At 46.6% G+C, this 286,196-nt stretch overlaps 5 protein-coding genes, 2 long non-coding RNA genes, 2 other non-coding genes and 2 pseudogenes across 14 annotated transcripts; 4 read left to right on the forward strand and 7 right to left on the reverse strand.

The window, feature by feature from the left end:
• The first annotated feature begins 19,195 nt into the window (after positions 1–19,195).
• On the forward strand, positions 19,196–43,397 carry COPG1 (COPI coat complex subunit gamma 1). The gene is made up of 24 exons (XM_007092908.3): positions 19,196–19,345; positions 20,262–20,314; positions 20,758–20,838; positions 21,100–21,171; positions 21,280–21,359; positions 22,819–22,894; positions 23,169–23,261; positions 23,668–23,754; positions 25,042–25,199; positions 25,291–25,424; positions 26,526–26,593; positions 26,834–27,022; positions 27,955–28,050; positions 29,161–29,404; positions 30,222–30,297; positions 32,669–32,772; positions 33,241–33,366; positions 33,661–33,729; positions 36,931–37,073; positions 37,383–37,554; positions 38,575–38,672; positions 39,651–39,789; positions 40,361–40,459; positions 42,898–43,397. Exons 1-24 carry the CDS (start codon positions 19,309–19,311, stop codon positions 43,026–43,028), a joined length of 2,625 nt encoding a protein of 874 aa, XP_007092970.1. The 5' UTR covers positions 19,196–19,308; the 3' UTR covers positions 43,029–43,397.
• On the forward strand, positions 22,111–22,214 carry LOC122236757. The gene has a single exon (XR_006215009.1). It is a non-coding gene; the product is annotated as a U6 spliceosomal RNA (small nuclear RNA).
• Positions 43,398–44,442: 1,045 nt separating the features above from the next.
• Positions 44,443–63,361, forward strand: HMCES (5-hydroxymethylcytosine binding, ES cell specific). 3 transcript variants are annotated; one of them, XM_042962006.1, is made up of 7 exons: positions 44,443–44,527; positions 45,001–45,206; positions 51,879–52,022; positions 52,520–52,645; positions 59,206–59,387; positions 60,670–60,862; positions 62,746–63,361. In XM_042962006.1, the coding sequence occupies exons 2-7, from the start codon at positions 45,024–45,026 to the stop codon at positions 62,971–62,973; spliced, it is 1,056 nt and encodes a 351-aa protein (XP_042817940.1). In that variant the 5' UTR covers positions 44,443–44,527; positions 45,001–45,023; the 3' UTR covers positions 62,974–63,361. The 3 variants fall into 3 exon arrangements, with proteins under 3 accessions (XP_042817940.1, XP_042817931.1, NP_001277551.1); XM_042961997.1 differs by having other exon boundaries at positions 44,476–44,573; NM_001290622.1 differs by lacking the exon at positions 44,443–44,527 and having other exon boundaries at positions 45,015–45,206; positions 62,746–63,183.
• A 9,892-nt stretch (positions 63,362–73,253) lies between these two features.
• Positions 73,254–74,491, reverse strand: LOC122236408 (histone H1.10). Its single transcript, XM_042977364.1, has one exon. It carries the CDS (start codon positions 74,384–74,386, stop codon positions 73,745–73,747), a length of 642 nt encoding a protein of 213 aa, XP_042833298.1. The 5' UTR covers positions 74,387–74,491; the 3' UTR covers positions 73,254–73,744.
• A 1,101-nt stretch (positions 74,492–75,592) lies between these two features.
• LOC107180609 lies at positions 75,593–77,217 on the forward strand. Its single transcript, XR_001511368.2, has 2 exons — positions 75,593–75,829; positions 76,448–77,217. It is a non-coding gene; the product is annotated as an uncharacterized LOC107180609 (long non-coding RNA).
• Positions 77,218–99,910: 22,693 nt separating this feature from the next.
• On the reverse strand, positions 99,911–171,165 carry RAB7A (RAB7A, member RAS oncogene family). The gene is made up of 6 exons (XM_042962160.1): positions 170,936–171,165; positions 120,180–120,240; positions 118,513–118,639; positions 108,071–108,289; positions 106,354–106,482; positions 99,911–101,413 (listed from the first exon to the last, which is right to left on the reverse strand). Exons 2-6 carry the CDS (start codon positions 120,230–120,232, stop codon positions 101,318–101,320), a joined length of 624 nt encoding a protein of 207 aa, XP_042818094.1. The 5' UTR covers positions 120,233–120,240; positions 170,936–171,165; the 3' UTR covers positions 99,911–101,317.
• On the reverse strand, positions 113,197–114,093 carry LOC122232548 (annotated as a pseudogene).
• Positions 114,109–114,215, reverse strand: LOC122236870. Its single transcript, XR_006215098.1, has one exon. It is a non-coding gene; the product is annotated as a U6 spliceosomal RNA (small nuclear RNA).
• Positions 171,166–171,988: 823 nt separating the features above from the next.
• Positions 171,989–230,504, reverse strand: LOC122232562. 4 transcript variants are annotated; one of them, XR_006209921.1, is made up of 4 exons: positions 230,343–230,504; positions 228,500–228,681; positions 180,444–180,576; positions 171,989–172,775 (listed from the first exon to the last, which is right to left on the reverse strand). It is a non-coding gene; the product is annotated as an uncharacterized LOC122232562 (long non-coding RNA). The 4 variants fall into 4 exon arrangements; XR_006209922.1 differs by lacking the exon at positions 171,989–172,775 and adding an exon at positions 172,878–172,987; XR_006209923.1 differs by lacking the exon at positions 171,989–172,775 and adding an exon at positions 180,030–180,118.
• A 28,625-nt stretch (positions 230,505–259,129) lies between these two features.
• LOC122232543 (serine/threonine-protein kinase SIK2-like) lies at positions 259,130–260,405 on the reverse strand. The gene is made up of 2 exons (XM_042962174.1): positions 259,792–260,405; positions 259,130–259,633 (listed from the first exon to the last, which is right to left on the reverse strand). The coding sequence occupies exons 1-2, from the start codon at positions 260,162–260,164 to the stop codon at positions 259,551–259,553; spliced, it is 456 nt and encodes a 151-aa protein (XP_042818108.1). The 5' UTR covers positions 260,165–260,405; the 3' UTR covers positions 259,130–259,550.
• Positions 260,406–270,951: 10,546 nt separating this feature from the next.
• Positions 270,952–272,162, reverse strand: LOC102972825 (annotated as a pseudogene).
• Between the last annotated feature and the right edge of the window lie 14,034 nt (positions 272,163–286,196).

Raw genomic sequence — 286,196 nt, forward strand, 5'->3', positions numbered from 1 at the left:
TGGGGCGGGTCTACCTAACCCTGAAGCCATTCATGTCTTTAAAACCCAAACCAAAGCAAGACAAGACAAGCCAAGCCAAGCCAAACCAGGGGGCACCTGGGTGGCTCAGTCAGTTAAGCATCCGACTTTAGCTCAGGTTGTGATCTCATAGTTTGTGAGTTCAAGCCCTGCATCAGGTTCTCTGTTGTCAGCACAGAGCCCACTTCGGATCCTCTGTTCCCCTCTCTCTTTGCCCTTCCCCTGGTCATTCTCTCTCTTTCTCTCTGTCTCAAAATAAATAAATAAACTTAAGAAAAAAGTTTAAAAAACAAAACAAAAACCACCAAACCAAATCCTACTCTATACTGCCTCCAAACCTAAGTTTAAATATTTCTTTTTCCTCTTTTTTTGCCCTCTTGGATGCAATTAAATAAATTCAAAGTGGTGACACAATTCAACTCAAGGAGATTAGAAATGATTGGTTGGGGCACCTGGGTGGCTCAGTCGGTTAAGAAATGATGATTGGTTATCTGAGAGTAAAAAAATAATTAACTTTACAGTTACAAATAAATATGTAAAAAAAATTTTGAAGGAGAGGAAGTAGGGATTATTTTGCTGCTAAAATTTGTATTACAAAAAGGTCAAATATACAGAAGAGTTAAAAGATCCAACAATTAATATGTTGCCATATTCAGGGGCGCCTGGGTGGCTCAGTCTTTCGAGCATCTGACTTCAGCTCAGGTTGTGATCTCACGGTTTGTGAGTTCGAGCCCCACGTGGGGGCTCTGTGCTGACAGCTTGGAGCCGGGAGCCTGCTCCAGATTCTGTCTCCCTCTCTCTCTGCCCCTGCCCCCCGCTCATATTCTGTCTCTCTCAAAAATAAAACAAACATTAAAAAAAATAAGTTTCCATATTCACTGTGTGTGTGCACACGTGTACATGTGTTTTCCTCAAAGATTTGGTGGTAAGTCCGATTCTTCTACATAAGCACCAAACCATTGTCGCACCTGAGAAAATTAACTATAATTAGCCAGAATCTTCGAACAAAGGGCTTGGAGGAAGGAGATAAGGTTTTTATCTCCAAGTCTTATCCAGGAACACAGGAAAGTCGGCCAGCGTGCTGAGCCAAATGTGGGGGATGTGCACGAGAGGGCTTTCTGATCTTGAGACCCGGACAAACGTGTGAAGTTAGCATCATTCAAGGGTTTGTTTCAAACTGCTTGTGGGAGCTCCTTGGCCTCTGGATTCTGAGCCTGTGTAATCAGCTGCCTGTGTACTAGCAAGCCCCAGGCTGAGCTCACCTATCAGCAGCGTGAGAGTGACAGGAACCAACAGAAGCGAGTAAGTCTTTGAGGAGAAACAAAACCTGTAGCCACGAGTCATCTTTGCAGCCGTGAGAGAGAACAAGAGAGACTGAAGAGATTCAGTGCAAACGATTTCTGCTGTGCATGAACCCAGGTCTTCACTGGGGAGACCCGGGTCAGGCAATTTGACTGAGGAAGGAAATTCCTTACTGGGTTAAATTAATAAAGAAGGTGCTGGGGCGCCTGGGTGGCTCAGTCGTTTGAGCGTCTGACTTCGGCTCAGGTCACGATCTCGTGGTCTGTGAGTTCCAGCCCGGCGTCGGGCTCTGTGCTGACAGCTCAGAGCCTGGAGCCTGTTTCAGATTCTGTGTCTCCCTCTCTCTCTGACCCTTCCCTATTCATGCTCTGTCTCTCTCTGTCTCAAAAATAAATAAACGTTAAGAAAAAAAATTAAAAAGAACGTGTTGAACTAATACCTCACTCTTCCCACCTCTGTCAGCTCTGGCTACAGCGGATACTTCCTGACTTGGAAGGTTTTTGGAAAAACTTTGTGTGCATTGATGATGGGATAAAGCCTGCAGTCCTGCCTCCTTTCTCCCACTCCAATTGCTCCCTCTCTACCCCCCCACAGACTATTTTTCTTCATCTGAGTCCCTAAATGTCCTCATCCGTATAATGGAGCAGTGATATCTCCTTGCAGGGCAGTTCTCAGGCAGGCTACGTAGGTGGTGTGGGCGAACATGTCTGGCGGTGTCATAATACAACAGGCCCTAAGTAAGCGGTGTCTGAGTCATCTCCTGGAAAGCCCCCACCCTTGTGAAAACTACATTTCCCAAGCTCCCTTATCAGTAAGCTCATGGCTGGGTTCAGCCAATAGGAGATGCAAGTGGGAGATTAACAGATGGGAGGAAGGGAGAAGCCAGGGTATATCTCCCTATCTCCCACTGCTTGGGGGTGGGATAGGAGCTGATTCTTCCTCTATAGTTCTGGCTCCCTACAGGATAGCCCCTCCCTCTGTGGTCCCAGCGTCCCCCAGATGTCCCCACCCATCTGTTCCCACAGATGACCCCAGCCTTTGGGCTCTGGTATCACCTCTAGTCCTAGGGGCAGGAGAGGCTTCCTGTTGTTGCTGCCGATTTCCGGGTTCCCTCATTGTCTCCTGCCTAGCTTCTCACCTCCTCCATCACCTATGTAACCAACACTTTTTACTAAATTCTGTTTTATTTATTTTTTTATTTTTTTAATGTTTATTTTTGAGAGAGAGAGAGAGACAGAGACAGAGAGAGACAGAGCACGAGCAGGAGAGGGGCAGAGAGAGAGGGACACACAGAATCTACAGCAGGCTCCGGCTCTGAGCTGTCAGCACAGAGCCCGACATGGGGCTTGAACTAATGAACTGCGAGATCGTGACCTGAGCCAAAGCCGGACGCTTAACTGTGCCATCCAGGCATTTCGATTCTGTTTTAAATAACTACAGTGGTTTCGATTTTCCTGCCTGGAGTCTGGCTGATACACACAATATTTTTTATTATTATTTTTTTTAATGTTTGTTTATTTTTGAGCAAGAAAGAGAGACAGAGCACGAGCAGGAGAGGGGCAGAAAGAGTGGAAGACACAGAATCCGAAGCAGGCTCCAGGCTCTCAGCTGTCAGCACAGAGCCTGAGGCAGGGCTCAAACCCACAAACTGCGAGATCATGACCTGAGCCAAAATTGGATGCTCAACCGACTGAGCTACCCAGGTGCCCCTTACACGGTAATTTTTTAAACTAACTATGCAGTAAAGGATTAAATCAGCAGGAATGGAGTCCTCAAACTCTGCACAGTCCAAAGAAAGGACTGGCCTTTGGTTGGCTCTGGGAGATAACCTATAAACCCTTGGAATATCCTGCCTGATAAGACCGTCTTTCTATACTCAGGGCCTTGGGTCACACCAGATAGCTTATGCTAACAATGTGACTTGGGATGAATGCCTGTTTTCATTTGGCTGGGGCCTTGGCCACGCTATTTTAGTCTGACTGATTGGGGTGGGGGAGTGGTAGTGAAGACTACATACCTGTGGCCAGTCATGCGGGTGCTCCACGCCTATACAACTGACCCTCAATAAAAACCCTGGACACCAAGGCTCAGATGGTTAGCAACATTTGTGTGCACTGTCATACATCATCCCTGGGAGAGTCAAGCTCTGTCTGTAGGACTCCCCTGGGTGAGGACAACTAGAACCACACATCTGGTCTCTGCTGGACTCTGCCTGATGCACTTTTTTCCTTTGCTGATTTTAAGCATTATTCTTTTGCTGTAATAAACTGTAACCACAAGTGTAACAGCTTTTCTGAGGTGCCTAAGTCTTTCTAGCAAATCATGAACCTGAGGGCGGTCCTGGGGGCCTAACATACCAATTACAAAGGAGATTCTTTTTTTCACAAAGAAAATGTCTAGAGTCCCCAGAATTTAAGTAACTTACCTGAACTGAATGCAGGTTCTACTTGATTCCAAAGGCCTACCTCTGTCACGATGCCACACTGCCCCTCATAAGGACAGAGCAGTGGAGGAGAAATCTGGAAGCAGAAAGACTACTTGACTGAATATTTGAAGTAGATGGTGTTAAGGCCCCTTTTGGCTCCAATAGCTTATAAACCTATAAGTTAACAGACACCTATTGAACTCTTACATGAAGCAATTATTTGCTTGCCAGGGAGTGACTAGAGAAAGTTTGTGTGGACGAGGCCTCCTGAGCTGCACAGTGAAGGAGGGCTGGACACCAGTGAAACAGGATGGAAGCTACTGCAGAAGTCAGGGAGACAGGCAGGCGGCCAGGACTACGGGGTGATAGGGGAGAGGGAGGGACAGGGTGGATTCAAGTGACCATGCAGGAAACAGTCTATTGGAGCTCTCCGCTGGGAGCCTTGTTTTCCACCCCTCCCCTACACTGGTGGTGTGCTAGACAATCCCCTTTCCAAAAATGATATTGGAAAATGAAAGCCAGACATGGACATCCTGATTGCTCCCTTTCCCTTGCCTCACCCACCCACAGCAGACCATGTCGATTCTGCTTCTGAAACATTCCTGTGTAGGTCCCATTCTCTCTCTCCACCTCTTCTACCTCAGCCCAGCCCAGAACTTTCTCTAACAACAAGCAGTTGTTGAGCATACTTATTATGTGCCAGTTAAGTCCTATTTTACATTAATTTTCAAGCTGAAGAAATAAGTTTTAAACTATTGTCTCAGCTAGAGTGTGGGCTTTGAGAGAGCAGAGATCTTTCCTGTCCTGTTTGTTGCTGATCCCCAAAGCCAAGCGCACAGCCTGGTCCATAAGAAGGAACTTTGCATGTATTTGCCGAAGAGACAGGGAAGAATGTAGATAGATTGGATGTGACAAATGAGGGGAAAGAAGACGTCAGGATGGTTCCAGGTTTCTGGGTTAGGCAACTGGGGTGGTGTCATTGACCAGGTGAGGAGCCAAGAAGGGGCAGCCAATGGGTTAGGCTGGAGACAGGGGGATGGACTGGATTAGGGAATGTGGCACTGAGAAGACACTTATTATGTTGCCCTGGTTCTGGAGCTGTTTTAGGTGGAAGATGTGGATTTAGGAGTGGTCGCCACATAAGTAGTAAATGGAGTCTGGGGGTAACTGAGATAACCCACGGAAGTATGTTGAGTTCTCGCTTGAGAAGACATAGGGCAGAGCCTTAAGCAACGTCAATGTCTGATGTTGTGAGAAGAAAGCATCTAGCAAAACAGCAGCTGAAAAATTAAGTGGGAAACCAGGGCAGTGTGACCCCTCCCCCACAGAAGCCAAGGAAAAAGAGAAGGGGGTGCAATGTGGTATCTACAGGCATCATTGGGCTGGAGCATATATGTTTTTTTTGGTCTGTCTTCTTGGCCTGCACAATATTTTAAAACATTTTGAATTAGTTGCTAAAATTTCAACTATGTATTTCTTTTTTTTTTTCAATGCTTTTAAAAAAAGGTTTATTTTTATTTATTTTTAGAGACAGAGAGAGAGTGTGAGCAGGGGAGGGGCACAGAGAGAGGGAGAGAAGGAGAATCCCACGCAGGCTCCACGCTGTCTGCATAGAGCCACATGCGGGACTGGAACTAACAAAACAGGAGATCATGACCTGAGCTGAAATGAAGAGTTGGATGCTTAACCAACTGAACCACCCAGGTGCCCCTTAAACTTTTTTTTAAGTTTACTTATTTACTTTTGAGGGGTGGGAGGGGCGGAGAGAGGGGGAGAGAGAGAGAGAGAGAGAGAGAGAGAGAGAGAGAGAGAGAGAGAGAGAATCCCAAGCAGGCTCCACTGTCAGCCCAGAGCTGGGCTCAATCTCACATGAGATCATGACCTGAGCTAAAATCAAGAGTCAGACACCTAACCCGACTGAGCCACCCAGATGGCCCCAAAATAAGAGTATTTCTTTTGAAATCTCTATTCTAGTTTCCCTGGAAAAAAAATGGAATGTGGGCCATTCTGGGCCTGAATTCCTGTATGCCAAGAGCCAGGTGCCATAAGTCATAAATGGCTGTCCCTATTAGCTGAGGTGTGAGGCCTGGCAGGTGTCATTCAACCTCTGTCCTAGTCAGCCTGAGCTGCTATAACAAAATATCATAGACTGGGTGGCTTACACTGTAGACATTTATTTCTCACAGTTCTGGAGGCTGTGAACTAGTTCCTAGTGGAAGCCTGCTTCCTGGCCTGCAAATAGCCACACCTTCTTGCTGGGTGCTCACGTGGCGTTTCCTTGGTTCTTATCCTCTTCCTTTCTTCCTTTCTTCCTTTCTTCCTCTTCCTATAGGGCACTAATCCCATCATGAGGCTCCCAGCCTCATGACCTGATCTAAACCTCTTAATACCATCACATTTGGGATTAAGGTTCCCATATATGAATTTGGGGGAGACACAAACATTCAGCCTATGACACCATCTCAATTGCATTACTGCTTTTCTTCTAGTAGGGTTAAAAGAAAGGAGAGGTTTTCTTTTTTATTTTAAGATTTTATTTTTAAGTAATCTCTACACCCAACGTTGGGTTCAAACCTACAACTGCAAGATCGAGAGCTCATGCCCTACTGACTGAGCCAGCCAGGCATCCTGAAAGGAGAGGATACCTTAAATGTATGTTTCTACTGAAAGTAGGAAAACAAAATATAGACTAAGACAGTCAAGCATTTCTTGAAAAATGGGAGGGAACATACTTCTAATTGGACATGCCTTCTCTGCCTATGAGATTTATTTTTTTGTTTTTAATTCTTAAAAAAAATTTTTAATGTTTGTTTTTGAGAGAGAGAGAGAGACAGAGTGTGAGCAGAGGAGGTGCACAGAGAGAGGGAGACACAGAATCTGAAGCAGGCTCCAGGCTCTAAGCTGTCAGCACAGGGCCCTACGCGGGGCTCAAACTCACAAACTGTGAGATCATGACCTGAGCCGAAGTTGGATGCTTAACCGACTGAGCCACCCAGGCGCCCCAAGATTTCTAAGATAGTCCCCAGGGATCCTTGCCTGCTGGCGCTCATGCCCTTGTCTAATCTCCTCCCTATGAATGTGTGTGTGTGTGTATATATATATGTATATATATATGATATATATCTTTATATATATCTATTATACATACACCTTTATTAAGGTGTAAAGGTATATGTATAGTATATGTATATATTATACATATTTAAAGTGTGAGATAATATATATAAAATATACATACATATATACATATGTATATATATATAAAGTATGAGATAATAAAGATATATATGTATAATTGTGATAAAAGCACATTACATAGACTTTATCATCTTAACCATTTTTATTTTTATTTTTATTTTTTATTTTTTTCATCTTAACCATTTTTAAGCGTACAGTTCAGTAGCATTGGCTATATTCACATTGTTGTATGACAGATCTCTAGAACTTCTTCGTTTTGTAAACTGAAGCTCTATATCCACGGAACAACGTCATTTCTCCTTCATCTCAGACCCTGGTAACCACCATTCTACCTTCTGTCCTTACGATAATTTTGACTACTTTAGATGACTTATGGAAGAGGAATCATACAGCATTTGTCTTTTTGTGACTGGCTTACTTCACTTAGCATAATGTCCTCAAGGTTCATCCCTGCTGCAGCATGTGTCAGCATTTCCTTCCTCTTTTAGGCTTAATCATATTCCATTGTACGTACAGACCACGTTTTGTCTACCCATTCATCCATCAATGGATACTTGGATTGCTTCCACCTTTTGGCTGTTATGACTAGTGCTGCGATAAACATTGTGTACAAATATCTCTTTTAGATCCTATATTCTGTTCTTTCGAATATATCCCCAGAAGTAGAATTACTGGATCATATGGTAATTCTGTTTAATTTTTTTGAGGAATCACCATACCGTTTTCTACAGCAATGGCACCATTTTATATTCCAGCTAGCAGTACCTAAGCGTTTCAATTCCTCCACATCTGTGCCAACACTGATTTTTCTGGGGGATTGTTTGTTTTGGGTTTTTTGTTTGTTTGTTTTTTCTATAGTGGCCACCCCAAAGCACATGAGGTAGTATCTTACTAAACGTGTGTTGTTTTCGGCAGCTGAGTTTTGGGGTGATTTTTACGTAGCAAGAAATAAGTAATATACCATTTCATTCTGTGAGTTCCAAGAAGGGAGTTTGGTTTCCAAAGCAGCTGAAAGGTTGAGCAAGAGAACTGAAACAAAAGCTCCCGCAGTCATCACATAACAAAGGTGGGGACCTTGGGCAGAGCAGACTCTACTCACTCCAAGGGTGGGGGTGGGGTGGGCAGGGCTGGGCAGCAGCAAGCCTGAAGGCAAAGAAGAATAAGGACAACTTTTTAAGTCATGGTCTGTAAAATTTTTATGGCTTGTCTATGTTCTTTCCAGACAGGGTGAGATAAAGGGAAGATGGTAGTAGTAAGGAGGGTTTTATCCTTTTTTCCTTTTTAAAATAGGAAAGAATTGATCATGTTTAAATGCCTATGGCACTTCTGGTGGGACTAGAACTGGAACCCAGCCTGAGTGGCTCTCGAGCTTGCACATTTACCAAAAGGTTTTGCTTGCTTGCCTAATTCTGAAGCAAAATAAAAAACAAGACAATGTAAACCAGTAATGTTCTAATTTTATTTCCCTTGACTGGCTATTTTGAGTGTTTTTTGGGTGGTAAATATTAAAGATTTAATTATTTCAAGGATTCTCCCTCTCTCTTTCCTCTTGGTGCCCCTGTTTGGCTGGGTTGCAAATACATGTTCAATCTGTCTCTTGGGCAATCCAGCTCCCTACCCTTCCTTCCCCAATGCACCAAGTCTTGGTCAAGTCTCTTCCAAGCAAAGCACAATGCATATGCATAGTAGGTCCCCGATGACATTTTTTGCAAGAGACAACAAAATCACCCCTATGGCTGAACTTCCTGGGGGTTCCTGAGTCAAAGGTCCTTCACAAACTGTACCATAAACATCCTCCAGGGGGGTGCCGGAGCCAAGTCCTTGCACATGAAGTGTGTTCCTGCTTTATTCACACAAGTGTAATTTGTGTGCACTCCACCACATCATGCATGTGTATTTTGGCTGTTTAAGTAAAGACAGACTTGTTCTGGGGACCTTCTGACTACAGAATCCCCAGACCCAGGCACAATCCAATGTTTACTGGGCCCAGGTGTTATGGTTGACATAAAGCAGTCACAGGGGGTGGGGGGGTGGGGAAGGCCGGGCCTCAGAGCTTATCACAGATACTCCCTTTGGATATACTGGAAGGTCATTATTCTTCCGTCTGATGGGTGAAGATGTTCTAACCCTTTCTATGCACTGTCACCAGCTGCTGATGAATCACTAATAAGTATTCAGCTACTTCACCCCTCCTGTGGATGCTTCTCCTCCTACCTCGCAGTGACAGGAAATCATCTCTCAGTAACCTTGAAGCTCTGCTACAGGTCTACTGGGCTTGCAGTTGGCTCAGGGTCCCACACTCAGAGAAGAGCAGTATGGGTGTTAATTTGTTGCTTGGGAACCAAGGGTCCCCAAGAAGCTGAGTAGTGCCCTCAGACTCCCAATCCGGGGCTCTGTCATCACACACACACACACAGACACACACACACACACACACACACACACACACACACACACATCACGTGTTTGCACACAGACATTGATTTGACTTGAGATGTTACATCATGATTTTCTTTTCAGGAAACCATCAGTGATCAACGTGAAGTAATTTACTACAGAAAAAGAATAAATGTGGAATTGCTCAGATCAGGGCTGGAGTCTAGGCTCTGCCATTTATTCATTTGACTGCTGTTGCCGAGTTCCTACTATGGGCCGGATGCCAGGGACAGGGCAGTCAAGGAGCTGCCTTAGCAGCTAAAGGTGGAGAGATGACAATAAACAAGTGTGATGGTTAATTCTGTGTCAACTTGACTGGGTTATGGAGTGCCCAGATATCTAGTCAAATATTTTTCTGGGTATTTCTGTGAGGGTGTTCTGGAATGAGATTAATATTTAAATCAGTAGACCGAGGTGTGCCTGGGTGGCTCAGTCGGTTAGGTGTCCAATTTCAGCTCAGGTCATGATCTTGCAGTCAGTGAGTTCGAGCCCAAGAGTCGGGCTCTGTGCTGATAGCTCAGAGCCTGGAGCCTGCTTCAGATTCTGTGTCTCCTTCGCTCTGTGCCCCTCCCCCTCTCACACTCTGTCTCTGTCTCAAAATTAAATAAACATTAAAAAAAATTTTTTTAAATAAATCAGTAGACCGAGTAAAGCAGATTGTCCTCCTCAATGTGGGTGGGCCTCATCCAATCAGTTGAAGACCTGAATAAAACAAAAATGCTGAATAAGAGGGAACTACACTTGCCTGATTGCCTTCAAACTGAGGGATCAGCTTCTCTTCTGCCTTTGTATTCGAATCGAGGCATCAGCACTTGCTGAGTCTTGAGCCTACCAGTCTTTGGTTGGGAACAATGCAATCAGCTCTCCTGGTTCTCAGACCTCTGGACCCGAACTGAAACTAAATCATCGGCTCTCTTGAGTCTTCAGATTGTCAGCTCACCCTGCAGATTGTCAGACCTTCCCACTTCCATAACTGCATGAGAAAATTCCTTACAGTAAATCAATTTCTCTTTCTCCACATGCACACACCCTGTTGTTTCTGTTTCTCTGGAAAATCCTGACAAATACAGCAAGCAAATCAATGATCGATCTGACAATGACAAACTGCTGTGAGGAAAATAAAACAAGATCGAGAAAAAGAGGAGGGTGGTACTTTAGTTATGGAGGTCAGGGCCACCTCTCTGAGGAGGTGGCCTTTCAGCTAAACCAGACTGAAAGAGCAACAGCCATGTAAAAGGTGTGAGGAGATGGTTGGGCAAAGGCCCTGGGGTGGGCAGGATCCTGGAGAGCTGGAGGGACAGAAAGAATACCAGTATGGTTGGAAGGGAGCGTGGTGGGAGAGGGAGGAAGTATGCAAGGCATTAGGGATTCACAGGCTGTAGGGGGGAGTTTGGATTTTGTTCCTAGTACAAGGGTAATGTTTTGGAAGATTCTAAGAAGTGTAACACTCTGGCTGCTTGCATGTCTAGCTTGCTATATGATCCTGGGCAAATGAATGTTCCTCTCTGAGCTGTAGTTTCCTGACATCATTGTGAGGATCAAATGAGATAACATAAGAGAGTGAGTTAGTACTCTGTCCCACCCAAAGAAGTGGCAGTAGAGATGTCAGTTTCTTTTCCTGGTTGTTCACTAGGGGCAGTGACTGGTAAATGTTGACACTAAAACAAGCCGGGAAAGTAGAACTGACGTGAACTTTCTGGAAGGCAGTATCGCCATATCCTTTAACAAGGGACTACCTCCCATGTGACCCAGGAAAACAATGAGAAACAGAGACAAAATGAATACCAAAGATGTTCATTACAATGTCACTTACATAGAGGAAAACCGGAAACAAGTAAATGTCTGAGCTAAGGGGCGGTTTAAAGACACTTTGGTACATTAAAGCTAGAGTTTTGAAGTCGCAGAGACATGGCTCTTCAAGGGCCTCCCTGGATGACTTCTGGCAAGTCATCAAATCCTGTAAACCTCAGTTAACTTGGGAAACGGAGACAACAATAGCACCCCTGCCACCTAGGGTTGTGATACGATTACATGGAAGTGCACATGTGACCCACCACTCAGCACCTGGCACCCATCAGGCTCCAGTAGGATGTGGGATCCCTTGGGGAAAATGCAAGGACCCCAGGTCAACTTTTAAAAAGCCAAAAGCTACATACATGTATAAAATCGATAGCTGTGCCTCAGATTACTTAAGTTGACCTACAGATTAATGCAATTTTAATTAAAACCCCACAGGTTTGTTTGGTTTGTTTATGGCATAAGCTTTATTTGGAGAATTTCTATGGAGGAGGAGAGGCCAAGAAGAGGCAAGGCATTCTCCAAAAAGGATAATAGGGAAAGCCTTGCTCTACCAGATATTGATATCAAGACTTATTCTAAGACTATGATAACTAAGACATTGTGGAATTGACACAGGGATAGACGGATTGACAGGGATAGAGAACAGGGAGCCTAGAAACACACCCATAGAAATGGGGCTTTGATATATGACCGTATAAATAGAATATAAGTGAAAGACTGATACAGGACAAAAGTGGCAGTCCAGATCAGTGTGGAAAGAAAGGATTATTCAATCAATTGTGCTGGGGCAGCTGATTATCCATACTGGAAAAAAATGAAATTGGCTTTTTGTCTCACACCATACCCAAATTTTTCAGATGAAGTCAGAAATTAAATGTGAAAAGCAAAATTTCTTCTAAAGAAGAAAACATAAAACTATACTGTTTAATACATCAGGCACTAACCACACGTGGCTATTTTAAATTATTTTTATTTTGGAGGGCACCTGGGTGGCTCAGTCATTTAAGTGTTGGACTCTTGATTTCGGCTCAGGTCATTATCTCACAGTTCGTGAGTTCAAGCCCTGCATCTGGCTTTGTGTTGACAGCGTGGAGCCTGCTTGGGATTTCTCTTTCTGTCTCTCTGCTCCTCCCTGCTCGCATTCTCTCTCTCTCTCTCAAAAATAATAAAATAAAATAAAGAACACCTTTAAAAACATTAAATTATTTTTTTTTGTTCATTTATTTATTTTGAGAGCCAGATGCTTAACTGACTAAGCCACCCAGGCATCCCTCAAATTATTTTTAAATTAACATTAAGTAAAATGTAAAATTTAGTCTCTGGGTCACATTGGCCACATTTCAAGTGTTCAGTAGCCACATGTGGTTAGTGGCTACTGTCCTGGATATCACAGATAAAGGACATATCCATCACTGGAGAAAGTCCTATGGAACAATATTTGATACAGAAGAATATCTTTCCATCCTTGGGAAAGGGAAATATTTCTCTAAAAAGACAAAAAATGCTATCCACAAAGGGAAATATTGATAATTCAATTCATTAAATATTCACACTTCTATTTATCAAAACATACCATAAAGCAAATGAAAAGATAAGTCATGGGGCACCTGGGTGGCTCAGTCGGTTAAGCATCTGACTCTTGGTTTTGGCTCAGGTCATGATCTCACAGTTCGTGAGATTGAGCCCTGTGATGGTTCTACATTGAGAGCACAGAACCTTTTTGGAATTCTCTCTCTCCCATTCTGTCTCCACCCCCCTAACTCCACTGCGCACATTCTCCCTCTCTCAAAAAATAAAGAAACTTAAAAAAAAAGAAAAGACATGTCAAGAACCGAGAGAAGATTATCTGTAATAAATGTAATTGACAAAGATTAGCGCTCACAAGATAAAAAGAACTCCTACATATTGGCGACCAAAAAACAACAACAAAAGACATGAATGGGTATTTCAGAGACGTTTCATAATTGTCCAATAAACAGATAAAAGGGAAAAGTAAATTAGACTTCAGTCATATTCCATTTATAGCCACTAGATAGGCAAAAACTAATTTTAACAATACTGACTTGGAGAGGATGTGGATTCATGGTGTGACTATAAATTGGTACAACAACTTTGGGAAACAATTGGAAATTATCTTGCAAGGTTTAATATCCTAGGCAATTCCTCTCCTTACATATATGCAAGAGGCATTCCTACATATATGCATAGAAAACAGGCACAAGAATGTTCATAGCAGCAATTTTGGGTAATAAAAAAAACCCGGAGGGGTGCCTGGGTGGCTCAGTCAGTTAAGCATCTGGTCTGACCCTTGATTTTGGCTCAGGTCATGATCTCAGGTGTTGTGGGATCAAGCCCCACATCAGGCTCTGCACTGACATCTGCTTGGGATTCTCTCTCTCTCTCTCTCTCTCTCTCTCTGGCCCTCCCCTGCTCCTGCTTACTCACTCTCACTCTCTTTCTCTCTCTCTCAAAATAAATAAATAAACACTTAAAAAAAAAAACCTGGAGGGGCGCCTGGGTGGCTCAGTCGGTTAAGCATCTGACTTCAGCTCAGGTCATGATCTTGCAGTTCCTGAGTTCGAGCCCTTCATTGTGCTGACAGCTCAGAGCCTGGAGCCTGCTTCAGATTGTGTGTCTCCTTCTCTCTCTGCCCCTCCCCTGCTCGCACTTTGTCTCTCTCTCTCAAACATAAATAAACATTAAATTTTTTTTAAATTAAAAAAAAAACACCTGGAAACAAATTAAATGCCCAGCATTGGGAAAACAGATAAGTATGTTGTGGTATATTCACAATGGAATATTATACAGCCATGAAAAGGATAAACTACAGTTACATGACTTTAAGATAAATCTTCGATAATGCTGAGTACATTAAGTCCTGGAATACTACTTATGGTGTGATACTATTTTTATAAAGCTCAAAAATAAACAAAACTTACAAAGTTCATTCTTTAAGCATGCATACATAGATGATTTTTTTTTTTTCAAAAGGCAGGGAAACAATACACTAAAAATTCAGGGTGTTAGTGACTTCTGGGGGGTGGGTATGGCATGATAATGTAGAGGGATTCTGGTTATTGGTGATGTTCTAGATCTGCATTTGGGAGGTGAGTTCAGGAGGGTCATTGCATTATCATGCCCCCAAACTTACACATGCATTACATAAACTCCTTTGTATGCACCAAATGTAAATAAAGATGTAATAAAAAGGGAATAGTTTTCTCCTTTTCATTTTACTTTTCTGTATTATGATTTCTTCCCCCCAAATATATATGCTTTTTTTTCCTAATCAGAAAAAAAAGAAATATATTACATTATCTGGGAAATGTCTCTTGCTAAATTCAGGAATCATTTATAAATAGAACTGTGTTAGGATACTTGGAAGAAATGGTGTAAGAAAAGCATATCTAAGAGGCTGACCAATTTCCCTGGTCATTTAATAACTATGTGTGGAGCACAAACCTTCCTGATGGTGGCTTCACCCTGAGATTTCCTTTCAGTTGATGGCTGGGAGTTCAGGAGAAGAAGCATCAGTCTTTGGCAACCTGAGAACCTAGCTGTGAATGCCAGCTCTGTCATTCAGTAGCTGTGTGTCCTTTGGCAATGTACATAACTTCTCTGAGATTTGGATTCTTTGTGACTGTAAGAGCACAGTGATGTTTACTTTGAGCTTTGCTTGGGTGGGTTAAGGATAAAATATATGAAGTGTCTGTCTTCTGGTCTGCCCGCACTTATATTGTGATCCTCCTGCCCCAATAATGATCGCACCTTATTATAGTGTAGCCCTTTACAGGTTGCAAAAGTGTGTGGGGAATTATAGTCATTATCTGATCCTGAAAAAAGGCCTAACTTTATTAAAATAATACTTTACATGTATAGAATACTTGCTATGTTTATAAGAGTAATATAATAGTGGGTGCTCAGTAGGTGCTGATGGAATAAATGAATGAATGCTTTCAAAGGTGGGTGTAACAAGAGAAAAAATAGTGGACTGCTTCTTTTGGGAATTCATTTTACAAACTTTTTTTAAAGTTTTATTTATTTATATTGCGAGAGAGAGAAAGCATGCATGAGTGGGGAAGGGGCAGAGAGAGAGAGAGGAAGAGAAAGAATCACAAGCAGGCTCTGAGCTGTCAGCACAGAGCCCAACACAGGGCTCCATCTCATGGACTCAAGTCATGAGTTGAGATCAAGAGTCAGAGGCTTAGCTGACTGAGCCACCCAGGCACCCCAGAATTAATTTTATGAGGCTAGAAGCTGCCTCTAAGGCAAAGGTAGGCAGCAGGTATGAATCTCCCTGTTAAATTGAGGGGAACTTCAGGGCAGGCCAGAGCCCTGAAACAGCCCCTGAGTCATTCTGGTGAACAGACAGAATCTGGCAAGGGGCCTTGCACTTGTCAAAAGACACTGGCAGGGCCTTTTCCGGCTCTTGCTTGTGGAAAAACTAGAAGTAAAAAGAGAGAGTTGGTGCCACCTGGAGGGTGAGAGTAGGCAACTCAGACAAAGGCTAGAAAAATTCTTAGAATAAGACAGGTCTTTTAGTTCAGGGGTACAGGTGGGGTGGTGGTGGTAAGAATGTACCTTAAAAATAACCTGTGCTTTTTAAAAATTAAATTGTTATTGAGATAACTGTAGATTCATGAGCAGTTGTAAGAAATAATATAGAGAAATGACAGGTGTCCTTTACCCAGTTTCCCCCAATAATAACATTTTGTGAAACCATAGCGTATAGATAAATGGAACAGAATTTAGAGTCCAGAAATAAAGCCGTACATTATTGTCAATTGATTTTTTTAAATTTTTTAAATGTTTATTTATTTATTTTGAGAGAGAGAAAGAGAGATAGAGAGTGAGCAGGAGAGGGGCAGAGAGAGAGAGGGGGACAGAATCCCAAACAGGATCCACACTGTCAACACAGAGCCCGATGCAGGGCTCAAACCCACAAACTGTGAGATCATGACCTGAATTGAAATCAAGAGTCAGGAACTTAACTGACTGAGCCACCCAGGCACCCTAAGTGTCAACTGATTTTTGACAAAGGTCAAAACCACAATTGTCAAAGGTCAAATTGACCAAACACAATTCAATGGGTGAAAGAACAGTCTTTTTTGACAAATGGTGCTGGAACAACTGGATATCCAAAAAACAAAACAAAACAAAAAACCAAAAATGAAGTTGGACCCCTACCTCACACCATATACAAAAACTAAAATGAGCCAAAGATCTAAAATTTAAGAGGTAAAACTATAAAATTCTTAGGTAAAAAAACATAAGGATATATCTTCATGACCTTGGCTTAAGCAATGATTTCTTATATATGACACCAAAAGAACAAGCAACAAAAGAAAAAATAAACTGGACCTCATTAAAAAAAAAAAAAAAAAACTTTTCATCTTCAAATGACATTGTAAAACAAGTAACAAAAAGACAAGTCGCAGAATGTAAGAAAATATTTGCAAATCATATACATGATAAGGATCTAGTATCCAGAATATATAAAAATATCTTACAACTCTAGAATTTAAAAAAAAAACAATTTTAAAATGAGCAAAGCATTAAAATAGACAATTCTTCAAAGTGGAATGCATACAAATGGCATGTAAGAACCCAAAATATCATGAACCATTGAGGAAATACACATCAAAACCACAATGAGATACCATTTCACACCCACTAGGATGGCTATAATCAAAAGACAATCAAAAGATCAAAAAGACAATAAGTGTTGGTGAGGATGTGGAGAAGCTGAAATTGATATTGAAATTGCTGGTGGGACTATAAAGTGGTGCTGATGCTTTGGAAAATTAACTGTTTATAACATTAAACTGTTATCATATAACCTAGCATTTCTACTCCTAGGTATACACCCAAGAAAAATGAGAATACATGTCAGATAAAAACTGGTATACAAACGTTCATAGCAGCATCATTCATGAAAGCCAAAAAGTAGAAACAACCCAAATGCCTATCAACCAATAATGCATGATAAATGAAATGTGGCATATCCATAAAATGGAATATTATTCAGCAATAAAAAAGAATGAAGTACTCACTCATGCTATGACATGGCTGAACTTCGAAAACATTATGCTAAGTGAAAAAAGCCAGATACACAAAAGGCCACATATTATATGATTCCATTTATATGAAATATCCAGAGGAGGAAAAGCCACTGAGACAGAAAGTAGATTAATGGTTGGGGAAGGAAGGGGAGTGAGGAATGCAGATTGACTTCTAATAGATACCAGGTTCTTTTAGGAGTGAGGTCTGCAATCAGCAGCGGTGGGTACACAATTCCAAAGACAATGAGAACCATGAGTTGTATATTTAAAAAGGTGAATTTTAGGTAGTGTTACAGCTCAATTTTTTAAACTAGTAAAATTAATAAAACATAATATCACAACCAGTGTATTGAATATTGGTACAATCTACCAATGTTATTCATTGTTTCTCTTGTACTTTCAGTATTCTGTGTTTTTATAAAGGACTTAGCAATTATCAAGAAGAATGTATATTAATATTTAAAAACAATAAAAACCGTACAATTATGTATATAAGCGCTTCCTTAGAGCCCATACAATTATCTATATAAGCCCACCACCTACAATTCTCATTCTCAGAAAGGTATTTGTAAAAATTGTACATTTTGGCCTCGGTATAGTTTTATAGAATATTAAAACATAAAATTATATTTTAGCATATTGCCTCCCAAGTCATCAGAAATATCCCTTTAGAGAGGGTGTGGAATATTTCACCTGATAGATACACCATAATTCCCTCAACCATCTCATTTTTGCTGGTCATTTAGGATGTTTCCAGGTACTTTGCTGCACACTGCCGCAGTGAGCAACTTTATTTTCTTGAGGATGATTTCCACCAGATAAGGGGTGGGTTACTGGTTAAGGATTTTGAACATCTTTCTGGCTCTTAACAATTTCATCTTGGCTCAAGATCCCCCTCCCCTGCTTCCTCCAAGTCCCCAGCCTCCGTCTCTGCAAAGCCAGACCCTAGAGGCTGGCCCCTCCCCCTTAGTCTCCTCCTCTCGCTAAGCTGTTACCTCCTCTTTCACTTGTGGGCCTCAGCCCCAGACCCCTGCCGCTCGTGTCCTCTCCTGGCTCACCAGGTCTCCTTCTCCCCCGCCTGGTTTCGGGCAGCCCCCTCCTCAGGCAAGCCGATTGCCTGCCATGCGTCAGCTCTCGGCCACCCTGACTCGGGTTTGCCGTAGCCAAATGCAGTTTGGCACGCTGGCACGCACCATCCTTACCTTAGCTTCAGGGTGTCCCGCGCAGATGCCCAGGAAGACCTAAACTGTGGGTGACGTTTCGTTTTCCCCTTTCAGCCCATTCCAGCCTTCTGCGCTAGGGCGGCGCATCTAGTAGGCGCTCGATAGGTATCCAAAGTATTTTAAAAGCACATTGAAGTTCCTATGCTGGCTTTTTACTTTCGATTCCTGTAAGTTAATAAAGTACAAAACAATTTGCACCAGGATTAGATGTGATGGGGGATGGGGGTGGGCAGATAGGAATTATAAGAGAAAGTTCATGCATTCATTCAGTTAACAGGAATTGACTTGAGCACCTACTGTATGCCAACACTAACCACGACAGTGAATAAAAGACAATAAAATCGATAGTGTAAAAATACAGTGTGTTATATGGTGGTTCGAGCCAGGGAGAAAAAAAATCAGGCGAGGTAAGGAAACAAAGTGAAGCCACCCAGAAAAGGTGAAAATAGTAACAGGTAACAATTGGGTGTCTACTGAGGGCCTCACCTTCGAAAGCCCCTTTAAAATAACGCCACAACGCAGTGAGGCAGGAACGACCGCTCCCATCGCACAGATAAGGAGGACGTAAGGTGCAGAGTTGGGGTGGTCAGCCCCGAGTCTAAGGCCTCCGCCCTTTCCCCCCGAGCCCCCAGCCCTTGGCCCGCCCCTCCCCGGCAGGGAAAAGGTTAACGCAGGGCGCAGCGACGGAGAGTGTGCGCATGCGCAGAGCGCGGATTGCGCTTGCGCGGAGATCCGGGCGACGTGGCCGGCCGGAAGTGGTCTGTGCGGAACCGCCGCCGGACAACCCCTGCTCGCTGAACCCGGCTAGCGCAGGGCTGCTGCTTTGGGCCCCGCCGGCACCACCATGCTGAAGAAATTTGATAAGAAAGACGAGGAATCGGGTGAGAGGGCGTAGGCTTGGGGGAGGCTGGACCCTCTTACAAGCTCTCTGCACCCTCCTTGGGTGCCTCCTTCGGGGCCTCTGCGTAGACCTGAAGCCGAGACCTAGTGAGGGGCAGGGGCTTATGCCAAGGTCCGCAACTGGTTAGCGGCGGGCCTCGGAGAGCCCGAGCATGCTCCGCTGCCCCCACTCGTAAGCTCGGACCACGATTCGCTCGGTGACCTTGGGAGGGTCACTCTCCTGTGGGCCTCGGTTTCCCCAGTTGTCAGGGGAAGGGGCAGGGCCTGGTGAACCACTGTGACTTTTCACCGGGTGACCTCTTGGGATTCGCCGGGCTGCGTTGCTACTGGCCAAATGGGGCGTAATCTGTGGAGCCAATGTTCTGCGCTGAGAACCCTCTTTAATGTAACTACTCAGCAAATATGTATTGATCGCTTACAGTATTCCAGGCACTGTACTGTGTCCTGATACTGCAGTGGAACAAATGAGACACTCAGTGCCTGAGCTGGGAATATTAAAATGGTCACAGGCGAAGTAGAGAAGATAGACATCAACCAGATAATGACACATATAATTAATTACAAATGTGACATTTGCTGTGAAGAAATCCCAGTCACCAGATGATGGTTCCCGCATATTGTAGGGATTCAGTTAAGTACAAGTTGCATACATGAATGCAAGACACGATGCTATGAGAGGCACAGAAGGACTATGTCAGGGTTGCTAGGTGACTTAAGGAAGTGGTTTGAGGTAGAGTGGTAGGACCTATATGCAGGTTGTAGAGCTTTGATTGCCATTCTGGAGTAGTTTGAACTTGACTAAGCAGATGGTAATGACATCTTTCCCTTCTCTATGTCTCTGTATATGCAATTCAGGCTTACAACCTGTACTCACTCTTCTCCGTTCTCTGACTTTAGGTGGAGGCTCCAACCCATTCCAGCATCTTGAGAAGAGTGCAGTACTCCAGGAGGCAAGTGTCATTTGTCATCTGCCATCCCAAGTGTTCACAGTCAACGTGCTCAAAATACTAACACATTCAAAGGGGTGGTTTAAAGAACAGTAGGGGAGAAAACCTGTTCCTGGAAAGACAGGAACGCTTTGCTCCTGGAGAGAGTTCAATACGCTTGCAGTTGTTGTCGTTCTGTGTTTCTCTTTCAAGGTAACACGTGTTTACTGAGTATCTGTCAGTAAGTCAGCATGTCCCTAACTGATATTTAGGGCAGATTTCAGGAGTTCTTAATAGATGGATTAGGGAGAAAGCAAAACAAAACTTTCCTTATGAAAATAAGCTTATCCAGGCAAATGTATGTATTTACCCTGTGACTTCTCAGAGCTTGAATGTACCTGAGAGGCAGTCAATGGAAGGGAAATAAACTAAGTCAGAAGGTAATGTTCTTGGTTGCTTCTTTTTAGGCCCGTGTATTTAACGAGACACCCATCAACCCTCGAAAATGTGCCCACATCCTCACCAAGATCCTTTACCTCATAAACCAGGTAAGACAGTGAAGTTTGGGGGCAGGGATCATGGTGCTGGGAGTTGTTGGGGGCGTTAGCATAAGTCACATAGCCCTTAGGGTATTTGATAGCTCCTGTGTGGATATAGCCCAGCTCTGGGTTCCCTCAGGGTCTAACTCTGATGTGTTTGCCCTTGATGGAGCCTCTGTAGGGTCTGTGGATGTGACCTGGGCTGATCTGGCAGGAAGAGCCTTCTGGCCTCTCTGTCCCAAGCTGAGACTTCGTTTTTGATTAAAACAGGGGGAGCACCTAGGGACCACCGAAGCAACCGAGGCCTTCTTTGCCATGACCAAGCTCTTTCAGTCCAACGATGTAAGTGCCCACAGTCACTATGGTCTACCTTTGTGTGGATTGGAGTTTTCCTAACTTTGGCTTTCGTGTTGAGTCAGTGGTCATAGGCTTTTCCTCTCTCTTTCCCAGCCCACACTCCGTCGGATGTGCTATTTGACCATCAAGGAGATGTCTTGCATTGCCGAGGATGTCATTATTGTTACCAGCAGGTGAGTCTTCGGGTCTGTGTATGGCTCCTTTGACGGGTGCCATTGACACAGAAGCCATTTTTACTCATGTGTATCAGGTGATGAGACTTTTGTTTGACATAATGTCAGGTGCCCCTTCCTCTTCTGTCTCCCTCACCTTTCAGTTACTGCTGCCCCTCCATGGCACTCTAGAGTGTGCAGTTTCCCTAGCCTTACCTGAGGCACAAACCCTTCCTTGCCTTGATTCCTCTCAGTCAGCTGAGCCAGGCTGGAGCTACGAAAGACTTTAGTGAGTGCCAAGAGAGAACACAAGAAAAATAGACATAGAGAATGCAGGGGGTATACAAACAGGTTCACTTCCCAAGTACTGGTTTCTGTGTTAGACTCAGTTATTCAGGGGAAAGGTGTGACTAAAATATAATCCCTGTCCTTAAGAACTGGAGCTCAGTTCTCTTCTTGCCACAGTTTATGGGGGGCGGGGAGATGCTATACATTCCATTGTAGGGTGGTTTAGAAAGCATTTTTTGAACATCTACCAGTCCCTGTGCATAACTTTGGGAAGCTAGCAGCAAGTAAGGTAGACATGGCCTCTGCAGTCCCAGAGAAACAACCGAGGAGACAGGCATTAGAATATATAACAGAGTTTATCCGGGGAAGTATGATAGGCTGTGAGAACAGACCAGAAGGATATACAACTTGAATTTGGATCAGGAAAGGCCCCCTAGACCTGTCTGAGCAAAGTGCTGAAGGATGAGCAAGAAATAGCAGGACAGTGCTCACTTCAGCACATACACTAAAATTGGAACAACTCAGGGAAGATTAGCATGGCCCTTGCACAAGGATGACAGGCAAATTCGGGAAATGTTCCATATCCCCCACCCCCCAAAAGAAAAGAATGAAAGAAGCCACTGAAAATTAATCTCTTCCAAAAATGCTTATTAATAGCAGGACAGAGATGGAGAGGGCCAGGAGTACTCTAGGCTGAGGGAATAGCAGATGTCAAGGCCCAGAGAGGAGAGTCTCTGTTAAGGAGTTTATGCTTGATGGTAATGGGCAGTAGGAAGCCTTGGGAATGTTTTAATCCAAGCAGGGGAGTGACCTTGATTTTTGAGGAGGGCGGGGTGCAAGTGAGCGAGGGACTCACCCAAAGTGGGGGTCGAGCTCACCGGATGCGTGGCTCAAGCTCACCCGATGTGGGACTCGAACTCATGCACCGTGAGATCATGACCTGAGCCGAAGTCAGATGCTTACTGACTAAACCACCCAGGCGCCCCAGAGTCTGGAGTTTTGTAAAAAATCTCTCTTGTTGCTGCTTGGAGTTTGACCGGGAAAGAGTAAGAATACAGCAAGAACGCTAGTTAGACTTATGTAGTAGTCCAGACAAGGGGGTGTGACTAGAGCTAGGGAGGAGCGGGTGCAGACAAGGGCTTGGGGAGGACAGGCCATGCTCCTGCGCGGACAATGCCTTCCCCTCCCACAGCCTGACAAAGGACATGACTGGGAAAGAAGACAACTACCGTGGCCCGGCTGTGCGTGCCCTCTGCCAGATCACTGATGTGAGTCTGCTGCCCCTGCTGAGCTGTTCCTCTTTTTCCCTGCTTCTTGGGCAAGGCTCAGTCATGATCCTCTGTGCATGCATTAGGTTGTCCCACGTCTCTTGAGCAAAGCACTGAGCCAGGTGGTGTGGGGATGAGGGTAGGGTGCAGTAACACAAGAAACAGGTTTGCTTCCTTCCTTCTTGTCCCCACTCTTCCCCACCCATCACATGCACTCCTGACGGTTGCCAAGGATTGATTGGGTCCCCTTCTGCCCCACCCAATGTCCCCACAGAGCACCATGCTTCAGGCTATTGAGCGCTACATGAAACAGGCCATCGTGGACAAGGTGCCCAGTGTCTCCAGCTCTGCCCTGGTGTCTTCCCTGGTATGTAGCTGGGGACCCTGTGGCGGGGGCCTGGGCAGCAGATTGGGAAACTGAAGAAAATATCAGAGTTGCTTTTCAGTAGGAAAAGGAAAGTTTCTATATCCCTTCCCAGATCTGAGAGTCCCACCTACCTTCTCAGTGAAGAGTGCCTGGGGAACTCTTGACCCATCCCTTGGGGTGACAGATTGTGGGGAGTTTGGGCCTCGTGGGAGATCTACCACCAGGGCAGAGAGTGAGGGTGGGAGCCATCCTTGTGTGCTGTGTCAAGAGAACCAGGACAACGGAGAGGCTCTGGGCCGTGTGTGAGGGAAGACCCAGAGCTGGACTGAACTGTGAGCCAGGGCCAGGAGGCATGATGGCAGGGCACCCTGTCTGCCCGCCTCTTAATGTACTCTGTTGCCCTTAGCACCTACTGAAGTGCAGCTTTGACGTGGTCAAGCGCTGGGTGAATGAGGCCCAGGAGGCGGCGTCCAGTGATAACATCATGGTCCAGGTGAGGTGTGAGCAAAGCAATGATATTGACGATTCTTAGGCAAATGACCTGGGACTGGTGATTCAGAAATGGACGCTCACCCCGGAGATCCTGGTGTCCCCTAGCAGGAGCAGGCTTTCATCTTTTGTCACTGGATTGTGGGGAGACTTGGGGGTTTGGGGAAACGATCCAGGGTACCACTTGGGATGGTTTAAGTTAGGAGCTCCTTACCAGCTGGAACTAAAATGTTCAAGTGTCTGATAACCAGCTGAGTCATGTTTTGGGATATGGGATATAGCAAACTTGGCCCAGGCAGCCAGAGAGCCTTTGCCGAGCTGGCTTTTTTAGTGATGCATGTAAATGTCTTGGTGGGGCTTTCAGCTACTTAACACTTTTTCAGTGACCTAGTCCAGAAATTCCTTTTATCTCTGTAAGACAAGTTGCCTTGTCTATAAAATGGGAATGAAAGTTTCTGCCTCACAAAGCTGTGAGGATAATATGAAAGAGCATCTAGAACATCTGACTTGTCGGGTACATACCTGTAGGCACCCCCTGTGTGTTTTTCTCTTCTCTTTCTCCTCACCCCTTATGCCGATTCTCCTCTCCAGGGCCAGCCATGGCCCCTCAAGATCTTTCCCAGTGTCAGAGAAGGCTCTCCCATACAAGGCACCCACAGTCGCATGACTTAGCCCTTGAATGCCACCCTGGTAAAGAAACAAAAAAGAGCAGAGGGAACAGGAAATAACTCTGTGTACCTTATATCTCCAGAAGGGTAATCCCTTGACTTTGAGCCCTCCAGACCTAGCTTTGCCAGTACCAGCCATGTGTCCTTGGGCAACTCACTGAGACTAAGAGTATCTACCTTCAGGGGTGGCGTAAGGTTTAATTCTACAAGGTCTTGTATGAGGTGTGCTGCATGGCACCTTATAACACCTGTCCATGCTCAGGGCCTGGCACCCACTTTCTCTTGTTGAAGGACACCTGGTCTTCCATTCTTTCATCACTGTGGTCTCTGTTGTCCCCTCCACATCTGTACTCATGATGCCTGTTGGGGCCCTTGCTGAACTTGAGGGCGGGAGCTAGACTACACACAACACTCACGTGGTGTGGTGAGCATCGTCCCGGGGCCATCCGTACAGAGCATCTGGGGAAATTGTCACAGCCACTCTGCGAGGTAGCTACTGTGATGCCCATCTTAGACACGAGAAGGCTGAAGCCCAGAGAGATGCGGAGGCCTCTCTCGGGCCACACAGCTGGTAGACCTGGGCTTCACGCACCTGTACTCTGCCACGACCTCCCGCTCTCTAGTACCATGCTCTGGGGCTCCTGTACCATGTGCGGAAGAACGACCGCCTGGCTGTCAATAAGATGATCAGCAAGTTCACCCGGCATGGCCTCAAGTCTCCCTTTGCCTACTGCATGATGATCCGGGTGGCCAGCAAACAGCTGGAGGAAGAGGATGGCAGGTAACGAATGGCTCTTGTCCCCCTTGGCCAGATGGCACCCTATTCCGTGCTGGGCCATCCCCAACTTCTTGCCGCCCGTGTCCTTTTGTAGCCGTGACAGCCCTCTGTTCGACTTTATTGAGAGCTGCTTGCGCAACAAGCACGAGATGGTGGTGTACGAAGCCGCCTCGGCCATCGTCAACCTGCCAGGCTGCAGCGCCAAAGAGCTGGCCCCCGCTGTGTCAGGTTACACACCTCCTTTTGCCCCGGCCCCACACATCTGTGCCTGCTGGGAACTGGGCCCTGGGCTGGGGGGTTGGAGGAAACAAAGAAAGAAAGAAAGAAAGAAAATGCCCTCAGATAGGCCACGGCGGGGTGTTAAGAAGAGGAATTGGGACCTAGTAAGTACCCATTTGGTGCCAGGCACGCTGTGCCAGGGTCTCACACTCATCATGTTTGGGTACTTTGAGTTCCATCTTACCATTAAAGAGGCTGGGGCGCCGCTAAGAGGCAGAGATGGGGTTCAGATCCATGCTGCAGCCTGTTGGGCTGGCTAGTGATGGCAAGAGGCCCTGGTGGAAGAACCCAAAATTTATAAAACCAGGTTTTATAATTGCTTGCTAGGGGCCAGGCTATCTCAGGCAAAGGAGAAAGCAATTCAGAGGGGTCATTCAAAGCCTGCATACTGGAGCCCAATAGCCTGGGTTGGAGTCCTCGCTTTCCTAGAGCCAAAGCACACGGAGGGCTTTGCTGCCTGACATGCAACCATGTACAATAGGAACCAGGGCAGTTGTTTAAGGCAGGACTGAGGTAATTCTGCTGGTCTGCATACATGCTCCAGGAGAGAGGAGTGGAGTTTTACTTTGGATAAAAGACTCAGGCATCAGGTGTGGGTAGTCCTGGATCTCAATCCTTGTTCTGCCATTTACTGGTAGCTAACCTAGAGTTACGTGAGTTTTACCCGTGTGCCTCAGTCTCTGTATCTGTTAAATGGGGATAATAATAATAGCTGCTTTGTGGGGTTGTGAGAAACCAATCAGACAAGGCACAGCAGCTCCTTAGCACAACATCTGGCACATAGCAGGTGCTCAGTAAGTAGCGGCCGTCATTCACGAGACCCACTGGGCTCTCATAAACGTATTAAAGCCTCTGTGGTCGTGAGCTCTTTTCCTTGGTTGGGGTGAGGGTGCCAGCAGGGATATGAGCTGAGCAGAGGGTTTGAGTCAGAACAGCTTCAGAGCCCTCATGTATCCCCCATGCCCTGCCTGACCATTCCCCGGAGGCCTGAGCTTTTCTAGCTGCCGAGCGGCGAGGGAGGCCTGACATGTGGCATGTATCTCTCCACAGTGCTCCAGCTTTTCTGTAGCTCGCCCAAGGCCGCTCTCCGCTATGCTGCTGTCCGTACCCTCAATAAGGTGAGAGTTTAGGGGTGGGCAGAATGAGCACTTTGCCTTTTGAGAGGGTCGGGAGGTGCTTGATCCAGCTGGAGGCGTGTCATGGCCCCTGACCGGAGCTGCAGAAGGTGTAACACTGATCACAGTTGCTTCCTACAAGATGGCGAGATGAGCCCATCCACAGGACCTCTGACCAGGCCAGAGTCATCCAGTGGAATGACGGAAGTCCCTTTGTATGTCTGTTCTGTCCTCCCAAAACAGGTGGCCATGAAGCATCCGTCAGCAGTGACAGCCTGCAATCTGGACCTAGAGAACCTGGTTACAGATTCAAATCGCAGCATCGCCACGTTGGCCATCACCACACTCCTCAAGACGGGCAGCGAGAGCAGCATCGATCGCCTCATGAAGCAGATCTCGTCCTTCATGTCAGAGATCTCAGATGAGTTCAAGGTGCCCAGGCATGCCTGCAACACCCACCGTTCCCGGAATGAGGAAGATGCTCTGTGCCTGCTCCCTTACATTCCCCAGCCCCCAGGCCAGGATTGACCTGGGCCTGGTAGGGCTTGAGGACTCAGTGGAAGAGGTGGCACATCGCTCTTCATGGGGCTCGGCCTTGGGAGACGCGCACATCCAGCCTTGGGGTCTTTGTCCGTACGGTTCCTTCGTAAGGCCAGTGGCAGGGCATGGAGTGAGGGCTGAGAGCAAATGTTGTCAGAGATTTCTAGTTTTCTGGTATGGGCTGATGGTGGTGCTGTTGGTCAATTTGGGGAAGGAGGGAGAGTCAGGTCCTAGGTGAGGGAGGTAGGAAGGTAATGATGGTGATCGCAGACGTGTTGAGTTTGAGGTGCCGTGGGTACCAGGTGGAGTTGTCTGGTAGACATTCGCTAACATTGGGCTTGAGCTCGGACACAGACAAAGGTTTGGGAGTGAGTGGCATGGAAGAGGTGGGTTAAAACCACGGGAGGAGGTAGGACTGCCAAAGACACCGTGTGCAAAGGGGAGAGGGCCCAGGCCAAAGTACCCAGGGAGGAGCCTGAACAGCCTATAGGTGGGATCGTGGGGGTGGAGGTAGGAAGAGAAGCAGAACAGGCAGGCTGGAGAGGGACCAGTGGACCTACCCTGAGGTCTGAGTAGAAAATCAGAGTTTGGGGGACCCAGAGGGTGGACCTGGGGCTGTTGGAACTGATGTGCCTGCTACCCTACTTGGATGGGCTCAGGGATCGCGTGCTCCCTGAGGGTAGAGATGGAGTTCCTCTCAGCTCCTTGCCCTCTGGGTCCAGGGCCTGGCTGGGCCTAAGGAAGGACTTGGTTGGCACTTAGTGAACTAAGTAACTCAAGCCTGGAGGCAGGGGCCGCTGCTCATACACGTCTGTTTGACTCAGGTGGTGGTGGTCCAGGCCATCAGTGCCCTATGTCAGAAGTATCCTCGCAAACATGCCGTGCTCATGAATTTCCTGTTCACCATGCTGCGGGAAGAGGTAAGAGCAGGCATTTGGGGCATGCCAGGTCTCCTGGTGCAGGGAGTGACCTGGCTGTAAGCTCCATTCTCAGTTTGGAGCCAAGAGTCTCTTCTTGGAAGGTATGCATATCAACCCTTTGGCCAAGTGAATTTCTTGGTGCCTACAGACCTGACAATATAAACATGCACCAATTCCTAGTAATTACAGTAATAAGTAATGACTCACCACCCTGGCTTTAAAGTCACAGCAGATGCCCTGAGGCGATGCTTTGTGCTGGAGTCAGGAAAACCTGTGTTCTCTACTGGTGCCTAGTGTAGAAATTTTCTGGGCCATTCTGGGACCTCCAGCATGGTTTCTTCTGCAATTGATGCTAATAATTTGACATTGGGTTCTATTTTTGTTTCTCACGTGTCTTAGTGATTCACTTACACTACCTTCCTTGAATGTCTCAACGAAACCAGGTAATTCAGAGGAGCAGAAGCAAAGGGTTTTTGGAGTAGGTTTGGTCCCTACATATCTGGTTGCCCCTTCGCCCCAGCACAGAGTGGCCCTTGGACCAAGAAGCCCTTGCCTTGGGTGTCATTGGGTCTCCTGAGATTGGAGGAGGGCACTAATACTTAAGAAGCCTTCAGCTAATAGGTCCAGTACTTTGGAGACACTACACAGCATACACAGTCTTACCCTCATAACAGGTCTTGTCAACAGACATCAATTTCTCCCTGTAAAAATCAGGGATCTGAGGGGCATCTGGGTGGCTCAGTTAAGCATCCAACTATTGATTTCGGCCCTGGTCATGATCCCAAGGTCTTGGGATCAAGCCCCGTGTCTGGCTTTCTCCCTGGCTCGCACTCTTTTCTCTCTCTAAAATAAAATAAAATAAAATTCTTAACGAGACACAAAATGTTTCTATTTAACAGTTGACTGTTAGATCTGGAAGGGCCCCAGCGAACATTCAGTCCAGGCCTTTTATTTTACACAGAAAATAAGGTAGAGCCCAGATAGCCAGGTCCCTTACCTCCATGTTCTGTTTGGACTGCTGTCCTCCCTGGTCCTGGTTAGGTGTTGGGCCTCCCAGCTCATTTCTGGAGAGAGCAGCCTCCTCGCTCAGCTTGACCCCTCCCACTGCAGGGCGGCTTTGAGTACAAGCGGGCCATCGTGGACTGCATCATTAGCATCATTGAGGAAAACACAGAGAGCAAGGAGACCGGGCTGTCACACCTGTGCGAGTTCATCGAGGACTGCGAGTTCACCGTCCTGGCCACCCGCATCCTGCATCTCCTGGGCCAGGAGGGACCCAAGACCAACAACCCCTCCAAGTATATCCGCTTCATCTATAACCGCGTGGTCTTGGAGCATGAGGAGGTCCGGGCAGGTGGGTCTGAGCCAGGGCTGAACTGGGGCTCTTTGCTGCTTCTTGAGCAGATGACCTGTCAGAGGGACCTGAGCCTCAGTCCCCAGGCACTCTGTGTTCTAGCCTCACCAGCTCCGTGGTTTATAACATTGTGGGCAGGATCTTGGATGCTTGCGTGTCACCCAGTTCAGTGGTTCCTTAGCTCTGACTTGTATTGTTGGTTTTTGATTTTTGGTTTTTAACTTTCACTATATGTTGGTGTTTAACTTTTTCTCTCTTGCTTGCTTTTTTTTTTTTTTAAGTGTTTAGGTATTTTTTCAATGGTTAGCTTTATTGAGGTGTAATTCACATACTGTAAAATTTACTCTTTTGCGTGAGTATGCAATTCAGTGTGCATCCATCATATTCTTAACTTTAAATTTACTGTTCTTCTCATGCCCCCACTGGACAGATTTTTCCTCTTTCAGCAATTAATATTCATTAAGTAATGGGTCGTTTTCTCATTTATATAATACAAAGGCTAACTGAATTGAACCCATTTGGATACAGAAGGTGAGAAGCCTGTGTGTGGCTAGCTTCTGTGGCCACGTCGTAGTCAGTGCTGAAATGGCTCCTGGAACCCAGGAATGGGACTGTCTTCTCCTTGAAACAGCTGAGGGAGTTGAGGCCCAAAGGAGGTCCACCCAGGGCCACTCATTGCACTGCAGGCAGTTGTGGGCCTCCAGGCTGAGAACTGCTTCACTCAGGACCTCTTCTGCCCAAAGATTCGTTACAAGTACTGGAACTGTCGTGAGCTGTCAGGTGGGTTAAGTAAATTATATTTGCTTCATAAACACAGGCGCTGTGAGTGCTCTGGCCAAGTTTGGAGCCCAGAATGAAGAGATGTTACCCAGTATCTTGGTGTTGCTGAAGAGGTGAGTATAGGCCAGAGGTCCCTGATGGGTGACGGTGTTCCCCGGGGGAGAGGTTATACAACAATGGATTGTAGGGGGAAAAAAATAGAAAGCATTGTAAAGCATGGAAAAATATCATGCAAAAATCCCTCCACCTAGGTGTGACTATTGTTGAGTTTTTTCTTCCTTTTTTTTTTTAATGCCTTTCTTTTTTAAAAAATGGCTTTATTGATACACAGTTTGCGAGCCATACAGTTTACCCATTTGAAACGTATAAAGGGAACCTGGGTAGCTCAATCAGTTGAACATCCGACTCTTAATTTTGGCTCAGGTCATGATCATGGGACTGAGCTCCATGTCAGGCTGCGTGCTGAGCATGGAGCCTGCTTAAAATTCTGCCTCTCCTTCTGCTCCTCTTCCCCACTCACACTCTCTCACTCTCTAAAATAAAAAAATAAAATTCTGGGGCAGTAGGTGGCTCTGTGGGTTAAGTGTCTGACTCTTGACTTTGGCTCAGATCATGATTTCACAGATCATGAGATTAATTAAGCCTGCGTCAGGCTCTGCACTAACCTTGCTTGGGATTCGATTCTCTCTTTCCGGCTCTCTCTGTCCCTCCCCCTACTTGTACTCTCTCTCTCAAAATAAATCAGTAAACATCAAAAAATAAATAAAACGTATAACAAGATGTTTCCTTTTTTTTTTTTTTTAACGTTTATTTATTATTGAGAGACAGACACAGAGTGTGAGCAGGGGAGGGGCAGAGAGATGGGGAGACATAGAATCTGAAGCAGGCTCCAGGCTCTGAGCCGTCAGCACAGAGCCCGACGCGGGGCTCGAACTCACAAATCGCGAGATCACGTCCTGAGTCCAAGTTGGTCGCCCAACCGAGCTACCCAGGCGCCCCTAACATGATGTTTCTTAATATATTCACAGAGTTGTGACCATCACCATAATCTAAGTTTAAAACATTTCTATCATTGCCAATAGAAACCTGATATCCATGGTGTTTACCGGGCAGAGTAAATGTCTATTAGGCTAGGACAGTATTTTCAGTGTGGGTGTTAGTTTCCAGCATTAAGAATCCTTGGTCCCTGTGGTTTTTTGCAGTGTATGGAGTTTGGTGAGGCTGTTTTCAGCTGTGCCTGCTTGCCTGTTTTGCTGGTTAGCGGGGGGTTTAAAAAAAAAAAAAAAAAAAGAAAGGGGCGCCTGGGTGGCTCAGTCGGTTAAGTGTCCGACTTCCTCTCGGGTCATGATCTCGCAGCTGGTGAGTTCAAGCCCCACATCGGGCTCTGTGCTGACAGCTTGGAGCCTGGAGCCTGCTTCGGATTCTGTGTCCTCTCTCTCTGCCCCTTCCCCTGTTCGTGCTCTGTCTTTGTCTCTAGCTCTGTCTTAAAAATAACGTTAAAAACTTTTTTAAGTACTAAAGAAAAACCCTATATTGATTAGTAGTCACTGCCCTCTCCCCAACACCTACTCCCCCCCAGCCCTAGACAACCACTAATCTACTTTATGTCCCTATGCATTTGCCCATTATGGTCGTTTCTTAGAAATGCTGTCGTACAATCTGCGACCTTTCCTATGTTTGGCTTCTCTGTGATGTTTTTTTCAAGATTCATCAATGCTGCAACATATATCAGTACTTCATTCCTTCTTATGGCCAAATAATTCATTGCACGAGCACACCACATTTTATCTATTCACCAATTGACAGACTTGGTTTGGTTTCCACTTTTCGGCTCTCATGAATAATGCTGTTATGAACATTCACGTACAAGTTTTTGTGTGATGTATGTTGTCAGTTCTCAAGAGGAGATGCCTGGGAGTTGAATTATTGGGTCATATTAAATTCTTCTTTGACATATGCTGCTGGATGTAGGAGATTGCCTCCTTCACTGGGTGGGCTTTAGGGAGTGGGCCCGGGGAATATGAATGTGGCCACCTCTTAGGTAATGAGCTAGAATTTTATAGGCCCCTCCGTGTGTTTGATGCCTGGATCCCACAGGCATGTTCATCTGGGGACTGAGCTTTAAGAGACTTGCTTCCCCTTACTGCCGTCTGATGAAACCCTGCAGTGTTCCCCTGCCACCCCTGTGGGGCCGCAGTCAAGATTACCATGGGTTCCCAGGGCGCCTGGGTGGCTCAGCCAGTTAAGCATCCGGATTTGGCTCAGGTCATGATCTTGCAGTTTGTGGGTTCAAGCCCCACATCAGGCTCTGTGTCAGGCTCTGTGATGAAAGCACAGAGCCTGCTTGGAATCCTCTGTCCCCTGTCTCTCTCTGCTCCTCCCCCATTTGTGGGCGCTCGCTCTCTCCCTCTCTCTCTCTTTCTCCCAAAAATGAACGAACATTAAAAAAAACAAAAAACAGATTACTATGTTTTCTGGCTGCAGGTGCGTGATGGACGATGACAATGAAGTAAGGGACCGAGCCACTTTCTATCTCAATGTCCTGGAGCAGAAGCAGAAGGCCCTCAATGCAGGCTATATCCTAAATGGTGAGTTTCCCTGGCTGTCTTCGACTAGGCCCCCTCCCAGAGCTGTGGCCCTCCTCCCCACTCCAGAGCAGGCACACCCTCTCTGGGTAGGGAAGTCTGAGGCAAGACGCTTTGGGCTGGACTTTCATGGCAACTTCATGGCATCACTGTGACCTCAGGAGACCGCGAATCTTGCAGTTCACACCAGTGTGGGTGGCAGCAGCTCAGTGAACTGAAACACTAGTCATTGATAAAAACCTCTCTTCCCATAGTCCTTTATATAAGTCACTCTTGTATACATTTATCACCATACCAGCCCTGTGAAGGAGGATCCAGATGAGAAAGTGGAAGCCCAGAGAGTGTTAAGTGGTTTTCTCAGTGGTCTAGAGTCATACAACTTAGACCCCAGGGCCACAGGCTTCCGTAGGGGATTCCGGCTGCTCATTCTGTCATGCCTTCAGGCAGTGCCTCGCTCCCACTGGCTTCTAGGTCTGACTGTTTCCATCCCTGGTCTGGAGAGAGCTCTGCAGCAGTACACTCTAGAACCATCGGAAAAACCTTTTGACCTCAAGTCTGTGCCCCTGGCCACCACGCCCATGGCAGAGCAGAGAACAGGTAAGTAATGTCTGTGCTCCTTGTAGAGGCTTTCAGGTCCAGGCCTCTGTTGGAGGGTCTGCATGGGCCGTGAAGCCACTAAACCTAGCCAGGATGGGGGGGATTGTACCAAGAGGATGGAACAGTCCTTTCTAATCCTTTCTACGGCTGACTCCAGGATTGGAGACACATGCACACAAACACTCGCTCTCTCGCGTGCTCACACTCTCTCAGGGGGTTGGACCAGCTCTGTGGTCAGCCCCACACTGCCCCATTACTGGAGTTGTTGGTTACCATGTGTGTTTGCTCCTGCAGAAAGCACCCCCATCACAGCCGCCAAGCAGGCGGAGAAAGTGGCAGCCACTCGAGAAGACATCTTCCAGGGTGAGTAGCGGTGCTTGGTGGGGCGCTCAGGACTGGGCTTGGTCTCCTCAGCTTTGGGGGTGGGGGGTGTCGTTGCTTTCCTCAGGGGAATTAGGAGAGACCTAATCAACGACAGTTCTTACCCTTGAGTTCTGGGTCCTGAGAGTACTTTAGTCAACACATTTGACCCTCAGGTGGCAGTTATCGGGTCCATTTGGTATTGGAGGAATTGGAAGTTCAGAGAGAGAAAGTGATATGCCTAAGGCTGCACCGCAAGAAACTGCAGGGGCTGGAATTAAGATCCACATCAAACTGGCTGGCTCACAGCTGCCCCTCGGCCTTGGTTCTGAGGGCTCAGGTCCCTGGAGCCCAGGCCGGTACCTGATGTCAGATTCAGCACAGTTGGGGTCCAAAGACGCTAATACTTTTTCTTGGGTTCCAGAGGGCCTCAGTCCACATTGTTTGGTAAGGTTTTGTTTGGGTGGTTATCTATCCCTCTGGTCTAGCATCTTTTTTTGTGTTTCTTTTTTTTTTTTTAATTTTTTTTTAATGTTTATTTTTGAGACAGAGAGAGATAGAACATGAACGGGGGAGGGGCAGAGAGAGAGGGAGACACAGAATCGGAAGCAGGCTCCAGGCTCTGAGCCATCAGCCCAGAGCCCGATGCGGGGCTCGAACTCACAGACTGCGAGATCGTGACCTGAGCTGAAGTCAGACGCTTAACCGACTGAGCCACCCAGGCGCCCCTGGTCTAGCATCTTTTTAAGGGTAGAGGCTGTGTATCTAAGCGACAGACCATATTATCTACTGAATCCCACCATGAAGGACTGACATGTGTCCCTCTTCCTTCATGAAGAATCTCCTGTGCTCATCACTTCTACTCCCAGTCTTCCGCCTTCCCTCAAGTAGTTCTGTGTGGTTCTTTGTAGGTTCTGTCCTTTATATTCTCTATCATAGTACTTAGCACAGTGCCTTCCTTCCTCACAGTGAGCTCCCAATGATTGTTGAATTAAATTACATCCTCCACCACCACCCCCGCTGGGGCACCTGGATGACTCAGTTGGTTAAGCATCAGATTCTTGATTTCGGCTCAGGTCATGATCTCACGGTTCATGAGAATAAACTATAAAAATTAATTAGTTAATTAATCAAATCCTCCCCCGCCCCCATTCCATTTGAGAATCCTGTCTTCTGTCAACACATCTTTCAGATTGAGCAAAATCTGAATCCTGAGGTAACTGGGATCACTCTCACCCAAAACTTTCCCTTCTGTATTACTTCCCCTTTGCTGTTCTCGCAAATCACCACAAAGTCATTGCCTTAACGCAGCACAGTTATCTTACAATTCTGAGGGCAGAAGTCCAAAATGGGTTTCATTGTATTGGCAGTGCTGAGCTTCCTCTGGAGGCTCCAGGGGAGAATTAGGTCTCTGCTTTTTCAAGTTTCTGGAGGACTCCATTCCTCTCCTGGTGACCCCTTCCTCTGCCTTCACAGCTAGCAGCATGGCCTCTTCAAATCTGACTCTGAGCCTTCTGCCTCCTTCTTATAAGGACACTGGGCCCATCCAGATAATCCAGGATAATCTCCCAGTCTCAAGATCCAATTTAATCATATCTGCGAACTCCCTTTTACCATGTGGGTAAAAGTTCTGGGAATTAGCTTGTGCGTATCTTGAGGCTACCATTCTGCCCCAGCTTCAAAGGAAGACTCTTTTTAAGCCTCTTTGAGGGTATCAATTTCATCTTTAAGCACTCTTCTGAAACCTAACGTTTATTGATCACCTGTTCGGTTCTAGAAGGTTTGCTAGATCCTGACATTAATTGCCTCATTTATCTTCACAACAATCCTGTGAGCAAGATTATTGTATCGATTTTATCGGTGAAGAGTTGGAAACTCAGAGGCATTAACTGATAGCTTCTAGCAGAATCCCCCAGGGTAGTTAAGTGTCAGGTCTAGAAACTTGATATCCCAGTGAAATCAATTCTCACAGAAAAGCACTCTGGTGGCTGATGATCACAATGGCCCAAAAGTGCCTCCTCATTTCTAAGCTGGCTCTTTCTGGGCTTTTCACTGCCTGCACATTCATCAAATATAATCCTTCAGGCCGCAGAGGGCTGAAGCAGTCACAAAGCCTGACTCTGTGGGGGGAGAAAGCCAAATAATAATAATAATAATGCCTACTTTCTGTCTCTATCCATGAAACATGAATGAAGTACGTTCTAAGTTCAGGGCAAAATACCAGATCCCTGGCCTCAGGGCACATTTTCTGTCCTTATAGAGTTCAATTGATTTGGGAAGACAAGTTAAAAATGTTAGAGCAGTGGTCTTCAGATATCAGCTTACATCAGAATCAGCTGGCAAAATTTCTTAAGAATGTAGATTCCTAAAAAAAAAAAAGAAATGCAGATTCCTGAGTCCCAAACCCAAAGATTCTGATAGACTGTATTTAGGATGGGCCCAGAATCTCAGTTTTTAATAAGCCCCGACCCCCAGGTAATTCTGACACTAGTGATCCATTGAGGAACACTGCCCCTGCCATAGAATAGGAAAGAGAGCAGTAGCCGCAGGCCATCATAGGTGGACATTGTGTGCAGGCGGCTATCAGATGTCTCCTTCACCTGGACGGGCCACGTTGGCGGCCTGTGGGCTACTGGACCCAGCCCACTGCTGGAACCTGGCTTTGAGGTGTACAGATGGGCCTTCCCAGGTACTCACATACCACCTGAAGTGGGGTTTTCGGCAAGTCTGAATCTGAAACATCTCCTAGTACTGGCCTTTTCTCTTAACTGACAAATGTGTAGGATCAGTTTGTTCTTTTGCCTGATTCTGGGGCGATAACAGCATTCATCTCATCCTTAGAGTCTTCCTAATCTCTACCTTCTAAGAATCCTTGCCGAGCTTCTAAAGTTGTGGGAGTCTCCAGATGGATTAGGCCTAGGCCATTGGGGATCTCCCAGTCAGTGTTCTGTGGCTGAGGTCTTTTGTGAGACAGAGGGGAAGAGAGTATTCATGGGACGTGGTACAGCTTGAGGAAAGTTAGCGAGAGGAGAAAATGATCAGTATATTTGGGATATAGCGAGTAACCTGTCATTGTATATACATATCTATCCATCTCAGTAGGGTAAAAGCCCTGGAGAATTGGCCATGAGCATTTATTAGAAACCATCACAGGTTGGTCTGAGAATTGAAAGGCTGAGTAAACGTGTGGCCTGTGGCTTTCAGAACAGTTGGCGGCAGTGCCAGAGTTCCATGGGCTGGGGCTCCTCTTCAAGTCCTCGCCTGAGCCTGTGGCCCTCACTGAGTCAGAGACAGAGTATGTCATCCGCTGTACCAAACACACCTTCACTGACCACATGGTGTTCCAGGTGAGTGGGGAGGGCTGAGGCCCTGCTGAGGCTTGGGCCCAGGGAGTGGTCCCGAGTGTAACGGGTCTTATAGGTCAGGAGCCCAACTTGATGCTGGGTTTTGTCACCGGCCGGTATGCGTCTTGCAGCCTTGACCCAGGACCTCTCTGGCTCCTGTGTGTCAACGTGGGGTCAGGGATCCTGTGCGGGGGCACCTGGGATAGGAGTCAGTTTGGCCCATGGGGTGAGTTAGGACCTCCGGGCTCTTCCTTTGCAGCAGGGCTTTGACCTAGAGCAGTGTCTAAGCAATCCCTCTCCTCCCTGGTCCAGTTTGACTGCACAAACACACTCAATGACCAGACTCTGGAGAATGTCACAGTCCAGATGGAGCCCACTGAAGCTTATGAAGTGCTCTGTTATGTGCCTGCCCGAAGCCTACCCTACAACCAGCCTGGGACCTGCTACACGCTGGTGGCACTGCCCAAGGAAGACCCCACAGCTGGTGAGCCCTTCTCCTGACCCCACCCTGGTCTTCTGGGAGGCCTTGGGATCCAGATGGGGTGGGCCAGTTGTGCACCAACCATTTGTCTCCTATGAGAGCCTCAACTCCTTGATTTTAACCTTGAGAAAATCAAGGTTAAATTCTTACCTTGGCTTTCTGTGACCAGGATCAACATATGGGGGATGGGGCTGAGGGGCAGGGGGTTGCTAGGTGGTAGGTCTTTCCCCTTTTGGGAGTTGGTGGGGGATGAAAGTAGCAAGCCCTCCATGCCCATGAAACAAGTACTGACACAGCTAGGGAACAGGGGAAGAGGTGGGGGGCTCTCAGGAAAGAGGAGGTGTTCACTTTCTTGCCAGGGACTTGGTTTTTAACTTTGCTTTTTGTAGGATTCTGAAAGAAAACCAATAAAATGCATCTAAGCCATTAAAAAAAATTGAGAAAGGTTAAAGAAGAAAGGCTGAGTCCTGGGAACTTGTCCTATGTTATCCCATTTCACCTTCATAGAAGACCTATGGGGATGAGTACTGCTCTTACTCCTAGGACTAGGAAATTCTAAGGAAACTGAGACTCAAGTTAAATGACTCCCCTAAGTTCACGGGGCTGGTAAGAGGCAGAACCTGGGTCTATCTGGTCCTCAACCTGTACTCTTTCATTTTACCATGAACAAGCACGGAAACATCCCAGCTCCACCCCTTCCAAGGAACCCACCAGCTTCTTTTTCCAGGCCGTGCACAATGGACACGTGACTGTGGCATGGGCTTAGCCATCCTGCAGCACCCCTGCTTTCCTCTTTCTTCCTTTCCTGTGAGGGGACTCCCAGACCCATGACTTGACTCTTTTGCCCTTTCCCAAGGTATCTTCTGTCCAGATTTGTGGAGTCAGATGGCTATTTGTGGGGTTGCCGCTACTGATAATGTAATAGAGGCCTGGGGAGCAGGGTGAGGCCACCTGCCCTATGGAGGAACTCCTCCCCCGCTGTGGTTGGGGTCATCCTGACCATCCAGCCTTTCTTCCTTGCAGTGGCCTGCACATTCAGCTGCATGATGAAGTTCACTGTCAAGGATTGTGACCCCACCACTGGGGAGACCGACGATGAAGGCTATGAAGATGAATATGTGGTAAGAAGCTAATGTCGGGAGGCTCAATTTTGTGCCTGAGGCTACAGAGCAACCCTGTCCAGGAGCTAACAGCCAGACTTAACGTTTTTCTTGCTGTTTTGGCTCTTTGAAAGAAACCGTTTTTAAACTCAAAAGAATTCATGCTTTAAGAAAAGAAAACTTGGGAAGTGTAAAAACCAAGCATGAACAAACAGGAAAACATTACTCATGGTCCTTGGGAGTTATTTGGAGGAGTAGGCAGGAGTTACGTAATAAAGGTCATTGATTGTGTACATCACACACCTTCCAGTTTCCACTTAAAACCATAGTGTAGGGGCACCTGGCTGGCTCAGTCTGAGGAGCATGTGACTCTTGATCGTGGTGTCATGAGTTCATTGGTTGAACTCAATTGGTTGAGCGTCCGCCTTCAGCTCGGGTCATGATCTTGCAGTTAATGGGTTCGAGCCCTGTTGGCACAGAACCCACTTCAGATCCTCTCTCTCTCTAACCCTCTCCTGCTTCCCTGCTTACGTTCTCTCTCTCTCTCTCTCTCAAAAATAAACAAACATTTATTATTTATTTTATTTTTTAAAGCTGTTGTATTTTTTCACGTACTATATTTTAGAGCTCTTTCTGAATTAGTACATAGCTTTCCCCTACCACCCTTATTTAAAATTTTTTTTAATGTTTATTTATTTTTGAGAGACAGAGCACGAGTTGGGGAGAAGCAGAGAGAGGGAGAGACACAGAATCCAAAGCAGGCTCCAGGCTCTGAGCGGTTAGCACAGAGCCCGACGCGGGGCTCAAACTCATGAACCGTGAGATCATGACCTGAGCCGAAGTCAGATGCTTCACCAATTGAGCCACCCAGGCACCCCAAAAATAAACAAACATTAAAAACTGGGGGGGGAATGAGTTCAGAGCAGGGGCCCAGAGTATACAGAGCAGGAACTCACTCCCCTGGAGGTATGTGCCTAACTTCCACCTCCATCTCCCCAGCTGGAAGATCTGGAAGTCACTGTCGCTGATCACATCCAAAAGGTCATGATGCTGAACTTTGAAGCAGCCTGGGATCAGTTAGGGGATGAGTTTGAGAAGGAGGAGACATTCACCTTGTCTACCATCAAGACACTTGAAGGTAAAATCCTTGGCTACTGTTGAAATGTGTCCTCCCCTTTCACTCCTCCCAACTTTTGTTCCCCAGGGATCCAAGGCCATGTCTAGAGCATATACTTCAGATGCCACTTCATTAAAAGCCCCTTAGAGGGGCACCTGGCTGGCTCAGTCAGAAGAGTATGCATCTCTTAATCCTGGGGTTGTGAGTTTGAGCCCCATGTTGGGTGTAGAGATTACTAACTAAACAAACTAACTCAAAAAAGACGGTGGGGGTTGGGGGGGTGGGGGGAGCGGGGAGGAGCACCCGTGGGTGGTTCAGTTGGTTAAGCATCTGACTTCGGCTCAAGTCATAATCTCATGGTTCGTGAATTCAAGTCCCACATCAGGGTCTCTGCTGTCAGCTCAGAGCCTGCTTCAGATCCTCTGTCCCCCTCTCTCTCTGCCCCTCCGCATTCTCTCTCTCTTTCAAAATAAAAAAATAAACTTAAAAAAAAAAAAAAGCCCTTAAGAGCAGACTTTGGGGATGGGGTAGTAGTGGTGACACAAAAGGGAAATGAGGTGTGGCTTAATGATGCTGCGATTTCTCCCTACAGAGGCTGTGGGCAATATTGTGAAATTCCTGGGAATGCACCCTTGTGAGAGGTCAGACAAAGTGCCAGATAACAAGAATACCCACACATTGCTCCTGGCTGGTAAGCAACATTTCTAGATGGGAAGTGCCTGGGTAGCTCACAGCCTGGATGCCACTGCATCCTGGGCTGAGGGCTCCCACTGGGAACATGAGGATTCAAATTCGTAGCATTGAAAATTTACAGAGTTAAAAAGACCAGCAGTGGGGCGCCTGGGTAGGTTCAAGTCGGTTGAGCGTGTGACTTCAGCTCAGGTCACAATCTCAGACTTTGTGGGTTCAAGCCCTGTGTTGGGCTCTGTGCTGACAGCTCAGAGCCTGAAGCCTGCTTCAGATTCTGTCTCCCTGTCTCTCTGCCCCTCCCCTGCTCGTGCTGTCTCTCCCTCTCCCTCTCAAAAATAAACATAAAAAAATTAAAAGATATTTAAAAAAAATTTTTTTAAATAATAAAAAAAGACCAGTAGTGAAATGCCCTCTGACCCTCTCATCTGCCTCTCATCCAGTTCCTTGCAACAGGCACCGAAGCACTGTTATTACAAACAATGCTACTATATCCTTCCAGTCATTTTATGGATATGAAAGCTAGGATGTATACATTTCCCTATTTTAACTCAGATATTTATGTGTAAATGGTATATACATTGTTCGGCACTTTGCTTTTCACTTGACAGATCTATCTTGTCAATACATAGAGTTTTCTTGGGTGCCTAGCTGGCTCGGTTGGTAGAGCATGCGACTCTTTATCTCAGGGTCATGAGTTGGAGCCCCACATTGGGGGTGGAGATTAGATTAAAAATAGAGTTTCCTCTTTTTCTTTTTTTAATTGTGGTAAAATCTACATAAAGTAAAATTTACCATTTTAACCTTAGGTGTGCAGTTCAGTGGCATTAAGTATATCCATATTATTGTGTGGTTATCAACACCATCTGTCTCCAGGACTTTTTTATCATCCCAAAGTGAATACTCACACTTTTTTGTAGCTTCCTCATATTCCATTTTATGGTTGTGCCATATTTTATAGAATTAGTCTGTATTGATGAACATTTAGAGTGTTCCAGGCTTTTGCTATTATAAACAATGCTGTAGTGAATAACCACATACATACATACATTCACACATACTTTATTTTGTATGTGTGCCCTAAGGATGTCTATAGGAAAAATTTCCCAAGGCATTATCAGGTTAAAGTGCATTTCTCATTTTGGTAAAAATTTCTAGTTGCCTTCCATAGGAACTGTTTGCCTTTCCTCCCACACTGTGGACAACACAGTATGTATTATCAGTAATATACACAGCATATTATCAAATCATTAGCAAATGATTTTTCACAGTCTGGGTGAAAAATGGTATCTTAGTGTCGTTTTTATTTCACATTTCTTACATATTGGATGAAGTTAAGCATCTGAAACGTGTGTGCCATTTGTATTTCTTTTTCTGTGAATTATTTCCATATCCTTTCTCTACTTTTCTACTGGGTTGGTTGGTCTTCTCTAATAGGAATGGAATTTTAAGTCAACATGGAAATTTTCAGATACACACAAAAACTGAATGGTATAATGAACCCTCATGTGCTCATCTTCCAGCTTCAACAACTAACAGCATCTATACCGCCACTCATTCTACTCCCCGCCCTGGGTTATTTTAAAGAAAATTCCAGATACAGCATTTTGTATGTAAATATCTCTAGATCTGGATGTCTCTAAAGTCTTTGTTTAAAGGGGTGGGGAAGGGAGTGCCTGCTTGACTTAGTTAAACATCCGACTTCAGGTCATGATCTCAAGGTTTGTGAACTTGAGCCCCCACATGGGGCTCCCCTGCTGTCAGTGCGGAGCCACTTTGGATCCTCTGTCTCCCTCTCTCTTTCTGCCCCTCCTCTGCCCTAGAGGGTGCGTGTATATGCACTCTCTTGCTTGCTCACTCTCGAAAATGATAAACATTTTAATTAATTAATTAATTAATTAATTAAAGGAGTGGGGGCAATACAGTCGTCACACCGAGAACTGTGAACAAAAGGAAGTCAGAGATTTTTTTGTTTTCTTTCTGAGTATTTATAATCAGGGTTGGGAGGCAGCTCCGCTTCAGTGCCCTGCTCACAGCTGATGGACCCCAAGCAAATCATTTCTGGCCACACTGAAGCAACTCAGTCCCCTGGGTCTGGCAGACACCTGCTGTGCGGTTTTGTCATAGAGGGGCTGTCCCTCCGTCAGTGCTCTTAGATTTAGCCAACATGCATTAGAGCCTCTCCCGTGCCAGGTAGAAGCCTTGTATGTCCGTTAATTCATTTGTACCTGGCAGAAGCTTAAACAATGGTTAGTATCTCCTCTACTTTGTAATTGGCAATACTGTGGCTCAGAGGGATTTCAGCCCAGCTCCCCAGTTCCCAGACCCCTTCCATTTCACTGTACCACAGCTGCCTTGATCAGTTGCTGCAGCTGCCACCCTCAGCCTAGCCTCTGCAGCTCACTTCTGCCTTACACACTTGTACTCCTCTCTTCCCTCTAGGTGTGTTCCGGGGAAATCATGACATCCTGGTGCGCTCCCGACTTCTGCTTTTGGACACAGTAACAATGCAGGTGACAGCCAGAAGTTCGGAGGAGCTGCCAGTAGACATGATCTTGGCGTCTGTGGGCTAAGAGGCCAGCCTGCATGGGCCCTACTCCTACCCTCTTCTGCCCACCCCCCACCCCCCGCCAACACTACGCAGAAGTCACACCTTCATCGTGAACGCAGTGGAAACTCCATCCTAAGTCTCTGTATTCAAAAACAATTAGGAATCACTGAAAAAAAAAATTTTTTTTTTAATTTAACCCCTGCCCCAGGACGACTAGGGGGTAACTTTTTTTTCTTTTTTAAAATAGGGGATGATTTTAGCTTGTCCTAGAACCTGCTGCCCTGTCACGGTAGGGACATGCCAGATGAATAAAACACACCTCCTCCTGAAATTATCCCCAAGGAAACCATCTTATCCCTATAAATAAATCCGCATGTATTTATTGAATGACTACTACTTCTGTAGACTCATGCTTAAGCGTTCCCCTTTCCCCCTTCTGAGCCTCCCCACTGAGAACACCTCTATCCCCTTCACTTCCACAGCCTTTTGGCTGCTGCACTTACCTTGAGGCCAGATTGCTCTCACTCATCCCCATCCAAGCCCCAGGAACAAGAGCTGAGGGTATGACAGCAGGCACTGAGGTCATGAACCTGCCCTTGGCATCCTCACCACCACCCTCCTGCTCTAGGTGGTGAATGGAGGCTGCAGAGGGTTTGGGTGGATCACTTGGGTATTACCTAGCATGAGGTTTGAGGTGGAGTGTGCACTGGGGTTTGCCTGCTCCCAGTTCAGTGAATGCACAGAGGAGAACAGACAGGCCTTAGCAGTCTATTGGCTGAAGATGCAGAAATCCTTGGTTCACGACCCAAGGCAGCAGGCTCAGAGGCCTGCCCTTTTAAACTCAAGCCAGGCGGCTTTGCTAATTTCATGGCTGAAACAGGCCTGCAAAGCCTGTTTTCTAAAATCCAGGCCTGACTCTTAGGAATTCAGATTTGGGTTGGGGAGGTAGCCAAAGGCCTGGAAAGTCACATTTTGGTGCCCACTGAAGTTTAAGAGTGACTTGCATGATTCACGTAAGTTTTCCTGATGGTTTCTCAACGTTTGTCCCAAACTCTGAGGCAGTCAGCCTCACTGTGAAGTAAATCAAATGTTCCGTTATCATCCCTACAACGACCCAGTGCTCTAATTCCGGCTCCCACTATACAGACCAGGACACCTCACGCTCCCTGGGCTCCACCCCATTCCTACGGCAGGGAGTGGGCCTTCACGGAGGAGAGCTGAGCTTCAAGAAGCGGGGAGTCCCCAAAGGCAGGGAGGCAGTGGGCCTTTACGGAGGAGAGCTGAGCTTCGAGAACCGGGGAGTCCCCAAAGCCAGTCGTAGTCTTCCCCCGCCCCGGCTACTTTCAGATAGCTGGACGCCACGGGAACCTCCAGGCGCGCGGGGGCGGGGCTAGGCGCCGTCGCTGGGGGCGGGGCTGACCTGGCTGGGGGTGGGGCCTGGCGCCGTGAGCGCTGGCCCGCCGAGCCGGAGCTCCCGCGGGGGAAGAGCGTCGCCGGCGGCCTAGAGGAGGTGAACGTGAGGTGAGGCTAGGCGGGCGGAGGTGGACGTGAGGCGAAGTGAGACGAGGTGAGGCGAGGCGGGACTGCGGGGCCGGATGGAGGAGAGGCGGGGCGGCCGGCCGAGGCGGCCCGCGGCCCGGGCGCGGAGCCGCGAGGTGGGGCGGGCTGGGACGCGGGGGCCCCCGACCTCTCCTCCGGGAGGGCCCGCCCCCTGGCGGCGCCGGCTGCGGTCCTGGAGCTTTAGCGGGCGGGAGGCCCCAGTCGGTGCCCTGAGGGGAGAAGAGCGGGGCCGGAGAGGGTCACGCAGAGGAAGTGGCTCCAGCTGTGACCGTACCCGTCCCTCCCCGCCTCGTGTGTTTCTTGGCCGCACCGCTGAGCTGCAAGAATAGCACCTCGGAGCTGGCCGCCTCCCCGCGCACGGGTGCCCGCGCGGCGTGGAGAGAGGGCCGTGAATACGCGAGTGCGACCCGCCCCCGGTGTGCTCTCGTCTTCAGGGTGTGCGGGGCCCCGCCGGAGGATGTGCGGCCGAACCTCCTGTCACCTGCCCAGAGATGTGCTCGCGAGAGCGTGTGCCTATCGGGACCGGCAGGGCCGGGAGCGGCTCCCCGAGTGGAAGGACCCCGACAAGTACTGCCCCTCTTACAACACGAGCCCTCAGTCGAACAGCCCCGTGCTCTTGTCACGTCTGCACTTTGAGAAGGTAACCGCGGGTCTCTGCGCCACACCAGCTTCCGGCCCATCCGCTTCAGTAGGGTTTGGCGTCTGCTCAGCCCCTGACATTGAACTTGAAAACCAGCCGTTGCTCATATAGTCTGATCCCCAGTTGAGAACCACTCTGGACCTCACTGCAAGAAGTTTTATCGCTTTCTTCTTACCTTAGAAGAGGATGCCGTATTTATTCTTCAGGCTCACTTGAAGGCTAGTCATAATACATGCCAAATTTATTTGAACACGCCCCCCCCATTTGAGTACTTTTTTTTTAACGTTTTTATTTATTTTGAGAGAGAGACAGACAGACAGAATCCCAAGCAGGCTCCGAACGTCAGCGCAGAGCGCAATATGGGGCTGGAACTCACTAACCTTGAGATCGTGACCTGAGCCAGAGCCCCGCGCTTAATGACTGAGCCACCCAGGCGCCCCTCGAAGGTTTTTTAAGATCACATCTTTCAAACCTCACTGATCATCAAGGTCATTTGAGTACCTTTGGGAAAAAAAAAAAGATTTCCATGCCCCTTACCAGCCCAGTTGAACCAGAATCTCTAGGCCTAGGGCAGGATTAAGGCTAGCTAATGTGAAACACTTGTGGTGCTTCTTGAATGTTGAAGTTTCTATTTTTTTTCTGCTTGTGTTTTCAGTCGGTTTATGTTTTGTCTTTTATTGAAACTAGGAACAAATGCATTTGGTTTGGTTATCTGAAGTTTAATTCCACCTCATTGTTTCTACAGTATTTACCCATGTAGTGTTGGAGTGACCAATAATGCATAATCATGTTTTGGTTCTTTGGTTTAACTCCTGAATGTGTGTGTTCACATGTGTGCGTGCAACTGTGTGCCAGTGCTAGCATGTAGTAAATAAAATGCTTAATTCTAGAAATGAATGGTTGGTCTCTCCATGTCTTAAGCATTTTAAATGCCCTTGAGAGGTTATGAAAAATTATGATTGTTTTCCATCATGGGTATTTATTCTATTGGATCCATAATGCTTAAATCAATTTATAAAGTCAATTATACCCTTGCTACTTACTCTTCAGAACTCTTGTGATGGTATTGTAGTCAAGATTCGTTTCTATATTACTTGAAATAAATGGGCACCCGGGTGGCTCAGTCGGTTAAGGCATCCGACTTTGGCTCAGGTCATGATCTCGCGGTTCTTGAGTTCGAGCCCTGCATCGGGCTCTGTGCTGACAGCTTAGAGCCTGGAATCTGCTTCAGATTCTGTGTCTCCTTCTCTTTCTGCTCCACCCCTGCTCGCACTCTGTTGCACTCTTTCTCTCTCTCTCAAAAATAAAATATTTAGAAGAAATAAGCATACTAAATAACATTGATCTTTTTTGTTGAATGAAATAGTAAATGGCTTATTCTTGAGCCATTTTTACTGGGTGCATACCTCCCTGTTGAAACTAAAAAAAAATTTTTTTTTTTATGAGAGGGAAATCAAAATAAATATCATGGGGGATCTTAACTTGGAAAGGAAAGAATTAAACATGTCTCAGAGGAAGACCAAATTGGAAGTGAAAAGAGAGACGGATTAAATGTGTGGTCCTTATTCTTTTTTAGCCTTGGTTCTCTTTATATCACCTCTTTAAAATTATAGAATGAATGTCAGCTGGAAGAAAATATTTGTTTTAGCAGATGTAAAGAAGTGTAGACATATTGTGACTTGTCCTAGGTTACCCAGCAAATGAGGGACAGAGCTGGGACTGAGGTCCAGACCACTTTCCCCACTCCAGTCGATGCTTCCCGGAACTAGGAATGGGGAAGGTGGAGCCTCTAGCAAAAGTAGCCCTCTCTTTCCGTCAGTGGTATGAATTTGCTGATGTAGTGTTTTGATTCCACATCTCTAATAAATTTTGTTAAGATTGCTGGGGTTTCCTAATTTTGATAAAATTTGAGGTTCCATTTGTCTCAAACCTGTAAATTGTAAGACAAAATTAGAATCATTTCAGCTGTTCATTAAACCTTATCATCAACGGCCAACACGTGTACAGATTGCAATATTTGCATTTGAAACCACTGATTTGCAGATTACTTCCTCTTTCATTTATCTACCCCAGCTCTACCAGCTGTTCTGGTCACAAGTCCAAAAGGGTAGAGGAAAAAGATGACTAATATTGAGCAATATTTTCAGTATTTTGGCTTCTCAGCCACCTTTTATTTCTTGTTCCCAGTAGGGGGCAGCCTCATGTTTAGGTTCAGTTTTCTTTTTTTTTTTTTTTTTTTTTTTTTTTAACGTTTATTTATTTTTGAGACAGAGAGAGACAGAGCATGAATGGGGGAGGGTCAGAGAGAGGGAGACACAGAATTTGAAACAGGCTCCGGGCTCTGAGCTGTCAGCACAGGGGCCCGATGCGGGGCTCGAACCCACGGACCGCGAGATCGTGACCTGAGCCGAAGTCGGCGCTCAACCGACTGAGCCACCCAGGCGCCCCTAGGTTCAGTTTTCAATCGTCCAGTGAACACACTAGCATTAAAGGTGATCGGTGGGATTTGTAGAAGTAGGATTTCTCAACCTAAGCAGTATCAACATTTTGGGTGGGAAAAGTCTTTGCTGTGAAAAGCTGTCCTGTGCATTGCAGCATGTTTATCAGCATTGCTGGCTTCTACCTACCAGATGCGGGTAGCATTACTGGCCTCTAACCACCAGATTCTTTGTGGTGGGAAGCTGTTCTGTGCACTGCAGAATGTTTAGCAGCCTTGCTGGCCTCTACCCGCCAGATTTCTACCCCCTAGATCTTGGTGGTGGGGAAGGATTGTCACACTTGCCACATGTTGCGAATCTCAAATTTAGAGTATTGTTGTCTTGCAGATTCCTGATGAGAATCCATTTAGTTGACCATTGTATAATGTTCTCTCATTTATGCTTTGGGTAAGGGGCTTGGAAGGCACGTTTGATTCTGGAAAAGAGGACTTACAAAAGCTCTGTTTTCATACTTTCTTTCTCTTCCTATCTCAGATGAGATGAACACTTGGATTTTCATTGTCTACCCTACTGTAAACAGAAGGAATGAGGGGCCCCCAGAAAAAGAAAGATGAGACATAGCTTTGGTGACACAAGAGAAGTCATTTTAGGCCCCTACCTATTTTCTGTGATCTACGCCCTACTGGCTCCACTTGCCTAAGCACACTTCTTGCAGAATTTCAAAAGGAGGTGTCAGAATTACAAAGAAATACAAAAACCTCCTGTAGTTAAGGATTTTAAGGGAAAAAAGGGAATGCAAAAACTAACACTCTCTACCAGTCCAGGAAGTAGCCTAACCATACCAGTGGTAAAACTCCCAGTGCTGTTTCAAAAGTAAACAAGGTCCAGCATTCCTTACCTGAAATAATGAGCCCAAGCCCCATGCAGTTCACACACTGCTGTCCCTGAGCCTGCCCTTAACCCCTTTCCCCTTGTCCTACAGTTACCTCTGCTTCCTAATAAGGAGCACAGGCTTCATTAATGTAATATAGGTTGCATGTATAGTCATGTTCTCTAAGTACACCTGTGCAGCCTTATGTCCACTTTCACATGCAGTGACAAAGCTCCCCTTGCTGAATGTTCATCCTAACCCTAAAATAAACCCAGTCACCACCACCCCCATCTCCACTTCCCCCATCTTACTCCCTCCTCCCGTCTTATTAGCTGCAAATAGTTTCCTTTGTGTGACTCCACCTGGTATAGTCTATATGTGGAACTCACCAAGGAGCGAAGTCAACTGTTAGTTCAGTTATACTACCATTTCTTGTAGGGTAGTCTTTTCCTTAGTTACGTTGCACGCTCATCAGTTGCTTTTGTTTTTCCTGCCTCTTGGCATACAAGATACCCAGACTGCCTCTGTCTTTAAGTAGGAAAATATACACACGTGTGCATATGTATACACACATGCACAGTTGAAACTCATTATTTGTAGATTTCATGTTTGCAAATGTGTCTGCTTGCTAAAATTGTGTATATTCCCCAAAATAATACTCATGTCGCTTTTGAAGTCTTTCACAGACATATAGACAGGAAGAAATTTTGAATTACCCAAAGTACACATTCCCAGCTGAGGTTGAGTAAGGCAAAACTTTACCTTCTTGTTTCAGCTCTTACATTGTAAACAAGTACTCTTCTTGGAGTTGATTTAGTGCTATTTCTTGCATTTCTCTGCATTTTGTTGGTGATTTCACTGTTTGAAATTGCCCCCAAGCTGGGCACCTGGGTGGCTCAGATGTTTAAGTGTCTGACTTTGGCTCAGGTTATGATCTCATGATCTCATGGTTTCTGAGTTTGAGTCCCCCATGGGGCTCTGAGCTGACAGTGCAGAGCCTGCTTGGGATTCTCTCTTTCTCTCCCTCTCTCTCCACCCACTTGGACTTTTTCTCTCTCTCTCAAAATAAATAAATTAAAAAAAAATTGCTCCCAAGCATAGTGCTAGAGTGCTGGCTAGTATTTTATTTACTTACTTATTTAAATGTTTATTTATTTTTGAGAGAGAGAGAGAGCATGAGCAGGAGGAGCAGAGAGAGAGGGAGACACAAGATCTGAAGCAGGCTCCAGACTCTGAGTTGTCAGAGATATCTGGCTTATTTTACTCAGTGTAATGTTTTCAAGGTTGATCCATTTGATAGAATGTGTCACTACTTCATTGCTTGTTTATGGCTGAGTGATAGAATTCACTCTCTGCTCATGGTCTCTTCCAACCTGTATTGTACCACACCACATAGAATAGTGTGTGTGTGTGTGCGCGCGCGCGTGCATTTTAATCTGTAGATTTCATCAAAGTCTCAAGGGGCCAATTACCCCAATAAAGTGTAACGACTATGTGTCAGAGGCCCCTAAGAGTACCCCCACATTTGGAGATTCGGTTAGAAGGACTTAGCGTATAAGGCTCAGGTTTATTACAGTGAAAAGATATGCAATAGCATTAGCAAGGGAAAGAGACATAAGTAGGAGTCTGGAAAAAAATCCATGCATAGGCTTCCTTAGGTTCTCTCCTTCCTGTGAGGAGATATGGCAGGAAATATCCTTCTTCAGCAATGAAAAATACAGTAATGTGTGGTGTTTCTGCCTGGGGCAATCCATTAGAAACTAAAAGCCCAGGGTTTTTATTAGGTACTCTGCCTAGCAAGTACCTAAATTCCAGAGTCTCAAAAGGAAAGCAGATGTTCAGCATAAACCTCATTTTTGTACAGACTAGGTACAGTGAACCATCCTGTATCTGTTAGGAAAAGGGGAACACTCAAAATCCAAGGTCCCAGATGCTAAGGGCCAACCTTGTAAGCAGGCCTTCCTGAAAATAGCATCCTTGGACTTGCTATAACTTTTCTGCACAAAACCACTTCCTACACATTCTTGACATTGCCTCTTTGTTCATTTAATTTTTTTTAAGTTTAGTTACTTTTTTTAGTAATCTCTACAACCAGTGTAGGGCTGGAATTCATGACCCCAAGATCAAGAGTTGCGCACTCCTCCAACTGAGCCAGCCAGGCACCCATGTTCGTTTGATTTCATATCTGGTCTTCCCTCCCATTCTCTTCTTTGTCTGCATTTTGTACCTCTTGTGGGATCCAGTTTAAGAACTACCTCACCCCTGTCCTTTCTGCCTCTTCTAAGGAGCTGATACTTTTCCATTCCATCTCTCACGGATCACTCTCTGCTGAACTCCTTTTTGACTCCTTGTATGTACCACTTCTTTTTTAATTTTTAAAAAATGTTTATTTATTTTTGAGAGACACAGAGACAGAATGAGAGTGGGTTAGGGGCAGAGAGAGAGGGAGACAGAATCGGAAGCAGGCTCCAGGCTCTGAGGTGTCAGCACAGAGCCTGACACAGGGCTCGAACCCACGAGCTGTGAGATCATGACCTGAGCCGAAGTCGGACGCTCAACCGACTGAGCCACCCAGGCGCCCCTTGTATGTACCACTTCTATGGCCCTTAGCCTATTGTATCTTATATTATTAATGTTTTGTTGTATATTATATTATTAATGTTTTTATGTCTTTGTGGCCTCATATGTCATCGTGCAAGTCCTTTGAAGTTAAGCACTCTTCTATGTGCCCCCACAGCACCCTGAGCATCCCTCATCCTAGCATGTCCCTCATTGTATTATCGTTGTCTGTAACATGTGCTGACTTATTTATTTTTATTTTAGAGAGAGAGTGTAAGTGGTGTAGAGAAGGAGAGAGAGAGAGAGAGAGGGGGGCTTTAAGTGGCTCATGCTCAGTGCCAAACCCAACGTGGGGCTCGATCCCACAATCCTGGGATCATGATCTGAGCCAAAATCAAGAGTTGGACACTCAACCAACCAAGCCACCCCAGCTCCTCTGTAGTATGTGCTTTTTAAGAGCTGGAACCACATAAACTGCTAGGCCTAGCACTCTCTCTCTCTCATAGCAGGCACTAATTCAAAGTCTACAGGGACTAAACTTCTTTGTATCCCCCACCCTACCCAAGCAGTATGTCTTACATTCTAATAAATGCTAAAGAACGTGAATTGCTGAAGAGTTCAAGTTACTCACATCATGATAGATAAATCATTAAAATTGTTTTTCAAATAGATCTTTCCCTTTTAGTGTTCTTCTCTGTACTTTTTGTATTTTGATATTAATAGTAACATAATGCATGTGCCAAATTTGGTTTTGTAAATTTCATTATGCTCTACTCACTGGATCTTAACCTTTTCCCATGGCAGGGTGCAGACCCATCTGAGCGTATCATTGCTCCCATGCGATGGGGCTTGGTCCCATCTTGGTTCAAAGAGGATGATCCTTCCAAACTTCAGTTCAACACTACCAACTGTCGTAGTGATACCATAATGGAGAAACGGTCCTTCAAGGTAGGTAGCTGGTCTAGAGAAAAGGCACATATTCTGTTCTGTTTTCCGACAGAGTTGTTAGTATCTTATACACCTGAGAAATAAAATAAGGATCTCCTGGAAAGTGTGTTCCCAGTCGCGAATAATGTTGAGGGTGGTTATGCATATTACTGCATGATAAATAATGCCAACACATAGTGGTTTAAAACAAAACTATTACTTCTCATATTTTGTAGGTTGACTAGGTTGAGAGAGAGAGAGAGAGAGAGAGAGAGAGAGAATGACAACTAGACAGTTTTCACTTGGAGGTTTTCATGCACTTATAATCAAATGACAGCTGGGGCTGGAGTACATTATTTAATCTTTTCAACATCTGCATAAGGAAGTTATGCATAAGGAAAGTGAGGCACACAGACATTAAATAATTAAGGTCACACATTGGTGGATGTGAGATTTTTCGCTCAAGTACATGAAACATTCTGTCACCAAGACTGTATCTTGCTCACGTTTTTCCTCAGGTCCCTCTTGGAAAGGGAAGACGCTGTGTCGTCTTAGCTGATGGATTCTACGAGTGGCAGAGACGTCAGGGAACAAGCCAAAAGCAGCCGTACTTCATCTATTTTCCCCAAGCCAAAACAGAAGAGGTATTGTCAACAGCATTCACAGTTTGGAAAGGGACAGAGAAACCGATGCAAAAAAGGACATTTTGTATCTTTCCTCATAGAGTTGTGGGTTATTTTTTTTGACATAACTGCTTTATTGAGCTATAATTCACCATAAAATTCACCTTTTTAAAGGATGCAAGTCAGCGGTTTTTGTAGTATAGTCAAAGTTGTGCAACCATCACTGCTGTCTAATATTACATTTTCATTGCCCCCAAAAGAAATCCCATATCTGTTACCTGTCACTGTCCATTCCCTATTCTTCCCAGTCCTGGCAACCACGAATCTTTCAGTCACTATAGATTTGCCTAATTGGACATTTAATATATTTGGAGTCGTATAATATGTGGTCTTTTGTATCTGGCTTGTTTTACTCAGTATAAGGTTTTCAAGGTTGATCCATGTGATAGAATGTGTCACTATTTAATTGCTTGTTTATGGCTGAGTAATAGTCCATTGTATGGAAAGGCCACATTTTGTTTATTCATTCACCAGTTGATGGACACTTGGGTTGTTTCTACTTTTGATGGTTATGAATAAGGCTGCTATGGACATTCGTGTACAAGTTGTTACATGGGTATGTTTTAATTTCTCAAGTTTATACCTAGGGGTGAATTGGCCAGGTCACATGGTAACTCTATACTTCACATTTTCCTCGTAGAACTTTCATTTTTTTTTTTTTTAATTTTTTTTTAATGTTTATTCATTTTTTGAGAGGCAGAGAGAGACGGAGCATGAGCAGGGGAAGGGTGGAGAGAGAAGGAGACACAGAATCCGAAGCAGGCTCCAGGCTCCGAACCAACGGCACAGAGCCCAATGTGGGACTCGAACTCACAAACTGTGAGATCATGACCTGACCGAAGTCGGACGTTTAACCAACTGAGCCACCCAGGCGCCCCTAGAACTTTCATTTTTTTTTTTTAATTTTTTTTTTTTTAATGTTTATTTATTTTTGAGACAGAGAGAGACAGAGCATGAGCAGGGGAGGAGCAGAGAGAAAGGGAGACACAGAATCTGAAACAGGCTCCAGGCTCTGAGCCGTCAGCACAGAACCTGACGCGGGGCTCAAACTCACGAACTGTGAGATCATGACCTGAGCCGAAGTCGGACGCCCAACTGACTGAGCCACCCAGGCGCCCCTAGAACTTTCATTTTAAGACAAATGGTAAATTTAGCCTGTTCACATAACATTATGAGGAGATTGAAAACAAATCAGATGTGCCAACATCATGTTCTCATTTTAATCAGATTTACTGCTCTAATACTGCTAAAGCCTTTGCGTTCTCACTGCAGTTTGCTTTGTTAAAATTGCAAATTATGGGGGGCGCCTGGCTGGCTCAGTCAGTGGAGCACGTGACTCAATCTCAGGGTTGCGAGTTCAAGCCCCACATTGGGTATAGAGATTCCTTAAAAATAAAACCTTTAAAAATAAATAAATTAATTAATTAATTAAATTGAATTACTAGTAAGTCAGAATTCTGGGGCTCTCTAGAGGAATCCACTCCAAAAGATTCCTAGTGCTTAGCTTTTCCATCTTTAGGAATTTCCTATCTTAAAATTGCAATTTCCTCGGACACTTTTCTTGAGAGACTACGAGGCATTTGTGTGGATTAGGATGGGACTTCCTTCAGTCCTATACAGTTTTTCTTACCTATAAAAATGTATCTGTTCACTGGACTTTCATTAACCACATACGATTGTATATGGTCCTGCTACTAGTCTCCTGGAAGTTCAGTGAGACAGGATTTCTGCCCTCGATACTCGATTACCAAGACACACACAAGTCAACAGTTAAAGGTCAGGGGTGAATGCTCACTGAAGGCATGCTTGTGAGTTATGGCAGCACAGAAGACAGCACGTAACTGAGCCTGGGGCATCTCAGAAGGCTTCCCAGAGGAGGGAACTTTGTAACGTTTAGAAGATTTGCCCTTGATGTAATTAGCAATCTGGTGGGGTTAAAAATTCAGCATTCTGCTAGTTTGCTAGTTGTTTTCATTAGCTCATTTTTCCTTTTCTCATGTTTTTCCCGGCTGCTTTTGGATTCAGTAATTTTTATGATTCCATTTCGTCTCCACTGTTGGCTGCTTACTTTTACTTCTTTTAAAAATGTTAAGTCGGTTAGGTATCCGACTTCGGCTCAGGTCGTGATCTCACAGTTTGTGGGTTTGAGCCCTGAAGCCCGCTTTGGATTCTGTCTCCCTCTCTCTCTGCCCTTCCCCTGCTTGTGCACACGCTCGCTCTCTCTCTCAAATTTAAATAAACATTTAAAAAAATTTTAAAAAATTGTTTTTTGAGGGCATCCGGGTGGCTCAGTTGGTCAAGCATACAACTCTTAAAATTCAGCTCAGGTCATGATCCCAGGGTCGTGGAATCAAGCCCTGTGACAAGCTCTGTGCTAACAATGCAGACCCTACTTGATACTCTCTCTTTCTCCCTCTACCCCGTCCCCTACTCTCTCTCAAAAAAATTTTAAATAAATAAGTAAAGTTTTTGTGGGTCACCTGGGTGGGTGTCCAGTCGGTTAAACATCCAACTTCAGCTCAGGTCGTGACCTCATGGTTCATGGGTTCGAGCCCCACATTGGGTTCCTCACTGACAATGCAGAGTCTGCCTGGGATTCTCTCTCTCTCCCCCTCCCTCTGCTCCTCCCCCACTTGAGCTCTCTCTCACTCTCAAAATAAATAAACATTAAAAAAAAGATTCTTTCTTCCCCTCTCTCCCTGCCCCTCCCCTGCTTGCTTACACACATGTGCTCTCAAAAATAAAATAATAAAATTTAAAAATAAATAAATAAGATAAAATATAAAAAGAAGCTTCGTTTAGTTAAAAACAAAAATAGAATAAAAATGCTTTTGGTAGCTATTCTGTAATACACATTTTTTTTACATTTTTTTTGAGAGAAAGAGAGAGAGACAGAGCACAAGTGGGGGATGCGCAGAGAGAGAGAGACACACACACAGAATCTGAAGCAGGCTCCAGGCTCTAAGCTATGAGCACAGAGCCCGACCCGGAACTTGAACCCACCAACCGTAAGATCATGACCTGAGCCAAAATCAAGAGTCAAATGCTTAACCGACTGAGCTACCCAGGTACCCCCACTATTTCCATTTTTGAATGGTGTTTTCACTGTGTATAGAATTCTGGGTTGGCAGTCTTTTGGTTTTTTTTCCAGCACTTAAAAAAAGTACTCCATAGGCTCTGGCTCTTCTAGGGTTTTTTTGAGAAGTCTACTCTAATTTTTGTCTTTTTTCTTCCATTTGTAATGTGTTTCTATCACCCCTCTTTCCCTAATGCCTTCAACATTTCCCATTGGTTTTTAGCAGTTTTAATATGATGTGTGTAGTTTTGTGCGTTTGTATGTTTGGCATGTTCACTGAGCTTCCTCCTATCTGTGGTTTGATGTCTCTCATAATTTTTGGTAAATTTTCAGCCATTGTATATTCAGATATTTCTTCTTACTCATTTCTCTTCACATTCTGTGATTCTAATTGCACGTTAGACCATTTGATATTGTCCCATAGTTCTTCAGTGTTCTGTGTATTTTATTTTATCTCTGTTTTAGTTTGGGTAGTTTTTACTGTCAAGTTTTTAAGTTCACTGATATTTTCTTATTTTGCCAACATTTCTTAACTGTTGAATGTATGCTGTTCACCTTTTCTACAAGAGCCTTTAACATTTTTTTTAAGTAGACTTCACACCCAACACGGAATGTGAACTCATGATGCCAAGATCATGACCTGAGCTGAGATTAAGAGTCAGATGCCTAAGCCACCCAGGTGCCCCAAGAACCTTTAACATATTAACTAAACATGTTTTAATGTTTATTTTTGAGAGAGAGACACAGACAGACAGACAGACAAAGCGTGAACGGGGAAGAGGCAGATGAGGGAGACACAAAATCTGAAGCAAGCAGGCTCCAGGCTCTGAGCGGTCAGTACAGAGCCTGACACAGGGCTCAAACTCAAAAACCATGAAATCATGACCTGAGCTGAAGTCAGATGCCTACTGTCTGGGCCCACCCAGGGGCCTCTAATTAAACTTATTTTAAATTCCCTCTGATAGTTGAGCATTTGGGGAAAGTGGTGTCTTGAGTCTGGTTCTGTTGATTTCTATATCCCTTGACAGTTCATTTTGTTTTCTGGCTTTTTTTTTTTTTTTTTTAATTTGAGAGAGAATTCAAGCAGGGGAGAGGGGCAGAGGGAGAGAGAGAAAATCTTAAGCAGGTTCTACACTTAGCATGGACCCCAGTGTAGGGCTCGATCTCACAACCCCAGGGATCGTGATCTGATTCCAAATCAAGAGTTGGATACTCAACTGACTGAGCCACCCAGGCACCCCATCTTGTAATTAAAAAAAAAATTTTTTTTTTTTTTAATTTAAAAAAAAAATTTTTTTTTTTCAACGTTTATTTATTTTTGGGACAGAGAGAGACAGAGCATGAACGGGGGAGGGCCAGAGAGAGAGGGAGACACAGAATCGGAAACAGGCTCCAGGCTCTGAGCCATCAGCCCAGAGCCTGACGCGGGGCTCGAACTCACGGACCGCGAGATCGTGACCTGAGCCGAAGTCGGATGCTTAACCGACTGCGCCACCCAGGTGCCCCTAAAAAAAATTTTTTTTAATGTTTATTTATTTTTGAGAGGCAGAGAGACAGAGTGTGAGCAGGGGAAGGGCAGAGAGAGAGGGAGACAGATTCTGAAGCAGGCTCCAGGCTGTGCACTATCAGCACAGAGCCTGACGTGGGGCTCGAACTCACAAAGGTGAGATCATGACCTGAGCCGAAGTCAGATGCTCAACTGACTGAGCCACCCAGGCACCCCCGATCTTGTAATTTTTGATTGATTGCCAGACATACAGGCTGAGATAAATTTTTGCCTGGAAATGGATACACTTATCCTTCTAATAGGGTAATGTGTGAGGTTGAGTTGATCTTATCAGGAGCTGAACTGGTTTTGTTGATACGATTACCTTTGTTCATTACAGGTTTTAAATTTCTCTGTGCTGTTTTGTGTTCATGGTAAGGGTGATTTTCCAGAGAGTTTTTCTCAGTAGCCCTGCTTCCTTCCACTGTAGTACTTCCCTTTGAGCCTGTGCTGTGGATAGGCTCTGTCTGTGCTCTTGCTGCTTCCCCAGAATTAGGCTGCTGTTGCTGTCCATGTGGTGCTTGCTGATCTAAAGGGTGGGAGAGCATTCTTTATTGTCTTCATACAGCCTCAAATCTGAGAACTGTCAGGCTCAGGCTTTCTCAGGGATCCTGCTCTTTCCCCAGGAGAGTAGAGGGATTTTTCTTTCACCCTTCCCCAGACTCAGTGGGTCTTTACCTGTATCTTATGGTCAATAGGGTTTATAACCCATACTCTGGCCCCTTAAGGCTTTTGCTCCTTAGAGGAGAAATGATTGGGTGAGACTTCACGCCTTTCCTGATGCAGGAGAGCTCCCCTCCTCTAGGCGCATACCAGCAAGGAAGGCTTTCTCTAGTCTCCTGCTCTGCCTCCATCTTTCTTGTGAGCAGCTAGGAAGGTTCATGGAGAAGAGTCTGCAAGCTGATGCAAAGTCCCCTGATGTCTGCAGCTCCCACGGGTTCTAGACTCACAGACTAGCCCACACAGTGCTTTTAAACAATTTGGTAATAATTTTGTCTGAATGAAGGCCTTGTCTTCCTCCTATTGCCATCAGTAAGCCAGTACTTATGTCTTGTCTTCCCTTGGAGGCCCCTGTCTTTCCGTAAAGTTCAGGCCAGTTTGTTGCCCAGTGACCTCAGTTTTCTGATGAATTTTTTTGAAGTTATGATTTTTGTAGATTATCTAGCTTTTTTCTTTTTTTATATATATTTTTTTCTTCTAATGTTAATTTTTGAGAGAGAGAGAGAAAGCAAGTGCACAAACGGGAGGGGCAGAGAGAGAGGGAGACACAGAATCCGAAGCAGGCTCCAGGCTCTGAGCTGTCAGCATAGGGCCTGATGTGGGGCTCGAACTCACAAGCCCTGAGATCAGGATCTCAGCCAAAGTTGGATGCTTAACTGACTGAGCCACCCAGGTACTCCTAGCTTTTTTTTTTTTTTTCTCATGTTTATTTATTTTTGAAAGAAAGAGAGACAGAGTGTGAGTGGGGGAGGGGCAGAGAGAGAGGAAAACACAGAATCCAAAGCAGGCTCCAGGCTCTGATCTGTCAGCACAGAGCCCAAACATGAGGCTCAAACTCACAAAACCATGAGATCACTGACTGAGCCACCCAAGTGCCTCTCCTAGCTTTTTTTCTTATTGTTGGGGAGGAGGGGAATGACAGGCTAGATCCTGGAAAACCTGAATGCCTACTGATGGTGTTGGTTTGTATTCTGAAAGCATTAAGGAGCCATAAATCCATAGCTTCAGTGGGTACTTACCACCAAACCTCTTTCTTTTGGCAACAGTGGATCAAGAACAGTTAATAACACATGGGCTGAAGTACCTCTAAACATTGTCATGTTAAGTCTATAGTAGTACCCAACTGTGTGTAGGAGGGGGCTGCTGAATATCTAATCTGTCCACATATTTTGCTTCCAGTCAGGTAGCACTGATGTTGCAGAGAGTTCTGAGCACTGGAGGAAAGTCTGGGACAACTGGAGGCTGCTGACAATGGCGGGGATCTTTGACTGCTGGGAGCCCCCAGAAGGAGGAGACCTCCTGTATTCCTACACCATCATCACAGTAGATTCCTGCAAAAGCTTGAATGACATTCACCCTAGGCAAGTCACAGATCTTATCCCTGGGTCCAAAAGAATTCAGAGGAAGATTTGTTTCCTGCTTTTAGATAGGTAGCTTTTGGATTCAGTGTTTCTGTATGCACAAATTTTTTTTTTTTTAACATTTATTTATTTTTGAGACAGAGACAGAGCATGAACAGGGGAGGGTCAGAGAGAGAGGGAGACACAGAATCTGAAGCAGGCTCCAGGCTCTGAGCAGTCAGCACAGAGCCCGACACGGGGCTCGAACCCACAGACAGTGAGATCGTGACCTGAGCCAAAGTTGGACGCCCAACTGACGGAGCCACCCAGGCGCCCCTGTATGCACAAATTTAGAGAGTAGCAGTTGTTTTGCAAAATACAGTTACAGTCAGTTTCGCTATAATATGACATGTGTTCCTAAAAGTCACACTATGCAAAACTGTACAGTGTATACCCAAGAACTTATGAGAAAAGTGGGGTTTTAAGGGACAACACCTAAAAATTGGTCAGGAACACATGAAGAAATAATAGGGATCTGTATATTAAAAACAGTACTATTGTTGTCTATGTAGATATTACATTAAATATGGTACTTTACCTTAGAAAAATTTGCTTCTGGAAATGAGTGTTGGAAAAGTTGTAGCTTATGAGCTATTATGAAATGAAAGGAAGATTATTTAAAATTTATGATCTTTTGCGGTCTTAAATCCTGGGGCATGTCTTTCTGCCTTTGAAGTGTTGTTCCTTCAAGACATGCATTTATAATAGGTATGTATTTAATCAGAATTGAACAATTTGATCCAACGTATAGCCTCCTCCTGCAATTAACTTCTGTATCACTGCTGAGAAAATTATTCCTAACATCTGGGTCCCAGGAGGCATCTTAAGGCAGCCATTTTGCCTTCTGAGGCATAGGCATAGTTCACAATTATGGGAATAACTCTTTCTTACTGTAAATTTAGAGATTAATATTGTAAGTTTTCCCTTTAATTTCCCTTTAATTCTTGGCTGAGGCATCGTGGGAAGTTTACCAGTTGGTTAGCATGTACACTGGAGTGCTCTGGATCCAATCATAGCACCATTCACTGTCTTTGCCATAAAACTGTGTAAGCTCGTTCTCCTCGTGGTGAATTTCGTGCCCTGTCAAGTTGTGGTCAAGGAGCACATGGCAACAATCAGCACGTGAGGTGCAGAGGAAGGACGAGCTTCTCCTTAGGATGATTTGCACTGACTCGAGTCTCCCTTCTGTCCCTACCCTCACTCTACTCTACCTGCTAACTAATGTCTCTACCTCACTGGCTAGGATGCCTGCCATATTAGATGGAGAGGAGGAAGTCTCTAAATGGCTTGACTTTGGTGAGGTCTCAACTCAGGAAGCTCTGAAGTTAATCCACCCCACAGAGAATATCACCTTCCATGCAGTCTCTTCCGTGGTGAACGACTCCGGAAACAACACTCCTGAATGTGTGACTCCTATCAGCCTACTGGTCAAAAAGGTAGGGGCCTGTGATTCTGACAGTCCTTTCTGAGCTTTCTGTCTTCTGTCAAGATATCTTTTTCTTTTAGGATACGGCCTTTCCCAATTAGCTTTATGTTTTTTTAACTTATTTATTTATTTTTATTTATTTATTGTTTTGAGAGAGAGAGAGAGAGAGAGAAAAGTGGGGCTCACCCGAAGCAGGGCTCGAACTCACAAACCTAAGCCGAAGTCAGATGCTTAACCGACTGTGCCACCCAGGCACACAACAATTAGCTCTAATTTAAACCACCCAATGCTCACATTTCCTTGGGTATGGCAAGGTTGAACAGAGCAGTGATTCTCCAAGCTGGCTGTGACTCAGACTCCTCAGGAGAGCTCTTTCAAAATGTAAATGCTGGATCCTATCTAGACCTAGTGAGTCAGTATTCAGGGCTGGGCTTGGGCTTCTGTGTCTTTAAGAAGCTTCTTAAGTAAGTCTGATAAGCCAAGTTTGAAGATTGCTAATCTAGAGGGTGATTATAAGAAAGACAAAGGAATCCTTGTCCATAATTGTATCTTTGCCTCCCAGCTGTGTAGTTTTTTTTTCTCTTTTCTGTATCTGCTTTCCCAACTACAAGTTGGAGGAGTTCCAATCCTTGTACTCCTTTAGGAGGATTTGAGAACATTCCTGCCCTGAACTTTAACTTTTTAGAATTGGCAAGGATCCAGTTGTATTTTCAAGGGAAGGTGAGCAGACCAAAGGCCTCCAGTGGGAACAGAAGTTCCAGAGCAAAAAACTGGCTTTTGCCAATATTTGGGGATGAAGATTTAGGAGTAGCAACTGTTTCCAGGTGGCACAGAGGGACTTAAGTAGGACATGGCTGGGCGCCTGGGTGGCTTAGTCGGTTGGGCGTCCGACTTCGGCTCAGGTCATGATCTCGCAGTCCGTGAGTTCGAGCCCCGCATCGGGCTCTGTGCTGACAGCTCAGAGCCTGGAGCCCATTTCAGATTCTGTGTCTCCCTCTCTCTCTGACCCTCCCCCGTTCATGCTCTGTCTCTCTCTGTCTCAAAAATAAATTTAAAAAAAAAAACGTAAAAAAAAAAAAAATAGGACATGGCTGAGTGTTCCAAGAATAGACATTTTAGAATGCCTGAGAAGTGTTAAGGACAATGATTACAAAACAGCTCCCCCCACCCCCCATTTTTATTCAGGTTTCTACGTTTTCCATACTCTGTGTCATCTTTTTCTTTTGTCGCAGTTCTTTGCAAACTCCTGCAACCCTGATCTTTTATTTCTTAGATGTCTCTAAAAATGTAATGATACGCATTCATTTTGTACTAGACTCTGCCCCATTTCTGTCATGGTCTTTACTCCTGAAGAACTCCCATTCTGGAGAGGTGGCATTATGCAAATTCAGAACCTTCAGTTCAGCGTTGGGGTGCAGGTGTGAGAGAGCAGGAGGGAGCAGGCTGGTCAAGAAGAGGCTGCCCAGTGGGGAAACAAGTCAGCCTGTTCAGCCTTAGCTGAATCCTTAATCATGGTGACTCTTCAAAGTCATACCTCCCCAGTGTCATTTCCCCACGCTCAGCCTGCTCTCACTGAACTACATCCTCTTCCCTAAGAAAGCTTCTTTCTCTGCACCTGTTTGAAATGCTCATCAACTCTCTTTTTCTGACCAGTCCCACGCACCTTATATGTGAAGCTTGCTCTGAGAGCTGGTCCCTGCCTGTTTGTACCCCTTGGAGCATACTCCGTTGCTCCTTCCTTCCCCTCACTCCTGACCAGTCATCCCCATCTGGCTCTTAATAACATTTTCTAAGCCTGGGTCAGTACCTAATGCCTCTACCCCTGTTTCTTCCCTTGGAGTTGGTGTTTTCCTAAAAGCTAGAGCTGGGTGGTTTGAGCGTTCTTTGTCCTAGGAGCCCAAGGCAAGTCGTAGTAGCCAGAAGATGATGCAATGGCTGGCCACAAAGTCACCCAAAAAGGAAGACCCCAAAACACCCCAAAAGACAGAGTCAGATGTGCCCCAGTGGTCCAACCAGTTCCTGCAGAAGAGCCCACTCCCCACCAAGAGAGGTGCCACAGGACTCTTGGAGCGATGGCTGAAGCAGGAGGAGCCCATGGCCAAGCGGCCGCACAACGAGTAACGACTTTCAGAGACTACTGCCACGATTTGCTGCATTAAATATTGTTGCTGGTGACAGGTGCTTGCGTTGTATGTTTGTGGATTTGCTTTGGGATGCGGTAGCACAGTAGTAGTTGACAGTTGTGGGTTTATGAATGAGTAGCTATCCTGCCTGCATCATGAACCCACAGGGGGGCAAATGGGCAGCCTAGAAAGAGGAGGGGCCACCACCATCAGTGCATAAGGGGCTTTATGGCTGTGGCCCTCTGCTGGTTTGACTGGTGGACCCTGCTGGCAATTCTCAGCCCTGACCTGGTACTGCTTACAAAAGGCTGTTTTCTGCCAGCTTTTGGAATTAAGTTCTCAAGACGTTGTCTTTTTTTCTGAATAAATTATATTTGATAAACTGTCTACATTCCAGAAAATGCTGCTGTTAGGGGAAGTTCTGGATCTTACTGTTTTCTCCTAGGATCAGTCCTAGGGAATGGACTTTGTCACAAATACGGAGCACTGGGGCTTTCTGTGGATAAAACTGCTTTCTTGGAAATAGTAAGAAGGTTCAGTGGGGGTTAGGGAATGTTCTTTATTGAGTCTCTTTATTCTTAATACTTGTAAGTTTTGTGAGTCCTTTAGCTTAAAATTTTTTAATGGTTTTTTATTTATTTTTGAGACCGAGCATGAGCAGGGGAGGGGCAGAGAGAGAGGGAGATACAGAATCCTTAGCAGGCTCCAGGCTCTGAGCTGTCAGCAGAGCCTGATGCGGGGCTCAAACCCACCAGTTCTGAGATCATGACCTAGGCCAGAGTTGGGACGCTTAAACCAACTGAGCCACCCAGGCACCCCTGTGAATCCTTTAGCTTAAAACCAACCTGGGTGCTTGCCGAACACAGGGGACTAGGGGGAGAATGCTGTAGAGGCCAAAACTCTGTCCTGACCACAGGGAGCATAGGATCTGGTTGAGGAGAAGCCCCCCGTCACAGCCCACCAAGCCCTATCCACATTCCCAGCCTCAGAGCAGAGCAGGGTACGAGGGTGACATGGACTTGGGGACCGGAGCAGGGCTGACCATCCGCCCCAGCCTGGTCAGAGCCCCTGTGATTTACTCTGCAGACTCCTCCTTGGCACTGAACCTTCTTTATAATTATTTAGAATGGTTACCTATTAACCTCTCCCCACCCAGATCATTAGTTCTCTGAAAGCAGGGGCCGCTTTTTCACCGTTATTTTCTCCCAGTGCTAATGGTCGGTGTTTAAGTACTTGTTAGGTGAATGTGAGCACTTACTACATGCCCCACCCTGGGCAAGAAACGGCAGGCATTAGACAGATAACCACACCTGGCAATTGTGGGTGTGGGTGTGCGCCTAGCGCCTATATCCAAGGGACTGGAAAAGTATCCAGAGGGCCACTGTCAGTGGGGTCTCCAGCAAACCTCCGGGGAAGAAGAGGGTGCACGGACCATGGAGAACAAGCGCGGGGCGCTGGTGAGACAGGAAAGGCCCTCCCACAGGATGGGGCACAGAAGAATCTCCAGGAGCGCCAGGGCCGCTCCGCTACTTCCTCTATAGGGCATCAGGGAGACCAGGAGCACAAAACGCTGCGCTGGGCTTTGCACGGAAGTGGGCCGACGAGAGGAGGAGGAAGGGCGGGGCGGACCCATCGCGCTCCGCGGGTGGCAGGCCGCCCAGTGCGATTGGACCACCGCGCAGACGCAGCCCGCGATAGGCGGGGGCGCTGGCTCCAAGCCCTATGCAAATCAAGGATCGCAATTCTCACCAATCAGAGGGGAGCTCCGGCGCTGTTCCTGCTAATGAGAGCGCGCGGCACGCCTTCGAGTTGGGAGGGGGGGCGGGGAGCTGCGCGGGGGCGGGGCACGGGCTAGTCGGTCGACTCGGAACCCAGACCACAGCGGAGGCCTGCCTTCCCCCGCTCTCCAAATTCCTCTTTGGAGCGGCCTCCCTTCCGGCTGAGGGGGCGGAGTTGGCCCTGGGTGGTTAGCGCTCCGGCTTCCTGCACCCTGCAGGCGGGGGCGTTTTCACTGTGACCTCGTTTTGTTGGGGCTGATTTGCGTGGGCTTTTGGTTGTTAGTATTACCAAGAAATTTAAAAATACATGTAACTAACCAGAGATTGACTGTTACGACTATTTTGTCATATTTGCTTCAAATTTAATAAGCAACAAAAATGAAATTCCCTTTGTTTTTTATTACCATCTCCACTATTTGTCAGTGTTGGAAATCACTGTGGTGGGGACTTTTCTTTTTTTCTTTTTTCTTTTTTAATTTTTAGTTTTGAGAGAGAGAGAAGGAGCGGGGTAGGGCGAGAGAGAGAGACATGGAATCACAGAATCCAAAGCAGGCTCCAGGTTCTAAGCTGTCAGCACAGAGCCCAATGCAGGGTTTGAACCCACCAGAGATCATGACCAGAGCTGAAGTCAGATGACAGAATGTCCTCAGGGGCATGTATCCTTTTCACTCAGGTTTATTTGCAAATAAATGTGATGTTAAAAGCACATTCATGTACCTGAGAACATATTTTGTGATTTTCAGGTTTATAAAAATGGTTATCTTCTTGGGCATTTCATTCTGCAAATTTTTTTTTTCTTGGCTGGGTCAACAGCCTTCATAGGTATTGCCAAATTGCTCTCCACAGATTTTCACTTATTTCAGGGACATATGAATCCCACCTTTTGCCAATACTTACCTTGCTTACTTAGAGCAGTGGAACACCTCTTCTTGTCCTTTGCTTTTAAAGAATAAATCTGAGAGACAAAGAGGGCAGCCTTCACCTGCCAGTTGATGTGGCCAAGTCAGGCCAGGGCCCCAGCTGTTTCCTGGGGCAGGTGGGACAGCCCTAAAATCTGTCTGGCCCTTGGCTGGGCCCCCCAGATGGCAGCTCCCCTTACCTCTGCTTTACCTGTGCAGTGACCGGGCCTGGGTCCGGGCCTTAGGGGATTCTTCCCTCCTCTTGTAGCCTTAGAAGAGGCAGAGGGTCCCTAGTACTCCAGGTCCTAATAGACAGGTATCTGCCCCATCTGCAATCCATCTAGATCCATCTCCTAGTACAAAGCCTGTGTTCCTAAAGCCCAACGTGCTTCATGTAGAGGTAGAACAGACTGGGGCAAGGGAAGGGCTTGGTCAAGAACACATAGCTAGGCATAGGTTAAGTTGAGGACATATCCAAGGGGCTCCTGACCTGGGAGAGGTGTTCAAACTTAGAGAGTCTGGACAAGCTCCTGTTTGCTGCTGCAAACACCCGGAGGATGGATTGGTGGTGGGAACCAGAGATAGTAATGGGTGGCCTCAGACTCCTAGATCCTCACTCGGCCTGTATACCCTCCCTCCCCCTTCGCAGCCAGAGTGAGAAGCAAGTGGTGGGAAGGGTGGGAGGTCATTCCTTGGGGAAAGGAACTTTGCCTTAGGCTGTATAGGGGGGTCCCCAGTGAAAAATTGACAAAGTCCAGGGGCATCTGTGTAGCTTAGTTAAGTGTCTGAATCTTGGTCTCAGCTCAGGTCATGGTCTCATGGTTTTGTGGGTTCAAGCCCCACATTGGGCACTGTGCTGACGGCATGGAGCCTGCCTGGGATTCTTTCTCCTCTCTCTCTGGCCCTCCCCCACTTGTGTGCGCGCGCTCGCGCTCTCTCTCTAGCTCTCTCTCTCTCTCAATATAAGTAAACATGAAAAAAAAATGTTTAAAAAAAATTGACAGTGGCGCCGGGTGGCTCTGTCGGTTGAGCGTCCGACTTCGGCTCAGGTCATGATCTTGCAGTTTGTGAGTTCAAGCCCCGCGTCAGGCTCTGTGCTGACAGCTCGGAGCCTGGAGCCTGCTTCAGATTCTGTGTCTCCATCCCTCTGCCCCTTCCCCACTCACGCTCTGTCTCTCTGTCTCTTGAAAATAAATAAACATTAAAAAATGTTTTTAAAAAATTGACAAAGTCCTTTGGCTCCTCAGAGACTTCATTTGCCCATCTGTGAATCAGGAGAGTGGGTACTCACAGTTGAACTCCTAGGAGCCCAGAGCAACAGATGCTGGTTGTTGGGAGACCAGAACCTACCCCTGGGCTGGAGCCCCTCATGTAGAGAAAGATGAGGATCTCCCTTTGCATCCAGGACTCCAGGGAGGAGAGGCATGCTGCAGACTTCCCAGGCAACACCTGGTGGGCTGCAGAAGCTAGAGGAAGGACTATTTGGAGGAGCTTGGGGCATCGGTGAAAGGGGTTGGATGATTAAGCTGAACAACACGAAAAGTTTTCAAGGGCGGTCAGGCTGGGGCAGGGCCCCAAAGCCACACTCCTGGCCCTTAATGGAGGCAGCCAAAAGACAGGCGCTGGGAGAGGTAAGAGGAGGTGGGGAAGAAAAAGGGCCTCTGGGAGCATGTGTCTGCACGGTGCATTGCACGAGGCTCCGGAATCCTAATGCCAATCCTGTATGGACAGGGCGTAACCCCTGGTGCAGACTTGCGGTGGGGGCAGGCCGGGTCTCTGGCTTTCACCACTTTATAGCTTCCTTTGGCTTAGTTTCCATCAGGGCACCACCATTCATTACTTCTTGTCTTGTGAAGCAGCCAGAAGGGGCTCTCACAGAAGATCAAGTTGGGTGATCTCAAAAGGTGGGGAATCGTGGGCCCCCTGAGCTCACACGTGATTTTGTTTGGCCCATCTCGCATCTATTTGTTCTCAATTGTGGTAACATACACGTAACATAAAATTTGCCATCTTAACCATTTCGGTAGCACTACATGTATTCACGTTGTTGCGCAACCGATCTCCGCAACGTTTGCATCTTGCAAAACTAAACTTTTGTGACCAGTAAACAACTCCCTTTTCTGTCCACCGTCCGGTCCCTGGCAACCACCACTCAATTTCCTGTCTCTGTGGTTTTGGCCATATTTCATGTAAGTGGACTCATACAGAACTTATCTTTCTTGTTGACTGGGTTACTATATTTCGCATAATGTCCTCAAGCTTCATCCACGTCGTAGCCTGTGTCAGAATCTCCTCCCTCGCGAAGGTGGGATAACACTCCGTTGGATGGATACGCCACATTCTACTTATCCATTCGCCAGGCGGTGGGCGCTTGTGTGAATTCTGCCTCTTGGCTGTGGTGGACAAAATGCTGTGAACGTGGCTGTACACATCTCTTTGAGCTGATACTTTCAATTCTTTCAGGCCTATACCCAGAAGTAAAATTGCTGGATGATATGACGATGGGACATGTAATTTTTTTGAGGGACCCCATACTGTTGTCCTCAGCAGCTACACCCATCTCACAATCCCACTGACCGTGTCCAAGGGCTCCAATTTCTGCACATTCTCGCCCACGCTTTTTTTTTTTTTTTTTTTAAGTAGTCGTCTTGATGGTTGGGCGTTTGGAGTATTTCTTTTGGTTAAACCCACATTTCACAAGCGGGAGGTTTCACACCCAAAAAGTGCATAGTTTCTACATAAAAAATTCTCAGCAGGTGCTTCTGATGACTTAGCCCCATGTGGGACCATTGGCAGGTTGAGGCACCCTCCCAAGCCCCCTGGATGGCCCAAGCTGCATCTTCAGACACATTGTCAGGAGGTGCTTCTAATACGGTCTGAGAAAATGGGAAGCAGTCAGCAGAACTGGTCGTCACTGCCTGTCTTCAGGTGGGGTCTGTGTCTTCCACTTGGCCAGACCGCCCTGCCTGGCCTGGTGCCCATGCACATCTGTGTTAGAGACCCCTGGTCTCGTCCCTCCTCATCCGCCTTCCATGCATGCCCAGTTTGTAATGGGGAACTGGATTGGCTTTGTATTGTGTCCAACTGGGCTAGGCCGAACTACATTTCCCACAATTCCCTTCTCTGTGTGTTTCCTGTAGGGTGGGCCGCAAGGTGGATTCTGGCCAGATTTGGAAGGAAGCCATCGTTGTGGTTGCCGATCTGCTGATTTACCTCCTTGGTGTGAGGCAGCACCAATGACGACTTTCCCTGGATTCTCCTTTGGTCTTGCTGACTCAGGGGTGTGCATGGTTAACTCTGACAAAGCGTCTTAGCTTCCACAGGGTACCGTCATCGCCAAGGTCAGAGGCACCGGGAACCAACACAAGTTGGTCTGTCCTGGCGTTCCAGCTTGTGCGGATTCAGCCTGCTCGTGAGCTTCCCCTCCTGCCTGGGCACCTCCGGCTCCAGCCTCTGTCACGGTGATCCAGCCTCCTGGAAACTGTTTCATCGGCCCCGCAAGTGTGCAAGCCAGTTCCCTGTAACCGATCTGGTGTATGGGTGTGTCAGTGCCACTAGCCCTCCGGTTCTGCTTCCCCACCGAACTCTGACTGAGCGGGGACCCTGAAGCCCTGCTGACTCCTGCCTCATGCCTGTCAGTGTACCTGCTGCTTTCACCGTTCCCCAGACTCAGAAGCTTTTGTCACACTGGGAGCCTGTGTCATTGCTGCTCCCGCCTGGACTGTCGATCCCCCATTGTTGCCGGTTTGTGTGTCCTGTGCATCCTCCTCAAGAACAGGAAGCAGATCCCTGCCTCCTCAGCCAGTGTGTGCTCAATGAGTGACCATGGACTAGGCCATACGAAAGACCCCAGGGCCTCTTTGTTGCCTCAGGACTAATGGAGCTGCTAGTACAACTAATGGGCCCTCTGGCTGTATCACCCAAAGTCTGATGCCTGGGACAGAGGGATAGCAGCACCCCCCACCCCATCCCCGACCTTGTGCTGAGTGCTCAAGCCCCTCACCCCCATCAGGTTCTGTGCTCAGTACTAAGCCTTGCCCTGGCAGAGGGACAGATTCAGCTAGGTTGTTCAGTCAGTGGAGACCCCATCCTGTGGTCACTAAGGCCTGCACTGCCTGCAAAGGGGCCTTTCCAGTGTCTTCAAGGCTGTCCTGGGCCCAGGGAGAAGTTGCATCTAGGGACCCAGAAGGCAGACCTGAGTACCACCCCCTCCGCCTGAGGATATCAAAGGGAGGCAGGTCCCAGCCCCATGAGAGGAAGAAGGCAGGGAAATCCTGGAGACCCCGGCCATAGGCAGTGTGTTTGGACCCCCTGGTTAACAGATAGGTGAGTAAAAGAAATCTTTCTTGGTTCCATTTAGACACGAGGAAACTGAGGAATGGAGAGAACAGTCTTGCCCAGAACAAAAGACATGGTGGACAAGATCCAGAAAGCTGGCCTCAGCCTCCAGGGACCTGGTCCCACCCAACCCCCATCCCTATCAAAGGGTGCAGAGAGGAGACCAGGCTGGGGCCATTGCTAAGCCCGTATTTTGCAGATAAGCAAATACACCTGGTCCCTTGCTTCCTCACTGCACCAGGGTCACTTGCCCCAGGAAGCTCTCCTCCAGAGCCTCCCAGTGTCATGAGCCTCCAAGGTTCACCTGGAATTGGGAGTCTTTGAAGTGAGGTCTAAAAGACACAGTAGGTAAATGCTGGGTCCCGGGCTCCTCAGTCCCATGCAGGAGCTGAGTGTGGTGTCAGGGCAGGAAATACAGCCTTCCCAGTCTCAGCTCCAAACCCACACGACGAGCTTTTAAACACTCCCCTCGCTGGGGCTGTCACAGGGCTGAGAGGAGACCTGTGCAGCTTGCCTTAGTGCTGGCCACATACAGAGTGTTCACATGGGGCTGCTTACGGCCATCCATTCTTCAACTTGGGGTGCAGGTCAGAGATGTGGGCCCCACCCCAAGGTGCAGCTCAGCTTGAAGGGGCTGAGTGAGCACCCCGAGAAGAGAGGAGGGGGAGGGCCTGTGGGTAGACGGTGGGACACTGGGAAAGTCCTTTCAGAAGAACAATTTAAAGGGATGACAAGGTGTCCAGGATGTGAGCATGGGAGGGTAAAGTGGGTCAAAGGAGTGAGAGACCAGATTGCAAGTGACAAAAAAAACAATTCAAATGCGCTTACGTAGAAAGCAATGTATCAGTTCACGTGGCAGTCAGATCTAACTAGCTTCAGGCATGGCTGGATCCAGAGGCTCCGTTAATGTCCTCAGATTATCTATCTCCATCTTGTGGTTCCAACTTTCTCAGTTGGGGTTCCTTTGTCACATGGGCTCTCCCTCCCTGTATACTGACAAAAATGGCTACTGGTAACTCTGGCCTCCTGTCCCTACCTGGGGGAGGGAGCACCTCTTTTTCAGTAGCTCCGGGAAGAGTGCCAGGATTGACACTCATTCAACTCACTGCCTTCAAGAACCTATTTCTGACCCATTGGCTGTGGCAAAGTGAACAATGGAATGCTCTTCATTGGCCAGGTCCTCAGCCACATGACCCTCATGGAGAAATCCAGAGCCATGTGGCCTGAAAGTAGGGGGGTTTGGGTCACCAGAAAAATATTACAATGTCCTTTAATAGAGTGGGAGGCCTGCCCCGTGGAGGGCTGGTCCATGGGCTATAAGGCAGGCCTTAGGATGGAGAGGACAGCCAGGGGCCCAAGTGTTCATGGAATGGAGACAGGAGACAGGACAGAGGTGGGGCAGCAGCATCAAAGCAGGAGGCCACTGGGGGAGCCAGATGGTATGAACAAGAGGGTGGGTTTGGGTGGGAAACACGGAAAGGAGGGGTCGAATAAAATGGACCTGAAGGGCATTTTGGGGCCCTGGAGCTCCCGTGATGTCTGCAAAGGATAGACGGTTGGGGGTGGGGGTGGGGCTTTGGTTAGGAAGGACTCAGAAGGGATGGAGCTCAGTGTGAATTGTTGCATGGGAAGGTACAGTGTCCCCCTGCCCGTGGCCCCTGTAGCAGCCCTTCTGAACCGTCTCAGAACCTGTTACCTGGGAGCTGATCGAAAAGCTAAGTCCCAGGCCCCTGGCCTCAGACTGATACTTGGACAACTGGGGTGAGGCCAGGTGGGATCTGGGCTTGGGTTTCTGGTTTAGGGAATGGGTGTGGAATCAGAGATCACATTCAGCTGGTCAGGAGAACCATCCCCCCCCCACACCCCACCCCCACCCCCCCCCAGAATCCTGGGTAGGCCGGGGCCTGTCCTGGCCTCTAGCTGCTGGCAGCCTCTCAGGTGGCCCTGCAGGCAGTATGGGACAGGAGCTGGGCTGGCTCAATGATCCTGTAGCAAGGCACTGGCCGTGCCACCCCCCAGTCAAAGATGCAAAATGGATGAAGCCATTACTGAAAGGCAAGTGGCCAGGGCATGGGCTGGCAGGGTGAGTGAATGGTCAGCCCTGGCCCACCATACCCACAGTCTCCAACCCAGGCCTCCTTCCTGCCTCCTGGACACCCCCAGTTCCCCAGAATCAGAACAGTCACAGCCAGGCTAGTAGGTGGAGGGGCACCTTGTCCTCAAACCTTCTGCCTAGAGAGCAATGATGTGCCAAGGGACGTGTCTGGGACTTGTCCCTGAGGCAGGAGGCAGCAGGGAGGAGCCCCCACTGACTTTAAGACACTGAAAGAGCAAGTGGAGTGGCCACTCGCCCTGTGTGGAAGGATCTGCAGGGTGACAGATGGCTGAAGTGTTTGCTCTGTGACCCCCACTCTGTGTGCAGGGGGAGGGTAGTGGCTGCCAGGCCCTGCTCTGGGATATCAGCAGGCCAGGGGCGCTTCTCCAGTGATGCTCCCTCCCCTCTCCTAGTCTCTAACACTAACACAGAGATCATCTCCATCTTTCACCTACCCCCAGCCCAGGCTTACCCAGTTTGGTACATGTACACACGCAGTTCTAGAACATTCCCTAGCTTCCAGAGCCCTCCTTTTGCAGGGTTGTCCTCATAGGAACATCTGTCAAAGGCTCAAACGGCCTTAAGTACAACTATTCCATATGCTGGACACCAGAGTGTCCCAGGGCTCAGGTTCACACTTTCCAACTTGTCCAGGAATCCTCCGGGGTCCCGCGTGTGCACTCCAGATGAACAAACAAGCTGAGGATCCGTGCCTTGCTCAGGCCACACCTCGGGTTGTGCTCAGTGTGCCAGAGCCCGAGGCCTCCACATTTCCAATATCCCTCTCACATCAACACAAAGTCTCAGTGAATTCGGAATAACTAACCTCTGCCAAGGCTCAGCCTGGAGGGACCTCGTACGTGCTGAGGGGCACTGACCAGTAAGCCCAAAAAGCCATGGCTGTCCCCTCCCCCTCTCCCCACCCCCTGTCGGGGACCGGAGCAGCCTATCTCCAGCATGTTTCCACCTCGGCACACTAGAGATCGGTCCCTTGAGGCTCCTTCCATCAGCCAGGCGCCCCCTCCCCGCAGTTTCCACCCCTCACGGGGAACTCCAGGCCTACCTAGCTAACATCCGGGGTACCCAAGACCCTTGGGACCCACCATCCAACCCAAGCTGCTCGCCGACCGCACCCATCCCTACTCCACTCGGAAGAAAACGAGAGCGGTTCAAAGGTTTAAACAATTTATTGTGCCCCAAAAAGGCCAACGGGAGGAAAGGAAGGCCGCGCGGCCCCGCGCCCCGAGCGATTGTTTGTCGCGCACCCAAAGGCGGAGGGTGGGGAGTGGGGAAGGGCGGCGCGGCGGCGGCGTCTCAGCGCACCAGGGCCCGGCCAACCCGCGGCCCCCGCCCTGGCAGGCAGGCGCGGCCTCGGCCATTGGCGCCTAGGGGCCGGTTACCATGGAGACAGCCGTTGCCAAGGGCGAGAGCCAATAGGGGCGTCGCCTGGCCGTTTCAAAAATCTAAAGCAAAAACAACAACAAAAAACCGCTACGGCGGCGGGGGAGGGGGGGCAGGAAAGGGGATGGAGGGAGCCCCGGGCCCTCCGTGCGGCTCAGAGCAGGGGCGGCGGTGGCCTGGCCGGGCAACCGTACAAAAACCTACATACACTTGGGGTAGAAAAACCGAACACCGGAAAGACCCGGCAGGCCGGCGAGCTCACTTGCGGCCCTTGGGCACCTTGGGGACGCTGGGCTTGGCCGCCTTCTTCACCTTCTTGCCCCCGGCAGCCGCCGCCTTCTTAGCCTTGCTGCCTTTGTCCTTCTTGGAGGCGGCGCCCTTCTTGTGCGAGCGCTTCTCGGGCTTCTGGCCCTTGGCCGGCTTCTTGTCCGCGCGCCGGGGGCCAGCCGCGCCCGGGGCCGCCTTCTTGGCCTTGTGCGCGGCGGGCGCCGGGGCGGTGGCGGCCGCTGTGGCTCCGCGCCGCTCGCCGCCGCCCTCCAGCTTCTTGCGGTTGAGCTTGAAGGAGCCGTTGGCGCCGGTGCCCTTCACCTGCAGGAGCGTGTCGTTCTGCACCAGCGCCTTGATGGAGTACTTGAGGTAGGTGCGCCCGTTCTGCTGGTCGAACCACGCCACCTTCTTGGCCTCCGTGTAGATCTTGGCCAGCGACGAGCCGTTGCGCTCGCCCAGCCTGCGGATGGTCTCCACCACCAGCTGGCTGTACTTGCCCGGCTGGTTCTTCTTCTTGTTGTTCTTCTTCTTCTTGGACGGGGACAGCGCTGCCGAGCCGCCAGCCTTGGCCGCCTTCTTGGCCGCCCCCTCGGCGGTCGTCAGCGGCAGGGCCTCCTCGAGCTCCACAGACATGGTGGCGAGCGGGTTGGTGGCGGGCGGGGCGCGGAAGCCCGGGGGCCGCGCCGGGAAGAGGAAGGCGAGAGGCCGAGGGGGCGCCGGGGGACTGGGGGCGCGCGGCGGCTCCAGGCGGGAGCGGCCGCGGCCGGGCCTGGGGCCGGGCGGCAGGGCTGGGGTGGGGGCCGGGCCGGCCGGATCGGGGGTCCTGGGCCGGGGCCGGGGCCGGAGCCGGAGCGGAGGGGCCGGGGCGGAGGGCGCCGGAGCCGGGACCCTGCAGGAGCGAGGAAATCGGCCGAGGGAAGCGCCGCTGCTGCCGCTACCACCGTTGCCGCCGGAGCTCGCTGGGCGTGCGCGCTGCGCTCTGGTGAGGAGGGCGCTCCGCTCCGCCTTTATAGCTCCGTGGCGGACCACGTTGAGAACAACAACAGCCTGGTCTGGAGCCAGCGCCAACTTGTGCTTCTTGGAGCCCCTTCCTCGGCCTCTGGCTTCCCGGGCAGCGCCTCCCGGGCGCCACCGAACCCACCGCCGAGCGCCCCGGGCAGGGCCCGAGCCTGCGGCGCAGCGGAGAAGCGGCCTGCGCCCGGGAAGGGCTCGACAAAGGGGAACGGAGGGGTGCACCCTAGGCTGCGGGAGCGCGAGTGGAGGGGGCACCCGGTTTGGAGACGAATAGCTCGGGCCCCGGGGGAGGCCGCGCGGCGCGGAGCTTTGCGGCCGGCAGCCAAGAGTGCGCCGCGGCCACCTAAGCCCCGAGCGCGTCCAGGGGGCCCCAGGCCTGCCCGCAGGACAAGCTTTAATTTGTCCGAACTAACACAGGGCACGCCCTCACGTGGTCGGCTGGGGCAATGTGAAGTGTGCTAGGACATCTTCGAGGGGGGTCTCCACCCGAGTCCGAGGGGATGGCGGCTGGAGGCGCCCTCCAGCTGTGCGCCCGGGGTCTTGTTAGGCCTAAGGGGCCCGGGCACCGCCCGAGAGGACGTGGGGGACGACCGCAAGTGTCTCTCTGAGGACATTTCTTAGCCCCCCACCCCCACTGGCGCTGATGCTCTAAGTGCCCCATTTTGTGGTGCGCGAGTAGCCGCCACGGTCCCCCCCCCCCCAAAGCCAAATGTCGGCTCCACGGTGGAGCAGGTTGAGCGAAATGTCGGGGTGCGACCCCCGAAGGAGTTCTCGGACAGGATGGGGGAGGGGAGTTGTTCCGGCCACACCCCTCCCATTCTCGTCGGGAGAGTGCGATTGAGAGCGGGTCCTGGAGACCGCTCGCCCGGCTCCTTTCTCCTGGTACCAGGCGAAGTCCTCCGCAGAGGATCGTGCAAGTCTGGCGGCCCTGAGCTGGGCGGGGTCCAGTGTCGCGGGTGCGGAGGAGGCGCCGGACGGTCTTTCTTGAAGCCAAAGAAGCCTCTGCTTGGGGAAGCTGAGACCATGGGGAGACACCCAGAGAGGAGAGCTGATCCCTTTGGGGTAAGTGATTTTAGGCCTGAGCATGGAGGGGTGGGTGGGACGGGACGTAGACAATTGGGGTTTCAGGGTGGAGAGAGCTGGAGGCCTTCAAGTCCGGAAAAGCAGAGTGGGGGTGTTCTGGGCCTTCTACCCCAAGAGTCCCCTCTTGTCGGCGCGCACCCCCAAGCACAGACCCCATTTGCCCTCTGACAAGCTAGTGAATAAGGTCCAGGAGAGGAAGAAATTGAAGCTAGGAAAAGGTGAGACGGGGAGTGGTTTTGAGGGGGGCGGGGGGGTGTCAGTCGCTGGGAGCCAGGAAGGGCTTCACTCCCAGGGCGGTGAGTACGGCCCATAGGGGAGGGGAGATAATCACAGGTCCCGGCAAAGAAGGCCAAGCCCCTCTTCCAGGAATGAGACCCCCCTGAGTGGACTGTCTGTCAAGGGCCAGGAAAACCTTGGGGCCTGAGACCTCAGCCAAAGTGAGAAAAGACCGCCAGGAATTTCCTGACTGAGAGGGGTTTCTGAAAGTGCCACAGAGCTGAGCCCTGGGGGCGGCCCTGGGGAGCAGAAAGGTCTTGCTGGGGTGGTCTTGCAAAGGTCTTGCAGAAACTGCACGTGACTTGAGCACAAAAACCACAGGTTCCGGAAATGCAAAGTGTGTGCAGGCTGGGCTGCTTGGAGGATGCAGTGCAGTGACCGAGAAGCAGGAAGACGGAGCTGCTGCAGCCCCCTGAGGAGTGTCTGTCTGTCCAGGAACAGGAGCCATCCAAGAATGAGCAGAGGGCACGCCGGGGGAGGTGGGCATGGCGGCCCTACCCGGTGGCCCAGGGTACATGATGGGGCAGGAACAGGGACACCGGAAAGAGAGCCGGCCCAAGGAAATCAGGTGGAGGGGGGTAGCCAGGTGCCTGGCCTAGAGAGGCTAGAGCTTGGGGCTCTAAAGGTCAGAGCAAGAGCAGAGGGTGATGCCCCTGGGGAAACCCCGGCATGGGCCGCAGGGACATCCTCAGACTGAAATTTGCCCAGCCATTCCGGGAGAGAAGGTCGCTGGAAATGTGAATCTGGAGCAGGCTGGGTCAGGGGTGTCTTCCCTGGGGTCATCGCGCAGGGAAAAGGAGGACGTGGAAATGGTAGAAAAGGGAGGGGTGCTCCACTGGAGACAGAGGAAGAACGGTCAGAGAGGGAGGAGGAAACCAGGCGTGGCAGGTGTCACGGAAGCTAAGGAAGAGAGAGTTTCAAGAAACAAGGGCTGGTCGGTCACCGTGCAGCCCCTTCAGAAAGTGGATCAGTCTATCAGAATGGACCGGCGAGCTTCCGGCCCTCGAGACCCCCTGGCTGGAATCTGCCTGGTTTGCCTCGTGGGTTTTAAAACACCAGGATTAAAAAAATCAGGTGATTTCGGGTAAAAATGTGTCCAGACTTCAGCTTTCCCTTCAAAAAATCTGAGGACTCACCCTGGGTGGGGGCAGAAAGAACAGGGCCTGAGTTAACAGTTTTTCTGCTAGATGGGCTAGACCCCCAACACCTGGTCAGTTTAGGGAGTGTGGCCAGTGTGGGGCAGAGGGAAGGTTCTCCAGCCCTGGGGGAGGCCTGGCCAGGGTTGGAGGGGAGAAGGAACCAGCGGAGGGAGTGAATACGTACAGGCAGGGCAGTGTGGCCCAGGCGGTGGGGAGGGTGCAGAAGACGCAGCTCAGAGTCCACACCGGCCCTAGTGGGCTCCTTGGCCTGCTGGTGGAGCAGGTGCTTGTGGGGGGGAGGGGAGCGCTGCCTGTGGACCTGTAGACCAGGGCTCTGGGAGACTAATAATTCTAGGGCTTTGGGAACTGCCAGAGACGCAAGTGGTTTCATCCCACTGGCCTCGTTGTACAGATGAGGAAACTGAGGCCTGGGGCTACCTGGATGTCCAGTTAGCCAGGATTCTAGACCTGGGGTGCTGCCAGCCTTCAGGGATGCTTCTCAAACCCCATACCTCCCAAACAGCTCCCCACCCCCATCACCCCTCTATGGAAACGTAGGTGGGGAAGGCCTCAAGCAAACCAATGAAACATGACAAAATTTGGAAAAAGAAACATATGGAAGTGGCCAGGGCCTCTCTCTCTCTCTCTCTCTCTCTCTCTCTCCCCCTAGTTGAGCTCATCCAATCCTGGAGCTCCAAACACCATCCATACCCTGCTGACCCCCGTTTCTATCAGCCCTCATTTCTGTCTCTCTCCTGACCAAAGGACTCTGGCATCCAGCCGCCTGTCGTGGCCTCCACTGGGATGTCCAGACACATCTCATCTGCGTCCTGGCTAAAACAGAACTCGGTTTTTTTCTCTTGCAAACCTGCTCCTCTCCCCAAGGTTCCCAGGCAGTCCTAGCCCCAAAGCATAGACTCGCCCTGTTTTTTTTTTTCCCTCTACCCTCTCATTCACCCCATAGTTTCCTGTCACAGCTACCCCCAAACAGGTTCCTCCCGAAGCCCACCCCCACACTCTCCACAGTCCTCTCCATTCAGCAGCAGGCAGAGCAGCTGATGTGAAGTCTGATCCCCTGCTTCCCACCTCTGTTGAGAAGGCCTCCAGTGGCTTTTCATCAGACTTAAGAGGAGTCTGCACTCAGCCACACTGGCCTTTTTTTTTTTTTTTTTAATGTTTATTTTTTTGAGAGAGACAGTGTGAGCCAGGGAGGGGCAGAGAGAGAGGGAGGGAGACACAGAATCTGAAGCAGGCTCCAGTCTCTGAGCTGTCAGCACAAAGCCTGATGCGGGGCTCGAACTCACAAACTGGGAGATCATGACCTGAGCTGAAGTCGGATGCTTAACCCACTGAGCCACCCAGGCGCCCCTACGCTGGCCTTTGTGTTCCTCACACAGACCCAGGGGACTCCCACCTCAGGGCCTTTGCACTTGCTGTGCCGCTGACTGCCTTTATTTCGATTGCAATCCATGAATACCTACCTCTTCAGGGCAGCCTCCACGCCAGCCTGGCTGAAGTACCTGTATCACATCATCCTCTGATCATGTGCTTACCATCATCATCTGACCCTATTCTGTCTATTTGCTTGTGTAAAACTGTAAGAACAGAGTGGGGCCTGCCTTGCTCCCTGCCAGATCCCAGCCCTGGCCACACCCTGCCTGCTGGGTACCCCTGTTCATTGCTGTCTGTACTGCAGCAACAGGGAGATGGACCCGGAGCCATGAGCTCCTGGTTTGACCTCAACCCTGGCCACTCCCCCAGACCTCTTGTGCCACCCACCGCCCCCCACCCCCCACTGCTCTGCCTCGGTTCCCCAGTTTGTGAAAAAGGGATGTGTGCAGTTTGAACGACCCTCCTCCAGCTTTGGCAGTCTGAGTCTGGACAGCCAAACCGAGATGTCCTCAAGAGAAGGGAGGACTGGGAAGAACACAGCCTGCCTGGAGGATGGGACATAAAACAGAGATCTTGGTGTCAGCAGAGGAGTCTGCTGGGCCTGATGGCAAGTCTGGGTCTAGGATGCAAAACCCCGGGCTCTGGGCAGGTTCCCTCCTGTGCTTCTGTCAGCCTCAGTGTCATCTGTAAAAGGGGTACACACACTAGAGCTCGAATGGAGGCACCTTCCCCTGGGAGGGTTTCAGAAGACCTGCGTGGGAGTCACCAGCCTCAGGGATGGGGTTCAGAGACCCTGCCCCCTGAGGGTCCTTCACCCGGAAAGGCCTCATTGGCTTGAGCCGGCTGCAGAGAGTTGAAGGCCAAAGAATCGGTCTCCCCAAAAGGGGTTTTAAACTGAGAGGTTGGCTCCAGCCTAGGCCTGGGCTGGGAGGGAGGGTGGCTGGGCCCAGTTTGGGATTTTAAATGTAAATAGAGAGGCATTAAGTACTTTTCAGCATTTAAGTGGAGACAAAGGGAAATTCACCAGGCGAGATGGTGGGGAAGGTTGCCTTTAAGATGCAAATGTATATTGTGAAACCCTGAATGGGGACGTTGTTCGGGGCCCTGGCCCCTAGCCCCTTGTGGCCGGGCAGTGGGCTCCGAGGGGTCCGTGGGTCAGACGAACCCGGGCAGAGTGGCCAGAGATCAAAGGAGGGGCCAAGTCGCTGCTGAGGCTGAAAGGGTGCGAAACGTGGGGACCGAGAGAGCTTGGAGTTCCCGGAGGCCCCGCTTGCAGGGAGCCTGCTGGCCCCCCCAGGCCCGAGCGGGGCGTAAAGGAAGAGCCGGGTGGAATGGGATAGGCCAGGGGGCAGGCTCTGAAGTGCAGGTGGCCCATGCTTAGGGCACCGGCAAAGCATGAGCCCCGCGAAGGGTTCTAATACAGTACGCATTGTTTTAAGAATGGAGGTAAGTAGTTCTCGTGGAAGAAACCAGACCTTCGTGGAACTTCACACAGCTTCGTGCCGTTTTCATTCGGAATGGCATTAAGGGATAAGGGATGGCAGGACCGCGTGCACACGTCTGCATTTGGCCTTTAGGGGAGCCTTCACCCCAGGCACCTGCGGACCATGGGCATCGAGTAAGAATCCCCAACCACTAGAGATAAGGCCGTGAGGGTGAAAGAATTGAGGATGATGGGAGATTTGAACCTGTCTCCAGGAGCCAGCCGCCCCCCTCCGTCCGTCCTCCAAAAGTCGGAAGGCTGCGGGACCCAGCAGCGGGCACAGGAGGAAAGGGGGGTGGGGGCCCAGCCTGCCCCGGCGCTGCCAGCAATCTCGCTGCCCTTCCCCAGGCCGCCTTGCCCCTCCCCCCAGTTCTTTAAAAGCTCGTTAGTTTTTTCTCAATAAAGTTGTTCGTGGTATAAAACCCAACGGTGTAGAAGGAAGGATGCGGAGGGAAAACCAAGTCCCCGCCCCTCGCCCCCACCGCCTGGCCTCGGCCCCGCAGGCGCCCGCGGCTGAATGGGGGCCCTCGTGTCACCGCTCCCTGTCGCACACGCAGTTGTGCTTCCCGCTCTGTTGAACAGGACGTTTCCACTGACACATCCAGGTGTAACTTGGCCTTCAGAACAGGGCCTGGGTGTTTTCCACCAGCCCTGTGGGTGGATGTGCGGCGCAAGCCGGGACTAGCCTTCCTTGCTATCCTGGAAAGATCTAGAGGATTCGTCCTGTAAATGGGGTTCCTCTGTCCAAGAGATTTGCTAACTCTTGGTGACCTGAGACCAGGTTGCCCTCAAGAGCATGTTCCCCCCCCCCCCCACCACCATTTCCTACTGCTGTGCTGTGCTGTGTCCCCACCTGGGGCCTTTTTCCACGCATGAGTGCCACCCCACAGGGAGAGCGCTGGGCCCTCAGGATTCGTTTTTCTTCCTTTTCAGGTTTTGTAACCCCCAGCTGGTGTGCACGTGCCCTCCCTTGGGCTCCCACCTCAGGTGCTGCCATCACTCCTCAGGGCCTCTGTCCCCCCACCCCGCCACCCCCACTGCCCTCTCTTCTGGGCTGTGGCGGAGACTGGCTGTGGTCTGCCTCCTGCCTGCTTTTCTAAGTTCATATCCCATTCTTCATTCCTGTTAGTGGCCTCAGCCGTCCTCCTGGCTGCTCTGGGCTCACCCTACACTTGACTGCACCTCCCCCTGCCCCCAAGCAGCATCCCCAGCCCCGGGGATCCTGAGGCTTGGAACTGGGGTCTCTGTCCAGCCCTCCCGCCCATGTGTGCGTCACAGGGCCTGCATGTGGGCCGCTCAGAGAGCCTGGACCAGGGGTGAGGATTTGAAGGAGGGAGTGAGCAGTGGAAACTAGAAAATGGCTTCTCCAGGCTCCGCCCTTGAGTAACTGTCCCCTCCCAGGCTCACCCTTGGGTGGGGACCAAGGAGAGCAGCTGAGAGGAGCTGGGTGGTTAACGTTAGGGAGGAAAGGCCCCGTGAGGAGAGGGTAGCTCCCAGCCCAAAGCCTTCTGGGGATTCCCTGTCCTTGGGGGGCAGGGGTCTTCTGGGTACATTCCCGGTCCCCCCCCCCCCCCCGCTTCTTCCCCCCACCCAAGGGTCAGTTTACAGGCTCCGAGAGGGAGCTCTGGCCTGGCTCGGGCTCTGGGACCTGCGGCCTCGCCTCTGCCCCTGCAGGGCTTGGTTTCCTTAGAGGGGAGTGTGGAGTTGGGGGGGAGGGAGCTGGGGGGGACATCTCTTCCCCAGAACTTTGGTTTGAGGCCCAAGGAGCTAGGACAGGATCGAGAAACCATTCTGGAGAGGGATCCAGAAGACGAGGACAAAAGCCGACAGGCAGAAACCACCTGCCCGTGTCTCCTTGGGCCACCAGCCCCAGTGGCCTGCTTTGGCCACCCCTACGGCGCAATCCCTGTTGGCTGAGGTGCAGGCAAGGGAATCTTGGCTTTATCTCCCTTTGTCACAACCAACCTCAGTTAGTGGACACTTTCTTCCTGGGGAAGAACTGAAAGCCCTAAACAGGTGCGGGGGTGGCGGGGAGAGCAGCCTGCAGCCCCATGCTCAGCAGCTGGGAGCCTGGGCACCACGCTTTCCCGGAATATCGTTTCCAGGGGGTGGTGGGTGCATGTCCCTCCACTGTCCAGATGAGGAAACTGAGGCTTCAGAAAGGTTGGGCAATGCCCCAATGACATCCGGCCAGAAAAAGATGGCAAGGCATTTGCTGTTTACCCCATTGCAAGTAGCCCCCGCTCCCCTACCCCCAGACACTTGATGTACTTTGTTTTATAGCACTTATCACTTTCTGAGATTATCCTGTCTCCTGCCTGTTCCCACTAGAGCAGGAGCCCTGTCTAACTCACTGCTGCATAGGGCCTGGCACATAGTAGGCCCTCAGTAAATATTTGTTGAATGAATGAGATGGGATTCAAACCGGGTCTGGCTTCCTGTCCCAGCACTGACCTTACATGGGTCACAACTCGAAGTATCTGTGCACTGAGCCCACTGGGCTGCCTGGCAGAGCAGGCAGGGACCCCACAGAATTGTGACACCTTTGAAGACCCTAGTGGAAAGCCTACTGCGACCTTTGCAAGGCACAGAATTTTATTTCATCGTTGCTTGTCCCATTTGGGGACCTTGAACTTTTCTACTAGTCAAGTATGTGTTAACTGCCCCTTTCTTCCCGTGATGAGGCACAGCCTCACACCAGACTGCTCCCTAATTGCCATTATCTGAGGGGGGCCTGAAGGGTGGGGACATTACGGCTGCACCGGGTAGCTGGCAGCAAAGGCGTCCCGCTTGGATGGCCACCATACATACACCTGGCCCTGCCATGGTCCCCCTCCTCGGCCAAATTCAATCCAGTTCTTCCTCTACTTACGAGGCAGCCAGAGGAGCTTTTAAAAGGCAAACCAGAGCTTGTGACTGTCCTGCTGGGACCCTCCAGCGCCCCACCCCCCACCCCGACTCCGCCAGGCCCCGCTGACCTCTTCGACTTTATCCGCCGCCGCTCCCTCCCTCCCTGCGGGCTCCTTCTCCTGGCGGGCACAACCCTGCAGACATGCCGGCTGTGGCGCCAGGCATCCTGCTAGCCTGCCCCCTCCCCACCCCCTCCCGCCGCCCCCATCCACACTGGCTCCCTCCATCCTGTCATCCTGATTCCTTTTCTCTTAAGGTTTCTCCAGCTGTGTGAGCTTTTATTTACTTGCTTCCTATCTGTCCGCCTGCCTCCAAGACCTTGGCTGTCTTGTGTAGCATCGAATGATGAGAATCTAGAAACGAATCTAACTCTTGGCCCTAAGTCAGGTTCAGAAATATATTTAAAGATGGGGGAAAAAATACCCAACCAAACCAACGTGTAGTCTGGAGCCTGACATCAGTAGCTCTCAAAAAATATGCTCCCTTCCTTTTCTCCCCCCCTCCTCAGGTAATCTTTCTTGAAAGAGGTGGGCTTTGAATAATGCTTTTGAGACCATCAAGGGATTGAATGGGAGGATTCTTAGCCCACATCTTGTCCCATCTGCCCTGTCCCCCCCCCCCCAGCCCCATTTTACATGACGAAGCTGAGGTCCAGAGAAGAGGCAGGACTCACTTGGGGCATGCGGATTCTACTCCAAGTCTAATTACCAGCCCAGTGCCCTTGCCCCATCTGTCCAGTGTGGCTGGGTGTGGGGAGGGGAGAGCAGGGCCACAGGATGAGGGCGGGCATCAGGCTGTGAGCCACCCTTGTCTGGGTGTGAAAGACAACCATAAAGGCTGTTCATCTGGGCCCCAGGCCCCAGAACCATGCCTCACTGGAAACAGCTGAAGGGGGTGTTTGACCTCGAGAAGAATACCAAGAGGGACTGAGCTCTCTCTGACGCTAAACTGTATTCTGGACCTGCCTGCCTTGCACCCCCTGCCCCAAGACATTGAGAAAGCCTCAAAGTGGGTCTCCCTGTTGCCAGATCTTCACAGAGGCCAAGTTTTCCCCAAAGCCCCTGTGGGATCTTGCCCACCCCTGCCGAAACACGTGGACAGCTTCCCATCACACTCGGAGTAAAATCCAAACGTCTCCCCACAGCCTGGAAGGCCAGATGTGGTCCTGTCCCCTGCTGGTCTCCTGTTTTTACCCTGGCTCCCCTTCATTGCTGGCTTTTCTGTCCATGCCTTGGACATCCAAGCCGCAGGCCACCGCAGTGCCTTTGTGCTGTTTCCAGTCTTCAATTTGAAGACTTTCACGGCAATTGCCCCTTTTTGTGACAAGTTAATGTCACCTTCTCCGGGAAACCCTCCTTAAACACCCCATCTGAAGTAGGGTTACCCACGCCCCCCCTTCCTCCACACTTTCCCATGTTTTTCGTCATAGCACGTCTCACTATTGGGGAGTTTGTGTGTTTCTAATCCTCATTTCTCTGCCCCACCCTAAAGTCAGCTTATCTGTCTTGTGTATCATGGAATCCTCTGTACGTGGCACACAATAGATGCTCAATAAATATTTGTTTGAATAAATGAAGGGGAAAAAAAAGGGCCCCTCCGGGGTACAGAGATTTGGCCTGGTCTTTTCTGTCCCAAGTATTACACCAGGTGTCTGGAGATCCTGGGGGGGGCGGGGGGGGGTGAAGGCCAAGACAGCATCTTTCCCGGAGCCCCCCATCTCAGGTCAGGATTGCCACGAGGTGGCCGTTCACCCCAGCCGGAGGCAGAACGGGCCCACCTGGGGCAACTTTGTGTCCAGGGAACGGGAGGGTTTCAACGCCAGGGTTGAAAACGAACCGGGAGGATGTGGCGTAGTTCGGGTAAGCGACGGCCGAGGTCAGGGTCAACGGGGAGACCTTTGGGGGACATAAGATAAAGGGTTCCGGCGACACACCGGCAAGGTGTTGGTGCTGGCCCCCGAGCGGACGTGCCCTTCTCTACTCTAGGGGGTTTAGCAGTGGTGGGTGCCTAGCTATTGCCTCAGTCGGTGCCTCTCCAGAGCGGGGGTGCAATAGTGCCCCCTCCGCCCCTCCGTTTCACGGGGGCCCGAGCACTCGGGTAGGGGGGGGCGCGGCCCTCGACGGCCTTTGCCGAAGAGGCGGCGCGGGACCCTGCGCTTCTGTCTCGCCGCCGCCTGCAGGCGCCCTTCCCTCCCTCGCCCCACCCGCCCCACCGCCCCCAGAGGTCCGAGCCGCCGGGCCAGGCCCGTCCCCGGAGCGGGAGCGGGCGGGAATGGCAGCGGCGAGACGGCCCCGGCCCACTGGGTTCGGCTCAGCCGTTAGGCGTTGGGCGCGCGCCCCGCCCCCGACGTCCCAGCCGTCGCGGGCCAGCCCCGCCCCTCGTCTCCACGGAGACCCGCACGCTGCACCGCGCCCGCCTCTCAAAGGCCGTCCTGCGGCGGCGCGTGCCTGCCCTGCGCGCCTTCTCTGGACACCGCGAGCCTTGTCTCCCAGACGCTTATTGACATGCAGACTCCCAGACTCCTTCCCTGAAGAGTCAGTCAATAGGTTCAGGGAGGGGCGTGGGAATCTCCTTTAGCAAGGCGATTCTTATGATGGATCATGATGATCGGCAGGCTTGGGAAGGGAATTGACCCCAAAGCCTAGAGAGTTTAGACCCTTGGGTATATGGACCCTTGGGTATATGCTAGAATACAATGACTCCCAGCTCCTTTCCTAGTTTTGTATGGGGCCTTGAGCCAAAAGCTTCTGCTGACTTATCACCCCCCAGAAGTGTGGTTCTCAATCCTGGCTACACACTCAAATCACCTGGTAAGCTTTAAAAAATACAGTGCTTTCTTTCATACCAATTGAATTGAAAGCACTGATGGTAGGGCCCCGACATGAGGATATATTTTATTTTGAAAATGTTTGTTTACTTATTTTGAGAGAGACAGAGAGAGAGAGAGGGAGAGAGAAAGCTCACGGAGTAGGGAAGGGGCAGAGAGGGAGAGAGAACTGTGAGATCATCACCTGAGCTGGTATCAAGTCAGATGCTTAGGGGCACCCGGGAGGCTCAGTCGGTTGGCATCCAACTTCAGCTCAGGCAGTGATCTTGCGGTTCGTGAGTTCGAGCCCTGCACTGGGTTCTGTGCTGACAGCTCAGAGCCTGAAGCCTGCTTCAGATTCTGTTTCCATCTCTCTCTGCTCCTCCCCAGCTCACGCTCTCTCAAAAATAAACATTAAAAAGAAAAAAAAATGAGATGCTTAAACACCTGAGCCACCCAGGCGCCCCATGAAATATCTTAAAGTTCTAGCCCTCCACACAAGTGTAGGGGGGAGAATGACCGCCTTGGGCATCACCAATGGGGAGAATGACCGTCTTGGGACATGTGAAATACTGCCTTGGCAGCTCAAACTCTGTGGCCCAGCCTGAGGAGATGAGCTCCAGGGGCTCCTAATGGTGAAAGGGACAAACTTCTGGGCACCCCAGTTTCTGGAATGGCAGCACTCCCAACAGTAGAGAGCAATCTGAAGCTGGGATAACAGGGAAATCTGGGGGGGCGGCGGACACCACACTTCCCCCGGACCATTTCACTGGTCAGGGAGAGCAGGGGGAAGGGTGCCCCAAAGGCATTCTCTTTTCACTCCTGCTTATACCCCCTTCCACCAGCAAAGGTGGCAGGTGGTCCACAGGCTCTCAAAGCATTATGGCCAAAGAAATCATCCCTCCTTAACTCCTCCCCAACACTGCATGGAGCTCACACTCTATCTATACAAGGGAGCTGGGGTTTCTGTGAGGCTAAGCCCTATTTTCAGGGTCATAGACTTTAGGTACTAATTGCCTTGGACTTTTTTACATCAATAGTTTCCTTTTAAAAATAAAATGTACATAACATAAAATTGATCATTTTAACCTTTTTTAGCATAGAGTTCAGTGGCATTGAGTGTATTCACAATGTTGTGCAACCATAGTTAGTATTTCCAACAGCCCAAATAGAAAGTGTATCAACCGAATATTAACTCTCCCTTGCCCCGCCCCCACTTCTATCCTACATTCAGGGTCTTGGATTTTTCGTATTCTAGGCACTTCATCTAAGTGGAATCATACATTACTTAACCTTCTATGTCAGACTTATTTTACTTTGCATAGCACCTTCAAGGTGCATCCATGTGATAGCATGACTCAGAATTTATGGCTGAATAGTATTCCGTGTGTGTGTGAACATATACTGCATTTTGTTTACCTATTGATCTGCTGATGGGCACTTGGGTTGTTACCACCCTTTGGCTATTTTTTTTTTTTTAATGTTTATTTATGTTTGAGAGACAGAGAGAGACAGAGTGGGTGCGGGGCAGAGAGACACATAATCTGAAGCGGGCTCCAGGCTCCGAGCTGTCAGCACAGAGCCCGATGCGGGGCTCGAACTCACATACTGTGAGATCATGACCTGAGTGAAGTTGGACGCTTAACCAACTGAGCCACCCAGGCGCCCCAAACCCTTTGGCTATTGTGAATAATGCTTCTGTGAACACAATGTCGGAGTATCTCTCTGAGTCCCAGCTTTCATTATTTGGGGTCTGTACCTAGGAGTGGTATTGCTGGGTCATATGGTAACTCCACATTTAACTTTTTGAGGAATGACTAAACTATTTCCCACAGCGGCTGCACCATTTTACATTCCCTTTAGCAATGTACAAGGGCCCCAATGTCTGCACATTATTCTCAACACTTGTTTTCCACTTTGTATAATAGCCACACTAATGAATGTGAAGTGGTTTGGATTTGCATTCCCAAGTGACTAATGACACTGAGCATCTTTTTCTTGTGCTTATTGGCCATCTGTATATCTTCTTGGGAAAAATGTCTTTTCAAGTCCTTTGATTTTTTTGTTACTGAGTTGTAGGAGTTCTTTATATACTCTTAAACTAAAAAAAATTTTTAATGTTTATTTTAGAGAGAGAGAGAGAGAGAGGCAGTGAGAGCAGGGAAGGGCAGAAAGGAAGACACAGAATCAAGTGCAGACTCCAGGCTCTGAGCTGACAACACAGAGCCCATGAGGGGTTCGAACTGTGAGATCATGATCTTATCTGAAGTTGGTTCCTTAACCAACCGAGCCACCCAGGCGCCTACAGTAGTTTTGCATTCAGTTTTGAATCAGGAAGTTAAGCGTGAGAATTTCAACTTTGTTCTTTTTCAAGATTGTTTTAATTTTCAAGGTCCCATGATTTTCCATATGAATTTAAGGACAGGTTTTTCTATTGCTGCAAAAACTTCATGAGACTTTGATAAAGATTGCATTAAATTTGTATAATCTTGGGTAGTACTGTTGCCTTAATATCCAGGGGTGCCTGGATCTCGTGGTTAGTGGGTTCAAGCCCCGTATCGGGCTCTGTGCTGACAGCTCAGAGCCTGGAGCCTGCTTCGGATTCTGCGTCTCCCCTCTCTCTGTCCCTTCCCCGCTCACACTCTCTCTCTCTCAAAAATAAAATAAAAAGAAAAGAAAAATAAAGCTTATGAAAGAAATTGAGGACGACACCAAGAAATGGAAAAATATTCCATGCTCATGGGTTAGAAGAACGAATATCGTTAAATGTAGATACTACCCAAAGCAATCTACGTATTCAGTGCAAATTCCTATCAAAATAATACCAGCATTCTTCACAGAGCTAAAACAAACAATCCTAAAATTTGTATGGAACCAGGCAAGACCCCAAATAGCCAAAGCAACCCTGAAAAAGAAGATCAAAGCTGGAGGCATCACAATCCTGGAATTCAGGCTGTATTACAAAGCTGTAATTATCAAGACAGTATGGGACTGGCACAAGAACAGACACTCAGACCAATGGAACAGAATAGAGAACCCAGAAATGGACCCACAAGTGTATGGCCACCTAATCTTTGACAAAGCAGGAAAGACTATCCAATGGAATCAAGACAGTCTCTTCAGCAAGTGGTGCTGGGAAAACTGGACAGCGACATGCAGAAAAATGAACCTGAACCACTTTCTTACACCACACACAAAAATAAACTCAAAATGGATGAAAGACCTAAACGTAAGACAGGAAGCCATCAGAATCCTCGAGAAGAAAGCAGGCAAAAATCTCTTTGACCTCAGCTGCAGCAACTTCTTACTCAACACATCTCTGGAGGAAAGGGAAACAAAAGCAAAAGTGAAGTATTGGGACCTCATCAAGATAAAAAGCTTCTGCACAGCGAAGGAAACAATCAGCAAAACTAAAAGGCAACCAACGGAATGCAAGAAGATATTTTCAAACAACACATCAGATAAAGGGTTAGTATCCAAAATCTGAAAGAACTTATCAAACTCAACACCCAAAAAACAATCCAGTGAAGAAATAGGCAAAAGACAGGAATAGACACTTCTCCAAAGAAGACATCCAGATGGCCAACCGAAACATGATAAAATGCTCAACGTCACTCATCATCAGGGGAATACAAATCAAAACCACAATGAGAGAACAACACCTCATACCTGTCAGAATGGCTAACATTAACAACTCAGGCAACAACAGATGTTGGCGAGGATGTGGAGAGGATCCCTTCTGCACTGCTGGTGGGAATGCAAACTGGTGCAGCCACTCTGGAAAACAGTATGGAGGTTTCTGAAAAAACTAAAAATAGAACTACTCTACAACCCAGCAATGGCACTACTAGGTATTTATCCAAGGGATAGAGGTGTGCTGTTTCGAAGGGGCACGTGCACCCTAATGTTTATAGCAGCTCTATCAACAATAGCCAAAGTATGGAAAGAGCCCAAATGTCCATCGATGGATGAATGGATGAAGAAGATGTGGTATATATATACAATGGAGTATTACTCGGCAATCAAAAGAATGAAATCTTGCTATTTGCAACTATGTGGATGGAACTGGAGGATAATAATATCCTAAATGAAATTAGAGAAAGACAAATATCCTATGATTTCACTCATATGTGGAAGATACAAAACATTTGAACATAAGGGAAAGGAAGCAAAAGTAATATAAAAACAAGGAGGGGGACAAAACATGACTCTTAAATATAGAGAACAAACTGAGGGTTACTGGAGGGGTTATGGGTGGGGGGATGGGCTTAAATGGGTAAGGGGCATTAAGGAGGACACTTGTTGGGATGAGCACTGGGTGTTATACATAGGGGATGAATCACTGGAATCTACTCCCCAAACCATTATTGCTCTATATGCTAACTTGGATGTAAATTAAAAAATAAAAATTTTAAAAAGTGATATTTTATAACTTAAAAATATTCTTTCTGGTACTGTTGTAAATGAAATTATTTTATTTTTCTTAATGTTTATTTTTGACAGAGAGCGAGACAGAGCATGAGTGGGGGAGGGGCAGAGAGAGGGGACACAGAATCCAAGGCAGGCTCCAGGCTCTGAGCTGTCAGCACAGAGCCTGAAGTGGGGCTTGAACTCGTGGACAGAGAGATCATGACCTGAGCTGAAGTCAGATGCTCAACTGACAGAGCCACCCAGGGGCCCCAGTGAAATTATTTTCTTAATTTACTTTGAATTGTTTTCAGTGTATAGAAATGCAACTGATTTTCGTGTATTGATTTTGCATTTTGCAGTGTTACTTAGTTTATTACCTCTAATGTTGTGTATATGTGTGTATGTGTATCCTTTAGGGTTTTCTATGTATATGACTGTGTCACCTGTGAACAGGGATATTTTATTTCTTCCTTTCCAATTAGGAAGTCTTTTCTTTTTCTTGCCTAATTGTTCTGCATAGAATTTCCAGCACTATGTTGAATAGAAAGTGGGCATCTTTGTCTTGTTCCTGATTTTAGGTAAATGGCTTTTGCCATAGTATGGCCTTTGTTACGTCAAAAAAACTTCCTTCTATTGTTTTCAGCGTTTTAATAATGGAAAGATGTTGAATTTTTTCGAGATACAACATGGTATCAATTTTAGGCGTACAACGTAATGGTTTGATTATTTGTGTATATGGCAAAATGATCACAGCAAATGTAGTTAACATCCATCAACACAATTACAATTTTTTTTTCTTCTGATGAAAACTTTTAAGAGTTAGTCTCTTAGCAACTTTCAGACACGGAACACAGTATTAATTCTAGTCACCATACTGTACATTAACTACATCATGGGCTTCTGTACTTTGTAACGGAGGTATGTACTTCTGACCACTTTCACTGATTTCAGCCACCTCCCACTCCCTGCCTCTGGCAACCACCACTCTGCTTTCTGTAGGAGTTTGGTTTTTTGCTTTTTTAGATTCCACATGTGAGATCATAGGGTACTCCATCTTTCTCAGACTTACTTCACTCAGCATGATACCTTCGAGGTCTATCCATGTTGTTACAAATGGCAAAATTTCCCTTTTTGTGGCTCTGAATATACACACACACACACACACACACACACACACACACACACACACACATATCCTTATCCATTCACTGATTGATGGACGCTTCTGTGGCTTCCATGTCTTGGCTACTATAAATAATGCTGCAGTGAGCACTGGGTGCAGGTATCTTTCGAGCTAGTATTTTCATTTCCTTTGGATTTAGTTTTTTGAGGAACCCCCATACTGTTTTCCAGAGCGGCTGCACCAGTTTGCATTCCTACCAGCAACGCACAAGGGTTCCTTTTCCTCCACATGCTCGCCACACTTGTTTTTCATTTTAGCCATTGTCACAGGTGGGATCTCATTGCGGTTTTGACTTACATTTCCCTGATGATAAGTGATGTCGAGCACCCTTTCATATACCTGTTAGCTATCTATCTTTGGGAAAATGTCTATTCAGCTCCTCTGCCCATTTTTTAATTGGATTTTTTTTTCTTTTTTTTTTTTGCTATTGAGTTATAACCCTTTCTGTATCTTGGATATATATCCAAGGGGGTTAATACCCCTTATCAGAATATGATGTGTAACTATTTTCCCCATATTCAATTCTTGTTGAATACTTTTCAGCGTTTCTTCTGCATCAATTGAGGATCATGTTGGATTTTTTCCTTCCTTCTATAAATGTGGATTATATTGATAGATCTTCATGCTGAATCACCCTTGCATTCTAAGAATAAGTACCACTTGGCCCTGGTGTATACTCCTTTTAATTTGGTGCTCTTCAGGATAACCTGAAGTGATGTCAGAGTTGGAGGATCCGATCCCATGGCAAGGAATGAAAAGACAGCAAGTTTCCCTGTCCTTCCACAACTCCTGAACAACCCCCAAACAGTGCTTGCTAGGGGTGGAAAAATGACTAGAGCCAGAGCCAGAGTATTTTTCTGAACTGACAGCCAGGCAAGTTTCTCAAAGCAGAAGCAACATACACAGATGCAAATCCTACTACCGAATCCACCACTTTAGTTCAGTAGGCCCCCCAAGGTGGCTTTTTCCTCCCCTCAGGCTAGAAATTTATCACAGCCTTTACCCTTTCTCCTCCCTGGTCTAGACTAGGCAGTAATAATCCACCCGTGAACCAGACTAAGGCCGAAGTGGCTGACAAAGTTCCAGCACTGGCTCCCTTCCTGTAATTCCAGGAAAATTACATGCGCCCCAGCAGAAGGGGGCATCTTCAGCCTTGCAGTGCGGAGGTGGGATTTCTGCCAGAGGAAGGGGGGCCAGGAAAGGTACTGTGAAGGCACAGGGCTCCTCTCCTGGAAGGAGAGAGGAACAGGGTGCACCATGCTGGTGCTCAGGTTATCTTCCAGACGGCCAGGATTTTCTGGCTGGTTCAGGAAACGAAGGCCATGGAAAGCCGGTAGAGCGGGACGGGCTAAGCCCACTTGGCAAAGAAGTCCCGCCAGCGCCTCACACCCATAACCAGGTCTCCTGAAGCACGTGTATTCCACTCAGACTTCTCAGCCGGCACTTGCAAAAGGCATTTTTTTACAACATATGAGCAGTGCATGCAAGTTTTAACTGAGGTGGGTCCTCAATTAATGATCATTCTGAGGTATTCAGGAATGAGATCACAGTATTCCATTTTCTGCCCATTAAAAAAAATGTTTATACATTTTGAGAGAGAATGCAAGCAGGGGAAGGAGGGAGGGTGAGAAAGAGACAGAATGAATCTCAAGCAGGCCTCACACTGTCAGTGCAGAGCCCAACTCGACGCCTGATCTCAAGAATTGAGGCTTGATAGGGGCGCCTGGGTGGCACAGTCGGTTAAGCGTCCGACTTCAGCCAGGTCACGATCTCACGGTCCGTGAGTTCGAGCCCCGCGTCGGGCTCTGGGCTGATGGCTCGGAGCCTGGAGCCTGTTTCCGATTCTGTGTCTCCCTCTCTCTCTGCCCCTCCCCCGTTCATGCTCTGTCTCTCTCTGTCCCAAAAATAAATAAAAAACATTGAAAAAAAAAATTAAAAAAAAAAAAAAAAAAAAAAAAAAGAATTGAGGCTTGATCTCATGAATCAAGACCTGAGCCGAAATCAGGAGTCAGGCGCTTAACCAACTGCACCAGCCAGGTGCCCCTCTTCCAATTAAAAACAACACCCAGTGCTCATCCCAACAAGTGTCCTCCTTAATTCCCATCACCCACTTTCCCTGCCCCAAATTCTTTTAAAGTAATTTCTACAATTCAACATGGGGCTTTTATTCACACCCCCAAAGTCAAGGTTGGATGCTCTATCAACTGAGCCAGGCAGGCACCCCTTTCCTCTACTTCAAGAGCAGCTAGAAAACTGGATATTGTGTGCTATCTTCCAGTTTAAAAATATTGGTTGGATGGGGAACCCGGGTGGCTCAGTCAGTTTAGCGTCCAACTTCAGCTCAGGTCATGATCTCACAGTTCGTGGGTTCGAGCCCCACATCGGCCTCTGTGCTGACAGCTCAGAGCCTGGAGCCTGCCTTGGATTCTGTGTCTCCTTCTCTGCCCCTCCCCTGCTCATGCTCGGTCTCTCTCTCTCTCTCTGTCAAAAATAAATAAACATTAAAAAAAATATATATATATTGGTTGGATGCATGTAGGGAAAGTAGAATCAAAAGTTAACAGGCAGGGGGCACCTGAGTGGCTCACTTGGTTAAAGCGTCCAACTTTTAATCTTGGCTCAGGTCGTGATCTCATGGCTGGTGAGACTGACCTCCCTGTGGGAGGCAATCAATGGGCAAGACTGCAAGCTTAGTGGTGGGGAGAGGGGCTGGCTAGAGCACGCATTTGATATCTTTAAATTTTTTTTTTTTTTAAGGCTAAATCCTCTTCTCTCTGTGGGCCTTACACATTAGTTGTAGCTCAAAATACTTTAGGGTATTATTTTTATACCACTTCAACTCTGGCTGCACGTTAGAATCACCTGAGGAGGTATTTTGTTTTCCATTGTCTTTTTTTTTTTTTTTTTTTAATTTACTGGAGAGAGAGTAAGCGAGCAAGTGAGCGAGCAGGCACAAGTGGGGGAGAGGAGCATATATATATATATGTACATATATATACATACATATACACACACACACACACACATATACATATATATACACACACACACAGAGGGGGAGGGGGAGGGGGAGGGGGAGGGAGAATCTTATGCAGGCTCTACGTTCAACGTTCAACGAGGAGCCCAACAAATGGCTTGATCCCACAACCCTGGGATCATGACCTGAGCCATGAGTCAGAAGTTCAACTAATGGAACCAGACTGGTTTCCCCTCCTGGAAAAGTTTTAAAAGGGACGCCTGGCTGGCTCAGTTAGTAGAGCACACAACTCTTGATACTGGGGTTTTGGTTCAGGCCCCATGATCGGTGTAGAGATTAAAAATAAAATCTTAAAGAACTCACAAACAGCAAGTTCATGCCCTGAACCAAAGTTGGACATTCAGCCGACTGAGCCACCCGTGAGCCCCTCACTTTTCAAGGTTTTAAAGAAAGGGAAAAATTTTAAGTCAGGAAAGAGGAAACCTGGCATGAAGCCAGTTTTAAGCAATGAAAGGTGACTTCAGCTCAGGTCATGATCTCATGGTTTGAGCTTGAGCCCCGAACTGGGCTTTCTGCTGTCAGTACAGAGCCCTCTTTGGATCCTCTGTCCTCCCCACCACCTCCCCGTCTCTCTCCAGCTCCCGCACTCTCGTTCTTGCCCTCAAAAATAAACATAAAAAAAAAAATAAAAGTTGGGGCACCTGGGTGACTCAATCAGTTAAGCATGTGTCTCTTAATTTCAGCTCAGGTGTCATGATCTCATTGTTTGTGGGATTGAGACCCACGTCAGGCTGGTGCTGACAGCACAGAGCCTGCTTGGGATTCTCTCTTTCTTTCTCTCTCTCTCTCTCTCTCTCTTTCTCAAAATAAGCTTAAAAAAATGAAAGTTAAATGTTAAAAGGTAACGAGAGACGAGGGAGCTAACACATGTAGATAGCATGTTAAGGGCTGAATTGTGTCCCCTCCCAAATTCACATGTTGCAATGGTACCTCCAGTACCTCAGAATGTGAGGACACATTCTTTCAAGAGGTAATTAAGTTGAAATGAGGTCGTATGCATGGGCCCTAACCCAGTATCAGTATGACTGGTGTCCTTGTAAGGAGACATTAGGACATAGACGCACACAGAGGGAAGACGATGTGAAGAAACAGGGAGAAGACACCCACCTACAGGCCAGGCCAAGGAGAGGGCCCCCAGAAAGAACCAATTCTGCTGACACTTCAATCTCAAACTTCTATCCTCCAAACTTGCAAGAAAATAAAATTCTTTTGTTTAAGTCACCCAGACTCTGCATATTTGTAACAGTAGTCCTAGCAAACTAATACAGGACATATCCAAGAGAAGAGCCAAAGAACACAATGGGATCTGTGAGGTGAAAATAGTTTGGGAAATGGGAAAAGGACTCTAGGAGGGCACATCATAGTCAGGTTCAGAGTTGGCTTCAGGATAAAGTTCATGGTGTGGCAGGTCAGATCGTGATTTGTCATGATGAAGGTAAGAGGACAAAGATCAGGGTCAGTGTTAAGGAGAATTATCAATTATTTCAAGACAGGGTATGGATCATGGCCTGTGTCCAAAGGATGGTTACGATGTAAGGTTCAAGGTTACAAGGGTCAGTTAATACAGTGGCAGGATCAGTATGAAGGTAATGTTATTTCAAGGTCAAGTTGAGAAAGGTTAGAAGAGAATCTAGAGCAGGGTCAAGGTCAGGTTCAAAATGAAAGTAAGATATAATCATGATGATCAGGGTCAGAACCAGAGTCAGATTCAAGGAAAAATTCAAACTCACATTCACCTCAAGGCCAGGGTGTCTCACAATACAGAACGTTTTGGTGTCAGGACAAGAGTCTCAAATGGGCACCTGACTTGCTCAGTCAGAAAAGTGTCCAGACTCTTGATCTTGGACTAATGAGCTTGAACCCCATGATGGGTGTAGAGATTACCAAAAACAAACAAACAAACAAACAAACAAACTTAAAAAAAAAAAAGAATACTAAGAATTAGGGTCATTTCAAGATCAAGTACAAATTTGGGGTAAGATATGGTCAGGGTGGTGGTCTGCATCAGAGTTAAGAGTCTGCTGAAAGGTCTGAATAAAGTGAAGGATAAGGGCCAGGGTCAAAGACATTTCAAGTTCGTGGCAGCTCAAAATCAGGGATATCATCAGTGACAGAATCAAGGTCAAATATAAACTTAGGACATGAGATGGCCAGGACAATAATCAGGATGTTTCAGATTTAGGTTGAAGGCATCAGTGTCAGCATTTGGTTCTGTGTCATAAGTTAGGTCAGTTTCAAGGACAAGTTAAAACTGAGAGCAAAATATGGTAAGGATGATGGTTAGGATGAAAACAAGGGTTAGAATTAGGGCCTGGTTCAGGACCACTTTCAAATTCAAGGTCAAATTCGTAGTAATTCCAATTTCAGGGAGAGTTAAAGTCAGGATGATTATCAGTGTACAGGTTGAAGATCAAGGTCAAGTTCAAAGAGTGAGCTATAGTCAGAACATTAGTGGATCAGGGTGAGATTCCAGGTTAATTTTAAAGTTAACCCAAGGTCATGTCAAGGGGATCATAGTCAGGATCATTAGTGTAAGAAGGACAAGGTCCAGATCAAGTGGTTCTTGGTTAAAACCAGGGGCTCTGTGAGATGGAGGATGATCAGGGCTGGGACAAGGGTTAACTTCATGGTCATTTCATGATTAAATTCAAGGGTAAGTTCAGCATTGATCTTGGTTAATTAGCATGGCAGCATCAGGCTGAAGGTCAATTTTGAAGTTTAAGTTCATCCCAAAGTTGTAATGAATATTAAATGTGATGTTTAGGGTCAAGCTCAAAATGAAGGTAATTCAAGAGAAACATGATATCCAAAGGGTGAGAGACTGGATCAGGGTTAGGATCGAGGGAAGGTTCTAGCATAAAACCAAGTCCAAGATCACTTTATAGCCAGGGCGGGTCAAGGTTGGGTTCACAGAAAAGGTCCAGTTTGAGGTAAAGAACGGAGTCAACTTATAATCAGGATGAGACATGGTCAGAATCAGGGCAGTATCAGGTCAGGTTCAAAGGGTGAAACATGGTCAGAATGAGTTTCAAGGTCATTTCAAAGCCAGGAAGATCATCAAGGTCATAGTGAAGGTTAAGAGGTTCAGCATCAAGTTCATGTTCAAGATCAGACTGGGGGCAAAATCATGGGTCTTTATTTTTTATTTTTTTACATTTTATTTATTTTTGATAGAGACTGAATACAGTGGGGGAGGGGCAGAGAGAGACAGAGAGACAGAGACACAGAATCCAAAGTAGGCTCCAGGCTCTGAGCTGCCAACACAGAGCCCGACATGGGGCTCAAACTCACAAACCATGAGATCATGACCTGAGCCAAAGTTGGATGCTAAACTGACTGAGCCACCCAGGTGCCCCTGTTTATTTTTTTTGAGTTTATTTTTAAGAGAGAGAGAGCGAGAGAGAGCGCGCGTGTGTGTACAAGCAAGGGAGAGGCGGGGGGGGGGGGGGCAGGGAGAGGAGAGACACAGAATCCGAAGCAAGCTTGAGTCTCTGAGCTGTCAGCACAGAGCCCGACGTGGGGCTCAAACCCATGAACCTTGAGATCATGACCTGAAGTCGTACACTTAACCAACTGAGCCACCCAGGCGCCCCCAAATCATGGGTCTTTAGAGTATGTCTGGCTGAGCATCAGGGTCTGGGTCAGGATTAGTGAAACAAATGAAGGAAAACTCAGCAATATAAATTCACGTCAAGAGCCAGGTCTGAGTCTGAGCCAATTAAGAGGAGTCTAATTAGTGTAAGCACACTCAGTCTGATTCATTTGATTTATGTTACTCCTAACTGCAAGTTAGTCTAAACCAAGATGGACACAAGAAGTGCGCTCCATGCGTTCATCTCTTTGGCACATTCTTACTGGGAGGTAGAGTGAATTAGCACGAATCTAATTAGTGCTATTGAGAAGCATCATTATTAGTTCAAATGAGCTCGGTCTCAGGCATTCTTCCTAAAGGCAAAACCTCATTACCTAGTTAGTATCAACTAACACGAACATAAGCAATGCAACACACATTCATCTCAAAGGCATATTTTTAATGAGAAGTGGGAGGAATTAGGTTCAATCTGAAGAGGAGTTGGGATAAGAATTCCTGTCAATGTAACAAAATCGGCCTGGGACTCCTTATAGGTTGTTGGAGCAAACCACCAGTAAACCCAGCAATCCACACTCACACTGTGACACACAGTGACTTTGGGTCCAACTAAAGCATACTACTTAAACAAATCTGTGTTAGCGCAACAAACGCATTCCCATTCTTCTCAAAAGTAACATCTCCCTATCAGAGCAAACGGAGATGAGCGTGAGCACAGCAACAGCATCCGTCTCCATTCACGTTCTTACCGGGAGGCAGAGCACATTCAAATGAACCCGAGGAGTGTTACTGAAGAGAATCCTAAGTATCAATGAAAACAAACTCCATCCCACACATCCTCCTCAAAAATAAATCCTTACCGCTTGTTGAAGCAAATCGACTTGTTTGGCTCAAAAGCACATGCTAATGGTGAATCTAAGTGGGAATACGAAAAAAGATACTGTACTAGTGCAGGGTTCAGTGTCAGCCATTCCTTCTTTCTGTAAACGGCCAGGATGGTTATCCGTCTTAGAATAATGGTTGCGATGAGAGGTCAAGGTGAATCTCCATGTCACATTTAAGGTTAGGACCAGAGAACAAGATCGCTGAACAGGAGCCTGGTCTGTAGAGGAGCGCATCACCCAGGGTCCATAACCAGAGAAGATCTAGGCCACGCGGCACCAGCCAAGGTGGAGTTGTAGCTGTGCGCTTCTGAGAATGCTATCTGTAACACACAAATGGAGCCAACAGCAGGCGCGAGGGAAGGAACCAGATGAGGAGCCTGAGACGTGGGAATGTAGAAACGTGTAGCAAAGGAGAATCCAAGAGCTTAGTCAACGGGGGCACTTCTAGAAGCAAAACCTACGCCAACCCTCTGACGTGGCATCTATTCAGTTCCAGCTGGTGACCTAGAATGTTGAACACGGGGCCCCTGCTGCCACATCTTCCTCTCCTGCGAAAGATCAGAAATCCAGAACTATGTGGTATCTAAGTATCAGCAACTATGCCAACCACAACACAGAACAAAAAGAACACAAAGGCTAAGTTATAGTCATACCCACAGGCTGTGCATGGTCCACAGGCAACCAACACTCGGTAGCTGCTCCTCTAAAGGGACAACGTCTTCTCCATTCAGAGTCCCCAGGCCCCATCACTGTGATTTAAAAAAAAACAAACCCCAAAACTAGGGGTAGGTACTGCACAGCTGGATGTGACAAGGCCTTTCTGCCTCAGAGAACCACATGAGCCCAGTTATGGAGGGCTCTTTAGCTTGATAAAGCACTGGCTATGATTAGCTAACATGGTCTCTACCGAGCCAAGGGTCTAGAAGAAGGAAAAAAGACAGGGCAAAGGCAGATGATCTTTGTTCTTGTTACATTTTATTGGCATCACGTTCATCTCTTTACAGAAGAACTTGGCCCACACCCTAGAATGTAGACCTTTGGAAAAGGGGGAAGTGCTCCGTTAAGCAAGCTACAATGCAGGGGCAGATCCTAGGGAGGGGGCAGAACTGCCAGGGTTCCATACCAAAGAAACAGGTTAATTAATAATGGGCAAGACTGGGAGTCGGTGGGGAAAAGGAGAAAAAGGTTTGCTAGCCTAAGGATACCACAACCCTGAAAGGAGCGCCTTCTAGAACAAAGGTAAAATCACTAGGACAGATCTGTTAGGATTTTCCTTTCCCTCTTATCAGTAGGATGCTGATCTATAGGGGATCGAAGTGTGGAAGTGGGGAGGGGAGGAAAAATGAGAATTTTAATTTCTGAAACAACCATTTATCCATTGCACGCACCACTGTATTATGCAAATCAACCTTTTGGAAAATTTAGACACAGAAGGGAACTAGACAGTTTTCCCCCTGGAGAGATGAAAAGCTTTTTGGCTCTTAAGTCTTTGATAAAAGGCGTACATAATTCTTGTGTCTACTGTACAGAATACTGCCTCTAGCTGGATTTCTGAATTCTGAGTTGCTAACACTCTGCAATCCAGACAGGGTTCAACCCTCCATCTTACACGCCTGCATTACAGGACTTAAACACATAATCCAAGAATTTCTTACACTAATTTATACATTTTTAATTGGTTGCATATATTAACATGTACTATAAGATTCTTTTCTAAGAAGCATTACATAATAAATGGATACTGTAAAAAGATCTGATTAGTTAAAAGTAACAAGCATTAACAGATACATACAAAACTCAGCCTTATCAGACTGGGTGTGAGCCTGTAATGAAGCATGGGGCACCAGCCTTCCCAAGTGGTAGCCTTCACAGGAGGGAGGGGTGGGGTGGGGGGGTAAAAAGACCACAAGACCGTTAAAAAAATCAGATAACTAATTAGACACAGATTAACTGTAAACAGTTCTCTCTCCCCAGTGGACAAAAAGAATAAGCTTCCGATGCCGACTCCACACCAGAACGATTTCTACAGCTTGCCTGTCCTGGCTGCCATACGAGGGCTGATGCGGTGGGTGGGCAGACCCCGATGGGAGTCATCACAGGCCTGGGCTGGAGTCTGTCTGCTTGTGTCAGGTGTAGGTATAGGGGTGGGTGGGTGTGTGTGTGTGTGTGTGTGTGTGTGTGTGTGTGTGTGTGTGTGTGTGTGTGTAAGGGTGAGTATGTTTGTTGGGGTTTCTTTTGGCAGCTGGATTTGAGAGATGACTTTATGTTTTGTTTGGAAGAGGAGAGGGGGCTTGTGTTGGAAGGCCTAAGTGTGTTCTTTGTTTGTGAAGGACTCTGTGCTCTGCTCTCACTGCCCCTTCAGCAACTGCAGCTTTCCGCCGAGGCCTTGGCCCGGTCGTTCTTGTCCAGTTTGATGGGTTCGGGGAATTCGTTGTACAGCTCCACCTCTGTTTCCTGGGCAGGGAGAGAGAGAAAGGCCTGTTACTCAGGGTATGGGGAGTTTCTGAGCTCAGCTCTGGCCCTCTTCCACTGGGCACAGTGGGCAGGGGCCAGGGGCCAGACCTGGCAGTGAACGGAGGGCTCTGGTGGAAGGCATTCAACCCTCTAGGCCCAAACGGGGGGAAGACAGGTTTTGCAATAACTCTGGGACAAGGTGAAGAGAGAAATTCAGCAGGAAGGGCAGCAATCGACACTGAGCACTCAGGACAGAGCTGACTCATGCTCTCCATCATAATCGAAATCTGGTGGCTTGGGGACCACAGCCAGCTCACAGATGCTTTGAGTGGTCCGTATCATATCATTGCCAACACTTCAGAAGTCAGACTTCAGCATGGGCTGGATCCTGGCAGCTCTTAGCCCTTCCACAAGGCAGGAAGGGGCTGGGGCTGGAGTGCTGGCTGCCCTCTCAGTCCCAAAACATTCCCCTAGGCCCCTATTTGACATTCATTTTTCTGGACTTACGGTCTATTTTCTTTTTCTTCCAAAGTTAAGAGGGTTTTTGTCTCTAAGTGCTGCGTGCTCAGAAACCAGCTATGGATGAATTTTATCACCAACTGTGGTTGCGAGGTCACAGCAGATGGGACTGTGGTCAGTTTAGTGTGACTTTCTGCTGAATTAACAAGTATCCAGTGAGGAGCAGTTTTCTACTTCCTGGTGTAGGAAAATAATCTGTCACTTAAACACTGAGCACCTATGTGCCAGCAACTGTTCTAGGATATGGAGATGAAGCAAGCAATGTTTCTAGTCGCTAAAAGTTGTCTAGGGAATGAGGGCCTGGGTGGCTCAGTCAGTCGAGCGTCTGACTTCTGCTCAGGTCATGATCTCACAGTTCGTGGTTTTGAGCCCCCTGTCGGGCTCTGAGCTGATAGTGTGGTGCTGACTTTGGATTCTGTCTTCCTCTCTCTCTGTCCCTCCCCCACTCACGCTCTCTCTCAAAAATCAACACGGAAAAAAATTTAAAACAAAGTTTTCTAGGGAAAATTATACTATTCACAATAGCTATAAAAGTAAAAACCCCCAAGAATTCACATTAAAAAAAGTAAAAGGTCTACCGAGGGATACAGAGTGTACAATTCAGTGGTTTTTTAGTGTATTCACAAAGTTGGGCAACCATCACCACTAATTCCAGAACATTTTCTTCACCCCATAAGGAAACCCTGCACTCATTAGCAGTCATTCCCTATCCCCATCAGACACCCCTAAGCCTTGGCAACCACTCATCTGCATTTTTTTTATTTTTATTTTTTAATGTTTTATTTATTTTTGAGAGAGAGAGAGAGAGAGAGAGACAGACAGAGTATGAGCTGGGCAGGGGCAGAGAGAGAGGAGACAGAATCCGACGCGGGGCTTGAACTCGTGAACCACGAGATCATGACCTGAGCCGAAGTCGGATGCCCAACTGACTGAGCCACCAAGTTGCCCCTACATTTTTTTTTTTTTTAAATATATTTATTTTTGAGAGAAAGCATGAGCGGGAGAGGGGCAGAGATGCGGGGATAGAGGATCTGAAGCAGGATCTGCGCTGATAGCAGTGACCCCGATGTGGGGCTCAAACCCACAAACCGTGAGATCATGACCTGAGCTGAAGTCGGATGCTAAACTGACTAAGCCACCCATGTGCCCCCATCTACTTTGTCTTAATAGATCCGCCTATTTTGGACACTTCACTTGATGGACATTTGTTTGTTTCTGCTTTTTGGCTACTATGGCTATTTTGGATGGACATGTTTTCACTCTTCCTGAGTATATACGTAGGAGTGGAGTCAAATGGTAACTCTTGGGGTGCCTGGGTGGCTCAGTCGGTTAAGTGTCTGACTCTTGATTTCGGCTCAGGTCATGATCTCATGGTTCGTTGAGTTTGAGCCCCGTACTGGGCTCCATGCTGACAGTGCAGAGCCTACCTGGGATTCTTTCTTTGCCCCTCCCCTGCTTGCCCACTCTCTCTTAAAAATAGACAGACTTAAAAAAAAAAAAAAGATAACTCTTTATGTGTAACTTTTTTGAAGAACTGCCAGACTGTTTTCCATACTGGCTGCACTATTTTACATTCCCACCAGGAGTGTATTTAATATGAAAGACAAAGGATGTGAAAAATGATATGGTTTTATTGAAGGATATCACACAAGACCTAAAATAATAGCTGTTATGGACTGCATCTTTGTGTCTCCCCCAAATTCCTACATTGAAATCCTAATCCCCAGTGTGCTAGTATTAGGAATAAGAAATGAAGGTTAAATGAGGCCATAAGGCTGGGGCCCTGATCGGACAGGATTAGTGTGTCCTTGAAGGAAGGGACACCAGAGAGAGGGGGCTCTTGCTTGCTCTAGGTCTTGCTGTCTGTGATCACGTAGGAAAAGCCATGCACCCGAGAACACAGCAGTCAGCAAGTGGGGGAGAGAGTCCTTAGCAGAAAGTGAATTTGCTGGCACGGTGATTACAAACCTCTGGCTTCCAGAACCAAGAGAAGATAAAAGCCTGCTGTTTTGCCACCTGGTCTATAGTATTTTGTTATGGCATCCAGAGCATACTAATAAGACAGCTGTAATGCGCAATCCCAGTCAGAATCTCAATAAAGTTTTCTACTTGGGTGCCGGGAGCGGGGGGGGAGAAAAAAAAGTGGAACTATAATAAAATTCTCAGCCTAAATGGAAAATGCACCAACATGGCCAAGGGAAAAATACAAACAAGACTGGGGGGGGTGGGGGAGTGGGGGGAGACTTGCCTTATCAGAGGTCAGATACACTATAAAGGCAGTCAAATCAAGACGGTCCAATGCACAATTGCCAAATGGACTGGAGAGACCCGAAATAGATCCCAGTATACATGAACATTCACCTACATAAAGGTAATGCTTCAATCCACTGGGGAAAGTGGTTTTTTAACAATTTGCAACTAATGTTGGAAATAATTGGCTATCCCTCTTAAAGAGAAAGGTGAGACTCTATTTCCGCCTATAAGCCTAGATGAATTCCAGCTGAATCAGACAACACATAAGCTAGATATAGAAAACCTAGAAATTTAAAATGACATACCTGTCTTAAAAAATTACTCTTTTCCTATGGCCCAGGGATAAAGCATAATTGGAAAAGTCACATGCGATGCAGGTAAAGTTAATTCCTGTTCACAGAGTGCTCACAATCAGCGACAGGTGCCCAGGCCCCAGTGCCGCACAGCGGTGGCCTACAGGACAGGGAACCCCGAGACCGGCGGCACAGCAGCAGACCTACAGATGGTGCCGACTGCTCGCTGGTCAGCAGGTAAGAGAAAGGGCTGAAGCACTGCTGCCTTTGAGGAAAACGTTCTGGCAGCATCTTTTACTATTAATTATTTTTTAGAGTTTGAGAGAGAGCGAGAGAGCACGCACGTGCAAGCAGGGAAGGGGCAGAGAGAATCCCAAGCAGGCCTCCTGCTATCAGCTTAGAGCCCGATGCGGGGCTCGAACTCACAAACCGTGAGATCATGACCTGACCCGAAACCAGGAATCAGACGCTTAACCGACTGAGCCACCCAGGTGTCCCTGGCACCATCTTTTAAAAGCACACATACCTTTCAATCTAACAATCTTACTCCTGAGAGGCTAGCATGTAGGAACAAAAAAGCATTATAATAAGGCTACAGAGACAGCAATATTCAGAGAGAAAAACTGACAGTGATGCCAGTCAACAGGGAACTGGTTGAAGGCAACTCCCCATACCTGTTTAGATTCGCATGCAAGTATCAGGAACATTAGGGAAAACATAGCAGGCTATTATTGATCTAGGTGCGAAGGTGGGTTAGAGGAAGCGGAAGAGAGGGAGGCCTAGGCCTCAGGCCTGCACCCTGTTATCCACGTTTCTCAACAGGGGCTATCCTGGCATTCTGGGTCAATCAATTCTTCGTCAGGCAAGACCGTCCCCTTTCATCACGGAACCCTCAGTGCAGCCTCCAGTTGTTCCAGAATGGGAACAACCCATTCCAGTTACCTCCCTGCCCACAGGTCCAGATGCCCCATCCTGCTGAGAACTGCTGCATTCTAGAAACCTGGTTTCCAGGAGCTGGCAGAACCTGCCTTGCCCCTCACAGCCACCACGTGCTTCCTCAAATGTTCTCTGCACCCTCTGGCAGGCGCCTCACCTCTGACACTCACTCCCCCCCTAAGTCTGACTATTACAGATGACGGACGATGCCTCATGATGTCCCTTAACTCACTGGCCCTAACGGAGCCACTCAATCAAAAGAGTCTTCAACTCCCACATGCCAACAACAAGAAGTAACTGTTTGTTTTCTGGAAACAGCTGAGTAAACAACATTAAGAAAGAAATTCTCATTCAAGGAATACATTTCCTCGAGTTTCTGGGTAAGCTTTCCTTCTGGTGATCAAATATAACCATTTATGAGGATGACAGGAATGACCCCATCTCATTCAATCTTAACCATCCTGCAAGCAAGTATTCTTTTTTTGTGAGGGGATGGAAGTTCAGAGATGAAACACACACACACACACACATCACCATCACCACCACCACCACCACCACCACCACCACCACCACCACCACCACTAAATTTAATGATGCGTAGCAAACCTGGGATTTGAATTCCAATTGATGCTCTCCTCCAATGGAAGGAGCAATGTGGCCAGGGGCCTCCTAGCGGTCTGATCTCCTAACAGCATGCGGGAGAATAAGCACATACCCGTAAGGGTGGCCCTCAGCCTGTCTTCACTGCCCCTGTCCTATAGAGGTGGAATTTCTGGGAGATTTAGCAAAATGCCTCATTACCTTCCCAGATAAACACATGGGGTTTTCTGGCTACACGGACAAAAGAGCTAGGAAAGAAGATTACGGACAAGGAAGCCAGGCAGGGGCTGGGTTGATGGTCAGTCAGCAGAGGGAGCCAGATAGCTGCTGGAGACCCACCTGTTTAAGTGCATTCCGTGCAATCGTCTGGAACGCCTGCTCCACGTTGATGGCCTCCTTGGCACTGGTCTCGAAGTAGGGAATGTTGTTTTTGCTGTAGCACCAGGCCTGTGCCCGCTTTGTGGCCACCTGGAAGAGGAAGCAGGGTGTATGTGTGCTCCTAATCTAGCACGGCCTCAACCTTCTCTAGAAGGATCATGGTCCCTAGTCTATAGATAGCACAGGTGAGGGAGCAGACCTGGGGGGTGAGGGTGTGCAGGGACACAGCTGCAGACCTGTCCAAGGTCACCCTGCTGGCTCTGCATAACACAGCTAGACCTCAAACCCAAAGCCCATTCTATAATCCATAGTTTCTGACCCTTAGCTACACTTAAAAGGAGTAAGCAGCCAGCCCAAGAAGTATTGAATCATTTCTCCTAGGACCTCAGAGGTCCCAGCCCAGGAAATGCCTGGCAGCTTGGTCTCCAAGGTTCACTGTCCCTTACCCATTACTGCTCATATTAAACCACTTGTGTCACAACCTTGTGTCACAGAATCCTGCTGCTCTCACCAGCACCCCTACCCTCTCCTACCCCAATTCCTTCCCTGAGCCTTAGCCTATTTTCAGGCATGAGGGGACTGTCACTTAGAAAAGGGAGAAAATGAGATCAATGGCCAGAAATAAACCTAGTTATAATTAAGAGTCTATGTTCCCAAGAGAAATGCTATTTGAAAGTGAACCAGAGCAATTTTACTCAAAGCCCAAAGCGCAATCTTTTGCACACATGGAGATCCAGGCAGGCCTCCGAGGTGCAGGAGAGCAGAATTACAAAATCTAATCCCTTCCTTTCAAGTGCAGAAGAAGAACTGAGGCTCAGAAGGCAAAGGCAATGGTCCAAAGTCACAGCCGGTCAGGGGCAGCGTGGGGATTTAAACCAGGTCTCCTGAGCCCTGGTCCTCAAAGGCAGCTGGCCAAAAGGTAGTTCACATTCCCACATATACCTTTCTAGAGCCATTCTGAGCGTAGCAAAGAACCCTCCAAACCACAAGGCACCGTGGAAGCCAGTGCCTCTCACAGGAGGGGAAAATAACAACGGGCCCATAGAAAGCCACCATTTTCCAAGCTCTTCCTGGGTGCCAGGCTTTCAGGTGCAGAGTCACCTGATCCCAGAGTATTCTTGTTATAGGAGTCAACGTTCAGACTCCAAGAAGTATTTCCAAATTAAAAGTGCATGAGCCAGGCTTTAAATGCAAGTCTGCTTTTAAATCCAAAAGACCAAAATGCAGACTGCAACCCAGCCTCAAGTCCAATTATTTCATGGGGACCAAAAGTGATGGACTTGCTACTTTGCTGGCATAATCTCAAAGGGAAAACCACTGCAGACTTTCACTGTCCCTGTGCTGCCACAGAGAAAGCAAAACTGGTATGCCATTACTCGGTTAGGAAGCAAGGCTTTATTCCAAGGGCTGGATGGGTAACTAGTGATCTCTCCCCTCTCCCCCAGTATGGGACTGGGACACACACACACACACACACACACACACACACACACACACACACACAGAGATACTGGGTATTGGTCCTTAAGGCACGTGGCTTTTTACTAATCAAAACTAAAAACAGTAGCCATCTGAAACTTAGCTGCTACTTTTAAAAGAAGGCCCAGCAGCCACGACCTAAATGAGGGTAGATTCGTAAGCCTCCACATTTTCGACTGTCACTACCTTTGGCACTTACTTGTCTGTTTTCGAGGTCAATCTTGTTTCCCAACACCACGAAGGGGAAGTTTTCAGGATCCCGGGGACTGGCCTGGATGAGAAACTCATCTCTCCAGCTATCAAGGGTTTTGAATGTGTTGGGGGCAGTGACGTCAAATACCAGAACGCAGCAGTCTGCGCCTCTGTAGAAGGCCACACCAAGGGACTGGAACCGTTCCTGTCCTGCTGTGTCCCAGATCTGCGAGAGAGAAAACATTATTCCTTGGGGAACACGGCTGTAGGAGTGGGGGACACCAGAGGAAACGAGCTGGATCATGGAGACACTCAGAGACAAGTGACTTCAGAACCAGAGTATCCAGAAGAGCCCTGACAGACAGCATGTGTGAGTGCATGTGTCTGTGAGGGGTGACACTGAGTCCGAACTCTGTTAGAAAATGTCTTTACCTTGATCCAGGTGGTAGTCACACGAACAGATATTTATGTGAAATTCATGATGTAACCTTAAGGTTTATGTACTCTGGGGACTTTTTGGGGGTGACAGAATTACAGGGAGGTGATTACTCACTGAATTGTATATTTAAATTTACACATTTTACTGTCTATCAAGCTTACCTTAAAAAAATCAGCATGTTTTATTTATACTATAACTCACTTAAAAACAAAAAAAGCAAACAAAAACCCCTGACAGAGAGAGATGAAGGGAAAGACAGACAACAAGAACATACTCTAGAATATAGGTGAAAGCCGGCTTTCAGTCTGAACACCATGTACTACTGACCAGCTCAAAGAACTTCACGCCGTTCATTGCCTTGCTAGGTTTGAGAGCGAAGATGGATTCCCTCACTGCCCTAGATTCCTAACAAGGCCACCCTGATCAGCCTGGAGAGATGACAGGTGTTATGAGAAATGGTCCCACATCCCCCAGCCAGTCACCAGGTTTAAGAAAGTGGCTGGGTCAGAAGCAGCATACTATTACCTCCAGCTGACACGGGTCTCCCTCCCACTACTGGATTCACTGTCGGCAGGGAACCCGCTCAGCTTCAGAACACAAGAACTTGGACCATCCTTACAACCCAGATACATACCAACTTTACGTCCACATCACCGGCCAACCACCCCAAAGGCCCAGGGTTTGAACCCAAATGGGGTGTGGATTGGACTACTATGGTTTTATCTCCAGAACCAGATTCTGCAGAAAGATGGTTGAGCTCCTCTGTGAAGCCCTTCTCAGGCAGCCAGTCCTGCCTCACTCCAGGTGATCTGGAACACCTGGGCAACACGTCAAGTGTCCCTAGGCCATACAAAGATTGAGCTCCCAGTTCAGGTAAGAAGAGCACCATACAAGACGAGGGTAGGATGCCTGGTTAGGATGACTTAGGTGCGAGGCCGAAGGGCAGCAGAAACAAACCTAAAGCCTATTAGTCTAACTGCCTCTCATCAGAGTTGGAGGACTAAATGCTGCCCCACCCCCAAGACAACAAGCTAAGTACACACATGTAGACATGATGTGATCTCTAGCGTCACTGGATCCCCAGCAGAGGGGCTGTTGGTGAGGTCTGATTTTGTGCTTTTCGGGTTTCCCGACATCCTACACTGAATGTGCGTCTCTGAGTGAAAAAATGAACCCTTTCTCGTAAGAGAGAGACTGGGACGAAGGGGGACTCGAGAGCTTGGTCACACAATAAGGAAAGTAGAAACAGACAACTATTCCTATAAAGAGAAAATAAGAAAACAAGATTTAAAACCAGAATTTAAATCTAGGCTTGTACCAAAAAAAAAAAAAAATTCCGTTAGAGAAGTAAGTAACATTGTTCTTATGTAAACATCTGGGTAAGTAAAGCCAAAAGAGCCCTCCAAACACTTGGCACACACCGCCCCACGAGACCATTACTCTAGGTGTCCGTGCTGTGGGGTTTTATGTAGCTGAAATCCTCCCCCACACGTCACTCCTCTCTGCCCTGTGAAACACTGCAGCACTTTCTCTGACAGCGACTCACACCTTTATGGATGCCCAACAAACTCAGCAAACAACTTCATTCTTGTTAAAAAAAGCAAAACAAAAAAAAACACCCTGGCTGCCAATTTTCTGTACTTGTAACTCAGTAATGAATGCTAACATACAGAGCCTCTTCTGTATTTCAGGTGCTTGTTTAGGACAGAATCCCAACAGGAGAATTACATAAGAACTCTACCACTTTTGGGTGGAACCAAATGGGTATTTGGAACTCAAATACACAGAGAAGGCAAAGTAAGGGGTTGTTAAAGAGAAAAGCTGAAAAGCTGGGCAGTTATTCTTAGCAACTTTCAAAAATTAATTTATCTTCAAACCTAGAAAAATATAGTCCTATAACTGTGGTCTTTAAAACTTTTTAGTATTTTAACTGAAATATTTTGTTTTCTACATTCAAAACACACCCATATAACTACCTGCTACTCGAATGTGACAAATATTAACACTGACACCTTCATGTCAGTTTTTTTACTATTTTTTTATTGTCTAGTTTTATTTAAATTTTAGTCATTTAAAAAATTATTTATTTTTTCAAAGTTTATTTATTGATTTTGAGGGGGGGGAGAGAGAGAGAGAGAGAGAGAGAGAGAAAGAGAGAGAGAGAGAGAGCAGAGGAGGGGGGGGAGAGAGGGAGGGAGGGAGAGAGAGAGGGGGGGGGAGAGGGGGAGAGAGAGAGAGAGAGAGAGAGAGAGAGAGAGAGAGAGAGAGAGAGAGAATCCAAAGCAGGCTTTGCACCACCATCAGTGCAGAGCCCAACATGGGGCTCAAACTCATGAACCTCGAAATCATGACCTGAGCTGAAATCAAGAGTCAGATGTTTAAACTGAGCCACCCAGCCCCCTACCCCATCCCCCTTTTTAAAAGGAAACAGAGTTAACCCTTCCTCACAGCATTCCCTTTCCTCCCTCCCCAGAAGTAAATGGTTCCTGAAGAACTTTTTAGACAAATGGTATTATCCTATACATCTTTTTTTGCAATTTGCTTTTTTCCCCCCATTTCCAAAAGTTAATGGTTATACAGCATTCCACTTTCTTAATATACATCCTTTATTCCCTGGTCATCTGAGCTGTTTGCAGTTTTTCAAAAAAGCTGCAATGAGCATTTTTCCTAGGCTTCTCTTCTTGTGCCCAGAGGTAAATTTCTCTAGGCTACCTGCCTAGACAGAGAATTGTGCATGTTCAACAATGGAAAGCAAAATGGTAGTCTCTATTAAGAAGAGCTAATATCCCACCAACAGCTTGAGAATATTCTGCTTCCCTATATTCCTGCCCAAACTTGATTTTGTCAGCCTTTTTTTCCATGTCTGCACATTCAAAAAAAAATTTATTTGGAGAGAAAGCCACATGTACATGCATGCAAGCAGGGAAGAACAGAGAGGGAGAGTGACAGAATCTCAAGCAGGCTCTGCAAACCCACAAACTGAGAGATCATGACCTGAGCTGAAACCAAGGGTCGGACGCTTAACTGAACGAGCCACCCAGGTGTCCCTTCACGTGTACATATTTATAGTAACACACTTTATTAACTTAAAAATTTTAAAAATGTTTATTTTTGAGAGACAGACAGACAGACACACAATGTGGGCAAGGGACAGAGGAAAACAGAGGATCTGAAGTAGGCTCTATACTGACACCAGCGAGCCTGATGCAGGGCTCAAACTCACCAACTGTGAGATTATGACCTGAGCTGAAGTCAGACACTCAACTGACTCGAGTCTGGGTCACCCCATGCTTTAACTTTAAATTACAATGTAACAAATTACTGTTAAAATACAATAAAGAGTATCTGGGTAGTACATCTGAATCACTTTAAAGAACTCTATCTACATCAAGAGAGATCTGTATAAAATGAGGAATATATTAGAATTAAAAGGCTATCTAGTTTGCATTTTTCTTAAAATGTATATAAACTCTCACTTGCAACTCAGTGACTTTAATAATAAGTCATGTCTGAATATTTATTTTCTACATGATGGACTCCTTGTTTAAAATGTTATGGTAAAGGGGCTCCTGGGTGGCTCTGTCGGTTAAACATCCAACTCTTGGTTTCAGCCCAGGTCATGATCTCACAGTTTGCGAGCAAGTCCCAAAGCACTGTGTAGGACTCTGAGCTGACAGCATGGAGCCTGCTGAGGATTCTCTCTCCCTGTCCCCCTCTCGTGTTCTCTCTCACTCAAAAATGAATAAGTTAAAAAAAAAAAGTTACAGTATGACATTCTTTTAGTCCTATGGACGGTAAAAAGAATATCTGTTACTGTTTACCATTAACAATTTCAATTATTATTATTTTTTAATGTTTTTATTTATTTTTGAGACAAAGAGAGACCAAGCATGAACAGGGGAGGGGAAGAGAGAGAGGGAGACACAGAATCCGAAGCAGGCTCCAGGCTCCGAGCTGTCAGCACAGAGCCCGACGCGGGGCTCGAACTCACAGACCACGAGATCATGACCTGAGCTGAAGTCAGACGCTTAACCAACTGAGCCACCCAGGCGCCCCATTTTTTTTAAATTATTTTTTTAATGTTTTAATTTATACCATTAACAATTTCAGATAATATTTTATATTGAAATAAGACACTTTTCTTCCCATCTCCATGATTTACTTATTTTATAACCAGAAGTTTGTTCCTTCACCTTGACCTGTTTCTCCCATTTCCCACCCTCCCTCCCCTCTGGTGGCCACCGGTTCATTCTGTGTATTTATGAGTCTGTTTTTGTTTATTCATTTGTTTTTTTCAGATTCCACAGACAAGTGAAATATGGTATTTGTCTTTGATTTATTTCACTTAGCATAGGCCCATCCATGGTGTTGCAAATGGCAAGATCTCATTCTTTTTTTTTTTTTTTTTTTGCGTTTATTTATTTTTGAGACAGAGAGAGGCAGAGCATGAACGGGGGAGGGGCTGAGAGAGAGGGAGACACAGAATCGGAAGCAGGTTCCAGGCTCTGAGCCGTCAGCCCAGAGCCCGACGCGGGGCTCGAACTCACGGACCGCGAGATCGTGACCTGAGTTGAAGTCGGACGCTTAACCAACTGAGCCACCCAGGCGCCCCAAGATCTCATTCCTTTTTTATTGCGAGTAACATTCCATTGTATGTATACGCGTCTTGTCTATTCATTCATCTGTGGATGGACACTTGGGCTGCTTCCATATGAAATAAAACACTCACTGAATATTATAATTTTACTTCAAATCTAATTTTAGTTCCAGAGAAGGCAGTACTATCTTAAAGGCTTGGACAAGGTTTTCTTTTTCTCTTACTCCAGGAAGATCACTTAACAGCAAACACTTGAGGGTTTTACTTAAGTGATGCAGAGAAATGATGCCTTTGTGATAGCCCCACACAGAATTGTTTCCATTTCCAACACACTTTGTTGTAAATTTTTAAGTTTACAAAGTCTCAACAGTGATCCTCAATATCATGACACGTGCATGACCTTATCTTTCTAGCATGCTGTTAGTGCTCTGTGGGACCAAACCCGATGCTCAGGATTTAAGAGCCGGTGCATCAACTGCCTGAATCCTGTCTGTCTAGGGAGCCTGCTGAGAGGTCGTTACAGTCCTTCTGTCAACTCTCCTGGCCACGGCAGCGCACCACGGCCCCACCGCACAGTAGCCACATGGATGCTGTCCCTTCAGGGTTGACATCCACTTTATTCAACCAGGCCCAGAAGTATCTGGAGTCACAGGACCACGGGAGTTTCTTTAAGCCACACAACTGCTGGAAAGTTTTTCCCGAAGGCATCATTTGATAGCGTCGGAGAAGCGGAGGGTGTAAGGAAGAGGAGGTGTTCCCTGCACCTACAGTGGTCCAGCCTGCCCTGTCACCTTTTTAAATTTGCAGTTCCCTGCAGTTAAGCCATTGGAATTAAAGGCTTCTTCTCATAAGCCTGCTGATGTCTTTTGTCCAGTTATCCAGTGGGTTGTCTGTTGACTGGATACTATGATGCATTATTAACATCTTCTTCTGGTCTGTGGTTTGTTTTTGTCATTAGGGAGTCTTATTATTCAAATGTTTACTTTTTTTTTTTCCTTTCTTTCTTTTTAAAAATATGGAACGCTTCACGAATTTGCGTGTCATCCTTGCGCAAGGGCCATGCTAATCTTCTCTGTATCGTTCCAATTTTAGTATATGTGCTGCCGAAGCGAGCACTCAAACGTTTACTTTAATGTAGTTTACTGTCAATCCTTTAGGATTTTCTCTTTCTCTATTTTAAACACCAAAGGTTAAAAATTTTTTTTTTTTACTTTTAAAGTTTTCATTTTGTATTTTTTTCATTCAGGTCTTGAACCCTCCCTCTTGGTTACTCCTCCTCATTTAAAGGGAAAACCACTGGCCCGTCCCATTTACTGTGTAACTCCACTTTGCTAGTCTTCTGGAAGCCACCTCTCTACTCAGTGTCCAGCTGGGGGTGGCTTGTTTGTGTGCTCTCTGTTCCCTTGATCTGTCTCTGACAATATCACAGTTTAAATTGCTATGGATTCAGAGTAAGTTACCTTTAAATTTTTCATGCATACTTGATTCCATCTAATGTTTACTACTGACTGATTTCTAGCTTCTTCCTGAACCATGTAAGGAATTTAAAAAACCCACAGCAGTCACTAATCTTCCTCCACACATTAAATTACAGAGGTCCAATCCTGGTTTTCTATGATAGTTTAGAAGTTACATACTCTTACTATTATGGTCATAATTCTAACAATAAATACATGTATACAATTAAAGTTGACCTCAATTTATCTTCCTAACCTTTCCAAATGAAATCACTTTCCTTCTGTCTGAAGTACATCTTTTAGAATTTTCACCGTGCAACTCAAGGATATATGCTTTCATTCTTAGTATTTTTAGTAGAGACAGAATACTGTGGTCAAGGTTTCTTTCAGAATATATTCCACTGCCTGGTGATCTCCACAGTTACTGTTTGGAGTCAACAGCCTCATTTCTGCTCCTTTTCAAGATCATCTTTTTTCTCTGGATGCTTTCAAGTTTGTCTTTTTTTTTTTTGGAGAGAGAGAACGACCAAGTGCACGCAGGGGAGGGGGGCAGGAGAGGGAGGGAGAGAATCCTAGCAGGCTCCATGCTCAGCATGAAGCCCAACGTGGGGCTCGATTTCACAACGGTGAGATCATGATCTGAGCCAAAATCTAGAGCCACCCAGGTGCCCCTGTCTTTTTTTTTTTTTTTTTTTTTTTTGTAATTTCATTATGATTCATCGAGATTTCTTTTTTATTTATCCATCTTGGGAGTTTGAGCTTCCTCAATCTGTGGATTGGTGCCACATCAGTTCTAGCAAATTCGCAGCAAATATTATCTTTGATCTTTGTTTTGAGATTGATTAAAAGGAAGTCTGACCTATCTATTGAATCCTGTTTGTACCTCTCCTACCATTCTTCATTTCAGCTCTCTTCTAGCATACTGATCTGTTGCTAAAAACATTCTCGGATTTCCACCTTTTGGTTATTGTATTTTCTTTTTATAAATTCTATTAACTTACACACTTGTTTAGTTTCTTCTCTCCAGATATCTAAGATTGTCTTATTTCTCTGAAATATAAAAACCACTCTGAAAGATCAGGGAACTTTCCATTGGTTCTTGTCTTGTTTTCTTATTCGGATCATCTTATTGCATGTTGCTAAAAGCCCGTGAAAAATATGTGAGGATTCTTCAAGATCCACCTTGATGATGCCTTTGTCCAGAGATGATGACTCTCATTTACTTCTAGTCTTTCAAGCTGCCTGCAACAGCATGAGGGCCAGCTGTGCCTTTCAACCTTTCAGGAACACGTTCTCTGGGGCACCTCGGTGGCTCAGTCGATTAAGTGTCTGACTTCAGCTGAAGTCATGATCTCATCGTTCATGAGTTTGAGCCCCGCACTGGGCTCTGTGCTGACAGCTCAGAGCCTGGAACCTGCTTCGGATTCTGGGTCTCCCTCTCTCTGCCCACCCCCCACCCCACCCCTGCTTGCACTCTCTCAAAAATATTTAAAAAAAAAAGGAACACGTTCTCTTTCCCACTGTTTCCAGACTCCAGTGACCAGTGGTTCTTCAGATGGTGTTCACTCCAGTAGTGCAGCAGTATAGGGTGCAAGCTTAGTAGGGTATGTGGGCTCTATTATAATGGCCCCAAACCCAGGAGGACCTGGGGTCTGACTTCTGAATCAGCCCACATCGCCGTCAAAACCACAGCTTGGTCCTATAGCTCTGTTTCTCCTAGGTACAGGATGCAGCTTTTAGTCTGACTGGTACACATGTGGAATCCTCAGGTGCTACTTTACTCTAGTACCCTGAAGCTATTCTGTTCCTTTCTGCCTTCTATGGTTTCTGAGAACTCCTCTAACTGTTGTTAAGTAATCAGTCTCTTCTCTTCAGAGACAGATTTTGCTTGTTGGTGTTCTGCAGTTTTGAGTTTCCCAGGTAATTTGCTCACTTCTTACAGCTTACTGTTTTCTTCAGGTGTCTTTAACCTGCAGTTTAACTGTTCGTTTGTCTTATTTCAATGACCATCTTTTCACTTCTTGAAGTTCTACGTTTTCCATATCCTCATTTTTTATAGTGTCCTTTTTCTCTATGGTTTCTATTCCCTTTCTAAACATCTCTAGTCGTTGGGAACATCTTTTGTGGTACGTTATTTCCTCATGTGGCTATGAGCTCACCTTCCGTTCTGAGGTTGCAAGTCTTCCTATAAAATGGTCTCGACTCTGCTTGTGTCAAGAGTGGCAGGGGTTTATAGGTTTATGTCAAATTCTTTAACATTTCTGTACCATGTAGAGTATAAGCTCAGAACCCACACATGAGCATAGTGGGACTGAGCGTCTCCAACAAGAAGGCAAAGAGGCAAAAGCCCCAAGCTTTTACTTCATGCAGAGCTCTGCCACTTCACTGGATTAAGGCATTTGTTCCTGTTTTCACATCTTTCCAAGGTCCCATGTGAGTGGGAGTCTCTCTCCCTCCCTCTCTCTCTCCAAGGGGATTCCTAGTTCCAGCTCTTCCACCTTTTGTAGTCACTTCTCTTGCCCATGGTGAGTGATAAAACTCTAGTCCTGATTATAAAGTTGCTTTTAAAGCATCATGACAGAAGTCCCTGGGCTTATCACTAGTTCTCAGTTCCATCTTCTTTCCTGTAATCTGGAAATTTCCTTTTCTCTCAAGCTTGGCCTTTAAAACTTTAGTCTGAGCCTGGGTGGCTCAGTTGGTTAAATATCCGACTTTTGATTTTAGCTCAGACCATGATCTCATGGTTCTTGAGTTTGAGCCCCACACTGGGCTTCGGACTGTCAGCTTGGGAATCTGCTTGGGATTCTCTCCCTCACCCTCTCTGCCCCTCCCCTGCTCACATGCACATGTGAGCGCATGCGCTCTGTCAAATAAAACTTAGAACTTAAAAAAAACTTTAGTTGTATTTTAAACATCTCTATGTGTATGTGTGAGGGAGGTGGGGAGGGGAAATCCATATTAACTGCATCCTGGAGGTGTAAGTCAAGGAAGTGTCAAGAGTCTTTATCCTCTGGGAGCACGTCACAGCTTGAGGTCAATGTACATAAAAACCATCTGTAACGCCTGGATCATTCAAACATTTCAGCAAACTTGGCGTTTGCTAGGACTACAGTGGGATAAGAACTATATTTGTCTCAAGAGGCCTGAGTCTGCCAAGGGCATCATTTAATATAGGAAGAAATAACTGCTGTGGAGGTAGGAATTTGAAAAGACAACACCTGGGCTAAAGGTTGGAGACCTGGGGATGGGCAGAGATGGGACAAAGGGGCTGGGCTGGAAGCAGACATGTGCAAGGACAGGGTTGTAAGAGCAGCACATGGTTTGGAAGAGCTGGCAAAAGACAAAAAAGCGAAGAACAGTTTGTAGCCAGAACGCAAAGGCTTTCCAAAGGCCATATGAAAGAACCCGTATTTTATCCTAACTGTTGCAAGAGAAGCCCTTGAAAGATTAAGGTGATACATGCAAAAGCCAGGCTGGCTTAAAAGAAACTCAACTTTGGCGGCTACAGGCAGGACAGATGAAAAGAAGCCAGAAAAACAGGGAACTACATTAATAGCTACTGTAAGAACCTAGGAGAGACCCAAAGATGTTCTGGCCTAAAAAACTATGCAAGGATATTAAAAAAGGCAGGAGTTAGACATTTTGGAGACACAATAAGACAGAGGTCTGTGTGTTTTCAAATTCAGCAAAAACAAAAACAAAACCCCAAAACAGGAAGTCCAATGAAATTTGAACTTTTCTGGAAAGACAATGAAAAATTTCTAGTATGTCTCATGCAATATATGGTCATACTTGATGTCCTGTATTTTCTCGGCAATATCACCTGTGGAAAATTATCCATGAATATAGTAGTAGGAACTGAAGAACAGAGAGGGGAAATGCCTAGGCATGAAAAAAAGGGTTCAGAATGAATGAACTAACAAGATTTGATTGGCAAAGTTGTGACATGTGCTTACCTGCATTGTAACTAGTCTGTCATCCACCATCACCTCCTTTGTCAGAAAGTCTGCTCCTATTGTAGCTTTGTACTGATTACTGAATTTCTTGTTCACATACTGGTTCATGAGTGATGTCTTACCAACTCTGAAATTGGAGAAAAACCACAAGTATAGGTCAACTAGGAAGGAACTGAAAACTGATTCTGGTATTTGCAGCTCTGAAGAGACTTGCCTATCTTGAAAGAAAACAAAGAACTGTAATCACAACAGAGGGCAGTGCCAGCAAACTGCCCAGCATTATTCATTTGAGGTTGTATTTTCTCCTGGGATAAAAATAGAGGGTACAAATGTAGTCCAGATGTTGAAAAGCTGCTTGTAAGTTTTGGTACAAGCACCTCAGATGGTAGAGCCTAATATTATTTTTTCCTTCCAGAAAGATGTCAGCAAATACTCTCCTTCTAAAAGAAGCTACAGTAATAAGATCGTCCCAATATTCCAAAAATATCCCTTATGTCTTCGGTGTCTCTCCATTTAGAGGCTGCTATTCAGTCCAAGAAAGTAATGGCAGGAGGAAGTCACTGGCTGAGAGCAGACATATACACCAGTCAGCCACCTGCTGCTTCAAAGTCTAAAATCTGAAGGAGAAAGCACCAGTATTCCACCAAATCAGAATCTACCTCAAAGTAAGCTCTTCCAGAGATGTCCCCCCCCCCCCCCCCCCCCCCCCCGCCCCAGTATGAGAACTCAGCAAAGAGACAATGGATTTCTTGGTGATGAGATTAGTTAGGGCAGGCTGAAGATGATGCAAAAGCCTTCTTCAAAGCCAACTAGATCACCTTCCTTTCTCACTAAGGAACATTCTTATCTGTATATGCAGAGCACCTGGAAGTACAGTTACAGCTTAAGGAAGTGAGTGTTCTCCAATCCAGGCCACCTGCATCTGAATTTTCAGGGGAGAGGACAGGAGATCCAGAATCGAGTAAAGGCCTGGTGATTCTTTCTGGGCAAGTTTGGGCCTAAAACCGTATCTCTCAATCCTGACAGCACACTAGAGTCACTAAGAGTATGGGAGGGAGACAGACAAACAGACAGATGTGTGTATTTAAGGTACTGCCAACTCGGCCCTACCCACTGGTCTGGAAAAACACCAACTTTTAAAAGGCTCCTCAGGCAATTGAAAAAGCCAGCCAGAGTAGAAAAATCACTGCCTTTTTAAAGGGCAGGGGACTTTGGGATATGGAGGCACACCTGTGTTTATTATTATTATTATTTTTAAAAAGACCCAGCTTTCAGTTGGTCTAAGGTTTCACAGATCACCTCAGAAAAGTCTCCTTTTCTGAGCTACTGCTAGGCCCCACAGCTGCTAGGCATGGCATCAGTGGCAACAAATCTACTTAAACAGCACTCCTCGGTCTAACCAGCTTGGAAAAAAGGGACTCCATGAAACTGCTCTTGAGTTTAAATAGCACCCCCTCCCCCCAAATCATGCCTGAGATCATGGAATGAAGGGTTATATAACAAGAGATCGTTCACATTTCTGCTGTGCCCAAAACAGCTGGAGACCTGGGGCCCTCATGCCACCACTACCAGAGAAGGAAGTGGCAGGTGTCAGCGTGGAGGGCACGGGCTTCAAAGGAGGCTTCATCCAAACCAATGTGTCAGTTCAAATGGTGAGAGCCACTTACCCAGAATCTCCCAGGATGATAACCTTCAGCAACACTTTCTTCCTAGAGGTCATCCTTCAAACTAAAAGGAGAAAGGAAAACACACTGTGAGTGTGACAGAATTACCAAGGCAAACCACCTCCCCTGGCACAAACCTCTCAAGAGACGCAGGAGAACTGTGTCCCGAGCCTTCCTGTTGGCCATCTTGCCCCTTGAAATGGCCTAAAAGAATGGATTCTCCCTCCTGGATCAGTCTGGATCAATGCTCCCAACTTACTCAACAGCTCGGTCCTGTTTCATTCAAGTCACTGTTCAAACAGCACCTCATCAGAGAGGTGATCACTTTATCGAAAGTAGCACCCCCTCTCCCTATCTGCTCTCTATCCCTTTACATGGCCTTAGTTTTCTTCAGAGAACCTACCATTACTTCACATTCGCATCTATTACATCTGTCTGTCTTCTCCCTTTTCCAATAATCTCTGCCAAGACAGATGTATTCCCTGCTGCATCTCCAGTGCCAAGTAGAGAATTATTATCAAATATTGGGTTAGCGTGAGAATAATACCTGACCTGTAGCTCCTGGGATCACTGTTTTCTAGAACATCTTTTAGGCAGCCTTCCCTACCACTGACCATATGTCAGACGCCTAATCTGTGTTCATCTCTATTCCAGAACTTGCCCCTGTTTACTTATCAAGACAGAGTTCCTGTCTTAATTATCCCTCGGTGTCCCAAACCTGACTCAGTGACTTCCAGGAGAGTAGGAGTCCTAAATTCTGGACCCCAATGGCAGCGACTAATCTAAGACTGCTGGAGGAACACTCCTCAGGCGCGGATGGAATCCCCAGCAGGAGGCCTGTGTTCTCCTCCAGAATCAGGAATTCAAGACTGAATGTGAGTGCCTCAAGATTGACATCTACATCTTCGGAGAACCACTACCAAGCTCTGGCCCATTATCCTCACCAGACAGTGAAACAGCTAGGGCAGCAGACTACAAGTAACAAGGCCAGGGTCAACTCTACCTCCTGCCTCCAGTGGAACTGGGGGAAATAAGTGTTTACATGTAAAAAAGTAAATAAGTGTGTTCAATAAAGCCTGTTATTCTTCTACAGTTTGGGAGAACAGGCAGTCAGGACTGGGTCCTAGAAAAGCTACTTTTTAGTTTCATTTTTAACCACCTAGCTTCTAGAAGGCTGAAGCAGATAGTACTGGCTACAGTGTGACTTAAGCATGCAAAAACTGTTCCCAGACTACTTAGATTTTTACTCTGGCTTTGCTACTTATTAGCTATGTGACCTCAGGCAAATTATCGAACCATTCTGTTGGAATGGGGATACAGGGATCAGAGCCATCATGTCCTAAGGATACTATGAGGCCTGAGTGACTAAAATGCTCAGGACGGTCACTAGAATATAGTAAGTAGTTAACAAATGTTGGCTGCTACCGTTTCAATGAGTGTCAAATACAGAGATGTGTAACAGAAGACTCCAGAAGGCACTGAGAGAACCAGGAAATCACAGAGCCTAGACAAGGTAATGAAGCCACACTCCCCCATTTCCAAGTGCTTGGCTGTCAACTGCTCTTTCAACAGGTGGCACTGCAACAAAGACCACAAACTAAAAGGAAATTTTACAACTGACTACTGCCCCATAGGGCAGGGTTAGATAATGAATCCTATGCCCCTGAGGGTGGCGTTTTCCATGGCTTCTCAAAGAGTGCAGCAGTGGGAGCGAGACCAGAAGACAGTTTTACCAGGCATGTAAACCAGGCCCCATGACACACCCAAGGGTCATGCTGTCTCTCACTGCCCAAAGCCTCACTCCCCTGGCAGGTTTACTTAAGACACCATCTCTGCCCACCAGTATCTGTCTATAAAACTCCCATTAGTGCCAATTAGGGGGCAGTACAAGACGAGCTGAGTTTGTGCAAAACCTGTTTCCTTTAGTCTTCCATCATACCTAGTTTCCCGTGCCCCCCCCACACTGTGAGAGGTATACCCCCAAATCACCTGTTACCTGTGGAGCCCCATCACCCCCTCCTTCCTCCCCAGAGACTGCCTTGACCAAGGTTTAAGAATATCAACCCGGGGGACAAAGCAGAAGAGACTCATAAATATGGAGAACAAACTGAGGGCTATGGGAGGGGTTATGGGGGGGGGGGATGGGCTAAATGGGTAAGGGGCACTAAGGAATCTACTCCTGAAATCACTGTTGCACTATATGCTAACTAATTTGGATGTAAATTTAAAACCATAAAAAATAAAACAAGTTAAAAAAAAAATCAACCCAGGTCTGGTCTACATTTTGGGGTAGAGATCAGATTATGACAGTTGGACAAGTTTCAAATTTGAAGGGCAAATTAAGGAAAGGGATAAAAAAAGAGGAGAAACTTTACAAAGAAAGCCTTGAAGAATATTTAGGAAGGATTATGAGAATGTGAAAAGGGATTTCCATAACTTGGTTTAGTGAATTTCACTGATGTACCAAGAATTACTCAATGGCTTTTAAATATTATAAACAAAGGGCAACTGGGTGGCTTAGTCGGTTAAATGTCCGACTTTAGGCTTGGGTCATGGTCTCACGGTTTGTGAGTTCGAGCCCTGCATTGGATCCTCAGTACCCTTCTCTATCTGCCTACCTCCCCACCCCGGCTCAAGCTCTCTGGCACTCTTGCACTCTCTCCAAAATGAATAAACATTAAAAAAATAATAAAGAGGGCTTAAAAGTAAATATTATAAATACTAATTTAACAAATGATGATTTTAAATTTATTTAAAAAAACACCAAGAAATGCGCTTCACCTTGCTGTTCCCACATGACAGATTTCATGTTTGTTTCCTTTGTGTTTCTGCTCACACAGGCTGCAGGCAAGCCGACCTGTGTAGCTACCTTGTTAGGCTGACTCTCTTGAGCAGCAGAGCCCTGAGGGTTTTCTTCAGTCACGGTGATCCCAGAAGACACCTGAACACACAGTACTAAAGTCTCCTAAGTGCCCACTAGAGCAGGTGCACATCCCCAGCACACAATCTGTATTTTGTTTCTCCTATATTATTCTTTATCCTTGTTGCTAGTACTTGCTTCTGTTATAGTCTTCACATCTAATATTCCTTTGAGTGAATTAAGTGTTTAAACAGCCATTCCTGCCTTTTACATATTATACCAAAAATCTGGGGATAGTAATGCTATAAAAAACATCTTTGAACTTCAGTTTGTGGGATCATTTCTTTGGGACACAGCAATCTTCTTAGACTCACAAGACTATCACAGGCCATACTTGGCACTTGTCTACTGAGGACTGGGACAGGAACACAGCTTGCTAGCTGTTCGTGCAACAATCCACATAGCAGCTCTCAGGTACAGGGAGACAGCGTGGGTTCAACCTGACTTAAAACCTTCACTGCTGAGGGGAGCCAATCATCTCTTTGAATAGCTTCTTTAGCTCCATGTGAGGGACACATCCAGCACAAGAGCCACTGTGCTCTGTGAAGCCCAAGCATGGGGGCCCATCAGTATGACGCACAGCCTCTCCCTGTCCGGATGCAATTACCAACCAGGAGACATTTAACCATAAGCCACAGTGCCCAGCAACAGAAGCAACAATCTGCCTTTATCAGGTTCCCAGGAAACAAAATTAACCAAAGGTCAAATTCTCACACAGGAAAAAAAGGTTTTCCTAAATTTAATTTATAGATAATGTTTAGGAATGGGGTTACTGAGTCAAAAGTATAAACATCTTCATGACTTTCACTAACTCACTTTCCTGAAGGATTTTCCACATTTATACACTGCAACTGTTGCAATGGTTAACAGCAGTAGGACTTAATATTTTTTTTTATTACTTTTTAATTAAATTTTTAAAGTTTACTTACTTTGAGAGAGAGAGCAAACAGGGTAGGGTCAGAGAGAGAAGGAGGAGAGAGAGAATCCCAAGCAGGCTCTGTACTGTCAGCACAGAGCCCGATGCAGGGCTCAAACTCATGAACTGTGAGATCATGACCTGAACTGAAATAAAAAGCTGGACACTTAACTGACTGAGCCACCGAGGTGCCCCAACAGCAGCACAGGACTTAAATAAGAAAATGACAATCTCGGGGCACCTGGGTGGCTCAGTCAGTTAAGTGTCTGACTCTCAGTTTTGGCTCAGGTCAGGATCTCAGGGTTTGAGGGTTCAAGCCCTGCATCCAGCTCTGCACTGACAGTACAGAGCTTGCTTGGGATTCTCTCTCTCTTGCTCTCTCAAAATTAAAAAAAAAAACTTAAAATGACAATCTTATTGAAACAAAGGGAATCTGAATAAATGAAGAGATATTCCCAACAGAAATCCTTAATACAGAGACAAAAATTCTCCCCTGCTTAAACAATACTAAGGGTTGTTTTGGAACTTGATAACCTAACTTTATTCATAAAAATAAGTGCACAGGAATCCCTCCCATTCCTCTCCCCAAAAGAATATTGATAGAGGACTTGTGTTGACAGTCTTGGAAAGTATGTTATACAGTATTAAAAATATGGGTCTGGAATAGGACTAAACAGAAAAAGAGCCCAGAAATGAACAACTCAGACAAATATAGCATTATAAAATTCAGTAGCAAAACGATGAAAAAAATTCACTAAGTGAAGGCAGCCAGAAAAATTCTGATGAGAATTAAGATCCTTATACTTCATGTTCCAAAACAGATTCCCAAAGGAGTAAAAATTTAAATGTAAAAATGAAGTTGAAAGGAATACACACAATATTAGCAGGTTTTTCCTGGGTGACAGAATTACAAATAGCTTTGTTTTCTTTATGCTATATTATTGTGACCTGTGGAGGGGGGAAAAATTTAAAAAAAGATTTTAAATTTATTTTAATGTTTATTATTTTTGAGAGGGAAAGAGACAGAGTGCAAGTGGGGGAGGTTCAGAGAAACAGAGGGAGACGTAGAAACTGAAGCAGGCTCCAGGCTCTGAGCTGTCAGCACAGAGCCCCACGCAGGGCTTGAACCCATGAGCTGTGAGATCATGATGTGAGCCAAAGTCAGACTCTTAACTGGCTGAACCACCCAGGCACCCCTAAACATTTATTTATTTATTTATTTATTTATTTATTTATTTATTTATCTATCTATCTATCTATCTATCTATTTATTTAGAGAATGCACACATGCAAGTGGAGGACGGGGCAGAGAGAGAGGGAGAGAGGGAGAGAGGGAGAGGGGAAGAGGGGGAGAGAGAGGGGGAGAGAGGGGGAGAGAGGGGGAGAGAGGGGGAGAGAGAGAGAGAGAGAGAGAGAGAGAGAGAGAGAGAGAGAGAATGAATTCCAAGCAGCTCTGTGCTGACGTGGGGCTCATACTCACAGACTGTGAGATCATGACCTGAGCCAGGATCAAGAGTCGATGCTCAACTGACTGAGCCACCCAGGCACCCCAACAGGCACTTTTTTTTCTGAGCAAACACTAACAGTATTCCATATGCTGAATCAATTCTTTCCCTCAAGGATAATTTTTCTTGTATAATAAATCAATAGCTAGAATTTTCCTCTATTAGCCTGAAGTTATCACTTTCTTCATCTCTGAAGTGGAGAAGCCAACTGCCCAACAACAAAGAAAGCCCAAGTAAGTAGAAAAGGTCAGGAAAATACTGTTCAAGGGGCTGGGTTGGGCGCCTGGGTGGCTCTGGCATCAAGCATCTGACTTCGGCTCAGGCTACGATCTCACAGTTCGTGGGTTCAAGTCCCATACAGAGTGACCTTGTGCCCTGCTTTGGGTGAGCTCAAGCCCCACTTCAGGTGGGCCCCACTTCTCTCTCTGCGCCCCTCCTGGGATTCTCTCTCTCTCTGCCCCTTGCTCACTTGCTCCCTTTCGCTTTCTCAAAAAAAAAAAAAAAAAAAAAAAAAAAAAAAAAGCCAGTGGGGGGGTGGGGGTGTCTGGGCTGGGCAGGGTCAGCGAGGGCCTGTCAGGGTCAGTCAGAAAAGGCCTGACCAAGAATGGTCAGGTGGAGGGCAGAGAAAACAAAGAACTGATATGAAAAAAACTGGACCAAAAGGAAAGGGGCAGAAGTTGGGGGTCAGCAGGCCACTGCAAAGTCTGGCCAGTGCAATTTTGCGTGGTGATCACAAACTCACAATGACTGCAGTCAAGTGGAGGTGAGGCTCTAAGGAAGTACAGTATTAAGAAGTTGAAAGCAGGGCACTTGGGTGGCTCAGTCGATTAAGCCTCCAACTTCGGGTCAGGTCATGATCTCACTGTCCTGTCCATGAGTTCGAGCCCCACGTCGGGTTCTGTGCTGTCAGCTCAGAGCCTGGAGCCTGCTTCGGATTCTCTTCTCCCTCTCTCTCTGCCCCTCCCCTCCTCAATCTCTCTTCTCTCTCTCTCAAAAATATCGAAAGATTAAAAAAAAAAAGTTGAAAGCAAAGCATCTGCAAAGCCATTAAGACAACAGTGTAAAATGCAGGGAATGAAAGTGAACGAGGTGTTGTATCATGTCCAAGGACACACAGCAATTGAGTGACAGAGCTAGAATTATCAGGCATGTCAGTGCAGGCCCCAACAATCAACCATCATGCCACTCTGTGATACCAGCTCTCACAGCAAAGAGGATCTGTTTCACCAGGGTGGGGAATCAGTCCTCAGTTAGGCATTGTGAAAAGTTCCCTCTAGCAACTGAGGCACACACACAGGGTTTGGAAACCACTGACTTGAGGTCATAACTGCCGTTGTGATTTGCATGTGTGTCTGATGCAATGACAGCACTAAATATGTGAACAAATGCTAAAGGTGCAACAAGGATGGGACAGAGAAATCAGCTGATAGTTTTATTTGCTTGGTGCTGCCAAGTTGCCTACCTGTAACACGTAGGTCCGAATCATACAGTTGACTTTTCTGCTACCCTGTCTCTCCCCGTCCCCCAAATAAAGTACTGAATTGCAGAAAATTCAGAAAGGTACACAAAAGAATGAAGCAAAGACAAAAAGGCACCCACAATTTCATCTAGAAACAATCACTATTAGCATCAGAGTATAGGTCTTTCTAGTGTTCCTTCAGATGGTTGAGATTATGCTGTATGTAACTTTGCATCCTGGTTTTTTTGTATATTAAATATCCCCCCATGTTATTAACATTAAGGTTGCATGATTTATTTCAGCATACAGATAATCCCGCTCATTCCCTTGTTATTAAGCATGCAGTTATTTTTAATTATGAGATGAATCTATGTGTATGATCTGTCAGCATAACCTGAGCAGACACACAAATGTGTTATCACTAAGCAAAATAGTATGAAAAATTTCAAGGCCCTTGAAACATACTGACGAATTATTTTCCAGAACAGCTTTATTAACACCCACACCAGCAGTGAACTAGTATTTCCATTTCACCATACCCCAGCTATCATTAGCACGAATCATTGTTAATCATATACCTAGAAAAGAGGGTCAACTGGTTCCACCTGCATTTCTTTAGATTAGCAGAGGTCAAACATTTCAACCAGGTATCTCTCAGCTGTCTTTGACGGTCTCTGCCTGTTTTACCTACCATAATGTGATTTATTGCATACATGGTTTAAATATAGTACTGAAAGGGAAGCATCATGGGGACGCAGATTCCAGAAGTTGTAGGCTTCTGAGCGGATTCAAAAGTACCATTCTAAACTTTAACCAGCATGGAACAGCTCCATCCCATTTTCTTCCAAGACTCCGTGCTCTGTACCTGACCATTAAAGACCCAGCAGCATACCCTGTCCTCAAAACCAACAAATAGAAGGGTCAGAATGAAATAAGCAAGCAACATGTGCTGGTAAAATTTTGGAGAAGGTTACAGGGGAGACACCAGGAAGGCATTTGCAGTCATATACTATTATTGTGCTGGTTATCAACCTGAACAGTAATGTCTACTGTAGGTATGCTCTTTTTAACTTTCCAAAGTCAAGAATCAGATTAGGACCTAAACAGTTGAAGAGCACAGAATAAAAGACCCCTTCCTGAATGCACTCTGTAACCAGGCACGACATTATAGACTTCACTAAGGTCATGCAGTTAATACAGCAAGCCTATAAGGTCTTATTCTCATTTAACACATGAGGAAACAGAAGCTCATAGGTGTTCACTGGATTTGTAAAAATATTCAGATGTGAGACTGGAGCCCACGACCAATTACAAAGACCTTGTTCATCTCAGCCATTACACTGGGTTGCCCACCAAGATCAAAAAGGCATTTCATGCTTCCAAATAACCCAGAGGGTGAGATGGAGTGTATAGCCAAAACAAGACCAGCACGAGCTAGTAACATGTTGAGAAATTGGGCGCATAGTACTGCTCATGCTATTTTTGTACATATTTGAGATTTTCCATAAAAAATTGTAAATACAATTCATACTTTTAACAAATTAGGAATGTCTGGAGGAAAAAATCAAGAATGTGTAAATTTATTTTCATTAATAAAAATACTGTGGCAAGTTTTTATGGCAAATGTGTCCCAGATTCAGGCTTGATAAATCATCATCTGTGATGATCAGCTTTTGGTCTGAGGGCAAGCCGACTGTTAGTTTTGTCACCATAGAAATCTTAGGTTGGAAACACGGCACATACCTTCTAAAAAGGAAGCCTATATCGTTCAGAGCCTGGAGCCTGCTTGGGATTCCGTGTCTCCCTCTCTCTCTGCCCCTCCCCCACTCACACGCTGTCTCTCTCTCTCTCTCTCTCTCTCTCACTCACTCAAAAAAAGGAAGACTATATAAAAAAATTGTTATGACTTTGATAAGAAGTAACTTAAAAAAATTTGTTTTAATGTTTATTTTTGAAAGACAGAGCATGAGTGGGGGAGGGGCAGAGAGAGGAAGACACAGAATCCAAAGCAGGCTCTGGGCTCTGAGCTGTCAGCACAGAGCCAGATGTTGGGCCGGAACCCACCAAGCACGGGATCATGACCTGAGCTGAAGTCAGAAGCTCAACTGACTGAGCCACCCAGGCGCCCAGTAACTTTTTTTTTTGAGGAGGCTCCACACCCAACATGACCCTGAGATCAAGCGTCACATGTTCTACCAACCAAGCCAGCCAGGTGCCCCCAAAGTAACTTGTTTTAAGATCAGTTTGAGAAAGAAAGGGAGAGGGATAATAGGAGTTTGGATTCCTACAACAGAGCAGCTTAAGAGCGAAAGTGAACGGGTGCCTGGGTGGCTCAGTCAGTTGAGTTAAGAGTTTGACTCCAGTGCAGGTCATAATCTCACAGTTTGTGGGTTTGAGCTCCGCATTGGGCTCTGCCCTAACTGTGCAGAGCCTGTCTGGGATTCTCTCTCTCTGCCCCTACCCCTCTTGTGTGCTCTCTCTCAAAAATACATAAATAAGCTTTAAAAAAAAAAAAAAGTGAAAAGTTGGAAAAAGAGCAGATTTTTAAAAAATAATCTCTATCCCCAACATGGGGCTCAAACTATGATCCCGAGATCAAGAGCTGCAAGCTCTACCGACTGAGGCAGCCAGGCCCCCAAAGAATAGAATTTTTCAACAGATAATATCACCTAGCCAATTCCAATTGCTGAAAGACACTGCATAAGGGTTCTACAGTAGCGGGAGACAGCCATGCAATGTCATAAAGGTAAATAAAAACAATTCTCACCAGCACTCCAAGCCAGAAGGTGGAAGAAAGGAAGTTATGCTGGTTTGCAGAAGGTAGGTTTGTTAGATGGGCATAGGAAATACAGTGAAGGAAGTGAAGGAAGACTAGCTACACAGAGGCCTAAGAATCAAACATTACCAAGTGCTTCTCCTGAAAACTCACTGTGTGCTGGTCTCTAGACTAAGCATCTTATCTGGGTAAACATGAAGAGTAAGATAACTGAGTGTTCCTTACAGGACAGTTTAAGGGTGTTCAGTGTCCTTTGGGGAGGAGAGTTGAAGTGTGGCTACTCTAACAATCCAAGGGTTAGCAAATCAGAGAAATCCTCTACTAAAAGAAAGAGGAAAAAGGAGAGGGACATAACAGATTGCCTGAGTTAAACATAAAAATGGTTTCAAAATTCTAGGCCCAGAGGAAAGGCAAGAGAAATAACATCACCAAATGAGGTTGTGAGAGCTACTGAATTAAAATTGAAGCCACAATTTCAAACAGTAGCAAAAATGTCCCTCCAATAAGCAAACAAGAAAGATGGAAACTGGAGTTGTTTGGAAACCCCACGATCAGATGGTACAAGAACCGGGTGCAGGTACAGGAAAGCGAAGGAGAGAAAAAAGTAGGTCACAGTCATACACTTCCAGGAGGGGATGTAAGGCATGAGACAGGAAAAGGCCCATTCTGGGCAAGGGGTAGGACTGGCAGGGTGCCAGTCTGTCAAGGAGGAGGGAAGGGGATGAGTGGAGGGCTTTGACAAAAGCCCTTTCTGTGGAATCATGAAGTCACTTTGGGGGAGCTCAGGATAGTGCTGGTGTTCCAGAAACTGAGACAACAGGATTAGGCTGGAAAGCAGAATTTAGCAACCAGGTCAGAAGAATCACTATCTCTGGATGCACAACAGGCATTTAGGCAAGCAAGCCACTCTTAGGTTTAACTAACCTTTGTCTTGTTTTTATTGAATAAAGTCACTTGCCTGGCCTAGAGCACCTTCCCTGCCATTCAACTGGCCAATCTCTTAATGCCCTTCTTTCAACACAACTGTATTTCACAATAACTGTAAAACCTTAAATCTAGGTTCTCTGTGCCCAGGGCACCAGAGTTTGTAGGTAGTTTTTCCCTTTTGGGTCAAATGCTGCCTTCATCAAGAAGCCTCCTTTAGCCTTCCCAAGGCCCAAGACAGACTCAAGTCTTCCTTCTGCCAGTTTCCATTATATCCACCCAATAAACGAAGAGATATTATGGGTAGGACTAAGCGATGACCAACCTAGAGTGGAATCTGCCCCAAGAGGGAGCCTACGCCTGGGACATAAATGTCTGGGCAGTGGGCAGAGGCTGTGGAATTTCTTGCCCTGCTGAAGTAGTTTGTACCCTGGAAAGTTCAAGAGCCACTGCTTTAACAAAGTCAAGGATCTGATGAGGAACGTGTATTTTGAAATTCATATTTCAACTACTTTCATGTTACAGCTTACAGGGATTTCCAAGTCTAGGAAAAATATGAGCTCAGTTGAGTTTTATCATGTTCCCCTTTCCTCCTATGAGAGGGCCTGGAGTAACCCTGCAGTCAAATCTTTTTTTTTTTTTTTTTTAAGTAAACTCTACCCCCAACGTGGGGCTCGCATTCACCACCCCAAGATCAAGAGTCAGGTGCTGCTCTCCCAACTGAGCCAGACAGGTGCCCCTATACATATATATATATATATATATATATATATATATATAAAATATATATATATGTATGTAATATATATATATATTTTTTAAGATACACTGTATTCAGTTGTATCTCAAATTTCACTGCTGAGGGAATACTTGTTTGTGTTAGGATTTTAGGACTTCAGTCTAGATGCCTGTGCTAAAATGGGAATGTCAGCATTCAGCGGGCACACAAGGGCAGTACAAAGAATAATAGATGGCTGGCCTTGCCTTCTAGAGGTTTGCTGTCTGGTAGGCAAGAAGACATCATCATTACACAGGGCATATACAGACAGTACTTTAAGAGTGCTGTATGGCAAGGGAGAGAACTGTATCAGCAGGAATACTGGAACATTTCAAAAGCAAGACTGAACAGCTGTACCCACAATGCCTAAGGAGTGTTCAATGTGTCAAAACTAATTGGTCAGGATGTTTTACTTGTTTTCCATTCCTTACTAGCCTCAGAGAAGTTCCCAGGAAGCTCAGTGGGAGATGTTAAAAGGCTGAAATGAGAAGATCAAGACTGTGAGGGGTCAGGTCTGAGGAGCAGCTAGACATCAGAGGGATCAAAAAGAACCGTCTGGGGCCAAGACAGCTGGGATGCGCACAGGGCCCAAGGGGACAAATCCACCATGGCTGGAGCTGGCACACAAAAGCTAAAGCCTCTCTCGCCATGGGCACTCTAGACAACCAAACCTTACACTATTTCTCTAGAACAGGCATCATTTCCACCCCAACAGGCCTTGTGTCTCAAGTGCACTTGGCGCTCCTTCCCCAGGGTCCCACCCCCATCATGTACCCAGGAGCCTGCTCATCTGAGAAGGGGCAATGTCGAGGCGGTCTTGATGGCCTGTCTTCCTGGACACCACTCCGCAAGCCCCAGGGCATCTGGGTCCCATGTCCCTTTTTATCATACGGAATCGTGACTTACCTGAGTGTCTGTCTGTCACCTAACTGGGGGCGGAGGAAGAGGAAAGCTCTCCTTGAAGGCAGTCTCTCCTCCATCCCTGGATCCCCAACTCCCAACAGTGTGCATGGCCCACGAGGGCTTGGCAAACAATGACTGCTTGGACAGTGCACATGTCCTATGCAGTAGTTACTACATGCCCCACACAGTAGTTACTAACCACAGGTGGCTACTTAAATGAAATTAAGTGAAGTCAAATAAGTTCCTCAGCCACACTAGCCACACTCTAAGTGCTTAATAGCCAGCTGTGGCTAGCACCTGCCATACTGGACAGTGCGGATATAGAGCATTTCCATTATCACAGGAAGTTTTATAGTACAGTGCTGGTCTAAACAATTCTGGAGCATTTCACCAGGATTAATACGAGCCCTCAAACATCTCAAATCTCAATTTACGGCCATTCCTTGTTTCATTATCGATAACCTTCCACCTTTCATTCTTGACAACACAATAAAAATGCTGGTTCTTCAATAGCAAACTTTCTGTCTGAATTTTTCATAAGCTTACTACAGCAGGATAATGCCGCATCACATCTGATACATGCAACATGGATTCATGAATCTCAGAATAATGAAGTTGAGTGAAAAGGCAGACACCTCTCCCCCAAAAGTACCTCCACAGAATGCACATCTACGTAAAGCATACACACAATTCCACTGAAATGAAATACCAGAAAATGCAAACTAGAAAGCAAGCCAGTGGTTGTCTGGGGATGGGTAAAGGAAGGGGAAGTAGGCAGGAGGGAGGATTTACAAAGGAGCCTTAGGAGACTTTTCGGGGTAATGCATTCATTCATTGTCTTGATTGTGGTGATAGTTTCACAGATGTCAAACTGTGTTGTGTCAAACTCAACGTGTATAGCGTAAACAGGTATGGCATTTTCTATACGGCAATTATACCTCAATTAAGGTGTTCTAAAAGAAGAGACGGTAATAGGGGCATCTGGGTGGCTCAGTTGGTTAAGCATCCAACTCTTGACTTTGGTTCTGGTCATGATCTCAAGGTTCATAAGTCTGTGCACTGACAGGGTGGAGCCTGCTTGGGATTCTCTCTCTCCCTCTCCCTCGTTCATAAACTTAAGAAAAGAGAGAGAAAGTAATCAGAGGCTATCTGCAGATATTTGAGGGGATGACATGGAAGAAGTGGTGACCTTGCAATGCTTCAGTTCCCACCTCATCGAGGACATCAAATCCGGATTCCAGTTTAGGCTTTTCTTAATTATCTGCTGCACACACACTTGTCACGTGTTCTGTCAGCATCTAAAGTCACATTACATACAGAAATCCACCCACCCAAATCTGTCCTTCTCAAGAGGAACATTCTCTCCTGTGCTCAGACTCAACACTATTTCCTATGTTCCTTTACTCTAAGCATTACATCTGATCTAGTCCCACCCATAACTAATCCTCCCCAAACCTCTCCTTTCCATTGGAACAACCTCACTTTGAATCCTCGCTACTTACTGCACTTTATTTCCTTAGCCCCAGAGTTCCCCTGCTCTATTTAGTCTGCTTTGCTACATAATGTTATACATAATGTACATACACAATGTTAGCTACCAAAGGCAGAGCTCCTTGGGCTAACTCTTACAGCCTTCCCAGGATAGGCCCCCGCTCCCTTTTGGTCTATTTGCCTACCACATCCAAATTCCCCTTCCACTGTACCCTGCCTCTCCACACTCTCCCAGCTCCGGATCCTACAAGGAGTATCCCTCTTGTACGATGAGCCAAACCCAGCAACTCCTGATTAGCCTAGAGGTAAACAACTGACGGAAGCTGTCGATCCACACGGTAGGTGCTGAACCACTCACATTCTCAATGGAATCTCAATGCCAGCATGCAGCTTGGTTAAGCAGTGCCACATACTAGGCACAAAGGATGCAGAACACGCAAGTCAGACCCAGGTGTCAGTAGAGAGAACAGAAGAACACATTTCATATCCACTAGGATGACTATAACCAAAAGGACAGACAGTAACAAGTGCTGATGAGCATGTGGAGAAACCGGAAGTCCCACACAGTCCAAGCTGGTGGGAAGGTAAAACTGTGCAGCTGCTCTGCAAAAGGCTGGCAGTCCCCCAGAAAGTTAAACATAGGGGTGCCGGCGGGGGGGCCTCAGTCGGTTAACCATCTGACTTTGGCTCAGGTCATGATTTCATGGTGTGAGGGTTCGAGCCCCTCATCGGGCTCTCTGTTGGCACAGAGCCCACTTCAGATCCTCTGTACCCCTCTCTCACTGCCCCTCTGCACATGCTCTCTCAAAAATAAAAAAAGAAACTTAAAAAAAAAAAAGAAAGTTAAACAGTCACCTTATGACCCAGCAATTCCAGTCCTAGATATGAACCTAAGAGAAATGAAATGAAACATGTCCACACAAAAACTTGCACACAAATATTCATAGCATCGTTATTCACGATAGCCAAAAAAGAGGAAACCACCCAAATGGTACCAACTGATGTAAAGAGCACAAACTCCCAGTAAGAAAAATAATTTGGGCCCTTAGAAAAACTAAAAAAGTCAACAAGGGAGGAGAGATGAGCAACCACAAGATGTTCCACAGAGATGACAACCTTCCCACTCGTGCTAAGCTGGGCTGAAAAAGACTTCCCTAAGATTCTCCCCAGTATCCTTGTGGTAATTCCTCCCAGCCAGTCCATGTGAGTGATGAGCAGGACAGAGACAGCCTTGACTGCATACGCTATTCCCATGCCTTGAAAGAAACAGCTCTTAGCCACAACTTTCTCATTTTGCCAAATTCAATCCCTTTCCAGTGCCTGAGACGTTTCTACTTCTGACTCTGCCAGTTGACACTGCTTTTAACTGGAAAGGCCTTCTTGCTCCTTCTCACCATCCTTGGGTAACACAAATAACGCCTCCAAAACTGAACAAATTTCTGTCTTCAGTTGGCCTCTCTACTCACACATGCAGAAAATTACCACTAACATTGATGTGCTCTACCGATAGACACGCTTGGAGCCTGGGTCCTGCTTCAGATTCTGTGTCTCTGGCTCTCTCTGCCCCTCCCCTGTTCGTGCTCCGTGTCTCTCTCTCTCTCTCTCTCAAAAATAAACTTTAAAAAAATCCTTTTTAAATTTTTTTTAATCTTTATTTATTTTTTTGAGAGACAGAGCACAAGTGGGGGAGGGGCAGAGAGGGAGAAGGAGACAGAATCTGAAGCAGGCTCCAGGCTCTGAGCTGTCAGCACAGAGCCCCATGCGGGGCTCGAACCCACAAACCGTGAGATCATGACCTGAGCTGAAGTTGGAAGCTTAATCAACTGAGCCACCCAGGCGTCCCCAAAAAATCTTTTTTAAGTAAAGAAAACAATTAAGTTTCGAAATGACGAACAGTAACTACCAGTTGCTGAATAAAACGCAGGCTACACCAAAAAACACTGGTAACCACTGTTAAACACTGGTAAACACTGTCACGGGCAACAGGAGGTAGGTCATTCATCACGGCAGCAAGACTGGACAAAATGTACCATGTGATTCCTTTCTGGCTTCATGATTTTATAATCAGCTACCAAGAGCATCATAAAGTGTAAATTCTGATGAACAAAATTATTTCAAGAAACCATTATTTCATATAATTCCTCATCCTGAAGATATGTAATTAGAGGAAAGCAATGTACCCTGCCTTTTTAATAGGAATTGTACCAGCTGACAAGTAGGAAAAAATTTTGAACAGATGAATGCCAGAAGGAATGATTGAAATAGAAAAAAAAAAAAAAATTATTCTGCAACCCTGAATGAAAAGGAAAGATTCAGGTCAAGATCATCGATGATGCTAATACCATAGATGAAAGGTGGGTGGGGAATTAAAGATCCACAAGGCACTGAAACAGCATTTCACAGATCACTTCCTAATCACAGAGGCTGGGAAGGAAGAGCAGTACAGAACTGTGACTACCCTAATACAGCGATTAAACTTATTCCCACCAACAGTGGGATAATCAGACATTATGAAATGTTCTTGTCAAAAACACATAACCTAAATTTACCCAAGCTTTTAGTTGTAATTTCCAGGACACAAGAAATACCAGGGCTAGAGGAACACATTGACTATCAAAGGATGCAACCTGCCAAACCCAGAATGTGGAACATTCTGTTAAGACAATTGGCTTGATCTTTTCAAAGTTAATGACATAAAAGCAGGGAGGGGAAGGGATCACAGTCTAGATGAAAAGACTTGAGCATTTAGGGGTGAAATGTCATGATAATATCTACTTTATTTTGTATTAGGTCAACCAACAGAACAGATAGAGCAAACAGACTTGACCCTGCAATAACACAGGTCTCAACTGTGTGGGTCCACTTATATGTGTACTTTTTACAGGACAGTACTGTAACTATATTTTCTCTTACTATTTTCTTAACGTTTTTTCTCTAGCTTACTTTATTGTAAGAATACTGTATATAATACATGTAACATACAAGTGTTTATGGGTGTGGCTTCTGGCCAACAGTAGTCTATTAATAGTTAAGTTTCTGGGGAGTCAGAAGTTATACTTGAATTTGACTACATGGGGACTTGGTACCCTTAACCCCTGCACTGCTCAAGGATCAACTGCTGAAATTAGGTAGGAGTGTGTGTGTTCATATATTTTATGATTCTATTTACTTGCATTTTTTCATAACAGAACACTTAACTTATTAGATGTTTATTTATTTATTTAGAGAGCATGTGAGTGAGCAGGGGAGGGGCAGAGAGAGAGGGAGAGAGAGAATCCCAAGCAGGCTTCTCGCTGTCAGAGCAGAGGCCAACGCAGGGCTCGAACCCACAAACCGTGAGATCACGACCTGAGCTGAAACCAAGAGTCCGACGCTTAAGCGACTGAGCCACCCAGGTGCCCCCAGAATAGAACATGTGAAAAAGAGATGGCTACTCCACATTAGAGGAAGAGTGGCTTCCTGAAGCAGTACTGTTAGAGCATGACCTCTGACCAGATCACATTCTGATACTTAATCCCCAGGATTCCCCAACTTCATCGTGGGCTGTTAGACCTGCCAAGGAACTGCAACATGCAGAAGTGCCTCAAATAAAACCTTCCAAAGTACTGCAGGTGTGCTTAGACAGTTGAGCACTTAGTTCAGATTTAAGTAATCCTTTGAATCTAGTCATACAATTCCCTCCCATTTTTTTTGTTTGTTTTAGAGGGTTGTGTCTGTGATAAGACTTCAGAAAGTTAAGAAGTGTGGGAGGGGTTTGTAATAAAGAATAATAAATAACATGGTCTGCTTAGTTTACTGTGTTGAGACAGAAGAGCTTGAAAGGGCACAAATTCTAGTAAACATTCTTTTTTTTTTTTTTTTTCTCCCCTATAGGGAATGAGAATACAAGCAAAAGCAGACGAGGGGCAGAGAGAGAGGGAGAAAGAAGCTCAAGCAGGCTCCATGCCCAGCACAGAGCCCGACCAAGTGGTGAGATGCTCGATCTCACATCATGACCTGGGCCAAAATCAAGAGTGAGGTGCTTAACCAACTGAGCTACCTAGGTACCCTGGTAAACATTCCTTCTGCTTCCTGAGGGACGGTGGGCAGAAATCCTTAAAGTTTCCATTGTTTTCCCTTCCCTTACTCCCTTAGCCTTTTTCATCTTTAACCTCCACACAACAAAAGCTACCTGCAGCCTAGAACAAACTGACCCATCATTTTTAGTTCAATATTGCCAAGACTATCCTCACCCCAACAGGTCTTCAAATTTACTAGCATAAAGTTATAGAAAGCATTCTTACTTTATTTTATTATGATTTACTGTGGCAAAATATGCAGAACATAAAATTTACCATTTTAACCTTACTAGCTTTATAAACAAATTTTCACATCTACAATTCAATTTCCTTCCTCACATGTAAGAGAGAGACTTCCTGCCCACCTCTAACTGGTTGTAGGGTTGTAGGGAGGATTCCACATGTGAATAGGTAAAGCAGCCTTGTAAACAATAAAACACTTTACATGCATACAACTTCTCTGAAGTCAATATGGGACTGACAGTAGAGAATATGATTCTTGCCTTGTCTCTCCTACAAACAGGATGAGATTTTAAAAGATTTCAGTTAACACTATTCCCATATGTTTTTTGAATCCATTAACCTAGAGACTGTTTTCCTATAGCTCTCACTCACCCCAAAGCTACCCATCCTTTCATTTCTTTTTTTCAACGTTTTTTATTTATTTTTGGGACAGAGAGAGACAGAGCATGAACGGGGGAGGGGCAGAGAGAGAGGGAGACCTAGAATCGGAAACAGGCTCCAGGCTCCGAGCCATCAGCCCAGAGCCTGACGCGGGGCTCGAACTCACGGACCGTGAGATCGTGACCTGGCTGAAGTCGGAGGCTTAACCGACTGCGCCACCCAGGCGCCCCCCATCCTTTCATTTCTACATCTCACTTCTGTTATGGTTGCTGGATGAACTTCTTCACTTTTACCCAAAGGCTTAACTATCAAAAAAGCCTGTTGGTTAAGTGACTAAACTTTCTGCCAGAATACAGCTGGCTGTTCAAAAACCAGACACTAGTTCCCTGAATTCTAAGAACTATCTGAGAAACAGAACTATGTAAAGGATCATATAAGGATACTCTGGGACCTATCTCTAGGAAAGAGTGACTCTATTAATGCCAAGTTCATTAGTCAGGGTTCTCCAGAAATACAGAACCACCAGAACCACCAGATGGAGAAAAAGAACTTACTGGCTCTGCTGGCACCATAAAAAGTCCAAATTTTGCCAATTACCTTCAAGTGAGATTTTAAATATAATGTTAAGGGGCACCTGGGTAGCTCAGTCAGTTAAGCGTCTGACTCTTGATTTGGGCTCAGGTCATGGTGTCACAGTTCATGAGTTCAAGCCCTGCATCAGGTTCTGCACTGATGGCGTTTGGGATTCTGTCTCCCTCTCTCTCTTCCTCTCCCCTGCTTGCTCTCTCCCAAAATAAACTTAAAAAATATATATATGTTGTTAAAAATAAACTTCAAAAATAATACACTTCATATACATGAGGTTTACATATACAACAATGTATACGATCATATAAATATATACGTGAGTATATAAACACATACATAAAATTTCTACATATGCCATTTATTACAAGGAAGTAGCTCACATGATTAAGGAGGCCAAGATCGGCAGTGTGAGGGTCTGACAACCAGGAGAAAACCTTCAGAGAGAGTGAATTCTCTCTTGCTCAGCCTTTTGTTCTAGGCAGGACTCTACCGATTGGATGAGGGCAAGGTGCTTTGCTCAGTCTACAGATTCAGATGTTCATCTCATCCAGAAAGATCCTCACAGATAGAGCCAGAGTAACGCTTTACCCAAATAAGCGGGCATCCGGGCCCCAGTCAGGCTGACACAAAATAAGCCACCAGGCCAAGGGGTAGGCACAGAAAGCTAACAGAGTCAGGTGAAATGAGGAACTGTGATGCTCAGGCACAGGCCCAGCTCTTTGGGCTGAGAAGGAAATGCTAACGAACAGCAATGTCACAAGTTTCACAACACTGCTTCTATTTCAAGGGTTACATTACCGAAGAGTAGGTTTAACAGGACTAACACCGGGCTCACACAATTTCGGCAAAACGAAGATCCACCCGCCAAACACGATCGCCAACAGCTTGCTTTGGACAACATTTAGAGAGATCACTGCTGAATACTAACTCAAGGTGAAGGACACAGCTACCCTGATAAAAAAGGAAAAGGGACGAACATTTCACATTCCATAATTATGTGCTTTTCTACCACACCACACTGCATGGCTGAGCACACCACGAGGTGGTAAATCAGTTTATGTAACTTTATTCTTCCTTGGTTGGGATAGTTGCTTTAGAACAGAGCTTCTCCGTTTCCCCATTGCTGCTTACTAGCCTCAATGTAACTATGAAATCATATTTCAAGGGCAGAGATCTGTCCGCTAAGATGCAGTTTGGCTTTATTTGAGAGGAAGAGTGTGTATGAAGAGAAGCTACTGATCTTAATTTCCTCATTTGTAAGAACATCGCACTATGGTGCAACATCACCACCGTCTATTTCCAGAACTTTTCATCACAGCAAACAGATACTCCATACAGATTAAGCAAGAACTCCCCAGGTGCCGCTCCCCTAGCCCTTAGCAATGTCCACTTTCTGTCCATGAATCTTCCTTTTCTAAAGAGCTCACGTGAGTGGGATCATACGATATTCATCCTTTCGTGTTTGGTTGACCTCACTTGCACGTTTTCAAGGTTCATCCGCGTTGCAGCGTGCACGCTTCAGTCCTTCAGGCGGTGAATAACACACCACTGCATGTAAATACCAAATTTGGTTTATATCCTTTTATCTGCTGATGATGTGGGTTATTCCTACTTTTGGACTGTTGTGAGCAATTCTCCAGCGAACGACTGTGTGAATATCTGTCTGAGATCCTGTTTTCACATCCACCTGAGAGTGGCTTTGCCAGGACATACAGTGAGTCTGGGTTCTGACTCTAGCTTTCCACAGGGCCAGCACTATTTCACCTTCTCAGCAGCAATAGCAAGACGTCCAATTTCTCCACATCCTCACCTCATGTATTCTTCATGTTGCTGTTGTGTTTTAAATAATAGCCATCACTGAGGTGCCTGGGTGGCTTGGCTGGTTTTGGCTCAGATCATGATCTCACAGTGTGTGGGATTGAGCCCCTCATCAGGCTCAGTGCCGACAGCATGGAGCCTGCCTTGGATTCTCTCTCTCCCCAACTCTCTCTGCCCCTCCCCAACTCACACTCTCTCTCAAAATAAATAAATAAACGTAAAAAAAATAATGAATAGGGATGCCTGGGTGGCTCAGTCGGTTGGGCGTCCGACTTCGGCTCAGGTCATGATCTCACAGTTCGTGGGTTGGAGCCCCGCATCGGGCTCTGTGCTGACAGGTCAGAGCCTGGAGCCTGCTTCAGATTCTGTGTCTCCCTCTCTCTCTGACCCTCCCTCGTTCACGCTCTGTCTCTCTCTGTCTCAAAAATAAATAAACATTAAAAAAATAAATAAAAAAAAAAAAGAATAGCCATCACAGTCACTGTGAAGTGGTATCTCACTGTTGGCTTAATTTATATTTCCCTAATGACTGATGATGTGCATTTTGCGTATCTTTGAAGAAATGTTTATGCAGGTCCTGTGCCCCTTTTGAATTGTGTTGTTTGTTGCTGAGTTGTAGGGAGTTGTGTGTGTGTGTGTGTGTGTGTGTGTGTGTGCGCGTGTTTAAGTAAGCTCCATGCCCAACATGGGGCTTGAATTCATGACTGTGAGATCAAGAGTCGCAGCTCTTACAGACTGAGCCAGCAAGATGTAGGAGTTCTTCAAATATTCTGAATATTAATGTCTCATCAGATGTATGATTTACAGGTATTTTCTCTCATTCTGAGGGTTGTCTTTTTACTCTCTTGATAGTGTCTTTTGAAGCACAGAAGATTTTTTGATCAAATCCAATTTACTTGTTTTTCCTGTTGTTGCCTGTGCTTTTGGTGTCACATTTACAAAATCACTATCAAACCCATGCACAAAACTTTCCCTTATGTTTTCTTCTAAGAATTTTATAGTTTTAATCTTTAGATTTAAGTCTTTGATTAGCTTAAAACATTTTTTAATGTTTATTCATTTTTTGAGAGAGCACAGCGCACGTGCATGAGTAGGAGAGGGGCAGAGAGAGGGGGAGACACAGAATCCGAAGCAGGCTCCAGGCTCTGAGCTGTCAGCACAGAACCCAACACGGGGCTCGAACTCACGAACCACGAGATCATGCCCTGAGCTGAAGTCGGACACCTAACTGACTGAACCAGCCAGGCACCCCAGTCTTTGATTAGTTTTAATTTTTGTTCATAGTCATAGCTAAGGGTCACTTTGGCAGGTATGTGTTTTCCAGTACCATTACCGTTTGGTGAAGACACTGTCCTTTTACCACTAGGCGGATTTAGCACCCTTGTGGAAGTTCAACTGACCATGTATGTGAAGGTCAGTTTCTGGGCTCTATATTCTACACATGTATCCAGATGCCAATATCACAATGTTTTGATTACTGTGACTTTGTAGTAAGCTTTGAAATCACAAAGTGGGACACCTCCTACTTCGTTTTGAGCTTTCAAGATTGTTTTGACTATTCAGGGTCCCATGATTCTCTATATAAATTTTAGAATGCATTTTTCTATTTCTGCAAAAAGTCACTGAGATTTTAATAAAGACTGCACTGAATCTGTAGATGGTTTTGAGTAATACTGTCATCCTAATAGACTTTTCTAATCCAAAAACATGAGCTATCTTTCTATTTATATCTTCTTTCAATTTTTCAGCAGTTTTATAGTTTTCAGGCCTTTCACGTACCAAGTTAATTTTTAAACATTTTTTATTTTAAATTCCAGTAAACATACAGTTTTATACTAGTTTCAGGTGTACAATATGACTCAACACTTCCACACATCACCCAATGTTCATCACTACAAGTGCATTCCTTAATCCCCATCACCCATTTCACCCATCCCCCGCTCTCCTCCCCTCTGGTAGCCATCAGTTTCTTCTCTATAGTTAAGAGTCCGCTTCTTAGTTTGTCTCTCCTTTGCTCAATTATTTCTTAGATGCCACATGTGAGTGAAATCATAGGGTACTTGTCTTTCCTAGCAAGCTAATTTTATTCTTTTTGATGCTATTTTCCGTGGAACTATTTTCTTGGTTTCCTTTTTGGACAGTTTATTGTTAGTATATAGAAATGCAGCTGGTTTCTTTGTGTGTGCATTTGCTATCCTGTAACTTTGCTAGATTAGTTTATTAGCTCTAACGGGTTTTTATTTATTTTTAGTATGAAATCTTCAGATATTCTACATGTATAAGAGCATATCATCCACAACAGAGATAATTTTACTCTTTCCTTTCCCATTCCTATGCCTTTTTTTCCTTCTTGCCAGTTTGGTCAGGCTAGAACTTCCAGGACTATTATGAATAGAAGTGGCAGCAGTGGGCATCCTTGCCTTGCTCCTGATCTCAGAGGAAATGCTATCAGCCTTTCACTATTATCATGGTCACTGAGTGCTTTTCATATATGGCTTTTATTATGTTGGAAGTAATTGCCTTTTATTCCTAGTGTTCTGAGTCATGAAAAGCTGAATTTTGTCAAAGCTTTTTTTTTTTTTTTTTTTTTTTTTACATCAAATGAGATGATGTTTTGTTTTTGTTGCTGCTGTTCCTTTTACTCCGTTAATGTGGTGTACAAGTACCGTATACGGTATACACTGATCACTTTTTCAATGTGAAATCATCCTAGCATCCCAGGAACAAATCCCACTTGTTCATGACAAATAATCCTTTTAATATGCTGGGAAATTTTATTTGCTGGTATCCGTTCAGGAGTTTTTCAATCACTGTAGTTTTCCTTTTTCTATAGTGTTTGCCTGGCTTCGGTATCAGAGCAATGCTGCCCTCATTGAAGGAGTTAGTAAGTGTTTCCCCCTCTGATTTCTGGGAAGAATCTGAGGATCAGTATTAGTTCTTTAAATGCATTCACCAGAGAAGACATCAGGTCCAGGGCTTCTCTTTGTTGGGAGGTTCTAGACAACTGATTTCATTTCGTTACTTGACAACAAGTGTAATTTTTTATGGAGTCAGTTTTGGTAGTTTACATTCCTAGAAATTATTAATTTCATCCAGATATTGAATCTGTTGGTGTATAGGTGTTTATACAACTCTCTTATAATCCATTTTTTTCTGTAGAATTGGTAGTAACATCCCCACAAAGTTCATTTCTGACTTTAAGTGACATGAACTTTTTCCCCCCTTAGTCAATCTAGCTAAAAGTTTGTCTGCTCTAATCTTTACAATTTCCTTTCCTTCTACTGGCTTTGGCTTTGGTTGGTTCTTTTTTTTTCCAGTTCCTTAGGAAATAAAGTTAGGTTGTTGATTGGAGAGGTTTCTCCTTTTTCACAGCCATAAATTTCCCCCTTAGCTCTGCTTTGCTGTGTCCCAAAGTTCTGGTGTACTGACTTTTCATTTAATTAACCTGAGTATTTAAAAATTTCCCTTGTGATTTCATCTTTGGCCCATTAGTTAAGAGTGTGTTGTTTAATACCCATAAATCTGTGAATTTTCCAGTTTTCCTCCTGTGACTGATTTCCTTTTTTTTTTTTTTAAAGTAGGCTTTGCACCCAGCATGGAACCCAATGTGGGGCATGAACTCACAACTCTGAGATCCAGACCCGAATTGAGATCAAAAGTCAGATGCTTAACTGACTGAACTACCCAGGTGCCATATCCCGTGACTGATTTCTAACTTTATCTCAATATTGTGGTCAGAAAAGACATTTTATATGATATCTACCTTGCAAAATCTACTGAGACTTAAACTGTGGTCTAACAGCAGGTGTGTCTTGGAGAAGGTCCCATAGGCACTTGAGAAGAACTTGTGCTGTTGTTGGGTGGGGTCCTGTCTCTTAGATCTGGTTGGGTTATTGTTATTCAAGTTGTCTATTTCCTCACTTACTTTCTCTCTGGTTCTACCCACTCTCCAATATCATTGTAAAATCGTCTATTTCTCCCTTCAGTCCCGTCAGTTTTGGATTCATATAATTTGATGGCCTGTCATCAGGCATGTAAATGTTTATCATTATTTTATCTTCTTCCTGTACTGAACATTTTATTAACATATGTCCTTCTTTGTCTCTTATAACTTTTTTCATTTAAAATCTATCTTGGGGCGCCTGGGTGGCTCAGTCGGTTAAGCGGCCGACTTCGGCTCAGGTCATGATCTCGCAGTCCGTGAGTTCGAGCCCCGCGTCGGGCTCTGTGCTGACAGCTCAGAGCCTGGAGCCTGTTTCCACTTCTGTGTCTCCCTCTCTCTGACCCTCCCCCACTCATGCTCCGTCTCTCTCTGTCTCAAAAATAAATAAACGTTAAAGGAAAATTAAAATAAAATAAAATAAAATAAAATAAAATAAAATAAAATAAAATCTATCTTGACTCATACCAGTACAGCCATTTCAGCTCTCTTTCAGTTACATAAATTTGCATGGATTATCTTTTTCCATTCTTCCACATTCAAATTTTTTATGTCTCTGGATCTAAATTGAGTCTCTTGTACACAGCAAATAGTTGGATCACGTTTTTTTTCTATTCAATCTGCCCATCTGCTTTACACGGAGAGTTTAATGGATTTTCATTTAAAGTAATTACTGGGGCGGCTGGGTGGCTCAGTCAGTTGAGCGACTGACTTCAGCTCAGGTCATGATCTCATGGTGAGTTCGAGCCCCGCTTTGGACTCTGTGCTGACAGCTCAGAGCCTGGAACCTGCTTCAGATTCTGTGTCTCCCTCTCTCTCTGCCCCTGCCCTGCTCACACTCTGTGTCTCTCTCTCTCAAAAATAAATATTTTAAAAAATACTTAAAAAAATAAATTACTGACAAGGAAGGATTTATTTCTGTGACTTTGGTGTTTGTGTTCTATGCATCTTAGAGCTTTTTTGTCATTCTGCATGACTGTCTTCTATGTTTAGTTGATTTTTCGTAGTGAAATATTTAATTACCTTTCCATTTCCTTTTGTGTGTATTCTATAGCTATTTTCTTTGTCATTACCCCTAGATTACATTTAACATCCTAAAGTTATAACACTTTTATGTGCACTTATACCAGCTTTAGTAACACAAAACCTCAGCTCCTTTACAGCTCTGACCCAACCCCCTTTCAGTTACAGATGTCACATCTTTATGTACTATGCATCCAAAAACATATTAATTTTAAAAACTATATTAGTCTCTTGGAGTGCCTGTGCAGTTTAGTTGGTTAAGCGTCCAATTCTTTTTTTTTTAATGTTTTTTTTTTTTAATGTTTATTTATTTTTGAGACAGAGAGAGACAGAGCATGAAAGGGGGAGGGGCAGAGAGAGAGGGAGACACAGAATCGGAAGCAGGCTCCAGGCTCTGAGCCATCAGCCCAGAGCCCGACTCGGGGCTCGAACTCACGAACCGTGAGATCGTGACCTGAGCTGAAGTCGGATGCTCAACCGACTGAGCCACCCAGGCGCCCCAAGCTTCCAATTCTTGATTTCACATCAGGTCATAATCTCATGGTTCATGAGATCAAGTTCCACATTGGGCTCTATGGTGACAGTGCAGAGCCTGCTTGGTCTTCTCTCCCCACCCCCACCCCCGCATCTCTCTGCCCCTCCCCCTGCCCACGCACTCACTCTCTCTCATAATAAATAAATATTAAAATATATATATACACACACACACACACAGGGGCACCTGGGTGACTCGGTCAGTTGAGCATCAAACTTTGGCTTGGAGCATGATCTCACGGCTCGAGTTCAAGCCCCATGTCAGCTCTGTGTTGACAGCTCAGACACAGCCTGTCAGATTCTGTGTCTCCCTCTCTCTGCCCCTCTCAAAAATAAACACTAAAATTTTTTTTTAAATATATACATATATAGTCTCTTAAATTACAAAGAAAACAAAAGGCGGAGCTATAAACCCAAGCTACAATAGTGCTAGCTTTTATAATTTTCCAGGTATTTACTTTTACCAGAAATCCTTATTCATTTATAAGGTTTTGAGTTACTGTCTAGTGTCCTTTCTTTTCAAAGGTGAAGGACTCCCTTCATGTAGGCCAGGTATAGGGGTAATGGTCTGTCTACTTTGCTTTATCTGGGAATCTCTTAATCTCTTCCTCATTTTTGAAGGACAGTTTTACCAGATACAGGATGCTTGGTTGACAGCTTCTTCTCTTCAACACTTTGAACACATCAACCCATGCCTTCTGGCCTCCAAGGTTTCTCATTAGAAATCTACTCATAATCACACTGGTGGAAATAAGATGAAAGAAAGCTATCTTCCTCTCAACGCTACAGATGTTAATAACGTACCTTATTGCGTCTTATGCCACAAAACCCTTTCCTATAGTATTGTGATGCAAACATAGTTGTAGCCTCATTTTAACACCAATCAGAGCTTAAGCAAAAGGAAACAAAGATTTCAGGTATAAACACTGAGGTCTTCAAAGCCAAAAATTATTACAGATTTCCAAACTAGAAAGGAAAAACCCACTGAAGCACCCCAGATTTTAATTTTCTTTTTTTTTTTTTTTAATGTTTATTTATTTTTGAGACAGACAGAGCATGAGCGGGAGAGGGGCAGAGAGAGAGAGGGAGACACAGAATCCAAAGCAGCTCCAGGCTCTGAGCTGTCAGCACAGAGCCTGACACGGGGCTCGAACTCACAGACCGTGAGATCATTACCTGAGCCGAAGTCGGACACTCAACCGACTGAGCCACCCAGGCACCCCTAATTTTCAATAAAATAAATATTAGTCTCTAATAACCCACCTAAAACAAAAAGTTCTTTGGAGTCCCTTTTAAAAAAAAAGAACGAAAAGTCTTGAGACAAAAAAGTGAGAAAACCACCGTAGATTATCTCTAGCCACTATCAGTCCATGTCTCGCTCTGCACCATTGGTGATGGAATCACAAACACCCCAATCAGCCCCTGGCTGCACCTAGGTTTTTTGGTCCTTATAGCCCAGAAAGCTGATTTCTGGTGACCTGACAGCTTGTCTTCTCCTTTTGAAAAATTTTCCATCTTATTGTCTCCATTCTTTTGTTTTTCCCATTTTTTTCTATTTTCCTTTTTCTTATTTTTCTTTGTTCTATTTTCTTAAATTTTTTTTCACTCTTTTTGTCTTTTCTCATTTTTCTCCTTTTTCTTTTATTAGCATAGTCAGTAAGCATAACTACTGTTTTGTATCATTGGTATTGTTAGTACAACTGGGTTAGGAGATCATCATGCAGCAGGGCCTCCCGGCCATCTCTGCTAACATACTACCCATATCGACAATTATGAGCTCCTCAAGACCACTGGCCAGGGTAACTTTGCCAAAGTGAGGTTGGCCCAGCACATCTTGACCGGGACAGAGGCGGTGAAGGTCATTAAGAAGAGTGAGCAGAGCTCCTCCAGCCTGCAGGGACTTTGCTGTGAAGCACGCAGCATGGAGGCCTTGAATCATACCAATACTGTAAAGTTATTTGAGGTGAGTAACACTGAGGAAGCACTATTCCTTTTTTAGAGTACATTAGTGGAGGAGACATGTTCGGTTATTTATTGGACCATGGCCACATGACAGAAAGGGGCCAGAGGCAAATTCCAGCAGCTAGTATCCACTGTGCAGTACCGCCATCAGAATGGTACAATCCATAGGGACCTGAAGCCAGAGAACCTGCTTTGTGGCATGCAGCTAAATATAAAAATTTCAGACTTTGGCTTTAGCAATCAGTTCACCATTGGCCATAAGTGGAATACCTACTCTAACAGCCCCCCTTATGCTACCCCAGAACTCTTCCTGTGCCAAAAAGTACAACGATCCACCATGGTGGATGTGTGGAGCATAGGAGTCATTCTGGCACCATGGTCACCAGTGTCCCAGCCTTTTGTGGGAGAGGACTTCTGGCAGCTATGGAAGCAGATCCTGAGGGGGCAATACCACATTGCAATATTCTTATCTGTTTAATGTGAAAACCTCTTGAGAAAACTGATGGCCCTCAACCCCAGTGACAGTAGAACGTTAGAAGATATTATGAGGGGGGGGCGTCTAGGTGGCGTCTGACTCTTGATTTTAACTCAGGTCATGATCTCATGGTTCATGGGATTGAGCAAGACTCCTCGCTGACAGCATGGGGCCTGCTTAGGACTTTCTCTCTAGCTCTCTCTGTCCCTCCTCTCCCCTGCCCCCGCCCACCCTCCTCTCTCTTTCTCTCTCTCTCTCTCTACCTCTCCCTCTCAAAAATAAATAAACTTAAAAAGAAAAAAAAAAAGATAAAATGGCCCATGGATAAATATGGGCCAGGAGGAGAAACTCAGATCTTACACAGAGCTGCCTCATGACAACAAGAACCGCCGGTGTGACCAAGGTGATGATGAACATGAGCTATGGGTGGGACCAGATCCAGGACCCATCAACAGGCTGGATGTATGACAGTGTGATGGCCACCAAAGTGATCCAAGCTCAAGAAATCCAAGGTGGAGGGCCACCCCATCACAGTAAGGCCCTCCCCTTCTGCTGACTCCAACAGCTGCATTCTTTCCCCAACCCAGAAGGTTCAGCAGGTGTCTAATGATGAAGTGAAGAATACCTACAGCAAGCCTGCTATCCCCACCTGGTTCTCCAAGGCAGAGAATCAGTGGCCCGAGGAGGACCAGGAGTCAGGATAAAAGGCCACAGGGCCTTCTCATCCCCTACACAGGCTGGAGCTGAGGACCACCATCCTCAGCTCAGCCCCCTAGCATTGGTGGGCCTCCTCCTCCACCACCAGTAGCATGGCGCCAGAGGGAACCAACTGTCCTCAAGGTGTGTCATTGAAAGAAAATCTGCTCCAAACCAGACAGCCTGATAGTATGACCCAAGCCTCTGCCTCTGGGGAAGGGAGGCGGGGGCGGGGGGTGGGAGGGCAGGTCCTTCAAGTTTATTCTAAGACACTTCTGTTCAGGCTGCCCAGCAAGAATCAGAACAGCAAACAAAACAGAATGAAGCCAATTGAATTTCTCATGGTGGATGGCCAAGGCAGAAATCAAATCAAAGACCGTGGGGAGGTTGAGCTGTGCTCCCTGCATTTTAAATGTAGAGAAAGAAGATGCTGAGCTCCAGGGAGCCTGGCAACACAGTACAGATCAACCAGAGACTGGACACAAAGAGCCGTGGGCAGGAGCAATATAAGAAGTACATGCTGTGCGTGCAAGACGCTTGGGCAAGAGGAGTTGGTAAGTATTGATAAGGAAGTCTTTACCTCTGTCATATACTATTTGTTTTCTAAATGTCTATTTCTGGTTGTTGTTCATTTCTTCCTTTACTGATATTTTTGTATTTAGTTGAATTTTTAATGTAATTTTTACATACCATTTCAATTCCCTCTTCTTTCCTCTTGTGTATATTTATTATTTTCTTAGTAGTTACGTCAGGGATTACAATTAACATCTTAAACTTATAATAACCTAGTTTAAACAACATCAATTCGTTTCAATAGTATACACTCTGTTCTAATTTCTGTCCTTTCTCTATATTACCAAAGATTACATCTATATACACTGTGTGGCTGTGATGACAAATTTATAACTTTCATGTTATAAATGTAAGAAAAAAAGAGAACAAAAAGAGCAAGAATACTGGCTTTTAAATTTGCCCGCATAGTTATCCTTACCAGTGTTATTTCTCCTTATGGCTTTGAGTTAGCATCCAGTGTCTTTTCACTTCATCCTGAAGAACTCCCTCTAGCATCTCCTGTGGGGCAGGCGTACCAGTAAGGAATACCCTCAACTTTTGTTCATCATTTGGAAATATCTTAATTTCTCCTTCATTCTTAAAGGATAGCTCTGCCAGACACAGAATTCTTAGTTGATAAGATTATTTTTTTTTCTTCTTTCAGGACTTCAAAATATGCCATTTTTACTGTCTTCTGGCATCCATGATTTTTCATAAAAAATCAGCTGTTGGGAGCTCCTGGGTGGCTCAGTGGCTTAGACATCCAACTCTTGATCTCAGCTCCAGTCACGATCTCACACTTCATGAGATGCAACCCTTTGTTGGGCTCAACACTGATAGCACAGAGCCTGCTTGGGATTCTTTCCCTCCCTCTCTCTCTGCCCCTCCCCTGCCTCTCTCAAAATAAATAGGGAACATTAAAAAAAAAAAAATCTTGAAATAAAAAAAAAATCAGCTGCTAAAATCTTATTTAGAATCTCTTATATATGACAAGTTGATTCTCTTGCTTTCAAGTCCTTGTTGCTTTGAAAGTTCAAGTTACTACTCTACTATAAATGTGCCTTGGTGTAAATCTCCTTTGAGTTTACCCTACTTGGAGTTCATTAACCTTCTTAGATGCGTAGATTCATTAGATTTTGGAAGGTTTGGACCATTATATTTTCAAAAATGTTTTACCCCTCGTATATATTCCCCCTCTGGGGCTCCTAGGAAGTATATTTGGCATGCTTGATGGTGTCCCACAGGTCACTCAGGCTGTGTTACTTTTTGTAATTCTTTTTCCTGTTCCTCAGACTGAATAATTTTGATGGTTTTATCTTCGGCTTGCTGATCTTTTCTTCTGTCTGCTCAAATCTGCTCCTAAACCCTTCTAATAAATTTCATTTCAGTTACTGTACCTTTCTGCTCCAGAATTTTTTTCTTTTTATATATTTTTTCTTGATGTTCTCATTTTGTTCAGACATTGTATTCTCCATTTCCTTTAGTTCTTTGTCCATGGTTTCCGTTACCTCTTTGAGTATATTTAACACAGTTAATTTAACATCTTTGACTTACAATTCCAATGTCTGAGCTTCCTCCGAGATAGTTTCTGTCTAATTCCTTTGTTTCCTGTGAATGGGACGCACTTTTCTGTTTCTTTATGTTTCAGATTTTTGTTGTTGTTGAGAAATGAACATTCTGAGTACTATAATGTGGTATCCTGGAAATCTCACTCTCTTGTTCATCAGGGATTGCTCATTGTTGCTTGCTGAAAGCTGGAACCGTCCATTTGTAAGCACACCACTCACTTATGAAAGATCAGTAGCCTATCCCTGTGTGAAGCACATCTCCATCCAATCAGGTTCCAGAGTTTCAAAACAGTTGATTCTAACCACTCTCTCTAGGTCAATGGCTTTGACTGGTAGAGGAACTGACCTCCAAAGCTTCCCACTCTGTCATTTTGTGTGATATCACTGTGGTCTATAGCCTCAATTTTTTTTAAGTTTATTTTGAGAGAGAGTGAGCAAGCAGGGGAGGGGCAGGGCAGGGGGGAGAGAGAGGATCTCAAGCAGGCTCTATCTGCACTGTCAGCACAGAGCCCAATGCGGGGCTCAAACTCACGACCTGTGAGATCATGACCTGAGCCAAAACCAAGAGCCAGATGCTTAACTGACTGAGCCACCCAGGTGTTCCTATAGTCTTAATTTAAATATCAGTGAACGAGTCCAATTTTTAGTCCTTGACCAAACTCAATCAAGTCCTTGAATCACTGCTAATTCTCTCAGCAGAAAATGCCAGGTACATGCCTATTTTTTGAACAGAAGTATGATTTGTTTTCTAGTTTTGGTAAGGGATCAGAATGAGTCATTCCTTCCCTAAATGTTAGTTCTTCCTTAAATCTTTTGTGACCACAGAAGACCATCACAGGAACAGATTTGACATGCGGCAGAAGACAAACATAATCTAATAGCACAGACTCAAAATATCAAACTAGTGGCTCCTGGGTTTAAGTACTGTTCAAAATATTAGAAGTGAAATGTCGTATTAAGAGGTAGTTGACTGGGAACATGGCACAGAATTCCCTTCAGGAGTCATTATTTGGGAATGCAAGCTGGTGCAGCCACTCTGGAAAACAGTATGGAGGTTCCTCAAAAAACTAAAAATAGGACCTACCCTACGACCCAGCAATTGCACGACTAGGCATTTATCCACGGGATACAGGTGTGCTGTTTCGAAGGAACACATGCACCCCCATGTTTATAGCAGCACTATCAACAATAGCCAAAGTATGGAAGGAGCCCAAATGTCCATCAACAGATGAATGGATAAAGAAGATGTGGTGTATATACATACAATGGAGTATCACTCGGCAATCAAAAAGAATGAAATCTTGCCATTTGCTACTACGTGGATGGAACTGAAGGGTATTATGCTAAGTGAAATTAGTCAGACAGAGAAAGACAAAAAACATACGACTTCACTCATATGAGGACTTTAACAGGTAAAACAGATGAACATAAGGGAAGGGAAACAAAAATAATATAAAAACAGGGAGGGGAAAAAAACAGAAGAGACTCTTAAATATGGAGAACAAACAGAGGGTTACTGGGGGGGGGGGGAGGTTATGGGAGGGTAGAGGGGCTAAATGGGTAAGGGGCACTAAGGAATCTACTCCTGAAATCATTGTTGCACTATATGCTAACTAATTTGGATGTAAATATTAAAAAATAAAAAACAAACTGTTGAGTGTGGGGGCACCTGGCTGCCACAGTTGGTAGAGCAACCAGCTCTTGATTTCAGGGTTGTGAGTGCAAGCCCCACACTGGGTGTAGAGATACTTAAAAATAAAATCGTAAAAAAATTAACAACAACAACAACAAAAAAAGAGTCATTATTCAACCGTCCAGTGCTCTGAAGAAGAGTTAACACTTCTCTGTGCTCAGCACACATTAGGAACTTGAATATTCCTTTGCCTTAATAGAAGCATCTTTCTGGATGCATACATAAGAAAGGATACAAAGAATGCTCCATACAGGTAAAGTACTTAGCTCTCACTCCAAAAACCTTCTCTCTTTAAAACATGCCTTTTTTTGGGGCGCCTGGATGGCTCAGCTGGTTAAGTGGCCGACTTTGGCTCAGGTCATGATCTCGCGGTCCGTGAGTTCAAGCCCCGCGTTGGGCTCTGTGCTGACAGCCCAGAGCCTGGAGCCTGTTTCAGATTCTGTGTCTCCCTCTCTCTGACCCTCCCCCATTCATGCTCTGTCTCTCTCTGTCTCAAAAATAAAAAATAAATGCTAAAAAAAAAAAAAAAATTAAAAAAAAACAAACATGCCTTTTTTGAAGTAAGAAATTTCTATCAGTAGGATAAGCTGAGAGTTACAATGGTTGGAAAATTAATGTCCTAACAGTCAGCAATTCCCATCAAACAAATTCTTCCTCCAAAAACAGCCAAACTACATCAACAGTTAACCAGTTAGAGGCTGTAACTATAAATGAGTTCCCCATGAATAGGACATAATCACTGGTTAGGAGCAAAAGGGGAAGTTGAGAACTTCCTTTCAGTATCACCAGAAATGGATACAAGTCAGGGCACCATACCATACCAGCACTGCCTAGGCATCTTTGGTTAATCCTGTCTTTTCAGGAGCAGTTAGCTCTGTTTCCTCTTTCACCAACTCGGCTATGCTTGCCCAAGCCGACCCCTATCTGCGTAAAGCCTGTCAAATAGGCATTCTTGCTTTTAGAGCCACAGTCACCATCTTAGACCAGGCTTATACACATCATACCCATTCTATACAACTTGTAAATCCTTTCAACCAGAGTAATGTCCCTCATATTTTCTTGTCTTTTCCTTTCAAATACGTAAATATGGATAGATTATCATGACGAGATGTGGTTAATGTGAAAAAGAGAGGTACCAAAAATCTGTTGCCTTTACAGAACATCATAGAGCTTCCTGCCTACGCTCTTGAACGGTAACATACCTGAAAAACACAAAGCCTGCCGCACCTGGAACTACCTGAGCAGCAGTGCATACCACCTGGATTTCTTACTGTATTGCCCCAGTCTTTCCTCATTTTTAAGGCCTACCGTCCTCTCAAATCTATCACCTCAAATCAATCACTGCCAAAAATCTAGACACCTACTTCCAGGTTTGGCCACATGAACATATTTGGAAGGTCATAAGTCCACTTCTCCCCTTTCCTTGATGCATCTCTCTCAGCCAAGAAAATACAAGTGGGGGAAAGAAATCTGCCCCTGCTTCAAAATGCATATTCAAAACACATAAATACACAGGGACAGACTTACATGTATTATGAGTGAACATTCTAAAATGTAGTTAGATTTTTTCTGTGAGAGAGAGCACCAGCAAGCACATGTGCCCAAGCAGGGGAGCAGCAGAGGGAGAGAATCTTAAGCAGGCTCCATGCTGAGCGTGGAGCCTGACGTGGGGCTCAATCCCACAACCATGAGATCACGACCCCGGCCTAAATCAAGAGTTGGACACTTAACCAACTGAGCCACCCAGGTGCCCCAGGTTTTCTTTAAGTATGGTACAGAACAAGATAATGTTTCCATTTGTGTTTATTAGGCTGAATCCTATGAAAGTGTCATGTTTGGTCAAAACCAATCAACTTTATAGGGTTCACTATTGTCTCTAAGGTAGGAGGGATTGAGGTATGAAAATATTTGTTTTCAAGGTTTCCTTCTGTACAATTGGATTTATGAAGTGTATCATTACCTCCTCCTCACATCCAAAAACTCAACACCTGTCCAAAAGCCTCCTATCAAATCTTGTTCATACTACATCACCCCCTTTTGTGGGTGGCTCCTCATGTGTCATGCAGTCAAAAAGAAAAATTCCTCCAGGACAGGAACTATCTTACTCCTTTGGCATTTCCCTAGCGTAGCACTCGGCACGAAGCACCATTTGGATACTTGCATGCCTGAATAACTACACGTCCACTTCCCCTGTATCACCAGGGGTAGAACTTGTTCCCTACCAGAGCAGTAAGAAGGAGAAAAACCAACTCCCTTCTCAGATTCTGACATGCACTGTTTGATTTTGGCCTGTGAACAACCACAGGTGAAGTTATTCGTTAAATGTGTGTGTACACCACGTGTCTAGAGAGGGGGTACATTCCAAGGCTGGCCAACATGAGCTCCTTCCTCCTCACTCCCCTCTAACCTCCCACCCGCTTCTCAAACTCACAAGTGGAATCTTGCTACTGCCTCATGGCTCCAGTGGGCTAACAGAAATCTGGCCACAAGGTTCCAACCTTCACAGAGACAGCACTCCTTTCTCTCCCCCAAGTAGATCGTGGGTGCTCTATAACTCCAGACGACTTTATGGGCTCAGAGAACCGCAAGCCATAGAAGGCTGCCATTTGCCAGAGTGGTGGCCAGTCATATGTACACAGAATTTCATGTTGACGGCATGCAAAATGATTAGCTATAACTTTAGAAGATAATAAGCAAAGGGAAAAAAGGAAGAACTGGCAGACCCAGTGTACTTTTTTCCTGTAGAAAGGCAATCATTTTTTACCAATTCAGACTAACATTCCTTTAACAACCCTGAAAATAAAGACTGGCCCAATGGTGTGATCTTCATCTGTGAAAATTAATTAACTCCCTCCTTATATATTAGAATTAATTAATAAAAGGAAAAAAACATTTTTAACTCTTGTCAAGTTTGGGACATTCCTATGGAATCTGCTATTAAAACCCTCTACCAGGAGTGACAAACAAATCTATTTTGTCCAAGTTAGACAAGAAAAGTTAGTAAAAAATCCATCTAGAATACAGATTATAAGTAACTGTGTATGTTTGAATACTGCAAGAAATGACCACAGAAGACAAAACATGAGGGGGCTTGGTCAGTTAAGCTTCTGACTTGGGCTCAGGTCGTGATCTCACTTTTTGAGTTCGAGCCCAGCCCTGTGCTGACGGCTCAAGAGCCTGGTGTCTGCTTCGAATTCTGTCTCCCTCTCTCTCCCCCACCTCCCCCTACTAGCACTCTGTCTCAGTCTCTCAAAAATAAATAAACCTTAAAAAAAAAAATGAAATACATAAAAGCTTTATGAACATAACTTAAAACCTAATACTTGCTTTCCAGTGTCCTTTTTCAATCCTTTACATTCGGCATCTGGATACTAAGATGAAAAGATGTGGGGCACCTGGGTGGCTCAGTTGGTTGAGCGACCGACTTTGGCTCAGGTCATGATCTCATAGTCCGTGAGTTCAAGCCCCGCGTCGGGCTCTGTGCTGACAGCTCAGAGCCTGGAGCCTGCTTCAGATTCTGTGTCTCCCTCTCTCTCTGACCCTCCCCCGTTCATGCTCTGTCTCTCTCTCTCTGTCAAAAATAAACACGCTAAAAAAAAAATTAAAAAAAAAAAAAAAGACTAAAAGATGTGTACCACTGCCCCACCAAATCCAAGGCTCACTGGGGGTCAGAAACCAGCAGGTTTTCTACTATTCGTACAGCTATTGCCTTGCACAAGGGTTTGGACGTGGTGGCTGCTCAATGAAACCTACTGGCTACATGAGCCATTATACAGTATTTGTCCCAGATACATAGGGGAGAGAATTTCACTGCTTCCCTCTGTCAGGGCACCTTAGTAAAAGCTTCTTCTAAACTTGATGGATGAAACTGTCCTACAAATTGACTAAGGGACCAAGGGTAGAAAGAGTACCAATTTAATCAGAAGCAAACGTGTTTTGAGCCTAACTTCAACAGAGTTCTATGCAAGATGGAAAACTGCAAACTTATCAAAATGTATTATGAAGCAGAAGCAAATAAGACAGCAGTACTGTCCCAGAGACAAAGAATGGAAAAGTTAAAAAAAGACACATGTAGGTGGGTAATTAGTATGTGATAAAAAGATTTCTAGTCAGTGAGAAAAGGATGACAATATAATGAAATACTGAGACAACGATACATTTAGGAAGATTCTGACATCATATTGCATCATATATAAGAATTCCGGGGGCGCCTGGGTGGCTCAGTTGGTTAAGCGTCCGACTTTGGCTCAGGTCATGATCTCGCGGTTTGTGAGTTCGAGCCCGCCGTCGGGCTCTGTGCTGACAGCTCAGAGCCTGAAGCCTGCTTGGGTTCTGTGTCTCCCTCTCTCTCTGCCCCTCCCCTGCTCATGCTCTGTCTCTCTGTCTCAGAAATAAATAAAACCTTAAAAAAAAAAAAAAATGAATTCCAATGCGCTAAATACTAGGGGAAAACATTGTTTTACTGCCCTCAGGATAGGTTGGGCCAACATATAATAATGTAAACTCCCCCACTCCACACACACAAATCAACAGTTGACTACAGGAAAGTTTCTTTACTACAAAAACACACCATCAACCAAACCAAGCCATGAGAAACAAGGCTGGAATGTTTGCAACATGAAAAAGTGTCAATATTCTTGCTATAGATAAAAAGTTTAGGTTAAAACAAAAACCTGTCTCACTTGGGCTTTATACAAAACAGTCAAATCACAGAAGAAAAATAAATGGTTACTATTTTTTAAAAGTTTAATCTATCATCAATGAAATGGAAATGAGGTATCATTTAAATTTTTCCCACTGAACTGGCAACCATTAAGAAAACTGATGACTGACATAGGCAACTATATAAATAGAATTCTCAAGCTACAAATGTTAAGTACGCAAACTTCTTGGAGGCTGTATGGTAATATATACCAAATTTTAAGTATGAATAACAATTATAAGGAAATGATCAAATAAGTGGACAAAGATAAATATAGTCACCAAGTTATCCAGGAGGGTGACAGAAACCTATTCACTTGCTTCTGTAATTTAGAAACAAGTTCACTTCAGGAAAATTCTAACCACCTCTATACAGTGAGGTTATTCTTGCTCCTCATAAAGAAGTGAATGAGCAGGGCTCCATGTAGGTGACAGCTTTGAAATTGCTGAAAGGGTACTCAAAGTCATCTTGCCAGTTGGGATATTGCAAAAGCCACTGCAGTATGACCAAGAGCCAAAGAAAGCCAAAATATGAAAGGATCTTGAGGACAGCCAATCCGCTACTCTCATTTTTCAAAAATGGAAACAGAAGCTTAGGAACTCACTTGAGAGTCATCCTGTGGCCCTGCTTAAGGAAGTCTCTGCACCCTACAGCCTCTGGCCTACTGATTTCAAACATGAATTTCTTTTTTTTTTTTTTTTTCAAGCCAGAGAACACAATAGAGTGTGTGTGTGTGTGTGTGTGTGTGTGTGTGTATAAAAAGCCACTTGGAGAATATATTTTTAGTTCTTTCTTTCAAATGCTTAGCTTTGGGGGGGGGGGGGACGGACATAAATTAGTCTAGGATCTACCCTGAAGCCCCTCTCCTAGAGTAGGTAAGATGCATATATGTGTGTGTCAGACACACACATGAAATACAAGTCACAGGGATTCAAGGAAAGCTAAGAATAGTACAGGCTAAAAATGAAGCTGGTGGTACCTGAGCCAGGCAGGATCCCAACAGATGTAACAGAAATGAAGGGACCTGGCAGGAACCAAGCTGAAAGCAGCAGGGAACAAAGTGTCCTAAGGAAAAGTAAGTAAAACAACTCTAATAAAGGGTCTGTATCAGAGAAAGCACAAAACCAGGAAGACCAGCTGCAGGCAGTTTGTGGAGGGAAATAACCAAGGGCACTGAAAAAACAAAGGGCTCTGCGGGCAGGGAAAGAATAGGACTTAGGAGTACTTTTAAGACTATGACTATCTGGTAGCACTTTAAGAGAAGGACTGGGGGAGAAGGGGAGTGAGAAATCAGTAAAAAGACATTTAGGGTATCTATAGGATTCCAACACTGAAAATATCGCAGGCAAGGGAATGCTCACACTTGGCTGTTTCTTTCACACCTACTTCATGCAAAGGGCATTTCAAGACACTTGAGTTGAGATGATCACATTGTTTATTTTTTTAATAAATTTTTTAAAAAATTAATTTTTTAGAGAGAAAGAAAGAGAGAACACGTGCGCAGGGGAGGGGCAGAGAGAATCCCAAGCAGGCTCCCCGCTGTGACCTGAGGAGAAGTCCGATGCTTAACTGACTGAGCCACCCAGGCGCCCCTATTATACACCATTTAAAAGAAGTAGATTTCTTAGGATAGAAAGGTGATTTGTGAGTGAGGCAATTTGTTATCCTTTTGGCATTTAAATTACCAGTTGACTGGGGCAAGAATCTATGAGGCAGTCTTTCCCCAACACCTATTACCTGTTACAGCAAGCCACGATACAACTAGTACTGTTTCCTAAATATTTCCAACTCTGTGCTTTCCAAGCCCACGGCAGAATCCCACTTCTTGGTCTCTGGTGTGGTGTGACTCATTCTGGCCAGTGAGTTGTAAGCAGAAGTGACGTGTCCCTCTGGGCTGGAACATTTAACTTCAGGAGCAAGACCTTCCAATAGTCCTTTTTCACTTTGCCAAGATGCCCAGCAATATTCCATATTGTCGCTGCTCCTTCAGGTGGAGTAGGAATTAGGCAGAGCCCCTGGAAAACTCATGATGCACATGCTGCACAAGCAGAAAATAAACCTGTGTTGCTTTCGACCATTTTGAGGTTATTTATTGCTGCAGAATAACCTAGCCTATTCAGTCTCATTCCGCTGGAAACTTCACTACCTGGAAATTTACATATCAAAAGAGAACAAAGCATCCTTCTTTTTACAAACCCTTAAACAAAACTAAATAAAATTTACATAAGCTCTTCTTCTATATGTTATTTTTCTCACAACTATTAGGGTTAAAGAAACATTTGGCTACTTGGAATATGAAGTGCCAGTTCTAATCCCACTACCTGGGGACTCCATGGTACTGAGTGCATCCTTTCAGGCCATTTCCGTGTCTGCAAAGAGATGGTAATAACTCACATGCTGCTTAGATTGAACTTTGAAGTGAAGCTTAAACAAGGTAACAGTTGAGCTCTGTAAGAGAATAATTATATATACACACTTTGTTCCATGTATCACTCATGAAAAGGGGGAAAAACTAAGGCAAGTTTTACAAGGAAGCAAGTTTCTTGAACAGTATGGTACTGGCACAAGAACAGACACTCAGATCAATGGAACAGAATAGAGAACCCAGAAATGGACCCAGAAATGTATGGCCAACTAATCTTTGACAAAGCAGGAAAGACTATCCACTGGAAGCAAGGCAGTCTCTTCAGCAAGTGGTGCTGGGAAAACTGGACAGCAACATGAGGAAAAATGAATTTGGACCACTTTCTTACATAATACACAAAAATAAACTCAAAATGGATGAAAGACTTCAATATAAGACAGGAAGCCATCAAAATCCTCAAGGAGAAAGCAGGCAAAAACCTCTTTGATCTTGGCCTCAGCAACTTCTTACTCAACTGGTCCTCAGAGGCAAGGGAAACAAAAGCAAACATGAACTACTGGGACCTCATCAAAATAAAAAGCTTTTGCACAGCGAAGGAAACAATCAGCAAAACTAAAAGGCAACCTACAGAATGGGGGAAGATATTTGCAAACGACATATCAGATAAAGGGTCAGTATCCAAAATCTAAAAGAACTTATCCAACTCAACACTCCAAAAACAAATAATCCAGTGAAGAAATGGGTAAAAGACAGGAATAGACACTTCTCCAAAGAAGACATCCAGATGGCCAACCGACACATGAAAAAATGCTCAACATCACTCATCATCAGGGAAGTACAAATCAAAACCACAATGAGAGGGGCGCCTGGGTGGCTCAGTCGGTTGGGTGGTCGACTTCGGCTCAGGTCATGATCTCGCTGTCTGTGAGTTTGAGCCACGCGTCGGGCTCTGTGCTGACCGCGCAGAGCCTGGAGCCGGTTTCGGATTCTGTGTTTCCCTCTCTCTCTGACCCTCCCCGGTTCACGCTCTGTCTCTCTCTGTCTCAAAAATAAATAAACGTTAAAAACAAAACAAAACAAAACAAAAAAACCCACAATGAGAGACCACCTCACCCCTGTCAGAATGGCTAACATTAACAACTCAGGCAACAACAATGTTGGCAAGGATGCGGAGAAAGAGGATCCCTTTTGCACTGCTGGTGGGAATGCAAACTGGTGCAGCCATTCCAGGAAACAGTATAGAGGTTCCTCAAAAAATTAAAAATAGAACTACCCTACAACCCAGCAATTGCACTATTAGGTATTTATCTAAGGGATACAGGTGTGCTCTTCCAAAGGGGCACATGCACCCCAATGTTTATAGCAGCACTATCAACAATAGCCAAAGTATGGAAAGAGCCCAAATGTCCATCCACGGATGAATGGATAAAGAAAATGAGTATTACTTGGCAATCAAAAAGAATGAAATCTTACCATTTGCAACTACATGGATGGAACTAGAGAATATTATGCTAAGCAAAATTAGAGAAAGACAAATATATGACTTCACTCATATGAGGACTTTAAGAGACAAAACAGATGAACATAAGGGAAAGAAAGAAAAAATAATATAAAAAAGGGAGGGGGACAAAACACAAGAGACTCTTAAATATGGAGAACGAACAGAGGGTTACTGGAGGGGTTGTGGGAAGGGGCATGGGCTAAACGGGTAAGGGCCATTAAGGAATCTACTCCCGAAATAATTGTGGCACTATATGCTAACTAACTTGGATGTAAATTAAAAAAATAAACTGGGGAGCCTAGGTGGCTCAGTAGGTTGAGCGTCTGACTTCAGCTCAGGTCATGATCTCATGGCTCATGTCAGGCTCTGTGCTGACAGCTCAGAGTCTGGAGCCTGCTTCAGATTCTGTGTCTCCCTTTCTCTCAAAAATGAATAAACATTAAAAATTGTTTTAATAAATAAAATTAAAATTAAAATTAAAATTAAAAAAGCAAGTTTCTTGAAAAGCAATTCTTGTTAAGAGGACTTGGCAACCCAGCCCAATAGATTATCCACTATGTTGCGCTCACTGCTCTCGAGCTTTCTAAAGGCAGGTACCAAACCAAGAGCAGAGGCTTTAGTCAGAGACCCGGATGGTAGTGCCTTTTTTTTTTTTTTTTTCTTTTTTGGTAAAACAGACTGGAAAGCAGCTAGCTAGTAAAATAGACAGTTACACAGAACCATTTCAATAACTCAAAGCTTTTATAGCAACCCTTGCTTATCTCAGACATTTACCAGTAAAATAGATTGCTCATAAATTGCTAAAAGGAGCCCATAGTGGGCTGGCTGGCTAAAGAGGAAAACCAAACTAACTGCTCCTTCTCCATTCCATCCCTCCAAACCAACTCCTTTTAATCTGTGTTAAATGCACTTCTAAGGAAGCACCTCTTTGAAGGTTTAAACACATTTGTATTTGACTCCTAGCCCCACTAATCTCTCAATGTGTGTTTCTTTAGGTAAATTATAATATCAAAGTCATTCCTTACCCATACCTGGGGTACCACCTGCCTTACTCAATAGGGTTGTGACGTTCAAGTGAGAGGATTATGCCCTATCCTAGCATTATCTATTCAAGTATCACTTTGTTAAACATAAACCCTTCAAGAAGGCACTAGAGTGCCTCCCCTCCCCCACTCCATCTGGCCCCCGTACATATACTCATTCCCAAATTGGAGATAATGCAGTCATTCCATCTGCCTTAGCATTTCCTTACCTCCATTCATTTGCTTATGCCAGTCTCTCCAATTACAATGGGTTTCCCAAGTCTCCCTTCCATACCACAACTCTACCCAGCACCCACCTAACCCAGCCATTTGAACACCTCTAGCATTTTCTTTAAGCTATTTTTATGACTCTCATTTGCCTTGTTTTACAATTATTCCTAAACCTCCAGTGATCTTCATTTTATACTCCCCACAGCTGTCAGCAGTGTTTTCTTACAGCAGACAATAAAAATCTGTCAAATGAACACAAAACACAGTTCAGCATTCAGGAAAGCTCTACATATTAATCACTGGCCCAGAAGCATAACTTACATGTTACAAATAGTAATTTACTGTGCAAAGTTAGAACTGGAAAAAATTTTTTAAGTTTACTGAATATTTCAAGATCCATCCTAGAATAATTTATCTCTGCCCTCAAGGAGTTTAGAGTAGGGGTGGGGGGAAGCAAAGTCATGTAATATCATTCCAACCAAACTAAGGTCTACAGTGGATGTACAAAGCTCAAGATCACTTAGCCAGAAAGCTGTTGGTCAAACACCAATATGTAAATGGTCAGTCAGAACATGTAAACAGACCTATTTCTAGCATGTGTATGATGGAATCCAGTATTTTAAGGACTCAAGTGTCAAAGCAAAGAATTTGAATGAAAGCACAGATGATCCTTTGGGACCCATTCCACCAGCAGGAATGGATCCAGATCATAAATGCAAAACACTGCTGGTGGGAGTGTAAGCTGGTACAACAATTGGATAATTGACAGTATCTATACCAAAGTGTAACATACTGTTATGGGCTGAACTGTATCCGCCCCAAATTCGTATGTGGAAGTCCTAACCCCCAATACCTCAAAGTATGACTATCTTCAGAGACAGGAACTTTAAAGATGTGATTAAGATTAAATGAGGTCATGAGAGTGAGCTCTAATCAATATGACTGATGTCCTTATGAGAAGAGACTAGGACACAGGCACGTGAGGACACAGGACAGCCATCTACAAGCTAAGAGAAGTCTCCAAACAAACAAATCAACCCCGCCAACACAACACAGCATCTTGAGCTTCTAGCTTCGAGAATTATGGCGAAAATTTTTTCTTTTTGTTAAGCCAGTCAGTCTGTGGTATTTATTACAGCAGCCTTAGCAAAAGAATACATATACATTTTAAGCCTAAAATTAAGCCTTTCCACTCCTTGGTATTAACCTAATAGAAATACGAACACATATTAGTCAGAAAAACATTCTGACCACACAAGAACATTCATACAACATTATTTGTAACAGCCAAAAGTTATAAGCTACCCAAATGCACGTCAATAAATTAATAAATACATCTGGTATACCACACAATGGAACACTTCTGAGCAATAAAAATGGAGTTGAGAACTGCACTCAATACAAAATCTCACAAACAATAATGGATCAAAGAAACCAGACACAGAAGAGTACATAGCGTATAACTCCATTTATATAAAGTCCAATTCGGGCAAAAATCACACCACAGTGCTAAAAATCAGCAGACTCATTACCCAGGGACGAGGGGATGATAATGACTTGAAGGAGGCACAAGAGGGCTTCTAAGTTTACAAAAATCCTCCAAGTTGGGGCACCTGAGTCTCTCAGTCGGTTAAGCATCCAACTTCAGCTAAAGTCATGATTTTGTGGTTCGTGAGTTTGATCCCCACATCGGGCTCTTTGCTAAGCGCTCAGAGCCTGGAGCCTGCTTCAGATTCTGTGTCTCCCTCTCTCTCTCTCTCTGTCCCTCCCCCGCTTGTGTTCTCTCTCAAAAATAAACATTAAAAAAAAGCCCAAAAAGTAAATTATTTATATAAATATCTCCAAGTTCACTTACTTGTGTGCTTTTCTATAAGTATGTTCTGCTTCAACTTCAAAGTTTAGCAGCATATAAAAATGACAAATTACTTAAAAATCGGGGCAACGTTTTACTTATCCAGCGTCACCATGCCAAATAACTTTATTCTGGAACTGAATCCATCAGGTTCTTCACCTGTTGCCATTAAACATCTGAAAACCACAGCTAGCCTCATGGTCCCCAGCTTCCCATCACAGTGTTTATTAGAAGTCCCATAGGTCAAAGGATTCAAGTGTCCAGTCCCAGTCATAGTTAAATTCTCACACCATATTTTAGTCTATTTCATAAAAGAAAGGTATTAAAGGATGCATTCATAGGAAGAAAACAACCAGTTAACTCTGCGGTCTTCCTCTGGATAGTGAATGGTGGTTTTTTCCTTTTTACTTCTGTATTTCCCTAGTGTGTGTGTGTGTGTGTGTGTGTGTGTGTGTGTGTTTCCTTTAAAAGAACGGATTCATTTAATAACCAGCAAAAGAGAAACACCATTTTATTAAATTTTTTAAATGCTTTATTTGTTTGTTCTTGAGAGAGAGCGTGTGAGCAAATGAGGGAGAGAGGCAGAAGGACAGAGAGAGGCAGATAATCCAAAGCAGGCTCCAGGCTCCAAGCTATCAGTACAGAGCTTGACGCAAGGCTGAACTCAGCAACTGTGAGATCATGACCTGAGCCGAAGTCACTTAACTGACTGAGCCACCCAGGTGTCCCGAGTAACGTCATTTTAAACAAAAGGTTGTTGGGGGGGTGTCTGGCTGGCTCAGTTGGAAGATCATACAACTCTTGAGATCGGAGTTGTGAGTTTGAGCCCCATGTTGGGTGTAGAGATTACTTAAAAAAAAAAAAAAAAACGTTAAAATAAACAGTAGTGGAAGAAAAACCTTTTTTTTAATGTTTAGTATTATTATTTTGAGACAGAGCACATGCAGGAGCAGGCAAGGGAGGGGCAGAGGCAGAGAGAGAGAGAGAGAGAGAGAGAAACAAAGAGAATCACAAGCAGGCTCTGCGCTATCAGCACAAAACCTGATGCAGGGCTTGATCTTGACCTGAGAGGAAGTCCAGAGTTGGACTGCCCCACACAAGAGCTCCAGACAAATACATTTTTAAAAGGAGTCAAATGCTGGGGCGCCTGGGTGGCTCAGTCGGTTAAGCGGCCGACTTCGGCTCAGGTCATGATCTCGCGGTCCGTGAGTTCAAGCCCCGCGTCAGGCTCTGTGCTGACAGCTCGGAGCCTGGAGCCTGTTTCAGATTCTGTGTCTCCCTCTCTCTGACCCTCCCCTGTTCGTGCTCTGTCTCTCCCTGTCTCAAAAATAAATAAAACGTTAAAAAAATTAAAAAAAAAAAAAAAGGAGTCAAATGCTGAGGGCTTTAAGGCAATCATGTGTAATCAAAAAGGGAGGGTGGTGTATCAGAAAGAGCACTGAGCTATGTGTTTCAGCAGACCTAGATTAGCATTGTCTAGGAGCTGGGCCACCTGAGCACCAGCAGTAGCTCTCTCAGACACAAAAACAGAAAAGGCTATCCTCTCAGCGTACAGAGATGTTCTAAGCACCAAATGAAACCTTATGTAAAAGGTAGGCAACACACAAACACTAAAAAGCATCTATTTAAAGACAAGTATCACGTAGTAACGTTTCTACAAAACGTTAGTACTCTTTAACAACCATCAGCTGGCACAGGTCACAGGATTTCAGAGGGGCTCTTACCCTGTGGGCTGCCCAGATGACCCAGAGTTATCTCTGGGGGTCCCCAGATCTCTAAGTGCACAGTGCACAGAGCACTGTTGGTAGACTGACTACCATATGTAAGAGGCACTACTTTTCATAAAGTCTGTGCTGTTACGACTGGGTTTTTTCGGCTCTGTCACGTATTCTCAAATTAACTCGAACTAAGAGTTTAGCCATCTGAAATAGACTTTTAATTAAAATTGCATACAAACATTGGAAACCAACGATGTTAACTATTTACCTCCCAACGCAATTTTTAAAGGATTCCGGAACTGGGCTGGGTGACTCCAGGAAAGCCAGTAGCAAGCATAAGCTGTCGTTACTTGAAGAGTCAGGGAGAACAGAGACGCTCCTTCACTGGGTCTGGCAGCAGTCACATAAGCAAGCTCATTTGAGAGCCAAGTGAGGTTACAGGATTCCTAAACTGCCCAGGTCCCCAGACCTCCCTAAACATGCTTCAGATTTACTCTGCCCCTAAAGCAAACAGTCGGAGGCAACCAGGAAATGGACAACAAAATCAGTCAGACTGATCTCCACGGCAGCGATGACATCACCAGACAGCCCGGGAGAGGCTAGAGGTCCCCCGCATTAAGTACTGCATCTTCAGGCAAATGAACGAGGCCAACACTGTATGTCACCACTGGAACCAACTCCCAAGCTTTCTTCCTCCCCCACAGAGATATTCTGCAAGTAGCTATTCTTAAATTTGTTTTTGAAATCACAGCCTGAGTACTAAAATTGAAACTAGTCAGAGGCACTGCTACAAGGCCTGTTCTGATTTCACCCACGACACATCACTTTTACCTTTGATTCACAAATCACACTGACCACAATTACCATGAAAAAGTTTTAAAACATAAATACAAGCTATTTTTCTGTGTTTATGAAAAGTCAGAAAATAGAGGGAAGATGTGAAAGCAAATACTGAAGAGATCAACACATTGAAAATGTTTCTGCAGCAAACTGCAGAAGCACAACCTACAGAGCTATTAGATAGCATTAACAGATAAATGTTTGATTAACACATAGGAATGGATGACTGAGAATACAATGGCAACCTTACATGGGAGATAAGAGTCAGCAGAAAGCCAGTAGCCGCAAGGGGGGGGGGGGGGGAGTGCTAATTTCTAGAGCTTCAGTCTCCTTCAGAGGATGACATCAGTGCCAAGGGAACCACTGTTTAGCCTTACTCAAGAGGATTCCACCTCCTTACTTCCCTGGAAAACCTTGCTTATAACTCCTAGTCCAATATCTTGTCAAATCCTCAGCCATATTTGTTGAATTATATAGATACAGAATTAGGACATTTTATCACAGGCATAATAATGAGAACTATTTATGTCAAATCTCAGAAAGGAACAGTGTATAAGACTATCACATGTGTGTGGTCTGAATTTGCTACACCTTTGCACAGAAAGGCTAATACCAAATATAAGGGCAGAGATGTTATTTGTGTAATTCTCTTTGGAGGTTTATTAAAAGCTAATCAAATAACCAAAACCATTTTTGCTTCACTCGGTGGTGGGGTCAGGAATCGGATGCAAAGCCATACTGTACTATAAAGCAGTGCTTTTTGATGATGGGGTTGGGGGCTTAGGCCTGGTTGGCCCCCCAAAACATAACAAAACAAGCAAATGCCCCAAGTGATTGCTGAGAATCACCTGGAGAGATATACTAACAAAACTATTTTTAGAATGCCTTCTCCTACATTCCACCCTTCTGTTTGTTTACTCATGCAGTTCTACCACAAAGGCAAAACTCACATCTCCTTTGAAAGGGAAGACAGAACAGTTGCAAAAGAAGGGACGGCACAGGGTTTTGTTTAGTATAATACGGACACTGTAACTGGTAAGCACTATATTAAACTTTCTTCATCAGCTAAAGAAAAAAAATCCAGCATGCCAAATGTGCCTTTGCTCAAAGAGCACTGCAACAGCTAACGTTTGCAGTGTCAAATGGCAGTGACATGAACTCCCTCCAGTGAACAACAACAAAATGCCACTAGAGCAAAAGGAGAAACAAGCTTAGTGTTGAAGGTTACTCTTCAAAAAGCATGATCAATTTGAAACTGTAATATTATCTTCTGTACTTTCAAGAGCAAACCATACAAATGCCACTGCAATTAACAAAGCCTTCGAGTTGGCCGGAACACCAGACTGCCTACTATGAACTCACTTGGGAAAAGGTGAGAAACCACTCTTTCCAAAAGCCTCAGGTTCTACCACCAAGCCATTCCACAACAGAACGCCTGACCACAATCACACACCATTTTTAAATTCCTTTAGGACAGGAACCACACCTACCTCTCTGAGTCAATAACCAGTAATGCCTCATACATGCTAGATACTCAAAACATCCGAATGAATGAAAAAGTGCTCATCACTACTCCCTTCCAAACACAGACATTATTTAAGACTTACCACTTAAGTACTACGCACTTACCACTCGCTTAAATACATCAGTTCAGGTATAAAAGTTAAAAAAAAAAAAAATTAGAATACAACAGGGTGGTGAGGACTAAGCTTCAGCTTGGACAGTATCTTCAGAAGCACTCACAACTCACCTTCCAGTTCTTAGACTCAAATCTGAGCAAACTCTCCCAAGTCTGAAGACAAACACACTAATAGGAGACTCTATTAATCCGTGGATGAGAAGTCATGCGGCTAATCAGCTGCTTAAGTCACAAGGAAGAGACAAGAGCCTGTTCTTTTGGAATCCAAAGAGAAGATACAGTATTTTCAACAGGAAAGAACCAACTGGCTAGATACCCACACACTAAGGTTTTAAGAAAGGCTGTCCACACGGCAGGATTGCCAGACTTAACTTGTTTGACCAAAGATTTAAGTAACAAAATTCTTCAGACCTCAATCAAGCACTCTGCTGGAACCGTAGAGCTTCTCCTTTACAAGCACTACAAACAAGCTGTGTTAAAAGTCACAACCGCATAGAGAACAGCTTACGGTTTATGAGGTAGCACTAAGGCAGCTACCAGAATAGGCTTTCAAACGCATCACTAAAAACAAAGGAGGCAGAGAGAGGCCAATACACCAGACAGCGAAAGATGGATCACAAACTTCAGCAGCATGGGAAGGCAGTACAACCCAGGGACTGATCAGAGTGCTCCGGAGTCTGACCGCCCGGGGTCGAATCTCCCTCCAGAAGTTATTTACGGTGACCTTGGACAAACAAGTTAACCTCTCTGTTCTTTGACAATAATGGTTACTTCAGAGGGCCGTTCCGAGGATTAAACATAATGATCTGTGCAAAGTTCTTGCCCACCTGCCCAAAATACAACACACGCTCAAATGCTTGCTATTATTCTTCTCGATTTTCCACTTTTAAGAACCACTATGCACCAAGGTTCAATTTAATGCGGTAGAAGATCCCCCGACGCGGTGGAATCCCAACACAGCCCGACAGCCAAACACCATCTTTCCCCCCCCCCAGTAAGTTTGAAAACTTCTCTCAGGATTTACAACATACTTAGGACAAAAAGCTCCCTGTCTCCCAGAGCCAGAGGCGTCTCACATGTATACAAGTGCTTGGGGAGAGCCCAGTGCACGTGATCTGACTCACTGCCTTGACTCAGTTGCTGTCAGGGAACCTCTCTCATTAGCAGGGTCGGGCTGTTCAACTGAACAGACAGATAGGAACGTGGCTCAGCCTTGGGCGCCTGTTAACAAGGCCCGCGCGGTCGGCGGGTCCCGGGCCAGCGTCCCCCGGACAAGTCAGCGGGCGGGGTCGGCTCCGACACACTCCGGCTAGCTACTCCAAGAGCCCCAGCCCAACAGCGCGTCCCGCCGCGGCGCAGGGCCCCCAGTGTCCAGAGCCCCCCCCCCCCGAATCAGGAGACCCTCCCGGGTCTCGGGTCTTGACGCCACCAATAAACAAGGCGTCCGGGACAGCCGGCCCGGGGTCCGCAACCCGGCCAGAGGTCACACCCGGCGACCTCTGACCTCCCCCCGGCCGGGCGCGGTCCGGGCCTGCGCTTGGGCCCTCGGCGACGCGGAGTTTCCCCGCGAGGCCTGCGCTGGGTCCAGAGCCTACCCAAGACACGGACGACGCGAGGCCCAGGCGACCGAGGAGCTGAGGAGGGGGATGGGACCAGGCCACCGGCCGGGCTGGGCCCGCTGCTTACCGCGGCCGCTCCGCTGGGGGCTCCGGGCCGGGCGCGTAGCTAGGGCTCCCACCGAGGAGGAGATGCAAGGGAGGACAGAGGCAGAGAAGTCCAAGTTCCGGTTCCAGAGGACGCCTCGGCACTCCCCAAGCTTTCAACGCCGCCGCTGCCGCCGCCTCAGGCTTTATGGCCAAGACTCCGGCTCCGCTCCCACTTCCGCCACCGCCGCCGCCCCGAGCGGAAGTACCTGTCACGAGACGCCCGACGCCAGGAGTGCGGGGGAGGAGCCCCGCCTCAATCTTCCGTCTCGTTCCGGCCGCCTCTGGGCTGAACCTTGATCATGTGGCACAAACATGTCTGCCCCTTAGTGGTTGTCGCCATCTTTGAGGCTCGTACAATGAGCAGGACAGCGCCATGTTGAACCCGCAAACGGATGTCTCAGCCATTCCGTTACCCTGGAATAATGAATGCCAGGGAAGAGAGGACGTGAATAAACTGGCTCTTCCATTAGTGTCCTTCTGCAGAAGGCCCTGATCACAACTAAAGAGTCCTACTGTGTGCCCTGAGTTCTTCAGGATTCACAAAGCATGCTGTAGGAACAGGCTTTCTTAGGGAGAAATCTGAGTGTTAAGACGCAAGAGTGTGGTTATTTGACAAACTTACAATGGGTTGAGGAAGGGCACCCGTATATATTGAGTATCTCCCGTGACCCTGTACTATAAACCTTTGGATCATCTCCATTTTAACCACTTTAGGGAAAGATTATGTTCACCATTTTGCAAATAGGCAACAGAGACCCACTACAGGTCACTCGGCATCGCTCCACGCAGTAATTGGTAGAGTGGGATGTGAATCAAGGGATGTCTGATGTCAATGTGCATAATCGAGCAGACGGCAAACGACTACACCAATTGTGTTACAGAGTGATAAAGACATGGAGGTAAATTAGACACTACCAGAACATTTTTTTTTCTGGCAGAAGAAAGGGTCCAAGAAAACGGAAAAACAGTGTTATCCAACTAACATGAAGTCGCTTCTTAGTGAGTCACAGTCATGCCAGGTGGAGCTGTCACACGAAGTAAACTTTATTTGCAGCAAATAAGGAGATTGCTGAGGAATAACTTCCGAAGCCATGACTTCCTGAGCGAGGGTGAATAGGTTCCTTTCACTTAGGGTTAGGATGAATATTTAGATAGGGAAGCCTTGTCATCCTATGTAGAGGGGGGCAAAAGGAGGCGCAGGCACCTTAAGGAAACATGCCTATACATACATCGTATGTTATGTATATGAGGCGTATGCTCCTCCTTGGGCAGAGATTTTACTATTATAATGAGGTAATTGTAACTGTCAGTCACTCCACGGATCTCTCCATGGTCCATCTGCACAGACAAGAGTGGGTCTGGGTGGTCTAGGCAGTTGTTATTGCTTGAGAGGTATTTGTGTTTCCATCTGGGATGTTATGTCCCTCAGGTCTTTTGCCTGAGTTAAGAGATAAGCTGGAAAGAAGAGCTTAAGGAAAAAGGTGAGAGAAAGGTCAGTGAGTACAATAGACAGGTAGGCAGTAAAGGTCAGGCTTTGGGGCCCAGCTGGTGACAACAGCTCAAGACTCTCTGAGCTTAGGAGGGTGGGACACCCTACCAAGCACCTGCCCCATCTGAGCACATTAAGATCAACTCAGAACTCAGATCAACATCTTCGACAACATGCTCTCCTCATAGTCCTTTCCTGTCTTGGTTCATGAAAGCTTCATTCTTTCAGTTGCTCGGTCCAAAAAATATTGGAATCATTCTTGTCTCCTGTAGCGGACTGAATAGTCACCGGCCAAAAGGTAAGCCTATACCGTGGAACCTGTGGATGTGACCTGATTTGGAAAAAGGGTATTTGCAGATGTAATTAAAGATCTTGAGATGAAAGCATCCTGGATTATCCAGGTGGGTCCTACATCCAATGACAAGTGTCCTTAGAAGATACACACGGAGTACAAACACACAGAGAAAAGAAGTCCATATGAAGATGGGGTCAGAGATTGGAGTGAGTAGCCACAAGCCAACGAATGCTGACAGCCACCAGAAGCTGAAAGAGACAAAAAAGGTGGAGGGTAGGGTGGGGGGTGGAGGCTTTGATTTTGAATTTTCTATTTGAGATGTATTTGAGAGAATATATTTCTGTTGTTTTAAGCCACCAAGCTGGTGGTGATTTGTTTACAGCAGTCCTGGAAAATGAATTAAACTCCCCTCTCTCTTGTACCCCTCGTTCACAGCCTTCAAAAGATATTCAGAGCATGACCACTTACTATCTCTGCCATTACCACCTGTTCTGAACCTCCATCACTTCTCCCCTGGATTGCAGTAAAAAATCGTGGTTTCCTGCTCCCACCTCATTCCTTGTCAATTCTTAACACAGCAGCCAGAGTAATTCTATAAAAATGTCAAACCATGTCATTCTCCTGGTCAAACTCTTCCCATAAATCAGACTAAAACTAAAAGCTTCACAAGCAAAAGGTCCTACCCCATCTGATCCCCAAATACCTCTCTGACCTCAGATAGGTCTGCTCAAACTACATTAGTTTAAGAAAAGAGAAGGCACACATCTAACTCAGGTCTTTGCAGTTGTATTTCGTTCTGTCTGAAAGACTCTTCCCTCAGATACCTGTACGGCCACTCTCACTTTTCTCAGGTCTTGACTTCAATGTCATCTCCTCAGTGAGAATGGCCTTTCCTATTTAAAATGGAAGTTCTCCTTCCTACCGACACAAAATACCACTTGCTATTTCCCTGCTCGCTTTGTTTGTTTGTTTGTTTATATTGCTTACTTGCTTATTGCCCATCTCTCCACTAGAATGGCATCTCCATAAGAGCAGGCATTTTTGTCTGTTTCATTCATAGCTATGTCCCTGATCCCTAAAATAGTGCTAGGGCACAGTCGGTGCTCAAGGAGTACCTTTCGCAGAGTATTCACGGGAATAGAAGTTGGAAATAGTCTCAAAGGCCAAGAATTATGGAAACTGCGCCCCATCCTGCAGCCTTACAAAATGCTAGGATTGAAGATAAGCAATTACAGAACACAGGGAAAGGCAGAGCACAAAAGGAGAAACCTGTGAGCCCCTGCCTTCTAAGAAGCTGACTGAGGAGGCTATTCAGGTGTAAACATGGGCTATTTCTTATGGAATAGAAGGGATGACTCAGAAGAAACTCACCAGAGGGTAGAGTCAAGAGCTGCAGAGAATCGGTCCCAGGAAGCAGTATTGGACCAGAATCTAAGAGCTGGCAACGCATACCTAACTGGATTTCAGAATTGCTATGACCCAGGGTAGCCACGTCACTCCCGTTTTCCCCCTTTGTTGGAACAGAAGTGTCTGCTTGAGATCTGGTGAGCTCAAGCCTGGTCAACTCTACTTGCTGGGTATCTGGAAAGCAGAAAACCCGTCTGTAGCTTGCATGTCTTCAGATCAAGAGGAATAGTACTCAAGAAGCTGTTCTTGAGGAATCATCTGTACCTGATCTGTACCTGGACCTGATTTATATGATAAGATGCATTATGAGCCAATGATATTTTGGGATGAGACTTCAAGGGTCCTTGGGAGGAAGTAAATATCTTTTGCACATGGAAGTAAGTAATAGAAATAATTTGTGTCTAGAAGGGGGTCTGTTGTAGATTAAAGGCAGTGGTAAATTCTTTGCTCCTACTTCGAGATGTGGAGTCTACTTCCCTTCCTTTTGAATTTGGGTGGGGAGGGGGGCACCTGGGTGTCTCAGTCAGTTAAGGATCCAACTCCTTTTTTTTTTTACATTTATTTATTTTGAGACAGAGAGAGACAGAGCGTGAGCAGGGGAGGGGCAGAGAGAGAGGGAGACACAGAATCAGAAGCAGGCTCCAGGCTCCCAGCTGTCAGCACAGAGCCCGATGCGGAGCTCGAACTCACAGACTGAGAGATCATGACCTGAGCCGAAGTCGGATGCTCAACCGACTGACCCACCCAGGCACCCCATGGGGTTTGCTAGCTATTTATTTATTTATTTATTTATTTATTTATTTATTTATAATTTTTTTTTAAACATTTATTTATTTTTGAGACAGGGAGAGACGGCATGAATGGGGGAGGGTCAGAGAGAGAGGGAGACACAGAATCTGAAACAGGCTCCAGGCTCTGAGCTGTCAGCACAGAGCCTGACGCGGGGCTCGAACTCACGGACCGCGAGATCATGACCTGAGCCGAAGTCAGATGCTTAACCGACTGAGCCACTCAGGCGCCCCTCCATGGGGTTTGCTATTTTAACGTGGCAAGTTTCAGGGGCGCCTGGGTGGCTCAGCCGGTTGAGCATCTGACTCTCAATTTCAGCTCAGGTCATGATCCCAAGGTTGTGGGATTGAGCCCCATGACGGGCTCTGCTCTGAGCCTGCTTGAGATTCCCTCTCTCTCTCTCTTTCTCTCGCTCGCTCTCTCTCTCCCTCTGCCCCTTTCCCCTGCTTGCGTGCTCTCTCTCTATATATAAAATAAATAGAAATGAAACAAATTAAAAAAAAAAAGAAACATAGCCAAGTTTTGCTCAAGGGTTCCTTCCTTGGCAGTTCCTACTAACCCAGGAGTCACTTGCTGGCTGTCCCTTCATGCCTGCTCTAATCTTCCCTTTTTGGTACTTCCCCAGTCTAAGCCCCTGTGCCTTTGAGAAACTCACTTGAGCAATGTGGGCCTCAATTTCCTCATCCAAAAATGGTAGTGGGGTGCCTGAGTGGGTCAGTTGGCTAAGTGCTAACTTCGGCTCAGGTCATGATCTCACGGTCCACGAGTTTGATCTCCGCGTTGGGCTCTGTGCTGACAGCTCAGAGCCTGGAGCCTGCTTCGGATTCTGTGTCTCCCTCTCTCTCTGCCCCTCCTCCACTCAATCTCTCTCTCTCTCTCTCTCTCTCTCTCAAAAATAAAATAAACATTAAAAAAAGATAAATACATGGAATTGATAACACCAACTCTGAGTTATTGTGGGAATCAGATGTGAAAGTGATTTATCAAGTACTCTATCACATGTAGGAGAATGAATGAAGTTATATATCAGTTGCTGGGTGAGATAAATCTGGGGTGGTGGCTTCAGGCATCTTCCTGCTAAATGTAGTGAAGGAAAGAAAGATCCATTCATTTGTTCATCCAAAACAAATCAGTTCTCAGCTTGCAGGACAACCCTAGGAACAGAGAGATGTACCAGCCACGGTCCCTGTTCTCCAAGAGGTCCCAGTGTTGTGTGTGTGTATGTGGTCAGGGGTGTACCTACAAAAAGACAACCTCACATTACACAAGGTCTTCTTCCTCTTCCCATAACACTAGCCACAGACTGCTTTCCAGAGCTTTCCTGCTCACAAGGCTGCACTGTAGCCCTCTGCCCACAGTAACCCTGTTAGGAATGGGCACTCGATCAGCTCCAGGGAAATCAAGGCTAATAACTCTCAAGTCCAGGGGTTCCTGGGTGTTGCAGTTGGTTAAGTGGCTGACTTCGGCTCAGGTCACGATCTCACAGTTTGTGAGTTCGAGCCCCACGTAGGGCTCTGTGTTGAGAGCCTGGAACCTGCTTCAGGTTCTGTGTCTCCCTGTCTCTCGTCCTCCCCGCTTTCTCTCTGTCTCTCTCTCTCAAAAAGGAATGAATGTTAAAAAATTTTTTTAAAAACCGCTCAAGTCCAGTTCTTTTTTGGGGTGGAGGAAGGCAGATTTTTGGAAGAGAGAAGACGTTTTCCCTGTGGATAAAGAGTAAGACATGTCTAGAATTGCTGGGGGATTTCTTGTCACCTTGAGGCAGACTGCCTGGGAGTCTTTACTTACTAAATAACAGAAGAAAACAGGGGTGCCTGACTGGCTCAGGTGGTAGAGCATGCAACTCTCAATCTCAGGGTCATGTGTTCAAGCCCCATGCTGGGTTTTACGTAAAAAATAAAAACAGAGGAAAACAAAGAGATGGTGAGGGACATGTCTGAGGGTTAAAATCTGGGCACTTGTATCCAGTGATGCCTGAATCCACCTGCCTCCTCCCTCCCCCATTTCCCCAACCCCATCTCCACTCCACCCTCCAGCCTTCACCACTTGTTTAAGGGAAAGTCACAGCCATTCCCAGGGGCCAGCCTCAAGCAGGAGCTACAGCGGCTTCAGGTCCCAAGTCCCGCCCAAGTGGACTTACACAGGCTTTGGTGACTCTTCTACGGACTGCTCAGAAGAGGCAGGAAATACAGCCCAGAAATGAAGGGGGGTGAACATCCTCCTGGATAAACTCTGATCAACGGGACTCAGGATTTGGGAACTGAGAGGTAAATTCTTGCTTTTATCTTTCCGCAGTGGATGGTTCCAAATGCCTGTCTAGAGATATCTCATGGGACTAAAGTTGTCAGAATTAGCAAATAAAAAGGCTTGGCTTAGGGCCGCCTGGGTGGCTCAGTCAGTTAAGCGTCCAAGTTCAGCTCAGGTCAGGATCTCATGGTTCATGGGTTCAAGCCCCATGTCGGGCTCTGTGCTGACAGCTCCGAGTCTGGAGCCTGCTTCGGATTCTGGGTCTCCCTCTTTCTCTCTGCCCCTCCCCCGCTCATGCTCTGTCTCTCTCTCTCTCTCTCTCTCTCTCTCTCTCAAAAGTAAATAAATGTTAAAATTTTTTTTTTAATTTGGCCTAAAACATTATTCATATTCATCTGCAATTCAAATTTACCTGGGCGTCCTATATTGATCTGGCAGCCTGTATGAGACCCAGCAACCAGCTGTGCCTGCTGAGGCTGTGACCAGTATGATAACACATTACCTTCTGTTTGTTTTCCCTTCTCCCCTGTCCTTTCCTCACTTTGCTTTTTCTTTCACTCTTGCTGCCCAGGTATTGAACTTAACAATAAAGCAGCAGCATGTCAGGCTTGCTCTCAGGTGCTATGTGCTAGGAGCCAAGCCTTGCACATAAGGCAGTTCAAGTTAGATTTCTGTCACTTACATCCAAGAGTCCTGATGAAAACTTGGCCTGTTTCCTCTTCTGTGGAATGAGGATAGGAGTTTCCACCCCACTGATAGCCTAGGATGGATGAGAAGGTCCAAAGACCTTATGAAGGGCAAAGTGGCAACCCCACAGCCAGTAGTAGGTCACTGCAGTCACCCCAGAAGACAGGAGGTTGAGTCCCAGAGCTGGCCCCTGCCACACTGAGTTAATGAGGCTAGGAGAAAGGGCTGCTAACCATTCAGTGGCCGTGGGATCCTTCTGTGTTCTCTCATATGGGTGATGTCTGCCCTGGGGACCACTGCCAAGGTGGACCACTGTATTTGTTTCAGACTTTGCACTTCAGGTTAATAAGCACCACACGGACCAGGGAGTCCTGCTGCCACCCAGGCATTCTTTCTACAGTGTGGATCGAAGCCCCCTCTAGCCTCTGAAGCCATCATCCCGACAATGCTATGGGTGCTTTGTCCTGCCTTTAGCAACACATGCCCATTATTCCTGTGTGTGCCTCTGGTCCCCTTTGCCAGGGATGCCCCTATACCATGGTCTTCAAGGCCCTACATCATTTGGCCTTTGTCTATCTTTCATGCGTTTATTCATGCAACAAACCTAGTTTGAGCACTTACTGTGTGGCAGGCATTATTCTAAGCCCCGGAGAGAGAGCAGTTAACAAATCAGACAAAACCCTTGCCCTCGTGGAACTTACACGAGGCAGACACAGAAAATAAACCATATAAATAAGTGAAATATGTAGCATACTAGATAGCGATGTGTGATGGAGAAAAATACAGTGGGGAAGTGGGGTTGGCGCAGGACCCCGCCCCCAGCTAGTCTCCCTTTCTCCCTTGATCAGTCCACTCCTGCCACACTGGTCTTCTTCCTGTTCTCAAATACATCAGAGTGGTTACCACCATTGCCTTCTTAGGTCCTCTGTCTCAACTATTTCCCCTCTCCTCCACTCTGAAGATCTTTACACAGCTGGATCCTTCCTACCATTTGAGTCTTAACTCAAATGACACTATAGGTGACCCCCCTGGATCACCCTGCCTAATGCATTTCTCAGTAGTTCTTTATCCTATGGCCTTGTTGCATGGTATCATTTTCTCCATATCATCTCTAGTTGCAAGAGGAGGTGGGAAATGAAGGACAGGGTTAGGCAGCTGCCTTCTGGCAACAGCTGTTTGCCATGGAAGTTGGAGAAGAAACTTTGGTGGACAGCTTTCTGCCTCTGACACAAATACAGCATGATACATGCTACATACAGGAAACAAAGGGGTGAGGGTGGCCCAGGAGAAGCACCTGATGTAGCCTGAGAGACAGAGGAGTCATGGGCGGGCTTCCCAGAGAAGGTAGTGATGAGGTGACTCATGAAGGGTAAGAAAGAATCTGCTGGGCAAAGGAAGAAGGAGGTTACTGCCAACAGAGGAATGACTATGTGCAAAGGTTTGGAGAAAAGAGAGAGCATGTCATAACTTATTTTGTTTAACTTTTTAAATGTTTGTTTATTTTTGAGAGAGAGAGTTGAGCAGGGGAGGGGCAGAGAGAGAGGGAGACACAGAATCCAAAGCAAGTTCTGGGCTCCGAGCTGTCAGCACAAAGCCCAACGCAGGGCTCAAACTCATGAGCCGTGAGATCATGACCTGAGCCGAACTCAGACGCTTAACTGACTGAGCCACCCAGGTGCCCCTTGTCATAACTTATTCCAGAAATTGATGATGGTTCAGTGTTCCTAGGAAACAGCGTTAGAGGAAAGAAAGCAAGAGCTGCAAGGAAACCTAAGAAGAAAGAGTAGGTCATAATAGGATGTGAACACCTTTGACCTAGATGTTGCCAGGGGCCTTTTCCTGTTTTCCTGGTATTGACAATTGAAGTAGATGCAAGGTTGAGGACAGTGTTGAGGACCTCGAATTTAAGGATGATTAAGGATGTCTACTAAGACCGGGGCAAGAACAGACACTGCCCTGGGAGTATACAGAGAAGTGGCAGGACTGGCCCTACCACAGTCACCCTCCTCCTCCGCCCCTCCATGAGCAAAAGTATGGGAAGAGGTGAGACAGGGAATCCATGTAGGCTCAGGGTCCACTGGGGACTCCTGGTTTTTTTTTTTCCCTTCCCCACCATCGCCAAGGTGAGGGGATTCTATGAGACTTACTCTTAAAGCTGGGGTGGGGGGCTACGAGCAAGATTGATGTGCATCTGGTTTCCCAGTGGAACCTCCACTTAGGCAGCAGGTGTGTTGATCCTGCCCTCTGCCTCCCTGGACAGAGAAAGGACAGGGACATGAGGACAAGAGGAGGCTGCAGGGGAGCTGCCAACAAACCCTCAGGGGTGAGGCTAATGGGCAGGAGTTTCCCAACATCAAGGGTTTGAGCCAGAAGGGCATCGGGCTTGAGCCACTGTATCAGCTACCTATTGCTGCAAAACAGAATACCCTAAAACTTAGAGCCATGAACCAATAGTCATTTATCATGTCATGATTTCCATGGACCAGGAGTTCAGATGGAGCACAGTACACATGACCTATCTCTATTCCATGATGTCTGGGACCTCAGCTAGAAGCTACCATCATCTGAAGGACTTACCTGGGGCTGGAGAATCTACTTCCAAGGTGGCTCACGCACATGGCCGGCAAACTGGTGCTGACAAATTGGTTTCTTTCCATATGGGCCACTCCAAGGGATTGTTTGTCCTTATGACACGGAAGCTGACTCCCCCCTGAGAAAACAACCCAAAGGACCAAGATAGAAGCTGTAATGTCTGATACTACCAAGCCTCAGAAGTCATACACTGTCACCTGTACAGAATTCTACTCACCATACAGTTCAGCTCTGATTCTGTGTAAGAGGAAACTATAGCAGGAAATGAACACCAGGAGGTAAAGATCATTGGGCCCAAAGTGGAGGCTGGAGACCACATCCCTGTTTTGCCTTCTCACCCAGAAGGGCTGGTGAGGGAAGGGGGGATCCTTAAGCGGATTGGGGGTTTATCCTCAACAGAGCTGAGTCAGCTCTCCCTCATTATGATTTTGATCTATGGGAAGACCCCACAGGGTTCTGTGCATAACTCACACATGCCCTGTTAGAAATGCAGGCCCCACGGAAGAGGTCAAGGGTCAGTGAGCATAGTCAGAGAAGCAGCCACGGCCCTGTATCATCTCCTAAAAAGACCATCTTCTCCCCACTGCTCTGGAGTATCACCTTTCTCATAAATCAGATGACTGCATATTTATGGGTCTATGTCTAGACTCTGTCCCGTTCCACTGAGCTGTTTGCCTATCTTCATGCCAATACTACATTGTATTAATTATTATACTTACGTGAGTAAGTATCTGGTATCTGGTAGCATAAGTCCACCACCCTTATTCTTCCTCTTATGAATTGTCTTGGCTCTTGCTGGCCCCTTGGATCTCCATATACATTTTAGAATCAACTTGTCAATTTCCACAAAAAAAATTCTGCCATAAATGTTGACTAGAATTGCATGGCATTCGTAGATCCATTTGAGGAGAATTTTGCCGAGTTACAAAGTCATGACTCAAATGCTTGCTTCTGTACATGTTACACTTCAAAAAATATTTCATGTCAGGGGCACCTGGGTGGCTTAGTCGGTTAAGCGTCCGACTCTTGGTCTTGGCTCAGGTCATGATCTCGCGGTTCATGAGCTGGAGCCCCAACCGGGGCTCTGTGCTGACGGCACGGAGCCTGCTTGGGATTCTCTCCCTCCCTCTCTCTCTCTCTCTGCCACTCCCCATATTGTTCTGTCTCCGTCTCTCTCAAAATAAATAAACTTAAAAAAAAAAAGAGTTGGATGCTTAACTGACTTAGCCACGCAGGCACCCCAATACTGCTTTTTACAGAAAGGGAGTTGATTTAAATTGTCTTTTAATTTATTTTTTTAAAGGAAAATTTTGTATCACCATTATAAGGGGATAATGAGTCTTTCTTAACATATAAAGATAACTGCCAAAATAAGCATACTTCAGAATTATTGAATTATAGATAGATATTGTCTGGTGAAGATTTTAAGAATGAATCTTGCTCTTTCTTTGTTCTAAGGGGGTACTTGCAAGTGTCAGAGAAGTGTACAAGGTACATTGCTGTCATAGTTATAATTTCTACTTTGGGTAATCAGAAAGATCAGAAAATACTGAAAAAGGAATAATTTTATCATCTGTTGCCAACTATAGATTCACACGCAGTTGTGAGAAATAATACGGGGATGGTTCGTATACTTTTCTGTTTCCCCCAGTGGTGACATTTTGCAGAGTTATATAGTGCCTCACTGTGAGGATACTGACATCAATCTTTCTTTTTTTTAACACTTATTATGAGAGACAGAGAGACACAGAGCATGAGCAGGGGACGGGCAGAGAGAGAGGGAGACACAGAATCCGAAGCAGGCTCCAGGCTCTGAGCTGTCAGCACAGAGCCTGACGCGGGGCTCAAACTCACAAACCACGAGATGATGACCTGAGCTGAGGTCGGATGCTTAACCGACTGAGCCACCCAGGCGCCCCTACTGACATCAATCTTACTCAACATTCCTCACTTTTACTTGTACTCATTTTTGTGTATGTGTGTGTGTGTGTGTGTGTACTAAATTCTATGTAATGTGATCTCCTGTCTAGATTTGTGTATCCACCACCGTAGATTCTGTGTGTTTTTTAATGGTATGTCTTGCCCCAACTTGTCCTCATTTAGGAACCTGGGCTGATGGAGCAGGCCTCCCCTTACTGGCATAGCACGTGCTGTGTCATAGGGGTGTGGCTATGGAAATTATGCCCTGGCCCCCACTCACGTGTGAAACCTGTTGCCTCCATTTCTGTTTTCTGAGACAAAGCCTGTCATGCCCTAACTAGCTTCAATTAGGCAGGGAAGCAAGATCTTACTAAGTTCCTGAAAGGAGGAGAATTTGAATACTAACGACCACTATCACACTGTTTACCCATTGTGTGCATTGGTGAACACCCTGAAAGGGCCAGGTCTCTAATCCATTCTTGGGGGGAAAGCAAGGCGAATAGAACACAAACAATTATGTACAGCTTTCAAATAACCTCTTAGTAACATTGACACTGTGAGAGAGTAGATCAATTTCCCTTCTCGGGGGTCTTTAGAGACTATGTCAAGTGTGGGATACTTACTCTGGTCATCTCTCTCTGCCTCCTTACTAACCAGGCACCAGGGTCTACCCATATGGCATCCTAATCCTCTCTTGGGTTCATCCTTCTTTCTACTCCAACCTCTGAGCTCTACACCCCATACAGACCTACCATTCCACTCTCCTCCCAGGGCCTAGCCTCCACTCTGCCTTTCTCCAAGGTCTGCTAAGGTGATCTTTCTTCATTCTCAACGTTCTAGCCAAGTGGAACTCAATAATTAAACACCATGATAACAATGAATTTGAAATTCAAAGGGAGATTCTGAGGAATTAACTGTTGTTGGTGGTGGTTTTTTGTTTGTTTGTTTGTTTGTTTGTTTGTTTTAGTAAGCTCCAACCCCAGCATGGGGCTGGAACTCACAACTCCTGAGATCAAGAGTTGCATGATCTCCTGACTGAGCCAGCAGAATTAACTGTTTTGAGCTTTCCTTTACAGACTTTATCCAAATACAGAAGGAATTTTTATGTAATAATAGTGATATATTACACATACGATTTTTATATTGCTTATTTTACCTAATATTGTATCAAATCCATTTTATATGTTACCAAATAGTCCCTAAGCATACTAAAAGTAGCTGTCACTGGGGCTCCTGGGTGGCTCAGTCGGTTAAGTGTCTGACTTTGGCTCAGGTCATGATCTCACAGTTCATGAGTTTCAGCCCTGCATCGGGCTTTGGACTGACAGTGCGGAGTCTGCTTCAGATTCTGTCTCCCTCTTTCTGCCTTTCCCCCTATTCTCTCAAAAATAAATAAATGATAAAAAATAAATAAAAGTAGCTATCACTTTCCTATTCTCCCTCATTATGTAAACAATATATTCATTATTGAACAGTTTAGAAAGATCAGGAATCCGTGAATAGGAAAATAGGGCATCAACAATCACACTACCTAGAGATAACCAGCAAAATAATATGTGGTATACATCATTACTGGTTTTTTGTGCATGTTTGACGTAACAACATAACATACCGTATTCGTTAACTTTAGAAAATATCAAAACTACCCCAAAACTCAGCAGCTAAAAATCAACACTTTATTATCTCACAGTCTCTGTGGGTCAAGAATTCAGGAGCAACTTAGTTGGGTGCATCTGGCTCAGATTCTCTCAAAAGGCTACAATCAAGGGGGTGGTTGAAACTATCCTCATCTCAAGGCTCGACTGGGGCTGGGAGGATCCACTTTGTTAATTTTTTTTTAATGTTCATTTTTACTTTTGACAGAGAGAGAGAGAGACAGAGCACGAGCAGGGGAGGGGCAGAGAGAGAGACACACACAGAATCAGAAGCAGGCTCCAGGCTCTGAGCTGTCAGCACAGAGCCCGACGCAGGGCTCGAACTCATGGACTGAGAGATCAGGACCTGAGCTGAAGTCAGATGCTCAACTGACTGAGCCACCCAGGCGCCCCTTAGAAGGATCCACTTTGAAGCTGACTTGCTGGCTGTTGACAGGCCTTCGGTCTGCCCTGTGGTCTGCGGACATTAGTTCCTCACCACACGGGATCTCCATAGAGCTGCTCACGATATGGCAGCTGGCTTCTCCGGAACGAGGAGAGAAGGGAGAAGCAGAGAGATGGAGAGTCTCCAGTATGGAAGGCACAATCTTTTTACAAAGCAGTATCAAAAGCAACGTTCTACCACTTCAGCTGTGTTGTTACGAGCCAGTCCCTAAATCTGGCCTATACCAAAAGGCCAGATGAGAATCCCTGGGGGCCATGTAAGGGGCTGCCTACTGACTGCTTATACAAAAGCTTATACAAAACATTATTCTGTAACCTACTGGTGTTTTGTTTACTTGAGATATAATTCATATACCACAAAATTGACCTTTCACCAATTTTAGAGGGTACAATTCAGTGATTTCTGACGTAGTCACAAGGTTGTGGAAACACTACCACTTATTCCAGAACATTTTCTTTTAAACAATTAAAAAATTTTTTTAAATGTTTATTGATGAGAGAAAGAGAAAGAGAAAGAGAGAGAGAGACAGAGAGAGAGCATGAATGGGAGAAGGGCAGAGAAAAAGGGAGACACAGAATCCAAAATAGGCTCCAGGCTCTGAGCTGTCAGCACAGAGCCCAAAGTGGGGCTTGAACTCAACAAGCCGCGAGATCATGACCTGAGCCAAACTTGGACGCTCAACCGACTGAGCCACCCAGGCGCCCCTCAGGAATGCATCTTTAAAGAGTTCTAGCTCCATTCTTCTTCCTCTGGTAGCTGCCACACCAGACCAGGCCTGCAGGTTGTTATTTTTGAAGGTTACTGTGGACCTGGACAACAAGGGATGGGTCTAGGGCAAGTGAAGATGTCATAAAACACTGTTTGTACTGACACTCATATTTACGCTTGATTAAGTGTTCTTCAGGTTGTTTCAAGCCTTTGGCTAATTTCCACAGGCCTCAAAAAGTTGATTTTGATCATTTTTCAGTTTTCTGGTTGATTTTAGGGAGGAAACAGTTTTTTGAGTCCTTACATTGCCATTTTCACTGATCTTACTCACACCTACTTTTTTTTTTTAAACTTGAAAATGAACTCTGAACTTTTTCAAATGACTAATTATTCTGAAGTATGATGTTCTCATGACTGAATTGCATTCCACTCTATGAATAAATTATTGTTGCTTGAAGAACTGCCTCCCAACTGTTCGACATTAGATGGTGGAAATCTCCAGGGATATGCTGGAGCCAGGGGGCACTGACTCGCAAGACCCACTTGTATACCTCTCTTCCCCAATCTCTGGTCAATGAAAGTCCATTGGTAGCTTGAAATGGGCCATGGCAGAAATGCTTACATCACAGAAACTGGCAAAAGTACAAAATGTTTCTCTCTACCCCCAACTGGTAGCTGGCTGCTAAATATTTAACTGCACATCAGTGGGTGCAGGTACATAGCAGAAAGCCGTATTAGGACCACATTTCATTCGTTTGTGTATCCTCAAGACTCAGCAGAAGGCCTATCACACTGTAAGTGTTCATGGGTTTTGGTTCTTTTTGTGTACATGCTTTTTCAACATAGATTCCCAATTTGAGGACTATTTTATCATCTTTCTTGATTCAGCGTAACTTCAAAGCTCATTATATGTTGACACGTAATTGTCATTATTTTAATGGCTGCAATTTTCCTTTGAATGAATGAATCATTGTTTCTTTAATCCCTTCCATGTCGATTTATTATTAGGTTATTTCCAATGTTTTGCAGTGATGGACATCTCTATGTAATGACCATTTTGTATCCTGTTAGAACTCCTTTAAATCTGGAACATGTTATCTTGTTAAGAAAAACCACCCGAGATAGAGTAAAAATCACATAGGACTTCCTAGATCATGAATTCTTTTATACAGCGAGTGTCTCTTCTAGTCTAAACTTAAAACCTTTATGCTGTACAGAAATTTTGCTACCTTGCTTCAGTCTTTTTCTTTTTTATATGGCAGGAGCTAAAAGGAATTGGCCCTGACCTTGCTTAGCTGTGTAAACAAAGGCAGGTGAGACCTGGCCGTGACTCAGGCCACTTGAGTCTCTGCAAGGACATACTGAATGTGTTAAAATACCTACCATTACAGAAATTTGGAGCCTCTTTCATTTCCGTACAAACAAAGCCATGGATGTTAAATCAGAGCCTGCGGAGGCAGGGGTGGGGAGAGGTGGTGGTGCATAAGCAAAGAGGAAGGAGTGATCTCTCTGCATCTGTCACCCCACCATTCATGTGGTACACACATGAACATTTTTTTTTATTATTATTTGTTTGTTTCAAGTTTTTATTTAAATTCTCACATGAACACTTTAATTTTTTAAAGTTTATTTATTTATTTTGAGGGAGAGAGAGAGAGAGAGAGAGAACATGAGTGGAGTAAGGGCAGAGAGAGAGGGAGAGATAGGATCCCAAGCAGCTTGGAGTCTGACACGGGGCTCGAACCCACGAACAATGAGATCATGACCTGAGCCAAAATTAAAAGTCGGATGCTTAACTGACTAAGCCACCTAGGCGCCCCTCTTCGGGACATATTTAAATGGCAAACCAAGTAGGGGGAATTATTAGGTAAGTAATAGTAGAGCATGGCAAACCACGCAGGTGGCATAGCAATTCCTAGGATTTGGAAAACCCACTGCAGGATCGTAGTTAGTCCTCCTGACAACTGTAACAGTTGCTTATTTTTTTCCCCCACTTGAGAATGGACACTGAGGGTCAGAAAATAGAAATGACCTGTCAGGGTGACGTGGTGGCAGTGGTCAGTGACAAAGTTGAGATTCGCTCCTGGCCACCCCACTCCCACCCCCACTTCGTCACATACAGACTGTGAGAGCCACCAGCAGGGATAACTTTGGAGAAGTGAAAACTCTTCCAGGCCACTTCCTCCTGGTGGCTGTGGTCATCCATCAGCTCCCAGTTCCCCTCTGATGGGGCTGATCTGTTGCAGAGAATGCACTGCGCTGGTGGTGCAGAGCCTGCTTGGAATTCTCTCTCTCTCCACCCCTTCCCCACTTGCGTGCTCCCTCTCTCTCTCTCTCTCTCCCTCCCTCCCTCCCTCCAGGAGATCTGCTGCACCCTCCAGCGTGCAGACTGGAAGGCTCAAGACCAGAGAGGAGGGAGGGGCCTGTCTGGGTCTCTGTTCCTTCTCCTTGCCCTCGTCTGTGGGCTACGGTCTATATTCCAGGAAAATAAAAGAGAAAGTGCAGTGGAGATGGCATAAGGGGTTGGGATGCTGCTTGAGCACAGGCTGAGAGCTCCTTGTCCAAAGCCAATGACTCATGTGGCCCCAGGACTCGCTCAGGGCAGCATATGGACGAGGGAGTGAGACCCAAGCCAGCCTTTCCAGGGATCCATTGGCCATCGGAGTGCTTCTTGGGCTAGAGGTTTCAACGCTGTCGTATGCTACAGACCAGGGCCAACCAGTAGGGAAGGAGAAGCTCTTTTCGGGCATCCCTGCAGCCCACTGCTCTTGCTACAATACAAACAACTTCTGTTTTATGTCCTAGATTGAGAACCATTGCCCTAACATCTTCTAGGCCTCAGCTTTGGGCATGTATGTACGTATGTATGTATTTGTTTAGAGGGAGAAAGAGAGAGACAGAGAGAGAGAGAGAGAGAGAGAGCGCACGCAAGTGGGGAAGGGGTGGGGAGAGAGAGAATTCCAAGCAGGTTCTGCACTACCAGCGCAGAGCCTGATGAGGAGCTCGAACCCACAAAGCGTGAGAGCGTTTAGTTCTATGAACTGTAGACTTGGAATCTAAGTTCCAAGTCTGTCAGATACGGCTATTCTGCCATCTACCCTTCCTTCTGCCTCTTTCTCCCACCTGCCTACTCCTGTGTTCTTGATTTTAATCTTACACTGTCAAACCAGAGAGTGCTTATGTTTTGTTCTGTAACCAAAATTTTCTTCCTTGCTGCGTCTATAGGTTGACTTTTAAAGTTGAACAGTCAATATTGCTCACAGGGTTAGAACTATATAAACATTATTACCAGGCAGTACACTATGGTTATATTTCCTTTCTTGGACAGCCTTTGATTTTTCTTGTACTGAACTTATCGAACTACTTTTAAGGGCGCCTGGCTGGCTCAGTCAGTTAAGCGTCTGACTTTGGCTCCAGCCATGATCTCACAGGTTTGGAGTTCAAGCCCCACATCAGGCTCTCTGCTGTCAACACACAGAGCTCGCTTCGGATCCTCTGTCCCTTTCTCTCTCTGCCCCCCCGCCCCGTGCTCTCTTTCTCTCTGAAAAATAAATGAGACATTAAATAAAAATTAAAAACTAACGTTGAAAAGTCAATATTGTTCATAGGATTAAAACTATATAAATAAGCACTATTACCTCCACAACCAAGCAGCATACTATGGTTACATTTCCTTTTTTGGGCAACCTTTGATTTTTCTTGTCTTCAACCATTTTTAGGGGTGCCTGGCTGGCGGAGTCCAGGGAGCAGGCCACTCTTGATCTCGGGGTCATGAGTTCAAGCCCCAGTTTGGGCATAGGGCGTACTTACAAAATAAAGTAAAATAAAATAAAATCTTTAAAAAAAGGAAACAAAAGTCAACTACTTCTACTTAACGGCCTCTTAAAGGTCTTCCGTTTTTTTCCAATGACCATATAGTAATTCAAGTCTGTAGATTTAAATTTTTTAATTAAAACTTCTATCGTAGTGGGGTACATGCAACATGAAGTTGGCCATCTTGACCTTTTCTGAGTGTTTAACTCAGTGGCATTAAGTACATTTGCACTGTTTGGCAACTATCACCATCCATGGAGCTTTTTCACCATTCCATATTAAAACTCCGTAGCCATTAAAAAATAACTCCCCATTCTCCCCTCCCCAGCCCTTGGTAACTACCATTCTACTCTGACTCTATGAATTTGACTATTCCAGGAACCTTATACGAATGGAATCGTATGAGAGGGAGCAAAATACATGACCCCAAAATATGTCAGTCACTTTGGCACAAGGATTATTTTGAGCTGAAGGCAATCAAGACCAGCAGATTCAAGAAAAACTTTTTTTTTTTACTTCTTCATTAACTACCTAAAGGAATTTAGAATTGGGTCCCGGCCCAGAAAGAGAGCTGTTACCAAAAGTGGCTGTTTATCTGAAAGATCTATCTGTACAGCAGGGCAAACACCTAATTACCAAACATCCACTCTTCCTGCTGTCCTGTGAACGACCCTCTGTCCCTTTGAAGCACCAGGCCCCCATCCCATTCCCTAGCTTCGGAGGGCATATAAGCCTCAACTGACTGTCTCATCTTTGGAATCTCATTGTCTTTGTGGGGTCCCCACATGTATGCAATTAAATTTGTCTTTCTTTTTTTTTTTAATATTTATTTTATTTTTGAGAGAGAGTGCGCACACACAAGTGGGGCAGGGGCAGAGAGAGACACACACACAGAATCGGAAGCAGGCTCCAGGCTCTGAGCTGTCAGCACAGAGCCTGACGCAGGGCTTGAACTCATGGACTGGGAGATCATGACCTGAGCCAAAGTCCGACACTTAAGTGACTGAGCCACCCAGGCGCTCTTAAATTTGTTTTTCTCCTGTTAATCTGTCTTATATCAATTTACCAAGAAAGATTTTTCCTCCCCAGCAGTCAGCACCTCCCCAGCAGGATGCACCACCGGCTGGAAACTGCTTGCTTTGAGGCTGCTGCAACATAGAGGGCCTGGGACCTCTGACAAGCACTAGCAGGCAGTAAGAATTCTTACCACTTCAGTCTCCCAGATCTCTGCCTACAGAGACTTGTGGAAGAGACAGTGGTGACTCTTTTCTTTCCCCCTTTTCTCCTTTTCTAAATTTATTTTTTTTTTAATTTTTTTTAATGTTTATTTATTTTTGAGACAGAGAGAGACAGAGCATGAACGGGGGAGGGTCAGAGAGAGGGGGAGACACAGAATCCGAAGCAGGCTCCAGGCTCCGAGCTGTCAGCACAGAGCCCGACGCGGGGCTCGAACTCACGGACTATGAGATCATGACCTGAGCTGAAGTCGGACACTTAACCGACTGAGCCACCCAGGCGCCCCTCTCCTTTTCTAAATTTAGATAAGCAGGAGAAAATCTGTGTGCAGCTAGGTCCTTGGATTTAGGGACTCCGGTGAAGATTTGATAGGCATACTCTTGATTTTTTTGTTAATCCTTTTCCTCCCAGAGATGGTCACTGTTTTCCTTTGTCTCTGTTGTGTCATTTGTCGGGAGGAAGAAAGCCACAGGGAAGAATGCAGGCGTGGGCCTGTAAGCCTGCTGTCTGACCTGGCCTCCCAGAATGGTGAGCCCATGGCTCTCAACAGACCCGTGTTCACTTAGACAAACGTTGCTGTGGGTAATTGTTCACATGAGATAAAGACTGTTGCTAAGGGACATCTTGGAAGCCAAAGCCACAAAACTGGTGGGCACGGGTCTAGCACTTAAACGCTGTTAGAATGATCGTCACCTAACTCAAAGACTCATGTGTTACGATACACTGGTTACAGAACAGGTTTGGCTGACCGTAGGTCACCTGCCAGCCTTAAGAAAATTTCTGTGTAATGAGGCACACTGTAAACCACCACACAATCCCCAACCCTGAGGCACATCCGTCTTACATATTAATTTGGCTCTGAGAGACCCAAGGCTTAGCTAAAGCTGTTAACGTGCATATAAGAAAAACTGGATGAGGTTTCCCTTTTCTCCTGTTCTATGTCGTGAGAACTTGGCTTTATCAACGCGAGAATACTCTGGAGGATGCATGTACTGGTTTGCATCGGGTGGATAGCCATAGCTTGTGGATCTCGTAAGCAGAATTCTCTTTGTCCAACTGTGCCAGTTTTCAGGGGAATTTGACATAAGGGGTCCTGGTCCATAAGGAGCCTTTGTTTTCTCAATCTCTGTTGTCACTAGTTTTGCAGGATAGAATTGTGAGCGTACCCCCATCTGCGGCTGGATCATTTTCAGGCTAACTTTGGGAGTGAATATTTTTGGACCTTGTTAGGGCTGCAGTTTTTATACTCTCCTTTGGAAATACCTCTTGAGTTCATGGTTAAGTCATAAAAAGACTTATTGGGGGGCACTTGGGTGGCTCAGTCGGTTAAGCGTCTGCTCAGGTCATGATCTCATGGCTTGTGAGTTTGAGCCCCGCGTCAGGCTCTGTGCTGACAGCTCAGAGCCTGGAGAGTGCTTCAGATTCTGTTTCTCTCTCTCCCTCTCTCTCTCTCTCTCTGCCCCTCCCCCGCTCACGCTCTGTCTCTCAAAAATAAATAAACATTAAAAAAATTAAAAAGAAAAAGACTTATTGGTTGGAGCTATTCGTCGATGGAGCCTTTGAACTGGCTATATTTAAAAGAAAAAAAAAGGGGCGCCTGGGTGGCTCAGTTGGTTAAGCGGCCGACTTCAGCTCAGGTCATGATCTCACAGTCCGTGAGTTCGAGCCCCGCGTCGGGCTCTGTGCTGATAGCTCAGAGACTGGACCCTGCTTCAGATTCTGTGTCTCCCTCTCTCTCTGACCCTCCCTCATTCATGCTCTGTCTCTCTCTGTCTCAAAAATAAATAAACATTAAAAAAAAAATTTTAAAAGAAAAAAAAGTGTTTTAGAGAGCTGTTATCCTAAACAAGTATCTTATTGGTACCCATACAAAGACCAAATTAAAAAGAGGACACAACAAGTTATAATGGCTAGCCTAGGGACTCCCTTAACAAGATGAAGGAACACGAATTAGACTTAAAACAAAAATTAAATCCAATGAGAATTCCTCTCATTTTTTAAAATGTTTCTTTAGTTTTGAGAGACAGAGCATGAACACAGAGAGGTGGAAATACAGAATCCAAAAGCAGGTTCCAGTCTCTGAGCTGTCAGCACAGAGCCTTGTGTGGGTCTTGAACCCCCAAACTGTAAGATCATGACCTGAGCCAAGGTCAGATACTTAACTGACTGAGCCACCCAGGTGCCCCGAATTCTCCTTCTTAAAATCTAGCCGTGTCTGTGTATTTCGACTTCCTTTTCCCTACAAGATTTACAGAGAGCTCTCCGGCCTGATCTTCAGGCCCGTGGTATATAGGTTGCTCATTTAAGTGCTAAAAGTCAGGAAGTAAAGTTAGTAGAAGCCCCTTGGACAGGGAATAGGGCTTGGTTTGCTGAGCTCTGCAATCAGGCTCTGCCAGCATCAGGCTTTCCTATCAATGTCCTTTGCAGATAAATTCTAGATCCCCATCCAAAGAAATCACATCCCCTACATGCCGGGAAATAAAATTTCACCTTGTCCCTTCCTTTGCAAACCCGGACCTGTTGGTTTTCAATCCTTTCACTCCCAGAAATAGCTATTGCCTTCTTTCTTGCCTAGTTTTGTGTACTAAGAACTTGGCTTGGCTTTCTGCCTGCCTGGAGCATACAGGTTGTCAGTCCTTTCTTTTGGCTACCTTTGGGAGTGATTCCGGATCTTGGGAAGGTAATATTCTTTGCACCCTCTTGGGGACCCCTCTCACATCCAAGGAAGGAATTTGTTTAATACTGCCAGAAATATTACTGTTTGTCCTGGCTGAAAACTGACAAGACACAGGCGTTCCTTGGAGTTATTGCAGGGTTGGTTCCAGACCACCACAATAAAGCAAATAGCATAATCCAGTCAGTCAAATGAATTTTTTGCTTCCCAACGTATGTAAAAGTTATGTTTACACTACACTTCAGTCTATTAAATGTGCATTATGTCTAAAAAAACCAATGTATGGGGGGTGCCTGGCTCGGCTGGTAGAGCATGTAACTCTTGATCTCAGGGTCGTGAGCTCAAAACCCTGTGTTGGGCATGAAGCCTACTTAAAATAAATAAAAATTAAGAAAAAAAAACAATGTACATACCTAATGTAAAAAATACTTTACTGGTAAAAGTGTTAACCATCACCTAAGCTTTCAGGGAGTCATCACCTTATTGTTGGTGTAGAATCTTGACTCGATGTGGATGGCTGCTGTCTGACCAGGGTAGCTAGGTTGCCCAGGGCTGGGTGGCTGTGGCAAATTCTTTTTTTTTTTTAATTTTTTTAACGTTTATTTTTTTTTGAGACAGAGAGAGACAGAGCATGAACGGGGGAGGGTCACAGAGAGAGGGAGACACAGAATCTGAAACAGGCTCCAGGCTCTGAGCCGTCAGCACAGAGCCTGACGCGGGGCTCGAACCCACGGACCGTGAGATCATGACCTGAGCCGAAGTCGGACGCTTAACCGACCGAGCCACCCAGGCGCCCCTGTGGCAAATTCTTAAAATGAGACAACAATGGAGTCTGCTGCGTTGATTGACTCTCCTTTCATGAACCATTTCTCTCTAGCATGTGATGCTGTTTGATAGCATTTTACCCACAGCAGAACTTCTTTCAAAATTGGAGTCCAAACTCTCAAACCCTGCTGCTGCTTTATCAATTAAGTCATTGTCATATTCCGAATCCTTTGTTGTCATTTCAAGAGTCGTCACAGCATCTCCACTAGGAATAGATTCATTTCAAGCAACCACTTTCTTTGTCATCTATAAGAAGCAACTCCTCATCTGTTAAAGTTTGATCATGAGATGGCAGTCATTCAGTCATATCTTCAGGCTCCACTTCTAATTCTGGTTCTCTTACTGTTTGTACCACATCTGTGGTGACTTCCTCCATTGAAGCCTTGAACCTCCTCAAAGTCCTCCATGAGGGTTGGACTCAACTTCTTCCAAACTTCTGTTCATATTGATATTTTGACTGCTTCCCATGAATCACGAATACTCTTAATGGCATCTAGAATGGTGAATCCTTTCCAGAAAGTTTTCAATGGAATTTGCCCAGATCCATCAGAGGAATCAGTATCTATGGCAACTATAGCTCTACACAATGTATTTCTTAAATAATAAGACTTAAAAGTTGAAATCACTCCTTGATCCCCATGCTGCAGAATGGATGTTGTGTTAGCAGACATGAAAACATGAATCTTGAACATCTCCTTCATAGCTCTGGGGTGACCAGATACATCATTAGTGAACAGTAATATTTAGAAAGTAATCTTTTTTTCTGAGCAGTAGGTCTCAACAGTGGGCTTAAAATATTCAGCAATCCGGGGCGCCTGGGTGGCGCAGTCGGTTAAGCGTCCGACTTCAGCCAGGTCACGATCTCGCGGTCCGTGAGTTCGAGCCCCGCGTCAGGCTCTGGGCTGATGGCTCGGAGCCTGGAGCCTGTTTCCGATTCTGTGTCTCCCTCTCTCTCTGCCCCTCCCCCGTTCGTGCTCTGTCTCTCTCTGTCCCAAAAATAAATAAAAAACGTGGAAAAAAAAAAAATTTAAAAAAAAATAAAAAAAAAAAAATTCAGCAATCCACGTTGTACACGGATGTGCTGTCATTCAGGCCTTGTTGTTGCACGTAGAGAGCATTGGCAGGGTAGATAAAGCGTAATTGTCAAGGGCCCCGGGATTTTCTGCATGGTAAGTGAGCACTGGCTTCGACTTAAAGCCACCAGCTGCATTAGCCCCTAACAAGAGAGGCAGGCTGTCCTTTGAAGCTTTGAAGCCAGGCATTGACTTTGCTTCTCTCGTTATGAAAATCCTAGACGGCATCTTCTCCCAACAGAAGGCTGTTTCATCTACACTGGAAATCTGGTTAGTGAACCCACCTTCATTCGTATCTCAGCCTGACCTTCTGGAAAACTCGCTGAGGGTTCTACATCAGCACTTGCTGCTTCACCTTGTCCTCGTATGTTGGGGAGACAGCTTCTTTCCTTAAACCTCACGAACCAATCTCCGCTAGCTTCAGACGTTTCTTCTGCGGCTTCCTCACCTCTCTCAGCCTTCACAGAATTGAAGAGAGTCAGGGCCTTGCTCTGGATTAGGCTTTGGCTTAAGAGAATGTTGCGGCTGGTTTGATCTCTTATCCAGACCACGAAGACCTTCTCCATATCTGCGTTCAGGCTGCGTGACTTTCTTACCGTTTTTGTGTTCACTGGCGGAGCACTTTGAATTTCCTTCCAGAACTTTTCCTTCGCATTCGCATCACAGCCACGTTCCTTGGCTATTTGTTGCACAAGGCCTGGCTTGGGGCCTTTCTCGGTTTTTGACACGCTTGCCTCACTAAGCGGAATCACTTCTACCTTTTCACGTGAAGTGAGAGACGTGGGAGTCCTCATTTCACTCGAACGCGTAGAGGCCACTGTAAGCCTCTTCACTGGCCTGATTTCAATATTATCGTGTCTCGGGGAACAGGGAGGCCCGAGGAGAGGAAGGGGGGAAGGGGAGGGGCTAGTCGCTGGAGCCGTCAGAACACGCACATCTTTCGATTAAATTCCCCATCTTTTATGGACGCGGTTCACGGCACCTCAAATCAGTTACAGCAGCAACATTCAACAATCTCTGATCACGGATCGCCAGAACAAATAGATTAACAACAAAAAAATTTGAAATACTGCGAGAATTACCGAGATGTGACACAGGGACGCGAAGCGAGCAAATGCTGCAGAAGAAAGGGCGCCGAGCGACTTGCTTAAAGCAGGGTCACCACGAACCTTCGATTGGTAAAAAAAAAAAAAAAAAAAAAAAAATGCAGTATCTGCAAAGCGCAATAAGGTAAGGTGTGCTTGTACTCAAAACATATTTGAGGAACGAGCAAATGAACGAGTCTGCTTACATGATGACGGATAAAGTCGCTGGGCTTTTTACTCAAGTGATCGGTCCTCTTCCTTCACCACCAAGCCTGCCAACTTCCCCCTCCCCTCTCCTTTCTCCTTGGCCTCCCTGAGAATACCCTCCTTTGTGGCTCCTGCAGGAGCAGGAACTTGGGCGTGGAAGGTCCTGAGAGCCCCCTGTGGGACCTGCCCATGATGCTCCAGAGAAGTCCCAGCTCCCGGCTGTGCTGCGGCCTCACCCTGGCTGGCCTCTCTGAGCCGGCCACTCACCCCTTTGTCCATATCCAGCCATTCCTCAACTCCTGGCCCATTGTCAGCCTCCCTTTGGATCCAGGGACACTGAGCGTCTCTGGCATAGAAACAAAGACACAGGCACGTCTGAGAGATCTGCAGGGATTTTCCTGAGAAAGCCTTACCCTCCAGGGGAGGGGGGGGTGCTCAGCTGTTCGGAGCTCCTGCCAGATCTCTTTGGTCTGGAGCTCCCCCATGGAAGACGAACAGGCATAAGGCAGCTTGTGTAGGGCTATGGTGGGCAGGGCCTGGAGGAACCGGACAGCCCGGTCTGGAGCAGGGCAGCTTGGTGGAGGGCAGCTCAGCACCCCCAGGCTCTACAGGCAGTCCTGAAACCCAGAGAGCAGAGATGACACCAGGAGGGAGCCAACTGCAATGCCTTCTGGGGCCAAGCTGATCCGCGCTGTGCAGCGTTGAAGCTGACTGCAAAAAGGAGTGAGCTCCCCGTCTCCGTGACTAAGAAATCAAGGGTCTGTCAGGGGCAGAAGAAGGCCTTGGGAGCCTCTGCCAGCCCTGAGGACTCTGGATCCCAGGGATGTCCCCATGAAGTTCTCAGGGAAGCCCTGGTGTTGCCCCAAGCCCAATGTCATGGGGTGTAATACTAGGATGTCCCAGCAGAGGGCAGCATGTGGCTGCCACACAGTCCTGGAAAGAGTTGCTGGCAAAACCCCAAACCTCTGGGACTCAAGGAGGTCCAGAGAGGCCCAACAGACCTGGCTCCCTCCCAGGCCTGCCCGTGAGACCACTCGCCACCTCCACACCCACGCCAGTCCCGAGCATCTTGTTTCTAGATTGGATCCTTTTGGCAACATCTCCGTGCGTGGGATTGTTTTAGCCCCACCCAGGTCCAAAGTCACCCCTCAGTGGCCTCACCCATGCACTAAGTCAGACTTGAAGGTCCCACTCAGATACTGTCACTTCTCAGTGACCCACCCAGGTCCTAAGTCACAAGGTGTCCCTCGGCAGTCTGCTCTGAGAGCCCGGGGAGGTGGGCCGGGCTGTGCCTGGTCAGCTGCCATATCCTACCTTGAGGACACTAATTTCGCATTTATCAATTTCCACTGTCCGTTTTTCTTATGTATTTTAATCCAAGGCATTTTGAGTCCTGCCTCCCACAGCCCTGTGAGGAGCTTATAGGCCTGGCCCTGGCCTGCCTGTGCTCAGGAAGATCCTCACCCCGGCTCTGACACCAGGTTCAGGGTGAGCACAGCCCGCACACGGTCTCCCAGGAGGTCACGAGCCTCTAAAAGCAGCTTCCAGAGGAGGAGCGATGTCTCAGGGAGGGGACTGCACTGTGTGACCCTGGGGACTGCCTCACCCTGACCCTCAGGCTCCTCGTCTCTCAGGTTTGCCATAAGGAGGTGGTGGCAGAGAAGCAGCCACGTCCACTGATGGGGGGTTGAGCGTGAGTGGTCACAGCAGCCTCTTTCTTCTCCTCAGGCCCATAGAACAGAAGTAGAAACTGAGGACAGTGAAGCTCGGGGTCTGTCTCTCGCCACACGGCTGAGCAGAGGGGCCCATGAGCCAAACCCAGGCCAACTGATTCCAGCAACCACATGTTCGCGAGGGCCTTCTCTCAGTCAGTCCTACACCTGCTAAGCTGTGTGACCTGGGGTAGAGTGCATGCCCTCTCTGGGCTTCTACTGGAAATTCAGGGAGGGTGGGAGTTCAGTTCGATCATTACCTCCCCGGAAAGCAGAGGGGCACATTCAGATTATTCACGAACAAAGACTTCACTGATGTCAAATCAGACCCTAAGCGAGGTAGGTGTTCTGTACTTGGCGCACGGTAGGGGTTCAGAGGGGCCACTGCTGCTGTTTCACCATGGTAGTGACCATGGTCATCAGTGAGCTGGCACCAGTCAGATCTTGCTCTCTGAGCACCCTCCCTCTTCCTCACCTTGCTCTAGGCTTACTGCACAGGCTAATGAGCCAGAGACTGCCACCATCCCTGTCCCTGGGGTCCCCTGGGCTGCGTGTGACCCGGTCCAGATGGTCACTGCCTTCCCCAGAGGTGAGCCCAGCTGGGCAAGGTCTCGCCCTTCCTGAAGCCTCCTCATGGTTCCCCTAACCAAAGCATCAAATGTCCACCCCAGGCTTCTTGAACCAGAACCCCGGGGCAGGTCCAGCCCTCGGGGTGTTAACAGCCTTCCTGCCGACATCCTTGCAGCCCCATTAGGGAGACACTACCTCTTGAGAGGCAGGAACACAGGCTTTGGCGCCCATGGAGCAAACGATATTGTAATGCATGCCCTGCACTTCCCAGAGGCCAAGCTCCCTTTCTGCTCCGTCACCCCTCCCTCCCCAGCCATCTGGGGCTTTTTCTGCCACTCCAAGTCTCCAGGTAGGCCCCAATGGGGATGCTGAGGACACAATCACCAGCCTTTTAGGAACGCGTGTTTGTGAATGAAGCCTGGACGTCTTCTTGCAGAGAATGCTGAGTGAGCCTTTCGGGGCTGGCAATTTGCAGAGCAGTCCAGATGTGGCAGGACAATGGGGGTCTGATTGGCAGGGGAGCAGGAAGGGCCAGCAGCTGCAGAGCAAGGAAAGGTAGGGTGTAGGAGGGGGGCGGCACACAGGAAAATCTGCAGGGAGGTAGGAGTCCTGCAAAGGCATGGGGCGGGCCAGGTCTCATTCTACAGCCCCAAATAAAAGCGCTGACCCAGCTGTACTGGAGAAAGGCCTGGGCAGGAGGCAGAGGGACTGGCGTGAGAGAGGAAGGAGGCAGCAGGCTTCTCCTGAGAACTCTGTAATTCATTCATTTATCTGTGTACTCATTAAGTCACTCATGCATGCATGAACGCCTTTGGAAGGCATCATCATGAAATGGCAACAGCTCTCAAGGGCCATTCAGACTCTGTGGTTTAAATTCTGGCTCCTGCACATATCTGGGTCCTTCTGCCCCAGTACCCACATCTGCGCCATGAGCTTGGTATGACGCTAAAAAAAGGATCATACAGGTAAAAATGCTCAGCACCACCCTTGACTCTTAGTAGGTGCTTACTAAGCATGGGCTCAGCTTTCCCGTCTCCTCTTTTCCCTCTCGGTCATTCTGACATCTTTTGAGTAGCTAGTATGTACCAAGAACGGACCTGGCCAGTGGGAGACAGACAAAGGCAAGACCCCTAGACCAGGCTCTGGCTCTTGAGAAGTTCACAGTCATGGAGGCAAAGGATGGCGAGGGACAGGCCTCTAACTGACATCAGGGAAGGGGTAAATGGCCATCCCTTTAGTTATTCATCCAATTAAAGGTATTATGTCACCGCCTGAGGCGGCACAAAGCAAGGCCCTTCCCACAAGGGATTCACAATCTAGCAAGAATCCAGTGTGTTTGGAACACAGAAGTCAAGCAACTGACAGTACTGGGAAGGCAGCACAGAGGAGGTGCCGTATGAGCTAGGTTTTGAAGGATGCGTAAGAGTTCCCTAGGGGAAGGAGACAAGAAAGCACACTCCCAGACAAGAAACAGAACAAGCAAAAGCATAGCAGGCTTCTGGTACTTGGAAAGACTGTCCTAGCAGAGGGCAAACCTGCTTGGCTCCAGACTCAAAATACATCCTCATGCCCTCCGGAGACACGGAAGAAACACCAGCTGTGGTCTGTGACCGGTTCTGGGCCTTCAGAGATAGTTCTCATTTACTGAGCATCTATTCTCTGCCTAAAGTCTCCCAGGCCTTCGTATACGTGGCCTCCTTCCATGCTTGCAAACCTTTGAGAGTGGTCTGGTTTTCTCCCGGCTCAGGAGGAAGCTGAGGCTCCAAGACAGAAAGCGACTTACCCGCTAATACCACTGGTCGGGAGAAGAGCTGGGGTTTGAATCCAGATCTGCCTAACTCCAAAGCAATGGTCTTCCCCTGCCCTGCATTTGGACCTAGATCCGCTGTCCTCGGTCACTAAGTCCTCCACATGGGATCTTCGTTCTGTCTGCTGGCATGTTATGCAAGCTCCGCCCCCCCTCCCCCCCTTCCACCCCCCTCCTGGGCTGGGGGCTCGAGCCTCTGGCCATGCTCCTGGGCTGGCATGAACCCTTCTGGATTTCACACCATCGCCCTTCACCTTTGAGGATCTGGCCTCAGCCCCTCCCTCTGTGAAATGGGGCCTGGCCCCTCAGCTCTGCCATTCCTGACACCCCTCTCTCCACCCTTTGCCTCCGCATCTGCAAAACCCTGATAAACCATCTCTGGGCCTTTAAGGGCTTTTTATTTCTCCAGCCACACTTTTCTCTACATTTTAATAAGCTGCCTGCAAAATTGGTGATTGATGAGTAAGAATGAGGAGGATGTGGGGCTGAACATTTTTTTCCTCGGAATCGCTTCTGGCTGCGCACTCGACTTTAAATTGATTAATAACGTGCGGGTCCAACATTAATTATCAGCCATTTGTCACCGGGGAAGGCTGAGGCCTGAGCCCTGCTTGCAGACCTTGTCCTCATGGCCAGCTCCATGGCACTGTGGGAGATGCCCAGCTGCCCTTCGTGGGCACCGAAGGCCCCGGACACTTAAGGCCCTTGCTGAGCTCGGCCCCTGGAACCCTGAGCACTGTGGCGGCATCTAGAGGCCGAAACTGAGCATCCCAGGGTGATAGCGCTCCTGATGCGTGCCTGCCCCCAGGTGGCTCATGGCCTCACCAGACCCTAGGCTGGCTCTGAATAAGGTTAAAAGGATCCCAGAAGACCCTGGAATTTCTTCATTCAACCAACACAGAGCAGCTATTACATGCAGCCATTTTTGGGGGCACTGAGCAGTGAGCGAGACAAGGTCCCTGACTTTTGGGGAGGCTGGTAACAGAATCATAGGGAAGTGCAGCAATGTCAGGGAGTGGGGGGAAGCTAAGATCTCTGAAGGAAAGCAAAGCTGGTAAGGTTGGAAGGGCCAGGAAGAGGGCGACAATTACCCATTTAAATAGGGGTTGGGGAAGCCCTTGCTGAGGAGGGGAGTGAAGGAAGGAGCCGCAGAGGTATCTGAGGAAGAACATTCACGGCAAAGGGAGCAGCAGTGCAAAGGCCCTGAGGTAGGGGGAAATGGATGATTAGAAATAACACTTTGCTCCATGAACGAAGTCGGTCACAAAAGACCACAGAGCGCATGGTCCCGTTTATAGGAATATTCAGGACAGGCGAGTCCACAGAGACAGGAAATGGGTAAGTGGTTGCCAGGGGCTTGGAAGACGGGGGTAATAACGGGGAATGACTATTAATGGGTATAGGTTTATGGGTGATGCAAACATCACAAAATTAGACAGTGGTGATGGTTGCACAACTCTGAATATACTAAAACCGTTGCCTTGCATGCTTTAAGCGGGTGGGCTTTCTATATGTAAATTACCTACCGATGAAGCTGTTGCACAATGACTATGTCACATGTCAGGTAGCCAACAGTGCCCTGAAGGAGAAGGAACTGGGGTAAGATGGGGAGGGGGGTTAGGAGGCGACACTTGAGCAGAGACCTGAGTGGAGTTTCAGGTCCAGGAATGGGTGCAGCTGGACTAGGCTGCCTGTGTCTGCCACCTGGGGAAGTTGATGCCAGAGTTGGGCACGTGGGCGTGTCAGACTCCGGCCTGGGGGTGCTGACAAGTACTCGGTGGGGTGGGAGGGGATGCCGCTTCAGGTGTGCTGGATGGCATTTCATGAGAATCTGTCGTTTTAAAACCACTAAGACTTGCATCCTCTCAGAGCCAGTGGGACAAATGCTTTTCAGGCTCAGGTCCCTCGGGTGGTCACGGAGGTCACTACCGTCCTCTGTTCAGAAAGAGCGGAGGCGGCACCAGGCGGGGCTTACAGGTAGTGGCCATTCTGTGCCTGAGTGCTGGCCCAGGCATCCGTAGCCCTTAGAGGCCCCGCTTAAGTCACATCACTGGCAGAGCTCGATCTTTTGGGAAGCCACAGTCAGTATTTACAGGAATGAAGCAGGCCAAGGTAAATGGGACTTCTCCCGGATCACCCTGGGGCTCCAGCTCTGGGAGGGCTTCTTGGCCCTAAGTTTTAGGAAAATAGCCATCAGTGTTCCCCAAAAGGTCTCCCTTGGGGCAGCTTTAGATACCAAGAAAGCCCCCTCAACCTCAAAGTGCTCCCTGTTCGTGCCCAATTCACCTTGTCTCCCTATAAAAGCAGAACCAGCAATGAAGGAGGTGGTTCTGGGCAGAGGGCTCAGCACGTGCAAAGGCCCTGAGTGAGGTAGGAGTGTGCCTGGTGTGTTCCAGGATCAGCGAGGAGGCCGCTGTGCTGGTGCAGAGGGAGTGATGGGGACAGTTGAGGAGGGGTGGTCAGAGGACTGGCTGGTGCAGGCTTTGGATGGCCTTGGCCTTTACTCTAAGGTGGGAGCCTTGGGAGGGCCCCTCTGGCTTTGTGCTGAGAACAGATAGCAGGGTGGCAAGGGCAGGAACAGGGAGGGCAGGGAGGAGGCTGGTACAAGGGGCCATGGGAGAAGACTTCCCCGTGACCTTGAGTGAAGCTCCACCGACTCCTCCTTAGCATAGAGTGGTGGGGGAGATCCAATGAGGCAGATGAAGACCATAGTCCTCCTTCCAAAATGAGGTTTGGCTGGCTCTTTCCTCTTCTGTCTTTATACCAGGCTCTTCCTACATCTAGGCCTTTGCACACACTGTTCCCTCTGCCCAGGACACTCTTCCCTCTCTCCTCATCTGCCTGGTGAAACTTCATCCTCAAGTCCTAACCCCTTGGGTGTTGGGGTGGTTTCCTCTGCTGGGGTTGGCAGCCCAGGGTGAGGCATTTCCCCTCAACACACACAGAGGGCTTGGACTTTCAGTGCAGACCAGCCTCCAGGACATCCCCTCGAGGCCCGCCCTCCGAGCTGGGACAGAGCCAGGGGCTGAGGACACCACAGGGTTACCTATCCTCAGGTCAGTGGTTTGGGACTGGTGGAGGGGGTGGCGGGCAGACCCAGCACAATGCCACCAAGTGAGGGTAAATCCAGCAAAGCCCAGGATTCCGGGCCAAGTCAGGTTGTGTCTCTGGCTGAATTTTTGCAAAGCCTCACACTCTGTTCATTGATTAATTGTACAAATGTTTACCGAACCCTGGCCTAGGCCCTGGGGATTGGGCGGTAATTAGGAAAGACAGTTCCTGCTACCATGGGGGTAGGGATAGACGGGAAGCTTGTGCACAGGTGCACACTCAATACTTGGAGAGGGCACTACGCGCCGTGGATAGTGACAAGGCACCAGTCATGCAAAGACCTGGGATACTAGTGGTTCAGACAGGGAGTGGCCAGTGCAAAGTCCCTGAGGCCAGAGAACACCCTGTGTACTTGAAGAGCTGCAAGGGGGACGGAGTGTCTGAAGGGGAGTGCCCCTTCAGGGGAGGTAGAGGGGGAGGCGGGGCAGGTGTGATGGGGAATCTAGATTTTGGGCAAAGTGCAAAGCATCGGGTGTTCCAAACCAGCAACATGATGTGGTTTGTGCTTATAAAAGCTCCCCCTGCTGAGACAGTAGAAAGGAAACGGAGACCCAGGAGGCCCTTGGGTGGATGGGCAGTGTGATGCCTGAAGGGCCACTGGTGCTAAAAAGCCTGGAATTGGGGGGGAGGTGGTGGAGATATAGGCTGGAGATATAAATTTAGAGGCCATCTTTCAGTTTCATTGTTTCAGAGATAAACCCTTATAAAGTCCAGCGATCAATAAGCAGACTAACACTGGCCATCTTCCCCACCCAAATCCTGAGAGAGCATTTCACGAATAAGTGCTTTCAAATTGACTCTGGTCTAGGGAGGGAAGGAGGGGCTGCGGTGAGACAGGAGCCCAGGCACCAGCCGGCGCTTGATAAAGTCTGCCCACGCCTCAATGGCATCCACTCACCAGGGGCAGTGTGAACAGTCACCTGCCTACATTCTACAGCAGCGCAGCCCGAGATGGGCCGGGGCTGCTGAGCCAGGCCCTGGGCCCAGCCCTGCTGTGATAGTGCGGGGACACCAAAGGAATACAGCCACGCCCGCTCCATGAGCTGGGGCAAAGCACTGCACTGGAGGCTTGGTTTCCTAGCTGTGTGGCCTTCAGCCCTGGCCAAGCGTCTCTGAGCTTTACTTTGTTTATCTGTGTAACGGGCATAAAATTACGTGTATGCCGCAGGGACTCCGTGAAAAGGAAACGAGCAGATCCACATCACCGGTTCTCCGCAATGGTGCCGCAGTCCCCTGGGGGTGTGGGGATCTGAAATTTGGGGGGTATTTGTGGATTGCCACGGTGATGTCTATTCACATCCCAGGCTACTGTTGCCAACTGCAGGCCACCGGGTCCTCCCCCCTCAAGGCCTTTGCACAGGCATTTCTCCCTGAAACTGCATCTGCTCATTGTGTGTCGCACCCACTAGAGTGTGAGCTCCAGGAGGGTTGAGACGTGGGCCAGGGTGTTTACTCCCGTGTACCCAGCACTGAGGACGGGATTTGTCACAACCCACTTAACCTGACAATAATACCAGGGGTCAGGAGTTTCCAGATGAGGAAATAGGAGCTCCTCTGATGAGGACCCCAAGCAGAAACGCAGCGGGCTCCCCAGCTCTGAGCCAGAATCAGTACCCCAGGGCCCCACCGGGAGGCTGTGGGCACCTCCTCGGCCCCTCCCCGACCCATGTTCCCAGTGCACCTGGGGCCGATCAGCTCGGGGAAGGGGCCACATCATTCCTGCCACCTGCCTGTGCCGGAGCTGTCTGCACGCTCAGAAACCATCGGCTTCCCATTAGGCACATCAATAGCTTCCACTGGTTTCCAATTTGTGTTTCCAGAAATTCATCTCCCAGCCACCTTTTTAATTAACCCCCCTCCACCACACCTGGGGCACAGATACATCACCCGCCCTGGGCCGCCTCTGCAGACCACAGACCACGAGGCTCTGCGAGCCACAGGGGAGCTGCAGGTGTGTTTAAAGCTGCTTCCTGGTCACCGCAGGAGCTGACCCTGCTGGCTGGATGCCATCCACTCTGTCCCCTGCTCCTCGCTGAACCCCCATGGAAGGGCTGGGTCCTCCCTCACAGAAAGAAAGCAGGTGATGAGAGGCCAAGGCAGTGTCCTGAGGTCCCCCAGCTGGCAAGAGCTAGGACAAGTGCACCTTTGAGGCAGGCAATTGGCAAAGCGCTCCCCAGATGCCGCAGGACAATGGGGTCTGGCTGGCAGGTGAGCAGGAGGGGCCAGCAGCTGTAGGTTCAGGGCAGGGAAAGGTGGAGGGAGTGTGATCCCCAGGAGCCTCTGCTTTCCCACACCTGGGGTCTCCTGGGTATTCTGCACTGCTCACCTGTCTACCCCTCCGGGGCCTACTGCTGCATCCCTGGTGCCTGGCACATAGTAGGTGCTCAGTAATGGCCGCTAAATGAGCAGTAAATACTTGCCGCACTTTGCCCTGGGCAGTGTTCCCAGAGCTTCTCTAAATGACCTTATTTCAATTTCACAGCTGTCCTCGAGGCGGGCATCACTAGTGTATGCATTTTATAGGTGGGAAGACTGAGGCCCCGAGAGGTTAAGTGACTTCCCCAAGGTCACACGGCGAGTCAGTGGTAGAGCTGCGATCTGAACCTGACTCTGGAACTGCACTCCACGCTCCCTTACCTATTCCCGGTGGCCTCAGCTCTGAAGGGCAGGAACTGGGTCCTGTGCCCCATGGAACCTCCACCATATATACCATCATGTAAACGTGTTTGTTGAGTGAATAAACGAGTGAATTACGCACTCCTTGTCCTTTAAAACACAGTACAGTCAACCAGTCTGCTGGCACAAATCTGGAGTGTTTCTGGTCGGGGATGAAGGGGAGAGAGGAGTGAATCTCCTGGGGCACCCAGAGGTGACAAGCCTCTCAGTAGTTGCAACTCGGGGGCCATTACTAGGGACCCTCTGATCTCACCCCACCTCCTTCCTCACCAGTCTGTTATATTGGGGTTCTCTGTCATGTATACAGAGGGCACAGAGCCACGATTTGGTTTTATGTGGTGTCTTAAGACTTTCCAGTGAGATAAGTGGATTACTGTTGACCCAACATCTGGGCAAAAAGAGCCTGCTATGCGTGGTCATCCAAGTCAGCTTCCGGAGGTGGCCAAAGTGAGACATGAAAGGAAGGGGGCCATGATGGACCCTGCACCTGTGGCCAGTGAGAGCAGGTGAGTCCGGAGCCAGGGCAGAAGGGAGGAGGGGGACAGCAGGGGGGAGGGTGGGGTAGGGAGAGCTGGGACATCCACCGGCTGAGGTCTGGTCCCCAGTGGGTGCACAGGAAAGAGAGGGTGATATCCAGAGTGTTTGCACCCAGCTCATTCCTTCCCCACCAGGTGGGCAGTCCCTGGAAGGGGACCCGGGGCTCCCATTGCCCACACGCCATTGTGACCCACCCCCCGGGCTCCCGCTGCCCACACGCCATTGTGACCCACCCCCGGCGCCTCCGCTGCCCACACCCCATTGTGACCCACCCCCGGCGCCCCCGCTGCCCACACCCCATTGTGACCCACCCCCAGGGCCCCCGCTGCCCACACCCCATTGTGACCCACCCCCGGCGCCCCCGCTGCCCACACGCCATTATGACAAATAATGACAAATCTACTTCAGCTCAACCCCCGCAACATATATGCTGGCAATCATCCTCCACGCTTATGGCCTGCCCAGATCCATCTAAAGGGTCTCATGGCTGAGGTTTCATTAAACGGCAAGAAACGGCGTTTTCCTGGCAACAGCTAGCCCCTCAAGGTCCTGGAACCTTGAGTCCTAGAGTAAGTCTCCAAGGAATTCTGGCTCTCTCCCTAACCCCCTCCCAACCTGAGGGTATATAATGAGCTACCCGTCACGACGCCAGTGCAGCTCTCCCTACCCATGGGACCTGTCCCCGTGCTTTAATAAAATCACCTTTTTGCACCAAAGACTTCTTCACGAATTCTTCCTTGGCCATCGGCTCCAGACCCACGAACCCCCCATCACTCCCAAAACTTCACCACCTCCACCTTGTGCTTCCTACAACTCCACATCCAGCAGGTCACTCTCCCACCGACACTCCTCCAGCCTGTGAAGCTGTTCTGGATCTGGTCCCACCCGTCGCCCTGGCCAATCTCCTGTGCCATGTCCCCGGGCTTCCTGGAGCTCAGCATCGTTCCCTGCACTTAAAAAGCAGGGACGGGGCTCCTGGGTGGGCCTCAGTGGCTCAAGCGTCCCACTCTTGGTCTTGCTCAGGTCGCCATCTCACAGTTTTGTGAGCTGGAGCCCCGCGTCGGGCTCCGAGCTGATAGCACAGAGTAGACTTGGGGTTCTCTCTCTGTCCCTCCCCCACTCGCACTGTCCCTTCTCTTTCAAAACAAACATTTAAATTCCTTTAAAGTTAAAAAACAAAATAAAATAAAGGCACGGACACGTGGCTCTCTTCTGGCTCTCATTTATTTGTTTATTTGGGGTTGTATTTTATTATTTTTTTTAAATACATTTTTAAATTTATTGAGATGTTTGAGAACCTGATTTTTTGGCTCTAGAGACATCCTCCCTGGCTGCCTGTATTCACTGCTGGTGTCGGAGTTTGTGGCTGGCGAGTTGCATCTGGGCCCGCTAATCGTGGTCCCTATGCTGGTCCCTTCGGAGGTCAGACTACTCTGCTCTGAGGACAGGCCTGTGCTGGAACAGGTTGCGATGGAGCTCCAGGAGCGGACTGTGGTTGGTGTCCTGATCGTGGGCTGGATAGTTGTCAACGTGTACCACATGTTTTCACTCTCCAGGGACATGAAAACCAGAGCATTGTGTTCCCTGTTTTCGATATTTCGTTCCGCGTCCCAGAAGACTTCCCCCTCAAACGGCTCCAACCCGGTGGCCAAGCAGTACCAAACCACCCCCAGGCTCCAAGCGTTTGCGGAAGGGGTGTCCTCCTTTTGCTGCAGGAAGAGTCGCGGGGCAGAATAAGGGGGGCTGTCCCAGAAAGTGTGGAGTTTGTAGCCAGCAAACTGGATGCTTAGTCCAACCCCCGTGAGTTTTACCTTCAGCTTCTTTTGAAAAAGCAGTGTCTCTAGCTTTAGATACCCGCCGATCATACCTTGTTGGTGGCAGTACTCCACCACCGATAACAGCTGGCAGAATTTGTCTGGAACCTCCTCCGTCACTTGGCCACGGTGCGTAAAATCGTCACGCAGGTTGTCTCTGCTTACGTATTCTGAAAGGAGAACCAATGTTTCCTTGCTGTTGATCACCTCAAGTGACTTGACAACACTTGGGTGACTTGAGGTCTTCATATTCTGGGCTTCACGACAAAGTCCCTGGAGGCCAGCGGGGTCCTTCTGGGTTTTCTTGATGAACGTCACATCAGACTGCTTCCTGGGGGGGACGCTGCCCTCACTGGTGACCTCGGGGATCTCGTAAATACAGAAGTCCTCCTCACCAGCGGTAATGGCCTTACGCCCCTGAAGCATGGTGACCTACTAACTATACTAACGCTAAATAATGCTAATTACACGGACTATGCTAACCAACAATACCAACCTACAAAATACTAACAATACTAACAATACTATGCTTATGAACTATACTAACAATATGAACTATACTAACAATATGAACTATACTAACTGTACTAAAACGCTAACACAAAAAAAAACAAATGAAAAACACACACGCGCACACACACACTCACTCACACACACACACACACACACACACACACAAAGAAAATGAAGGGAGGAAACGAAAAAAAATTGAGAAAAAGAAAAACTAAAAAAGGAGAAAAAAAAGAAAAAAGTAAAAACAGAAAAAGGCAAAAAAAATTGGGAGAGAAAAGGAGTAGAGAAGAAAGAAAAATGAAAATAAAAAAATAAACAAAATGAAAAAAAGAGAAGTCGAAATCAAACTAGCTAGGGTCAAAGGCCGACAGGTCACCAAAGCTTCCTGGGCTGTAAAGACCAAACACCCAGCCGAGCCAGGGTCTTATATAGACAGGTCTTGCCATGACTTCACCATGGGGCTTTGTGAGGGCACAGCAAGAAATGGGCCAATTATGCAATCATGGCTGGGGATGTCTGAGACCACAGTGGTTTCCTCACTTTTTATTCCCAAAACCCCTTTACTCAATAAAAAAAAAAGACCCCCAATGGGCTTTTTGTTTGTTTGTGTGGGCTTTTCAAGATTGATATTTACTTTGTTAGAAATCAAAATCTGTAAGATGGTTCAGTGGCCTTTTCACTTAAAGTTTAGAAAACTGTAATTTTGGCTTGTATAGACCTCGTAATGTCTACACTTAAAATACTCAGTTCCTGGTCTCAAAATGGTGCTACAACGTATAAGGAAATGTTGTGTTGTGTAAAACACGATAAGGCTCATTATTAACATCTATAAAGCTCAGAGGAACATTGCTTTTCATCATATTTTCACTGATAAGGTTGTGAGGAGATTTCTCATCAGAAACCTTGGAGGCTAGAAGGCATGGGTTGATGTGTTGAAAGCATTGAAGGAAAAAAGCTGTCAACCAAGAATCCTACATTTGGGAAAACTGTCCTTCAAAAATGAGGAAGAAATGAAGACATTCCCAGATCGACCAAAGCTGAAAGCCTTGCCCTGATGACTAGACCGGCCCTGCAGTGAAGGGGGTCCTTCAGGTTGAAATGAAAGGGCACTGAACAAGTAACTCGAAGCCTTCTGAAGAAATAATCTCCGGTAAAAGTAAGCAGACAGACAATTATGAACGCTAGTACTGTTATGACTTTGGTCTGTAGCTCTACTTTTTGTTCTCTATGTTAAGAGACTGATATATTTAAAAACCTAATTATTCATCTATGCTTTTGGACACAAGATGCATAAAGATGTAATTTTGTGACATTAACAACTGAAAGAAGGTGGGGTCAGGGCTGTAAAGTAGCTGAGTTTTCATGTGTTATTGAGGTTAAGCTGGTATAAATTGACATTACAATGTTGTAACTTTAGGATGTTAAAAGCAATCCCATGGTAACCACACACAACCACACACACACACACACACACACACACACATGCTACAGAACATACACAAAAGGAAATGAGAAGGGAATTAAAATGTTTCACTACAAAAAAAATCAACTAAATGCAAAAGAAGATAGTCATGCAGAAAATTTGAGACAGAAAGCAATTAAGGCATATAGAAAACAGAGAGCAAACCACAGAAGGAATTCCTTCCTTATCAGTAATGACTTTAAATGTAAGCAGATTAAACAGATTAGTGAAATGGATAAAAACATAGGATCCAACTATCTGTTACCTACAAGGGACTCAGATCCAAAGACACAAAAAAGTTGAACATGAAAGGAAGGAAAAAGATAATCCATGCAAATAGTAACCAAAAGAAAGGGTGGAGTGGCTGTAATAATACCAGACAAAACAGACGTTCAATCAGAAAATGTTACAAGAGACAAAGAAGGACATTTTATATGAATTAAGAGGTTCAGTACAGCAAGAAGAAAAAATGATAAACATTTACACACATAATGAGAGGCCATTATCGACAGAACTGAAGGGAAAAATAGTTCTATAATAATCATTGGAGCCTTCAATATCCCACTGTCAATAATGGACAGAACAACCAGACAGAAGGTAAGTAAGGACACAGAGGATTGAAGAACACGATAGCCCAGCCAGATCTAACAGACGGGCACGGGACCCCACTCAACAATAACGGCACGAGGGACCTTCTCTGAGACAGACTTTGCATTAGGTCACAAGTTAAGTCTCAGTAGATTTTACAAGATAGATATCATACAAAGTATCTTTTCCAACCACAAGAAGATGAAGTCAGAAATCGGTAACAGAAGGAAGAGTGGAAAATTTAAAAAGCTGTGAAAACTGAAAACACACTCTCAAAGAACCAATGTGTCGAAGAAGAAATCACAGTGGAATGCGAAAATACGTAGAGGTGAAGGGAAATGAAACACGACGCGTCAAAACTCCTGGAAAACAACAAAGCAGTGGTGAGGGGGAAATTTATAGCTGTAAACGCTCACAGTAAACATCAAGACAGATCTTAAATCAACACCATAGACGTGCAACTTAAGAAACTAGAAAAAGCCAAAGGTAGCAAAGGGAAGGAAATAATAAAGATTAGAGCAGAGATAAATGAAACAGAGGGTCTTTCTACTCCTTACAGACGTCGAAAGGGTTAGAGTGCTATCAACAAGTGTATTCCAGCTCATTGGAGAATCCAGATACAATGGACAAATCTCTAGACCTAGAAAACCTACCAAGACTAAATCACAAAGAAAGAGAAAATCGGAAGAGATTCGTACATAACTAGGGAGGAGATTGAGGCTGTAATCAAAGACCACTTGACAAAAAAAAAACCCCGGATCTGACAGCCTCACTGGTGAATTCTACCAAACATTGGAAGAATTGACACCAATCTTCTCAAACTCTTCCAAAAAATTCAGGAGAAAGAACACTTCCTAACTAATTCTATCAGGCCGGCATTGCTTTGATGCACCCTAAATATCTCTGGGCCACCTTCCAGACAGTCACCAGAGGAGTTTTCTAAAATATCCAGCCAGATGAGTTATTTTCTCAGCGACAAAAGAGACCTTTCTCTTGTCTGTGGAAAGAGAGGACCAGTAGTGTCTCCAGAATCAGGCTGAACATCTATGGACCTCTTCTGAGAGCCTCCGTCCACAACGGATGGGCCACACCGCAGACTGGACACAGCTGAAGCAGGGCAGGGGGTGGGGTGGGGAGGGGAAAATTCATGGAGGTAACCTGGGCTTCAATTGGTCTGTCAGCTGCTTTGACCGCTTTGGGCATCTTTGAATACAACAAGCCATGTCCTCGTTGGACGCTGGGAAAGGACAATCTATCTGCACATCCAGCCCTACGGGCTGGAGTCTCCCAAACGAGGCCATCGTTTGTTTTTGGCAACTCTGCTCCACCACAATATTCATCAGACTCCTGAGAAAGACGACCGATGAAGGGATCCATAAATGGTAAGACCATCTTGCACTTAGCTGTGTTTTGTAAAAGGGAGATATTAGGAAACTGGGCCTTTAAGGTTTTGCTTGCACCCTGTTTGTGGAATGGTACGTGTGTCTATGTATGTTGTAAATGTGAGATAGTTTCTCTACCTCCGGGTGGTGGTTGTGAAAATTAATTTGTAAAAGTGCTCTACTTAGCTGGTTTGAAGGCAAGTGCTTGTAAGAACTGGGTGTTCTAGGGGCGCCTGGGTGGCTCGGTCGGTTAAGCGTCTGACTTCAGCCCAGGTCATGATCTTGTGGTCTGTGGGTTCGAGCCCCACGTAGGGCTCTGTGCTGAGGGCTCAGAGCCTGGAGCCTGCTTGAGATTCTGTGTCTCCCTCTCTCTCTAATCCTCCTCCATTCACGCTCTGTCTCTCTCTGTCTCTCTCTCTCTCTCAAAAGTAAATAAACATTAAAACAATTAAAAGAAAAAAAAGAACTGGGCGTTCTAAAACTCAGAAAGATAGAAACTAACCCCAGGTGTCGTTCAAGTTCAAGTGATCTTGGATAATATTTGGTATGAAAGCTAATGTAACGTTGTTCGTTTAGTTAAAATGGACATAAGTCTTTAGAATTGCCAACATTAAATATGATAGTTTCACTCTGCTTGTGTTTACTGTAAGTCAAACCAGCTGTTGGCGTTGTGACTGTCACAAAATGTGATGGAAAAGAAAAAGACGTTAGAGCCCTGTCCAATGGCTTCTGAAGCTTTATGGGCAAGCGAAGGACAGACAGACAGATGTAAATAATTTTAATAAATGTAATTAAGGCTACTTGAAAAAATAAGGGAAAAAATTCTGTATTTAATGAAAGTGAGACTGGTTATTCAAAGAGGGAAAACTTGGGGTACCTGGGTGGCTCAGTCTGTTGAGCATCCCACTCCTGACCTCTGCGCAAGTCATAATCCCAGAGTTGTGGGATTGAGCCCCGTGTCAGGCTCCAAGTGGAGCCTGCTTGAGATTCTCTCTCTCTGTGTCTCTCTGTGTCTCTCTCTCCCCCCCTCCCCCGCTTGTGCTCTCTCTCTCTCAAACAAAATTTAAAAAAAAATAAAGAGGGGAAAACGTAGGACAAAATCTGAAGGAATGAGAAAGGGAAAATTGCAGAAGGTTTGCGAGAAGGGAATCTTTCGAAAGAAATGCTATGCATGGTCGGGACCGAGATTCTGGAGTTTCGCATGTAAGAAACAAGTTTATGAGGGCAGCGATCCACCCCCGGCGAAGAGAAGGGGGAGGCAGAGAACGATGTCAGGCAGAAGTTGAGCAGTGACACTTCAACGGAAGCCTTAGCCGACTCTCTGAGCAGTCCCGAAAGTTGGACTGCCCTTCGGAAGCATCCAGACTTAGGTGAAAGGGGCTGGCTCTTCGTAAGCGTCTTTGGATGTGACCACCTGGGCAGCGGGCAATGCCCTTGGCAAGGCCGCTGTCTACAGTCACGGCGATCCCTGATGATGTCTGAGCGTCGAAGGCTGTAGGCAGCATTGCTATGGCTGGGAGACCTTGGTTCCTGCTGGAGATTCTGGTCAGCACATCCCAACACCCGTCACAAGAACTCAGACCCATGCAGTGCCCTGGATGTCCTTGTCCAAATAAGTATGTATCAATGTGGGAAGTGACACGGAGGAAGAAAGAAGGGACTGCATATCTTTTTAAAAATTCATCTCGTTGCAACAAATGAGTTTTAATATCCAAAGTACAGCGGTATAAGACTGGAATTTGGGTTTTCTCGTTGTTAATGTGACAGAGGCTTCTTAGATGATGGGTCTAAATTATCAACAGAGGTTTTTCTTTACCTTTAATCTGCCTAGAAAAACAAAGTTTCTATGTCTTGTCTTTGTTAGGTCTTTGCTTACTTAAGAAAGTTGAATCTGCTCAGTGTTAAGAGAGCTAAGGTTTGCTCACAGCTCCATTTGCCTTGCTGTCTGCATTTACCTTGAGAATCTCTTCTTGCCATCCTGGCTAAATAAGTATCCCGTTTTGTAACGATCTGTAATCCTATTTAGGCACGTGTTTTGAAACCTTCTGGTATTTCACCAACTTCCAAAAACCCAGCTTGTGAATGGAAGTCTTTTTGACGAATTAGGCTTATTCCCTGGTGTGTCAAATGACATGGGAGGCATCATCAAATAAGCGATGAGGAACCTTCTTAGGCTTTGTTGTATGGGTGATTGCTCTAAGTGTCCTAGAATTTTATAAGATTCCTAAGGTTTTGATATGTCCTGGTATAGCGTCATCGCTTGTAATACTAACTACTGAAGTATCGTGTGTCACAGAATCTCCTTGCCAGCTGCACTGCATTGACAAATACAGCTCTCTGATCCCTTCAGGATCATAAAGCTAAGCTTAGTAAGAATTCCCAGAACTAATGGGGAAACTGCTTTCAAACAGACACTTGTGTAAACATTGCTGGTCCTCTAATGTTTGCTCTTCTAAATTTAAGTCTGTCTATGACATTTGGTAGACGTTTGGTAAATAAGTTCTTCATAAACAGATAGGAAACATTTATCCCTTTCTCCCTACCTGGTACCACCAGAATTCAAAACTCTCAGGGAGTATTCTCGTATTTTCACGGCAGTGTATTTATTTGCAGAAGTTCGATACGAATCCGTTCTCCTTGCAACAGGACGCCACTGGAAACATTGGTCATGTTGCCAAGGCTTTGACTGGAATGTCATAGTTGAGGGAGATATGCCTAGACTCAGCTACAATCAGAGAGCTTTAAGGAACTAATTAAGGTTGACTTTCCTAGCCAATGAAGCCCCTTGGAAAACTTGCCTCGTACCTTGCTTACAAAGTTTCCAGCAGCCCTACCAGGTGAATAAGGAAGGTTGTCACTTCCTGGCAGGTGCAGGAACCTCAGGGTATTTGGGGGATCTCGAGAAGAGAGGGAGCCACCCACATCTATAGGTATGGCAGGCAAAGGCTGGTGGCCAGTATTTGGCTTGGCTTCTTGAGCCTGACAAGGCTGTTAAAAGTTCAATCTGACATTCCTTACGAAAAGTTCCAGCGAAGCAGATTGAAAAAACCAAACACCTATATGACCAATCACCGTTGTGATGGCGCTTGTGTAAACAGGCCCAGCTTCAACTGGACAATTTTACAAACAAATGTGTCCTAATTTGGCGATCTTTGGTGGAGATGAGGGTGGTTTCAGAGAGAGAGATTGTTCCAGTAACACACCTGTGAAAATGTAAGATCATAGTTCCGATGAACCGTCTTTGAGGGTTCGTTGGTTGTCTATACACCTGGGCTGGGTCCTGAATTCTTCTGGTTTCCTTGAATGTCTGACCCTGACTCTCCAAACTAAGGTTTCCAGTTTTCTCCCACTGTGTTGACTGGAAGCACTGAGAACGAAAACTGCTTTTCCCTGAAGCCCCGCAAACCGAAAGCCAGACCACCCGAGGTACACGTGACAGAAAAGTGGCCCGGTGATCTAAGGGCCACTCAGAAAGATCACCAGAGACACATGGATAGCTGAACAAGCTGATCGCAGCCTTCCCGACTGGACAAGCTGCCATCGGAGCATCCAGACGTGGACGTGTTCACGGATGGGGACTGTTTCACGGGTCAAAGACAAGGAAGAGCTGGGTGCAGTGGTGACCCATCAGCTATCGTCTGCTGCGGAAGATGCCACAAAGTGGACCGACTGCCCAAGGGAACCATGCTGGCAGCCCGTCGAAGACTCCAAGACCCTCTGGAAGAGCTTTAGTGCCAAAGATAGACTTAACTACATATCAACCCCAACGTCCCTTGGAGGACCAAAGAGGAGTTAAGTAAGGAGAGGGGGTTTGGACACTGTGCTGGCATTGACACTGGCTGGAAATAGAATGAATCCTTACCCTAGAGCATCTGATGAAAGAAATAATTAGCCACATTCCTCGAAGCACCCTTTATGGGAAAGATGCCACTCTCCAGTGGATCCAGAAGTATACTGCAGGCTCCGATTTCAGCGCAATGCTACAAAAGGCAACGCTTGTGCTATAAAAACAATCCTAAGACTGGGTGCCCACAAGTTCTCAAGGGTATACAACTGAGAGGCCCTAAACCTGGGGAAGACCGGCAGGCAGCCTTTCCCGGAATGCAAAGAACAATGGGAAATTCTCGGGGTTTGCTTGCATCTGCAGACACCTTTATCAACGGGGTTGAGGTTCCTCCCTGCTGTTCAGAGAAGGCCTCGGGAGTTGTCAAAATGCTTTTAAGCAAGATCATTTCTAGGTTTGGACTGCCGCTAATAATTCAGAGTGACAATGGAGTGACAACCACAGCGTCCAAGGCCTTGGGCATTCAGTGGAAATCACACGCTTCCTGGAGACACCGAGACAGTGGAAAAAGGGAAAAAAATGAACTTTGGCAAAGCTCTGCCAAGAAACCCACTTCACTTGGGAACAACCCGTGCCATCTGCCCTGCTTTGGGAAAGAGTGGTCCCTAGAAGAGGGCTTGGTTTAAGCCCCTGTGGAATGTTATATGGAAGACTTTCTATGTCCTTTTCGTGACCTAGGAGTTGCTGGCGGGGCTCCCACCAGCGATTTGGATACTATCAGGTACATCCAGGGCCTGAGTTTGCTTCCGGCAGGCTGATGTACCTCACAGATGTGTCTTCACGCTGCCTGAATCCCTTAGTGACATCCAAAGGTGTCACTAAAGATGTCAGTAAAGACCTGAAGAGCGGGAGCCCAGAGGACCAGCTCCGGCCTCACTGGACAGGTCAGACCCTGCGAGGTGCTGTTGACCCCCAACTCCTCCGAAACTACAGGGAATTGAGCCGTGGATTCACACTTGAATGACAAGAATCCACAGGTTCCCTACACCCTGTCAGCAGGGAGGAGGTCGAAAGGGACCCGGCTCAGACCAGTGAGCCTCTGCCGGACCTGAACCTCCGACTCGGGGTAACTGGTCCAAGGGAATCAAGCCATGAGTACAACATGCTACCTGTTTTTCTCTAGTACCCCTAAAACCCTAGACACAACATGGTCCAGGAACTATTGACCAAAGTACAAAAATCCCGGTAATGCAGAACATTCCTTTCCACCCCGAAGTTTCCACTTGTCTAACCCCAGTCTTCACCCCACCTCAGCAGGAAGTAACGGCCGCGGCCGGGTCGTGGTCCCAATACCCACAAGAATGAGGACGCATCAAAAGACCCTGGGGACTGAAAAGGGTAACCAAAGGGTTAGCGGCCGCAACTTTGTACCCTGACCTTTTTCCTTTGCCACTAAGTACCCCTGACTCTCCTCCTCTAGGGAGGTGGATGTGAGGCTCGCCCTCCTGCCTCTGGAATAAACTCTTGCTTTGCTTTATACTCCATGTCTCAGTGATGGTCTTGATGCGCATCAGGCAGATGAACTTGGGTTCACTACACACGGCAGTCACTCAGTAAAGACCGCTGAACCCACGTGGACTCTGACGCTTGGAGAGTTAAGTGTCTGGTCCGTGGTGACACAGGGTAGGACGAGGAGAAGGCTTTGATTTCAGAACTGTAGTGCCTCTACTCCCATCCACAGTGCTAAGAAGTTTCTGCTCTCCTCCCAAGGCCACCTGCTCAGCCCTCGGCACAGCACCTCCGTGGCCCCAGCCCCTGTCCCTGCTTTGGAGCCAGCTCCCCATTCCGACCTGGAGGTGACAGACAGCTCAGCCCTGCTTACCCAGCTCCACCAACATCCCAGCCTCATCTGCCAACTTTGGCAATTTTCATACCACCTCGCACACAAAATAAATTGCACGCTCCCATTTTGGGTTTGGGGGGAGAAAAGGCCCAGTCAGTTCATTACAAAGGCTGCCTCGCCTTGGCACGGAGTGGTGGGAGATGTTCACAGGAAAACGGATTAATTTGGACTCATTGCTTTCCCTTCCACGTCCTCGTGCCAATTAAGACAACGCTTGTAACCAAGCCCACCTTCTCCAGAAGCAGCCCCCACACTCCCCAAACAAGCAGTCCTCAGGTTTCACTGGCTGGCTGCTCAGGGTCCCGAGAAGCTTGCTGGGACCTTTGGAAAATGCCAGTCAGGGTTTTAGGATTCTTCTGCCAGGGGTGGGGGGTGGGGGGATCTACGGGAACTGCTTGGTTCGGTGTTTCTGAGCTCACACTGGTGAGCTGGGCACAGCCGAATACTGGACGCGGCCTGCTTGGACAGAGGCTGGGTGTCCAGGCTGCCTGCTGGAATCACGCGGGAAGGGGGCAAAATTCAGAGTCTCGGGCCCCGCCCCCCGACCCTACCGAGTCAGACACGTCAAGGACAGGGCCTGGAAATCTGTACCTTCCACAGGCACCAAGGACAGGACCTGGAAAGGCTTTGGGTGGGAAGTCTCAGATCTGCATTTGAAAGCCGTGTTATCTAGGGAAGCTGTTCAGCATTTCTCTACCCCAGTCTCCCAGAGCTCAAACACTGGGGCGCACCATAACCCTCTTGAACGGGTGGGGTTGGTTGTACAGGTGCGGTGAGGCCCCGACCCATGGCGAACACTCATTACGTGGTACTGATTCCTATCAGTGAACATGACTGAGTTCGTTTCAAGGGGTTGATGAGAAGCAAAAGGTGATGCTTTGGTGCTGCGGAAAGTCCTTGTGCCTTAACTACAGCATCAGCACTGGCCCCAGGCCCTCCACCCAGCTAATCATTCCTTCAGACTCCAAACTCTGCATCACTCTTCTTGTCCCACCTCCCCCCGCCACCCCCACCCCGAACCCCCTGAAACCAGTAAATCATTATCATTAGAAGGTTCAAAGTTGGGAGCCTCCACAGGCTCCTTCGGAATGGAGTGAAAACCAGACACACACCCCCGGGAACAAGGGAGCCAAGTCCTAGGTCTGCAACATGGTCAAAACCGAGTCGTTTCGTTTGTGGAAAATGAATACATCTGAGTTTGCACCTGTCTCGCCCGGGGAAAAGTAGCGAGTGCGCCATCGCAAACGGGCGTCTCCCGGCAAAACCCGTTCCCTGCTGCTCGGGGAGGCTCAGACTGCCAGAAAGGCTGCGGCCTTCAAAACCTGTTTCATGTGGTTTGTCCATTTTTGGGGTGTTTCAGCTGTCCCATTCTGTTGGAAGCCTGGGTTTGAACATCAAATGGGTTTTGTTTCTCCAGCAAATTTCAAGGAACGCCAGGGGATCCTGGAACTGGATCCCACATTACAAGCAGATGCTCCCTTCACACCTGAATCTCCTCCCCATGACCCCAGAAAGTGTGGGTCACCCCTCTGCTCTCTGAATACAAAAACGGGGAGGGGGTTGGAGCTCTTTTTAGAGATAAGAAGATGACACGTGTTTCTCTCGATGTCAACATTGCCGTGGCCAATGAACTTGCAGTGCGGGGATAACACTCGGAATGTCTAACCAGATGGGCCCTTTAGCACCTGTTGTGACCAGAGGGCTGTGGCAATGGAGGAAAGGCTGGGAGAGCCGTCCTAGCTGGCCAGCAGCCTTGCAACGGCCTCCCACTCTGTCCAGGCTGTTGCAAGCATGGATTCAGAACATGTACCCAGATGATGGAGCTGGAATTTGCGGGAAGCTAACTTCCTGTCAGTGTGAAATGTCTCAGGCAGTGATGAGCCCCCATCCCCGGAAAGGTGCAAGCAGGAGCTGATCCTCTAGCAGGGATGTAACAGGAGATGCTCAACTACACGGTGCGCTCTGCCTCTTCCATGTGGTACAGATCTCACGACCACGTGCTGGGAGTGAGAATCCCACTTCGTGGACTCGCAGACCCTTCTCCCTTCCGGGAGTGCATTTCCACAGAAATGCCGTGCACAGACCTGCGGCACCTCCCTGCATTGTCCCCGTGGTCCTGGGTGGCTACCACCCACGCCAGGCCTGGCACACACTGCCTCACTGAGGGGACCGGGCCATGCCTCACTCAGTCCGTTACATAACTGGCCGCTTCTGAAAAGGCGCTGTACCGAGTCACAAGGGTTAGCAAACTAGTTCAAGGTAATTTATGACTCTGGGATGCTCGGGTTTCTAAATACAACAGACCTCTACAAACTGCAAAAGCTTCAAGCTCTCTCCCCAAGGGAGACTGCCCGGCCCAGCCCGGGGCAATGGTGCTGACGCCAGGTGGGCAGGACGAGCTGGCACACTAGCAGGCCTGGCTGGCTTAACTCACCATGAGCCCCAGGGAGGCACTCCTGGAGGCCTCATGAAGACGGCTCCCCCCCCCCCCCCCCCCCCGCTCACCCCGCACCGCTGCCATTCTTCCCTCCCTTGTCTCTGGTATGCATGAGAAGGTGATGAAGATTTTTCTCGTGTGCTGTGATGGCACCGAAACCACAGTGCATTCGGGTTGCTACATCCTAGTTGGCTTGTTTCTCTTTTTTAATGCTAATAATATTGATTTTGGGTACAGTGGATCTCAGGCAAGGGAAACTCCAGTAAACGAAAGCTGACTCTAGTCAAACGTGGCTGATGTTTCTTTTTTCCTCGGGGGTGGCAGGCCCTGCCTGCCTTTCCATCTGCCCAGTGCTGGCCTTGAACACCCGGAGTGGCTTCTCTGCATGCTCTCCTGTGGGCTGCCTTCCTGCCTTGGTGCTGGCGCCCAGAGCTCGAGACCCATTTGTGTCTGCAAGAGGACTGTGGTCTCTGCCCTTGCTCCGCTGAGCTCTGGCTGCCGCCTGCATCCAGCATCCGTTCCCAGCACCCCCGTCCCCGCTCCAGGCCGACCTCATCTGGGGCCTGCTACCAGGTACAGTGACCCTCCCCTTCCCTTGCAGACATCAACTGTGAGTCAGCACTGAATGCAGGTCCCCAGTATACCCATACCTTGCCAGCCTCATCCTCAGTGCACACTCCCAGCTAGGAGTAGGGATTCGGGGTGAGTGAGACACAGCCCCGTCCTCAGGCCTTGGCCTTTCTGACTCAGGAGGCTGACACACACATGCACCAATGAGGGACACAAATACACTGGCTTCTGTGACGGGGGGTGGGGGGTGAGCCTGGGAGAGCCCAGAAGAAGCCTGGAGGGCTTCCTGGAAGAGGTGGTGCCAAAGGTGTGCGATGTTCCATATGATCTCTGCAGTCCTTGGGTGTAAGCATCCCAGAGAAAGACACCTCCATGGGGACTGTTGAGTCTATCGCTACTGGCTAGGTGGCATTTGGTGACAAAGTAACAAATGGTCCGAGCTTCCTCTGCCTAGTCCTGGATTGTTGGGGGTCTGGTTTCTTCAGGGCGACAGAGACACAGCCATGGCTGACTGTTCTGGGGCCCTGGCTCCTGCCTTGCTCCTCTCTCCAGAACACGGGACACTGCGGTTGACCCCTAAACAGCTCTGTTCCTCCACCCCCTGTCTCCCTACCCTTTGCACTATGATGGGGCAGCTCTTCCCATCAGGGGTGGGGTCTAGATCCCCCCGCTTTGAATCTGCGCTGGCTCCGTGACTTGCTCTGGCCGACAGAATGTGGTGGAAATGATGCCGTGCCAATTTCAGGCGTAGGCCTCAAAGAGCCTCGTGGCCTTGCGTGCCCACCCTCTCGGGACCCTGGCACCACCATGTGCAGAAGCCCAGACGGCCTCCTGGAAGAATGGGACACATGTAGCCTACTCACCACCACCCCTAGTCGCCCCGGCCAACAGCCAGGCAGCAATCAGCCGACCCCTGCCATCGACCACACAGGCTTGAGGGAGCCCGGAAGACCTGCCCGACCAGCTAGCTGCTCAGCTAAGTCAACAGTTGGTGCAAGCTGCTACATTTCGGGGTGGTTATTCCGCAGCAGAAACTAACAGATCCAGGCATCCCAGCATTCTGGGCAGGATGCACAGGCTGCAGGATTTATAGGCAGAGGCCTGGCTGCAGGCAGATGGACTGGCTGGCCTCGGGACCGTCACCTGGCCCTCAGGTTTGCTGTTACCTGGGTTCTGCTCTACAGCTAGGATCTACAGTCAGCACAGTTACGACCAAGGTATAGTTGGCCCGGGAGTGGCTGCGCCTAAGCCATCTGGCCTCCTCTACGGTTTCCTGGACCTACCCAGGGCCTTCCAGCCGCTTTCCATGACACTCCAGGTGAAACCCAAATGCCTCACCATCCCACACCATGCTCCCTATTCCCACCCTGCTCCCAGCTTTGCGCCTCTCACTGCACTCCAGACACACCTGCCTCCAACCCATAAGACCCAACCTGACCTCCGGGCCTTTGCATGTGCAGCTCTCCTGACTAGCATGCTCTTCCCGGATACCCGCACGGCTCCCCCCCCCCATTTCCTTCAGGCTCTGACCCAGTAGGCTTTGTTAAACAAACCGGAGATCACAGATCATTCTTACCAAATGGCCTGCGTCACTCCCTGCACACTCCTCCCGCTTTATTTCTTTTCAGAGCAATTAGCATGACTGGGTGCAAAAGTGTCCACATTGTGAGACATCCAGAGGGAGCCAGCGAAGGTTAGGAAGGGAGGGTGGGATGCTGAGAAAGACGTCGGCGTTGGGACCTTCATAGCACACAGCCACTGACTGGGAGCCGATGTGTCCTGAAGCAGCCTGGCACCCCCCACTGCCAGACAAACCAGCAGAGACACTGTTGGCAGTGCTTCAGCCACATGTAGGAGCCGGTATCGCACTCGGCAGCACAAGCCCAGATTTATGGCCATGGCATAACTGCTTACAAGTGTCATGCAGGTGACACGTGTTTGTCAAAAACACCTCGTCTTGAGGTGGCCACAGAGAGCAGTTCCCTGGAACACAAGAGGCTTCACAAAGCAAGGTGTCCCTGGGGCTCCTGCCTTCTGAAACCCCTTAATCGAGGGCCCACCATTTAGGTCCCTTCTCAGAGTTTCTAGAGCCTACAAAAGAGAGAAGTCTCTAACTGGAGCTGGGACTCCCCGGCCGCAAACAGGAGCAACACCGGCTGGCCTGGCTCAGCCTCGGAAGCTGGGGAGGGCACCCTCCAGGGCCAAGGAGGCCCAGGGCAGGCCCAGACCCACCATGGATCCAGGGTTCAGGGACAAAGCTCTTCTGTACTCCGTGAGGGGCCCCATGGCAGACCCATCCCAGAGTCCTGGACCAGTCACCAGGAGGGAGAGCTAGGGCCTGGTCGGGGTCCAAAGGGACCATGCAGTCTCGTGGTAAAGAGCGTGGAGTCTGGAGCCAGACCGCCTGGGATCAAATCGCAGCTCGCTCCATCACTGATCTGCTGAGTGACCCCAGGCAAGCCTCATAACGGCTCTGAGCCTCAGCTTCCGCATCTATAAGATGAGTGTAAAAACAGTGTCTCCTCACAGGGTGGCGAGGACCCCACGGAATGCTCAGACCAGGCCCCGGCACAGAAGTGAGTTGTCATCCACATCATCAGAGGCCATGACTCTGCATCACTCAGAGCAAGGGTGGAGCCTTCCCGGCAAGGATTCGACTCTGTTCCAGGTTTGAGGGTGCTGGGGTACTGCTCCCAGGGCTCTCCCTCCCCTTACCGGGCAAGGAGCCGGTGGGGAGTGAGAGGCAGGAGTTAAAGCTCAGCTGCTTCATCATCAAAAGGACAGCAGGAGGGATGAGGCAGGGGTGAGAAGCAGAGGTGGCAGGAGGTTTTCAGGCCCCCAGGAACAATGTGCCCAAATGGCTTTCACACCAGCTCAGGGGAGCCCATGGGATGGAAACGGAAAGGCAGGCTGTCATGTCTGATCCCTCCACCGACAGCCCCAGGGTCCTGGGTCCCAACCCACCAGCCCTACTGTGCACAGCCAGACACCAAGAGGAAGGAACACAGAACCCGCCTTCAGAGAATCGGAGACAGACTCCACGTTGGGGTCACCCAACACGGTCGTTGTGTGGCCATTACAAACTCAACCCTCCTCTGTGCTCCTGTTTCCTCATCCTCACAAAAACATCCATGGATGGGGCGCCTGGGTCCATCGGTTAAGCGTCTGACTCTTGCTGTCAGCCCAGGTCACGATCTCACAGTCAGGGGACCGAGCCCCACATCGGGCTCTGCACCGACAGCATGGAGCCTGCTTAGGATTTTCTCTGTCCTTGCCCCTTCCCCACTCTCTCTCTCCTTCTCAAAAAATGATAAAGAAAGAAACATAGAAAAAAAATCCATACATGGCTACACAGGGCCTCCTGGGGCACCTGCACGTACCAGGGATCGCAATGGTAAAAAGAGGGAGAGGGGAGAACACGCGGACAGCAGGCATGAATGACTGCAGGTGTGCTACAAATGATCAGAGATCTGAAGAGCTCAATACTTAGGAGTTTTAAAAAGGCTTCTTGACATGTGACTGGAGAAAGGCGCCCCAGTTAGTAAACGGTGCTGGGACATCGGAACCAATTCCAGACACATTAAAAATCTATATTTGAAAGAGAGAAGTTGAAGAGGGGGATATTCTGGGGGAATATCTTTCCAAACTTGGGGTTGGGAACAATTTCTTTAACAAGGTGTTAAAAGCTCAGTAAGCATAAAAAAAAAATCGATAGGTTTGACTGCAGTAAAGTGTAAATTTCCCTTCACCAAATGACGGGTGAAAAGACAAATCACTAAAAGCAGAAGACCTCTGGCATATGTACAACTAGCAAAGGATCAGTATCCAGAATACATAAAGAAGTCCTACAAATCCACAAGAAGAAGAGAGGCAATGAGCAAAAAGACCACAGCAGGCATGTCGTAGAGGAGGAAACGGAGTGCACAGATGAACACGGGAAAAGCTGCCCGATGTCACGAGGATGCAGGGAAGTGCAAGGTAAGGTCCCCGTGAGAGATTTCACATCCATCAGGCTCACAGTGAGGAAGACACGTGACATCTGACAGCACCGAGGGTCTGAGAGGATGTAGATCAGCTGGCACCCACGGTTGATGAGCGTGAAACCTGGTCTGGCCACACTGAAAACCACTTTGGCCTTTTCTTGTTAGGTTGACCAGTCCCATAGCTTAGAACCCTGCAAATCCACTCCCAGGAGTCACACAAGGCACACCCGAGAAGAGTTCGTCGCAGCACTGTTAGCAAGAGGAGGGGGAGAAAGGAAATGACCCAGATACTCATTGACAGAGCAATGCAAAAAGAAATTGTAGCACAGTCACACAATTTCCTTCCACACTGGTGACAGCAAACTCCAGCTACACAGCAGCACAGCTCAAGCGTAGAGACAGGGAAATGTTGAGTACAAAAATGCAAATTTTAGAGATCTACATACAGAGAGCAAGTTTTTAGAGCTTGAGAACAAAGAAGCAATCTAATGTTTAGGCTTATTCAGTCGGCCTGTGAGCAAGAGAATGGCAAACAAACAAACACCAAATTGCAGAGAGGGGTGACCTCCAGGCAAGGAGAAGATGGAAGTGACTGGGAATGTTCTAGTTCTGGAGTTGAGCTGCGGGCCCACGGATGTTCATTGTCCCACCATCCTTCATAATGCACGAAACACACCAAGTATTAAAACAGAACAGAGGCAAAGGAGAAAAGCAAGAAGAGAAACATGGTGTGGGTCAGACACATCCAGTATGATTTCCTTGTCACACACATAGTTGACTGTTTTCACGTGGTGTCACGGGGGGTACCAAGAGTTCCGTCGAGAGGCCAGAGCGGGAAGTGAAAGGACAGGCAATTGGACGAGGGCATTCTTCCCTCTGGGCCTCAGTTTCTCCATATGCAAAACAAGGGGGTGTACCAGCAGTGGCAAATGGCTGGCGTGCATAACCCAGGTCTCCCCTTCCTCACCCGCTGTGGACACTACTCATGGATTGCAGCACTGTTTCACATGGAGCACAGACACGCAGCGTTGGGCTCCGCAGCTGGGCCCTGCAGGCTGCCAGGGATGCCAGTCTGAGAGGGCACACTAAGTGATACCTACGTGCTGATCTGGAGAGGGTCCCTCCAGCTGTGGCCTGGAAGGTTCTGAAGCCTCACCAGCAGGCACTAGCTAGTCTGAGAGGCAGGGGCCCTAGGGAGGAGCCGACTGGCTTTGGGACTGACCCTAGCCGGACCCTGGCAGCGTGCCGCCTCAGCTTCTACACTGCCCACGCCTGTGGCCTCCGGTCCGCCGCGGGGGGGGGCCCTGCCCCCCCCCATCATCTGACCAGAGCCCATGCTCCCATCCGTCGGGTGGGCAGGCTCATGTCTACGCTCTGCGGGTGAGCTCTGCTGGACCTGAAAACGGCAAGACGGGCAGAGGGCCGGGCAGGCGCTCAGCATCACCCTCCAGCCCAGAGAGCCGTGGAAGCGGCCCCGTCGTGCCAGATTCAACCAGCTCTCTGAGGCAGGAGGATGGCATTCCTTGCACCACCGCCTAGGCCTGCCTGGGCCTGCAGGCCTTTGCTCCTGTGCTCCCCTCCATACCTGCCCCCCCCGCCCCCGCCTGTCCCCGCTTCCTCCCCTTATGGTCCCAGCTCACAAGACTCCTCCTTGGTTGTGCTATTCCATCTACCTCCCACCCCCACCCCCCAGGGAGCGCCGACGTCCCTCCTCTAGACAACCACCACACAGAGGTCAGCTTTTCCGAGGAGAGCTTGTGTGCTGGGTCTGGTCCAGTTCTGTGGGTGTCTGTCCCCTCCAGTATGGGGAGCCCAGCAGGGTCCACCTCACAACCCGCGTGAAAATAATACCATCAAACAGCCACAATTCCTTGGAATCAATGGGCTTCTCCGAGAACTGTCCACCTACTGCCTAAGCCGCACAGCCAGTGAGGTTGGCAGTCGGGGAATGGTACCTCCCTCCCTATTCCAACAGCGAGAAACTCAAGGGCCACAGAGGGGGGTGACTTCTCCAGCATCACTGCCCACCCTCCAACCTTCTGGGAGGCTGAGAAGCTTTTCTGTCATGTCCCATCAGGGCCCTCAAACCCCAGGAAACACCTCATTTCCCCAGAGCAGGGGCCTGCTGAGTGACCACAGCCCCTAATCATGGAGCATCTGGTTTCATCCGTGTCCCTGCGGATTCTTGTAATAACAAGATCATGTGGAGAGACATCATACCCAGGGACGTGATGCTTCGGCGATTCTTCTCTCTTTCATTTTGTTCACCTGATACACGTTTTAAATGACTACTGGGCTGTGGACACAGGAAGCCTTGATTCACTAGAAAGAACCGTGGTGGGTTTTCTTAGAAGACAAAGTCAGGAATTTAAGGCATCCAGACGTGTCCAATGAGCAGAGTGGAGACAAAGATGTCTCTCCCGCTGCTGTGTCCGGGAACACAGCTGCCCACACACGCCCACCACACCCTCGGATCAGAGCCTGCCACTGATATCCACGGTGTGAAAGGGCTTGGAACCCACTGTCATCTTTATCACCATCCCTCGACCCCAAGAAGCAAACACCATGAGCTTGCAAAGGCACTCCAACAGGAACGCTCACTTGTGTTCCCAGGAATACACACAGACGCCAGATATTTACTTCTGGTTCCAACTTCTCCTGGGTTCATCCTCTTTCAAGTCCTGGAAACTCTGGACACCACTTCTTGCCCTACAATCCCTCCATCAGATCCCCCCATCGCCCACTCTCCCAGGAGGCTCCCCCCACCTGGACACCTCCAAATCCTCCTCAAAGCCATCTCTGACTCCCCCTCTTCCTTGCCTTCTCGCTGGCCTCTTTACACTAATTTCCTGCTAGAATGATCATAATGGGTTCAAATGCTGCTGCTTGCACACCTATCTCCCCCGTCACGGGGCAGGTTGTGGGAGCAGTGTGCAGGGCTGATGTACCCCCTTACCTCCAGCCCCTCAGCATGGGCCCGGGCACATTGGTGGGGGGTGGAGTAGGGCCTCAAAGAAGCATGATCTAAATCCCCGGGCTCTGTTTTCCTCAAACTTAGAGTGTAGTGAAAGAGCTCTAATGACAAAGAAGGTAAATTCTAGGTATTCTGAACAGGGACCAGGCAATCCTTTCCTGAGTATTTCACAGTGAAGCCAAGACCTCATTGGTGAGTAACTGTCAACTGCCCAACAATGGGAGTGAAGAACTTTCCCAGGAGAGAGAGAGTCACAGACAAATGTTGTAAGGAGGGAGGGAGCAACTTGTGTAAGGACCGAAAGGCCAGTGGTGCCTCAGCAAAGCAATGGGGCGATGGGCAAGAGTTCATGGATTATGCGTATCGGTTAGGTTAGGATGGGTTACGCTGCATAACACACAATTCTCTAAATCTCAGTGGCCTACAATAAAGTTTCTTTATGTCTCAGACTATATGCACATGTGGCTCTCCTTCGTCTCCTCTCCCCTCTGGACTCAGGTTGACAGAGCAGTCTGTCTCTATCTGGAATATTGCCATTGTCGTGGAAAAAGGAAAAGAAAAGTGGTAAATTACTCACTGGTTCTTAACGCGTGTGCTCACATCTGTTTTCACTGTTCAGCAGCCCCTCTGCCATGCCCGAGGACAACATGGGCCGTGCTGTATAATCCTCCAACCGAGCAGGGCACTTCGATACAGGGCACCGAATGTGGGGGAGTGGTAATCCAGTTCCACACCGTGCTTATGATTTTGACGTCTTTCCTAGGATCAGTGAAATCTGTTGAATAAACTGTTCATTTCTAAAAATCCCTCTGGCTGTAGTGAGAGACACAGATTGGAAATGGGCAAGGGTGGGATTCGGGAGAAAATTCAGGAGGCTGCCTCAGTTTCCCAGGCAAAAAAAAAAGAAAAGTACTTTACACTAGGGTCATGGCAGTGGAAATGGAGAGAAGCCAAGAGATTTAAAAGATGGAAGGGTCTAGTGATGTACAAAGAGGAGCAGAGGTGAGTGAATGTGTGACCCCAGAATGGCGAAAAGGTACAGCAGGCTTGGCTTCTCATGTCTTAAACAGTTGCTGGCTCCCATCTTTGGGGAGGACCAGCTACTCTATTCTCTACTTGTCCTTGGGCTCTCTATGTTCTCCTAAGAAATCTCCCTTCTTGCTTGAAAAAAAAAAAGGCTGAGCTAAATAAAGATGGGAACACATGGATGTGGTGAGCAGCCGAGTGAGCTGACAAATGAGTGACACAGTGACCAGGGGAATTAATTCATGTCTCCAAGTGTCCAAAGAGTGAAGAGAAACTAGACCCAAGCGGAAGAAAAAGAAAGTCCTCCCACTGGGCATGCCTCAAAAGGATCCCTCGCCTCCCTACTGACACATCAGGCATCTTTCTTCTTCCACGGGGCTATGACCAATTTCGGCTATAACAGAGAAAGGGGAGTGGGTGAGAGAAGAAGAAGGGAGGGACAGGGAGGCAGAGGAAGGATGGGCTCCATGGACATATAGCAACCTCTATAGAATCCTCTCGTCTCCTCCATGTGGCCTCCCTCCCTATGCTTTCTTTTCAGAGTTCCAGACTTGACTTTCAGTGGTGGGAGGGCTTGGGATTCACAAACACCTCAAAAGAGAATTTCTGTAGCAGCAGCATTAGGCCACCTTACAGGAATTTAGAGCCTTGGGGTCCACACAGGCACAGAAAGCCACGGGGTCTCCTCTGCCCTGGGTGTTCTCAATAGCCAAGAAGAGGAAGGTTCAGACACAGAACTGTATGGTTGTGGACTCAGTTCAGCGCACCCACGGGGACAGCAAACAAGATGCTCCCTGTGGCAGCAGAGGGAGTGTTGTGGTCACTGTCCATGGTGTTTACAGGCTGACTCAGCTGGAGAGGCTTGTTCTAAGACCCAGCCACACAGGATGTCAGAGCTGAGAGGGCTCCAGGATTTCAACTTTCCCAGTGCCTCATTTTGCAGATAAGAAAGCACAAGTCCAGAGAGGGGAAAGACTTCCCTCGGGGCCACACAGTGGGTGGCACCGAGGGACTGGAAGCTAGCCTCTAGATGCTTGCTCAGACAAAACTCATTTCCTTGGAAGGCTCCTGGGATTTGCCCCCAGAAACCCAGAATAATTAGACCCTGAAAACTCATGGGAGCACATAGTAGGTACTCAGTGGACACTGGTTGACTAAATAAATGATTATACCGGGACGCAAAAAAACAAATCTTGAAGCTGGGCATGGGCCCTGGATCCTGAATTCAAACAGGAAGTCGTGTTCCTTTTTGGTATGGGTGAAATGGTACAGAAGAAAGCAGTGGGGGAAGGGAAGAAGTGCTGCCACGAAGACAGTGGGGTGGCGGGAAGAGGATAAGAGCAGGTGCAACCCAGGATATTAAGCGCAGAGGAGGGCAGCAACTGGACACTAACCTCTGTTCTCTCAGGTTCACTTCCACCCTGGAAATCAGGTTGAACGGCTCAGGAGTTTTTCCTTAGGGAGGGTGGTCACACGACCTCAATCTGGCCATCCTCCCTGGCCACAGTGATTGGCTCAGCACTGGGTATGTGCCAGTCAGGTCCCAGTGGGTCCAGACCTTAGGGCTGGAATCATAGGGAATGAGGGGTTCTTTTTCTGTTGGGAGGCTGAAGGTGACTGTTGGGGGCCATCTTGCTTTCCTAACGGAAAAGCCCAGCTGAGAATGACACCAGCACAGAGGAAAGTAAGCAAGGCCAAGAGGTCGGGAAAGATGATTGCTACTGATGTCATCAAGCACCCAGGTACGGCCTTGCCTAAAACTGTCTGCCCTTAGCCTTCTTAGGTACGTAAATCATTCTCTCCTGCCTCGTTTGATTGCTTGTTTAGGCCTCTTTGGTTTTTCTGTCACTCAGTGGCTATCAAAAAACAACAACAATAACAACAACAACAACAACAACAACAACAACTCCAATTGCTCCTTGAAGTTGTCTAAATGGAGCATCCTGGAATTGTGACAGTATGGATTTAGGCTAGGTTCAAGGGGGACTTTGAGATAACAGTGCAAAACTCCACAGTCTAACCTGGAGAGCCAAATGGATTCAAACCCTATCTGTTGGCGGCCTGCTATAGGCTGGGCCACTCACATTACCCAAATTAATCCTCATAGGACCGACCCTGTTAAGGTAGCAACTGATGACCCCATTTTAGAGGACGTGGCGGAGGCTCAGAGAAAGGAGGTGACAGGGCTATAGCTTGGAAGTGTGGAGCCCAGATTGCACACCCGGATTCTGCTGTGTGCAGCCTGAGAAGCCTCATGGTACGGTCTGTCCGTGTGTCAGGGCACCCGGCCCCACACCTGGCATTCTGTGGGTGCCTGAGACTTGGTAACTGTCATGTGCCTGTTACAAGACTCAAAAAAGCAATGTGCACTGAAGGCAGGCAGGAACCTTCTTTCCCCAGCACTAACACAACTTCCCAGTTCCCCGAGGACTAGAATCCCTCTCTTTCCCTTGCTTTCCTTGGCAGAGTCCTGCTCATGTGACCACAGGGCAGTCCCCCATTCACAGCCGGCATTGGGAGCTGCTACAAGGGAGGCCAAGAGCCTTCACCCCTCCACCATGCCTGGGGACATCTCTTTCCTTGGAGCCTTGGGGAACCTGACACCCGACCTGCACACCCGAGGTCTTTTCCAGAACATGCCAAGAGTCTCACTCGGTTTGGAATGGGATGTATCCATCACTGCACTTTCCATGTCTCACTCGTGCACTCCTTTCTGTGCACTGTGGCCTCCCGTGCCTGCCACAGGAGAGGCCAAGCTGACAAGAAATCAACAGCTTAGCACTTGAAGGGACACACTAGGCAAGAGCTGACAGCTGGAAAGCTCTATTTAGAAAAGACCTCACGCGGGGCGCCTGGGTGGCTCAGTCGGTTAAGCGTCCGACTTCGGCTCAGGTCACGATCTCACGGTCCGCGGGTTCGAGCCCCGCGTCGGGCTCTGGGCTGATGGCTCAGAGCCTGGAGCCTGCTTCCTATTCTGTGTTTCCCTCTCTCTCTGCCCCTCCCCCGTTCATGCTGTGTCTCTCTCTGTCTGAAAAATAAATAAACGTTAAAAAAAAATTAAAAAAAAAAAAAAAGAAAAGACCTCACGCTTTACACTGAAGAGGCTGTCGAAGCCCTCGGGGTCCGGAAGCAGTGCTTGGGCCAAAGTGAACTGGAAGGCTTCATGATGGCTGGAGGCTCTGGCCATGATGGGGGAGGAGAGGGTGTGGTGAGGTCCCTGGGGTGACCCGAAGGCCCACTGCGTGCAGGCTCAGGTTGGCCAGAGAGGAAAAGGCAGAGGCTTGTCCCAGAGGTGTTCACAGACCAAACATGAATGGGCCAACCAGACAGACAGAGCACTGTAGCTCATGGGTGTAGAGTACAGGGACAGGGGCAGAGATCCAAGTCTGCTGGGGAACTAGTTAAGAACAGAGAAATTTTAACCGACACTAGAAGGCTGTATCAGTTGGATGTGTTTGGCTGAAGTGACAGAAAACCCTACCAAGAGTGGCTTAAACTCTGAAGGCATCTAACATTGAATGTTTAATGACGATGTGAGAGATGGGAGGTCCAGAGGTGGTCTGGTGGCTCACAATGTCATCAGTGACCCAGGTGCCGCCTGCCTCTCCGTTCTACCGTTAACAGAATATTGGTGTCACTGGTTCACGGTTGCCGTGTGGCTGCCTCCACTCCGGCCGTCACATCTGCACAGTTAGCACTCAAGTCGGAAGCAAGGGGGCACCTTCTTGAACCCTGCCCACCTCTACTCAGGAAGGAGAATCTCTCACAGAAGCCCCCAAAGACTTCCTCTAATACCTCATTGGCCAGAACTGGGTCCCGAGCCCCTTCCCCAGCCAGTCACCAGCTGCAGGAAAAGTGGTTGCCGTGACTGGCTTGGACCAACCCTGATTCCTCCAAGTGGAGCATCCACAGGAAGAAGGCAGGGCGGGCTGGACAAAGGCTACTATGTGAGCATCTGACACCATCCAGCTCTAAGGGACAAGTGGATAAGGGAGCCGAGGGCTCAAAGCACAGGGAATGGAGAGCCGAAGGAATGGCACAGAGGTGCAGAGGTGTGGGGACAGTTTGGGTGCTCGGGATTACTGCTGGTTCCTTACCGTGGGAACACAGCACAGGTGGGAAAGGTGGGCAGGCCCTCATTTTCCAGTTTAGGCCTGGAGTGGGGCAGGCCTTAGGCTATGGGGAGCTCCTAGGAGACGCTGAGCATGAGAGTGAGTGCGGGAGCAGAGGGGAAATCGCAGTTTTGTACGGGCACTTTAGGAACGGAGTAGAGCCATTCTGCGACAGCCAATAATGTCGCTAATAAAACTCTGGTGGCCTCTATTCAAACGGATGATTATAATTGACAAGAGAGAGCAAACATGACCTTAACTCGTACATTTGGTAGTGGCAGCTACCTGTTTCTGGATATTAGAACGCACACCCTCAGCCTGGTCCTTTAGACAGCTACTGTGTCACATCCGCGACCCTGTGGCCCCCACCGGTCCCACCTGCCCTCAGCCTGGCTTCCAGCCGGAGGCCCCAGGGGGCCTGAAATGACTCGGTGCCCGGTGTTGTCATGTACACGGGATGCCCCCAGCTCGAGGGTGGGGCTGACTGTGTCCCACTCTCCAGAAAAGACAGCAGAGGCTGGAAGTGAGTGGGGGCTTGCTGTGAGGTGTGGGGTAGGGTGTGACCCCAGAGCCTCTGCCTTTCCCCATCCACCGTGCTATGTATGACTTCAGGACTTCAGGAAGTTTGCTTATTGGCTAAACAAACCGAAGGGGGGCTCAGAACTCCTGCTCACTCCAGCGCTCCACCAGGGGGGTGCAGAGGATGGGAAGGGAGAGGACATGGGGAGGGGAGGGAGGAGGGCTCTGCTCTGTGCCATGCTCACCCATGCGAGGGGCACACATGTGACCCCATAAACGTGTCATCCATCCGTTGTGCCCTGGGGCCCTCTGAGCTGAGTGTGAAGAATGCCCTGCTCTTGCAGGGACCACACGGTCCGGGGGTGCCCAGGTGGGCAGGTGCACCGCAGGGGAGGCCCTCACGGTCCAGCCCGTGTCTGAGAGGGCAGCAGCCCTAATGAAGGCCCTCTGTTCCAGGAAATCACATCCTGGGATGGACAGGTGCCTGGGTTGCCAGGTCAGCCAATTCTGGCCTTAAAGGGCAAGCTGGTATCATCCAGGGGGCTGATTTTTTTTTTAATTAAATGGCACATTGAGAACCCACTAGTTAAGCCCCAATCCTGCTCTCTTGTAGCCCTCAGCTTCAGCTTTGATTTCTTCTGGGGCCACAGCTTCTGGGCTTCAAGTTGAGTCCCATCATGCACATCAATTCTGTTCCCTTCCTGCGTTGACTTTAGTGTTAAGAGGCCACCCCAATAAACTCCCCCTCGCACACAGGCCAGCAGGCCTCTTTTCATGCAGTTCTGTAAAACGTTGAGCTGAGGGTTTAGAATCACAAGGCTGGGAGGGGCCTGTCTGACCAAGCAGGGCGGGTGGGCGGGCACCAAGGATTCACCCAGAAAACCTCAGCCAGCAAAGTGTCAGGCCGCCAGGAGAGCTGCCGCCAGGGATTGAGTGGGTTTGGAGGAAATCGATTAAGTGGATTCATCCAGCTGCCTCCGGGATGGCAGGCCCCGGAGGGGGGCTGTATGTGTGAAAGATGGAGTGTCCCAGCCGCCTGGACCCGCCCCTTCTCCAAACCAGGTGGCAAGACATGGCTTTGAAATAGGAACACTGGCATTCAAAGCTGGCTCCATCTCTTAGTCATCAAAAGGAAAATGAGCCTCAGTTTTCTTATCTGTAGACTGGGACTCTTGAAAGCCCTCCCTCTTAGGGTGGGGTGGGGGGGATTAAGCGAGGTAACACCGGGTTAGCTCGGAAGCTGGTTGGGGCTGAGTGTGCTCCCAGACACGCTATCATTGCTGTCGTGATCCCTGTCTTCCAGGGCAGGGTCGGAATGCTTTCTCCGTAAAGCATTTTACTCCGCCTTTGTGTCTGCCACAACTCCTCGGCTCTGCTGTTCTGGTGCAAAACAAACCTTAGCCATAGAGTCCGCACTCTCCAGCTCTGCTTTCTGGGTGACGGGGGTTCAGGCACCTGGGACCTGCCATGTGACACAGTCACATTTTCAGCAGTGGGCAGGGCTGTTTTCCCAACAAGTTGCACTTGGCCTTGGATCGCTAACCCTGTTCTAGGAGGCTGGCTGGGCATGAGTCCCCTGGAGTCCCCTAAAGTCCCCGGGCAGAGGCTCATGTGCCCTGGAATCCATACCTCCCGGCCCCCAAGCAGTGGGGCAATTAGTAAATCGTGCCCCTGGGGGCCTTGCAGCTAAGACCCGAGTGAGTGGCGCTCTGTCCCTTATTCAAACTACCAGGAAACCCAGTCGTGGGAGATGAGGGATTCGCCCAGGTCACACAAACTCAGTTCAGACTTCCTGGGGCACTGTGACCTGCTCTTCATCACTGTCAGTGACAAGGGAAAGGCCTCAGGTGGGAGGGGTGTGTGGGCAGGAGGACCTGTTGGGTCACGCTAGCCTCGCCTGTCAAGGAGCAGCTCTGGGTGACACATGGCCCACGTGTGTCACCTTTCAGCTCGTAAGAGAAGGTCCCTTTGGAAGCACTGGCTTCTGTCCTTCGATGGAGAGCCGACTGCGTGCCAAACACAGCAACCCTACGAGTCAGGTTGGGAAAGCCGGGCACAGAGAGGTCAGGGCAGTTTCCAGGTCACACAGCAGGTAGGGGCAGAGCTGGGGTCTGATGCAGACCTGATGCCCAGGCCCACACTCTCTACTTCCCCAGGAGCCATCATGACACATGCCAGTGTCCCTCGGAGAGGTACCAGCTATCAGCCCCGGGAGCCATCCCTGCCCAACAACCAGGCAGTCATAAAAGGGAGGAAGGACAGGGACGTCTCCTGGGTGCCAGGCTGGGTTTGAATCCTGGCTCTGTCTCCGGGTGAGTCGCCAAGTCCTCCTGTCCCCATGGTGCTGAAATCAGCAACTACTTTTTAAAAAAATTTTTCTAATTATCGTTTTTTATTTAGTTTTGAGAGAGAGAGAGAGAGAGACACAGAGCGTGAGCGAGGGAAGGGCCAGAGAGAGAGGGAGACACGGAATCCGAAGCCAGCTCCAGGCAGTGAGGCGGCTCTGCCAGTGAGGCAGAGACCTAGTGGCCTGCAAGCCACCGCACCCTGCCCAGGAGGCTGATTTTGGGGTGGTGGTGGTGGTGAAGGGGTGCCCCTGCATGTCCACAAGGAGGCCACCAGGTGGGGGCACAGGGGCTGCGCATATCCTGAATCTGGACCCTGTCTCGGGGCTCCTGGCCCTCAGCCCATCTCTAGTCAAGCGACTTTAACCAAGGGCCAGGAACTAGGCCTGAGGGGCCAAATCCAGACTTTGAAAGAATTAATTTTCACATTCAACATTGGGAGAGTTCAGATGGAAACCCAGGTGTGGCGATTTTAGCGGTGGCTGTGTGATCTGACATGAGAAGATCTAGCTGGGGAGGAGCCAACATGGAGGGAGAGCGTGCAAGTTGTTTTTGCATCTTGCATCCATGAAATACAGCCAGATCAACTCCAAACCATCCTGCACACCTAGAAAACTGATTTGAGTATTAACACAACAACATGCACAACCTGAACCACAGAACTCAGCAGGTACACGACACGGAGAGGCGAACTGGGGGGAGAGAGAAGCCGCGGAGGGCAGGGAGCTGTTTTTGCATGTAGAGAGAGGATGGAGACGCGGGCGGGGGGGTGAGGTACGGGAAAAGCACTCCCCCACCAAAAGCATTTGGAGAGAAAGTGAAAAAGTGGAAACAGCCACAGTGACTGAACTAAAAAGGGAGAAAGGAGAAAGGAGAGGGCTTAAATTCCATTAAGATGCTATAAACAGGTGGAACGCAGAGCCTGGAAGTCCGCAGCTCAATACCTGGCAGTGCTCTGGTGGGAAGGGCAAATCCCCAGGAGGAGAGTGAAGTCCAGAGGGTCTTCGAGCCACAGGGGAGAGGCGGTTCCCCTGCTGGGAGGACATCTGGTAGAGGCGATGCGGCCCCCACAGAGGCAAAGGTACCAGCAGACCCTGGAGAACAACCGTATTTGCCGGTGCTGGAACAAGGTTGTCAAGGGTGAAGCCTGGCGCCAGAATTGTGTCGTGATTTTGCATAATCCCTGAAATGCTGCCGCTATATGATTGCGTGAACTTTTTCTGGGGCGGGCTGGCACCCGGTCGCAGTCTCTGCGCATCAGCAGCAGCACGGTCCTGTGAACGTTCCTGGGTGCGGTTGGCACCTGGCCATTGCTCAGTGAGACTCTCCCGCGGAAAGTGTCAGCGGGTCAAAGCCACAGACCCTCAGAAGTGAAGGGTCGGGAAACACCGCTGCATCTGAGATAAAACTCAGGAGGGAGGCAACCTGGCAACCTGATGGCTTGGTCACGGACAGTGTAAAAGCAGGCAGTGAATGGAAGCCGGAGACAAAGGACAGGTGTGCGACTGCTGGTTGGGGAGAGCAGAGCTCCCATACTAGAGACTGGGTAGCCGGGAGTCGCCATTTTCACCCCTCCCGCGCATGAGCATACATACCTACAAGCGCCACAACAATCCACCCCAGTAAGCTAAGCAGCGTCATCTAGTGGAGAATGGAGCCGTTACACTAAGCCCCGCCCAACTGGGCCAACCTCGCTCTTCAGGAACAACACAAGTCTCTCTGCTTGCTTAGTTTATGGACTATAAAGTGCTTCATAGTTTGACTTCTAGGGAAAAAGGATGTAATTTCAACCATATTTCAGGCTGTTTGCTGGTCCATCTATTCCATTTTCTTTTTCTTTTTTTTGTTTCTTTTCTTTTTCTTCACTACAGGAAGAGAAAAATTTATTTTTCAATTTTTATTAAAAATATTTTTCTTTAATTTTTCTTTCTACTATACTTTTTACTTTTTTGTAAGTTTTCAAATTCTATTTTACTTCCATCATTTCATTTTATTCTATATTCATTTTTTTCAAATTTTCAAATGTTTTCCTTCCCCCCCCCTTTTTTTTCCCTCCAATCTATCAATCTCATTTCAAGAACCAGAACAAAACACACCTAGGATCTAGCATCATTTATTTGATTTTTGTGTGTGTGTGTTTAATTTTTAATTTTATATTTTTTATATGATTAATTCCTCTTCTTCCTTGAAAATGACAAGACGAAGTTATTCACCCCAAAAGAAAGAGCAGGAAGAAACGACAGCCAGGGACTTTAACCGACATAGACCCAATCAAGATGTCTGAATCAGAATTTAGAATCACGATAATAAGAATACTACCTGGAGTCGAAAATAGATTAGAACCCCTTTCTGCACAGATAACAGAAGTTAAATCTAGTCAGGATGAAATAAAAAATGCTATACTGAGCTGCAATCTTGAAAGGATGCCATGGTGGCAAGGATGGATGAGGCAGAGAAGTGATTCAGGGATACAGAGGACAAACTTATGGAGAATAATGAAGCAGAAAAATAGAGGGAGACCAAGGCAAAAGAGCACGATTTAAGAATTAGAGAAATCAGTGACTCATTAAAAAGGAACAACATCAGAATCATAGGGGTCTCAGGAGATGAAGAGAGAGAGAAAGGGGTAGAAGGTTTAAGTGAGCAAATCACAGAAGAAAAGTGTCCTAATCTGGAGAAAGACACAGACATCAAAATCCAGGAGGTACAGAGGACTCCCATTAGATTCAACAAAAACTGACCATCAACAAGGCATCTCATAGTCAAATTCACAAAATACTCAGGCGAGGAAAGAATCATGAAAGCAGCAAGGGAAACAAGTCCTTAACCTACAAGGGAAGACAGGTCAGGTTTTCAGCAGACCTATCACCAGAAACTTGGCAGGTCAGAAAGGAGTGGCAGAATATATTCAATGTGCTGAATTGGAAAAATATGCAGCCCAAAATTCTTTATCCAGCAAGGCTGTCATTCAAAATAGAAGGAGAGATTAAAAGTTTCTTAGACAAACAAAAATTAAAGGAGTTTGTGACCACTAAACCAGTCCTGCAAGGAAGTTTAAGGGGGACTCTCTGAGGGGGGAAAGGATGAAAAAAAAAAAAAAAGAGAGAGAGAGAGAGAGAGAGACCAAAAGCAACAAAGACTAGAAAGGACAAGAGAACACCACCAGAAACTCCAACTCCACAAGAAACATAATGGCAATAAATTTATATCTTTCAGTACTCACTCTAAATGTCAATGGACTAAATGCTCCAACCAAAAGACATAGGGTAACAGAATGGATAAGAAGACAAGATCCATGTATATGCTGTTTACAAGAGATCCACTTTAGAACTAAAGATATCTTCAGATTGACAGTAAGGGGATGGAGTACCATCTATCATGCTAATGGCTGACAAAAGAAAGCCAGAGTAGCCATACTTATATCAGACCATCTAGACTTTAAAATAAAGACTGTAACAAGAGATGAAGAAGAGCATTATATCATAATGAAGGGTCTATCCACCAAGAAGACCTAACAATTGTAAAGATTTATGCTCCAAATGTAGGAGGACCCAAATATATAAGTCAATTAATCACAAACAGAAAGAAACTCATTGATAATAATACCATCATAGTAGGGGACTTCAACACCCCACTTACAACAATGGACAGATCATCTAAACAGAAAACCAAGAAGTAAACAATGGCTTTGAATGACACACTGGACCAGATGGACTTAACAGATATATTCAGAAAATTAAATCCTAAAGCAACACGGGGTGCCTGGGTGGCTCAGTCAGTTATGCGTCCGACTTCGGCTCAGGTCATGATCTCGTGGTCCGTGAGTTCGAGCCCCACGTCGGGCTCTGTGCTGACAGCTCAGAGCCTGGAGCCTGCTTCAGATTCTGTGTCTCCCTCTCTCTCTAATCCTCCCCCATTCATGCTCTGTCTCTCTCTGTCTCAAAAATAAAGAAACGTTAAAAAAAATTTAAATCCTAAAGCAACAGAATATACATTCTTCTCCAGTGCGCTCAGAATTTGCTCCAGAATAGATCATGTACTGGGACACAAATAAATCCTCAACAAACACAAAAAGATCGAGATCATAACATGGATAGTTTCAGACCACAATGCTGGGAAACTCAAAATCAACCACAAGAAAAAAATGTGGAAAGATAACAAATACTTGGAGACTAAAGAACATCCTACTAAAGAATGATTGGGCCAACCAAGAAGTTGAAGAGGAAATTTAAAAGTACATGGAAGCCAATGAAAATAACACCACAGCCCAAAACCTCTGGGACACTGCAAAGGCGGTCATAAGAGGGAAGGATATAGCAATCCAGGCCTTCTGACAGAAGGAGGAAAGGTCTCAGATACACAACCTAACCTTACACCTTGAAGAGCTGGAAAAAGGACAGCAAGGAAAACCCAACACCAGAAGACAGGAAATAATAAAGATTAGAGCAGAAATCAATGCTATCGAAACCAAAAAACAAAACAAAACAAAACAAAAACCCAGTAGAACAGATCAATGAAACCAGAAGCTGGTTCTTTGAAAGCATTAACACAATTGATAAACCACTAGCCAGTTTGACCAAAAAGAAAAAGGAAAGGACCCAAATAAATAAAATCAGGAATGAAACAGGAGAGATCACAACCAACACAGCAGAAATAAAAACAATTAAGAGATTATTATGAACAATTATACGCCAATAAAATGGGCACTCTCGAAGAAACGGACAAATTCCCAGAAACATATAAATACCAAATCTGAAACAGGAAGAAATGGAAAATTTGAACAGACCCATAACCAGTAAAGAAATCTAAATAGTAATCAAAAATCTTCCCCAAAACAAGAGTCCAGGGCCAGATGGCTTTCCAGAGGAATTCTACCAAACATTTAAGGAAGAGTTAACACTTATTCTCTTGAAGCTGTTCCAAAAAAATAGAGGAGTGGAAGGAAAACTTCCTTTCTATGAGGCCAGCATTACCTGGATTCCAAAACCAGATAGAGACCCCACTAAAAAGGAGAACTATAGACCAATTTCCCTGCTGAACATGGATGCAAAAGTCCTCAACAAGGTATTAGCCAACAGGACCCAACAATACATTAAAAAAATTATTCGCCACGACCACGTGGGATTTATACCTGGGATGCAGGGCTGGTTCAATATCTGCAAACAATAGATAGGATTCATCACCTCAATAAAAGAAAGGACAAGAATCACATGATCCTCTCAATAGATGCAGAGAAAGCATTTGACAGCATCCTTTCTTGATAAAAACCATCAAGAGAGTAGGGATAGAAGGATCACCCCTTGAGATCATAAAAGCCATATATGAAAGACCCAATGCTAATATCATCCTCAATGGGGAAAAACTGAGAGCTTTCCCCCTAAGGTCAGGAACACGGCAGGGATGTCCACTCTCACCATTTTTATTCAACATAGTATTGAGAGTCTTAGTCTCAGCAATCAGACCACACAAAGAAATAAAATGGTATCCAAATCAGCCAGGAGGAGGTCAAACTTTCACTCTTTGCAGATGACATGATACTCTATATGGAAAACCCAAAAGATTCCATCAAAAAACTGCTAGAACTGACCCATGAGTTCAGCAAAGTCACAGGATATAAAATGAATGCACAGAAATCAGTTGCATTCCTATACACCAACAATGAAGCAACAGAAAGAGAAATCAAGGAATCGATCCCATTTACAACTGCACCAAAAACCATGAAACACCTAGGGATAAATCTAACCAAAGAGGTGAAAAATATATACACTGAAAACTATAGAAAGCTTATGAAAGAATTTGAAGAAGACACAAAGAAATGGAAAAATATTCCATGGTCCTGGATAGGAAGAACAAATATTGCTAAAATGTCAATGCTATCCAAAGCAATCTACATAGTCAATGCAATCCCTATCAAAATAACACCAGCATTCTTCCTAGAGCTAGAACAAAGAATCTTAAAATTTGTATGGAACCACAAAAGACCCCGAAGAGCCAAAGCAATCTTGAAAAAGAAAACCAAAGCGGGAGGCATCACAATCCCAGACTTCAAACTTTATTACAAAGCTGTAATCATCAAGACAGTGTGGTACTGGCACAAAAACAGACCCTCAGATCAATGGAACACAATAGAGAACCCAGAAATGGAGCCACAAATGTATGGCCAACTAATCTTTGACAAAGCAGGAAAGAATACCCAATGGAATAAAGACGGTCCCTTCAGCAATTGGTGCTGGGAAAACTGGACAGCGACATGCAGAAAAATGAACCTGGACCATACACAAAACTAAACTCAAAATGGATGAAAGACCTAAACATAAGACAGGAAGCCATCAAAATCCTCCAGGAGCAAGCAGGCAAAAATCTCTTTGATCTTGGCCACAGCAACTTCGTACGTCTCCGGAGGCAAGGAAACAAAACGCAAAAATGAACTACTGGGGCCTCATCAAAAGGAAAATTCTGCACAGCGAAGGAAACAATCGGCAAGACTTAAAGGCAACCAACAGAATGGGAGAAGATATTTGCAAATGACGTATCAGATAAAGGGTTAGTATCCAAAACCTATAAAGAACTTATCCAACTCAACACCCAAAAATCAAACAATCCAGTGAAGAAATGGGCAAAAGACATGAATAGACGCTTCTCCAAAGAAGACATCCAGATGGCCAACCAAAACATGATAAAATGCTCAACATCACTCATCATCAGGGGAATACAAATCAAAACCACAATGAGAGAACACCTTATACCTGTCAGAATGGCTAACCTTAACAACTCAGGCAACAACAGATGTTGGCGAGGATGCGGAGAAAGAGGATCTCTTTTGCATTGTTGGTGGCAATGCAAGTTGCTGCGGCCACTCTGGAAAACAGTATGGAGTTTCCTCAAAAAATTAAAAATAGAACTACCCTACGACCCAGCCATTGCACTACTAGATATTTATCCAAGGGATACAGGTATGCTGTTCTGAAGGGACACATGCACGCCAATGTTTACAGCAGCACTGCCGACAATAGCCAAAGTATGGAAAGAGCCCAAATGTCCATCTCTGGATGAATGGATAAAGATGTGGTATATACATACAATGGAGTATTACTCGGCAATCAAAAAGAATGAAATCTTGCCATTTGCAACTACGTGGATGGAACTAGAGGGTATTATGCTAAGTGAAGTTAGTCAGTCAGAGAAAGACAAATTCCTATAACTTCACTCCTATGAGGACTTTCAGATACAAAACAGAGGGAAGGGAAGCAAAAATAATATAAATACAGGGAGAGAGACAAAACATAAGAGACTCTCACACCTGGAGAACAAACAGAGGGTTACTGGAGGGGTTGTGGGAGGGGGGATGGGCTAAATGTGTAAGGGGCATTAAGGAATCTATATTGTTGCACTATATGCTAACTAACTTGCATATAAAGTCAAAAAAATAAATATAAACAGAAAAAGAAGATCCAGATGCTTGGGGGACATTCCCTCCGGACCGCTCTCTTCTGGGGCTGAGCTGGAGCCATCCTGTGGACAGAGATTGTCCCCCTCCACAGTCCCCACTGCTCCCTAAGCTCCCCCTGCCTCTCCAGACTCAGTCCCTGGAGTCATCTGAGTCTGCTGTCCTCCCTGCTGCCTCATGGAGCTTCACTTCCTCATCTGGGCATGAACCACAGCCATGTCAGCCTGCCCCAGTCCCTGGCCAGGGGTCTCAATGGGCTGAGAAGGTAGCCCTCAAGGCCGGCCCTGCAGAAGCAGCTGAGAAGGGGAGGAGGTGGGCCAGGAGTTGGGAACAAGGGCTCTGGGAAGTGTCCCCAAGGTATGCCACGGCTTCTGACTTCCCAAGATCCACCCTAACAGTCCCTCATACGGCCCTCCATCAGGCATTTGCAGACCCCAGCCAGCGGGTGTCTGTGGTCCCAAGGTCAACACTGAGGGCACACAGCAGCAGACGCCCGGCCCAGCGCTCCAGTTCTGGCATGTATAGCTCATGTATGGCACATGTGCTCATGTATAGCACAGCATCCTGTGAGGTGGCTGTGGCCAGGCCCACTTGCAGGGAGACAAGGGGCTTGCCCAAGGTCATGCACACTAATAGGGGTTAGAACCTCAGTCTGCTAGTCTATAAAGCTGCCCCTCAAAAAGCAGACCATGTCCCCAGGAGACTGGTCATCAGGCAGTTACAATCAGGTGATTTGAGTATAGATGGGGTGAGTGTGTCAGGGTGGGGGGTGGGCAGGCAGGGTCGGAAGAGCAGAGTCCTGAAGGGGGAGGGGCTTTGCTAGGTGCTGAGGACCCAGCTTGTGCAAAGGCCCAGGGGTGGGATGCAATGGGGGTGACAGGGCTCGCATGCTAAGGCAGGAGCAGCGGAGTGGGACAGAAGGTGACGCTGGGCGCACTCGCCCCCATGTGTGGAAGCCCCCAGATTCCCCCCTCCTCCCGGCTCCACCCACGTCCTGGCAGCCCTGTCTCCACATCTCCATCTGTCTCCTGCCCTGAGGCCCGGCCCCCTAGCCATCTCCTCAGCGTCCTGAGCTTCCACACTGTCCTGTCTTGGCTCAGACACAACAGATGGATTCCCGCCCTTGAAGTGATAATTAGTTTCTCATTACCGAGAGGTACCATTCTGACATGTCCTCAAAGTTTAAAATAAATTAAAATTGGAAAAAAAAATCCAGACTCTTAATGGTGTAAATGAGCACGGGAGTAAGAGAAGGTCCCTCGGCTCCTATTAATGATGGAGCCCTTCTGGTCCTAGAGAGAGGGAGGAGGTGGGCTTGACCCACAGGTGGCCTGTGTCTATTCAGTATTCTATCTATCGTCACATTTTTCTCAGCCCGTTTCTGCATCTGGCCCAGAGCCCTTAGAGAGCTCACGGACTGGAGAGGAACCAGGGTGATCACAGCCCTGTGCCGGAGGGGTCTCGGTGAGGCCAGAGGGGGCTGTGGAAGGCGGTGGGAATCAAGAAGCGCTTTGAGGAGGAGGGTCTCCCAGGATGAGCCATCATCTGGCCACAGGGAAGCAATGGGAATACATGATGAATGAGTAAGTGAATGAATGAATGAACGAATGAACAAATGGGTGCCCATCCAACAGAGAGCAAGAGGGAGCAGCCAGCCCAGGCCCGGGTGAAAACACGAGGCACCCTGAGTGGGAGGGCTGTAGTGTGATAACTGCCACACACCTGTCCTTATGGCCCTCTCGCTGCCACACCTAGCCTGAGCCGGCTGCATGGGAGCCCTGCTCTGTCCTCTGCTCCGGGACACTGCTCATCATTCCTAGCAACATCCCCCAGGGTGGCCTCAGTATCCCCACGTGTACTTGTACCTGCCCCCTGGGGGTTGGCTGAGTTCAACAGATTGATAACGAGACTCGGGTTAATTAGCTAGAAAGGTGAAACCAAGGAGTACCGAATGCACAAAATACAGACTCGAGACAAAGCTAAGATTCCACACTAATAATTACGACACGGGCATCCCGCTGTAGCCTCAGGGCCTTTGCACTTGCTCTTCTCGCAACCTGGAACTCTGCACAGTGCATCACTTGCTCCCGAAACACCTTTAGGAACTGCGTCCAACATCCTTCCTGATTTTATTTTTCTCCACTCTATACACCGCCACCTGACTTCGCGTACACGTCACTTCTTTTTTTTTCGTCTCTCCCACTAGACCGTTGGCTACATGAGAATGGAGACCCCTGCTGGCTTGAGCCACCGCTGTGCCCTGGTGTCTGGAACCAGCCCAGCATGCGAGGGCCTCAGTGAAGGTGCCCCAGGTGAGTGAATGTTGTAGACCACAAACCAGAATGTCCTGGGTGTGCTGAGGGCTGTTTATTCACCCTTTATTGACCCCCTACGTGTGCCTGGCACCGACCTAGGCGTAGACACAGCAATGAATGAGACAAAACAAACAAACAAACAAACAAACAACAACCCCCAGATACCTCTGTGCCCTGCTCCTGAGGCAAAGACACTGTGGAGGGCAGACAGTGAGCACACTGTGTTAGAAGGGGCATGCGCGGCAGAGGAAAGGCAGGAGTCAGGAGGCTCAGAAGTGCCAGGGTGGGGCTGGAAGAGGCTGGGGGCCAGCCACGGCTGGGGCGTGGGGGAACAATCATGGGAGAAGAGATTGCACAGGACCTGGTGCCCTTGTGCATGAGGACTCTTCCTCCGGATGGGGGAGCCGTGCCTGGGTGCTTGAGCAGGGGTGGAGCCCTGAATGCCCCGAAGGGATGAAGTTAGTAATGGCAAGGGAGACTAGGGGTGGGGGACGCTGTGACTGGGGGTTGGGTAGGCGGGGATGGTTCCTCCGAGAAGGTGACACGTAAGATGAGGCCGGTGTGCGTGCGTCTGTCTGCCTGACAGGTCGCGTGCTGAGTCACTTTGACTTGACCTCTCTGGCTTGTCACCACCCCCTCCCGCCCCCAGGAAGAATCCTCCTTCTAGGGGCCCACTCGCCAAATAGAAACGACCAACGCAGAGCCCACACCCCCCCACCTCCTTTCAGGCTGTCAGACTCTCCGACTCCGGGCCACTGTCTACCTGGCGTAATCACCCCCGGGCCAGGTACCAGATCATTCGGGACAGCCCCCACCCAGGCCCCAGGGTCCTGAAATTATCCACACTAGCCAATCCTAAGCATGTCACCTGCCTTGCTTGTTCCCTCCTGCAGAAACCACAAGTAAGGCGCCTGTCACAATTGTCCCTCCTCCTGGGGTTTCTTCACGTGGCCCTGCACAGTGTGGCGTGCCCCTTTCTCCTGGGAACCGTGAGTAACAAACTCTTCTCAAAGGCATCGTCTCCTGATCTGTAGGCCTTACTGAACCTCAGATTTTCTCTAGACACACTTTATTTTAAAGCGGCACTACCAGACCCTTTGCAGACAATTAAGAGTAACAAACAAATGGACTGTATACGTTGTCATGACATCTTCAGCAAAGTTAATGTTATTAGAAGTCCTTCCCCCCCATAAGATGCAGGTTCCGTAAGAGCGGAGGGCGTATAGGAAATGACCCTGAGCAGACCAGGCACCTGTGAAGTCCTTGGTATCTGTCTCCCCCGACTGAGAGCTCAGGCCCAGTCGTCCCCAAGTCCCGGGCTCCACCTTCCTACCGTGCTTGCTGTTTGGTCGGTTTGTCAAATTCAGCTTTTAAGCTTGTCAGCTTCGCAGGGAACTTGTCAGCTCCAAACTCATCTTTCGAGCAATAATCAAGTTACACCGTGCGCGAGACGGCCTGTTCCCAGAGTTATTTAATTAGAATTCGCAGCTATTAGCGGGGCGAGAGTCAGCACAGCCTATTTCAAAGCCAGCTACCTCTCTGGCGGAGGGTGGGAATGCACGGTGTGGGAGGGAAGAGGATGAAGTCCCTGAAGATACGAGGTGGACTCCTTACGTTGGGAGCGTGGAGCCTCTTGTATTTCCAGGGAAGCCCCTGAAGAGGGGAGGGCTAGAGCCGAGCTTGGCTGTTCACCCCACAGAAGGAAGGGCTGAGAATTTCGGAGGGCTGTGGTTCTGGGAGCAGCCTGGCCCAAAGGAAGCACACGGAAAAGTCTGCCCCAAGACTGCTGTCCTGGTTACGACAAGGTTCAGCTGCTGTCACGGAGGTGCCCCGCATGAGTTTGCATCTCTCTACGGCTCGGTCTACAGGCAGAGGGTCCAAGGCTGGCCTGGCAGGGCAGCCCCAGGAAGCTCCTCTCCCCAAAGCCCTGTCATCCCAGAGGAGCCGCCCTGGGGCCAGGGTGGGAGTTTGCGTTCCCAGCAGCAGGACAGGGAGAGAAGCAGAAAGGGCCTGGTTCTCTGCTAGGAGACACCCCAGAAGGACAAATCGCTTCCCATCCCATCCAGGGGGGAGAGTCTGGTCACTCAACTGGCCCTGCTGCAGAGGATGCCGGGAACCCTAGGGTCTTGGGCGGCCACACGCGCAGTTCAAAGTCCGGTGTCTGGTTACTCCGAGTAGTGGATAATGCCACCGGGAGCCACATGGACACGTCTGCCACATCCCCTTTAATGTCCTCTCTCGGCACTGACCACTCTCTACCCTGAGTTCATGTTTTACGAGAGACTGTTCATCACACAAGCTGCATGAAGTAATTTCATAATTCAGGAAGCAGGTGAGAACCCACCAGGGGTGTCAAATCGCTGAGGGACGCGATGACTGTCTCTGAAGCTCCCCACCCAGAGCCCACTGTGCACCTGCAGCCAAAGGTGTCTTGAGTCGCGGAAGTCGTCACGTTGGTCCCCACTCTTTAGAACATGAAGACTGTCCCCGAGAACCCGCTTGGACTAAGGAGACCAGAGGCAGCCAGGGGCCCTGAGCTCACAGGAGAAAGTCTCATTGGTGGAGCATCCCATGCTCCCAGCAGACTGCTTCCCAGGCCCTGAGCTAGGGGACATTCAAGTCTGGGGATGCAGAGCAAAATGCACTAGTGGGCGTGGTCCTGGAAATAAGGGGTGCTGCTCCAAACGCCCACCCCTGCCTGCCTCCCCCACCTCTGTCCTGTATGTGCACAGCTTCCTTTGGTGTGAAAACCCTCCAGGTTCCTGTGGTGGGGTGGGGGTGGGGGGATCCCTCCCCATGCGGGACATGGAAAAGCTAGACTCCTACATTACAGTGGAGACTCAGCTGCAACGTTTGGGACCCCTAAGCTACTTTGGGGGCCCACCCCCACGCCATTTCCACTCCCACACAGGCTGGTTCTCAGGACTTTGTTACCCTGTTGTGAACTCTTGGTCATAAGCAACACAGGCCACAGGACCTAAATGTTCCCCTTGGCCCTTCTGAAAATGTGGGGCAATGTTAGTGTAGGAAGGTAGGATACAATCTCTACATTGCTTTCTTTTTCTTTTTTTTTTTAATTTTTTTAATGTTTATTTATTTTTGAGAGACAGAGAGAGACAGAGCATGAGCATGGGAGGGACAGAGAGAGGGGGAGAGACAGAACCGAAGCAGGCTCCAGGGTCCGAGCTGTCAGCACAGAGCCCGACGTGGGGCTCGAACCCACAAACTGCAAGGTCACGACCTGAGCTAAATTGTGACACTTAAACAACTGAGCCACCCAGGCGCCCCACAATCTCTACATTTCTGTAAAAAAAAAATTTGTTATAACATTTCTTTATTTTTGAGAGAGACAGAGACAGAGTGAGAGCTGGGGAGGGGCAGAGAGAGAGGGAGACACAGGATCTGAAGCAGGCTCCGGGCTCCAAGCCGTCAGCGCAGGGCCCGATGAGGAACTCGGACCCAGGAACTGCAAGATCGTGACCTGAGCCGAAGTCGGCCACTCACCGACTGAGCCACCCAGGCGCCTCCACGGTCTGCATTTCTGCCCTGCAATACTCCCACGACAAGTCCCTTGGGTGATTTTTCCATTTAGTTGTTCTGCTGAATTCCCTAGGACTGCATCACTCCACACTCCTCCGACCGGGACATGCGCGGCCCCAATTCTGTGCGGCGAGGATGCAAACAGAGTATCTGTGATACACCTTTCTGCGGCATCAACTTCATTACGAGATTTGGAATAACGGCCTCCCTCCTCCCCACACAAAAAACACAAGAGCAGGGGAGGAGAGAGATGCCTCAGGAAAAGCAGCCCAGTCTCTAAAGCTTCACCCAGCTGGGGACAGAAGGACAGACCCGCAGCTAGGGTGGCCTCTCCTCTTGTAGGCCGCGGACACGAGATACCCTCTTGATGGGAATCCACTGCAGAGAACTCTGAGGGGTGTGCACATTCCCGTTGTCCACGGGACCGTATCTGCTTGCCCGGGCCACCGTGTCCACACGGTGCACCCACGTTGCATCACACACACCCGCGTGGGTTTGGGTCCGATTCCTGGCCAGTGTCCTCCACCTGTCCCGGGGCTTCCTGGAGCTCAGCATCTTTCGCTGCACTTAAAATGCAGGGACGGGGAACCTGGGTGGGCCTCAGTCCCTCGGCATCCCACGCGTGGTTTTGCTCAGGTCGTGATCTCACAGTTTTGTGAGTTGGAGCCCCACATCGGGCTCTGAGCTGATAGCACAGAGGCTGCTTGGGTTCTCTCTCTGCCCCTCCAGCACTCGCACTGTCCCTCTCTTTCAAAACAAGTATTTATTGAAGTTGCTTTAAACTTCGAAAATGAAACAAAACAAAACAAAATAAAATGGAGGCATGGAGCCGTGGCTCTCTCACTTGGGTTTTATTTTATTGTTTTGAAAAATCTTTTTTTTCAATCTGTATGCAGTTTCTACACAGCGGTTTTCTGGCTCTAGGGACGTGCTCCCTGGCTCCCAGCGTTTGCCGTGCGTGTCTGAGTCTGTGGTGAATGGGTCACACCTGGCCGGGCTAATGGTTCTCATGATGCTGGTTCCTACAGAAGTCAAAAGGCTCCGCTTTGAGAATATGCTGGAGCTGCAGAAGGCTGGAATGAGGCTCCAGGAGAGGGCTGGGCTCTAGGCTGGTGGGAGACTGCCTGGACATTTTGCCTTCTGCTCTGTCATTACCTGAGGCAGCCGGGGGGTCCTCGGTGTCATGGCCTGGCTCCACATAAGGACTGAGTCCTTCCTCCTGCCCTATATTTTCCCATCGGTCCTTCATAACGGCTTTGAACTCTGCTCTCTTGCTTGGGTGGACGCTCATCAATTTCCTCCAAAGGTTGTCTCATTTGAGGGTCGCAAATACTAGAACATAGTTGCATTCCCCGCTCGGTATTTGTCCTGGCGCCTCCCAGAAGACCCCCCCCACCCCCCGCCCTGCCCCAGATGGCTGGAACTTGGATCGGGGAAGGGCTGTGGCTCATGGAGTCAGCAAAAAGGAAGGGCCTCACCATGATGGTGTGGCCCTCCACCTTGCGCTTCCTACAACTCCACATCCAGCAGGTCACTCTCCCACCGACACTCCTCCAGCCTGTGAAGCTGTTCTGGATCTGGTCCCACCCGTCGCCCTGGCCAGTCTCCTGTGCCATGTCCCCGGGATTCCTGGAGCTCAGCATCATTCCCTGCACTTAAAACGCAGGGACGGGGCTCCTGGGTGGGCCTCAGTGGCTCAAGCGTCCCACTCTTGGTCTTGCTCAGGTCGCCATCTCACAGTTTTGTGAGCTGGAGCCCCGCGTCGGGCTCCGAGCTGATAGCACAGAGTAGACTTGGGGTTCTCTCTCTGTCCCTCCCCCACTCGCACTGTCCCTCTCTAAGTAAATATTCATTTAAGTTTTTTGAAACGGTATCCCTTCCCATGTGCTATGTGTTCAGGGGTGTATATTTCTTCTCTTGACGTGGGCACTCGCCCAATGGGACAGGATCCCGTCCTTGGTGTTATCTCTGGGGCTCTTTTTTAGGAATTGCGGGGAGAGGGGAGACCCAGGAAATGGGAATTGACCTAAGCAGGGGCTGGCATGGCTGGCTGCCCAGCCTTCTACCCAGATCCATTCCTGGCATTAGAACTTCTGTTCCCAGGGAAAGTGGTCTCCTCTGCCCCACCCCTGGGCCCCACTGTGCGATGCTGTGTCTGTATATTGTATACAAAGCTATTTGTCTTTTCACTTTGTAAACTACAATGGGCATGGATTAAACCAATATAAACAGATAAAAAGAATAATCAAATACAATAAAACCCAGGTAAAGTGAAAGAACAAAATAAAGACATGGACTGTGGCTCAGCTGCTTCCTTCGGTGCAGCTTCCTGTCTTCCTTCAGTGTAGGTTTCAAATGGTGTTATTTGATGATATTTATTAAGGTCAAAGGGGTACGATTTTATTCCCTTTTTTAGGTGTCACATAGCAAAACGCTGTTACTAAGAATCTGAATAACCTTCATACCGGTCCTTTTGGCTCGTGTTGCCAAATCGGGATGCTGGGGTCATTGTCCATGGGTCCCAGTATTCACTACTGGCGGTGGACCTTGTTCCCCATGACAGAGGCTGGGTCCTGTCGGTTCCCTCTGGGGCTCAGCTTAGTGCTGGGGGTGTTGCTGCCAGATGATGTGCCCGAGCTCCAGTGGCGGCGGGGGGGGGGGGGGGGGGGGGTGGAGGGCGGGGGCGGGGCTGAACTGGAGCTGGAGGAGAAGGCTCCAGGGCTCCGCTAGGGGGCTGGGCTCCCTTTGGGGATCCTGGACTCTAGGCTGTCTGGGAGACTGGCATTTTTTCCTTGTGCTCTGTCTCCTGGTGCCCTTCAGGCCTCGGTTTCTCTTTGAAGAGTTCGGCAGGTATAGCGGGCTCGCCAGCAGTCTTTTGTCCTGCCACTGACCTGTTGTCCCTCCTGGTTTGGGGAAGGACTGTGGCTGTGGGAGTCGGCAAAACGGGAGGGCCTTACCATGATGGTGTGCCCTGTGATGAGGGAGCATAAGGTAGGCTGAGGGCAAAATACAGGCCGGTACTGCACCCCTCCCGCCCCCCTGGTTGGAATATGTTTGATAACCCCAGACAGTCCTGGCTACCCAAGAAGAAAGGAAAGGGGTTTAAGGGCTTGCCATGGTGATGTGTGGAAAGTAAGGCCAGTGGAAAACAAATCCCCCTACTGCCTACAGCCCATTGACAAGTCCTTGAAACAGGCAGAGTGGCCTCCCTGTGGGAGCTCAGCTGCCCTGAGGATGACATTTTGGTGGGGGACAAAAGAGAACCTTAGCTTCACATGATCCCAACCTCGAGGATCCTCGAGGATCCTTCCTTCGAGGAAGTCTGCTTCCTTTCTCTCAAGTCCCCCAAGATAGAAGCTGGCAATCATCCTGCAAGCTTCTACTTTTCTCTTTTCCTCCTTTACTCTCATTTCAGGGGCTTTTCGGGGAGTGTGGTCTTACTGGAACACTCTCCTGTCGATTGAGCAGGCTGCCACCCTCTAGCCCCGGACACTCTGTGGGGAGGAGAGCGCCTGCCCTTTGGCTGCAAGTTGGTACCCTGGCCGGGATGGTAATGAGATCCAGAAACTTGATGTCCTGTCTTCACTCCTGTCCTTAGACAACGTTGTCTGCGTAGGGCACGGGACAGCCACCTAAGCCACGAAGCCTAAGACTCCCAAGTGAGGTTTCCTCGTCAGGGGTCTAATGCGATCCCCTCCACCACTCTGGACTAGCCACCTCTGGCTGCAACAGCTCCACTGGGAGACGGCAGGAACCAGTAACTGAGTGAATTAAAACCCAACTGGGGACCGTTCCCTAGGGGAGTTGCTTGTGAAGACTCTATGGGTGGGACTGTCACTCGGACCATGATGGATTTCCACCTGTGCTGCTTTCTGTCAATGTCCTCTACTAACTACTACTGAAATTACAAAACTGGGCAATTGATTCCCCCTTGTGAAACTTTTCTAGTGTTTTCCGTGGGTTACAAATGGCAGGTTCTTCAAGAACCTGGAGCCTGGCCTCTGTGGCATGCTCTTCAAAGACCAGAGAATCAGGACATGACCATCAGGGCCCTTTTCAGGCATGGCCTTCGGGGTAAGGTATTTTGGTCCATTCGCCAGGCACCCATCTGCAGTCTAGAATGCAACGGGGAAGTGGGGGGACGCTAGCATCCCTCCTTCAGGAGCCCGTAGTCGGCCAGTTGGCGGTCATGGAGATTTTATTCGAGGGACGCCTGGGGCACGTTGACACCAGGAAGCTCTGACATACCGTGTGCATGCGGTGACACCCAGGAGTCGGGGACATGGTCAGCGGCAACGGAGCCTCTCTCTCTTTTCTTTCGACTTTTCTCTCTGGGAGGAGCATGGGGGCTTCTCCTCAGTCTCCAAAGATTCTCCCTTGGGATGACTTTGTAACCCACTGGCAACAACTGGGCTTGCAAAATGCAGAAAGGACTGATCCTGTAACACTGTGTGGCCTTAGTAAACAGACAGAGGTACCCACCTCCAGGCCTTCATGGCTACCCGGACCCTGGGGCCCCTTGGGGAACGTGCTCAGGAACCAGGTCAGGAAACTCCCTCCTGATATACCAGATGATAATTGTCTCAACAGGCCTCCTTCCTCCTAAGAGAACCCAGGTTAAGGGAGGAAACACAGGCCATCCCTGACAAAGGAGACGCGGACTCTTTCTCTCTGTTCCTCCTCCTACTAGATGTGAGGGCTTCTCCCTCATTTATTTCCCGGCTTCACAGCTATGATTATAGCCACGTGTGCTTAGTCTTCCTTGGGACGGGGACTTGAAGGAATATTCCCGAGCAGCTGCTAAAACTCCATTTGTTTTCCCCTCTTCTCTGGCCTGACCCAGATCGCCCATTTCCACTTTGGGGGAACAGAAAACATGGCATCTGTGCCTCTGACAGAGCTGATGAGGTTGGAACCAGGAAATTGTCCTTGTCTGCCTTCTGCTGGCACCTCACCTCTTCTGCCTTCCCCTCCCCCTCCTCCTGTTTCTGCACCACCTTGGGTGTGGCCTGAGTACCTGGTTCCTATCCCATCCTCAGTGCCTCGGGCACCCCGCCGGCTCCTTCTCCTACCCTCCAGGTCAAGGAGCCCAGAGCACCCCTGGGACCACCCGCCCCAGATCCCTCCCCACTGGCATCCCGGGAGAACAAACGGATTTTCTTTTTTTAAGTGGACGCAGGTGAAACAATTCAGTGTTGAAACTCACCTAAGTTTGGCAGACCTGTCTTTAGACTTATCAGCATTAAATAGAAAACGTTTTTTCTACCAAGGTTTTCTACCAAGGTCAGAGAAGCTCATTTCATCTCGGTTGCAATTTGTTAGCACAAAGATGACTTAAAATAATGGTTAGTTGTGCCTGGTTCAAAGTTGTCACAGGTTAAGATAGCTTTCAAAGTCTTTCGTAACATGAAACTTTAAGGTTTCATTATTGCTGTTTTTTTTTTTTTAACATTTATGCATTTTTGAAAGAGAGCAAACCGGGGAGGGCTAGAGAGAGAGGGAGACACAGAGTCCAAAGCAGGCTCCGGGCTCCGGGCTGTCAGCACAGAGCCTGACGTGAGGCTCGAACTCACGGACCGGGAGGTCATGCCCTGAGCCGAAGTCCGAAGTCCGACGCTCAACCCACTGAGACACCCAGGCGCCTCAGTAACCTGAAACTTTAAAGTTTTCTTTCAAGTCTGCATGACAAAGGAGATGAAGTTCATTGGACATCTAGGTTTTTTTTTTTCCAAATAGGACCGAGTGCTCAAGCATTGATTCCTAAACATAAGGTTTGTCTGCTTTGGAAACAAGGTTCTTTTTCTCAGTTGTCTGACAGGAGAACCAAAGCTTTCTAAAGCTTTCTAACGATCAGGTCTTTGATGACCTCAAGTGAAAACGTGTCCTTGGTAAAGGAGCTAGGCTTTGCTAACAGCTCTATGATGCTACACGTTTGCCTGTAGGATCTCCCATTGCCACCTTCAACCTTGGTTGAATAAATAAAGTTGTAAGGTTTGTAATGACCTGCAATCCTATTTGGGACAGGTTTCATAACCTTCTAAGGTTTTAGCAGACTTTCCCAAGATTTCAATTGTAAATGAAGTCTTTCTGACCAGGTAGGCCTTTTCATTTGGTATGTTGAGTTACTCAGAAAAGCTCTATCAAATGATGGTAAACCTTGGGCTGTACTGCACGGGTAAATGTTGCAACTACCCCCACTCTACACGCAATTCCTAAAGTTTTCAGTGTTTTGGCATAAGGTCGTCACTTGATAGTCTGATTATTGAAGTGTTATGTGTTGCAGAAATAACTGAGTTTCCTCGTTAGCTGCATCCTTAAGGACCTCTCGATTCGGAAAAAGGGCTCTGTGGACAAACACGGGTATTTGATGTCTTTAAGATGAACATGAAAACGGGTAAGAATGTCCAGAATTCAGAATTAAAAAGCCGCAATCAAACTGAACAAGAGTTGGGAACGTGGGACTGAATGAACTGAGGAAGATCAGGGTTTTGGGACTCTTGTCAGAGACACTGCTGGTTCTCTGATGTTTGCTCTTTCTGGTGAAGGAAACTTCCTCTTAAGATAGCTATGATCTACGGAAATGTCATCAAGCATTCCTTTGTGAGCGGAAGCGTTTATCTTTTCAATCTACCTAAACCCTCTGACATTCACACCCTCCCAGTGAGTATCCTTTCTCTCATGACAATCATACTCATTTGTGTAAGTCCTTGGAACGGGACACCATTGGAAATACTGGTTATTTTTACCAAGGCTTTGACTGGGACGTCCTATTTGAGAGCCATGCACAGACTCAGAGGTGTGAGCGTGTAGCTCCAAGGGACCAAGGTTGACTTTGGGAAACATGGAGCCATACAGCCCCTTGGAAATGTTGACCCAATACCTTGCTTCTAGAGTTCCCAGTAGCCTCCCCAGGTGAGTCAAGAATGTCACTTCCTGGCAGGTGCAGGAACCTCAGGATATCTCGGGGACCTCGTGAAGAGGAATTCGCCCAATTCCACAGATATTGCAGGCCTGTCTGACAGAAGTAACTGGCTTGGCTTCTGGCCCAGAGAGGCTACAAAAAGTTCAGTCTGGAGATTCCTGATAAAAGGTTCCGGCAGAGCAGACTTGAAAAGATCCTTATGATCCATCGCTATTCTTGCTGAACTTATGGAAACAATTGGGCCAAGGTTGTTAAAGCTGGACTTGTCCTACGAGTGAATTAGTCTCGATTTGGCCATCTCTGGAAATGAGGGTTTTTACAGAGACAAACTATGTTTCAAGAACGCATCATTAGGGATGGTAAATCCTAGTTATGATTGTCTTTAAAAGTTTGTTGTTTGCCTAAGCTAGACAACTCGAGGTAAACTTTGTCACAGTAGCACAGGTATGGACAATCTTCTTGCTTGTTATTCTGCGGGAATAATAACCCCATGGGTATATGATTTAAACGACTGGAAGATGGGATGGATTCACCTATCAATAGACAAAGAGGCTAGTGGTTTATTCATCCTTCACTTGAGGCTGGGTTAATTCATAAATCTCTAAGCATGCAAACATGTCCCTCCTAAACCTGATCTGACAGTTACTAGAAACCTACCCCATAGAAACCCAAAAGACCTGGTTTATTCAAAGGATGGAAAGTCGAATACAACAGGGGATTTGACTCCAAAATAAAAGGGCTGCAGTCAAGTTACAGGGGTATTTTTCACGGGCTCCCGTATCTAAATGAAACCTGTACCCCCTTTCGCAGGAAATCCATGAGCACACGAATGTGCCTTCTTCTTCCTGTGAACCTGTGGAACACTTGTTCACACCTCTTATGATGATGGCAGCTTTCTTTTTCATTCTCTTTCCCCAAGTTCTACTAACAAGTCCTTCTTACAACGGGCCATTCAAAAGGACCACCACAGACATTTGAGGTACAAACCAGAAAGACCAACCTCATTCCTGCTGCCTCTTCCCACTCTCCTCTGAGGATGCTTCCCGCCCGACATCTAACATCTCACTGGCAGCACTGGGAAACACTAAGTTTATGATTTGCTCTAACCAGTCACCCACCCCTGTTTTTCTCGGTTCCAGAAGAGTACCTCTGATTAATTAGCTGATTGCTTACTGAACCAAACAGAGTCTACAGGATGGCTGTACATACATCACTTGTTACACAGTTAAGGACTTAAATGACTCTCAACATACCATTATAGTGTTAAATAAGAACATAACTCGAATGCAGAAAACAGTTCTACAAAATAGAACGGCATGTGTGCTAACTGCTGCACAAGGTGTAACTTATACTCTCATCAAAACAAAATGCTGTGTGTACATTCCAGATGACCACAGAAACACTTCTGGATTTCTCACTGACATGAGTACTCCAACTTGGCGCTTTAAACAATCCCTTTCCTGTAATGATTGGTTAAACTCCTGGACTGGAGGAGGTGCGTCAGCTACCAAAGGACTTCCACTTGGGCTGATCTTTCTAGTGGTTCTCATTCTGTTCTGCTTTTTTTCCCATGTCTCTCTGCCTGGTACCAAGACTCCATCACTGCAATCACTTCAAGCCAACACACGATCCTTTTTACTCAAGGAGGTTCATACACATTGCCCACGGTGGATTCAGCTGCCTCTGCCTTTTATAACTCCCCTCTATGTTCCCTGACTGACCCATATTGACCGAGATAGGTAGGGACAACTCTACGCCCTTGCTCAGCAGGAAGAAGCTACAGAAGACGAGACCTTCCGCCTGCAGCAACCCTAAAGATTCCAGGGTCAAAACTGCTCAGGGGGCAGGGGGATATGATAAGGGAGCATCAGGCAGGCTCAGGGCAAAATCCAGGCTGGCACCGTCCCTCCCAGGTGGAATGTGTGTGTTAGTCCTTGGACACTCCTGGCTCCCCAAGAACAAAGGAAAGGGGTTTAAATGCTTGCCGTGGTCATGTGGGAAACTAAGGCAAATGAAAACTTAAATTCCCTTACTGCCTGCAGCCCATTGACAAGTCCATGAAACAGGCAGAGTGACCTCCCTCTAGGAGCTCAGCTGCCTGACAGGATGACATTTTGGTGGGGGCAAAAGAGAACCTTAGCTTCACATGATCCCAACCTCGAGGACCCTGCAAATCTACTTCATCTCGACCCCCGCAACATATATGCTGGCAATCATCCTCCACGCTTATGGCCTGCCCAGATCCATCTAAAGGGTCTCATGGCTGAGGTTTCATTAAACGGCAAGAAACGGCGTTTTCCTGGCAACAGCTAGCCCCTCAAGGTCCTGGAACCTTGAGTCCTAGAGTAAGTCTCCAAGGAATTCTGGCTCTCTCCCTAACCCCCTCCCAACCTGAGGGTATATAATGAGCTACCCGTCACGACGCCAGTGCAGCTCTCCCTGCCCATGGGACCTGTCCCCGTGCTTTAATAAAATCACCTTTTTGCACCAAAGACTTCTTCACGAATTCTTCCTTGGCCATCGGCTCCAGACCCACGAACCCCCCATCACTCCCAAAACTTCACCACCTCCACCTTGTGCTTCCTACAACTCCACATCCAGCAGGTCACTCTCCCACCGACACTCCTCCAGCCTGTGAAGCTGTTCTGGATCTGGTCCCACCCGTCGCCCTGGCCAATCTCTTGTGCCATGTCCCCGGGCTTCCTGGAGCTCAGCATCGTTCCCTGCACTTAAAAAGCAGGGACGGGGCTCCTGGGTGGGCCTCAGTGGCTCAAGCGTCCCACTCTTGGTCTTGCTCAGGTCGCCATCTCACAGTTTTGTGAGCTGGAGCCCCGCGTCGGGCTCCGAGCTGATAGCACAGAGTAGACTTGGGGTTCTCTCTCTGTCCCTCCCCCACTCGCACTGTCCCTTCTCTTTCAAAACAAACATTTAAATTCCTTTAAAGTTAAAAAACAAAATAAAATAAAGGCACGGACACGTGGCTCTCTTCTGGCTCTCATTTATTTGTTTATTTGGGGTTGTATTTTATTATTTTTTTTAAATACATTTTTAAATTTATTGAGATGTTTGAGAACCTGATTTTTTGGCTCTAGAGACATCCTCCCTGGCTGCCTGTATTCACTGCTGGTGTCGGAGTTTGTGGCTGGCGAGTTGCATCTGGGCCCGCTAATCGTGGTCCCTATGCTGGTCCCTTCGGAGGTCAGACTACTCTGCTCTGAGGACAGGCCTGTGCTGGAACAGGTTGCGATGGAGCTCCAGGAGCGGACTGTGGTTGGTGTCCTGATCGTGGGCTGGATAGTTGTCAACGTGTACCACATGTTTTCACTCTCCAGGGACATGAAAACCAGAGCATTGTGTTCCCTGTTTTCGATATTTCGTTCTGCGTCCCAGAAGACTTCCCCCTCAAACGGCTCCAACCCGGTGGCCAAGCAGTACCAAACCACCCCCAGGCTCCAAGCGTTTGCGGAAGGGGTGTCCTCCTTTTGCTGCAGGAAGAGTCGTGGGGCAGAATAAGGGGGGCTGTCCCAGAAAGTGTGGAGTTTGTAGCCAGCAAACTGGATGCTTAGTCCAACCCCCGTGAGTTTTACCTTCAGCTTCTTTTGAAAAAGCAGTGTCTCTAGCTTTAGATACCCGCCGATCATACCTTGTTGGTGGCAGTACTCCACCACCGATAACAGCTGGCAGAATTTGTCTGGAACCTCCTCCGTCACTTGGCCACGGTGCGTAAAATCGTCACGCAGGTTGTCTCTGCTTACGTATTCTGAAAGGAGAACCAATGTTTCCTTGCTGTTGATCACCTCAAGTGACTTGACAACACTTGGGTGACTTGAGGTCTTCATATTCTGGGCTTCACGACAAAGTCCCTGGAGGCCAGCGGGGTCCTTCTGGGTTTTCTTGATGAACGTCACATCAGACTGCTTCCTGGGGGGGACGCTGCCCTCACTGGTGATCTCGGGGATCTCGTAAATACAGAAGTCCTCCTCACCAGCGGTAATGGCCTTACGCCCCTGAAGCATGGTGACCTACTAACTATACTAACGCTAAATAATGCTAATTACACGGACTATGCTAACCAACAATACCAACCTACAAAATACTAACAATACTAACAATACTATGCTTATGAACTATACTAACAATATGAACTATACTAACAATATGAACTATACTAACTGTACTAAAACGCTAACACAAAAAAAAAACAAATGAAAAACACACACGCGCACACACACACTCACTCACACACACACACACACACACACACACAAAGAAAATGAAGGGAGGAAACGAAAAAAAATTGAGAAAAAGAAAAACTAAAAAAGGAGAAAAAAAAGAAAAAAGTAAAAACAGAAAAAGGCAAAAAAAATTGGGAGAGAAAAGGAGTAGAGAAGAAAGAAAAATGAAAATAAAAAAATAAACAAAATGAAAAAAAGAGAAGTCGAAATCAAACTAGCTAGGGTCAAAGGCCGACAGGTCACCAAAGCTTCCTGGGCTGTAAAGACCAAACACCCAGCCGAGCCAGGGTCTTATATAGACAGGTCTTGCCATGACTTCACCATGGGGCTTTGTGAGGGCACAGCAAGAAATGGGCCAATTATGCAATCATGGCTGGGGATGTCTGAGACCACAGTGGTTTCCTCACTTTTTATTCCCAAAACCCCTTTACTCAATAAAAAAAAAAGACCCCCCAATGGGCTTTTTGTTTGTTTGTGTGGGCTTTTCAAGATTGATATTTACTTTGTTAGAAATCAAAATCTGTAAGATGGTTCAGTGGCCTTTTCACTTAAAGTTTAGAAAACTGTAATTTTGGCTTGTATAGACCTCGTAATGTCTACACTTAAAATACTCAGTTCCTGGTCTCAAAATGGTGCTACAACGTATAAGGAAATGTTGTGTTGTGTAAAACACGATAAGGCTCATTATTAACATCTATAAAGCTCAGAGGAACATTGCTTTTCATCATATTTTCACTGATAAGGTTGTGAGGAGATTTCTCATCAGAAACCTTGGAGGCTAGAAGGCATGGGTTGATGTGTTGAAAGCATTGAAGGAAAAAAGCTGTCAACCAAGAATCCTACATTTGGGAAAACTGTCCTTCAAAAATGAGGAAGAAATGAAGACATTCCCAGATCGACCAAAGCTGAAAGCCTTGCCCTGATGACTAGACCGGCCCTGCAGTGAAGGGGGTCCTTCAGGTTGAAATGAAAGGGCACTGAACAAGTAACTCGAAGCCTTCTGAAGAAATAATCTCCGGTAAAAGTAAGCAGACAGACAATTATGAACGCTAGTACTGTTATGACTTTGGTCTGTAGCTCTACTTTTTGTTCTCTATGTTAAGAGACTGATATATTTAAAAACCTAATTATTCATCTATGCTTTTGGACACAAGATGCATAAAGATGTAATTTTGTGACATTAACAACTGAAAGAAGGTGGGGTCAGGGCTGTAAAGTAGCTGAGTTTTCATGTGTTATTGAGGTTAAGCTGGTATAAATTGACATTACAATGTTGTAACTTTAGGATGTTAAAAGCAATCCCATGGTAACCACACACAGCTTCTCTCCTTAAACCTCATGAACCAATCTCCGCTAGCTTCAGACGTTTCTTCTGTGGCTTCCTCACCTCTCTCAGCCTTCACAGAATTGAAGAGAGTCAGGGCCTTGCTCTGGATTAGGCTTTGGCTTAAGAGAATGTTGTGGCTGATTTGATCTCTTATCCAGACCACTAAAACCTTCTCCATATCAAAATAAGGATGTTTTGCTTTCTTATCATTCACACATTTACTGGAGTAGCACTTTTAATTTCCTTCAAGAACCTGTCTTTTGCATTCACAACTTGGCTAACTTTAGCATAAGAAGCCTAGCTTCCAGCCTCTAGTGTGGCTTTCAACATGCCTTAATCATTAAGCTTAATCATTGCTGGCTTTTGATCGATTTAAAATGAGAGACATATGACTCTTTTTCACTTGAACACTTAGGGGCCAGTATAGGCTTATTAATTGACCTAATTTCAGTTTTGTTGTGCCTCAGGGAATGAGGAGATCAGAGGAGAAGACATGGGGGGGAATGGCTGGTTAGCGGGACAGTTAGAACACACATAACACTTTGTGGTGTCCCCAATTACAACAGTAACATCATAGATTACTGATCACAGATCACCAAAACAAATATAATGAGACAGTTTGATGTATTTTAAGAATTACCAAAATGTAATACAGAGACGTGAAGTGGGCAAATGGAGCCGACAGACTTTCTCAATGCACAATTGCCATGAAACTTTAATTTGGAAAAACTGTGGTATCTGCAAAGCATAATAAAGTGAAGCACAATAAAACGAGGCATGCCTGTGTTTTAAAGGAGGAATTTTTTTTTTTAGGCCTTTCCTAAGCTAGAATAAAATTATGCACCCAGAGCGGGGAAAAAACATTCTAGGGGTGTCTGGGTGGCTCAGTTAGGCATCTGACTCTTGAATTAAAAAAAAAATTTTTAATGTTTACTTATTTTTGAGAGAGAGACAGAGAACAAGGGGGAAGGGGAAGAGAGAGAGGGAGACATAGAATCTGAAGCAGGTTCCAGGCTCTGAGCTGTCAGCACAGAGCCAACACGGCTTGAACCCACGAACCAGAAGATCATGGCCTGAGCCGAAAACGGATGCTTAACCAATTGAATCACCCAGGTACCCCAGCATCTGATTCTTGATTTTGGCTCAGATCATGATCTCACGGTTTGTGAGATCAATCCCCACATCAGGCTCTGCACGGACAGTGCACAGCCTGCTTGGGGTTCTCTCTCTCTCTCTCTCTCTGCCCCTCCCTTGCTTGTGCATGTGCACTCTCTTTCTCTTTCTCAAAATAAATAAATAGGGGCGCCTGGGTGGCTCAGTTGGTTAAGCGGCCGACTTTGGCTCAGGTCATGATCTCACGGTCCGTGGGTTCGAGCCTCGCGTCGGGCTCTGTGCTGACAGCTCAGAGCCTGGAGTCTGTTTCGGATTCTGTGTCTCCCTTTCTCTGACCCTCCCCCGTTCATGCTCTGTCACTCTCTGTCTCAAAAATAAATGTTAAAAAAAATAAATAAATAAAAAAATAAACATTAAAAAAAAATAAAAACATTATAATATAGATGTATAGTCCTTCATTATCCAGGCTATAAACCAATTCTTTGAGGAATTGAGGATGACTGTCCTTATCTTACAAATCTTTGCAAAACGAGAAATATAGCTCTAAAAGCATTTCAAACTCCATCTATTCCTTTTTACCAATCCTGAAACCCAAGTACAGCAAAAATTCTGACCTTAGAAAGCCAAAGTTCTTGAAAGAACTTGCATTAAGATTACTTGTCAAGAACACAGGGCGCCTGGGTGGCTCAGTCGGCTGAGCGTCCAACTTCAGCTCAGGTCATAATCTCACAGTTTGTGAGTTCGAGTCCCACGTCGGGTTCTGTGCTGACAATTCAGAGCCTGGAGCCTGCTTCAGCTTCTTTGTCTCCCTCTCTCTCTGCTCCTTCCCCGCTCATGCTCTGTCTCAAAAATAAATAAACATTAAAAAAATTTAAAAGAAAAAAAGAAGATTACTTGTCAAGAACAAATACAAATCTTGGGGCACCTGGGTGGCCCAGTCTGTTAAGCATCCTACTTCAACTCAGGTCATGATCTCACAGTTTGTGGGTTTGAGCCCCACGTTGGGCCCTGTGCTGACAGCTCAGAGTCTGGAGCCTGCTTCAGATTCTGTGTCTTCCTCTCTCTCTCTGCTCCTCCCCTGCTCATGCTCTGTCTCTCTCTCTCAAATATAGACAAAAAAAAAAAAATTAAAAAAAAGAACAAATACAAATCTTAAGTGACCTCTAAAAGGTTTTAGCCATCTGCGCAAGACACACCTAAAACTTATTCCAATTATTATTTTATAACTAGTGAATTTTACATTATCATACCTATTTCATGGCTAAAGTTTTAAAGTGAAACTATAAGTTCCCTGTGTCTGTAATTTAATTTAATAGAGAGAGAGGGAGAGAGAGCATGAGCAAGGGAGAAGGGCAGAGGGAGAGAGAGAGAATCTAAGCAGGCTCTGTGCTGAGCAGAGGGGCTCTGTGCCTACATGGGGCTCAATCCCATGACCCTGGGATCATGACCTGAGCTGAAATGAAGAGTCTGTTACTCAACTTACTGAGCCACCCAGGCGCCCCGGTCTGTATTTTTAGATGTGTCTATATATGTATATTGTAGATTTGTAGCATTTTATCCCTGTGAATGGTATTACCAAAATTAATTTGTAAAAGAACTTTATTTAGTCGGCTTACAGAAAACTAAATGCTTATAGTTCTCAGAAATATAACAGAGAGTAATCCAAATGCTTGCTTGCTTGCTTGATAAAGTTTATTTATTTTGAGAGAGAGAGCACATGTGCAAGCAGGGGAGAGGCAGGGAGAGAGGGAGAATTCCAAGCAGGCTCTGTACTGTCACTGTGGAGCCTGACACAGGGCTTGATCCCACAAACTGTGAGATCATGACCTTAGCCCAAATCCAGAGCTGGTCGCTTAAACAACTGAGCCACCCAGGCACCCCTGGAAAAATATTTGGTATTAAAGCTAGTTTAAGTTTGTTGGTTTAATCAAAATAGGCGTATCTTCATAGCTATCAGCATAAAATATAAGAGTTTTATTCTACCTAGGTTTACCAAAAGTCAAATGAGCTCAAGTAACCTCTAGTACAGAATTTGTCAGCAAAAAAGATAACTTACGATGATGGCTAGCTGTTTAATGTCTCAGGAAATTTTCCCAAGTAGTCTAAACATAATTGTTAAGAACAAGTGAATTACATAGATATAAGATAAACATTTATAAATGAACTTTTCAACAATATTTATGTTTTATTGTTTGTCTATTTAAAGAGTTCCTCCAAATCTTGTTGGTAACTTAAAACTTTAGAGGTTTTGCTAAGTTCAATCAAATGATGTATAGTCATTAAATATCTAGGTCATTTCCAAATAAGACAAAATATCAAATATTAATTGTCTCTTCTGCCTACAAAAGCCTTCCATTTTATATACCTTGTTGGATGCTGCTCTACTCATGAATCTTGCCAATTAGATGTTCAAATCTTACTCAGCTGAGTTTTTAAAATAGTATTATGGAGGAACTAAAGATATTTGGGTCTTTTGGTAAACATGTGTTGTGTAATGTTGACATTATACTGTGAAGAAGCACATGTTTTTCTAGGGGCACGTGGGTGGCTCAGTTGGTTGAGCGTGCGACTTGGGTTTTTCAGGTCATGATCCTGCGGTTTGTGGTTCCCAGCCCTGTGTTGGGCTCTGCGCTGACAGTACGGAGCCTGCTTGGGTTTCTCCGTCTCCCTCTCTCCCTGTCTCTCCCCTGCCCATTCTTTCTGTCTCCAAAATAAATAAATAAACATTAAAAGAAAAGAAGCATATGTTTCTATAGATTATGAAACATATTCATAAATTTGCCAATCTAAACAATGCTGGTCTAATACAATTCATTAGTGCTTACTCTTAGTTCTCACAAGAAATGAAGATTTCTAAGTGTTAAAAATTCTAAATTTCTTTTCTTTTAATGTGTATTTATTCTTGAGGGAGAGAGAGACAGAGTGTGAGTGGGGGAGGGGCAGAGACAGAGGGAGGCACAGAATCCGAAGCAGGCTCCAGGCTCTGAGCTGACAGCACAGAGCCTGACTCGGGGCTCGAACTCACTGACTGCGAGACCATGACCTGAGCCGAACTCAGATGCTTAACCGACTGAGCCACCCAGCTGCCCCAAGTTAAGTGAGTTTTAATATCAAAAGTAAGCTGGTGCAAAATTAGAATTGGGTTTCTCACTTTTATTTTATTATTATTTTTTTTAATTTTTTTTCAACGTTTTTTATTTATTTTTGGGACAGAGAGAGACAGAGCATGAACGGGGGAGGGGCAGAGAGAGAGGGAGACACAGAATCGGAAACAGGCTCCAGGCTCCGAACCATCAGCCCAGAGCCTGACGCGGGGCTCGAACTCACAGACTGCGAGATCGTGACCTGGCTGAAGTCGGACGCTCAACCCACTGCGCCACCCAGGCGCCCCAAGGGTTTCTCACTTTTAAAAGGGCAAAGTTTTCTTGGACTTTTGATTTGTTTTTGGTAACAGACTGCAAAAGAAGTTTCTTTACCTTTTATAATAATCTGCCTAGAAAGCAGAGATTCTGTGTTTTATCAAAATAATTTTCTGTGCTTTATCAGATCTTTCATTGGTTTTGCTCATAACTACATACCATTTTTGTATTTGTCCTTAACATCTTTTGTCACTTCAGTTGAATAAATAATTAAGTATTGTTTCATAGTGATCTGTGATCCTATTTGGTCAAGTATTCAAACCATTCGATGTTTTTGACAAAGTTTCCAAAATAAAATTCTCAATAAAATCTTCTTTGACCTCAAACTAAGTTTTGAAAATTTCTAGAGGGTCCCTGGAATATCTCAAAAGATTTGTTCTCTCCTTATAAAAAGAGAGCTGGTACACTAATTGGGCTTATTTGATATGTTAACTTACAAGGGAAGGATTGTCAAATAAGTAATGATAAACGTTCTTAGATTATATTGTATGTTATTGATATTATTAACAAAGTATTCTAGGAATTGTATGAAATTAATAAAATTCTGATATGTACTGATATACCGTGTTGTTTTTTTTTTAAACAGAGCCTGGCATGGGGCTCAAACCCACACACCGTGAGATCATGACCTGAGCTAAAACCAAGAGTCAGACACTTAACCATCTAAGCCACCCAGGTGCCCAACCTCAAGATTTGAAAAACTCAACGTGAGATTCCTTTGTTTTTATTTTTATTTCTTTAAGTTTGTTTATTTATTTTGAGAGAGAGAGTGCACATATGAGCAGGGGAGGAGCAGAGAGACAGGGAGAGAGAGAATCCCAAGCAGGCTCCATGCCATCAGCATGGAGCCTGACATAGGGCTCAATACCATGGAGCTGTGATATCATGAGGTGAGCCAAAATCAAAAGTCAGATGCTTAACTGACTGAGCCACCCAGGTGACCCCAATCTGAGATTCCTTATGAAAAGTTCCAGCAAAGTAGATTTTAAAAAGCCTATATGATCAATCACTATTCTTGATGCACTTATGTAAATAATGAGGCCAAGTTGATTGAAACTAGACTTGATTTGCAGATGAATTAGCCTTGTTGTGATTGCCTTTGATAAAAATAGGGGTGATTGTACAGAGAAAAACTATGTTTCAGTAACACACGTTTGTGGATATCAAATTCTACTGCTGTTAATTCTCTTTGAGATTTTGTTTTCTATCTGTAAACTGGACTGGATCCTAATTTTTCTAGTTTCCTCCAATATTTGACTACAAATCTCCAGACTAATGTTTCCAGCTTTTCTCCCACCCTTTTGACATGGAATCCTTGAGAACTAAAACTGCCATTTTTCTAAAGCCATGCAAGCTAAAGTTGGACAACTTGATATAAATTTCAGAGAAGTCACCACAATTGCTCATGTATGGACAATCTTCATGCTTGTTGCAGTGTGGCCCCTCAGAAAGACCACCAGTGACAAACTACAAACCAGAAAAATCTATCAGAGTGCCTCTAACTGAAGATATTTTGAGCAAGGCATCTAGAAATCTTCCTGACTCACTGCCTTCAGAACTCAGAAACTGGGATAACAGTCTGCTCCAATCATTGGTCATTGTTTTTCTTTTGTTTCCATAGAAATGCCGCCTGTTAAATACCTGACTGCTTGCACCATAGCCCTAACTTTGGGATCCCACCTGAATCACCACCTCCTGAAATGAAGTACAACTGTTTAACTGAACAGACTTATTCTCAGGACTAAGAGACTGGTTCAGTGAGATGCAGCCATCTACCAACTCAACTTCAGGATTGTGAAACTTCTTGGAGAAGTTTCCAAGGTGGAACTGAGGGGAAGAGCAAATTACGTGACCCCCAAATATGTCATTTTGTCTTGTGGGTTATTTTGAGCTGAAGGCAGACTCAAGAAAAACTTTCAGTTCTCCCTAATCACCTAAAAGAATTTAGATAGGGGACCTGGCCCAGAAAGAGAGCTATTATTAGAGATAAATTTTTACTTGAAAGAACTATCTGGATGGCAGGGCAAACATTCATTCTTCTTATCGTCCTGTCACCCACTTTCCCTTTGAAGCCCCAGGTCCCTATCCCATTCCTTCATTCAGTATGGCACGTAAGCCTCATCTGATGGTCTTGTCTTTGGGTCTCATATTCTGATGGGACTTCTGTGTGTATGTCATTAAATGTTTTCCTCCTGTTAACCTGTTTTATATCAACTTACCAGCCAAAGAACCTAGAAGGGTAAAGGAGGAATTCTTCCTCCCAATGTAACAAATATTTGTTCTTTCATCTTTTTGGCTCATTTTGCTTTGTGTACTTCCCTCATGGTTCATCGGTGTTCTAGCATGTGTCAGAATTTCCTTCCTTTTTAAGGATGAGTAATATTCTATAATATTGTAGGCATATGCTAAATTTTGTTCATCCATTCATTCACTGATGGACAATTCAGTTATTTCCATCTTTTGGCTCTTGTGAATAATACTGTTACGAACAGTGGTGTACAAATATTTGTGTGAATACCTGCTTTCAGTTCTTTGGGTATATACCCATAAGTGGGATTGCTGAACCATATGGTAATTCTATGTTTAAATTTGGATGAAGTCTAATTTGTCTATTTTTTCTTTTGTTGCTTGTGCCTTTTGTTTCATATCCATAAAACCATCATCAAATCCACTGTCATGAAACTCTTGTCCTGTATTTTCTACTAAGAGTTTTATAGTTTTACTTCTTACATTTAAGTCTTTGACCCACAGTGTGTAGATTTTATTATGCACTAAATTAGTGATCTTTTAAAAAATATAAACCCGGAGTGCCTGGGTGGCTCAGTCGGTTGAGCATCGGACTCTTCATTTCGGCTCAGGTAGTGGTCTCATGGTTCGTGGGTTCAATCCCCGAGTCGGGCTCCGTACTGACAGTACAGACCCTGCTTTGGATTCTCTCTCCTTCTTCCTCTCTCTCTTCTCCTCCCCTGCTCACGTGGGCTCTCTCTCAAAATAAATAAATAAACTTAAAAAAAATTATATATATATATAAAAGAACCCAATCACGTCACACAGAAATTTGCTGAGCTCTTTTATCTCATTCAAATTAAAAATCATTCTTACCCTAGTCTGCAGGGCTCTACCTGATCTGGTTTACACTTGTCTGACTTGAACAAATTCTAGGAACACTGCCCACACCATGCTATTCCTCAAACATGCCAAGCACATTCCCACTTCAAAGAATTTATACTAGCTATTCCTTTTTCCAGGAACACACTTCCCTTCAGATCTCTGATTATATGCCCCCCTCTCAATGAGGTCTTTCTGGAGAACTTGAAGAAGGATTACTCTGCTTTTGTTTTCTTATTAGCATTTGTCACTGCTTGACATCTTACTTATTTTTCCCTTGTGTCCCCCAAAGAGAATATAAACTTTAGGAAGGCAAATATCTTGGCGTCTCTTTTGTTGTAATGGGATTCCTAAATTTTTATCTGAATGCTCAGAATAAAGCCACTTAGGGGTGGCCAATGGGTGAAAAACTTCTAAGCCATATCTTAAAAATAAGGAGTGTACCTCCTTTTCTCTCTTTCTACTGGCTAGAATTGGATGTGTTGGCAATCAGTTTTAAACTATTTAGATGATGACAACTCCTTAAAGATGACAAAGCAACAAGACTGATGAAACCTGGGTAACTGTTGATTTCTTAAAATAAAACTGTTGAAAAGCCTTGGTCTTCTCTCCCTTAAATTTTTTTTTTTAAATATTCATTTTTGAGAGAGAGACAGAGCGTGAGCAGGGGAGGGGCAGAGAGAGAGGGAGACACAGAATCCGAAGCGGGCTCCAGGCTCCCAGCCGTCAGCACGGAGCCCAATGTGGGGCTTGAACCCATGAGCCATGAGATTATGACCTGAGCTGAAGTTGGACGTTTGACCGGCTGAGCCATCCAGGTGCCCCAGGCTTCTCTTTTTTTGAGAAAGGGCACACTTTATTTGAAAGAGAACATTGCACACGACCAAAAGATGAAGGCAGCCCAAAGAGCATCCTATACATCATGCTCAAGTAGATACACAGGATGATAAGTGAAGAATACTAAGAGTACGCTTGATGTGGTGAGCACTGAGAAATGTATAGAATTTTTTTAATGTTTACTTTTGAGAGAAAGAGTGAGTGGGGAGCTGCGACAGCAGCAAGCCCGATGCAGGGCTCAAACTCACGAACCATGAGATCGTGACCTGAGCCAAAGTCAGACGTGCAACTGACTGAGCCACCCAGGCACCCTATAATGTACAGGAACTTTGACTCACTATATCATACTCCTGAAATTAATATAATACTGTCCATTAATTATAATTGAATAAAAAACATTTTTACAGGTACACAGGATGTTCTGCTAATAAGAAAGATAAACTGGAATATGTATCCTTTGGGACACGTCCCTAGTCATATCTCTCTGAGGGGCTGGAAAACTCTTTTTTTTTTCCACAAGGTTTTTAATGTTTATTTATTTTTGAGAGACAGGAACAAAGCACGAGTCGGGGAGGGGCAGAGAGAGGAAACAGAATCCGAAGCAGGCTCCAGGCTCTGAGCTGTCAGCACTGAGCCCAACATGGGGCCCAAACCCAAGAGTCATGAGATCATGACCTGACCTGAAGTCAGATGCTTAACCGACTGAGCTACCCAGGTGCCCCTGGAATACTCTTAATCATTCATTTGAAGGCAACTGTGGTTCATTAAACATAGAGCCATTCAAGGGTGCCTTCTTGTTTTTCATAAAAACATTCTTAGATTTTTTTTTTTTTTAGTCTTCATTTGTTACTTTCATTCTATGTTCTCTCAAGGTCATCAGATTACTTCCTGTACTGATTGCCTTAATGTTAACACCAAGGAGGTCATTAGCTATGATCAAGTCATCTAGGGGTTATGGGAGCAGCAGTCAGCATCATTCTGCTTGTATGAATCGTACTTCTTGGTCCTTCCATTGGTCAGAGGGAATTGGCTCTCCCTGTCAATGTGGCCCTGTCTGATAACTGCTGGATCCAAATTTCCTACTAGGTTTGTGGCCATGGTAATTTGCATGTCTCCCCTTGAATCATATCCATCCAACTGGTTTCACAGTTCCAATAATGTTTCCTGAATTTCTCTCTCACCACCAGAATTTGAGTAATATTTTCTTTGTCCTAATGACATCAGTTTCATCAATAAGAATGATGGATGGTGCATGTTCCTCAGCAACTTGAAACAATTCTTGTATGAGTTTGGGCGCATCACCTAGGTACTTCTGAGTAATTCAGAGCCAGCTGCTCTCAAGAAAGTGGCTAAGGTTTGGTTTGCTACTGCTTTGGCTAGTAAGGTTTTACCTGTGCCAGGTGAAGCATAAAGAACAGGGGCACCTGGGTAGCTCAGTTGGTTAAGCATCCGACTTTGGGTCAGGTCATGATCTTGTGGTTAGTGACTTCGAGCCCTACATCAGGCTCTGTGCTGATAGCTCAGAACCTAGAGCCCGCTTCGGATTCTTTGTCACCCTCTCTCTCTGTTCCTCTCCCACTCGCACCCTGCGTGTGTCTCTCTCTCAACCTTAAATACAGATAAAAAAAAAAAAAAAAAAAGGATGACTCTCTCAGGGGCCTCATACCCATTTTTAAAAATAATATTCAGGATGAGCAAAAGTAAACTCACAGATTCCATAATTTTCTGGCTTTGGTTGTCCAACCCGCCAATAACAGCATAGGTCTCCTGGAGGAGCTTTTCTACCTTCATTGCGGTGACCAGGGGATCCATGTCATCCATGCATTTTATGGTTGAACAGGATCAAGCAGTTGGGTTCCAGCAGACTGTTGTCTACAAATGAAAGAATGCTGGTATAGTATTCTGAGTCCAGAGATGTAGACACAATGGCACATCTTTGATCATCAATGACCTCTTCCAAGGTTCCTACCAACATGGGGGTCGCCCTCAGATCATCCACCATTGATCTTTCCTCCCCCTGCCTTTCTCCTAAAGCCTTCATTTATTCCTGATTCTGTCTTTTTTTTTTTTTTTAATTTATTTATTGGGGCACCTGGTGGCTCCGTCAGTTAAGCATCCAACTTTGGCTCAGATCATCATCTCAGAGTTTGTGAGTTTGAGCCCTGCATCGGACTCTCTGCTGTCAGCACAGAGCCTGCTTTGGATCCTCTGTCCCCCTCTCTCCCTGCCCCTCCCCTACTCACCCACTCTCTCTCTCTCTCTCTCTCTCTCAAAAATAAATAAACATTGAAAAAAAAAACTGTGGAATTTCTCATCTTGTCTCATCACTGGAAGGAATGCAGCTAGATCAGCTCCAAACCATTTTGCACAACTAGGAAATTGATCTGAGGATTAACACAATAATCTGCATAACCTGAGCCACAGAACTTGGTAGGTATGCAGTGTGAAGAGATGAACTGAGGGAGAGAAAAGCTGTGGAGGGTAGGGAGATATATTTTCAGAGAGGGTACAGAGAAGGGCAGGGGGGAGAGTGGGGTGCACCTGGAGAGTACAGGGAAAGCACTCCCCTGAAAATAGCTGGAGAGAAAGAGAAAGAGTGAAAACACTCACAAGAGACTGGACAAGAAATCTGTTCCCCAAAACCACTGATGGGGAGAAAGGAGAGGGTTTCAATACCATCAGGATTCTAAAAACAGAAGAGCACAGAGTCAGAAATTCCCGAGCTCAGAACCTGGTGGTGCTCTGGTGAGGAAGAAGGGTGAATCTCCAGGAGTGGCCTGCGAGGTCTGAGGGGCCCGTGTGCCACACGGGGAGAAATATTTCCCCTATTTGGAGAGCATTTGGTAGAGGCCATAGGGTCTACCCACAGGCAAAGGTCCCAACAGACCTCAGAGAGCAGTCATGTTTGCTGATATTGGAACAAAGACACCAGATTACAGTGAAATCTGGCACCGGCTGTATGTTGTATTTGCCATAATCTCCGAACCTCTGCTGCTGCGTGATTGCCCATAAGTTTTCTGGGGGCAAGAGGGAACTTGTTATTGCTCAGTGAGACCCTCCCCCACAGAATCAGCACGGGTACAAGCCGTGGAGGTCTCTGAACTGAGGGGTTTTGAAACAGAGCCCCGTCTGAGATAAAACGCTAGAGGGAGTGCCGCCTGGCAGGCTCATGGCTTGGACACAGACAGGGTAGAGGCGGGTAGTAGACGGAAACCTGAGACAAAGGAGGGGTGCTTGATTGCCGGTCAGTGAGAGCACAAGGTTTCTGGGCCAGAGACTAGGAAGCGGGGTGAAGCCATTTTCACCTCTCCCACACACATGCCTACATGCGCAAGCACATGCGCACCACGCTGATCCACCCCAGGAAGTTGAGTAATGTCACCTAGTGGAAAATGGGAGCCACTATACCAAGCCTGGCCCAACTGCTCCCGCCAAGCATATCCCCTAGAGGACCAGCACAAGTCTCTCCACCTACTTAGTGTATGGGCTACAGAGTGCTTCATAGTTTGAGTTCTCTGGGAAACTGGATGTAACTTCATTCCTGTTTCACTCTGTTTGCTGGTTCATCTATTCGTTTTTGGTGGGTTTTGTTTTTGTTTTTGTTTTTGTTTTGCTTCTGTTTTTAAGTTTTCTCCCCTCTTTTTTAAAAAAATTTTTTTAGTGTTTTTTTTTTTGAGAGAGAGAGAGAGACAGAGACAGGGCATGAATGGGGGAGGGGCAGAGAGAGAGAGGAAGACACACAGTTGTCAGCACAGAGCCCGATGTGGGGCTCGAACTCATGAACTGCAAGACCATGACGCAACCTGAAGTTGGACGCTTAACCTACTGAGCCACCCAGGTGCCCCGCCCCATTCTTTCTTTTCTTTTTCTTGGATACAGAAACAGAAAATTTTATTTCTCTGTCTCTTTTTTTAAATGCTTCTTTTTGAGAGAGAGACAGAGAGAGGGAGAGAGAGAAAGCGCAAGCAGAGGAGGGGGTTGGACACCCAACCGACTAAGCCAACCAGGCACCCAATCTTCTTCTTTTCTTTTTAATTAAAAAATGTTATTACTATATTTTTAATTTGTTTGTATTTTTAATTCTATTTCACTTTATTTCATTTTAATCTATTTTATTCTATACATTCTTTTAACTTTTAAAATTTTTAGTCCTTTTTTTCTTTGTTTTCTTTCCATTTTTCCTCTATTCTTTGTTTTTTTTCAATGTTTATTTTTGAGAAAGAGAGAACCAGAGTGCAAGCCGGGCAGGGGCGGAGAGAGGGAGACACAGAATCCAAAGCAGGCTCCAGGCTCTGAGCTGTCAGCACAGAGTCCAACGCAGGGCTGAAACTCACGAACTGTGAAATCATGAACTGAGCCAAAGTCAGATGCTCAACTGAATGAGTCACCCAGGTGCCCTTCCCCCTTTTTTCTCTATTCTATCAAGCTTCTTTCAAGAAGGATACCAAAATAAACCTAGGATCTAGCTTCCTTTATTTGTTTTGTGTCGTTTTTAATTTTTTAATTTTAATTTTTAACTTTATCAATTTTTTTCTTCCTCCAAAAATGACAAAATGAAGGAATTCACCCCAAATGACAGAACAGGAAGAAATGACAGCCAGGGGCTTAACACAGATATAAGCAAGATGTCTGAACTACAATTTAGAATCATGATAATAAGAATACTAGCTGGGGTTGGAAAAAACGGAATCCCTTTCTGTGGAGATAAGAAGTAAAATCTAGTCAGGACAAAATTAAAATGCTATAACTGAGATGCAATCTCAAATGGATGCCAGGGCAGCAAGGATGGATGAAGCAGAACAGTAAATCCGTGATAGAAGACAAAATTATGGAGAATAATGAAGCAGAAAAACTGATGGGAACTAATGCAAAAGACCATGATACAAGATTTAGAGAACTCAGTGATTTATTAAAAAGGAATAATATCCAAATCATAGGAGCCCCAGAAGATGAAGAGAGAGAAAAAGGGACAGAAGGTTTATGTGAGCAAATTACAGTGGAAAACTTTCCTACTCTGGGGAAGGACACAGACATCAAAATCCAAGAAGCACAGAGAACTCCCAGTAGATTATTAAACAAAAACCAACCATCACCAAGGCATATCATAGTCAAATTCGCAAAATATACACACAAGGAAGGAACTATGGAAGCAGCAAGGGAAAAGAAGCCCTTAACCTATAAGGGAAGACAGATCAGGTTTGCAGCAGACCTATCTACAGAAACTTGGCAGGCCAGAAAGGAGGGGCAGGATATATTCAATGTGCTGAATAAGAAAATTATGCAGCCAAGAATTCTTTATTCAGAATTCTTTATCCAAAGCTGTCATTCAAAATAGAAGGAGAGATAAAGAGTTTCTCAGACAAACAAAAACTAAAGGATTTTGTGATCACTAAACCAGCCCTGCAAGAAATTTTAAGAGGGACTCTTTGAGTGGAGAAAAGATGAAACAAAATGAAAAAGACCAAAAACAACAAAGATAGAAAGGACCAGAGAACATCACCAGAAACTCCAACTCTACAGGCAACACAATGGCACTAAATTCATACCTTTCAGTACTCACTCTAAATGTGAATTGGACTTGGGGCGTCTGGGTGGCTCAGTGGGTTAAGGATCTGACTTCTGCTCAGGTCATGACCTTGCAGTTTGTGGGTTAGAGCCCCATGTCAGGCTCTGTTCTGACAGCTTGGCGCCTGGAGACTGCTTTAGATTCTGTGTCTCCCTCTCTCTGCCCCTCCCCCGCTCATGCTCTGTCTCTGTCTCTCTCTCTCTCAAATAATAAACTTTAAAAAAATGTCAATTGGACTAAACACTCCAATCAAAAGACACAGGGTATCGGAATGGATAAGAAAACAAGACCCATCTATATGCTGCTTACAAGAGAACCATTTTAGACCTAAAGACACCAATTGATTGAAAGTAAGGGGATGGAGAACCATCGTTCATGCTAATGGTCTCCAAAAGAAAGCTAGTGTAGCCATACTTATATCAGACAAACCAGATTAAAAAAAATTTTTTTTAATGTTTATTTTTGAGACAGAGACAGAGCATGAGTGAGGGAGGGGCAGAGAGAGAGGGAGACACAGAATCTGAAGCAGGCTCCAGGCTCTGAGCTGTCAGCACAGAGCCTGACGTGGGGCTCAAACTTGTCAACCGCGAGATCATGACCTGAGCCAAAGTCAGATGTTCAACTGACTGAGCCACCCAGGCACCTTATCACGCAAACTAGATTTTAAAATAAAGATTGTAACAAGAGTTAAAGAAGGGCATTATATCATAATTAAGGGGTCTACCCACCAAGATCTAACAATTGTAAATATTTATGCCCCCAGTGTGAAAGAACCCAAATATATAAGTCAATTAATCACAAACATAAAGAAACTCATTGACAATAATACCATATTAGTAGGCAACTTCAACACCCCACTTACAACAATCGACAGATCATCTAAGCACAAGGAAACAATGGTTTTGAATGACACACTGGACCAGATGGACTTAACACATACATTCAGAACATTTCATCCTAAAGCAGCAGAATAAACATTCTTCTTGAGTACATATGGAACATTCTCCAGAATAGATCACATACTGGGACACAAATCAGCCCTCAAGGAGTACAAAAAGATCAAGATCACACCTTGCATATTTTGAGACCACAATGCCATTAAACTTGAAATCAAACACAAGAAAAAATTTGTTAAGACCGTGAATATTTGGAGGTTAAAGAACATCCTATTAAAGAATGAATGGGTTAACCAAAAATTAAAGAGGAAATTAAAAAGTACATGGAAGCCAATGAAAATGAAAACACGACAACCCAAAACCTCTGGGATTCAGCAAAGGCAGTCATAAGAGAGGAGTATAGAGCAATCCAGGTGTTCCTAAAGAAGGAAGAAATGTCTCAGATGCACAACCTAACCTTACACTTTAAAGAGCTGGAAAAAGAATAGCAAAGGAAAGCCCCAGACCAGCAGAAGATGGGAAATAATAAAGATTAGAGCAGAAATCAATGATATCGAAAAAAAAAAAAAAAAGTAGAATAGATCAATGAAACCAGGAGCTGCTTATTTGAAAGAATTAACAAAATTGATAAGCCCCCAGCCAGACTGATCAAAAAGTAAAATGAAAAGACCCAAATAAATAAAATCAGGAATGAGAGAGAGGAGAGATGACAACCAACACTGCAGAAACACAAACAATAATAAGAGAATATTATGACCAATGATAAGCCATTAAATTGGGCAATCTGGAAGAAATGGACAAATTCCTAGAAACATATAAACTACCAAAACTGAAACAGGAAGAAATAGAAAATTTGAACAGACCCACAACCAGTAAAGGAATTGATTTGGTAAGCAAAAATCTCCCAGGAAACAAGAGTCCAGGGCAGGATGGCTTTCGAGGAGAATTCTACCAAATATTAAAAAACATTTAAAAAAAAATTTTTTTTAACGTTTATTTATTTTTGAGACAGAGAGAGACACAGCATGAACAGGGGAGGGGCAGAGAGAGAGGGAGACACAGAATCTGAAACAGGCTCCAGGCTCTGAGATGTCAGCACAGAGCCCGACGTGGGGCTCGAACTCACAGACTGTGAGATCATGACCTGAGCCGAAGTCGGATGCTTAACCGACCGAGTCACCCAGGCGCCCCTAAAAAACATTTTTTAATGTTTATTTATTTTTGAGGGAGAGAGACAGAGCACAAGTGGGGGAGGGCAGAGAGAGACGGATACACAAAATCTGAAACAGGCTCCAATCTCCAAGCCACCAGCACAGAGCCTGACGAAGGGCTCAAACCCACAAATCTTCAGATCATGACCTAAGTCAAAGTCAGATGCTGGGTGACTGAGCCACCCAGAAGTCCCTATTCTACTGAACATTTAGAGAAGAGTTAACACCTATTCTTCTGAAGTTGTTCCAAAAAAATAGAAATGGAAGGAAAACTTCTAAACTCATTTTACGAGGCCAGCATTACCTTGATTCCAAAACCAGACAAAGACCCCACGAAAATGGAGAATTACAGACCAATTTCCATGATGAACATAGATGCAAAATTCTCAGGAAGATAATATCCAACCAGATCCACCAATACAGTAAAAGAATTATTTACCACAATCAAGTGGAATTTATTCCTGGGATGCAGGGCTGGTTCAATATCCACGAATCAATCAATGTGATACATCACAGTAATAAAAGAAAGGATAAGAACCACATGATCCTCTCAGTAGATTCTGAGAAAGCATCTGACAAAATATAGCATACTTTCTTATTAAAACCCTCAAAAAAGCAGGGATAGAAAGATCATACCTCTAGATCATAAAAGTCATATACAAAAGACCCAATGCTAATATCATCCTCAATGGGGAAAAACTGAGAATTTTCCCTCCAAAGGTCAGGAACACAAAAAGATGTCCACTCTCACAACTGTTATTCAACATAGTGTTGGAAGTCTTAGCCTCAGCAATCAGACAACACAAAGAAATAAAAGTCATCCAAGTCGGCAAGGCAGAAGTCAAAGTTTCACTCTTCACACACGACATGATACTCTACGTGGAAAACCCAAAAGACCCCACCAAAAAAAAAAACCCTGCTAGAACTGATCCATGAATTCAGCAAAGTCCCAGGATATATAAAATCAATATACAGAAATCAGTTGCATTTCTATACACCAATAATGAAGCAACAGAAAGAGAAATCAAGGAATCGATCCCATTTACACCAAAACCCATAAAATACCTAACAATAAACCTAACCCAAGAAGTGAAAAATCTATACACTAAAAACTATAGAAAGCTTAGGAAAGAAATTGAAGAAGACACAAGAAATGGAAAAGCATTCCATGCTCACGAATTGGAAGAACAAATATTATTAAAGTATCGATGGTACCCAAAGCAATCTACATATTCAATGCAATCCCTCTCAAAATAACACCAGCATTCACAGAGCTAGAACAAACAATCTTAAAATTTGTATTAGAACCATAAAAGACCCCGAATAGCCAAAGCAATCCTGAAAAAGAAAACCAAAGCTGGAGGCATCCCAATTCTGGAATTCAAGCTAGGTTACAGCTGTAATCATCAAGACAGTATGGTACTGGCATAAAAACAGACACACAGATCAATGTAACAGAATAGAGAACCCAGAAATGGACCCACAAATGCATGGCCAACTAATCTTTGACAAAGCAGAAAAGAATATCCAATGGAAAAAAGACAGTCTCTTCAGCAAATAGTGTTGGGAAAACTGGACAGCGACATGCAGAAGAATGAACCTGGACCACTTTCTTACACCATACACAAAAATAAACTCAAAATGGATGAAAGACCTAAATGTAAGACAGGAAGCCATCAAAATCCTTGAGGAGAAAGCAGGCAAACACCTCTTTGACCTTGGTCGCAGCAACTTCTTACTCAACATGTCTCTGGAGGCAAGGGAAACCAAAGCGAAAATGAACTATAGGGACCTCATCAAAATAAAAAGCTTCTGCAAAGCGAAGGAAACAATCAGCAAAACTAAAAGGCAACCTACAGAATGGGGGAAGATATTTACAAACGACATATCAGATAAAGGGTTAGTATCCAAAATCTATAAAGAACTTATCAAACTCAACACCCAAAAAACAAACAATCCAATGAAGAAATGGGCAAAAGACAGGAATAGACACTTCTCCAAAGAAGACATCCAGATGGCCAACCGAAACATGAAAAAATGCTCAACGTCACTCATCATCAGGGAAATACAAATCAAAACCACAATGAGAGACCATCTCACCCCTGTCAGAATGGCTAACATTAACAACTCAGGCAACAACAGATGTTGGTGAGGATGCGGAGAAAGAGGATCTCTCTTGCACTGCTGGTGGGAATGCAAACTGGTGCAGCCACTCTGGAAAACAGTATGGAGTTTCCTCAAAAAAGAAAAAATAGAGAAATCAAGGAATCGATCTGTATCACCCAGCAATTGCACTACTAGGTATTTACCCAAGAGATACAGGTATGCTGTTTTGAAGGGGCACATGGACCCCAATGTTTATAGCAGCACTATCAACAACAGCCAAAGGATGGAAAGAGCCCAAAAGTCCATCGACGGATGAATGGATAAAGAAGATGTGGTATATAAATAAAATGGAGTATTACTCGGCAACCAAAAAGAATGAAATCTTGCCCTTTGCAACTACGTGGATGGAACTAGAGGGTATTATGCTAAGTGAAATTAGTCAGAGAAAAGACAAATATATGACCTCATTCATACATGGAATTTAAGATACAAAACAGATGAACATAAAGGAAGGGAAGTGAAAGTAAAAAAAACAAAACAAAACAAAACAAAAAAAACGGGAAGAGGGACAAACCATAAGAGACTTTTAAATACAGAGAACAAACTGAGGGGTTTGCGGTGGGGGGATGGGCAAAGGGCATTAAGGACACTTGTTGGGATGAGCACTGGGTGTTATACGTAAACAATGAATTGATAAATTCTATTCCTGAAATCATTATTAGACCATATGTTAATTAACTTGGATGTAAATTAAGAAAAAAAAAAGTACTGTGAGTATGCCCTCCTAGTATTTGTAATTATTTTTTTATTAAAAAATTTATTTAATGTTTATTTATTTTTTTTGGTTTTTAAATTTTTATTTATTTATTTTTTTAACATTTATTTATTTTTGAGACAGAGAGAGACACAGCATGAGCAGGGGGGGTTAGAGAGAGAGGGAAACACAGAATCTGAAACAGGCTCCAGGCTCTGAGCTGTCAGCCCAGAGCCCGATGCGGGGCTCAAACTCACGGACTGCGAGGTCATGACCTGAGCCGAAGTTGGACGCCCAACCGACTGAGCCACCCAGGCGCCCCAATGTTTATTTTTTTTTGAGAGACAGAGAGAGAGAAAGAGCACAGCAGGAGGGGAAGAGGGGCAGAGAGAGAGGGAGACACAGAATCTAAAGCAGGCTCCAGGCTCTGAGCTGTCAGCACAGAGGCTGATGCGGGGCTCGAACTCATAAACCATGAGATTATGCCCTGAGCCCAAGTCAGATGCTTAATGGACTGAACCACCCAGGTGCCCCCAGGGTGGATACTTTAAAATCCCTCAGTGCTGGTTGTAAACTGGGCACAAACACATTGTGTGCATCTGAGGAATAGGGCAAGGGATAAGATTTGGCTCCAAATGAATGAATACCCTGCCATAGCCAGAGCTCTCCGAAAATGGAACAGGCCCTCTGAGTTAGAGACCATTCTGCTCCTTGAGCAATGCAGGCAAAAACGGGGTACTCATGTGGTGGCTAAGATGTCCAGAGCACTGGGAAGTTGGACTCGATGACTGATATCTTTCAAACCCTGAGTAGCTAGTACCCTAAGCATTAATAGGGTACTGGAGTGTGATGTTGTCAACCTTGTGAAAAGGATCCAGCCAACTGTGAGACCACCATCCTTCACTGCTGTTGTACTCATTCTTGCTCTGAACTGTACCCTTACAAAACAGTTAAGATGGTAAATTTTATGTATAGTTTTCCACAATTAAAAACTCAAAAAAAAAAAAAAACTAAAACATATGCAGTAGTCAGTTCATATGAAATACCAACGTATGAGGAATGAGCCTCAAAAACAGTGGCTAATGACTCTTAGAGGGCTTGTAAATGCTCCAAAGAGGTGACTGTGAGCTGGTATAGTGCAGCTGTCTGTTGGCAAGGAGGCATCTTTGCAAACGGCCTGGGGACCAGATCTGCCTGGTGTGGAGACCTTGCAATTTTCCCAATGGAGGCGGGAAGCTTATGGACAGTGGACCTGTCCTCCCTCTAACTGCGCCTTGTAGCTCCCTGTGGCACCTGTTCCTGTCCCTTGACCAGAGAAGTTCTCCTGCCTCTGAGTGCAATATTAGTTCTTTAACTGTGAGGTTGAAATATAGAATTACAGATCACTTACTGAGTGCTACTGTATGCCCTGCACAAAGTCCCTTACATGTTGTTCCTATTATTTTCACAGTGACTCTATGCAAGTGTTTTGTGATTCTTGTCTTATTTGTGAGGAGACCGAAGTCCCAGAGTTAAGTAACTTACTCAAGGATGCACAAAAAGGAGCTAAATTCTTTCCCTTCTACCATGTAGCCTCTAAAATAATAATAATAGTAATAATAATAATGATATCCCTAGAGCAACTAGGATATTTTTAAAGCCCATAAGGTCTCAGAGGGAAAAATGTACTGTAATCATCTCAGGGTTGCCACAAAATAGTAATTGCTAATATTTATTAAACATTTAGCAAAGGTTAGGAATTTGGTGAAACATTGCATTACCATATTTAATACATTCAGTAAAAGTATTATGTGTAAGAGTGCCCACTTGTCCAGTGCCTGGCACACTGCTCAGTAATGGTCAATTATCATTAGGACAGAGGATTGACACTTCTTTCACACTGAAATATGTGATGCCCAAGATCAATGCCAACTCTGAAACTGTTACTACTTTATTTTTTTGAGCACTGGAAACAAGTTATCAGATGATTTTAAGGCGGAACTCTTGGTTGTAGCTAGTTCAATGCTGCCAGTGTTTTCCATGATACTAACCCTAAAAACAGGAAGATACACCAGAAGATGCCACTGAGAATACGTGTGTTTATAGTAGAAAGGGATTCAATTCATTCATTCATTCAACAAATAGGTCTTCCATTTGCCAGACCGAACTTCCTGTTTCTCTTCCTCCCCTCAAAAATCAAACAGACAAGGGGCCCCTAGGTGGCTTAGCCGGTTAGGCATCTTACTTTGGCTCAGGTCCTGATCTCAAGGCTCGTGAGTTCCAGCCCTGCATCAGGCTCTGTGCTGACAGCCCAGAGCCTGGAACCCGCTTTGGATTCTGGGTCTCCCTCTCTCTCTGCCCCTCCCCCACTCATGCTGTCTCCCTCTGTCTCTCAAAAATTAATAAACATTTAAAAAAAAAATCAAACAGACAATACGGAAAACCTCCAAACAACCCACCCCAAACAAAGCAACAAACACCACCCCCACAAATATATCTAGTTTTCAAAAGGGTTCAGGTTGTCACTTGCACATAGAATAGATCCTTCGCAGCAAGTACTGTAGTACTGACTTTGAAAATTTTATACTTACACATTGAATCTCATGGATCTTTATTAAATTCACGGTTAAAGGGGCGCCTGGGTGGCTCAGTCAGTTAAACCTCCCGACTCTTGATTTGGGCTCAGGTCATGATCTCACCATTAGTGAATTCAAGCCCCCCACTCCCAAGTCTGTCAGTGCAGAGCCTGAGTCTCTCCCCCTCCCCCGCTCACTCATGCTCCCGTGTGTGTGTGTGTGTGTGTGTGTGTGTGTGTGTGTGTGTGTCCGCGCGCGCACGCACGCGCTCTCTCTCTCTTTCAAAATAAACTTAAAAAAAAAAATTCATGGTTAAAGCTGAAAAGTGGCGCTTTTGGTGTGTGGCTATTCTCCTTTAACGATATGATGACCTTAAAAGGATCTTTGTGTGATTAAAACATATTTAAATACTTATAAAAGTTATTTTTCCTTCTACTCCTGATCCTCACCTTTTCTTTTCTGCTCCTTTTGTTAGACCAGGCAATTATCGTTACCAGTTTCTCTGTGGAGATATTTTATGCCCATGCAAGTGTCAGAGCAGAAAATTTTTCCTTCTACGTTCTTTGTGTAATAATTTAATTGACGTAAAACACATCAACAGGGAAAAAAGTTAATTTTGTACACACAGAAACCCCAAGAAAAGGTGCTTCCCAAAGGTACTCAGGCAATTGAGGTTTATATGCCATTCTGAGCCAAAGAATGGGATAGGGGCTTGAAACTTCAAAGGGAAGGAGGGCTATTCAAAAGATGTTTGCCCTGCCATGCAGGAAAGTCCTTCAGATAAAAGCTAACCCTCGTAAAAGCTCCCTTTCTGGGCCAGGTCCCTCCATTTAAGTGCTTTCAGGCAGTTAAGTGAGAAATGTTTCTCTTGAATCGGCTGGGCCTGGATTGACTTCAGCCCAAACCAGTTCACATGCCAAAGAGGCAGACACATTTTGGGGTGGCATATTCTGCTCCCCCTCATAAACTCCTCTGTATCTTTATCCATGTGAGTCTTTTAATTTTTTATTTTAAATAATGTTTACACCCAACGTGGGACACCACCTCACAACCCAGAGATCAAGGTAGTCAGGCTCCGCTGTTGGAGCCTGCCAGGTGCCCCAGGACTATCCAAATGGGTCTTAGAAAAACAAGACGCGATGGTCTGACCATATACATTTTTCTGTGCTTCGCTTTTTTTCACTTAATGATTCTTGGAGTTCCTTCCATGTTAGTATGTAAACTGCTCCTTTGCTCTTTTTAGCGATGGTAAGTTATTCCTCAAAGAAAATTTAATTTCACCTGGTTTTCTTGGCTCAAGAGAAGAAAAAGCAAGTCTCCTTGTCCACATGAGTCAGTTGCAGGTTATTAAGAATCCCCGTCCCGCCCACCTCCCTTAGTTGTGGGGAGGGAAAATACCTTGACGTGCTACAACAGGGTACCATTAAGGTGGAAATCAGTCCCTGGTGGAGCCTGGGCGCGGAAGCCCCGGAAGCGACGCCCACCCTCCCACGGCACACAAAGACAAGGCACACAAAGACTCCGCGTGCACGCCGGGCTCCACCTGCGGCGGGGGCGGAGCCGGCGCCCACCCCGCCCCACGCACGCACACTCCCATTTTTCCGGCTGTCTCCGCGCCCGCAGTGGGAGCCGCCATCTTGGACTTTGGGCCACCTACCCGTCAAAACAGACTCCTTGAAAACTCCGCCGCAGCCATCTTTCACGAGAAGCCTATGCCGCAATCACTGCGCTAAGATTACCGCGTTTCTCACAGACGGGTCATAACTCTCAGCGTTCCGTACAACCACAAAGGAAGCAGCCATCTTGTACGGCAACCCCCTCCATTTCCGGACCGGCCCTCCGACGTGACAAGGCCAACATTGTCGTGACGAGCCAACATTAGGCGACTTTCGCGCCCTCTAGCGCCGGTGCCCTAGCAGCGACTCCAGCTTTGACCTGTTAGGGATTCTGCTTCCGGGTTTGTCGGGCGGGGCCTTGACGTCACTAGGCCCCGCTGTAAACGCAGAGCAGGGGCGAGACTGGGCTGGAATCTGAGCTTGCGCGCTGAGCGATCGAGGCGTGACGTGATTGGCGTGACGTGACGTGGCGTGGCGTAGCGTGGCGTAGCGTGGCGGGGGAAATCCGGGGAGGACATCCCCTTTATTTAGAGTTCTTGCGTGTTGTGTTAATCCACCACGACCCTGTGAGGCGCGTGTTGGTACCATTTCCAGAGGCGGAAACACGCGTCACCCTTGGCCACTCTGCCAAGCCCCGATAAAGACGGGATTAGGCATTTCCCTCACCCATTTCTTTAAATGGCATAAGTAGGGGCGCCTGGGTGGCGCAGTCGGTTAAGCGTCCGATTTCAGCCAGGTCACGATCTCGCGGTCCGTGAGTTCGAGCCCCGCGTCAGGCTCTGGACTGATGGCTCGGAGCCTGGAGCCTGTTTCCGATTCTGTGTCTCCCTCTCTCTCCGTTCATGCTCTGTCTCTCTCTGTCCCAAAAATAAATAAAAAACGTTGAAAAAAAAATTAAAAAAAAAAATAAATGGCATAAGTAATCCGTGGGGTTGTTGCAAAGATTGAGTGTCCGGATTTAGTGCCTGGTTTCTAATTAATACTAGTTTCTTTCTCATTGACGGTAGTAATGACATAACATCAGCAACCCCGTTGCCAGGCACATTGGTATCTTAATTTACGCTACAACTCTATGAGGTAGGTATTTGTCAGCATTACCAAGTTCGCGAAATAGCTAGTAGCAATGGCCAGATTGTGGTGGGAGACTGATCTTAACTGTTATACCTACTCTTTGGCAGCAGGACCTTGTTGGAGTAATGTGCTAAAAAGGCAGTAAAGAAACGGGCTAATCACCATAGTTCTTGTAGCTTTGTTTTGACAGAGGATTCAAAGGTCAGGCTTATGGAAGAGGGAAGAGAAGAGGGT

The sequence above is a fragment of the Panthera tigris genome, chromosome A2 (genome assembly GCF_018350195.1).
Source record: "Panthera tigris isolate Pti1 chromosome A2, P.tigris_Pti1_mat1.1, whole genome shotgun sequence".
Classification (NCBI taxonomy): domain Eukaryota; kingdom Metazoa; phylum Chordata; class Mammalia; order Carnivora; family Felidae; genus Panthera; species Panthera tigris.

Excerpts from the sequence above, each read along its gene's own strand:
- LOC122232543 (XM_042962174.1), bottom strand. The coding sequence starts at position 260,164 with ATGCTTCAGGGGCGTAAGGCCATTACCGCTGGTGAGGAGGACTTCTGT. Across the intron at positions 259,634-259,791 it reads GGAGTACTGCCACCAACAAG|CAAAAGGAGGACACCCCTTC; the intron begins GTATGATCGGCG and ends CTCTTCCTGCAG.
- RAB7A (XM_042962160.1), bottom strand. The coding sequence starts at position 120,232 with ATGACCTCTAGGAAGAAAGTGTTGCTGAAGGTTATCATCCTGGGAGAT. Across the intron at positions 108,290-118,512 it reads ACAGACTAGTTACAATGCAG|ATCTGGGACACAGCAGGACA; the intron begins GTAAGCACATGT and ends TCTCTCTCGCAG. Across the intron at positions 101,414-106,353 it reads CACGGAATGCACTTAAACAG|GAAACAGAGGTGGAGCTGTA; the intron begins GTGGGTCTCCAG and ends CTCCCTGCCCAG.
- HMCES (XM_042962006.1), top strand. The coding sequence starts at position 45,024 with ATGTGCGGCCGAACCTCCTGTCACCTGCCCAGAGATGTGCTCGCGAGA. Across the intron at positions 45,207-51,878 it reads CACGTCTGCACTTTGAGAAG|GGTGCAGACCCATCTGAGCG; the intron begins GTAACCGCGGGT and ends TTCCCATGGCAG. Across the intron at positions 59,388-60,669 it reads TTGAATGACATTCACCCTAG|GATGCCTGCCATATTAGATG; the intron begins GCAAGTCACAGA and ends CTCACTGGCTAG.
- COPG1 (XM_007092908.3), top strand. The coding sequence starts at position 19,309 with ATGCTGAAGAAATTTGATAAGAAAGACGAGGAATCGG. Across the intron at positions 23,755-25,041 it reads GTGATAACATCATGGTCCAG|TACCATGCTCTGGGGCTCCT; the intron begins GTGAGGTGTGAG and ends CCCGCTCTCTAG. Across the intron at positions 32,773-33,240 it reads TGCAGGCTATATCCTAAATG|GTCTGACTGTTTCCATCCCT; the intron begins GTGAGTTTCCCT and ends ACTGGCTTCTAG.
- LOC122236408 (XM_042977364.1), bottom strand. The coding sequence starts at position 74,386 with ATGTCTGTGGAGCTCGAGGAGGCCCTGCCGCTGACGACCGCCGAGGGG.